At 47.2% G+C, this 228,336-nt stretch overlaps 1 protein-coding gene across 1 annotated transcript; it reads right to left on the bottom strand.

The window, feature by feature from the left end:
* Nucleotides 1–18,066: 18,066 nt before the first annotated feature.
* ROR2 (receptor tyrosine kinase like orphan receptor 2) lies at nt 18,067–184,042 on the bottom strand. The gene is made up of 9 exons (XM_080940879.1): nt 183,931–184,042; nt 54,219–54,296; nt 40,610–40,897; nt 39,738–39,768; nt 30,302–30,429; nt 26,174–26,488; nt 24,460–24,705; nt 21,105–21,307; nt 18,067–19,686 (listed from the first exon to the last, which is right to left on the bottom strand). Exons 1-9 carry the CDS (start codon nt 184,025–184,027, stop codon nt 18,241–18,243), a joined length of 2,832 nt encoding a protein of 943 aa, XP_080797005.1. The 5' UTR covers nt 184,028–184,042; the 3' UTR covers nt 18,067–18,240.
* Nucleotides 184,043–228,336: the final 44,294 nt, after the last annotated feature.

Raw genomic sequence — 228,336 nt, 5'->3', positions numbered from 1 at the left:
CAGGTGACCCCTGATGGACACTGGCAGCTGGCACTCTTTCCTCTGGATTTCTGCCTGACTCTTGCTCTTTCATTTGCAGAGAGGAACGTCAAAGCCTCCAACTGCAAAGGAAAGAATTGCCAGTTTGTCCTTTCAGTTTCTTTAAACCAAAACAAAACAAAACCCGGGCATTTCTTTTATTACTTGACATTTTCATGAGGAAAAGAACCTCAATGAGTTCTCTGATAAGCAGATTTTTCACTGTGCACAAAATGGGCGACATTCTCAAACAGAGAAACTATTTACCAAAAAAAAAAAAAAAAATCACATAAAATGATATGCATTTTAAGTATGGTTTATATTTGTACTTTCACATCGTTAAAAAGTGCTTCAAGTCCACCGGAGAGCTTATTTTCATAAACCCTGATGGGTTGATGGGGGTTATAAAACCTATCTGTATGGAATTAGAAGGCTAACACTCAGTTCGAACTCGGGTAGTTAATCTAAAAACCACCCATTCTGAAACCATCAAAAGTCTAGTGGATTCAACTTATGCATACTGTGGAATGGATCTCCGAGGCCCGGATGTGAGTGGGCTGGACCGCTGCTAATCCATACTGTGTGCTCTCCAGCTGAAGCTTTCTCCATAGCCCTGTCTTTCCTGCACATTGCGTATGAACACTTCCAGAGGAAGGCTGTTCAGTGCCTTCAGCGATACCCTGCCCTTTCCTCTTGTCTAGGTCAGTGATCTATAAGAAAGCAGGCTAAGCAAGGTATGGGAAACAAACCAGTAAGCAGCATCCCTCCATAGCCTCTGCATCAGCTCCTGCCTCCACGTTTCTACTCTGCTTGAGTTCCTATCCTGACACCCACCAATGATCTGGAAGTGCAGAGCAAATAGACCCTTTCCTCCCCAACTTGCTTTTGGAATATGGTGTTTCTTTTCTTTTTTATTTTTTACCCCCTCTAAGATTTATTTATTTATTATATATAAGTACACAGAAGACAGTATCAGATCCCACTACAGATATTTGTGAGCCACCATGTGGTTGCTGGGATTTGAACTCAGGACCTCTGCAAGAGCAGGCAGTGTTCTTAATCACTGAGCCATCTCTCCAGCCTGTGATCTCTCTAGCCTGAAACACCTGGGATATATATGGTGTTTCATGGAGGCAATAAAACCTTGACTAAGATGCAAACTGAGCGGACTGCAGCAGAGAGTGTCAGTGTTTGCATTTTAGTGACGTTAATCCAGAAACTCACTTGACAGAGAATTAATTATTCATGGCAAGTGCTCTCAGGAGGAACACTTCCTTTTCACCTGCTCCTCCTGCAAGGAGGAGGACAAGACCGCAGGAAAGAGGAGAAAGAGGAGCAGGCCGTGGTGTTAAACTCATAGGCGTGACTGGGATGGCAGAAAGGACACTTCTGGATAGATCCCAGGATGAAGAATTGCTGGTCTGGAGAGCCATTTTTAATTGAGAGACTCTGACACAGTGGGTGCAATTGGGAAAGGAAGGCTTGCTTATGGCAATGCGTGACTTCCAGATCCAGTGAAAAGTGTTTTTAAAAAAAGCCAGCATCCTTGTCTCCACAATATCAAAACTCTGTGGGTGAGGCCTCCTCAGGTCCAACCCACCCACATGGTGTGGTCCATCTTGGGACCAGCAAGTGAGCCGGTGTCTGGGTGTTGGTTCCCACTTCTTTTCCCACGTGCCTGCAGCGTGACCTGGTACAACAATGCTCACTTCCTTTCATTGTCAACAATATCCTCAACCCTGAAGGGAGCTGACTGGTCAGATGGTTCAATTACACACTGGCAGTGACATTATCCTCTAGAAGAGGACAATGTGTGGGCACTTTCTGGTGGACCCACTTAGTCCATCGATGGGGGTGATCCCAAAGCTTCAAGAGAAAGCTCCTTCACTGTAACATTCTTTGGAAGGGACATTTGGGCAAAAACATTACACTTGAATAAAATACTACAGGTTAGATTAACTCTCTCTCCCGTGGTCCCAACCCTGTCCGGTGGTCATTTGTCCACTAATATCTCAGAAGTGCCTGTGTTACCAATTAAGGGGCTCTTCAAAGATGATGGAATAAAATTGAAGTTCCAGAGAGGGTCCAGATTCTACAACTGATTAGACAAAGTCAGGATACAGAGAGACTGTCTGGGGCAAGATACATCTGTGAGCCAAGGAGCAAGCCTTGAACTCCCAACACCCAGAGTAGAGATACCATGCCTGGATCCAGCCATGCTGTCTGGGGTGTTTTGTCATAGCACACTGGGCTAACTAATGCAGGGTGTTCGCCACTGCGACAAAGTTGCAGAAAAATGATTTTTAAAAGTAAATCTAAGTTTACAGACAAAAGAAAACAGAAGCAAGTTTTCTTTCATAAGATAGCATCAGTTTGGAGAGATGGCTCAGTTGGCAAGTACGAGGACCCAAGTTCAGATAAAAGCTGGATGTAGTGACGCATGTCTGAAAGCCAGTGTAGGACAGTCACAGGGCAGAGACAGGACACTCCCTGGAGCTCACTGGCCAACCAGCCTGGCTGAATCCAGGAACACCGACTTCAGTGAAAGACCTGTTCTTCATAAAAACAAGGTGAAGAACAAGAGTGAAAAATATCCTAATTGACCTCTGGCCATCTCACACATGTTCACACATACAAGCATGATTCATGTGCTCACACAGGTACGCTCACACATACACACAGGAGGCACACATGCACATGCACACACACATTCACACATGCTCACACAAGGCATGCTCACACTTACACACACATGTGTGTGCACCTACCACCAACAGGCATCCATGCATACACCCATGGAACCATGTTTATTACACACATACATATTTAATCAAACATCATAAGCCAGCATCTTCCTGGGGGTTTTCACGCACAACGTAAACAGTTGTAAGTAGCCGGGTACAGCTGTGACCTTTCTATTCTCCGTTTTGGACAATGCTGCTGCTTTAACATGGAGGATCTGATACAAACCCAGACTTCTGGTTGTTCCTGGCCCCAAGGCACCCTCTAGCAGCAGCTTTTCTATAAGAATCCAGGCAGTCTAGTCCTGTGTTTGGGCACAGCCACACCATCACAGTCCTTGGTGAGAGTCGGGTGCAGTTGGCGGACTGCTCGCCTGACGTGCGCAAAGCCCTGGCTCTGATGGCCAGCACTGCATAAAGAGGGTGTGGTGGTGCGCAGCTGTAATGCCAGTATTTGGGAGGTAGAGGCAGGTGGCTCAGAGATTCAAGGTCTATCGATGGCTACAGAGCAAGTGCAAAATCAGCCTGGAACATATAAGGCTCCTTGTCTCCAAAAACAGTTTTTAAGTTATAAAAACATAAATTGGTAAATGATTGAGCTATTACATGTAAGAATCTATGTATGCTCCTGGAAATTCAAAGAACAACACGTCTCTAGGTATACTCTCCTACTCTTAGCAAGTCTTGTGGTAAATATTAAATGAGCGAGGGGCTCCAGCATGTCACCTCCCCACGCTGCCCCCAGGTATTCTCTGACCCCAGCGATCTCTCACACGTTAGCTCTGCCACCAGCGGGCCGTATAGAACATTGTATTCATCTCTGGCGGCCGCCCCCTGCTAGCTGTGCCCACACTCCAACCAGTCCAACAAATTCAAAACTCCAGAAACTTGTCATTTAGCAATGGTTTTTATCTCAGATTTTCTCAGTAAATTCTACACTCCACAAAATATTCACACCATAAACACAGGACCAAATGATATAATCTAGACAAGACAAATCATCCTGTACAGATCCATCCCTTATGAAGTATTCATATCTACCTGTGGCTAATTAAGGCCACACGGGTCCGGGTCATCCTCCTCATTCTCCGTCTTCTCTTCGCTCTCTCCTGCTTCCCGTCCTTTTTCTAAAACTTTGTCCCCACCTAGATAAGACAAACTGTCCTATCACAGGCCTTGTGCCTGCCCTCCTTGTATAAAGACAACAACCTACAAAGCCTAATGAGGCCAGGAAGATCCTATGTGACAGAAACGGACAGGAATGAGGTTCACGTAGCCCACAAGTCACATTTTAAAGCACATCTCAAATTTTAGCCCATCTACATCAGTTAAATAAAGGCTTTCTAAACATGGACTGGCAAGAGGCTCTCCCTTCAGCATGCTAAGGGGGTGGGTGTGTACAGTGAGACAAAGCGTCTCCGTAGTCCTCAAGAGAAAGGAACACCAGGCACTGACCCTAGAAAAGTCATGGTTAGAAGTCATCAGAGACATAAGTCATTTAGCTAGCAAGGACTTAACAGTATCAGCGTCATGTAAATTGTGTGGTAATTAAGTTATAAATAACCCATGGTCTCACCCAAGAGTCATTACAGATAGGAAAAATAGCAGTCCCAAATACTCGATAAAGATTCCATGGTCAGAGGCCACTAACTTCGTGCCTAACAAGCCAGTCACAAAATTCCCCCTTGATGTTTATTTCTTCATCATACAAATGGCAGCATTTGTTACCATCTGAATCGCTACAACTCGGTTTGCTGTGTTTGTCTCCTTCAGTAGTCTGCTTTGAAGCCTGTTCACTTCTGGCAAGCACGTGGATTTAATGAAAAAGAGACTCTGTTGGTCCTCCTGTTATTTCTCAATTTCCTAGAAATGACTAATTTAGGTTCGGTGAGATTAGTTGATTGTGTGTGTGTGTGTGTGTGTGTGTGTGTGTGTGCAGGGAGTGTTATTAGACATCGTAGTAGCTCAGGAAACTCTTGGGTTTCCCTCATTAGTCCCCTTGCTACAGACTCCTACAGTTTAAAATCCCTGCCAACTACCCCCACTAGCCTCTATGTGAAATCCAACAGCCCAAATCCTGTCCACCTGAGTGTTGGATCACATCCGGTTCACCTTAAGTTTTTTCCGCTGCTGTGACAAATTCCCGAGATGAACCAACGTAGAAGAGGAACAGCTCATTTTGGTTCATGGTTTCCGAGGTTTCTGTCATGGTTGGCTCAGTCATTTGCAACGGCCATGGTTGAGGTTGACCAGCACATTGGGAGTGTGCGGTAGAATATAGCTGCTCACCAGGAAGTAAACAGGGCAGGGTCAAGATATCAAGATCATGAACCCAATAGCCTGCAGCCTTCTCCTGTGGTGTACCTCCTGTGTTTGGACCACCTCTTCACAGTACTAGCTCTGGCTCCATCAGTGGGTTAACCTATCCATCACTTCAGAGCCCTCAGGACTCAGTCACCCTGTAGTGTTCACCTGTGGCCACCACAGCAATGGGAGATACAGGACATCGGCACATGAGTGTTGGGGGAGGGAGCATTTTTAGGTCTCAGAGCATCTCGCCGTTTCAACGGAGGTTTTTTGGTGGCAGCTCTTTAAAACAACAGGGCGTAAAGAATAGAAGAAGCACCTTCTGGGGGCTCTTTCCGCACACACCCTCAGGGGTATGTCACTGCCCACGCCCATCCCTCCACCTCTAACCCTTCATAGGAGGAGACCAAACCATAGGCAGGGCCATCCACACCTGTAATTCTATCAAGTTATCCAAAGGAGGGTGGTCAGAGCATGGCCACTGCTTTTTGTTTATTTTGCTCTTGTGGATGATAAAAGGGAGAAAAGTACCAGCACCAGAGGATTCCCACAGGGACTCCTCTTGTCTGTTCTTTTGGAGTTTTCCTATGGGCTCTAATGCTGGCCTATGACTCTGGTAGAGGTGGCCTCTACACTGCGGGCTCCTCCTCCTTCTTTTTAAACTCACTTTGCTAGCCTGTTCATGTAAATACCCCTCCCAGCAGTTCCCTCTGTTGACCTGGAGAGTTTCTCATCCCTGTTCAACTGTGGCAAGCACTGCAGGGGACAGGGGACAGTCATCTCTGTGGTACTGCCTTCCTGCTTCCTTAGAAGAGCTTTGCTCTCCAGGCTCTGTCTCTGCCTCTTGTGAGGGGACACAATGTTCTCTCCCACATGAGGATGCTGTAGGATGCAGGAGATAGTTAGCCTTGTGCGGTGAGCAGGTACACATCCTGTCCCTATACTGGGACCTTGACTGTTGACCTTCACACAACTGTATCAGGCTTGGGAGGCGCTGGCCAGCCTTTTGTTTCCTTTTTGGCACCTTTCTTCATTCTAAATCCACAGATGAAGAATCTGACTTAAAGAAGCCACCTGGGTCAATCCTTAGAACTAAGGACGCTGCACATAAATACATCCGGACAGTGGTGAGGACTCTAGTGCCACCTGCTGCTCAAACATGTACTCGCAGGGGACTGGAGAAGCCACCGCTAGTTCCAGGGACATGCAGAAAAATGACCTGTTGAAGAGATCAGTGTGACTAGGAAAGAATTTGCCCTCTTACTAAATACATGTCAATATGTATATGTACATATGTAGGTTTAAGAAATAGTTATAAAGTATAGGTGTTTATACAGACGTGTGTGTGTTCAAGTGTGTTTTATGCAGAGAGGGTCTGCCTCTCCATCTCACCCCATAAACTCTAACCTCTTAAAACATGGCTCCTCTGCCTGTCAGGAGAGCAACACCACTCACCAACAGAAGCTGTTTTAATGGCTGAGAGAGAGGTCTTCATACAGTGCCTAAGCACATTAGCTGGCTTTCCCTCGCTGTGAACGTACCCTCAGCAGGGTTCTTCTGTTCCACTCACGTAAAAATTAGGCATAAGAGCAGATCTTTAAGCTTGGGTGTCTGCCGACCTTCTCTTCCCCTAGCATCTTACCTCCCACAAAGAGCAGCAGCAAGCTGGCAGGCAGGAGCAGCATCCAGAACAGGGCAGCCCCTGCCTGGACCCTTGGCCCTTGGCAGAGGCCATCTTTACAGCTCAGGCAGACACCCTTGCTGGAACTCTTCTGCAGATTCTCTTCTCTAGCCCCCAGCTTGCTCATCATCTGTGGCCACCTCAGATGTCTGGTCTGGATGCAGCTGTTATAACAGTGCGCAAACAGCTAATAGCGGCCAGAAGGAGGGAGCATCGGCCCCGCAGTAAGACCTCTCAGGAGAGAGATCAGATGACTGGGAAGCCTGTTAAAAGTTTGGCCCAGAGTCTTGAAGTGGCCTTTCACCTTCTGGGGCTGGGGAAGGGGACCCTTCCTTCAAATTCCTTTGATGGGAGCCTCTTGTCAGTTTCAATAAAGATGACTGCTTTTATTCTTTGTCCTCTCTCTGGCTGGTGCCTCTCTCTCCCTGTCAATCTATCCCTGTTACTTTCCATCAGGGACCTTCATGATCTCTGCTGCTTTCCCTCTGTGGGGCTACATTTGTGTCTTAGTCGGGGTTTGTATTCCTGTACAAAGTATCGTGACTAAGAAGTAAGTTGGGGAGGAAAGGGTTTATTCAGCTTACACTTCCACATTTCTGTTCATGACCAAAGGAAGTCAGGACTGGAACTCAAGCAGGTCAGGAAGCAGGAGCTGATGCAGAGGCCATGGAGGGATGTTACTTACTGGATTGCTTCCCCTGGCTTGCTCAGCCTGCTTTCTTATAGAACCCAGGTCTACCAGCCCAGGGATGACACCACCCACAATGGGCTGGGTCCTCCCCCCTTGATCACTAGTTGAGAAAATGCGTTACAGCTGGTTCTCATGGAGGTATTTCCTCAAGGGAGGCTCCTTTCTCTGTGCTAACTCCAGCTTGTGTCAAGTTGACACAAAACCAGCCTGTACACTTCTCTTACTAAATACATGTAAATATGTATATGAACATATGTAGGTTTTAGCAGTAATATACCATTTGCCATAATATATGTGTTTATACAGATACATGTGTGTGTTTGTGCTTTGTGTTGAGAGGCTCTGCCTCTCCATCCTACCCAATAAAATCTTCATTACTTTTATGATATTTATCCCTTTAACACATCCCCAAATTTTATTTTATACATTTAGAACTTATTGATTAAACGAAATGTAAACCCGAAGCTGCCGAATTCCCCAGCTGGCCCTTCGTCACCTCTTCCCTTCCTCCCTGTCCAGGGAAGGCAACTCTTCGGTGGGCGGGGCTGGTAGAGAGTTCATTCTTTTGTTGTGTGAACAGGACCCCGAGACATGCCGGGTGTCTCACTTTTGTCTAAATTGTGCCACAGGTCATGTGGCCCCTGTGAGTGGCTTACCCTGTCAGTGTTGACAGCAGTGATATTAATTCATGTCAGTATGCTAAAAACTGCTCATTCATTTTAATGGTTGTAGGACAGACACCTCAGTGATTGGAATGAACAGGAAATCATCCGCCTGTTATCCGGTGAGTTTTTGGCCTTTTGCCAGTTGCTCATCCATCTTTCTTAAGCTCCATTTGGGTGTCAGAACAAGCTCCGACAGCCCCCCACTGCAGTGAAGTGTCAACATAATGTCAGGCCAAGCAGAGGAGCAGACCAAGGTGGTTTAACCAGAGCAGGGACACTACACCTCCGGCTGCCATGTCTCCCTTTAGAATTCTACCAAGGGTTTCTGAACCTTCGTTGTTATGCAGCTCTGGTGTCGGCCAGGATCTACTGGCTGCTAGCTGCAAGTCCAGTCTTGTAGGTGTCTCAAACACTGGTAGTAGGCTCTGCTATTCCTGTTCTCACATTTTCATCACCAACCAGTAGTTTCCCAGTGATGGAGAGTTCCCTCCATCACAGGGACAGTGATAGAGTGAATGAAAATGTCCCTGCATTTACACTCAGCGCCCACTGAGTGGCGCTGCTTGGAAACGTTATTGCGGTTTGAATGAGAATGACACCCCCCACCCCCACCCCACCCCAGACTCACATACTTGAAAGCTTGGTCTCTACTTGGTGGAACTGTTTTGAGAAGATTAGGAGGAGGTGTGTCACTGGGGGTGGGGGTGGAGGTTTCAAAAACCCACACTAGGCCCAGACTTGCTTTCTTTCTGCCTCCCTCCTGTGGATCTGGATGGAAAACTCTCAGCTACCTCTCCAGCACCATCCCTGCCTGCCACCATGCTTCCTGCCCTGATGATCATGGACTAATCCTCTGAAACTATCAGCCCCCCCCCCCAATTAAATGTTTTTTTTTTGTTTTTTTAAAATAAGTTGCCTTTATCATATTGTCTTCTTATAGCAATATAAACCAAGCAAAAGAAACATTGTAACTAAGATAGTTAGCTAAACTTTAGGAGGTAGAGCCTTACTAAAGGAAGCAGGCCACCAAGAGTAGGCTTTGGGGTTCCTCACTTCTTGTTTGACCCTGAAAATGTGATCTCTCAGCTACTGGCTCCAGCTGCCTGCTGCCATGCCTCCCCCAACATTATTAACTATCACTCTGGAACTGTAAGCCCCCAGATTTTTTTCTTATAAGTTTTGTAATGATGCATTTTTAAGTGCATGTGCACGTGTGTTCGTGTGCATGCCTGCACATGCTTGTTGCACTCATAAAAGGGTGTCTGTTCCCTTGGAGCTGGAGTTATGGGTAGTTCTGAGGTTGTGTCCTGACTGGCACGGTTGTTGAGAATTGAACTCGGGTCCTTTGAAAGAGCAGCAAGTGCTCCTAACCCCTGAGCCATCTCCCCAGCCCCCTCAATATTCCTTAAGTAGTTGGTTTTCACTTCGAAGGACCCCAAGAACAGTTACTGGTGTTTTAAAAGGTGATTGCAAATGCTAGTAAGGATGTGAAAAACTGTTCTTCATTGCTTTGGCAGGTAGTTTGGATGTTTCTTAGCAGCTCCTCTACTGAGAGACATTTCTTACATAAAGTGGATAGGCATTGGTTGGCCTAGCTTGAACTTCTCTGTGAGGTCCAATAGACTCAACCCAAACTGATTCACCACTAAAGCTCCTCACTCGCCAATGAGCCAGAACCCTCTGATTTAACCTACATTTCTTCCATCTTCAGAAAGCGACTTGGGAGGGAAGGAAGCAATCTTTTTATTGTTGTTGTTGCTGCTACATTTCCAAAGCCTTCAATCTCCTTTCTTCCCAAAGCCAGCTTCCTCCGCTTGGCTCATCAGAAAACTCTAATTTACACAATGCGCTGTTACCCACATGGAAGTGAAATGTGGCTTTTTACTACATTTGTCATAATTTTATCTTTTGACAGATGGAAACTTACGCCCGTCCCTGAACATGGTCAAGTATTCAGAGCAGCTTCAGTTACAGAAATAGTTGTTTATTTTTATGTGTATGAGTGTTTTGCCTGTAAGTCTCCGTGTACCATGTGCTCACAGTGCGTGCAGAGGTCAGAAGAAGGAGTTGTATCCTATTGAACTGGAGCTGAGGATGGTTTCGAGCGTCTGGGCACTGAACCCAAGTCCTCTGGAAGATCAGTCAGCATTCTTACCCACTAAGTCATCTCTCTGGCCCTAAACTCGAAAAACACACTCACTTATAAAGACCTTACACAGAGAGGACAGGGAAGCACCTACCCACACAACAGAACACTATGTTGCAATGAAAGGAACTTCTGATACTTGGGCAGCATGAACTTAGGGGAAAAAAATGCCAAGTGAAAGAACACAGAAGCAAAAACCTCAAATTCCCTGGAATTCCACTGATAGGAAATGTTAAGAAGACAAACCCAAAGACAGGAGGCAAGCAGATCCAAGTATTCCAAAGTGAGCTGGTGCTGAAGGCCATGTACTTTGCACACTTACTGGAAACCAAGGACTTGTGCATTAACAGTAGCCAAGGATTATACACAAGCTACAGTATAGAAAACTGGTTAAAAAGGAGCAGCTGCTGATAGAGGATAATGAGTCCTGAGCAGGATAAGATCCTATTCTGGGGCCCAGGAGTGCTTGCTACAAGTATCCCTTAGTTAGACAAATGTATCCCTGTTGGTGCCTGAGACTTCTCCAGAGTGCCTGACTCCTCCCACCCTGTAAAGTCAGGTGCTGGCTAATGCGCTGCCCAGGATAAATCCACCTCTGTGTTATTAACAGGTGGAGCTTTGTCAGACAGCTCCAAATGAGAGCCAGGCAGCAAAGGTTGGGATGCTAACAGATATTTATGGCAAACGGTATGTCAGTCTCTTGGCTTCTGGAGCCTCAACTGGGTTCCTTTACATCTCCGAATGAATGATGGCTTCTTCTTAACAAATAAAACTGTAGTGGAGAAACCAGGGCAAACATTGGAAGAAAATCGTTGTTATTCACTGTACATCGGAGTTTTTTCCTGGAAGTACTTTGACCTTGAAGAAATCACTGTAGAGAACAGTGATTGTTTCCTATTATCTACGGAGTTGTCCCCCCCACCCCAAAGGAGCTTTACAGACTTTGCATGACTTGTGTCACAAGACAGTCCAGTTTTGCATTATCGAGTGCTGCCAACTGTGTGCAATAAGAGTTAATGTTGCAGGGCTGTGAGGTTTTTCCTTTGGGAAATGTATAGATTAGATCAGGGGTTTTGGTATGAGGAACTCATTTTACCCCCCAAAACAACTTTTATGCAACAGTCAATGAATATGCTTCTGTGTGGCTATTTGGGGTTCAGCCCATTGCTGGACCCCCCTGCTACCTTAGAGCCTCATTACATTCCAGAGTGACACTCTTTCTTCGATCAACCTGTGCAGCTCAGGACACAGGCAGAATTCTATGGTTCTGTATTCCTAGTACATCAGGCTGGTTTTCCTCCAAAGAGGAAGTTCCAGTGTGGTTTTACAGTAAAGCCTCCATGCTAAGGAGAGGACAGTGAGGTCAGGCATGGCGGCCCGTAATGCAATCTCAGCACTTGAACAGTGGAGGCAGGAGGATGAAGAGTTCAAAACTAGCCTACATAGAACAGACATATGTATGTAAGACATACAGAACAGGTCCCAGGACACATACGAGCCAACCCTAGGAAAGAAAACCTACATTAAACATGGAAATATATTCATGGCCCATTGAGCTGAAGCAACAGGAAGGAAATGGGTACTGCGGATGGCGGTGCGCAGATCCTGAGAGACTGCTCAGTACGGACACGGCAAACGTGGGCAACGGAAGCATGCATGGGCGGCCCAAGCCTCTGGGGAGGTAGACAGCTGTCCCTGTTTTAAAGTCTCTCTATCCATGAGGTGTCCTTCCCTTTCCAGATGACCTACTTCCTTCTAGACCTGGAAGATATCATATATGGAGGTGTCCAGTTGATCCTGACATATGTCAACTGAACGGTCACAGGACTGGGCTATCCTGGGAAAAGGATAAATACGATGTTGGTTTATCCTTATATTCTTTTTTACGGCAATATTTCTCATCAATTCTTTTCTGCCTTTTTCATCCCATGAGCAGTGAGTCTTGCCTGTGGCCAGGAGCTCTGACACCCTTAGTGGTGTGGGGTTCTGGTGAGGGGAGGCAGGTACATATTCCCCACAGCAGCAGTGCTTGTGACAGCCACAAAAGGAAGCCACCCAAGTGAGCAACTCAGTGTTGTTGCCTTCTGAGGTTTTTCCTGGTCCCTCTCTGGTTTCTCCAGATGCTCTAGAGACTTGCAATACCCAAAGGATGACTTTGTATTTGTTTACTGTTTCTAAAACTTTCTCACTAAAGCCCAGCCCATGGGAGAGTGGTGGAGCCACTGCTGGCATGCTTATCTGGCCTGACTTTGTATGCTATGACACATATTCAAGTCCATTTCATGTATGCCTCCATTGGGGACACCTTGCAGTCAGGTTGAGTACCATTGCTGGCTGGAGAAATAAATACCCTTCATAGTCCCACAAGGTTGGGTTGTCTGGCCCGCTGACAGCTCCCACTATCACAATTAAGGGCAATTTCAGGACTAGCCTGTTGGAGGCAGGTCTGGTTAAACAAAATGTTTGTGGCAGCCACAAAGGGAAGCCATCCAAATGATCAACGAGTTAAGCCAACCAGAAGTCACCTCAACCCCTGACCCTGGCCATGGACAAGATTCACTACTCAGTGGGGGATAAAGGCCAAAAAGAATTGATGGGAAGGTTACTACAAAAAGAAATAAATATAAGAATACATCAACTGTTTACTTACTTGTGCCTAAAGAAACCCAGGAAGACCCCCATATAAGGGTAGTTCTGAAGCTGAGATCCTGCTCCCCAATTTGTTCTTGATCTGTCAGCAAAGAAAGCCATGGGCGGATTGCTGGATAGAGGGCACAGGCGGGACTTCCTGGTCCCTGGAGGGAAAGGAAGATGCAAGGAAGGAGAGAAGAAGTTTTGCCAGGCTTTAGAGGGAGAAGAACCCAACGGCCATGTGATGTCTAGGGAGGACCTGGTACCTGTGGCCCCTACTACAGGCGGGTGGTCAGGGATGTTTGGTAGGGGCTAGATGGGACTAGCCACTGAAGTTTAGGGCAGGTGGGAGGTATGGAGCTAAGAGTATTGATAAGAGGGTGTTTTCCAGGTGGGAGGGAGTAGCACCCAGCAGTTGTGCCAAGAAGGTAAGTTGGAAATGAACAACTGTGTATGTCTTTAATACATGGATTCAAGGGGAGCTAGAGGGGGCTGGGTAGGTGATCCCAGAGCAAAGGCGGGTAGTGCTAAAGCTACATGCCAATACCCTCACGTAGCAGGGTGTGAGTTAATGAAAAGTATGGAAGGAAATCCTTGAGACGATGCTCAATCCCATGTTTAGATGCCAGAAACCCACGGGCAACTCGGCAGTTAAGAAAGTCAGGTCTAGCTAGAGAAACGCAGTAGCATCCGGACACCGCTTCCCTGAACAATGAGGTCTGGCAGTGAGGCTTGGGCTGCTTGGAGGCAGTGTCCTATGATGCTAAGTGTAGGCGTTTCTCCCCAAGCGAAGCATTACGACCTCCCCTCCAGCGTTCCTCATGGGGGACTCATTCACAAACTTCAGACACTCAAGTCTCCACCTCCATGAGGGACGATGAGAGGAGGAAGCGGGTGGGCTGGGCACGGGCCTCAGAAAGCACACACTGTCTAGCTATCGGGGGCTGCAAGCACAGGCACATCAGTAGAGATCACTGGCCTTGAGGGCACCTCCACCCCCACTTAAAAATCCAACTTGAACTATTGTTTGTTGAGATGGTGATCCCCCTTCCTTTGCCCAAGCTGGCCTTAGAGGGATTTTAAATGTTAAATGTGAGTTCTCATTTTCACTCCCAAGGAACTGATACATTTCCCAAGGTCTATTGGAAACACAGCTGTAAACCTACAAACGGTCCCCAATGCCGCCAACACGGAGGCGTGTTCAGTGAGCTATTTCCAAAGTGAGGCAGAGGCATCGACTTAGAGAAAACAAGAGACGGCCGCAGGTAGGTAACAACCTCTTGGACCACGCCCTTGCATCAGAACAGAAAGACATAGCCAGTGCTTTGCACAGACTGCTTCAATGTGACGGTGTATTCAGAAATGTAAGGCTCTCGGAAAGTTCTCATGCCTTCGTAGGGTTCACTTGGAATTCAGCTCCATGCAGGTGCTATTCTGTAGCTATGACTGTGAAACCAAAGCTCTGTGGGTGCAAACACAGATGGAGCGAACACACACACACACACACACACACACACACACACACACACACACACACACTCACACTCACACACACCCACCCAGAGGCTCACACACCACGGCACTGTCCTGAACTGAATCACCTCACTCTATGGTCCATGGTTCTAGAACATTCTAACTAAACCTGTTATTTCTCAGCCGCAGAAACTTTCAAAGGTTTGGTAGCTTTCCTCAAGGTTCACCCCGAGTTTATGATTAGAACGAGGGGGAAATGAACCGCTTATATTTAACCTTCTTGAAACCACCCCCCCAAATACATCTCCCCCTATGAGACAGAAATACCCACCAACGTTTCTGTAGAGCTTCCACTTCCAGATTCTAGGGGTACTGGCAGTGACGACCGTTAGTACCTGGTGGCCAGTCACGGTTGGCTGAAGCGGCTTCCCTGCTTACGGTGACTCGTAAAGAGTCATTTCCCACTAACACCTCAGCGTCCGCAGAACAGTTAAACCACCAGGTGTACAAGTTAGACATGAGGCCAAGTTCCTCTTTCAGGAGTTGTCATTATCCTCCGAAAGTCAACTCCATCCCCTTCATATACATTCTAGACATCCTGACCACACCGGCTCCTCATCCTTAGCCCAAATTCCGTCCCTGGGGGAAGCGTGTGCGCTGACACTGGGACACACGTTGGGGTTCACGGGGCACGGTGGATTTAAGCAGTACTATTCTGGGACAGCAAAGTGAGCAGAAAACAGGCTGGGGGGCAAAACTTGCCATCCCAGCAAGAACACCCCGGGCTCTCCTGCCTCCCCGTACCCACCTCCCATCCACAGGCCACCAAAGAACTCCACGGACTTGTCACCACTCTATACCTGGAGAAATGGGTATGCTTGTCCTCTATAGCAGAATCTGAACAGGAAGGGCTTGCTGACCCCAGCCTCCCACCGTGAGACCACACACCACTGCCAAAACAAAGCCGAAAACCCTGCTGGTCTTTCATCTGTGAAGGCTCCCGCAGGACAGTCCACTTCTAAGTGAGTAACCCCGTGGTTCCTCTTTTTGCAGTTCTGGCCTCAACCAGGATCTCTGCACTTCTTATGACTTGCTTAGTCAAGAGACTGGGACTCTGGGAAGATAGGAGGGGTGGGGCAAGGTCAGTTGCTACAACCTAGCGCAAGGCACGTATACATCAAGGCAGGAGACCTGCTATTATAAGGTGGTTTCTGTCTAAGACAGTTCTTTCTCCTAAAAGTGGCTAGACAATTTGGGGGACGCTGTGGGGCTCACAATGTCAGTTTATTCAAGGTTAAGTCCAAATTTACGGAGTTAAAGAAACAGGGGATGGGGGAACAGGTCCTGAAATGAATCCTAAGAGGCCAATGGTTCTCTGCCTGAATGGGTCTCAGCTTGCAACCCCTTGAGCAACACCATCAGCATCCCTTACCTTTTGCTGGAAAGGCATTCTGGGCCAGCAACACCTAGTCAAACTGAGTGCTTGGAGGCCAAAGACAACGTAGACACAGCTCTCTGAGGAGAGCGGGATGTGGGTAAGGGACTGGAGCAAAAGGCACGCTCCCAGGCACCATCAAAGCAAAGGTCCCTTGGCTTGGGCACAGGGGTTATTTGGCAAGTCTGTGTCCAGGATGCCACTAGGACACTACATCTCAGTGCCCTGACACTAGGTGCTCCAAGGCATTGGTTCAGGCAGCCACACTGCAAATGGAAAGGGGTGCAGGTAGCTTTGGGTAGTGAAGGCTCTCGCTCTCCCTTATCCCGCCTGTGCCTTCTCTAGAGCCCTGCAAAGCCATGCTCCGGGTTTGAGAACTTCCAGAGGCATCACACTAGAAACCCAAGGCCATTTCATATCGCTTGTGATGAATCTGTGCTTACAGCTGTAACAGAAAAGCAGTGGGGGTGGCGATGAGGGGACGAGAATAGATTCCTAGAGGTCAGAGTTGGGCGGCCAAAGGAGGGCTGGACTCAATCAGTGTATGTTTACACGGGTGGACAAGTCACACTGAACTCCGGATCTAAGACAGAGTAAGTGGATATAAGGGTACAGTACCTGTGAAGTGCAGGAGGGGGAAGGGAGGGAGAAAGGGAGGAGACAGCGGGGGAGGGAGCAAGGGAGGAAGAAAAGGAGGGAAGGAGGGAGGAGGGGAGGAGAAGGGAGGGAGGGAAGGAGGAAGGAGGGAGGGAGGAAGGAGGAGGGAGGGAGGAGGGAAGGAGGGAGGGAGGAATTGTTGATTTTGTTTGTATAGCAGCGGAAGCAGAAGCAGCAACATGGCTCAGCAGGCTATGCGACTTGCCACCAAGCCTGATGGCCTGAGTTTAATCCCTAGGGCCTGAATTGTAGAAAATAACTAAACCCCACTGACACATTATGATACATGGCACAGACATGTGCGTGCACACACACACACACACACACACACACACACACATGCACACAAAAATGCAAACACATGTGTGCACATACACATAGACACACACATTCACACACACACACACAAGTGTGCACATTCACACAACACACACATGCACACAAACATGCAAACACATGCGCATACACGCAACACTTTCACTCACACATGCACATGCTCACACACAAAACAACACAAATTGCAGGAGAATAAAGGGTGCCTGTCATCTTTGTCATCTGCCTCCATCTTCGCTTCATTCCCATAGAGCTGCTGGTTCTAGAAAAACTGTAAATCTACTGCAAAGCCCAGCCCAAACCCTTCCCAAGTGCTCCAAGTGCTCCCTCGGCCAGCAGGAGTCCGCCTGACCAAGCATCCTTCCCACCTGCAGAAGTGCCAAACAAAGGCTTGTTTATTGGGTACACCAGGCATGGGGCCCACAAAAGGAACTGACACCATGTGCCAGGCAGCTTGCCCAGGGCCCATGTGGAGTGGGGGCCCTGAAATGTAAGAACCTCAGCACGTGTGGCAGAATGCAGTGACACAACCCCAGTGTGGTGGCATCCCAGAGAGAATACACACAGTTAAATTACTAAGTCATTATTTAGGATCAAAATACTTCCACGAAAACGGCACACGGAAAACCATATAAATTACATTTCAGGTCTGCACAGGATTCTTAAAAAAAAAAAAAATTAACAATACTGTTTTCTGTACAACGTTGCTTCCTTTTGAACATTCTAAACCTAGGAAACATTTTTCCCTTGAATTCCAGGAAAGTAGACAAAATACATACGCAGTATAATTAAAACCCTTCACAAAAATACAAAATTGTGCTGGTTTGTTTGTTTCGGTTTTGGAAAGGCACTTTTTCCTTTAATACAAGGCACTCCCAACTATTCAGAAGCTCCTCTGTCCTTTGGACCCCAGCAGATGGCAGCAGCCTCCTTCTGCTGGCCTTTGGCAGTGGCCACAGAGAGAAAGCGCTCTCTCTATCCTCAGCCAGCAGGAGGCCAACTGAGCATCTAGGCTCCAGGGACCCTCTCTGCTACCCTCACAACCCTGTCTCCCACCCCCAGTTTCTGAATCCTCAGCCCACAAAACAGGGAGTGAAGATGTGCCTGACTTTTTGCACATCTTTATCTTACCACCCATCTACCATCAGGATAAAGCAGACGGAGGTGGGGTCTCCCGATCCTGTTTCTGAGGTGGTCATATTGTAGGGACCCTGCCCAGGGTCCCTATCTGAAATGGCCTCCAGCCAAGCCAGGGTGGCAGCGGCAGTTTTACGGGCACAGAGTGCAGGAGATAGTATAAGACCCCTCACAGTGTCAGGTGGGCAGGCTCAAACCAGCCTGCCAGTCCCTGGGCTCTGATGATAGGTGGCCCCTCTCTGGCACTTCTGTGAGCCATTTTGAGGTCCCCATCTGGTCATATCAGGAACTTTCGTCCCAGTACTCCAGGCCCCCCGAATACTCCTCAGGCTTCAAGCTGGACATGGGCCTCATTCACCTGGAGTGTGTCATTGTCTCCCAAGAGCTCAGTCTCTGGCACAGAACCCTCCTCCTCCTCCTCTGCTTCCTGCACCGGGCTCTGTGCCACATCTTCTGGGATGTTCTGTGCATCCTCAGTGCCCTCTGAGAGTAGGGCTGCCCTGTCCGCCACAGATGTGTTAGAGGGTGCCGTGGTGACATAGCCAGTGCTGGTGGAACCGCTGCCACTGTGGTGTGAGCTCGGCTTGGGGACCATCTGGGGGGGCACCTGCTGTGGGGCCATCTGCATGGGAATTTGAACTGGGTAGAAGTTGGGCAGGTAGGCCCCATACGCTGGTACTGGCTGGTAACCATTAACTGGGATGTACAGCTGTGCCGGGGGCACCAAAGGTCTGATCTGACCCTTCATGGGAATGAACTGAGGCTGTGGGAAGGGCTGGGCCTTCTGTTTGGGTGCCATATAGCGGGCATTACTCACATTGCTTACGGGGCTGGTGCTCAGGGAGCTGGTCTGTGTGGTGTTGCTGGCTCCTGAGGTCTGTGCTGAGCTATTGTAGTTGGATAGGTTGCCCCAGGACCGGAGCCGGCTGTGGATGTCCTTAAAGCGGGGTCTCCGGCTGGGAAACTCATTCCAACATTCGATCATAAGGGCATAGACCCAGGCAGGGCAATCATCGGGGCAGGGCAGTACCTGCCGGCTACGGATCATCTCCACCACGTCCTGGTTGGAGTACCCACAGTAGGGCTGCAGGCCATAGCTGAAGACCTCCCAGAGGACGACACCGTAGGACCAGATGTCAGAGTCAATGGAGAACTTCCCATACATGACGGCCTCGGGTGACATCCAGCGGATGGGCAGCAGCGAGTTGCCCATGAGTTTGTAGTAATCTGCGGAGTACACCTCACGGAAGAGGCCCAAGTCTGAGATCCTCACGTTCAGCTTGTCATACACGAGCACATTGCGGGTGGCCAGGTCCTTATGGACTACGTGGTGGCTGGACAGAAACTCCATCCCTGCAGCAATCTGTGCCACCACGTGGACGAAGTCAGGGGGCTCCAGGGCTGACTTCACCGTGCGGTCGTCATCAGTGCTGCCCACGTCGGAGTGTGGCGAGCGCATGACCAGGAACTCGTGGAGGTCGCCGTGTGAGCAGTAACTGAAGATCATGCTCAAGGGTTGGTCTTTGGTCACCACGCCTAGTAGGCAGACGATGTTGGGGTGCTGCAGCCGTGCACGGAGCATGGCCTCTTGCCGGAACTCCTCCCGCAGGGACCCCTCAGCCTTGTCTTTCAGCGTCTTGATGGCCACCACCTGGGTCGGTTCTCCAGGGGCGGCCCCGAACAGGTGGCCTTTGTAGACCTTGCCAAACCGATCCTCTCCAAGCTCCTCCATGAACCTCACCGTGGACAAGCTGATCTCTTTGAGTTTGGCCTGCCAAGAGGAAAAAGTCAAACACAACCATCAATGCAGTGCCAAAGTCTTGCTGGTCCTGTGTCTCCTGGTCTTGACCTGCCTGGCAGCCCTTCCGACACCTAATTATAGCTCCGATGCTGTGCGGCTACCCCCATCTGAAACCCTCCTGAACTAACACAGATAGATACTTGTTAGGTCTCTCCAAAATGTGAGCACACCCCCGTGCCCCCACCAACGCCTTTGGCCTATATCTATTCACACTTGAGGCTGAGCGCAGAGCCAGTTTTCTAGAATTACCCAGGGACCCTCCAGAGGTGTCTGTCACACCTCCCCCAGCATGCCCCACATCACAGCAGGATAATGTCTTTCCCATGGGCCCACAGTGCCCTGCCCTTAACAGTCTGCCTGTTGGCCTGTTGGAATTCGGTCATTTCAGAGCCTGGCACCATGTTCTCAGGAGTCTGGCTGAGTCAGTCTAAGGATTTCCTCTGCACTAGAAGATCAGTTTGATATTCTTCTGATAGAAGCGACACCCGGTGACATGGGCCCTGTCTGCTTCTTCTGCGTGGATGATCTGCAGCCCCTAAGGCTTGTGTGCCTACTCTCCTCAGAAGCTAGTCCCAACCCACAGCAGGCAGCTGGAATTCGTGGCTGAGTCTTCAAAGTAGAAAGAGAGAGAGAGAGAGAGAGAGAGAGAGAGAGAGAGAGAGAGAGAGAGAGAGACAGAGACAGAGACAGAGACAGAGAGACAAAGAGAGAGAGGACACTGGTCTCAAAGTCAGTCATGATCTAGGTGTGCATGTCTGAGGCCTGGCTCCCACTTGTTTCCCTGGCATCCTGTTTAAAGGGATGGCAAACTTGCCTTCAAAAACAAAACCAGAAAAAAAGGCCACCCCACCCTCTTAAAAATGCAAGGTAATATTCAAATGTCTGAGCTGACTGAATTCCCCTTTTCTGTGTTCCCCTGGGGGCAAAACTGGGGCAGCCTGCTGGGCCAGGAAGGTCCCTGGGGGAGGGGAAGGCCAGTCTCAGGTGTAAAGACTGTGGGCACTCACCTCCCCATCTGTTTACAGAGGCAGCTGCAGAAGTTGCCTCCCTTCTCAACACCAAGCTGCCCACCCACCTCTACCCCTCCAACCCCCAGGTAAATATGAATTGTTCCTGGGTTCTGCTCTCTTTTGATTTTTACCCAGGGTTCCTTAGCTCAGTGTGTAGAGGAAATCCAGAGTTCAGTGTCATAGGTACCCCATCCTGAACTCAGACTAGGGCACACAAGAGAGCCCATGTATGCCTGTTACCCCATGTTTCTGCTGGGCCCTATCAAAGCTTCCTCCTAGAACACCCCAGGAGGACTTGTTGGTGTCCGCTGATACTCCATCCCTGCCCCTCCCAGCCCCCAAAGAGCGAATGCCTCATTAGCATATGGGCTGGGGGACCTGTTTGTGCTGGTTGATGAGTGGCATCTCCATGTCCTGGCTGGGGGAGGCCATCAGCTGCCTGCGCTGTGGGGTGGAGGCTGAGGTCTTCTGTTTGTTGCGGCACATGCAGACGAGGAAGAAAAGGCAAGCGATGACCAGGGGAATAGCAATGCTGGGAACCAGGATGTACAGGATCCCCATCTTGCTGCCATCTCGGGGACCTGGGTACCAGAGAGGGAATTCATGAGCTTTTAGAAGACACTCTTTTTCTCAACTGCAAGCTCTCCACCCGCCCCTTCGACCACCAGGTAAAGAATCCCAGGTTGATAACCTTTCCCGTACTTAACATCTTAATATATTTTTAACACTTTTGTATAATGATGGATAACAATTAGTGATGCCCTTAATGTAAATGGAGTACAGATAGGCAATTGGGGGTGAGAAGAATTTTTGACTGAGGATTCAGATCACAAACAAGGACCCTCCGGATTTTCCCTTCGGTTTTTCTCCGGGAAAAGCTGAGCTTGATCTCCATATAAGGAACTTCCAAAGAGACAGACTGAAGTACAACAGCAAGAAGGGTTAAGTGTCAGGACTGACAAACCCTGGGCAGCGCATGGCAAGGGGGCTGGCTGTCCCTGGACGGCTTCGCACCCCATGCACCATGAAGTTGAAACCAGGGTAATTAAGAAATTGAGGCTGACCTCCCTATAAGAACAGTGGGCTCTCTAGATGGCCTAGGTAACCATGGGCTTCTCCTTCCACTTGAGCCCCTCCCCCCATAAATAAGGACAAGAAACATGGATACTCTTTAACCAGTCAGCAACCAGGACCCATGTGGAAGAAACAAGCCCTTCCTAGTGATTGTATATCTGAAGGAGATGACTCTGTTACCACCTTGGGAAGGGACAAAAAATAAAAATATTAAAAAAAAAAATCACCATGTTCCAAACCCAGCCTTATTACCTGGTCCTCTGAAGTAACATACACTAAAATGACTGAAAACACCCTCCTCTGCCCCTATGCAATAACTTCCCCAGAAAGGATCCAAGACTAAGTGTTCTAGAAGTCTGGGGAGGTGGGGACAGAGAAACCAGACTGGCTCTGCTTTTATGTTTAGGGTGGGTGTGACGGTTTGTAGTGCCACCCACACACCTAGGTCACAAGCCTCCAGGAACAGCTGCGAGGCATTGTCTGTATCTGTGGGACCTCACCTCACAGTTGTGAGCCCTTTGGGGTTGAATGACCCTTTCACAGGGGGTCACCTAAGACCACCGGAAAACAGATATTTATGTTACAATTCATAGCAGTGGCAAAAATTACAGTTATGAAGTATCCACAAAACTAATTCTATGGTTGGGGAGCCACCACAACATGGGAAAGTGTATTAAAGGTTCACAGCACTGGGAAGGTGGAGAACCACTGCTCTAGACTAAGGGGCTGTCTTGATTAGGATCATTGGTATGGGGATACTATCCCTTGGCCTGGGAATCCTATGCTGAAGATCATGAAGAAGGCAAGCCAAGCCCGCATGTGTTTTCTGATCCCTCTCTGCTCCTGACGGCCGGCCCGGGATGGCTGCTTCGAGTTCCTGCTGCCCTGAGTTCCCTTCCAAGAGCGACTAACACAGGAGTTACATAAACCCACCCTCTTGTCAGTTGCTTTTGCTATTGTATCTCACCACAGCAACAAGAAAGAAACTAAAGCAGTGGGGAGCTTTTGCACCCCTTGCCCCATGATCGGAAATGTGAGTCCTGCCCACACAGTAAACAGCTGTCATTTAGAAGTTACCAACACAGCACACACTGGAAAAACAAAACAAACCAACCAAACAAACAAAAAGATGGTATCAGGGAAAGTGGAGGTCATCGCTCATAGTGACGCATGTCACCAAAGACTGTCATGCTGCTGACGGATTGGTACCCAACTTCACATGATGTTTTCAGCTATACAGAGTAACATTTTCATTTTGAAATTTTATTTGTTTGATGTATGAGTGCTCTATCTGCATGTATACCTACAGGCCAGAAGAGGGCCTCCGATGCCATTACAGATAGTTGTGAGTTCCTGGGAAAGGAACTCAGAGAGGAAGAGCAGCCACTGCTTTTAACCCTGAGCCATCTCTCCAGCCCTGCAGAGTAACTATTAAGGCATACAGAAACTGCACTTTCCTAGGGTGGGCTGTGAACTTACTTTTAAATAGAATCGCGTTGTCTGTATTACCCTGCTTGCTTTGGAGCAGAGTAAGATATTTTGATCTCTTCCTGTCAGAACAGATAGATTTGTGGGCTCCTTCGGCTGTATCCATTCCCTGCACTTTGTCCTGGCCACCCCAGAGCCTCCTATGATACACTAGAGGTGCTTTGCTATCTAGTTATCACCAGCAACCCTTCAGGTGGTCCCTTATGTTAATGCCCCATGAGTAGAGACCTTTCAGTAATCTATAATTCCAGGTCCAGTAACCTATATATTTTTCTTTAGAGAGCTGCTCAGCAAAACACTCCCTACCTGGACATCCCCATGGATCTGGGGAGATCACTGTCAAAAGCCTGATGTCCATCTTTCTAAAACTCGCCCAGTTTGGATGTCTGACACAATTAGATGCCTGACACCCAGTCTTTACCATTCCCATCCCCCCTCCACCGCATTGCAGAGCCAAAGCATTCCCTCAGAAGTAGATTTCACTTGAATGTGACATCACACATTTTCATTCACAAGGTACATTCCTACACTGAACAGATGCTTACTCAGAGGTAGGATGTCCTGTGACACCCTCCCAGCTCCCCCTCCCCAAGGCCAGTGATGGATAAATATGGCTGTGGATATCAACTCCTCAGAGCGGCAGGGCTCTCAGACACAGCTGACTACTGATGTTTTAAACCAGCTATTGCACATCCGTTGCCCATTCATGACAGACCAGAGAACTGTCTGTCGGGGACATAGAGACCCGAAATCTACTGTCCCCAAGAAACGGGACAAGGAGCATGGAGAATTATTTCCACCAAGCTTATCAACCCTGTGCAGTGATGTTGATGTGAGAACCCAGGTGCTAAACTGAATGTTCAGGACCACACACACGGGGACTGGTAGGAGAAAGGTTCTAGAATGCACGGGGTGGTCACTGCTGGGAGGTGAGATTAGAGCTGCCCAGCACAGCATTCAGACTTTTCACAGCTTAAAACATCCCATGATGATCTGCTATTACAATATTATTTAAAACAAATGATTGTGTGGTAATAGGAGATAAAGAACCCCCCCTTCACCCACTGTCCCCTGGCAAGACACAAACTTCCATTACAGGAAAACTCAACAGTCAACATTTAAATATATATATCCACATATAGATAGATAGATAGATAGAGAGAATACATACTACATGGGGGTACGTCACACAGTTCCACGCGTACGTTTTTATTCTGTGTAAAGCACCAGGGGCCTTCCATCTGACCCCCAGGGTTCCGGCAGTAAGCGTGGCCTCCTCCCAGCTCTGGGAATTCTGTGCTGGTCAGGCGATGGCTATGGGGGTGCTGCAGAGCCCAAGGCTGACACTGGTGGCCTGACTTGGTGGTACTGGCCATCCCCCTGTAGTCAGCGCCAGAGCCGTTGTAACACTGGTGGTCTAAGAGAAACAGAGAGTTAGGGGCCTGAGCATCCAAGGGACACTGGCAAGCTTGTGTGCAGAGCCCTCCTGTCCTTAGGGTTTCCTGCCTTCTTGCAGGAAAGACCTAAGGGATTTACATGACCCGAGAAGGAGCACTAGAGGGGCTGAATTAAGTAAGTCCCAAGCCCACCAGTGACACAGAAGGTGCAACAGGGACACATATTGGAAGCAAGACTACTGCTGATGCTGCAGCCCTGAGGCCACCTATGACACCCACACCAAACTCAGGGCCAGGATGCTGAACCCAACAGGAGCCTGTTCTAGAAGTAAAATGGAGCTGCAGAAGCAACTGAGGCAAGTCTCAGGCCTGGTTCTGCACCCGCAGAGGCCACATTTGCTGCCCAGTGAGAGTCTGGCTCAGCCATGTGTGAGGACACACTTCACCCCACCTCCACAGAGGCATTAGAACCTGCGATGTGGCTGTTAAGCTTCACCCTTGTTTGCTGCAAACCCTCTCCTAAGACACACCTAAATCTTAACTCAGGCTTCCTCCGTGCGACTTCACCTCATCATCGCAGGAACACAGAACATGTGAGTTTCATCCTCTCGCTTGGAGCACAGCATAAAACCAAAGTCAAGGTGTGGGTACACATGCTGGGACCAGGCCCTGGCTACCCTGGGTAAGGAGTTGCCCACTTCTGGAACACTCAGATAAACTACAGATATCAGATATCCTCAGAGTCTGCAGGAAAGAAGCCTCAGACCTGGGTCTCCCTACCTGTTCTGGAATGCCCCTTCTCCCCTGCCACACCCTCCCCCACAGTCTTCAGTCTGTGTGGAAATGGCTTTCCTCACTGTTGCTGACCCGACTGGCCTCTGTCCACCTGCCAGGGCTCGTGGAACTGACTAAAACCTCCAGCCCACAGGCATGGGGAAGATGGGGATCTATGCAGCATTCCGATGAGGAGAAAAAGCTGGGGCCTGGGCCTCTGTCCTGTTCGAATTCAAAGAGGCCACACCCAGATCTCAGGCTCGGAAGAATGAAATAGTCCCTATCTTTGAGATCAGACGTTCCATAGGCAGGCACCCAGAATAGCTGATTGACCCAAATTTCTTTTTCCAGGGATGCATGTTAGGGGCTTGCTGAGCTCTTGAAAATTGTTCAGTGTTAGGAATCCCTGGGGTCCAGGAACCATTCAACAAGTTGGGAGGCTGGCTCTGCCACTCCCATGGTCCCAACATGGATTAGAGTATGAAGCAAGATCACTCACGTTGGAAACCCCAGGTTCAAGGAGCCGGACCCAGATAAGGGAAGGGTCCAACTCAGGTGAGAGCCTGGCGCAGGTTAACCACCCAACCACTAGAGGGCTTCCCTGAGACTGCGCTGCGGGCTCTGGCAACCGACCTGGCCCTGCTTAGAAGGGCACAGAGACCTTAAGAAGCGAGGAGGTGTGTTTGCTCAGCTCTGTGCCCTCGGGACACTCACAGCGACCCAGCCTCTCAGCGGGGATCCCGATTCGCATGCAGTTCGCCGCATCAGGGCTCTCGGGCATGGGCAGCGCTTCGCACTTGGGTAGCTGGAGCCTCATGAGGATGAGCGGGTTGGAGCGGGCGATGGTGTACTCCTGGCGGCATAGGTCGTTCTCCAGCACTTCACATTCATCCCGGCACAGCTCCCGCGGCTTGGGCGCCCGGGAGCGAGCGTCGCACAGCGGGAAGACGAAGTGGCAGAAGGATGGGATGGCAAACTGTGAGCACTGGTCTGACAGGTGCGTGGAGGTGCCAATCATGGTGAAGGCGGCTGCCGGAAAAAGACACGGGTGAGCGGTAGACAGCTCAAGCCCCGCCCCTGCCCAAGATGCCCCGCCTTCAATCAGTCTCTAATCTGCCCCACCCCTCAGCCCTCCTATTACCAAATGACAAACCCTGAAGTCCTTAGTCCTTGACCCTCTCCGCCCCCTCAGCTTCACCCCTACCAAAGATTAGCTCTCACTGCGTCCTCTCCTCTGGTTTCCAGGCGCCTGGGATGCTTCTGTTTGGCCTCTTGACAACCTATCCTTCTCTGGGTCCCATCCCCTGACTTGGGTATCCATCCGAGACTGTCCCACATCTCCAGTATCTTATTCCAGACACAATTTCTGAGAAACTCTGACCTACATCCTACACACTAACACTCACCACTCTAAGGGCTCCCGCACCATGGTGCTTTGTCCAGACCACAACCTCAGCACCAGCAATAGCTCACATTACAACTTCCACCCCACCCCACTCCTGTGGCTACCCTGAGCCCTGGACACCCCTATCCCTCGACCTCATTCCAACCCTGGAGACCTTGCCTTGCCCCACCTAACACTTGGCTCAAAAGCTTATCTCCTGAGGATCTAGTTTGTGTGTGGATTCGACTGTACGGGATTATACCTTGGAGAGTTTGTAAGGAAAGAGGAGGGATCTAACTGGGGATATCCTACACTTGCTGTGAGAGGCCTAGGCAGACAGCCCGGATGGTAAAAGGGATGTACGTGGAGGGTTGGGAAAGTCAGAGTGGGGATTAGGTATCCAGTAAGAAGTGGATTCTGTCTACACACCACGCAAAGAACACTGCAAAAACCCAGAGGCTGCGACCCTAAGGCACTACCATATGTAACCAGCAGGTGGCGGTGCTGCCAGCCATTTATTCCCAGGATACATGCCCAGACCCCAACTGCAACTGTTGTGTCTGGATTCCAGCCAAATTCTCATTTTCTGTATAAAAGTAACAGTTGGTCCTTCGATCCTTTGCGGGCTCATTCCCTTCTCTGTAAAGTGATTAGTTGAGACTACATTGAGAGATGAACTTTCACACAGTATCTAAAATATGGGTGGGATGTGAGTGGCCTCAAAGACTGGTTAGCCCAGGACTGGCTAGTCCTGGGGCTAAAAATCATAGACCCCACCCTTGTAGGGGTTCCAGAGATCAAGAACAATATGTCCAGGATTTGGTTTAACTAAGGAACAAGCTCCCCAGTACAGAGTTGGCAATGAAGGGGACTACTGGCAGAAAAATCTGCCTTGGTGCCAGGCAAGTGAGGGCTAAGAAAAGCAAAACCAGTATTTCCTCCAGGGAGCCACCTCACAATGCCCCAGCTCTAGTCACAGGACTCCAAATGTGCCATTTGAGGGTTGTTTACCCCAAATCAGCTCTAGGCAGGTAAGGTGCTTCCACAGCCCCGCCCCCATCTTTGCCTACACCCTGAATGTCACCCAATCTCCAAACAGGACACTGCCATGCAAGTGAGGTGTGCTGGCTAGCTTTCACATCAACTTGACACAAGTCAAAGTCATCTGACAGAGGAAACTTCAATTAAGAAAATCTTAGTGATGGATGGGGGAGGGACCAGCCTATTGTGGGTGGTGCCTCCCTTGGGCTGGTGGCCCTGGGTACTATAAGCTGGCTGAGCAAGCCATGAGGAGCAAGCCAGTAAGCAGCATCCCTCCTGCCTCAGTTTCCCAAGTACTTAATGCAGACCTACACTTCGATGGCTGGATTCATGCCTTTTTGTCCAAACAGCTGTAAAGTGGAGCTGTAAAGTCAAGCTGATTGGCTATCTCGGCTCTCTGGTCCTTTCTCTGATCCCTTAAGAGGAAAGAGGAAGAAATAACTGCAGGTCAACCTCATGCCTAGATTCAGTGTTTGCCAATTAGCAGAAGGTCAAAGTCATTCTGGAGTCTGTGGGTGGCATTTTTGAAGACTAACTCAAGGATATCAGGGCACGTGGCTTGTCCCACGGGTCATAACTATAACCTTGTCGCTAATGAATTCAAACCAAGGCATCAAATCCGAGCATGCTGACTGATGGAAGGTGAGGGTTGTTCTCCATAACCACCTGGGAGAATTTCTGACTTGGGGATGCTCCCGCATTTTAAAACACGTGCATACAAAGATCTTTGGGGGGAGAAAACCCAAGTTTCAACATAAAATTCATTAATGTTTCACACAGGCCTCATCCATGTGGTCTTGAGGTGATATCATATCACCTTTTCGTTGTATTTGGGCATGAAAGAGCTTGTGTGGGCGGGCACCAGCTGGTGCAAAATGAGCTCCTCTGCAGAACCATGTTGGTTCTGTGACCCAAAACCTATTGGATTCAGCATTTGCAGGATCAGATTGGCTCTGCCTGTGCTAAGTCACAGTGGGAAGCACGTTTGTCATTGAACCCAAGGCTGTGCTGTTCTACAAGATGACATTAAAACATGTTTCATACAAGAGCACCAAATCATTCATAGAGCCTTCCCACCAGCCTCTGATCCTCACATATGTTGCTTACACACACAGGTTCTGTTGTGACCATGAACACGGCCAAAGTTAGGAGGTCATGGCAGCAATGGCAAAGGTCTTTCCACCTTGATCTTCACTCCAGCCCATGCCACTGTCAGGGCAGAACTCTGCCACGCCCCCTTGAGCAATCACTGATGCTAATAACAAAGCCTGGCCAATAGCACCACAGAAAGCATTCAACAGAAGTGAGGAGCTGGTAGTGAGTCCTGCCCCTATACCTCTGCTGGTCTCTTTCAGAGTCTGGGAACGAAAGCATCCTAAAGCTTCTCCTACTAAAAACTCCCACCCAGAAACCTGAGCTGGGATGCTGAAACCTTACAGTCAGCCAGAAAACTCCTGAAGAAAAGCAGCTTCACTTCCTGTCTGACCAGCTCCACCACACCGACGCAGAACCAGGCCTTGAAACCCCTGGCTTTGTTCTCTGAAAGCTAAGGCCCTGAGGCCTCACTGACTGCAGTATCCCCTCTGCCTGTCATTCAGTCTTCCTTCCCAAGCAAGCTGGTACCAGACTATGCATGTGTGGACCAGGCATGGCACACAGGTGACATCAATGCCCAGGAAATGTAGAGCAAGCTTCCAAGCAGAGTGAGTGTGACCATGATGTCAGTGCCCCCAACACGCCCAGCCTGGACAGTGGGTGTGTGTGAGAGAGTTTATTGCAAACATCTGCACTTGCTAATTGCAGTTTACATGTCGCCTGTCCCTTAAGGCTCTTGTGTTTGCTTCCTAGTCTGGTGGTGCTGAGAGACGGGGACAGCTCATTGAAGATGGTTGTCAAGTGCCGTCCCTAGAATAGATTGAAGCAGTTTTCACGGGACAGGCTCTGTTCTCTTAAGGTCAATGAGAAAGAACAGGTGTGCCCCACCCCTTGCAGCTTCCTGTCTTGCCCAGTGGTCGCTCTTTTTCAGATGGGCTCCCACTGTGATGGCTCCTCCTATGATGTGGTGAAGCCAAAGAGACCTCAATGGGCTGGTGCCCTGAAGCTTGTGGTCTCAGCCTTGAAGCTGTGAGCACGAAGAAACATTTCTTTACGAAGTGTTTATCTCTGAGTATCTCATTATCATATGGGATAAAGGACTCACACACTAAGTTAAAACACTGGAGATACTGTAGAGCAAAACACATGAGGGAGTGCAACCGCTTCTGAGAAAGATCTCTTATTTTCTACTACAAAGTCATTTAGAGACCCTGACAGTCCGTGCCACTAGCTGCTGAAACACCAGAGTGGTGGCCAGGCATATGCACAAAAGGAGCATGTATGGGGGGCGGGGAGGGTGGGGTGCACCTGTGTGCTCCTACCTGTGATTCGGTTTTCGATCTCCCCCTGCATCTGGAGAGAGTCCACATAAATAGTCCGGTTCCCAATGAAGCGTGCACAAGCAATCCCTCGGTAAGGCTGGCAAAAACCATCTTCCTGGTCGTCATCCCTGGAAAGACATACAGACCTCCATCCATGACTGCTGAGGGCAAATGGTCCATGAAGTGTCTTGAATCCAGAATTTTACAAACTATCAATGCTTTGCCTTAGTCTGCTCTATTTGCAGGATTTCTATTAAGTCAGGCTAATTCTGAACTCATTCTGTGCTTTGGTCAGGCTGTGAACTCTTGAAGGGCTGTGCTGTCTCAGCCTCCTAAGTGCTGGGGTTACATCACCATACTTGGCAGGGCAGCAGTTCATTTTTACTTGGCCTAAAATTCCATCAGCATGAAAACCACCACATAGTGGCTTTTGTCATATTGCCCAACTTTGGAAGCAACCAGATGCTTAGATACAAGAGTGGTGGCGGTTCCACAGAACAAGACTCAAGTCAGGGAAAGGATGTGGGTGCCTGCCATGGGGATAATGCGCCCACCCAAAAAAGAGCTTGCACTGTGTGTGCAGCTCCAACTCTGCAATGCTCCAGAACAGGCGAAGTCCAGAGGCAGTAACCAGATCCCAGATTGCTGGGTGCTAAGGGGGGGAAGGATGGGTCTGAATTCCTCAGAGGAGGCTAAAAGCTGGGAACCTCTAGAAATAACAACACCATGCTGGATATGTCAGCATAAAACCATAAAGGGGAAACTCAAAATGAACCCTAATGCACATTGCCCAATTCAGCTCCTGATGGGCTGTCGATTTGGACTCCATCTGTGGACATCTAGTAAGAGGACAGCAAGAGGGAATGCTAAATTCTAGTCAGGCTTGCTGCAAACCTAACCAAGATGGTTAACAACTCATTGGTCATTTTAAACACTTTAATCACTTTTTAAAGACCTGGACCCCTTTGCAAAGTGCCAAGAATGGGCAAACTTCTTTTTTCTTTTGAGACAGCATCTCGCTGTATATCTCTGGCTGGGACTTGCTATGTACATCAGGCTGGCCTCAAATTCACAGGGATAAGCTTACCTTTGCCTCCCAGCTACTAGGATCAAAGGTCTGCACCACCACTCTAGCCCTGGGAAGGATTTTTACAGATTAGGTGATGTGGACAGGAGGTATTCATCCATAGGTTCCTAGCATGAGGATGTTACACATCTAACACACTTCTCACTCTTGAATTGCATCAAAGACTGGCATTCCCCTCAAGGTACCCTTAGTTGTAAACAAAGATTTTTAATAATTTTAAATTATTAATTAATTTTAATAATCCATGAGGTATGTTCCAGCACTGAAATGCTGAGGGCAGACTTTGAGAAGAACAAAGAAAAATATTGGTGCCCTCTGCCTTCTCCATGGCAACAGAGGGCACTCCAAAGGTCTGTCCCTGAGAGACTGGCACCATGATGGACTGACTATACACAGGGCACTCTGAGGTGCAGCCTGAAGACTGTTGTGTGGGTAACATACATAATGCTGGCACACATAAAGGGCTCAAGAGTACTTAGGATGGTAGTCTATTCTCCTTTCTCCAAGGCCTGACCTTTCTAGAACTCATGGCTGTGATAAAATATATGATAACAGCAGCTTAAGGAAGGAAGGAAGGAAGGGTTTATTCTGGCTCATGGTTAGAGCATCTAATTATGCAGTGAGGAAGTGATGGCACAGGAGCAAGATGCAAGTGGATACATTGTATCTACAGCCAGACCAGAGCAGCGAATGTGGATATATTGTATCTAAAGACAGATGAGCAATAAATATTGATACATTGTATCTATAGTCAGATAGGAGCCGTGAATGTAGATACATTGTATCTACAGTCAGCCCGAGCAATGAATGTAGATACATTGTATCTATGGTCAGACAAGAGCTGATGGGCTTGCTTCCATCTTTCCAAGGGATGGCTGCTGCTGCCCACATCAAGGCAGATCTTCTAGCCTCAGGTAAACCCTTCTAGAAATTCCCTCCTGGATATACCTATACATATTTCCATGGTGATTCTAATTCCTTCAATGTCCCATTCCTTGACAATGAACACAAGGCATCTATCTCAACGGCCCAAGAATCCTCAAAGGAGGCAACTCTAGTGGGGTTCAGCAGTTTTCAGGGTTTCTGTGTGAGGGGGCAGAGCAGCGAAGCAGGGGGTCCATGAACGAGCCTCCGATGTGACCCTAGGCCTGTAAATCAGAAGCATGAAAGAAAGGGACATGTTCTCACTGACCACAAGACTCTTAGAGATATGTGGAGCAGGACTGAACCCTCTGCTGTATCTGATGTGGCCAGGTACAGACCAGAGCCTGGCCATGCCAGAAGCTGGAAAGCAAAACAGCTACTGGAGGAAACTATAGCCAGGGAGACAAGATGGCCTAAAGCTATGGGATAAAGAGATGTAACCAGGAGGAATCAGAGGCCCCAGAGAAACTGAGGCAGGGTCCTACAAAAAGGAAGCAAGCCCCACAGCCTCTCCTGTCAAGAAAGTCCTCCAAAGGGAGCATCCTAAGAAGACAAAGGTCACAAAAGGTCAAGGAACAATTCAGAGTAGAGACCAACTGAACCAGTCGGTTAGTGTTTCTGAAGGGGGAGGGGATCTGTTAAGGGGATCATTAAAGGAATTGGAATATGATTTAATATCCAGACACTATAGCTATTGTCACATGACATCCCTCATTTTAGGCAGCATAGGCTTTAAGTATTAAGACACAATTTTTATTCACTACAGGATTTAAAGTGCATTACCTTTCTTTCTGTGTATGTGTATGTGTGAATGTGGGCATAACTTCCTTCGTCCTCCGCCTTGTTTGGGATAGGGGAGGGGGAGAGGGCGTGGTCTCTGCTCTTCCATACTGTATACTCCAGAGTAGCTAACCTATCAGCTTTGGCGATCCTCTTATCCCCACCTCCCATTACTGTAAAGGCAACAGGTTACAGAAACACACACGATGTCTATTTTTTCCACAGGGAGGCTTGGGGATTTGAACTTAGGTCCTCATGCTTGCTCAGCAAGCACTCTTAGCCACAGAATCACCCCCCACCCAGGCCCCAAGAGTTACACTTCCTATTGTAACAAGGTGGCTTTTAGTTAAAAAAAAAATTAAGACCAGCGTCTCTCCTTCAGGCTCCACTTGCAGTTGAGCTGAACCTCTGAGGGGCTGGTGGTCTAAGTTTTAACACCAAATGCTAAATCAGCCTTTTTCTGAGAATGTTCCTTGTAATAAGGCAGCCTGGCTTCTCCTCTAGTCTTCTTTAGTCTCTGGCTCTGTCAGTGGCAATTTAAATTGCTTTTATCCTGCTATTTTCCTGTAATTAAGATAAAACCTGAATCGGAGTTAGGAACGTTGTTCTCCTTAAGAGCACCGGGCAAGCTGTAGGAACAGCCAATAGCATTCTGCTTAGGCACTTGGGGGTGCATCTGACTGTGACCCAGGCACAGAGAAACAGACACACATTATGCGACAGAGGTCCTGGGTCTGCAGAGTGGCAGGTAAGGCAGACTTGGTAATGGAGACTCTGAGGCCATAACCATGCAGCTGGATAACATGATGGCAGTTTTGGACGTGTTTGGTGGCCAAAAAAGTCAGAAAATAAGAGGGTTTAAGACATGGCGCCAAGGAAGGTGACTTTGGAAATACCAAGAATGAGCTTAATTTGTAACTGCTCAAAATCACAGGGGGTTTTCTTAAAGCAGTGTGTCACATACCCGTGTACCCAAAGGTTGGCTGAGGACAACAGCAGGAGGAAGGAGCTCTAATGCAGAGGCTCTGGATATCACCGTATCTTGCCTAACTGCTTGTAGTATGAAATATGTAGCCTGATTATACTGAACATGAGCCACCGCTAAGTTAAAATGGCAGAAATGAGGTTGGAGAGAAGGATCAGCAGTTAAGAGCTCTGCTCTTCCAGAGGTCCTGAGTTCAAATCCCAGCAACCACAGGGTGGCTCATCTGTAATGGGATCAGATGCTCTCTTCTGGTGTGTCTGAAGACAGCTACAGTGTACACATGCACACACACACACACACACACACACACACACACACATACACATATATAATAAATCTTAAAACAAACAAACAAACAAAAAACAGCAGAAACGAGCTCAGTCTTGTGCATCACCCCGACCTGAGAGAGCCTATGAGGAAGGTCAGTACCACTCTCCTCACACACCCTCCTCACCATCAACGGATGGGTAGACAGAAGGCTGGCAGTAAATCCCTTAAGTACCCAGGACAACCACCTGCCCCCCACAGCGCAGCAAAAGAAGTGTCAGGCTGCCAGCAGCAACACGTGCTCTGAAGGCACAAAGCAAGGAGAGAACAGAGACACACAGTCACAGTCCCGTGTGAGAACCGACAACAGCCCCCTCCTTGAAGTCACAGGATGAACTCTGCCTCCTTTGTCAGTGTGCCTCCCCCTACTTGCCATCCCCCTATGGGACATACCAGTGGACCAAGGGCAGCCAGGGAGGCCATGTCTTTGCCAAGGAAACAGGGCCAATGAAGGAGCCACTGAGCTGGACAGACCTGTCACTCCCAGAGCACACGAGGAGCTAAGGGATTATTTACTTACTAAACTCACCATGTTGCCTTATTTCCAGGGAAATCTAACGGTCAAAACCAATAGGAAAAACAAGGTCATGGCTACAGTAAAGCTATGACCTGTGACCTCAGTCCACAGGGATGTTATCAAAGACAGTTCAAGGCCACCTACAGTGGCGGCGGGGGGGGGGGGGGGGGGGGGGGGGGGGGGGGGGCGGGGACCAGCAGCACAGAGGACAGATTTTCCTCAGGCATGAGATAAGCTGAGCCCAAGCAATCTGTTTAAGATACAGTGAGTTAAGAACAATGTAGTGTGTAATTAACAAGTGGGAACAGGGAGATCTTGCCTGTTCTCATCGCAAAAAAATGATAATTGTGTGAGATGATGCAAGTGCTAATTGGCCTGATTAGGTCACCCTACAACATATAAACATAGCAAGACATCAGGTCGTATTCTATACACAAACGCAAGATTTTGGTGCTGGGGCCTGACCTCAGGGTGTCTTGTAGGCTAATAATTTTATTATTATGCCGAGCTATTGGCTCAGACAATACACAGAGATTTACTGTTCATTATTTTGTGTATTGTACCCCAAACTGAACCTAAGGCCTCGAGAATGCTAGCTAGGCAAGGGCTCTATCTCTCTTTTTCTCAGCACAGAGTTTCATGAAGGTGCCCAGATTAGCCCTAAACTCATTCTGTAACCCAGGCTAGCCTTGAATTTTCAGCCGTCCTGTCTTAGCTTCCCATATAACCGGGATCACAAACCTTTACTAAGAGGCCTAGCTGTACGTTTGGCAATTTAAAAATGAATGGACTACCTATGGAGTCATCTGCCAGCACAGACTCAAAGTCATCCAGCACCAGGTTTAAAAAGAGCAACTCACACTAACATTCTAATTCTGTGACATCCTCCCACAACCGGAAATCTCTCTGAGAATGTTGTCCTGTGAAAGCTACTGTTACCTTTGTATCTGGGACTGTGACAACAAAGACTGGGTGTCTGTTATTATCGTAAACACAGACTACACTGTAAACACTGTGTTACCACACTGAGGTATTTCAGGATAGGTGAGAGGCTTTCTGCAACACTCTGGGAAGTAAGAAATAGGATGGATGGGTGGGTGGATGGATGGGTAGATGGGTGGATGGGTGGGTGGATGGATGTATAGATGAATGGGTGGGTGGGTGGGTGGATGGATCGGTAGATGGATGGATGGATGGATGGATGGATGGATGGATGGATGGATGGATGAATGGATAGGTGGGTGGATGAATGAGTGGGTGGGTCAGTGGGTGGGTGGGTAGATAGATGGGTAGGTGGGTGGGTGGGTGGATGGGTAGGTGGGTGGATGGATGGATGGATGGATGGGTGGGTGGATGGATGGATGGATGATAGATGGATGGATGGATGGATGGATGGGGCACAGGAGGAAGACAGCAGAGTGAATGGCGAGGGCTTAGTTTTGGCTCAGTGCTCACTCTAAAATGTCCCCGTCAACATTTCAGCCTTGGAATTCTTCATAATAAAATGTTGGGGGGGGGATACTGTAGAACAATGAAAGCATGGTTCTTTCGAGGAAAACTCATAACAAAAAAAAAAGCAAAGACCTCACTCCTTACCCATTACACACACACACACACACACACACACACACACACACACACACGCACAAGAATCCTCCACAGAACAGGAAACTTTTTATTTCCATCTAGGTGTTGGCTACAGGGCTCAGTGAGTAAAGGAACTTGCCTCCAAGCCTAACTATCCAAGTTCTAGTGCTCAGGACCCACATGATGGGAGAACTAACCCCTCCAAGTTGTCTTTTGACCTCAACATGCATGCCTCCACACTTCCACTAAGTAAAGGTTATAAAAAATTAACTTCCATTTGGCCAATAAACAAGATTTAAAACTTACTGAAAATCATAAAGAAAAAACTACAAAGGAAAATTGGACTGAGTAAGGATAAAGGCAGGAGAGAAAGAAGACACTGGTTCCAGGTAACACACACCCATCCAGGTGGCCTCAGGGTGATAAGGAATCAGGATGTGCATAAGGGGACATCATCATTGCTCCGTCAGGATGGTGAAATGAGCAAGTGTGGAAGTCCACGTGTAAGGAAGGATGTGTTTGCTTAAGCTTGTGAATGGCCATTCAGCAACACTGAGTGTAGCAGCCCCTCCTTACTCACTGGGAAAAGATTCCATGATCCTAAAGAAAGAGGAAACTGGAGACAGCACTATGTATACTGGGCTTTTTGCATTTACACATGCCTGCAGTGACGTTGAATTTATAAATTAGGCACAGTTAGCAACAATAACATTTTACAGTGACAGTTATGTGAATGGGGCTCTTACATCTTCTCTCTGGCACATTCAACTTGCCCTAAACAGTGCTCTTGTGCTCCAGGACCAACATTAACTACAGAATGGGTTACCTGAGCACCGCTAGGGCCCATCTGTACTGGCTGGTTTTGTGTCAACTTGACACAAGCTGGAGTTATCACAGAGAAAGGAGCCTCCCTTGAGGAAATACCTCCATGGATCCAGCTGTAAGGCACTTTCTCAATTTGTGATCAAGGGAGGAGGGCCCAGCCCATTGTGGGTGGTGCCATCCCTAGGCTGGTAGACCTGGGTTCTATAAGAAAGCAGGTTGAGCATGCCAGGGGGAGCAAACCAGTAAGTAACATCCCTCCATGGCCTCTGCATCAGCTCCTGCTTCCCGACCTGCTTGAGTTCCAGTCCTGACTTCCTCTGGTGATGAACAGCAGTGTGGAAGTGTAAGCTGAGTAAACCCTTTCCTCCTCAACTAGCTTCTTGGTCATGATGTTTGTGCAGGAATAGAAAGAAACCCTGACTAAGATACCTTCTATAACCAGATGGCCACCGAGTGACCACAAGGCAGGCAGTGTACATCGTGTGGATATGTCTGACAGAGGGATGATTTCTACCCCACCTAAGAGTCAGCTGAATTTATCATGCTACTCAGAATGAGGTACATCTTAAAACTATAAACTGTTTGTAGTTTTTCCATTTAATATTTTCAGGCCGAGGTTGGCCAAGGGTAATCTTGCAAAGAGGAGCTATGGCTAAGGGAGAGGGCAGGGAGGCTACTATGTACAAAGGTGAATGGTTTTGTTTGTTTGTTTGTTTGTTTGTGCTCTCGATACTGCTACCCTCGGGTCTCAGGAAGCATGTCAGAGTATACCACTGAAGCACTGTGAGTAATCACAGTGGAGATTCCTCGAAGCCGAGGATGTCACATGTCACATGCTCTGTGTCCCAGTTCAGAAAGTGGTAAAAGAGAGACGACAGATGCAGTTCAAACGCAATGACATGGATGACACCTACGAACGGCTTGTTAACACGCTGGGAATAATATTTGTAATAAAAGAAAAGGAGTAGAGCCCTTTCCTAAGTATATTCCCATGCTAGCTGCCTCTTCAAGAAACCTCTTCTGGCTGACAGTATGACTAAGAAAGGATGAAATCCAGACAGCGCACTGTACTGTAATGTCCCCAGCCAGTCTCACGGGTGTGCCGATTTCAGACACAGTGTAAAACAAAGGGGGAAATCGACATTTTACATAAATAACAATCTACTGCTTTACCTAAGTATATGAAGAGATCAGTTTTACAGCTCTATAAATTTACACATTTGATATTGCTGAGGTAAATATTCACGTGCATTATGATAGTCATTAAATGGTGGGTAGAGAAATTCCAACAGGAAATACTCCTAACAGCATGTATCTACGTGTTATGTTTGCAGTGCTGAGGGCTGAACCCAAAGCCTCAACCACGTCCCTAGGTGCTTCAACACTGTTATATTACCCCATCTCCAGCAACAAGACTGGGCAATATGACAGTATATAACATTGTATAATAGCACTTGGCTTGATATGCAAGCGTATAGATATGAGATAAGAGCAAAGACATCTTGCAAGTTCTTAATTGACTTGTGCCTCTCTAAAACCACCCATCCACACCCACACCCACACCCCTGAAGCCCTTTCTCTGCCTCAATCGCCTTGGGCACCAAGGGTTATTAATGAGTTGGATGGCTGCTTCTTGGCGCTCCACCCATATTCCCAGAGAGTCGACTGCTGCTGTCCGGTCAGCTGCCCACTGCCCTGCCTTTACTCCCTCTGGAACCCTTGTGTTCATCATCCGGTGGGTCCTGATGGGAGCAGGTAAACAAGTTCTGTCTTGCTGAGTAATCCAAGAAAGGATTTTGGAAAGGATGATTCCCCACTCACAAAGTCAGACAATGGAAGCAGGAACTCTCCCGGGGAAAGGAGCTAGAAAGTTACAGAGCAGAGACTACCCTTTATGGCTAGCCTGCAGGGGAGTGATGTTGTCCTGAAAAACAAAAGCCCAAATCCAAGGCTAGAATCTACTAATGCTCCTCTTCTTTAAGACGAACCCGAGAACCTGCTGCAGAGGGTGTCTCAAGTCTCCGTGGTCATGGGTGCCCGGCAGCAGAGACTGTGCAAGACCCTGGGTTCAATCTTGAACACCAGAGGAAAAACAGGAGCTACTGATCCTTGGTGCTGACTTGCACTGACTTTCCCGTCCACAAATACGTCTGTGAGAATCTGGTTAGCACGCTTAGCTATTCCATCTCATTGCCCCGTGCAATTATGGTGGTTGAAAGCAATTAACATCTGTTTTTATGATACTGTAAGTTTCCCGACTTCAATTAAATGCCTGTTCAACTGGGCTTCCAGCCGGCTTCCAGCAAACCCAGCATAGATGTGGCCATTTTAGGGCTCAAAACCTGCACACTGACACAAGAGAAACCCTCAGGATGCCAGCCCAGTGATGGAGAAGCATACTTACTGAAAATTGTGGTTTGGGCTGTGTGTTGGACCTAAAGACACAAAACAAAAAAGATACACTATTAATATGGCCAGTGGTAACACGGGCATGCCTGCAGCTCCTCTGAGGCCAGCTGTCCCCAGGTTTTGGACTCTCCTCCCACTCATGAGACCCCGCCAATAACAACAGACAACCCCAGAAAGAGAACTTTCTGTGTATGGGCTTGTGTGGGTGTTTTTTTCCTGTCCCTGCTCACTCCTCATCTACACTGTATCCAGAAAAACCTTTTTGCTCATTTGAGCTGGCTCTGAGGTAAGCCCAGGTGACAGGCTTGTGCCACCTGAGACAGTCCCCTACTGACTCAAAGGAGGATACTTTACCTCTGCCTCTAATCCTGCTGTCCCACGTGACAAGCACAGAAACTCAGTCCTGCAGTCTTTGTTCCCACCTAGTGGGGCCAGCTTTGCACTTGAAGAATCAGTGTGCTCTTGAAGCAGGACCATAGAAAAGGCATGGCCAGTGAGTCCTGGCCAGTGGCGGGGAGCTGCAGAAGGTCCTAGGCTCTGTCCCCTGCTGTCTGTAGCCAGACCATTCTCCCTCCCCCAGGGCCTGGCCTCCTGCAGTGTAGTCTTGCTCAGCATTTCCCATCTCACCTTGTAGTCTGGGATGCTTTTTAGGAGCCTGGGTTTACAGGCTACTGGGTCTGCATTTTCCTCTATCAGCAGTAAATAGGCTAAGGAGCTAGCTCTCTCCTGCTCCTCGGGAGAGGCCCTGGGGTGGTTTCTGGATGTTCTGCTGACCTGTGCAAGCCCAGCTGCAAAGACTAAACACATCCCTCGCTCTACATCGTGAATGCTGTCTGCTAGCACGGGGCCTCTGCTGCCCTCACTCACCGAGCCTCACATACAGAACTCCGGTGGCAGTAATGGTCTTTAGCCCGTTGGTAGCCACACACTGGTAATAGCCAGTGTCCGTCGTGTCCAGGTCTTGAATCCGCAACCGCGAGCCGTATTCTGTCTTCCGGATGATGACCCTCCGAGGCTCTTGTACAACTGGGGCATCGTTTTTCAGCCACCGCACGTTGGGGGGCGGGTTCCCCGCCACTTTGCAGTGCAGGATTGCCGTCTGGCCCTGGACAATGGTGATATTGTTGACCGGCTCCAGGAAATTCAGAAAGTAGCCTGCAGGAGATGGGGGGGTCACAGAGAACAGACATGATGAGGTCAGGAGGAAGGGCCTGGGCTCCCACACGACCATCCTGAGCGAAGGTGTCTCCTTTTGTTTACACACAGCACATTCTAGGATATCGCAGGGGACAGAGTCTGTAATTCAGGCCAATGGCGCAGCCAAGTTTGAGAGTCACTGGTCACATGACTGTTAGCACTGGGCAGTCTTAGACATGGCTTTGGCTGCTGTGTTTTGTTTGAGTCTGTTTTTTTTCTGACAGGTCTCACTGTGTGGTCTGAACTGGCCTGGAGCTCATAGCAATATAACTCAGGTTGGCCTTTAACTCATTAGCAGTCCTCCTGCATCAGCCTCCCAGGTGAGGTTTGAGTCACCTGACAGGTGATTCTGGTTTAGAAGACCTGACTGAATGCCTGTGGTTAAGCCAGTCCTGCTGGTGTCCTGGCCACAGCCCTGGGACTCATGCCTGGATGAAGGCTCTGTGATACACACCTTTGCTCCAGAGGGCACACTAAAGCCCCTCCCTACCATCTGAAGCCCATTTGGGTTTTTGTTGTTGCTCTTTTGTTTTGTTTTAAAGACAGGGTCTCATGTAGCCCAGGCTGGGCCTGAACTGAACTCCACACCCTCCTATCTCAAACTCCAGAGTATTGGGATCACAACCTGTTAGGATTCTGTAAAGCCCATCCCTCAGTTACCTGGCATCAGCCAGGTATGCTCCACCCCAGTTACTTGGCACTATAAAAGGGACTGCTTGCCCCCTGCTTGCTCTCTTGCTCTCCCCCTTGTCCTTCTTCTCCCCATTCCCTCCCCCCTTTCTCTCCACGTGCTCATGGCCAGCCTCTACTTCTCTACTCCTCCTCCCTCCCTCCCTCTCTCCCTCTCCTTCTCTCTCTGCCTCTACTACCCTCTTAACTCCCCCCATGACCTGAATAAACTCTATTCTGTACTATACTGTTGTGTGGCTGGTCCCTCAGAGGGAAGTAATTCCCAACATGGGTCCCTTGCCTCCAGGCCTCACTGCACCTCCAAGGGCCACATCCTCCCCTCTACCTTCTTCATCCTTTTCCTTTCATTGGTGCCGAAACCTGAAACATCATCTTTTTCTTTTTTATATACACATCATGACTACATGCTATGGACTCCTAAGCATGACGATCTCTAACAAAACCCACGATACTAACTAGGTCACAGTGTCACTCCTTGGAAGGTATTCACTGGCTGCCTTCTCTTTTTGCACAAGGACCTCTGCCACGCCCACTCTTCCACCTTCCTATTGCCCACCCAGCACACGTCATGTCACGAGGAGCCAGATGCATGTTGACTGTGAGATTGACAGATGCCTTCTTCAGTTCCTCAGAAACAGAGCTCTGGCACAGAAAGGCCTGAGGTGGGTGCATGTCAGGGCTGAGTTCCGGGTGGCACTTGAAGGAGGTCAGCCCAGGTTCTAATTTTAGACCTCATCTACCCAGAAGAGAGTTACCATTTTCTTCACACAGATCTGCCTATTTTATTTTTCAGGAAGATCACTCGCCCCTCTGTAATCTTCCTTAGAGATGCACATCACTTTTATCCCTGCTGTTTCTGGTCCACACGGTTAAAGGCTCGCAGGAAACTTACAGGACAGCAGTCTTCCACAAAATGCACACATTTCCCATTATCATTCTTAACAGATGACCAGAACATCTCGGTATAAAATGACACAAGTTTGTTACGGCTCACACAGGAGCAGCACAGAGACAGAGGTCAGGGTGTTGGTGGGGCTGGCTCTGTCCAGAGGGTCTGAATGTGAATCTGTTTGCCTTTGCCCTTCACCGAGGACCACCTTACTCCTTGTCAAGGCTCCTTTGTCATTCCCGTATCTCCTACTATAGACTCTGGTCCTTCTGCCCCTCTGTTGTAAGGGCTCTGGGTTACATAGGAGCCATCTATAAGTCCAGGGTGATCTCTCTATAACCCTTCATCACGCCTACAAAGGCGGTATGCCGTGCAAGGACATACAGTCACAGGATACAGAAATTAGTGCATAGTGACCTCTGAGGGTGCCATCACTGTCCCCATCACCCTTTCCTCAAGACGTTTTTGTGTTGCCCTTTCCTCAGTAGCTTCTGAGCTGTTGTCTTGGATCTTTATGAAGCTACCAGCTTTGTTGTGAACTCACGCCCCTCGCCTGACTTTTCTACTGTTTGCTTTGTTCATTATTCTGGTGGATTAAAAAAAAAAAAAAAAAAAAACAATAAAAGCCGAAATACTGCAGCGCACAGAAATCAAAGCTAGACATATCCCTGAAAACAACATAAAAATTTGATGGCTCCCTTTTGCCGTACTTGACCTCGAACATTTAAGACGTCTGGAATACAAAAGCCTCCGGTCCCCCTAGTTCTCCCTCCAAGGAACGGCGATCCATCATTCCAGTTCATACGATTTTATACTTTCAGGAACTTCCTCTTGACAGGTCACCTTCTCTAGTTGCCTGCTTTCACTCAAACCAGTTTATGTTGGTACTGTTCTTTAATTACTGTGTAATGGACCACTATATAAATATGTCATAGCTTAGTGACTCGCTTCCCAACGGAGGAGCTGGGACCTGTTTTCACACTTGGGCTTCGACAGGTTTACTGACCATCTGAGTTCACGCCTGGCCCTGCACACGTTCAAGAGACCCCACTCAAGTGTACATGCTGGATGTGGAAGAACAAAGTCCTGGGAGCAGTTGTTAGTCCAAGTCTCTGCAGATGTACCTGCTATGAACATCTCAGTGCATTTGGTCTTGGGGGACCTTAAAGTTTTATCAATCAGATGCATGTGAGGAAGTGTCACACTGCTGTATGCCACCAGTGGTTTCAGAGGTCTCTGTGAGCACCAGCTTCTTCCAGAATGTTTCCTGGACACCGAGCAGGTTTTTTTGGAAATTGCCTATTTATCTTCAATCTGTCCTCCTCACCCCCAACTTCTACAGCTAATACCTTTTTTATTAATAACTGACGTATAAAACATGAAATTTACCTTCAAGCTCGTTAGCCACACAATAAATCACTTTAATCTTCTTACATGTGGTCAGAGCCAAGTGGCTTGCACTTCATTTTAAGACTTTTTTTTTAACCATGAGTTATTAAAGGTGTGCTTCTTTTTTAAATTATTTTATTGGATATTGTCTGTATTTACATTTCAAATGTTATCCCCTCTTGCATTCCCTCCCCCTCCCCCAAAGGTGTGCCTCTTTACGGTTGTTGATTTATTTGAGTATATATGTGCATACAGACATATGCCACTACATGTATGTGAAGGAACATCAGAAGCAAATGAAGGAGTCAGGCCTTTCTTCTTCAACTCATGAGGGTCCCAGAGATCAAATGAATGACTTCTGGCTTAGCACAGGCATCATTACCGGATGAGCCTGCTTACCAGCCCTAAAGGTATATGTTTGTTGTACTGGTTTTTGTTGCTTTGTTTGTTGTATTTGTTTTCTAAAAGAAAAACAAGCTTTAGGGACAAGAATGATGGCTTAGGGGATAAAGGAGCTTGCCACCAATCCTGATGACCCGAGTTTGATTTCTAGGACTTATGGGGTGCACACACACACACACACACACACACACACACACACACGAGCATGCACACACCCAATCAATCAATCAATCAATAAATGTAATTTAAAATATTTTAAAACCTTCCTTAAGAATTGCTCAAAGCGCTGGCAGCTCTTCTAGACGTTCCAGGTTCAATTCCCAGTACCAACATGGAGGCTAAACCATCTGGAACTCCAGTTTCAAGGGATCCAATGCTCTCTTCTCACTTTACATAGTGGACTATTACACAGTAATTAAAGAACAGCACCAATGTAAACCTGTTTGATGGTCATTAGACACACAAAAGATTCACAGACATACATACAGGAGAAACACCCCCACACATTAAAATTGGAAGGAGAGGGGGGAGTGCTGGCAAAAAAAAAAAAAAAAAAAAAAAAAAAAAACAAACACCAAAAGACAACAAATATCATCTCTTTAAAACAGTATCTTTTACATGATGGTGATTCTTTGAGGCCAAGGAAATTCATTCTGCAGCCTAACCTGGATTTGGTTCTTGTAGACAGTCCTCATGTGTTAGGTGGTTGTTTTAATAAGGATGTTACTGCTGTGTACAGACACCATGACCAAAGCAAGTCTTATAAATGACAACATTTAATTGGGGCTGGCTTACAGGTTCAGAGGTTCAGTTCATTATCATCCAGTCAGGCATAGTGCTGGAGGAGCTGAGAGTTATACATCTTCATCCAAAGGAAGCCAGAAACAGACTGAGCATCCTCAGGCAGCTAGGAGGAGGGTCTACAAGCCCATCCCCAGAATGACACGTTTCCTTTAACAAGGCCACACCTTCTAATTTTGCCAAGCATATACAAACCATCACAGTGGTGATGCTTTCTCTATCATCACAGAAATTTGTATGTGCCCTTTAAATCAAGCTTGACTGATTAATGTTAATTTTACTATGTGTATCAGTTGTTTCCATGAGGTATTTGTTCACCAATTTTCTGCCAAACAGCTATCAGCAATTCTCTTGACATCCACTTAACTACTAGAAACTTAGTGGCTGGGGTCATCAAGTTTACCATATCATTCGTCCTTACTGTAGAATGCACTTGTCCAGAAGAGTTTCTGATTCAAAGTCACCTCAAGATACTGGTTAAAACAGCTCTACTTTCATCTGCCTAATAGTTTTCCATTTTATGATATTTTACTCTTTATGAACCTCATAAACTGTGTACAATCTTATACATGAGCTTATGAATGCTTTAATATATAAATTTTAAAGGATTTTTAATGTTTTATTTTGCCTATTATTCCTTTTGCTTTATTTTTAAAATGAATCTTTAATGGCTTTCTACTTCTGCTCTTAACTGGTTTGACAGTTATAGTTTTGTAATTAAGCTACTTTAAATCAGCATGATGTTTCATCTAAAAAAGTTTCCAAACACAAGAACTTTTAAATGCTGGAATATAAGCCCCCACTCCCTCCTAGACCTTGCTCACAAGAGGAGTCCCTGTCTCTCAGTTCTTGCACTCTGGTTTCAGTCAGCTGTGATCACTAGAGTTGCTTTTTATTGTCAGGGTTCTCTTTCCTCAGCCCCACTCCCTGTCTCCTTTCTTCCTCTAACGTTCAGCTCAACTCATCTAGAATCATATTTGTGCTTTGGGTGATAGACTAAGGTTGTACACTTATTCTTACTGTAAATGTATCTGTTACTCTGACCTTGCCAAGTAGTTCAGCTGGGTATAGAATGCTAGTTCAGCAGTGATGTTGTCTTTTGCCTCTAAAGAACTGCTGGCAATTCTGTCAGTTCCTACTGTTTGCCGGTAATCTGAACTTACTAATTATTAATGCTCTTCTCCTGTCTTTGCCATCCTAAGAATTGGCTCTTATAACCACACAATTACTTTTAGGTTAGACTTTTTGGATTTTAGCTCCTTTCCTTAATTCTAAAAACTCATTTATTCATCAATGTAGTAAGAGTCTCTGTCAGTGTCTTATGAAATCCTGCCTTCATTTCTTCCCCCCACTCCCATTTCTCATTTGGGATATTCAGTGTATGTACCTTCTATGGCTCTCTGAGGTTGTTTCTACGCTGTCTAAACTGCTCTTTAACCTGTCTATCCAGTTTCTCAACTCATAGGCGTTATTTCTAGAAAGTCTGCTTGGTTCCCTTTTGAATCTGCCACTGTTCTTCTGGGTGGTTTTCACTCTTCCCTATAAAGAACAAGTCTCCTAGCTTCACTGTACACTGGCCAGCCACTCACCCTGTGCAGAGCTCTGAGTGTGCTTTGTAATTTTTCATTGTAAGGTGGATTTCTTTGGAATAGCTTGAGAATAGGATAGGAATAGCTTTTCCTCCAATAAAATGGTGCTGTGTGTTATTTAATTCTCTGGCTTTGTATTTCCCACAAAATCCTGGCCATAGGTCTCTGATTCCCAGTGGGTACTAGCACCTTTTCGGATGTTCCCCAGCCTTAGCCAGGTCATTCTCAGCTCCTTGGCTGTCCCAGAACAGCAGCTCTAGCTTTGAGTGAGAGTCTTACCCACAATGCCTCAGTGGTGTTGACCTCGAGGGTTCATTTTCTGGTTTAATATTAGGTCTCAAGACTCTTGGAGAAACTGAAGCAGTGTGGCACGCTCCATAGTTAGAAGGTTTACCAAGCTGACATGGAAATTCCTTTATTTCATTAAAAGCTCACTTGATTTTTATCCTGGCCCATCACTTCTCAGAAGTAAACCTGCTCTGTCCAGTTCCTAGTGAACAGAAATACCGAGGCACTCTCCACCATGGAGTCTGCCTTCTGGAGCTGTTCCACTCCAAATGTTTTGCCTTTCACATTTCAAGCTGCTCTTTGGCCAGGACATGCATATCCTATTGGTGGCTGTTTCTGAAACCCACTGACATGTCAAGTCTGCAGCAAGGCCACGGGGCCACCCCATTATCCAACATGTGCCCAGAATTCAAATCCCATTCATGGAACTATTGAACATGAGGATCCTGGAAGGTCAGTCGGATTAATCTCCAAGGCTGCAAATATAAAGAGTTGTTTAGAACAGCCTCTACCCTGGCAGACCTGGGCTGTTACTTTTAATCCCTTCCTTTCTCTTTCTGGCTCCTGGGCACTGCTCCATTTTGCTTGTATGCCTGCCAAAGCATTTCCATCATTTCCTAATATTTTACCAAGCACGTGCATGTCACTGACCAGAGAGAGCCGCCAAGTTAGCTTGGCGCCCCGTTCTCCCCATCGTCAGTTCTCCTGAGGCCAAACCTGAAAGCTAGAGAGCAAGTTCCCCGGAGACTGCATGAAATCCCTCCCTTTGGGGGTTGAATTTGCAGACAGCCAGTTAACCTCTCAGCTGCACGAATAGTTTTCAAAGCTTGCCATTAGCTCGCAGAAATTCCTTTGAGCAGTCCCAAACCTCTCTAGACAACTAATTAGGTTATAAGGAGCCAGGCGGCATTGATGGAGAATATCAATGAAGACATGGCTGGTACATGGATAGGAACAGAAGTTCCTTCAATTCACCCCTTCTGCAGCGAGACAACAACCCTAACTGCTCATGCAATAGCCTTCATCTCTGCAGCAGCCTGGACAGCTCTATCCTGGAGCTGAATCCAAGCATTAAAAGACCCCAGAGGCTAATGGAGAATCCTATGCCCGGGAAACAGCTCCCATCTGCCCATTTGCACACAGATCAATGATTAATGATTTTTATAACCCAACCAAGTGCCCAGACGGTCACCCATGCTGTCAAACGACTTACGAACATAGTCCCCTGCCCCTCTCCAACTGGCTTCCTGATCAGGGCAACGTGGTGTAGGGAAGAAAATAAAGAACGCCTTCTGTGCCTGGGGTCACGAGGTCATGGGGTTTCCATTGGTGGGAAACAAAACAGACAATTTCCTGGAGGGGCAAGTGAAAAGGAGACCCTGAGGGTCGCAGGAGGGATGTAAAGCTGCCAACTTCAGAGGAAAATATTTACAGGTCAATAAACCCACCAGAGGCCAGAGCAGGGGCCTAGGTTTAGGCTTCCCTGTGCAGTGTGCATAGACCCACTGCAGAAAATCGGGGAAAGGGAGGGGATCAGAGACCCTGGGGAAAATCAGAACACAAACGATGAGTGTGGGGACTTGAGAGAGCTTAGTCAGTGCAGTGCTTGCTATAAAAGCAAGAGGCCAAGTGCCACCCAAACCCCCAGTACCAGGTGGGGTGGCTTGTGCTTGTAATCAGAACACTGGCTGGTTCCTGGGGCTTGCTGCCTAGCCAGCCCAGCCAAACCAGTAATATCCAGGAGAGAGTGAGAGACTGTCTCAAAAAGCCAAGGTAAATGATATCTAAGGTGCTTTCCTCTGGGCTCTACACCCACACACATATATGTGCATGTATAATCCCCACAAGTGCACCTGCAAACATCTGCATGTGAAACCATGTAGATGGGTGCTCTCTCTTTCTAACCACCCCCCCACAAATACATACAAGAGGAACCTAAGAGACAGAGGCAAAGATAAAACTGTTTGCACCTTTAGGAGTGGCGTGTCATTCAATGGCATTTTGCTAGTAATATTTACTTATTTATCCATTCATTCTTTCATTCATTGTGTGTATTTTACACAGCAGAATGAGTTCCTAGTGCAGGCTGATGTTCCCGTGAATTATGTATGTAGCTAAGAATGACCCTGAATTTCTAACTCCTCCTCCTGTCTCTACCTCCTAAATGCTAGGATTATAGGTATGGAACTCCTGTCCAATTTATGCAACCCTGGAGCTCAAAATCAGGACTCAGTGTATGCTGGGAAAACACTCTTCATCCTAACTGTAGCCTGAGACTATTCCCCAAATCTTACACTGACCCCTGACCCCAGGTAACAGTGGGTGTAGTCTTCTCTGACTTAGGATCCTTGTGTACACTTTCAACATAGGACAAGCAGAGTAGGCTCTGAAGCAATGACCAGGGTCCTACTAAGCAGTCATGAAAATGGACCAAAACATACAGGAAAAGTGTCAGAAACAGGAACAATGCTATCCTAAGACGAGAAGGGTTAAGGGATGCCAAAGGCTACCTAGAACTCCCAAAGCTCAGGGAGACAAGAGGTAGAGCCACCTGTGAGCCTCAGAAGGGGCCACTCCTGCTGACATCTGAATTTTGAATCTCCAGAACTTAAGAGAATGCACCTCTGCTGTGATGGACTATGTCCCAATGTGTGCAGCTCCGTTACAGAACTCTGAGCTGCATCAGCTTTCCCCTTATTTGGCCCCTCAGTGTAGGGCCTGAAGATCTGAAGATAAGGAGGAAAGAATGTGGAGGGAAGACAGACTGCTCTTAACTGTTGGCCTGAGCCCTTAGGCCTGATCTTCTGGGGAGTGTCAGGATAGCCCTCGACAGTGTCAGAAATGAACAATTAGGGTACACATTCTGTAAACTAGTTCTTGGAGGTGGAAGTGGGGAGATGCTTAGTTGGTAACATACCTGCTAGAAAGGCATAAGGACCAAATTTCTATTCCCAGAACCCACATACAAAGCACACAGCTATAATCCCTGCTCTCTAGAAGTAACAGGAGACCACCTCTGGGGCTATCTGGTCAACCTACCGAGCTGGCTGCCTCCAGAACCCATGGTACACGGCTTGTCAAAAATCAAGGTGGAAAGCCACAGAGGAGCTGAGGCTGACCTCTAGCCTCCAGGAGAATCCTCACACAAAAGTGTGCACATTTGTGAATGTTACGCACACACAAAAGAACCTGAAGCTTGAAAAGTCTCAGAAGCCAGTCAGGGATGGTTCTGTGGGTGTGGTTCCCTAGTCCTACCAGCAAACTGAATCTGAAGTCTGTGTTCTCAGTGGTCACACACAGAGAGGGTGCCTCTGTGTGAGGGTGCCTCTGCATGGAGTCAGAATCCTTCTTTTTTATCTGGTTAGAATTGGGGACCTTTGCTTTGTGTAAAATTTAACTAACGAAGTCATATACACAGACATGTACAAATTCTACCACGTCCAAAAGGAGCCAGAAACAGACTCAATACATTTGCATATGGGTCCCCATGACCTACAAGAACCAAGAAAGTCACAACAGATAGCAATGAACATCTTGTCCTTGTCAACCCAGTCTCTTCGGGTTCTCCTGCTGAAAAAAACTTTGGTTCTGTTGCAGCTGTGGGACAGCCCAGCAAGCAAGGGGTAGATGAAGCATGGACTTAGTTAGAATTCACCTGTCATCCTTAAAACCACAGGGTGAAGAAACTGAGTCAGAAACTTGCCTAGCCTCAGCATTGATGTGAACAGGTCTGCTGTTAGGAAATACAGAGACCTGTGCCAGTTTTATATGAGCCAGAAACAGGAGGTCAAGACCCCTCCACTATGGCCCTGTGCTCCCACAGACAGTCTAAGGACCAGGTGAACACAACATTAACTGTTTGCCTCAGACTGACAGCACAGCCTTGTTGTAGAGCACAGGTGGTCCCCAAGCTGTCAACCACTGACCACAGCTGTGCATGCAGGGGCCAAGTCTCACAGAACTGGGGATAAACAGTTCTGACTAAACATCCACTCCCAATGTACCTGCGGCTGTCGCTGGAGGCCTCGGGTTGGCTCAGTCCTGACATGGACAGCACCTGCCATGTGAAACCTTACAGCAAGCCTCTCATTTGTAAGTCTCAGTGTCCTTAGGGGTCACTTTGTCATCTGCACAGGCTCTGTACTGTACCCCCACTGTGTCCTTCTTGTCTCTCTAAGCCCCTCACCCTACATGTATACAGCTGTAACTCCATGGGAGTGGGTTGGAGGGCCATGGGGGTGTGTAGGGACAATCAAGGTTGATCACCTGAGTTCTATCAGGAGGACACTGTAATGGAAGGAGAGTGCACACGCACGTGCACGCACACGAAAATAAATGTAATTCTAAAGAAAGATTGGTTTCAGTATGGTAGAGGCACTTGGCCCTCAGGCCCCACTCTTGACTCAGGAGCTGTTGGCAGCTGACTGTTTTGGGAGAGAATCTCTGTTCTGAAGCTGTGGCTGCTGACTGGATTTGCATGCTCTAGTAGATGATTTCAGACATGTGTACATTTATTTGGGCGGCAGTAAGATTCGAGAGGAGGCAACATGGAAGCAGCCATAGATGTTCCTCTTGGCACATCTCTATATGGATAAAGTTTGTTTGGAATGTTTTATAAGGGATGGAATTGTACAGGATCATTTGACTTACCTAGGTGGGCAAATTATATCATACCAATTGGACCAGAGTATTTTGGTGTGTTCTTTGATGTGGCGATTTAATTAAGTTCAGAGAGGGTGTAGTGGTGGGACACACAAAGCCCGCCACGGAGTTGAGATGTGTGCGTCCAAGGGCTTGGCAACAACACGCCAAGGGAAAGTGAGTGAAAACAATACACTGGGGTGGCCTTGGATCGCCTGGGTCAGAGCAGCTGGGGCGGATGGACTGGATCGTGCCTGGGACAAAAAAAGCTGGGGTCTGTGAGTACTTAGGGGTGGCATGGAGCCATTAAGATAGAGATACCCCGCAGAGTCATGTGGGTCTAGCCTGCACTTGCACGGGATAAAAGGTTATCACTTTTTATTTTTACAGCAACAACAATAACAAAAACCCGCCAGTGATTTGTGACCACAGCACTCACTGAAGCTAAGAGCAAAATGCAGTTAAAATGCCACCAGGAAGTACTTGGTTAAAAAGGACACAGAATATTAGACATAGTTTGGTGCCCGCCGTGTCTGGTCTTCTTGTTCCTCTGAGCAGGTCTTGCAGCGATCCTTGGCAATGGCTCTGAATCTCGATCTGCGTGGTTTCTGTTCAGTTTTGCTGCCACCCCGAGTGGAAAGGGCCTGGCATCAAGGGGTGGTCCTAGCTCATGGTCCCAGGCTCATGACAGTGCCCTCACTCTCTCTGACGGAACAGCTTCACTGCTGAAGTGTGATGGTGAATGGTTATTCTGACATTGAATCCGTTTCTCTGCATGGGCCCACATGCTTGCCGAGGGCACATGGTACCACCTGACCTGCCCATTGCCCAGGCATCTGTCTGGAGCTGCAGGACATGCTGTGTTAATAAACACTCCGTCTGGCAGGTTTGAGCTTCTGCCTGGCTACTGGATGTGAACCAGATGGGAAAAAAAAAAAAAAAAAAAACACTGCACTTCTTACTACTGAAACTCGTGGTTCTTCTGCTTCTCTGCCATGAGCCCTCTCACGGGCTGCATAAAACTTTTTCTTGCTTGCCCAGTTAGGAAATAGTCCTAGAGCATAAAGAATTTCAAGTGGAAATGCAGAGTGTCCAGGTCTTTGGGTTTCTGCCAGTCTTTCAACAGGGAAGCATGTTCCCCTCCCTACATTTGCACCCACACTTGGTGACTCCTATTCTCTGGGACCCAGCCCAGTGTTCTGTGCTTTGTGGTATCGTTTCCACACTCCCACAAGGAACGGCTCCAGCTTGGGTCATGGAGCCCCTTAGCCTCGTGAAAATGAAAGACACCAAGTGACTCGAAGGACTGCTAGGCACGAACAGGTGCAATGTGTCAGGCGGTGTGGTGGCTGCTGAGGCTACAGGAACCAAGATTCGATCCTGTCCCGAGGAGCAATCATTTGTGGACCAGAGACTAGACAAGGATGAGGATGTTTCTGTTTCTCAGTGGTAGAGCACACACTCTAGAGTATGCACGGGGCTCTAGCTCAGTCCCGAGCACATGTGTATGTTAGTGTATGCACGTGCATGCTCGTACACACACAGAGAAACAGAGACAAAGAGACAGACACACAGACAGACAAGCACACAGACATATGTATACATACATATAAGCACATATATATAAATACATGCATATATATGTATTACACACATGTGTGCACACACACATGTGCACACACACACACTTATTCTATCAGCTTTGGAGAACCCTGACTAATATAAATACCCCTCCCTAAGGCTCAGGGACCATGCAGGAGAGGTGAAGTCAGAGTCAATAAGGATAAAGTGAAACAGTGCCTCTGGACATCGCAGGACTGCTACAGTCATCAACAGCACAGTTGCCTGCACAAAACCAAGCTGGTCAGCATTTTAGTGTGGAGTGGGAAAGGGTGCATGAGTCTCTGTTTCTGAGGAGCTATGAGACAGTGGACGGCTTCAGGGAGAGGGAGAGACAGCTTTCTTTAAGGATGAGGCTCTCATTTGGTCAACTGTGTTCCATTGGATGTCCCATCTCCAGATGTATGCAGCACTAATCGGAGGAGGTGGCTTATTTCAGAAAAGAAAGGTATTGCTTCTTCAAGGAAATAGACCACTTGATCTCCCTTGTTCTGGCAACAAGGCACACCTATTACACCTCTGAGGTATGCCGGGGGAGCAGAGTGCCCACAGAAACCTTCCAGGACACATAGGAGCCACGATAAAGGAACACAGAGCGTTCCTTCAGCTGGCAGCACATAGGAGCACCATCCTCTGAGATACCGCCACACGGCTGTTTCGCTGAGAGGAATAAATATGAGGGAAGAGGTGGCCAAGTTGCTAAGACTCTGCTCAGAACCCCTGAGCAGCCCAAGGCCCTTTCTGCTCCAGCCAGCCACACTTGCGACAACATTTCTGCTAGATTCCGGTTAGCCTCATCAACTCCCAAAGCCTTTCCTGGGGTAGAAAAAAGACCTCATGTATGAATCTCACCTGCCCAGCAATGGAGACCCCCATCATCTCCTCGGTCAGGCAGGTCCGGTCTCCAGGGACAAAGGGCAAACAAAGCAGCCACCCTGTGACTTTAACAGCAGCCGTCCTTCTGTCTTACCTTTCAGAGTGGGTAATGGGATGTCTGGTCCATCAAGTTGTCCCAAGGTGTCAATGGCCTCCGGTTCCTCCACGTCACCTGGGAAGAAGAACACACACACACACACACACACACGTGAGACATGGCTTCCCACACTGGGAGAGCAAGCTTGCCCAGCGTCGGCAAACTCATTGGAAGAAGAGGCTATGGCAATAGTATGTTGTCTTTCATAGAATCAGATTTCATGATGTGATTAAAAAGTGGTCTTTAATTTATCCGGAGAACAGCACAGACCCATAGAACTTGGGAAGGAAGCCTTCTGTGTCACCAGGCAGAAGGGGACCAGGAGAGGGAACAAGAGAATGTAAAAGACAAACAACCAGGAGGATTGGTTACCAAAATGAGGGATTCTGAGCTCATTTGGATGGAAATTCTAGGTGCCAGAAACCTCCCCTATCCCTTTTTGACTCCTTCATGTAGCCCAGGCTGGCCTCAAACTCACCATGGAACCAAAGACCACCTTGAACTGATTCTCCTGCCCCTGCTTCCCAGCTAGGAGGAGTGGCATGTGTCACTGCAGCAGGCTCCAGGGATTAGAACTTTCTTAAGCAACTCGCCCCCCACATCCCCAGACCTAATGGGATGCTCTTACAGATAGAAATGACTGAAATGTGTTCTTCATAAGGACAGCTGAATACCATCTCTAATAGAACAGCCATCTACGCAGAGAGCATAGCATATGGCAGTTGGAATAGCCACCCAATGCACTGGAACACCAGAAACAAGTGTAGATTTCATTTGTCAGGATAGAACACATCTCTATTTATGGATAGGAAGGGGCTCAGTCTGGGGGAGGGGCGGGTGCACTACCAACCATGAAGCCACAGGAAGCTCTCACATGTCTATCTCCCAATTCCCAGGAGTCATCTACCCGATGACATTTTCTTTCAGCCTACCCAGGATCCAGACATCAACCAGGCGCTGCTGGCTGAAAGTAAGACATGATGAAGTTTGGGGTGACCTAAACCTTCTACTCAGACCTGGATTTAAAACATCAAAAGACTGACCAACATACTTGTCTAAAAACGGGGACCATGACACATGGTGTTTATGCAGTGATCCTCGAGGGCACTGTTGTAAGCTGAACAGGCCATGCCCAGAAATACTGTGAATCCAGTGTGACTGTACTTATCAGAGCTCCCCTTAAGTCACAGAAACAAGGAAGAAGGGTGGATGGCAGGTTCTGGTACGACAGAAATGGCAAGCCAGGATTTGGTAGAGACACAGTTCCAGTTGAGGGAGAAAGAAAATCGAAGTCAGCATGACCCTGAACATCTACATTACTGCACAGCAATCCAGATGGTAAAAAATGGCTCCTTTCACTCTATGGACACTGAGCACAATTCAAGATGGCCCCTCTGTGATGCTTAGAATGAGAAATGGCCCCCACAGGCTCAAAGTCTGAACACTTAGTCTCCAGCAGGTGGCACTGTTTAGAAAGGTCATGGAACCTTAGTGGGCAGCCTGGCTGAAGGAAGTATGTCACCCAGAGAGACAGACAGGTTTTGAGAGTTTATAGTGCGTTCCATTTCCAGTTTGCCTCACATGCTTTATGTTTGTGGCTAAAGAGGCGATTGCTTGGCTTCCTGCTCTAGCCGCCTATTGCCACACCCCGTCTCCCACCTCCTTGCCGTTATAGACCCTCCTTGAGCCAAAATAGTCTCACTCTTCCATATGGTGTGTTTGGCCATGGTGTTTTAGCACAGCGACAGGAAAAATAAAATAAAATAAAATAGTTATTAAAATATCACATTTTATAACTCAGTATCCAGTGGCTTCTGGTTAGTATGGGAGCCAAGAATTACCTAAATAGCCTCACTTCAGAGACTTCCTCAGCTGGACGATACTCAAACGTATGTGAATTTTGAATAAATGAACACTGTCTTCTGGTCAAGCAGCAATCTTCAGCAAGCTTCCGTTCAACGTGGCTTCTCCCACTGCACTTTGACCAACAGCATCGATGAGAGATTCTCAGATTCCTTTTCTCCTGCATCCAGCTCTCACTAAGAGCAGAGACTGCACCAGGCGAGAATTTTGCTAATGACGTTCAACCTATACCCTTGGACTTGGATCCTCAGGGCTGGGCTTGATTTTGTTTGTGCTTGTTTTCAGGGTGTTTTGTTATTCGGGGGGTTTCTCATCTAGGAACCTCTTCACCTGGTGACCTGAGTCAGCATGCTCTCTGTGATGTAATTAGAAGCTGCCTGGAAGGATTGCTCCCGCTTCAGAAATGACTCTGTTTAATTAGCAAAGGGTCTTTTAAAAACGTAATTTCCAAGATGTGAGAAAGGAATCAGTGCAAAGATGGGACTGCAGAGACCGCGTGACAACAAGCCTCTTGGAGAGCAAAGATAGGTCTTACTGGTGTGTGTGAAAATTCAGAAGGGGGAGAGAGCCACTGCCTAATCAACCTGTGACCTGTGACAAAGCAATCCTATTTCAACAACAAACATAACCGTCCAAGAATGTGCACAGTGCTGGCCATGCAAGAGTTAAGATCTAGAACGAGCAAGGCACAAAGTCTTGCGAAGGTGGGTGGCTAGGGACCTTATTTCCAGGAACACGTATGAAGTGTGACACCATGAGCTTTCACTGCTGGCTGGGAGCTCACGCAGCACCGGTGGGGAGCTGTCAGTATCTAACCAGTGAGGGTCTTAATGTTTGTAATGTTTTGCTTTCCTTATGTGTTGGGTAAATATTGGCCTCTGGTTCTATATTCCTTAAACGGATGCTTAACCCTGCCTTAGAAATATGATCTGAAGCTCTGCCATCTGAAGACAGAATAACCAGGGTCTCTTGTCGGCTTGACGTTGGCTTTGCTCCCACTAACATACGGAACTTCCAACAAGTCCACACACTAGCCCAAATCCCTTGCATTTCGCTTTTATAACGCTTTTTCTACCTTCTGCCTCTCACATCCATGAGCCCCCAACAAAAGCCTACTGTCAGGGGTCCAGCAAGTATTTGGCTGAAGGGAAAGAGGCCCCAAGAGCTGCTGAATTGGGGCCTTTCATGAACTTTCTCTCTTCTTGACACTATGGTTTCTGGCAGTTAGAAGCAAGGGGACTGGTCAGATGTGTGTCACTAAATACCCAGGGAAGGTGTGACTCCACCCTTCATGGGGACATAGGCTCTGGGGCCTGCTTTCTGTGCCCTGGCTTTCTACTCCTGCATCAGCAGCAAAAGGCAGATGTAGGCAGAACCACTGCCCACTCGTGTTTTCTCACTGGGTTTTCACTGGAAAAAAAAACTTTTGAAAATGAGAATTTCTGTGAACTTTGAATCTCTGGGAAATTTTAATTAAAGGAGAAGAAAGATATTTTTTTTAAGCCTGAAAATCAAGTAATTAAACTTGTCCTGTGGAAAGAACATTCCTTCATTGGCTTAATGGAGTCTTAAGGTTAAGGTGACAGGTGGACCCTTATACGAGCCAGTTGAAGGCATCAGGCTCTGCAAAGCTTTACTGGAAATCTGTGGCCTGCCTGGCAGATGGTACCTTTCTCCCCAGGTCAGGCTCTGTCAGGCTCAAGATTCTTTGACAACCACAGCCTGATTCTGAAAGCTCTCCAAGGCTAAACATCTGACATCATCAATGGTAGCATCATATATAATCATAATCATCGTCATCATCATCACCATCATCACCATCTCCATTGAGACAGAGTTCACTGTCTCACCTCAGCTGGCCTAGGTCTTGGTATGTAGACCAGTGGACCAGGATGGCCTCCAACTCACAGAAATCCACCTAACTGTGCCTCCCAAGTGCTCAGATTAAAAAAATGTTTCATCAGCATCAATGATTTTTAAAAAGTTGTTCCTGTAGAGGCTGGACAGATGGTGCACCAGCTACACGCATGAGATGTTGCTCTGGCAGGGTAACCAAGCATGGTCCTCTGCACCCAAGCAGAGTGGCTCACACTGTCTATAACTCCAGCTCCGGGGTGTGTAACGCCTCCTCCTGGCCTCTATGGGCAAGACGCATAATAGATAATTAAAGAGAAAATAATTGCTCTAGAGAGCTTCCTGTGTTATCTTCCGAGATGACACAGCGAAAGCCAAGTCCTGTGGCCTCTCCGGCCTTTTGTTTGTGGCTAAGGCAAGATGTTACTAAGTGACTCAGGCTAGCCTGGAACTCCCAACCCTCCTGTTTCTGCTGCCTGGATGCTGGAGTAACAAGCACTGTACCCCCATTACTGGCTAAGAAAAATGGTTTCTACTGTGCCTGCTCCAGTCCATTCTGTGGGTTACAGGGGTCTTTCTTCACCTTTTGTCTCATGACATCATCTCTCTGTTACCTAAGTATATCTCTGTGGCCCCCATGCCTCCCTTTTAAAGGACACCCTTGATAAAGGAGGGACCGCCCTGTGACCTCATTTGAGATCAGATGCAGAGAGCCTGTTCCTGAAATTAAGTCCAAGTTCAGAGATCCAGACACGAATATTTGGTGCTGACAAAATTCAGACTGTATTGTTGTTTATCCCCAATACATGACTGGGGCTGAGTTCGTGGATCCAGAAATGGCAGAACCAAGACAAGACCCAAAGGTTTTACTAGGACAATCAAGCTCTCTCTGTGCACCTCTGATCAAGAAAAGCAAGCCAAGAGGACAGCTCTCTGAACAGGGACCATGGGCACCTTATAGGGAAAGAATCCCCACTCCAAGTTAGATCAGGCAAACTAGGCACTCAACCACTACAGTCAAAGCTTGGTTGAGAGGCAGCGAGCGCCTGCTCAGCTTAAGACCTCTGCTTAGGGTGCTTAGTCTCTGGAACTGGCCCCAACCTGACCCTGACTCTCCAGTGAGGAGGGCTGTTGAGATTCTAATTCTGGCTTGTGTGTGTGAGCCTTGGTGCTCACTTAGGTCCTTATCTGGAAATGCCTGGGGGAAGAGAAACAGGTGTAATTCCTGCTCTGAGGGGCGGGGCAGGAATTTTCAATACCTGATCATTTTTATCCCCCTTTGGGGTGGTCCCAACTGTCCCGGAAGAAGTCTTTATAATAGTAATATTGGCTTCACGCAACTTAGATGAAAGACAGGCTTGGGTGGACGCAAAAGCCTCCACGTCCTGAGAAACAGAGCAGTCCTTGTAACTGTCTTATTGGCCGCCAGAACCTGTGAGGAGTGCAACACCCTCACCACACCTTTGAATGCTACCTTCTTACAGAAGGATGTGACTGCCAGAAAGCCCAGTCCCCACCAGCCAGCAGTTGGGGCAGGCGCAGACTCAAGCTCCCTTTCTGGTCATTCCCAGTAGCTGGGCATCGCCTCTTGCCCAGTTTTGTGCCCCTATGAATTCCTCCTTCCTCTCGACCAGCCTGACATTCCTCTTTCTCATAATATTTATACGACTGTCATTCCATGCTGAAGAACAGCATGTCAGGACCATGGGCACTTTGTGGAGCTCCGGCTGGCACAGTTGGCCTGGCCATGTTTGGTAATGGACCCGTTGGACACTCATACTGTGGGTGTGCCTCCGTGTATATACACGAAATCTTCACAGCCTTCTATACTGACCTGCCTGTTCTTTCTCTTCTTCCCTGGTCCTCCTCACAGAAAAGCAACCTTTCTCTAGCCTTGACCCTTGGATGACTCACTTTGACACTGAGATATCTTCAACCCCCAAAGTGAATTTTGCTGACAGATCTGCTCCCCCAAAAGGCCTCCTCTCCAAGCCTACTCCCCAGCAGCTCTTGTCTTTTGAGACCTGATCTCCACTCTGATCCCAGCTAAAGCTGTAGATGCTGAAGTTACCTCTGATCATTTATCCCTCAAATGTCCCAAATACACCACCCCGTATTATTTGCCACACCTCTCAAAAGCTTCTGAGGCTACCCCTTTACTTCAGAAACACCAGGTTCTCCTCAAGATTCACCAAAAACAGGCTCCAAAGAGGCCTCCCGACTGACCTAACCCCGCCCCAATCTGTTACCATGGAAACAGGCACTGGAGTGCTCCAGCTGAAGGTCTGAAGCCAGGGTGAGAAAGTCCCAGCACAGTGGTGCTGTGATTCACAGTCTCAGGGGGAGGAAGTCTCTTGAGAGAGTGTGAGAGGGTGTCCCTGGGAGAGCTGGCCTGGGTAGAGTCCTGAGGAAATTTCTTTCTTTATGAGGCGCCCGGGTTTTCGGTACATAGGCGACAGTGTCCACTATGCTAACACCTCATAACACACAACTGGAACCTAGGAACCTCTGGATATATAAATATACTATGTACAATGTATAACAAACTTTATAAAAACTCACCATACCACATCTTTGAGCAAGGTCCTCCCAGATGCTATTCAAACATCCTTGTTCCCCATCCTAACAACTATAGCTGCCTCCTGTTCCACTCCATTCCTTGATACTTTCTTCCAAAACGGATCACTTGTCAGGGTAGTCTCAAAATCACTAAGTAGTCAAGAATGCTAGCCTTCCTTCACCTCCCCAGCGCTGGAATTATGGGTGTCGACCACCACTGTGGTACTGGGGCCAGGTAAGCATTTTACCATCGAGCTACAGCACTAGCCCCTCCTTGACACCCTAGAAGTGGTGATTTACTGCTGAGCTCCCATACCCCCTTGGAGGCAGTAGGGGCTTTTGCGGGTTTGCTCATGCCTGGCTCACAACCTGGGGCACGGCTCCGCACTTGCTCCACACACTCCCTGGATGGATGAATGACTGGGTGAAAGAACACAGACTCGGTGCTTTGAAGGATTTTTTCATCTATATGAGAGTCAAAGCCAGAGTCCTGCTCATCTGTGTCCTGCCAACCAGGAATCTGTCTAGTTCCTGGTCCTTCTGAGGGACATGGAGAGAACCGTTGTCCACTGACTTCAACAACCTGGCACATTCTCAGCCTCATCTACACACTGACTGACTGACTGACTGAATGAATGAATGAATGAATGAGGCATTTTGTTTGTTTGTTTTTTAATTAAACCACGATCAACAATGAAGAACACCTGAGTCTTAGTAAGAGCAAGCTGATCAGAACTCATGCGTTACCATCCATACGGAAGCCCCAGGACTGGGGAAGCAAAGCTGCCGGAAAAAACTAAATGTGGCGAGAAAGGCCCACCAATACTGAAAACAAGAAAAAACCAAGAGCAAGAGAAACAACAAACTTTGAAGGGCACAAGGACTCCATACCAAACTGTGGCAAAGCAAAGTCCTCAGGTAAGCACAGTGGGCCAGGACGGAAGGGAGGAAGGAGTAAGGGGGAGTAAGGAGGGAAGCAGGGAGGGGGGAGGAACAGAGGGCAGGGGAGGATAAAGCCAATCGGAAGATAATATTTCTGGGTAAGCCAAGAGTTTGGGCAAAGAAAGGCTTTAGTTAAGCCATTGAGTGCATTCTGTTTGAAGGATACCTAAGAAGTCGCAGGGAATCATGCCAGGCCTTTCTTTCCAGATGGAGGCTGTGAGAAGGGAGGGAACTTTCCAAGGCCACTCTGAGCTGAAGGGACAGAATCTGAAACTTACCAGCAGAGACAGTGGCAAGCAGAGCGGACAAAAGGAAGAACTAGGGAGTCAGGTAAAGATTATCCAGTGAGAGAAAAAAGAAAAGGAAAAAATCAGAAGAATGAACAAAACTCCTCACAGCCTATGAGGAAGCCACCACACCAAAACACCAGGACACTGGAGCTGGGAGCCAGATGAGCCAGGGATGCCAGGCAGCTCCCACAGCCTAAGAGATCAGAAAGCTGAGGCTGGAGCATTGCTGTGAATGTCAGTGTGGCCAGGCCCATAGCAAAAACAAAAACAACAACTTTTTACAAGAGAAGCAATAAGCAAAAACTGATCACTTATGCACCCAGATCTCCACATTAAAGGAGCGCTGCACCAGGGCGAGCTAACTGTGAGTTCACAATTAACCTATCACAAATGGGATACTGAAAGACCAAGACAAACAATCACATCACAGGAGGGGCAGTGGCACCATTAGGAACTGGGCCTTCTTTAGAACCTACAAAGACAAAGCGCTGAACACGCTAGAGAACAGAGACTATCCGCCCAGAAGTCAACGTCAGGCAAACCGTTCTTCAGAAACGCAAAGGGCTGGACATTTCCAAACAAACAGAAAATGAGAAATACCTGTCTTTAGCAGACTGCCCTCTAAGAAAGATCAAAGACCCTTCTGAGATCAAAGACCCTGAATAGAGAAATAAAGAGCATCATTAAAAAGAACGGCGTGGTTGAGCTGCAGGGGGAGGGAGAGCCATTTTGCATTGGGAGTGTAGCCATGTAAAAGACTGCTCAGGGTTGGTGAATGCTTCTACACTGATGTGCAAATCAGCAGCACCAATTATATCCAAAGGGTTATAAAGAGCGAGATGGGGTGGGGAAGAAGGGAGGAAAGAAAAAGGAAGAAGAAGACAAGAAAGAGGGTAAAGAGGAGAAAGTCACAGAGGATTTAAAGAAAGATTGAAAATATATAAATATATGGAATCAGAAATTTTGTATACTAATTACATTTGACTAACACTAAATGCTCACTATAAATGATTATATATAAATACATCAGTCTGCAAAAAAGAAGTCTAATCTACTGCACTGATAATCGAATTAAATATAGGTGGTTTTAAGAAAGCAAATCAAAGCAAAGACTAGCAGAAGGAATGAATGGGTCCCCAAAGCATCATCCAGCCACAGCGTCGAAACACAAATAGGCTGGGACGGTACATCACAGGATGACCACCGTGAGAAAGCTAGAGTGGCCACCCAAGTGGCAGACAAGAATGAAGTGTAAGGGAGAAGGTTATTAACGTAAAAGAGAGGTATTTTATAGTAAGAGAGCCAATAACCTTGCAAAATTAGAGGGAGAATCCACAACAGATAATTCACCAATCAAAAAAAAAACAAAAAAAAAAACAATACGCATGTACAGTAACAGAGGGCAGGAGCAGATGAACACACTTGAGCATCACAAGTGATCACGGCTAACACCAAGGGAATGCTCCACCCCACGGCACGAACGCACACTCTTCTACAGCCCGCACGAAACACGCTTTCAACATGCTAGACTATAAGACGAGCTGCAGGAATATGAATGGAGTAAAAATTATGAGATAACTTCTCCCATCAAAGCGGAATGGCATGAAAACGTACAACCAAAGAAGACCTGGGAAATTGGTCAAGCATGCATAAGGGAAACAATGTATCTCTAAGTAATGGGAGGTGTGGGGAGGGGACAGGGTGAGGACACACAGGACACCTTGGGGAGCAGGTGAAGCAGAGCTTGGGGGTAACTTATAGCTGCACAGTTTTGTCTATATTTAATAAGATGGTTTCAAACTGATACACTTTATTTCTTAAGAATGATTTTATTTGACACAGTGACCCTCCTATGTAAAGAAGCTGCTGTTCCTCTCGGGTTTGTGGCATAAAGCTCATTAGTGTATAAGGTAGTGAATATGGGCAAACGTGGGCCATGAGCAATCAAGGTAAGAAGAGGTCCCTGGACCATGGCTTGTCCCCTTTGGCAGACATGCACAGCATTGGTACTGACCAACAGAGGGCTCTGTAAGAACTGAGCAGAACAGGGGACAAGGCCAGCTGCCACCAGGATAACCTCTATTAAGGGAGACATTTTCTTTTCTAAAAAGATTGCTTAATTTATTTATGTGCATTATGAGTATTTGCCTGTGTGTGTTTATGTGTGCCACGTGTATGCAGTTGCCTGCAGAGGCCAGAAGCAGGCGCCTGATCCTCAGAACTGGATGTGGATGCTGGGAACCGAACTTAGTCCTCTGCTGGAACAGCAATTACTCTTTAACAGTGGAGCTCTCTCTCTGTCTGCAGCCTAAGCATCCCCTTGTCAAACATACAAGACAAGCTTCTTGAATGTTTAAATAAGTAAGGCTGAGGGCTGGGGAGATGAGTCAGCGGTTAAAAGCACTGACTGTTCTTCCCAGAGGTTCTGAGTTCAAATCCCAGCAACCACATGGTGAATCACAACCATCTGTAATGGGATCTGGATGCCCTCTTCTGGTGTGTCTGAAGACAGCCACAGTGTACTCACACACATAAAATATATGAAGAAGAAGAGGAGGAGGAAGAGGAAGAGGAAGAAGAGGAAGAAGAAACGAAGGAGGATGAGGAAGAAGTGGACGGGGAGGAAAAGGAAAGAGGAGGAAGGTTGGGCATTTCATGTTGGACCTTGTCTTATGAGGTGACCTCTGCTTCTGGGAATAGTAAAGCATCAAGTATGTGACTTTAATATCAATTGCACAAAACGACAGGTTGCTATACTTAGACTCCCTGTCCCACTCATGCAGTGGGACACCTTGAGGGCAGTCTTTGGGCCCAGCTCCTTCCTTCCTCCATGCAGCATCTCACTTCTTCAGGAATTCTCAGGCCATGCCCGATTTCTTGCAACATGAACGACAATGGCTCTGTGACATCATATAAGCTCTTGCATTTTAAGTGGCAGCCCTGCAGGGTGAAAGTTGATGATATGACAGCGATCTAAGCCACTGCTGGCTTGTGGTGATTGTAAAAATGCATGTAGCTGCCAAGTAGGTGTGTTCATCCCTGAATGAATGTGTGTTGCCTCTCAACTTCTCCCTTTAAAGGAAAAGAATTCATCAACAAATCTCGCTTAGCAACCGAATTGCCAGCCGCTACTTACTTCCCATGGCAGGGGTGGGGCCCTTTCAGTGAAATGTTCTACCTAACACACTTGTAAACTCATAAATCATGGTCGCTCTATGCTTATTTTTCCTCGATGCTTTTTGTTCTCACAGCCAGAAGCACTAAACAAATCAGTCATGGCTCAGAATCATGGCTGGGTGAGACAGGCTCTGCAGGTGGACTTCCTCCTCGGTGGGCTTCCTGCTCGGTGCACCAAGCACTTTTGCTTTTATAGCCAAATGGTACCCAGAAGTTTGTCATTATTTTAAAAACATGTCTACCCAGAGGGGGCAGCCCCGGTGGAGACAGCACACTCTTGGAGATGCTCTCCCAGAGCACGACAAATGCAGAGGAGGATGCTTGCAGCCAACCATAGAACTGAAAACAGGGTCCCCAACGGAGGAGTTAGAGAAAGGATTGAAGGCGCTGAGGGAGTTAAAACTCTATAAGAACAATACCAACCAACCAGAGCTCCCAGGGACTAAACCACCATCCGAAGAGTACACATGGACAGACCCATGGCCCCAGCTGCATATGTAGCAGAGGATGGCTTTGTTGGGCATCAATGGGAGAAAAAACCCTTGGCCCTGCCAAGGCTCAATGCCCCAGTGTAGAAGAATGCCAGGGTGAGGAGGTGGGGAGGGGTGGGTGAAGACCCTCATAGAAGCAAGGGGAGAGGGGTTGGGATAGGGGATATGGAAGGAAAACCAGGAAAGGGAAAAACATTTGAAATGTAAATTTTTAAAAATCCAATACCAAAAAAAAAAAAAAAAAAAAAAGGCTTCATTTTGCAACTCAAAGCCCTGAGTAGCCATAAGCTGCTGGGCATGGGCAACAGGGTTGATACTGAGGGTGGGGCAGGAAGTCCAGTGGTTCCATTTCCTTGCCTTAGGCACCACCGTTCAATTTCCAAGCACTAAGATCTGTCCCACTAAAGCTAAGCTTGGACAGTGTGAACCTAAAGGAAGTCCTGTGCTTGTAGGAGGCCCAGTTTTATCTGGAGTCTGCCTGGTGGACCACGGGAACGGAGCGAGTTCTATTTGGTTTTCTCTCTCCTACTCCAGGTTCTCCTAGGGACTCTGCCTGCCCCAACACATGTGGTAATGGTTGCAACACTTTGTCCTTGGAGGAGAAGAGAGCATTGAATGCTTTAGGATGTGTTCCATACAGGTGTCCCAGTGTAGAGGGCAAAGCCAGGGATGCTCTGCTATGGTAGCTGGCTGAGCCTCATCATAGAAGCAACAAGATACAGTCTAATGAGCCACCCATCCTGATGCTGAGCCCCAAGATGCCCTGGGGCACTGGCTGGTTTTGTGCATCAACTTGACACAAGCTGGAGTTATCAATGAGAAAGGAGCCTCCCTTGAGGAAATGCTTCCATGAGATCCATCTGTAAGGCATTTTCTCAATTAGTGATCAAGGATGGGAGGGCCCATTGTGGGTGGAGCCATCCCTGGGCTGATTCTATAAGAAAGCAGGCTGAGCAAGTCAGGGGAAGCAATCCAGGAAGCAGCATCCCTCCATGGCCTCTGCATCAGCTCCTGCTTCCTGACCTGCTTGGGTTCCAGTCCTGACTTCCTTTGGTGATGAACAGCGATGTGGAAGTGTAAGCTGAATAAACCCTTTCCTCCCCAACTTGCTTCTTGGTCATGTTTTGTGCAGGACTAGAACCCCTGACTAAGACACCTGGTGTGTCAGAAAAGCCCAGTCAGATGTGCAAATCCTGCCTCTGCCTGCACCCCTCCAGCTCTGAGCAAAGGAGGGGTCTCTGGAAAGTTCAACACAAACAAGATTTCTCAACTCGCTCCACAGCACTTAGACCACATCACAGGCTTACTGCTTTCTCTTCACCTGACCTTCCTTTTCTAATTTACTTCTCCTTTCAACACAACTGCAAGACAAACCAGATACTATCAATGCCCTAAAGCCATGATGAGCTTTTTCTTGCAGGATTAGACCTGAAACCTCAGAGGACCACCTCCAGGTTACAGCCTAGAGGCCAGGCAGCCCAGGGTATGGGGTTTAAATTTGTACCGTGAATCGACTGCTGCTAAAGGAAAAGGTACTACAGGCAAGACAGATAGGTAAAGATTTTTATCCTTGTCTCCTGCCTCCCTCCTACCACGGGAGAGGAGGTGGTACATGCTGGGCTAATACTCTGCCACTGAGATACATTCCAGGTTTGTACTTAATTTTTGTTCCTGTTGTGAGACTTTTAAGTTTTAGTTGACCGTGTGTGTGCGAGGCTGCGGTAGTGCATGTGTGCGGCGGAGACCATGTGGTCAGAAGACAGCTTTCGGGATGGGTTCTCTCCTTCCACCGCCGTTTCCAGGATAGAACTCAGTCATAGGGCTGGCAGAGCAAATGCTTGTACTCACTAAACCATTAGGGAGAAGGCCTGTTCCCTCATCCCTCATGTTTTGTTTTGTGCTGTTTTGAGGGTTTTGGCTTTTTAAATATAATAATAATTATTATTGTTGTTGTTGTTGTTGTTGTTACTGTGGTGGTTTGAGTTGGTCAATGAGAAGCAGCATTATTATGAGGTGTGACCTTGTTGGAGAAAGTGTGTCACAGTGTAGGCAGGCTTTGAGAGCTCCTAGGTTCAAGCTACACACCCAATGTGGAAGAGACACCCCCCACACACACACTTCCTGGCTGTTTGTGGACCAAGATGTAGAACTCTCACCTTCTCTACCACCATGCCTGCCTGGGCACTGCCATGCTTCCTGCCTTGATGATAATGGACTGAAACTCTGAACCTGTAAGCCAGCCCCAATTAAATGTTGTCCCTTAAAAGAGTTGCCCTGATCATAATGTCTCAGCACAGCAGCAAAACACAAACTAAGATAATTTATCTATCTATCTATCATAAATCATTTATTTATTATTATTAATTTATCTATCAATCATCTATCATAAGTCATTTATTGTTATTAATTTATCTAGCTAGCTAGCTAGCTATCTGGTGTAGCTCTGGCTGGTCTGGAACTCATGTAAACCAGATGAACTTAAATCTGCAGCAATCTTCTTGCCTTGGCTTCCCAAGTGCTAGACTTACTGGCAGGGGCCGTTGAGCCCACCCTTTGTGCTTGCTTCTTTGGGTCACTGGGCTTCCCTGAGAACAGCAGGGTGCACACACCTAAATCCCTGGTATCCAGAAGGTTAGCTCACAGATGGCTCAGTTCACACTGCTCCAGTCTATGATGATGTCAAAACAGACAGAATGGGTAAGAACTATACTTCTTATTTTGAACTTGGACCTCTCTCCCCTTCCCTCCCTCCCTCCCTCTCTTCCTTTCCCTGTCTCTCTTTGCATGCTAACAAGCAGTCTGTCAAGGTGGGAACAACACAAGCCACAGCATCTTATCAGCTCCATGATCCTGAGGGAAATGGCTGACCCACAGCTAAGCTAGTGACATACAATATTCAGCCTGGCTCAGCCAGCGTGGTCTATAGGTTTGCTGCAGCTGATGCTGTTTTCAACATAGTGGGTTTATCAGGACCTAACACCTCCTGTATCTATGATGTCATTTCTGCAGCTAGCCTAGCTTGGCCAGAGGTGGGAAGAACATACTGGCTGGCTCAAGAGAGGCTCAGGGTGACAGAAATGTTATTTACGGAAATGGTTGACCTACAGGATGAAGAATGTGACTTGTTTGCAGCCTTCTCTTTGAGAGTTGTCTTGTGTAGCTGATTATACCAGATTGAAATTTTCCCTCCCAGGTTAAGGCACTTTAAGACTTGTAAAATTTACAAGTCTCAGGAAGTTCCTGAAATTGTAAGATTAGCAAGGCTATTATTACCCAAGCAAGGAGTAACTGCTGGGGTTGAGGAATGCCCCGCCCCTAACCCTGCCCATCTCAGCCTTAGTGATGCAGCTGCCCCTGACACACCCATGCTCCCCTGAGTGACCACAATAAATTCACTCTTCCACTAAGCTAGACTTGGGTAAGTAGGTTTATTGGTCACCCTCGAGTGCCCTATCTAGGGTAAATATACATTTGTTCAGCTCCCTAGGAAAAAGTCACATGGTAGTTGTTGAGTTCGGCAATAATGAAGACAAATGCATTGCAGAGTACTCAGGGAGCACGAGCAAATGACTCTCTGAGTTCGAAATCAACCTGGACTCCATCGCTAATTGTAGGCCAGCCAGGGCCATATGGTGAGACTCTGTCTCAAAAGGGGATATGGGGGTGCTAGAGAGATGGCTCGGTGGTGTTACAGTAAATATTATAAAGTGGTTATTTTTATTGGCCCCCACAGTCTCACTCCAAGTATGCTACTCCAGTGCAGAGTCGAGCACACACCACGCTGTCCCCACAACGCCCTCTCTCAGCTGTCTTTTAGTCTGGAACTCTTGCTACTGGTTCCCGAGAGGCCATCTGGCACTACAGGGATTTCTATCCTGGCGCTCTATGCCGCCTCTAAGAACGCAGGCGCTGTTCAGTCCACCACCCCGGCTGCTTCTGTCCCTGGTGGATATGACCACCCTGGCATGTTCCTTTCCTCCACAGCCCAGTAACTTGTCAAACAGTTTATATGTTAAATTCTCAATCTACAAACCCTCTACACAATAAGCTTACAACCAATGGACAAAGATATAAGCAGCCCATCAACATAAGATAAATAGACCCATAGAAACCCTTAGAAATAATAATAACAACCTCATCAAGCTAGAGATGCACCAAGAGAAACATACATATCAGCTTTCATGTTGCCTCCGGAATCTCTTCCTCCCTCAGTCTCTGCCTCCTGCCTCCTTCTTCCGCTCCTCCAGCCTCTCTTCCTGCCTACCTCTCCGCTGTCCAATCATGGATCACCTTAACATAAACCTACAAGGTGGTGAACTCATTTTCTTGAAGAGGGTCTGGGGTTCAGTTCCCAGCACCCACACAGCAGCTCATAGCCACTTGGCACCCCCAGTTCCAGGACATCCCATGCTTTCTTCTCTAGCTTCCTATAGGCACCAGGCATGGCACATAGGTAATGTGCGTGCTTACATGTAGGCAAAAAACATAAACATAAAATGAAGTTTGTTTTTTTTAAAGGCAAACCTAGAATAGGACCAGACAGACATCAACTGGGCCTATGTAAGGCAGAGAGAGAAGCAGGAGGGACCAGAAGCCCACAGTCCTTCAACAGCTGCTCCAACAGCTTCAACCCACCCCGCCTCAGTAAAGTTCACAGCTGCATTTCCAGAGACTCATTATTTATGCGCACGCAAGTGCCTGCAGGAGCACCAGCAAGCTCCAAGACAGCAAAGTTCCCATAACAGGCCCAGGCTCTGTTTAAAATATTTACCAAAACAGAAGCCAAGTCTAGCACCATGTAAAGCGGATGGGATGGGCGAAGGAGCCTGAAACTGCTTTCATCCCAGAGAATAAAGTCATGGAGACACAGGGCATAATGAGGGCAGGGGACCATGGGCCTCCTGCCGCTCTCCATGGCCATGGCAACCCCTTCAGAGGAAGGCTGGCTCCCCAGCCTCATCCCCAGCCTGAAGTTTTCCATCAACAATTCCTTTTTGCCTAGCAATGGGGACAGGTCGTGGCCATTCAGGGAACCTCTATCTGTCTCCTATATCCAGTAAAACAGGTTACCAGCTTGTCGTTTCTCCTTCGTGATAAATGATGCTGGAGACTACTGACTTGGTTTTTACCCATCCCTTTGAGTTTAATCGGCCCCTTCTCCATAACAGCATGCCTAGGACCAGACCAGTAATCTGTATGTTTGAGGTCGCCAACACTTGGCTCCCATAGACAAGGTTTGTTTGGCTCAAACTGCTCTGAGTCACTGTTTTCTTGTGGAGATTTGTATGCCTGCATAGAAATGGGGCATTAAAATAATCCCTAAAGTTAGTGGAACCGGGAGGCCCAGCCAGACATTCTAGGAAGCAGAGTGAGAAAGGTTCTTCCATCTAGGAAAAGTCTAGCTATATGGGTGCATCCCATAAGAAACAGAATACGTTTGGGGATTTGTGTGTAGCTGGGTTTCCCCTTTGAACAGTTCTCCTGACTGGATATTTCCAGAAAGAATCACCTGGATATGGACTTTGCAGGGCAGATTACAACACCTGGCAGGCTGGGCAATCACGGACTGGGGATAATCTTTCATGGTTATGAACTCAGGTCATCTCGTGGGATGTGTCATGAGTTGGATCTCCAGCACCCACAGAAAGCTCGGGTGTGAAGGGACCCTGCTTCCAATCCTATTACTGGAGACAGATCACATGGGGCTCATTGGCTGAACACCTAGATGACCTGCGAAGTCATCAATGAGAAACTCTAGTTCCAAAACACAAGGTAGGTGACACCCGAGGAAAGACAGCATGCACACACACACACTTAACAATACAACAATTAAAGCAGACTAGCACCTTACCTCAAGGGCAGGAGCACTGGATGCCTATCCCACCTGAGGGCTGGTGGGAACACTTCCATCCACAGAAAGTGACAGGTATAACAGGCCTCATGGAGGACAGTGATGGAACTCTCAGACTCGTGATGACACACACCCCAAGACCCATTAATTCCAATTCCAGTCCTAGGTTATTACACCAAATAATATCGGCTCACGACCCAGACTACAGATTTGTGAGCCTACAAATTCCATGTGTAATAAATGACCCAGTGTCAATGATGCAGAAGAAGGCCAAGGTAGAGCTAAGGAGATGTCTCCTCGGGTGAATGGCTTGTTTTGTTCTAGAAGCCCAGTGTACGTGCGTGCCTACCCTCCGTCACCATGTCAAGCGAGCCAGCATGTTTTCCGGGATGGTCTCTTCTCCGGTAAAAGCAGCTGAGATTCTATTTTGACTTTCTTGACTGAGGAAATCACCAGACACACTCATTCTTCAACCTTTGATATCAGGAAGGCTCCCCAGTGGCTCAGACGGGATCTGTTACTGTCTTCCTAGTAGAGGGGCTTGACACAGCACGGGGTCACATGGTGCCTGCCATCAGAGCTGGAGTCCAACTGAGGCTGGCAGGAGCAACTGCAAGAACTGGAGCAGTAGCCAGCTGCAGGTCAGCCAGCCAGCCCACGTGAGTACACCCCATGAGAAAACAAGTATCCCAGGCAGGTGGAGGGATCATCTTCTTGTTTGCCTCTTGCTCACTCGCTGCCTTAGGCTTTCTCTCTCTGCGTTCTTTTTCATAAGAACCTTATTCATGAGGCTCCATAGGCTTAGCCTCATGACTTTATCACTTTCCAAAAGACCTACCTCCCAATGCTATTGCATTATGGTTCAGAATGTCAACTTAAGAGTTCGGGGAGGGGGCTGGAGAGATGACGGCTCAGTGGTTAAGAGCACTGACTGCTCTTCCAGAGGTCCTGAGTTCAAATCCCAGCAACCACATGGTGGCTCACGACCATCTGTAATGCGGTGCCCTCTTCTGGTGTGTCTGAAGGCAGCTGTAGTGTATATAATAAATAAATTTTTAAACAAACAAAGAGTTCAGGGAGACACAAACAACCAACCCTCATCATGGGGCAGCTGGAAAATTAACAAAAGGAAGTCATATACTCTGAGAAGTGGACAGGAATCATCTGTTACTGAGACTAAATACTTGTGATAATCAACCTTAAAGGAGAAAGGGTTTTTGGGGGGCTCACAGCCTCTAGGTTTTAGGTCGTGGTCACTTGTCCCTGTGGCTTTGGGCCTGTAGCAACATAGCCCATCATGGTGGGATCTTCCCCCTATGGAAACCAGAAGCAAAGAAAGACATGGAGGGACTGATGTTGAAATTTTACTTATAAGCTGTTGGCACTGTGCATGGGCATTGTACTGACCAATGTGCTGTAAAGAATGCTCGCCAATAATCTCTGATTGGGTAATAAAAGGCTGGAGCCTATGACTGGGCAGGAGAGAGAGGAAGGCGGGACTTGAGATTGACTGAGGGGTCTTAGGTAAGGACCATGAGGAGGAGAGAGGAAGGAGGAGAAGAAGGTCGTCGTGAGGCAGGATGAACCATGAGCAAGTGGCCAAGAGAAAATCACCCTGAGGACACACATAGAACAGAGCAACCCGGAGCAAGACCAAGTAACATGGTACCTATGGTTGGGATGCAGAGGAGAATAGCTCAGAGCCCACCCAGTCTAGGCTCAGAGCTTGCTAATAAAATACCAGGCTCCTGTGTCTTTTATTCGGGAGCCAGATGGCCAGAAACCGCACCATAAAATTACAACAGACCGAAGTTTCATAACCCCAATAACCTATCTTCCTCTTGCTAGGGCCCGCTTCTCAAGTGTCCACCCCTCCCATCCATACTACAGACTGGTGACTAAGCCCTCAATACAAAATTTTGTGACAAAATGTGCCATCCAGCAAAGAATGACATGACCAAAGTCTTCCTAAGGAAACCAAGTAAAAACGGGCCACTTCCCAAGTGACACACGTGACAAGTGACACTCTAACAACACGAACTGATGCAGATCCAGGATTTTTCTACTCCTTAAAATGTCTACAGCCATCAAAGAATTCGAGCCTCTCCACATCTCTGGTTATGCCTTTCAGGGGAACTACACCCTTTGGGGGTGGCTTACACAGTCCGGCTCACGTCACACACAAGGTCTTTTCCAACTCCAGCAGGAAACATCAAGCGGGGTCCCTTGTTGTCTGTTTCTGTTGGTACATACACAGCTTCTGCTAGAGCTGGTTTGGTGGCATGTTTGGGCCTCTGCGTGTAGAACCAAATGACTATGTTTTACAGGAGGTAATGCCGGGAAAGCATTTGCTTGAGCCGAAGGCAAAACCACACCTGTCAATCCTGCAGGCGCTTGGGGCTTCAAACTCGCTTCTCAGGTGTGTGCTGACGGCTTCTCATGTTTGCCTTCTAAATCCTCTCTCAGGATTGCTCTGGGCCAGGTTTGGTGTTTTCACCGTGAAATGATAGCATGCCTCATGAAATAATGACATGGCTGGGAACAACACTCTTCCTAGAAGTCAGAGCACCGGCCTCTTGAGCTCCAGGAAGCTGAGCTCCAGTCTGAATTCCGTTATCACCACAGCCTTGGGCATGGTGGGAGGCTGCAAGTCCCGAAGAGTGGGGTGCTGACTGGCCCTAGCATCCCACTAATAGTGGGGTGCTGACAGGCCCTCGACTAAATCTGCTTTCCTGAGAGTTGCTGAGAAAGAGATTACAAACGAGGAGCCAACTGCACGCTGCTTCTGCCGGCATTAACCTGTAAGAGGTAAGAATGCCATCCCTCAAATGAGCCTCCAGGAACAGCAGGACCACACTGCTGGGACCCAGGAGCACTCAGGACTGTGGTCAGGGGTGTCTGGGAAGGGAGTGGTTCTGGTACAACCCACGGGTCGTTCTCCCAGTCTCCTCCAGCACGGTCCCCTTAAGGAAAGGGGACATTAATTATGTCTTGTGGTAGTCTCTGGTTTCTGAAGTTTGCCATTTGCTGCCTTGCTGAACCTACAGAGAACAGCAGGGTGAAAACAGCCCGTCTCAAGATGGCTGGTTCCTAGAGACAGCAAACAATGGCTTGTGAAACACAAGACAGCCCTCTCCTTTATCTAGAGAGACCCGTTACTCCGCCCTTGCTGCTTCAGGCCAGGTAGTGGATGTGAAGGATAACTCAGACACATGGAGCCTCTGGAATCATTCAAATGAGCCAATCCCCAATAAGCTTTGTTTATTTATGGGACCTGCTCCCTCTTCTCAAAACTACAATCAAGGGGCTCCCCCAGGTCCTCCTCCCCCTCAGCCTCTCCCTGCATCTTGAGTCTGCCAGCAGAAAAACTTTTGTGACAGCGATTTCCGTATCTGCGTACCTCATCATCCCTGACTGTGACAGATGCTGGTCTGATGTGGTAGTCCACACCGTAACCCTAGGACTTGGTAAACTGAGGCAGGGGGCTAAGGGATTCAGGTCAGCCTGGGCAATTTAAGCAACATCAGGCCTCAAAACTGAAAGAGGACCAGTTCAAGTGCCAGAAGTGCTAGACCACGCGCCCGGCATACAAGCTCCAGAGGCCACACATGAAAGCCATGGTTTAATTCTCAGGAGCACTCAAGACACAAATACACGTGCACAGGAGCACTCAAGATACAAATACACGTGCACATACGCACAGGCTTAATGCATGCGCTCAAACAACAGAATAATTAATAAAGTGAAATAAACACGAACTCTAAAAACCAAAATCCTGGACATGCTTTATAACATAGGCCCCATTGGGGGAATTTCTCTGGATGTCCTGAGAGCCCTGTCTCCCTCTTTCTCTGCTTTGGTGTGCAGATCAGACCCCTAATTTCATTTCTGCCTATACATGATACATTATACATGATACTACACTATACATGATACCTATACATTATGCCTCTACATTATAAACTATACAATGTCTCCATCTCTGTTTACCAGTATTCAAGTCAAACACCCTGATCCAGTCTTCTGGAAGTAAAAATGCAGTGGAAAATGAACAGGCTGAGTAAATTACTGGCTAGCAGCACCCAAACCCATGTTTCACACACAGGTAACCTCAGCACACTTGGAAGGTCTGCCCCTAAGCTCCTAAGCCAGGAACCTGGGGAGGAGGGCTGGGGAGAGACCTCAGGGAGGCTCCAGATGCCAACCAATCCACAGAATTCGAGGTGGTGTGTGCGTGTGTGTGCGTGTGTGTGTCTGTCTGTCTGTCTGTCTGTCTGTCTATCCTGTCCTGTCCTTGCATATATGTGTGGCCCACTTTTCACACAAGGGATTATAAATGGCACTTGAATTGGAGATGGGTGTGTGAACTGTGACCATGGGCAGGGGAAACTCAAGAACCTGTTATGCCTACAGCTCCCTTCTGACCAAAAGAAAAAAAAAGTATCTTTCATGCTACTTTCAAATGAGGAGGAAGGAAGCTGGAGGCTCTGCTGTCCAGGGCTCCACTTCCCCAGGTCTAAAAGCAGAGAGACACCAAATTTGATGCCTGCCAACAGCCTGGAGTTCTGGTAGAAACTGCCTTTTTCCTGCCTCACCTTCATTACAGATCTGTGTGGCTTTCCCCCAAGCTATGACATCGCCAATTGCAGTCCTTGGTACAATCACTATTGCCCAAGTCAGGTTTGCCCAGGTACATCAGGTTTGCCCAGGTACACATGGACATGAGCCATAGACACATTTACTCCTGGCAAACAAAACACAAATATAGGGGCTGGAGAGATGGCTCAGTAGTTAAGAGCACTTGCTGTTCTTATATAGAACCTAAGTGTGGTTCCCGGTACCCCATGACTCCAACTACAGGGCATCTGCTGCCTTCTTCTGGCTTCCACAGGTACCTGCACTTGAGTGCATGTCCCTTTAAGATGAATCCACAGAGAAGGAAACAGGACAAACTTTAGCACACATCAGTAAACGGTGGCTGCCCACAGTTTACATCCCTAGCACCCCTGGGGTACAAGTCCTGCAAGCTACAGCTGTAGGTGCCTTAACAGACCTAAACTTTCGCTCTCAGAACTCCTGCTTATCTGGGTGACTTTAATGCTCCGTTGCACATATGGACTCTCTAGTTGGTACCCTGAGTGTTCCAGGACGTTGGCTCTTGGCTGGGGAAGGTCTGCCATTTGAACAGCATTCAGAACCCACAGGATGAAAGGAGCCAAACAAAGACTCAGGTGGAGACCAAGACACAAGAACACAAGAAAGGTCATTGTAGAGACCGTAAACAGGCCTGAAAATGAGTTATTCTTAATATAAATGTAAATAGTGAATTGATCAGGTGACTGTATTTATTTACCTCATGCTAATCCCCAATAACTTCACAAATATACCAATGTTTACTTAAGACTGCGCTTCAACAGCTGAGCAGTTAAATGCTGTATCTTAAACTTCTATGCTAATCTAGCTACCCCCAGCCCCATCCCATGATATTTGCATATTATTATTAATCTGGTTCTTCGGACCCCTTCACCAATCTAATTCCTCCGTCCTCCCCATGGATCAGCTTTCCTCCTCTCCTCTCTCTTCATATTCAAGTAAATCAGGCAGAAAGTGTGACCTCCTCCACTGTCCTTACTTCTTGATTCCTTGTGTCTTCTGTGAGCCATTTTCTCATCTCTAATAGGATTGCCCGTCTGGTGGGTGAGGCGTGTGGACAGAATTTTGTGTAGATTGTAAAATGGAAATGCAGACTATCTGAAACCTGCAAAGTGAGGCTGGGGGTAGACTCAGTGGCAGAGAGTGCTTGCTGTAGAATGCACAAGGGCCTGGGTTCGATCCTCACTGAAAATACCCACCCCCATACACACATACAATGTACCTGTTGTAATTTAGACTTTTGGCATGACTAATGAAAGATGAGCTAATGCATGGACTACAGGAACATGTGTGCAGATGGGTACAGGAACATGTGTGCAGACGGGCTACTTTGAGATGGGGTCTCTCTGTATAGCTCTGACTGCCCAGGAACTCATTATGTAGACTACACTGACTTAGGTTGAGCTCTGCCTCCGAAGTGCCAGGATTAAAGGTGTACACCACCACACCCTGTCACTATGGCATTTTATACAGGGGATTTGGGCTTTACCTAGAGATCTTTGGTATCCACAGGGGAGACGGGGTTAACAAACAGGAAGGAAATCCCTTTGGACACTGAGGGAACAGCCCACCCGAGAACATGGCTGGGAAACAAGAAGCCATAGAAAATAAAACGAGAAAGGAAGAACCTAGCCCAGGCTCCCTTTGTCTCACTGGCTTTGCTAAACTCTTTTGTTATTTTTAGTGACAACCTTGCAAAGCACCCAGCCAAATCACTGGCAATAGCCCAGAAACATCCTCTCGAGTCTCCTCAGAAAAGGAGGCACAGAAAAATGGTCACTGTGTCAAAGGTGGGATCAGTGGATGCCTAGAGTTCTAGAACAGTGGTCTGCTTCTAGGGTATTTGTGAGAAATAGTTCAACCTGGGCAGGGGCGGTGCAGAGACAGAGGCAGAGGCAGGTGGATCTCTGGTGGGACAGCCAGGGCTACCCCAAAAAACCCTGTCTTGAAACCCACAACCAGAGGCAGAGGGAGATAGTTTGAGAATGAACTCCAATAACAACTATATTTTCTGTGATAAATGTCTGACATGTCTGCACTCCATCTTGGATGTTGGTGATGTTCCTCCAGTGAATGGTCATTACAGAGCTATAGCAAAGGAACCCAAGGCATGTCCATTCATAATAAGAAATGCACATGACTTAAAAAAATAACTTTAAAGGCAACCACAATACAGGAGTCAAAAATATCTCATGTGCTAATACATGGATGCTAATTATGTTTATATGTATGTATTACACAGGCGGGTGTGAACGTGGATCTAGGTTATGAAATCTGATAGGAGACCTCATTGTGAGAGGAGATATTGGAGCAGAAAGGACACCAACTCAGGCTGTGAAAGCTGAGAGGAGTCTTCCAGGGACATAAGGACACAACGCGGGCCGGGGGACGGAAGAGGACGGAGGAGCAGAGAATCAGTGAAAACCAATTTTGTCTGAGACTTGTGCAGCAAAACCTAACACACTACATGTTGATAGAAAACAAACAGAGCACACGGTTCAAAAGTGACGCTAAGCAGAACACCAAATATTTGCGGGCAAAATGGGTGAACTAGACAGAGGCATTAACTAGGCTCTTGCTCTTGACAGGCCCATGGTGAATCACAGGATTTTCACTAATCCTCAGATAAACACTGTAAATACTGTTCTTGCCTCAGACATTGTCTGCTGGCTAGTGAGAGGCATTCTTGCAGATGGATGGACAGCAGCTCATCCATCAGCCTTTGAGAGGCAGACAGTCTTCCAGGCTTCCATAAGCCGGGGGGGGGGGGGGGGGGTAGTGGGACCTGAAGAAACCCAGGACTGTGCACTGATAGGCAGCCCCCAGCCTCATCTCATCTCCATTGTATTCCAGAGTATCACATGGTCTGGCAATAAGCAGACGTCTGGAGATGAAAGTGCTTCCCAAACTCAAGAACTATGTAGAAGCAGCCAGCACCCACACAGATGGCAGTCATATGCAAAGGGGGTACTCACACGGGGTGGGCGGGCACTGGTCTGGAAGGTACCACCAGGGGATCGATCTGCACAAGCCCTGGTTTTCTTTATCAGTGTAAGATTGTTCACGGCCACTGTTCCCTAAGAATTTCCCCTTTCAGCAGTGAAATCTACCTTGCTTCCCGTTGCTCAAGACAAACACCCAGGGCCATCTCACTCACCTTCCCGTTTTCTTCCTTCCTTCCTTCCTTCCTTCCTTTCTTTCTTTCTCTTTTCCCCCAAATTGAATACTTTATTTACTTAAATTTCAAATGTTATCTCCTTTCTGGGTTTCCCCTCTGAAAATTCTCTACCCCATCCTCCCTCCTCTCGCTTCTATGAGGGTGCTCCCCCAGCCCCTACCCACTCCCTGCCCTGGCATTTCCCTACACTGGGGTATCGAGCCTTCTCAGAACCAAGGGCCTCTCTCCTCCCACTGATGTCCAACAAAGCCATCCTCTGCTACATATGCAGCTGGAGCCATGGGTCCCTCCATGTGTACTCTTTGGTTGGTGGTATAGACCCTGGGAGCTCTGGGGGTCTGGTTAGTTGATATTGTTCTTCCTATGGGCTGCAGACCCCTTCAGCTCCTTCAGTCCTTTCTCCTCCATTGCGGACCCTTCCTGATTTCTTAAGACCCATGTGTCACTCCTCGGTTCTCTCTCCAGAAAAAAAAACTTGAATCCTTAAATCCACTCCCTTCCCTCCTCCCTGTCTACAACCAGAATGGCAGACCCTGCTCACCTTGAGGCAGTTACCTCTGACCCCTCCAGCTCCCTGCACAGCCACCTGATAAAGATGTCCTCTCAAGGGGTAAGCTGGACTATGTCACCTCCCTTCTTAAAACCCCCCAAATCACCTCCCTGCCACTCCAAGCAAAGCTACAGATTCTCCCCAGAGCTGCAAAAAGGTGGTCTCCACTCTTGAGGAAGCCATCTTTCCCACCAAGCAGCCACCTGGCCTTCTGCAGAATGTGTATACTTTACCGTGTGTACTTTAGGGCTTTAGTGTAACTTTACCTCGAGATCTATCTCCCTACAAAAGTTACATTTCTGTTGAGTCTTGGGCAGGGCCGCCTACCTGAGGCCCCCCACCTACTTATACTCCCTCAGTCTCTCCCAACCTTGACTTTGCCATGTGCTGTTGCTGTCTGTTTTACTGCCCACTGCCCTAACTGAGCCGACTCTATTATTTCTAAAGAAATGGCATGTCAGTCTCCTATGGCTTACATGTGGCTATCCCCTCCAAACTGACATTGAAGCTCGCTCACCAGTGTAGCAGCAGTGAACTGCTGTCTTTACAAGGTACAAAGGGGCCAGGGAAAAGACTCTGAGGGGGGTGCTCATCACAATTTGAGGCTACCCTGATCTACACAGTTAGTTCCAGGGCAGCCAGGTCTACATTGTGACTTCCTCCCTCCCTCCCTCCCTCTCTCCTTCCCTCCCTCCCTCCCTCCCTCTCTCTCTCTCTCTCTCTCCCCTTCTCGAGCTTGAGTGCACACACACACACACACACACACACACACACACACACACAGAGAGAGAGAGAGAGAGAGAGAGAGAGAGAGAGAGACAGAGACAGAGACAGAGACACAGAGAGAACACCAATGCATTTCTTCAGGAACTGAGTTTGCCACTTGAGACCAGGTTCGTAACAAATTCGTCCGCCCCATCCCCGACCTGCCATGACGCTTCGAAGAACACAAGGTCACCAGCAGAACTCAGACAGATACCAGTGCGGTTCTCCCAGACTTCCCAGGCCTCTTGGGACCCCATCCGCAGAGGTGTGGAGCAAGCTAAAAGAAGCGTGGGTGTGGAGAGCAAAGGCAGTGGTGTGACACTCCAGACACAGCCAAAGCTTTTTGTGAGCGGCAGGGAGTACCCCGAGGAGACCTGCATGAGATAAGGCCCATTAACTTTCAGGATGAGGCCCTGCCCTTCAAGGATTTATAGGCAGTTAACAGTTACAGACGGAGGGCTTATGAGGCCGCACCCCTCCCCAAACATACAGGCTGTTATCAATCACGGGGAGGGAGGGGGAGAAATTTTTTTTCCTCCAGTGGTCTAGCCACTCATTAATTGTGCAAGCCGCTGCAAGTAACCCCAGTTAAACTGGCGGGTTCACCCAGCTTCTCTGGGGTAGAATGGTTATATTGTTTCTGTCTCTGTACCCTCTCAGGGGTGAGTAGACATTCATTTCTCCAGGAGGGGTGGGTAGCCCTACCATCAGGACAAAGACCTTTACTGGCCAATTATAATTGCTCCTGGGCCTAGCTTCTTTAAAATTAAGATGGGAAGAAAACTCACAACCATCGAGTGAGCAAATCGGACTATTGTGAGCCTGTTCTTTTACATCTTAAAATGTGGCGTGACCTTGGAAGGTGTATGTATCAACTGACTTCAATGCTTTTAAGTTACTGTGGGGACAATGAGCACTTTTGAGGATAGAAACAGGACGGGGACTGCGTGGCTCAGTCGATAAAGAACATGCGTGGAAGTCTGCCTTTAACCCTTCCATCCCCCATTCCCCATAAGCCGCATGTGAGCTCACATTCGACATCCTAGCATTGGGGGATGGAAGGGAGAACTGGAAACCAGCAGTTCAGGGTCCTCTTTCTATCAATAGGGAGTTTAAGGCTACCAAAAATTGCTGGGGGGGTGTAAAAACACTGGACCGGGGTTCTGTGGGTCCCCCTCTCTCCTGCCGCAGGGCCCTTGGATCAGGCAGTGGGCAACAAAGACAGCAATCTGTCTTAAAAAAATAACATAGGCTTCCCATGCCACTCCAGAGTCTTGGGACTAGTGAAATACTTAATTTCGTTTCTGATATAGTCGACTCTCATGGGAGATGAAGTCTACAAAGTGGCCAATTGTGCATCCCTACCTCAGGTTCAGACCCAGTAACAGACCTCCACTGTGAAGCCGGGGGAGACGTACTGAGGAGCCACCCCAGCCCAAATGGTCAACAAAGCAGCACTATGTCAACCAACACAGCTAGGTCCAGCAAGTCAGGACAAACCTACCATCAGATGGATTCATATGTCTTAGAAGAGACTGTTATTATCACAAGGAGCCAGAGAAGGGTCCCTGCTCCCGGTTCCAAGCCCTGTTTCTGCACATTTCACTCCAGGGGTGCAGGCCTCATGGGCTACAATAATCCAGACAGTGAACATTAGAACCAACCTGCCATGATCACAAATGCAGAACACAAACACCTTGTCCACCACCCACCAACAGGGATGACTTGACTAAGCAGTCCCAAGGCCATCGCATAAAGATTAGGTTTTCATCTGGTATCCATGGCAACGGGAAGAGAGTCAAGGCTGGGTTTGAAGATCTTGATTAAGGTTAACTTAGAGAGTAGAGGCAAAAGAGCAATGTCCCAGCTAGCTGCTTACCAGTGCAGGAGGAAGGGAAGCGGCCCTGGGGTATTTGAGCCTCTCCAGGTTTTGTTTAGAGCCATTCCAGACTAAAATCCTCAGGTGGGGGTGGGGAACCTCGCAGCCCTCCAGCCCTGGGGTGCAATTGACAAAGCATTTCCTTTTCTCCAAGGCCAGGGCAGGATCACAAGAGCTTTTGCTGTTCCCAGCCCATGTTTGTTTTTGTAGTTTCTGCCAAGTTAAATCAATCCCGCTTGTGGCCACGTTCAAAAATCACGACTGGCTCAAACAGCCTCAGCCTTTGACTCCTTTCCAAGAACAGAGAGCAATGTTCGTATAGGTTTCACATGGCTGGAGATCAAATCCTCTAATTACTCAAATCTGTGTCACAGAACTACACATTAGCCACTTGCAAGATGACAGATTGCCATTATCTGATACGCCTGGCTAAAGTCCTTCCTTCCACTCAAAGAGAGCTTTGCTTGCAACTGCACAACTTTGTTGTATGCCACACACACCTCCCAAAGCTATGATCCGAGCCTTCCGCCCACCAATATGACCTGCCTGTACACAGCCAAGCCTTTGTCACTAAGCCCCAGCCTCCTCTTGGACTTGGGTGCTGGCTGAAATCCTTAAGGTCCAATGCTAGGGGTTGCACCGATGGAACCATTCCTAACAGAATCTTCTGGAAGGTGAAGGGAAAGAGAAGCCCTGTGGTTCTCTGTAGGAGGGATAAGTGTTGCCTTGAGACAGCTTGGCACAGTAGCTTAATGGTGAGTCTGTAAGGAGACAGCTTGTGGGCTTGCGGGCCCAGCTACTGGCCAAAGGCTTAGAAGTACAAATGCAAGAGGAGAGATCTCTCTGTTGCTTCTTTCCTCAGTGGATGGGATGGAGACCCACCTGCAATAAAAGCCTCTATATGCCTGTGATGAATGTCTGGACATGTCACTGAAGTGGAAAGCTCTGTCCACTGTGGGTCGCACAATTTTGTAGGCTGTGGTCTTAGACTAAATAAAAAGAAGTGAGTTGAGAGCCTCCCCTGCCCTTCCTGAGTGGAGAAATCCTGTGACCAGCCCCTTCGTCTGGATCCTACTGTTTTGTTTTATAAAAGGGGGAAAGAGCCAAGGGTGTGTTTGGTGGAGGCACAGTATGGTGAGGTGGGAGGGGTGCCTATGTGGACCCATGCTGAGGCATCCCATCTCCCTGGGGTATCAGCCATGCGAAGACAGGTTTAGTATAGAATAGAGTTTATTTAGGGTATAGGGAGAGGAGAGGAGAGGAGAGGAGAGGAGAGGAGAGGAGAGGAGAGGAGAGGAGAGGAGAGGAGAGGAGAGCGGCCAAGAACACAAGGAGAGAGGGGGTAATGGGAGAAAGGAATCAAGGAGAGAAGGGGTAAAAAGAGAGTGATGAGGAGGTAAGCAGCCCTTTTACAGTAAGCCAGACACAACTGGCTGTTGCCAGGTAACTGTGGGGCGGAGCCTAGAGGGAATGCCAACAAGTACTACTACCCCTTCCTCACCACAGTGGGCTGTACGTGAGCCAAAATAGTACCACCCTTCTTTAAATTATACCAGCCTCATGTTTTGTCTTGGCAACAAGTCCCTAGGCAGCACCTAAGTGTTTGCCCTGGTGGCTTCCTAGCTGCACCTAAGTCTCTCATGGTGGTGAAGTCGCATATGGAAACACAGAGCCCTTTTCAGGGCTGGTCAGAGCACCCCTGCAAACCCAGGGCACCCGTGCCTTTTACTGTTGTCTCCTCCCCTCTGTTCTTCAGTGAGGTAAAAACAGTTCTTCACTGTCTCTCATCCTGAAATATAACCCCCACCCCAAGTTGGGAGTGGGGCCTGTAGCCCGATGGTGGAGCACTTTTGTTGCATGCAAAAAGCCTTGAGATTGGTTCTGGCTCAGGGAAACACTAAAATTACAAATAATGTCCACTGCCTCTCACCATACCCTTGGCTGGATCCCAGTGGATTTGGCTCTGGGGAAGCCATAGCCAGGACTGGGACTGTGGTTCAGGAGAAAGGAAGGTATAAGGGACACCAGCAGGGTTGGGGAAAGGACAGGACTTAAGATCGCACCGGAACAAATACCCTTTCATTGCAGGATAGCCCATCCCCCAGGCCCTGTCCCCACACCTGCACTGAGCCACTGTCTCCCTGCTCTTCATGGAACTGTCTCTGCACAGGGACGTCCTGCTCCTCAGACCCAGCCTACAAGGTTCCCCTAGGTCTGTGACTGTGTAACTATGGTGTGAGTTTTTTTCTGGATCTTGGGTATATGTGTCTGCATACCTGTGTGTGTGTGTGGGTGCATCGGGGTGTGTGCACCTGAGGGAGGGAGAGAGGGGCAGGTAAAGTCACGGGGTGGTGAGGCAGACAACTCCAAGTACCCCCCACTGCACCCAACAAGGGTTGGGGTCACAGGCTTTCACGATCCAATCTGAACAAGATCAGAGGTACAGGAAGATATAAAGCCATGGCAGAGAGTATCCAGGCACATTAAGAGAGCAGAACCCAGAGAAATGTGCCCTGAGCCCTTCATTTTGTCAGTGCTGGGCTAGGAAGGTAGTTTGCTCCCTTGCAAGCCTAAGGACTTGGCTCTCAGAACCATGGAAACAGCTGATGTGGTGGAGTGGGCTTGCATGGGATCCCAGCACCATCCCTGATCACTAATATATAGTGAGTTCAAAGCCAGCCTGGGTTATATGAAAACCTGTTTCAAAACAAAGTAAATAAGCCCAGGCATTTTCAACCACAAGCCTATTAGATATTCCTGTCACACTCAGAGAGGCTTTAGAGGTGGTGGCATCGCTCTCTCCTGGGGAGTCAATGTCCCGGAGGAAGGCAGAGTCAGAAGGATCCCTGGGGCTTACCAGCTCCCAAGCCTAGCCCACAGGGCCAGTTCAGACCCTGTCTCAAAAAGGAAGTAGACTGTCCCTGTTGTCCTCTGGCCTACACACACACACACACACACACACATCATCATCATCATCATCATCATCATCATCATCATCATCATCAACAGCATCAGCATCATCAATGTTAGGAGGCTAAGAACACGAGGAAGGGAGGGATTTTCCTTCAGTATCTAAGTAGTTGTACCGATCAGGGAGGGTCACCAAGCAGGTCCTCCTGTGGGGAGAAGGCCATGAAACCCATTCAGTGAGGAACTGAAGGAAAGTAGCTAGTGGGGGCCATGGTGAACTGTTGTTAATTTCCCTCTGGGTGGGAATAGTTATGCAGCCACGGAGAATGGAGTTGACCTTCTTAGGAGACACCCGCACACTTCTGTGAGCTGAGGGAATGCCAGGATGTCAACGTTCAAGTTGTTCTGCAGAATGTTTTTATAAAGTGTTCGGGTAAGAGGCGGGAAACCCTGCGATCCAGAGGCAGACTGGAGCCATCGTTAGGTGGGGTGTGAGCACTGTTTTCTGACATGTTACATCCCTTAACATTTCCATAATCAAAATGCAGAAGAAGCTGGAAAGGTGTACACACGTCATCCCGGCATAGGGTCAGGTTACCCAGGGGCAGGAGGGTCTGGAATTCAAGGTCATCACGGGCTGTTTTATTTTTCAGAAGTGTGTACTGTGTGCTTGTACATGTGTGCTGGTGCATGTGGAGGCCCGCAGTTCATGGCAGAACCATCCACCCCCCTCTCTTCCATCTCTCGCTGAAGCAGGGTCTCTTGGTCAAACCCACAGCTCTCCAATATCAACAGTCCCAATCACTCTGGGAATTGCCTGTCTCCAGCTTCCAAGGCTGGGTTACAAATGGTCCTTCATACTCACCTGGCCTTATTTGATCATCAGCTTTACCCAGCTGGGCATCAAGAACCTTTTTCTCTATTGCTGAGGGACTGTATCCATCAGATTTGCCCGTGGTCGAGTCTACGGGGCATCTTCTTGATTGCTAACTGAGGTTCTACCACTTTGGGTGGCACCATCCCTAAGCTTGTGGGTTTGGACCACAGAAGAAGGGTAGCTGAATAAGAAATGAGGACAAGCCAGTAAGCAGCATCCCTCCGTAGTTCTCACTTTCAGCTCTGACTCTGTTGGCATTTCTGCTCTGATTTTCCTCTGTGATGGACTATAACCTGTGAGATCAAACAAACTGTTTCCTGCCCAGGTTGTTTGGTCACTGTATTTTTCAGGTGTGTGTGTGTGTGTGTGTGTGTGTGTGTGTGTGTGTGTGTGTACCATATGTACCCTTGGAGGAAGTTGTGTGATCTCCTGGAACTGGAGATACATAAATTTTTAAGACTTCATGTGAAACCTGAGAGTTCTCTGCAAGAACAGCCACTGTTTTGACTGCCTGAGCCACAGCTGCAGTCCTGGGCATGGTACTTATCACAGAAACAAAGCAGGACATGTGGGTTCTGAAGATCCAAAGTCCCGCCCTCGTGCTTCATGGTTGTCTCTCTAGCACCATCCCTGATCACTAATATATAGTGAGTTCAAAGCCAGCCTGGGTTATATGAAAACCTGTTTCAAAACAAAGTAAATAAGCCCAGGCGTTTTCAACCACAAGCCTATTAGATATTCCTGTCACACTCAGACTGGGAGAGGCTTTAGAGGTGGTGGCATCGCTCTCTCCTTGGGAGTCAATGTCCCGGAGGTGGCAAGGCTCTGGGCCGTCCATCAGGGGGAAACAGTTTTCTCTCCAGGAGTGGAGAAGAGTGCACATGCGCAATGTAAAAGGCCTCCGCTATGTAAGACAGGGTGTTCAGAAGTCTGTAATCACAAACACATTGTCAGGAAAAGAGGGGAAGGGAGAGAGATTTCAAAGGCCTTCCCCAGGAGTGCTGCAGGAAATGGAGGAAGACAAAAAGCAAGCAAATGCTGTTGTTCCCCACCTGAAGCAGCTGTCCTCTGACCCTGCTATATGACACCCCAGTTTCCTTGACGAAAAACAGGACAGCAGGGGTGGGATGCACACAGCCCTCATCAGACATCCTCAGAGGGAGACGAGCCCATGTGTTTGCAATTAGGAGGTTGCAGACATCAGGGAGGGGCTTCAGTGCCCTGCCAAGCAGTGTTTCTTTTTGGCAAAACAAGGCCCCCCTTACCCAAGGACCATCAGCCCACAGAATGGCAGGGCTCACAGAAATGGGAGAAAAGAAAGCACCGGGCTCAGATTGTGTCCCTGTGTCAAGCCATACAGCGGGGACCCTCGGGGGTTCCCAAAGGGGAAAGTACATTGACAACAGGATAGATACACAGAAGCCTTCCCTACACGCAAAAGAGGCGTCTGGGAATAGAGGAAGTTTAGCCCCAAGCAACAGTGTGAAATCTCCCCACACAGAGCACCAGGAGAGGTGGTTTTAGAAATGGGAGCAAGCGGGAGGCAGGAATAGAGGTGTTCTTCCGCCTGGATTCTAAAGATCTTGGGTGAAAGTGAGGCTCCCCCTGGGAGACACTTCCACCTGTCCACAGAGAAAACAGGCAACAGCAAGTAACAAAATATCCACACTTCTTTTTTATCTATTAGTCCAGGCTGGTCTAGAACAGAGATCCACCTGCCTCTGCCTCCTGAGTGCTGGGATTAAAGATGTGTACCACCAGGTCTGACCAGATTTACAGACATTTAGAAAACAAAAACAAAACAAAACAAAACAAACAAACAAAAAACCCAAAACTCTTCAGCCTGGGACCTCCAGGGGAGAACAGGAAGTCAGATGGCAGGAAATGGTTACTCTAGTATTATGAATTTCTTACTGTTTTTCTGTGGGTCTTGTTTGGTGGCAGAATCTCAAGTATTCTAACAAATTCACTATATAACCCTAGATGTCCTTGTACTTCGGGCACTGTGGCTGGATTCTGGGTGTGTGCACTATTGTGCTGTCTGGTTTTATGTTAACTTGACACAAACTAGGGTCATTTGGGAAGAAGGAACTTCAACTGGGAAACTCCCCCCAAGATTGGCCTGGCATAAAGCCTATGGGGTATTTTCTTGACTGTGAGCTATGGGAGGGCCAAGCTCACGGCGACGGTGCCATCCCTGGGCTGGTGGCCCTGGCTGCTATAAGGAAGCAGGGTGAGCAAGCCAGTAAGCAGCACCCCTCTATGGTCACTGCTGTGGTTTCTGCCTCCCAGCCTGTACTTAAGTTCCTACCTGGACTTCTTTGGATGAGGGGCTGAGTGGGAATAACACCTTTTTTTTTTTTTTTTTTTTTTTTTTGCCAAGTTGTTTTTTTTTTTTTTTTTTGGATCATGGTGTTTTATCACAGTAACGGAAATTTTTTCAACTAGGATAACTACCACACCCCATTTTATATGGTGCTGGGGATCAAATTCAGTGCTTTTTCATGCATCCCTAGGCAAGCAACCCTACGAAGTCAGCCTCAACCCATCTACCGCTCCAGTGTTTTGGAACATCCTGCGGGAACATAGCACCCACCATGGCATGGGACACGAAACCAATGCCACAGTCCTCAAGTCGCAGGACATCTGAGTCAGCTCCTCATGCGGTTCCCCTGCCAAGGAGGATGGAGGATGAGCCCTAAGGAGAGAGTAAGGAGGGCTTCCTCCCTTCTGGGAAATGAGGGCAGGGACACCTCAATTCAGCCATATCAGAGAAGCCTCTGACTTCATTTCCATGGACTGTGTTGTTGGCAACAAGGACAAGATAGGCACATAAGCTTGGAGACTGAAATGTGGCTACGAAGCTCTGATCTAGAAGGACCTTCTAGTCTGCTCCTCAGTGGCTGTCTGTCCAAAGCTGTGCTTTGAGAGGAAGAAGTCCCCCCCCACCAAAAAAAAAAAATGTCTATTGTTGGATGTGGCAGACATCTCAGACACCCTGGGTGTAAATCCCAGCCCAATCCTCAGTATTCTCATCCGTTAAATAGGGGGATGCTGCCTTGCTAGCTCACATGTTAAAATGCAGCTTTTATTTGAAGAAGAAGAAGAGGAAGAGGAAGAGGAGGAAGAGAGGAGGAGGAAGAGGAGGAGGAGGAGGAGGAAAGAATTAGAAGAAGAAGAAGAAGAAGAAGAAGAAGAGAAAAAGAGGAAGAGGAGGAGGAGGAAGAGGAAGAGGAAGAGGAAGAAGAAGAGAAAGAAGAAGAAGAAAGAAAGAAAGAAAGAAAGAAGAGAAAGAAGAGAAAGAAAGAAAAAGAAAACTCTGTGGTCCATTTATTTAACATCACATACACAACACACATGTGCCAAATACACAGATCACACACCCACACACACAGTTTTAGCCCTTTCTTTTCTGACTTTTCAAATTTTATTATATACCTTACATATTGGTATAATAATTGGCACAATCATTACAAGATTGGGGTTCTTTTCAAAAGTAAAGTCTTCATTACTGACATCAGAGACATTATTCTATTGATAACATTGTCACACACACACCCTCAGGATTCCATCTCGAAGGCAATTTTTGTATACACTCGCTGTGCCCCTATGTGCCTGTTCTACAAACAGATGGGTCCAACGTACATGTCTCCTGCGAGTGCGTAAGGACCTAATGTTCCCCCATTTTCACAAGTGTCACAAAAGCCTTCGAGGAGGAAAGGTTTGAGTTGTGGGGTCACTCGGCCTCACTCTGTGACGGTACAACACAGCAATGGGACACAACCGGATAAGGTTGTGCTCACCTCTTGGCAGATAGGAAGTGAGAGCCAGTAAGGGGTCTGATACTCTCTTCAAGGGCATGTTCCCAGTGACTTCATATCCTCAGACTTGGCCTCACCTCCCAATAGCAGCATCAGCACAGCATCTTCAGCACACAAGCATTAAATTCACACCTCCACGGCACATGCTGTTATTACATAGCACTGGATATATGGAGGCAGGAGGGGCCTGCATTGAGGGCTAACCTGGACTAAGGCAAGACCCTGTCTGAATAACAAAAGCAAAAAAAAAAAAAAAAAAAGCATAGCAACAGACCAAAGATCAGCATGGATTTAGTTTCTGAAATGTATATGTTTTTAATACCTCTCGCTACCCAAGCGTTTTCCTTTCTCTTGGAAAGCCACTGGATACTTGATTCCTCCTTCTTTATTGACATGCACGACTTCAGGACCCTGTTCTAATGTTTGTAGCATTTCAAGTGTACTTTTATACACAGTAAGATCTCCTTTCAGTACTGGCCACACTCGTCCTTTTCCTGATCTCTTACTGGTTTCCCAGAGGGCTACTGAGCCTTGGATTGAAGGCTTTAAAAAAGTTGACTACTTTGGAAAAACCGGCATCTTTTAAAACGTCCGTTCCACTGGAGGATGAATTATTAAATTCTAATGTCTCCCACGACGCTGACACACCTCCTTCACACTGACTGCCAACGCTCTGGGTCGCTTCAGCAGCACTTGTGTTTGATGGTGATGCAGTTTGTGGCCCCAGCCATCAGAAGGTCAACAATGCAAAGACTGCTGTTTTTAAAGTAACCTCAGAGGACATTACCAAAGTATCACATACTGTTGTCACCTCCGAGCAAATGAAACTGCGGACTGGTCACTCCACAGGGTACAGCTGAGGCGAGGCGAGGTGAGGACAAACGTTGTCCTGTCTTGAGAGTTCTCTGGGCACACGCATGGGTAAGGAGCACCGACACCCCACGGTGTGGCGAGTGACTGTTTCCACACTCCCTGAAGCCAGTGAGAGAAAGTAACTCACTAAAAAGAGACAATGAACGTCCAGCCACTGGTCTAAATTCTTAGTATCTTTTTCCCCAGGACCTGGGGTTCACAGGTGTGGTGCATTATCGAGACAAAGCCAGAGCTGTGAACCACGAACCACAAGTCCCAGTGCGCAGCTGCGGCCAAAGATTCGTACTCCCTGAAACACATCACTGGACCATAAATTACCTGCTGATGTAGAGGCCAGCAACCCCACCTCTTCTATAAGTTAAAAAAAAGAAAAGAAAATGAAAAAGCCTACTGACTGCTGTTTGCATTACTTTCGCCATAAATCACCTATATTTTATCATCCGTTTCCTGGCTTGGTTTTCTTAACGGCAAAGTGTTTAAACTGAAGAGTCTGAATATAAACCCTGATCAATTCATGTAAGAACTCAGACTTAGGTCAACAGAAACTGTTTGAACAAGTTTTCCACATTTTCTATTTTCAAAGCCTTCACTCTGAGCATTTCCTTTCTTCTGGTCCACTGGACGTGTGGATTATGTGATTAAGTTATATCTTACAATGCAAGCACAGTTCCCAGGAGCAAGTCTGGGAACACACGGTGCTAGCCGCAACAGCCGCTGCTCCGTGGATGTACTGGGGCAGTCCACCATCCTTCCAAAGCTGTGGGCAGTGGGCGGCGGTTTATTTAGAGAGGAAACAGGGGTCTTGTTCAATGTGTACCTATGAAAAGAACAAGGGGTCCAGAGACGTAGCTCGGGGATAAAGCACTTGCCTAGTATAAGGTACTAGATTCAATCCTAGTGCTATATTATTATTATTATTATTATTATTATTAATCTAGTCACTAACAGACATTCCTGTTACAATATTAGGAGAAAATGAATTTGCAACAACCGGTTTGAAGATTTATGGGGTGGGGGGAAAGGGTATGTATAGAAGTTCTAGGTTGGGAAAACCGAGACAGTAATTATATCGGGCCCTAGATAAGTAGAAAGAATTCACCAATGCATACTTCCATAAAACATTTGTATACCTGTATTTACACAGTGCACGTTTGTTACAGTTTCTACGAGCAAGAATGAGGTGGGAACTCAGTCGGGTAGGTTGGGTCTAAGGAAGTACTTAGCAGGGAATAGCACTTTTGTGCGACCTTTTCCTAAATAAAATCGTGATCATCATTTTTGTTTTGTTGAGACAGGATCTCAAGTAGCCCAGGCTATCCCCAAACTTGGTAGGTAACTGAGCTTAGCCTTGAACTCCCGATCCTCGTGCCTCTGCCCTCCAGGTGCCTGCATCATGGGCAGGCACTGCCATACCCAGCTTTGAAATATAAATCTGAAACCTTGGTCGCTTTCCTGGACTCATACCTACATTAACAGAACCAGTTTTAACAGCGCCATGCTTCATGCTTTCAGGCAAAGGAGGTAAGAGAGATTGCATTCATCACATGGGGGGTGCGTGGGGGGTATATCTTCCACCTCTGAGGATGCCTTGCCTGTGAGACAAAATAAGAAATGCAATGTTCCTGACCCAAGGGTGAGAAGAGCAAAGCCAGGAACAGAGGCTCCCTGAGCTAATCTTTCATAGAGCCTGGGACAGCCCAGGGTTCAGCAATGCCATCAAAATTCACTGACCTTTGGGGGTGCATTGACATTGGAATGTTTCTCATCCGTTTAAAACTTACAGGCCAGGATCCGTGTGTGTGTGTGTGTGTGTGTGTGTGTGTGTACATACAGTCATTAGCTGCAGAAAAGAACACATTGCTTTTATAAAACATCCTTGAGATGATATTGAGGGAAACCTGGTGATTACTCATTCATCCTGGATACAGAAAGGTCACAGTATTCCTCCCCTGTGACAGGCAGGATCCAAGCGATGAGAAGGGCCTGGACTTCAGATGATAAGGCTGGTGATCTTGCTCATTGACTTGAAGCTTTACTTCAATTTACTTATGTGTTTGAGTGTTAGTGTGTGAGTGTATGTGTGTCAGTGTGTGAATGTGTATGTTTACATGCATGTGTACCATGGCATGCATGTAGAACTCAGAAAACCTGTTGAGCTATCTCTCATTCTATTATGTGGATTGCAGGGGTCAAACATCATGTGCTGGTGGAAAACGCCTTTAACCACCGAGTCATCTCTTTGGGTCCATGTTGACTTCCAAGTAGAGAGCATGGCCAAAATGACCAGGACAGGAAGTCTGGCCAAGCCCTTTCCTCAAAGGCATGACAGGGACTTCCCCAAAGAAGAAGGAATCCCACCCAGGGACTGAGCCTCACTGCCCCAGGCTGTCCCTCCATCCTGCCTGCCCACAGCCCTTGCCCCATGCTATAACACTTCAGTATCTGGGTGACAGCCATGCCAGATGCTATCCTCACATGTCCTTTCCTAGTGACACATTCATTGCCTCAGCTCTGGTCACTGTTGCTTCTCTGGTCGAACCCTGGCTGCACCCACTCGGGTCACCCAAATACAATGGCACGAGACGGGCAGGTTCTTTTTTAAAGCCTTATTTTTAATATCTTCAATAATAATTGCTTTATATATACTGACTGTATGTGTGTACATCGAATATATATACACCCTATTTGCCTAATGCTGGCAGAGGCCAGAAGAGGGTGTCAGAACCCCTGGGACTATAGTTTCAGTTGCCTGTGCTGGGAACAGAACCCAGGTCTTCAAGAACAGCAACTGGTGCTCTCAGTCTCTCAGCCATATCTCCAGCCCCTTGTTGTTGTTATGATGATGATGATGATGATGATGATGATGATGATGTGAGTGTCTGTGTGTATACTCAGACATTTAATGCCTATTAATAATAATTATTATTTATTATTATTACCATTATGTGAGTATCTGTGTATGTATACACTCATATGTTTAATGCCTTTGAAACCTGAAGAAGATACCAGATCTCCCGGATCCAAAGTTACAGGTGGTTGTAAGCCAAAAAACACTGTTGCTGGGAACCAAATTAGGCTCCTCTGGTAAAGCATTATGGGCTACTAATTGCTCAGCCCCCAGACATGCAACCTCTACCTGGAGCCCCAGAGGTCAGGGGAGAGGACACTCTAGGCATGGGAAAAGAAGGACATCAAGAGGGGTTATTGCAGTGCTGGCCCCAGAGATCAGCCTACCACAGCGTTCCCAGGAGGAACACACCAGTAGCCCCCAAACTGAAAAACAAAATCATGTGTACAAGTCAGTGCAGACCAACAACCCCCCCCCCCCACACCACCACCACACACACATCAGGCTTCAAGAGCAACAGGAGATGTGAGCTAGCAGCAAACTCCTGCACCCCTCTCTTTCCAGACTGGACAAGGCATAACACACTGCTACCCGAATCATCAAACAAGCATGCACGATCTGTCCGGCTGCTGCTCAGTTTTGTCAGCGACCACAGGGCTCCAGAGGGCTCCAGGACCCCTGCTCACTAATCTGTCGGTTCCTTGTTTCCCAGACTCCTGCCACACAGCGTTAGATGTCTTTACGACACACAGAGTACTCGGTGCCCACACTACTTCTGGGAGCTTTGACTGAAGCCACAATCTGTCCCTCCCAGAACACAGCAGCCAATCCTTCAAGACACTCAAACAAAATGCCTGTTCTACCTTGGAACAACTTCAGGCTCAGTGGATGCCCAGAGCTCTCCCCTTTCGTGCAGATGCTGCATCCCTGCGCCTGGCACAGCAACTCTGTGTCCTAGGAGAAACAGCTCAAGCCCTGCGCCAACACACAGACCAGAGCCAGCCAACCCCTGGTATGCATCTGCTTTCCTGTTGTTCTTCCTCGTCAGCTCTACTTGGCTCCAAGGGGCCAAAGGCACCAAAGTGGACCAGCCTGATGCTCACTCCAATATTTCTTCTACCCTGTGAGCCTTGCTGGGAGGGCCAGTGTGATTGGACTCAGGGTCTAAGTTCTAAAGGGATGTTCTTTCGCTGGGCCTTTATTACAGCATCTTGGGACTGGGGAAACAGCTTAGTCAGCAAAGTGCTTGCCTAGTTCAATCCCAGAACCCACATAAAAGTGCTGGGCATGGCGGTTCAGGCTAGTAATTCCAGAGGCAGCACAGGAGGATTCTGGGATTCAGTTTAGCCTGGTTGGAAAGTTAACAGGCCAATGAAAGAACTTGTCTCAAGGTGCCGCAGGGGGTGTCTCCTAAAGTGCCAACAGCCAACACTACCCTCTGACCTCTACGCATGTACACTTTTAAAAGAAATTGTAAGAACCAGGTTCTCCTCAGTCCAAAGCAAATCACATACCTGAGCAAGGTGGCCTCCTCCTGTGGCCTTGCCCCCATTTCAGAGATGGACCATTTGGCTTAGCTGATCACGGTTAATAGTTCTTATTTCCAGGCACACTGATGGCCATGGACACACCCTGTAAACCTCGGGAGAGAATAGCACAGAACTCTGGGGACAAGGAACTGCGGACGCTAGTGTATCCACTTTGGTCTCAATTGGTTTAGAGCCCCTGGCACTGTGCTTCCTAAGCCCCGGGGACACCCCAAGGGCCTACAACTCACTTGGTGGGCGACTGCTAGCTCTTAAAGCCAATTTAAGAACAACTGGGCGGGGGTGGGGGTGGGGAGAGACAGAGGCAGACAGAGACGGAAAGCGTATGTGGGTTCCAAACCCAGTCACAGATCACCCTTAGCCCTGAGCCCAGCCTGGTGTGAGCCTATCCAAGTCAGTCACATCCAACAAACACCTGCTTCCCCGGGACAGAAGCCTCACTCTCAAAAATTAAGATATAACAGCAGAGCAGGAACAAAATGCTCGCTGGTGGTTAAGGGCTGCCCCTGAGGGTCACAAGAAGTAACAACACTGTTTGTACCCAAATCCAAGTGTAGCCTGAATAACGGATTTTTTTCCCATCACAATCCCTAACACTCTAAGAAAAACCTGTGTGACCTTCTTAAGAGGTGTGGGTCCCCCTACGCAATCCTTTGTGATATAACCACAGGGCTTGGAAACCCAGGAAGGTGTGGTCTGCTGCACACATGCGGGTCCACTGAAAAGTTCCATTCGCTGCAGCTACGGACTCCCATGGGGCTCAAGACAAGCACAGCCTCAATAAAACTCAACAGCGCGGGCTCTGTTCACAGGAGACCACTTTATAACGGGACCACGCTCTCTGCCAGGAAATGACTGCCTTTCCAGTCTGGCCCAGGAATGTGTCCTGCCTTATGTCTCTGGGCAAAAACATCACTGTGAGTGGGTGGGCAGGAGGAAGAGAGGCTCAAAACCAGTTGAGTCTGTCATACAACACTAGAAGTAATGGGTGTGTACCCTGCAGGCACATGGCCCTGAGGACTTCAGGTACACTCTCCTTGTGGGATGCAGAAGAAGGGGAGGCCTCAGCGGCCATCAACCCGCCAACCAGTCGACCTAGAGTTTTTTGGACATCGCATTGACTAATGTCTTGATCTGCAAATATGCGAGGCCACCCTTAAAGCAGCTTACACAGCCTAAGCGCCAAGTCAGTGGCTTCTTAAGGAAGACACACAGTCTACCCTCTACTGCAGCACCAGGGGAATGGCTCTGCTGCCCTGCCTCGGCCCTCACCCCAGAGCCCGAAAACAAACCAAAATCAGTCTGAGAACCCTTTCTACGCATGCTCACGCATAAGCGCGCATGCGCACAAAGATACTGTTGTCAGTAAGGTAAAGCTCACCTCTGCACCCAGGAACACTTAGCATTGGTGCTTCTGTTTAAGACCTGCAAAAAGCAAAGCGGCATCTCTCCAGTGGGTGAGCAGAAGTGAAGAGGAGGCTATGCCATGGTCAGTCCTGTAAAACTAGTAGCGTGTTGCGGGGTGCATGGCTCTCACTGGCTTGGGAGGGGCAGTCAACACTCTCCGAGGATGTTGCGACAAACATACTCTTGTGGGCACTTCCCGCTGCATGATTTGTTTTCCTTTCGCACTTTTTAAACTTGTCAGAAACAAAAAACATTTTTTTCTGACCATCACATTCCTAATTTACTCTTTTGTGTGTGTGTGTGTGTGTGTGTGTGTGTGTGTGTGTGTTTGTTTGTGTCCATGTATATGTCTTTGTATGTCCAAGTGTACATGGCTGTGTGTTGAAGCCAGAGGACATCCTTGGGCGTCCTTTCTCAAACACTATCTCCGTTCTTCCTGAGACAGGGTGTCACTGCTCTGGAGCTTGCCCAGTAACCAATGCTGGGATTCCAAGGACAGTTTAATTTAAATAGGTAGAACTAACTGGCATTGCGCTGGGAACAAATGTCTAAATAAAAGTAAAGGGCGGCCCGGGTGGGGGTGGGGGCACTCAGTAAGGACCTTGCCTTTCTAGTGTGGGGACCTGAGTATGGTCCCCGAACCCATATAAAAACCTCCTAAAGAGACACATGTGTTTGTAATCCCAGCAATGGGAGGGCAAAGACAGGCAGTTCCCAGGGGCTCACTGGCCAGCTAGTCCAGCCTGTTTGGGAAACTCCAGGCTAGTTTAAGTCTCTGATCAAAAATACTACTTAATTAAAAAGGTGTGAAGCACCTGGGGGACGACATCCAAGGCTGTCATCTGGCACACACACACACACACACAGAGAGAGAGAGAGAGAGAGAGAGAGAGAGAGAGGAATACACACATGAATGTTCCCCCTTTCTCTCTGTCTCTCTCTCTCCCTCCCTCCCTCTCTCTCCCCACCCCCTCTCTGCTCCTCCTCTTTCTCCCTCTGCTTTTCCCACTCACTCCACCCCCAACACTAAGCTCCAGAGCCTCTAAGCAGGCAGGCCTGGCTGTCAGCATTTATGAAAGCACCTGAACAGATAACATGAACATCCCTGGCCGGTACTGTGAGGTGAGGCCTGGCAAGAACTCAGAGATGTGTGTCTCCTGCACCTTGTCCTCGGTCCATGATCACAAGCATGAGGTGGAAGGATGTCTTTGCCAGCTCACAGACCTGTTGTCAGGAGCTAGTGGCCTCCAGTTCCTGTGTGGTTAGCCAGGCAAGAGGACATAGTAGCCTCTGTTGGCACAGGTGCCAGCCAAGGGCCCTCTTCAAGGGACAGCCACCATCCAGAGAGCCTCAGTCTGCAGACTGCATCACGGAGTCTGCAGTACTCAGTGGTAGGACTGTCTGCAACTTTGGACGATGGCATCCAGGGTATTTTTAGAGGTAAAAAGCAGCAATGGCCTGAGACTATTTGATTTTGAGTCATCACAAGGAATCCATGACATCTCCCCTTTCAAAATTAAATACACGTGCACGCACGCACACACGCACGCACACACACACACATACGGCTCAGCAGCTCAGTGCACCGGCTCCAGAGGACCTGGGTTTCATTCCTAGCACTCAACGCCAGGGTGGCTCAAACCCATCTGTGACTCCAGTTCCAGACGGTTCCATGCCCTCTTATGACCTCTGTGGGTACCGGGCACACTGGCGTATGTGCAGGCAAGACACTCAGCTACATAAACTAGAACTGTGAATGTGGTCTTAGAGCAAAGTCCCATTTAACAAGAGCATACCACAGCCACTACAAGGAGACCAAAAGCAGTAAGGGGACATGACACATCCCATGCCAAAAGTTAACAGTTACAGAGGGAAGGAGAAGGAGCTTCCCCCTCCCCCTCCCGCAGCACAGCAGCCCTCCACTTGTCTTACTAACATTTGTTGAATTTCCCAGTTTTCTCATTTTTAAATCTGTTTTAAAAAGAGAGAAAATTCCAATCATGCAGGATAAAAAAAAAATCTCTTCAATCACCTTAGTAGGTTCGATGTTTTCCCCTAACGGCAGACGTAAAAGAACAGGAGACGGCAATTAAAGCGCCACGTGCTCACACGTTCTAAGCGCAACACATAAAAGACAAAGATCCTCAAATTATAGGTTTCATTTTCAAACGGCCACTTTAAACACGGGGGTGGCAGAAATTACCCAGACTCCCTCTCTCCTCACAAAACTGGTTTCATTTTCTCATGTTGCCATGTGATTTTTAACTGCTTATCCAAAAAGTTTATTTTGGGATTTATATTTTATTAGGCAGTTAAAAAAAAATCACTGCTGTTTGCCTTAATTTGGCCAAACCTGGGTCTCCAGATCCCACTTAGGATCCTGGAAACATACCCATGGCAGATCCGAGAGAGGAAGAGATCTATTTGAAGGCTCCCCTTTGCTTGACGGTTTGGGTTGAGATGGACCAGGCAACTTCCTGGGAGGACCCGAAGGTCCTAGAGTCAGGATGGGGCGGAGCCCTGGACGGCTACCCTCGGGTTGCAGTGCAGTTGAGCATGCCCACCCACCCTGCGGAGCTGGGTTACCACCTGATTGCTGCTGGACAGTCTGGAAAAGCTCCCCGTGTCCTAGGAGGAGTGCAAGACAGACTTGGAATGACACCGAGATCAAACCCAGAGGGCCTCCCATGTAAAACCTTTATTTCATAATTAAAACCTTTATTGTTTTATTTTGCAGTGCTAAAAATAAACCCAGGGCCTCAGGCATGCTGGGGCAAGGCTCTTCCCCCAAGCAAAACCCCAAGTCCTTCATTCCTCATGGCTCTGCTCGGGGCTAGTAGCAAGTGATGTCTCCAAACAAGGTCTGCATACCTCAGGGTACACTGCCAACCCTACTACAGGGGGAACATCTTCCTTAGGGGGGCTTTAGAAACAGCAACACTGACATTATACTTCTTCCAACTGTGCAGACGCCGGGGCGTCTGAGAGACCCAGCAATCATATGAGCAGCACCTCACAGACGAGTTTTAAGGAAGGAGCACAGAAAAGAAGAAAATCATTTTCCAGGGCAGCAACAATGCTCACCTCAGCAAGTCACAGGCACGTTGCTGTGAACTCTAGGGGGAAACTGGACAAACTCGGTTTGTTGGAAAGGAAAAACCATAACGTATGGATCAGTCCTGAGCAGAGAGCCCGGGACTGCAGGACTGGGAACAGTTCAAGGCACGTCCTTCAGAACTGTGCAGGGTCCCGGGTGCCTCCCACCAGCAAAGCAGAGGCTACAGATAGCGCAGGGATGGAATCTCGGCCAGATAGTGATGGTGACGGATGCGAACGCCTGTGACAGTTAACTGCTTTCTCTCTCTGATGGCTGAGCGGGTTCTGCTTTTTTTTTTCCCAAGGAGGCAAAGTAGCCTCCACGTTCCACTCCCTGGTCCCCATAGGCTTGTTCAAACACATGAGTCTATGGGGGCCATGCCTAAACATAGTGTAATAAAAAGTACATTTAGTCCAACTGCCAAAGTCCCCATCGTCTGTAGCAGTATCAACAATGTTAAAAGTTCAAAGTCTCTTCTGAGATCCATCCAATCACATAACTGTAATTCTTGAATTAAGTCAGGCAACCAGCTGGGCAAACTCCAAATTCTGCCATCTCCATGCCTGATGTCAACGCAGTCTTCAGATCTTCAACTCCTTATTCATCTTTGTTGATGGCAACAAACTTCTTTCCCCTGGGCTGGTTCCACTCCCCGTTAGCAGCTTTCCTTGGTACATATCCTGCTGCTCCGGCATCTTTAGCATCTTTGGGTCTTCAAGGCAGCTTCAATGTTACAGCTTTTCATTTCAGTGTCTGGGATCCACACATGACCTTCTGGGCTACTCCAAGGTCTGCCCTCTGTAGCACTTCAAGCTCAGGTTGATCCACTACACCTTTGCTGTTGTCCTTGGTGATCATCCCATGGTACTGGCATCTCAAATATACTCAAATAAACGGGTTTTCCATTGCAACTAGGCATCACCAATAGCCTCTCATAGACTCTCTTCAGGGTGCCAAGCCTTATATCCTTTGCATGACCCCTTCAATTCTGGATTGTCAACTACAACTGAGGCTGCACTTTCACCAGTGGCCTTCCATGGCCTCTCACAGTCCCAAGCCTCAGCTGTTCTCCATGATGCCTTCATGCCTTCAAAACCAGTACCACCTGGGTGATTCTTACACATTACCAAGTACAGCTGCAGCATGAGATACAACCTTGGCTATCTCTGGAACAGTTGTTTGGCCTCTCAGAAAACATTTCACCTTAGTGATGGCGGTCTCTTCTTAATCATTATTAATTTCTTAGCTCCAGCTGACCAGCATCAATTGTCCCAGTTGTCTCCTTCTCTTAAATATAAGGCCAGAGCCACATGGCCGAAGCTGCCAAGTTCTGCTGCTTGCAGGAGCTGGAACATGACCCCTTGTTCTATTACATTATCACTAGATTCTTCTTTTCTAACTCCTTCATTACCTAAGTGGCTGTCCTGGATCTTTCTCTGTGGATTGACCTTGAATTTACAGATCAGTACGTCAATATCCTGGGATTAAAGGTGTGTACCACCACATCTGAATTTCTTTGACTCCTGGGATTAAAAGCTTGTACTAAGTCACCTGGAGCTAATTTTGCTGGGCGGGGTCTGGTCCCAAGGGCCTTACTTCCTTAATTCAATGTAAAATTCTGGAATGCAGGATTTAGCTCCACTTCACTTCCTGGTGTCCTTTTAATACTCGAACAATATATTTTGTATCTTTCCTTCCTCAACTTTCTCCTTTTCATTGAGTTGTTCTTCATTAGGGTGAGCTTTAGAAACCACACAACAGAATTTACACCAGGCTGTTTTGAGATCTCCTTTTTCAAAGCAGTTAATCTAAATCTCTTCATCTTAAACTCAGGCAGACTCTTTGGACAAGGTCGAAAAGCAGCCATGTTCTTCACCGAAATACTACAAAAACAGTCTCTTGGCCACAAACAGAAATTCTGCACTGAAACTGCTTGATCCAAGTCAGCACATTTCAAATCACTCTCAGTAACAAAGTCTTCCATATTCTTACTAGGAGAGCCTGTTAAGCCCCATTTAAAGCCTTTCACAGCTTTCCAAATCCAAAGTCCCAAAATCCACAATCTTCTAAACAAAAGCATGGTCAGGTCTAAAACAGCAATCCCCACTCCTGGTACCAACTTCTGTCTTAGTCAGGGTTTTACTGCTGTGAACAGACAACATGACCAAGGCAAGTCTTATAAATAACAACATTTAATTGGGTCTGGCTTACAGGTTCAGAGGTGCAGTCCATTATCATCAATGTGAGAACTTGGCAGCATCCAGGCAGGCATGGTGCAGGAGGAGCTGAGAGTTCTACATCTTCATCCAAAGGAAACCAGGAACAGACTGAGCATCCTCAGGCAGCTGGGAGGAGTGTCTCCAAGACCACACCCAGAGTGACACACTTCCTCCAACAAGGTCACACCTTCTAATAGTGCCACTCCCTGGGCCAAGCATGTGCAAGCAAAACCATCACAAGCAGCTATGCTAGTGTAGGGTGGGGCAGAATGGCTGTATCTGCCTTATCAAAACAACTCCAAAATCTGGCAACACCCATTCCTGGTGTTGTCAGATCGGGGTGGGGGAAGTGCCTGGGTATCCTGACTATGAATGTATATGTATGTCCCATGTGCATCTGTGTAGCATATGAGTATGATATGGTAGGTACATGTAAGTGTGTGGTTTGATATGTATGTATGGTGTGTGAGCATGTTTGGTGCACGTGTGTCATATATGTACATGGCATGTATTGAATGAGTACAGATTGTATCCTGTGTGTGGTATGTGCAGGATGTGTGTGGTGTGTAGTACAGGCCTGTTTCTATAGTGTTGGAATCTAGTACCTACAGCAAGTCAGAGTGTGTGTGGTATAAGCATGGTTGTGTGAATGTGGGTCATGTGTGTGCCTGTAGGTATCAATATTGTTGTGTGTAGTACATGTGTGAGAATGTCAGTATGTCCATGCTAATGTTACATGTCTGTGAATGGGGGTGGTGTATACAATGTGATCCTGTTTATATACGCATGGCAGGTAGTATGCCTGTGGGTATGAGTGTGGTATGAGTATGTGTGTGTGTGTGTGTGTGTGTGTGTGTGTGTGTGTGAGTGAGTGTGTGTGCATGAGTGTAAGTGTGGGTGAGTGTGTGTGGGTGAGTGTGTGTGGGTGAGTGTGTGTGGGTGAGTGTGTGTGTGAGTGAATGTGTGTGTGTGTGTGACATGTCTGTAGATGAATATGATGTATCTACTGTAGTGTGGTACTATGTAATTGAGAGTATTCGGTATATATGGTGTCTTTGGTTGTGAGCAAAGTGGTGTGTGGTGTATCCCTGATTATGACATGAAAATACATGATATCTGTGGTGTGAGCACAGCAGCATGCATCAAGAGTATGGTGCCACCTACCTGATGGGGGACAGAGGTTTCAGAGGGGCATCAGGAGTCAAGTAGGCTCCTCAGCCAAGGCCATGAAGCCACCTGGTGATCGGTGTGTTTGCTGGGCCTTGACTTTCTCGCCTACCTGTAATTTAGTGTACAGTGCTGACACGGAATCTCTCTTTACTCACACTCTTTCAGTTGCTCAAAGAAATGTCCATTGGGCTAACCACACCCCCATGATGATGCCGGAGACACCCATCATGGGGCTGCCTGCTCTGCGTTCCTGGTGTTAGCAGTACAAGGGAGCACCCCCCCCCCACATTGAAAACACCAGGCCCTGAGGCTCTGCATGTCTCCCTGATGCTACAGTGTGGGTTCAGCTGTCTCGGGAGGCAGGCGTGGGGCAAGTGGAGGGTAAGGAAATAATGGTGGCTTAAACACACTGGTGGGGGGGGTATGTGTGAATAATTAGAACAAATGCTACCAGCTGCACAGGGCTATTGTGTATGACCTCATTTAAATACCACAAGGACCCAAGGCTGGCCTATCACATCCTCCTGGCTCTGGCCATCTACTTTTATGAATGAAGAAAGCCGGAGTTCTGGGGCCAAGGGCATGGCTTACTAGAGGCAGACCCATGGCGGACACTCACTGAGCACTTCCTACACTGGCTACATTCCAGCGGCTCCCTGCTAAGTCCACTCTGCTTCTCCTTTTCAGCCTGTACCACAATGCTCCCCTCCTTCAGCCAGGGAGCCTCCCAGGAGGAGCCCAGACAGCAGTCGGCTCCTTCCCTGGCCCTCGGGTCCCACCAACCCTTGGTTCCTGGCAGTCGGTATTGGCTGCATGCACAGTGAGAAGGAGAGAAAGACAAACACTTCATCACCCAGCTGGCCAGGAAGTCACAAGTGGGATCAGCGACAGCCTGGAGTTCTTCTCAGCTTTTTTCCCACAACTCTACGCGTCTGGCTAAGTGTGTTGCCAGGAACACAGTATCTAAGCCCAGAACTGAGAAGCACAGCCCCAGAGGGGCTCAGTCCTACCACGTTCACAAACAAAACACTACACGGACAGGCTCTGGGGATGGGAAAGGGAAACCTTGCGTCTAAGCATTAAAGCCAAGTTAGGAATGTCAAAGTCACAAATCCAATGCAGCAAGTGGTGTGTGCCCACAGGCAAGTTCAGTCTGACATGAGAGTTCTCTGGTCCAGCCTCACCTGGGTGCAGGTAGATCAGAGACAAGATGGAGTCCTCTACACCAGCGTATCTGTCCCCAGTTTGTCATCAACTGAAACTCCTGAAGACATACACGCTTCCCTTTGTCCTCAATCTGCCAAGCAGGCAGATCAACACAGGTGACCCGATCCCATGGGAGCATCTTACTCCTGGGGACAGCTGCTAATTGTCACACTCTTCCTCTCTTCAGGTCTACAGAAAATACTTTCTGGGACTTTACCGAGACTCTTGACTTAACAACAGTCCTTTAAGAAAGAAAAGAAAAGAAAATCTACTTCTTTGTATTTTGCTACGTCAGCACTTTAAATGACCTATAAAGCAGGCGATAGACTCGCTAGGTCTGGGATCAGAGCATAGTCTCTATGTTCACAGGGATCTGTACCTGGGATGCACAGACAAATGGAGATACTGTCTCTTAAACTGTACTAACATGGGGGTTGGAGAGATGGCTCAGTGGTTAAGAGAACTGGCTCCTCCTCCAGAGGTCCTGAGTTCAAGTCCCAGCACCCATGTGTCACTTTCAACTGTCTTGAACTCCACTCCCAGGGGATCCGACACCCTCTTCTTGCCTCCAAGGGTACTGCATGCATGTGGAACAAACGTATATATAAAACACCAATACATATAAAATAAAAAACTACATCTTCAAAGTTTTAAAGGCTGTTTCTTGGCGGCTGGAGAGATGGCTCAGCGGTTAAGAGCACTGACTGCTCTTCCAGAGGTCCTGAGTTCAATTCCCAACAACCACATGGTGGCTCACAACCATCTATCTGTAATAGGATCCAATGCACTCTTCTGGTATATCTGAAGAAAGCAACACTGTACTCATACAAATAAAAAAGGCTATGTCTCTTAAGAAGTATACTAATTGTTAAATTAATTCTAAGTTTCTGTGGATTTAGCTAAAGTGAAAACATTTAAAATCTAACTATTGGATTGCGTCTAGGTGAACCTCCGTAAGAGTGGTGAGCATGTGGGAGGGCTAACAAGCGCTTGTCTAGAATGAATGAAGTCTTGGGTTCTATCCCCAGCGCCACACAGAAGCCATGCGGTAGTGGGGTTTTTCTGTGTGGTGCCACTCAGCCACATCTCCATGCACAGGTGACGAGTCACTATGTGGGCTCTGTGGGGTTGGAAGAACACAGAGAATCATTGTCACCTGTCTGCTTCCATCATGGTACAAGGCAGGTTCTGACCTACTGCCTTCTCCTCCCAACCTCTGGAGATGCCTGGAACCAGGGACCAAGGTCCATGGATGCAATTCGATTCCAGAGGCTGAAGACCTAGGAGGAGAAGCCACCAAGAATAGATTTCAGTGAGGGGAAAGAGGGGGAAGGCCATGGACCAGGAATGGGTGCACAGCTTAAGGGGTGGGGCCTCAGTTACCCCCCTCTTGTCATTCACCCAGCTGCAGCACAGGTCAAGTCAGCATCCAGTCCCAATCTCACCCTATTCCTAGAAAAGATCTCACACCCCTCCCCCGCAGAGAAGAAAGCAACCAGCAAAAGGTGGGTATCAGAGTTCATATTCTTGGGACCTGTGCATGCCATCCTGCATATACAGACTACCTATATGTCTCTTTGAGGAAGGACAGTCCAAAAAGAAAAAAAAAAAAAACAAATGATCAAACTGACTCTAAGGGTCAAAGGCACATGGCACAGTATTTCTTACAATCTCAATCAAGAGGCTGAGGAGATGCTTCGGGTGATTAGGGGCTCAGAGCATCAGGACCTGGATGTAATCCCTAGACCCTTGGAACCCAAATGCAGAAGTGTGAGATCCTGACTCAAAACACGAAAAAGAAACTGGAGGTTGATTTCTGGCTTACACACACACACTAACACATATGTGTGCACACACTGAGACATCACGCATGCACACGCACACACACACACACCTCAATTCAAACCCGAACCAAGCCAGACATAGTTCCAGCTACTTCGGGGCTGTAGGGCCAGCCTGTCTGCACAACCTGCCCCCAGTCGACACTTCCCTGCAGACCTGAGCCTTTCAACAGCCACTTTCTGGGCCTGGAGGCCTTCCACCGGCTCTCCTACTTTGAGCCTTTTTCATCCCAGCAGCCGGTGGACAGACGGAGGGGAGGGGCCCTCATAACTCTGAGTTCCATGTTTCAACAGTCTGCCCCGGCCAACAGCATAAATCAGGCCATGTTTTAGTGTCTCGGGGCCAGAGAAAATGGTTCTCCAGCTAGGTTCCCTACTGTTTCTTAAAGTGATTATTTTGATTTAAACCGCTGCTCGGTGGCAAGTCCGCTAGCTACCAGCTCCAGTTCGTTTATCCTAAGAGCTCAGAGCACAAAGAAACCCTGTTTTCTGGTTCCCGAGAGGACCTCCTCCAGGCCACTCAAGGTGGGCTTTGGGTACTCACTCCCCCCAAACAGGAGAACTGGTTCCTTGCCAGAGGAACTGACAACCCCAAAGATACCCTGTGCTTACAGCCAGTGGCTGTCAAAGGAGCTGTTTTGCTGGAAACCTTTGGACTATCTTTAGCACATCAGGAGCCTCCATGTCTGTAATGACGGGAATAGGAGGGCCCTGACTCCAGCAGTCTAGTATCTGATGCCCTTCTTAGTCTAAAATGAAGAGATAGAATATCTTGTTTAGCCATCCGCATGGAGAGTCTAGCAGGCCCTAGCTGGGCCCCACATCTACCTACAAGCCTGGTTAACATGCTGTGGTCTGCTTCCAGGACTTTCCCAGTTTCTTGGGTTAGAAAGAAAGGCAGAAGCCAGGTGAATTTTCAAGGCAGAAGGCCATAGGCAGAGGAGGAGGTTTCATTGGGTTTCTGCATCTTCTTATAGGAAGAAGTTGGGGGGGGGGGGAGAAATCCTTCCCAGTTTTCTAAGCATCTGTCCTAATTTAAAGCCGGCATTTCACGGTTTGCAAAATGTTGCTAAATACAGCAAAAACACGTTCATGACACAGTTTAAAATTATGAACCTAATAAAAACAAAGGAGGAGGAAGAGGATGGAGACCATCCTTGGGGAGGCTCTGACTCACTCAGAATGTATCTTCTAGAGATTTTCAGCCAGAACTGCAAAGCCAAGCTTTACCTCAAATCCTAGACTCCTAGATCATCTTGAGGGGTGAAACCCAAAATCAAGAGTTATTTCACAGATTACGTGCCCCAGAAAGCCATGAGCATGTAATTCTTATTCAACACCAGCCTGCTCTACTTAATACTCCAGAATGAAGCCAGAGAGCCCCAAAGGTTCCCACTGGCTCACCACTCATGCCAACCACATGGCCATCTTCTACCACTGACAAGGTTTATCTGTTGCTTGCACACTTAGGGGTATCTACTTTATGGGCACATGATGGGTGAATTCTACAAAACATGCACCAATGAAGCATAGCCCCAACCCCCAGAGAGCAACAGATAGAAGAAAAAAGGGAGTTGCCTGGGTCAGGGATGGCTAGAGCAAAGGATAGCCCGCCCTCTGGGGATGCTGCCTCTGTGGGCCGTTAACACAGCAATCATCATTGTGGTGGGGGGTTAGCACCCCACCCCAGAGGGCTGCCATTTTCCACCTGGAATCCCTTAAGAAAGTCTCAACTGTCTCATCTTAAAGCCAAGAATGCCAATCTAAAGCTATGGCTCAGTGGTAGAATGCTTACCTGGGGCTCTGAGTTCCAGGCCCAGCGTGGGGGGAGAAAGAGAAAGGAAGGAAGGGAAGAAGAAAGGAAGAGGAACTAGACTATTGGCCAGGGTGATAACTCAGATGTAAAAATGAAAACTTGACTTCAACCCCCAAGCATCCTAAATAAAATAATTTAAAAGCCAGGCACAGTGGCATGCCAGAATCTTTGGGGCTTGCTGACAAACACAACCTACCTGTCAAGGCCAATGAGAGGCTCCATCTCAAAAAGCAGTGTGCAGGACCTGAGTAATGACTGTCTTCTGGTCTCTCTACACACATACAAGTACACACACATACACATACACACGCGCGCTAACAACACTATACGGTAGATTTTATAGTTTGACAATGTCTGCAGTTGTGTTTTCCAAAACAGAAGCCCAAACATCACTGTGACTTTATCTGAAGATCACCCTTGTGATGGTGGAACGGTCAGCCCTGAGGAAAAGGGTCTCATACCAGGCCTCCCGCCCTTATTAGGAGGGGGAAGAAACACTAAGTCTTTATCCCTCCAAGGAGGATATATCTAGATAGCTGCAGTCAACAAGCCAGGGTGAATGTCCCCAGAGAAAGCTGAGTGAGCTAGTCTCTGGACCTCAGGCCAGCAGCTGTAGTCCTGTGAGCAAGGGGCACAGGCATTGGCTTCAGCTGCCCGGTTTGCAGCTCTCATAAATGGCTGCCCAGGCTGATAAAGGCAGGCTTAGTGGAGAAGCAAAGGTTTCCTAGGAGATCTCTGATGAGGGCTCATCCCCGAGAAGTCAGGGAACCCGCTATGTAAGCGGACACAGGGTGGGGCTTTCCAGACTCGGCTGTCCCTGCGGCCCCTCCCACAAGCACCCTCTGCTCTCCTCCTTCTCGTCCTCTGGAGAAGAACTCTGTACAGCAGGTGTACTAAAGGGTGCCTTTCCATTGACTGCTCCAAAGGCCTTCTAAGAGATGTGACATCCAAACACCCGAGACTTCTTTAACAGAGCTGCGACTTCCAAAACTAGCTGTGTGGGTCAGAATGATGTTCTGAAGAAAGTGCCACCTTTAGATGCTAGGATAAGCACCGGACACAGTGTAGAGGTACCAGGAAGCAGAGCTGGGGGCACTGAAAGAAAGGGAAGGCAAGAGCCTAAGAGCCGGAAATGGTACCATGTGGAACTGTGAAAGGCAGCCTGGTTCCTGCTTGACCTAAGGCTAGAAACCCTGGTGACCCTGAAGGGACAGTAGGCACTTCGACTGATTCCTGGGCACAAGGCCCTTGTCATGAGCTGCAGGCCCCCATAGATTTGTGGCCATCGGTCATGTAAGGGCAAGGCGCCAAGCCCCTCCATGGGTAGAGGACATGACCTATACAGGCTCAAGACACATCTCCATTTTAATGAGGTACCTAAAAGCATGGAGGCTTAGCCAATGAACTTTCCTTCCCAGACACTCCTCCCTGCAAAAGATATTTAATCTCAGGCCCACCCCGAGAAGTGGAGTAGGTTTTCCTCATCTACTTTCTGCCATGACAATAAATGCCTTAAAACCATGGACTGCTTCTTTTCATCGGAATCTGACACGTGGAGCCAGGAAGAAGGCCTTCGCCTACAGAGCAACCATCTAATCTCCCGTAGAAGGCCTCTCTGTGCTCCCTGCCACAGCCAAGCCCAAGCTCAAGCCTCAAACCGTCAAACCAAGGACTATCCCCAGCAACCAGTTGGAGCTTCCCTCACGGGCCCTGGGCAAGATCCCGCCCTCCGGCCCCCACTCCATCCTCAGCTCTTCTGAGGCACCCAGACGACCCTGGCCTCCTTGCAGGCCTGGGGACCCCCCGAGCCAGCTCGGTTAGAAAGAGCTCCTTCACCAACCCCGGCTCCCCATCTACAGAGGAAGAGTGGATGGAAGATGGCAGAGAAAACAGTTGGGCTCAGTTTCCATTCTCTTTGTCCCTCAAGGCCAAGCTGAACAGCTAGTCCTCCAACCACTCTGCTCCAGGGCAGGTCTTCCAAGGGTTGTTTTCCTCTCTTCCAGATGGAGCATGTCACAGGCTAGGGCAGGAGGCAGAAGCTGAGAACGCCCACTCAGTACAGGCTTGGACCCCATTGCTCTTCCTCCTCAGGGTGCTGTAGACAGGAAGCCTTCCTTCGAGTGTTCACTGCCACCCAACTTGATGTTCCCTGGAGTTCAAGTTCCTGCACGGGGCTGGGCTACAGTCTGTCTTTGATCTTGAAAGCAACACCCACCAGACTGGCTGTCCAGGACAGAGTTGTGGAGGAGACAGCTCTGCAGAACTCCCAGGCGAGCCTGCATCTCCCAGCCTGCACCCCTCCCCCACACCCATGTGGTCCAAACCACCTCGAAATGGAAAACAGATGAGCCTGCTGCAGGAAAAGTTATTTATATTACGGAATACTTCAGAGCAAGCAGAGACTAGAAGAGGTTTATCACCTGGGGCAGGAGACTAATGCTGGTTGAGTCTTCTCACACCGAAGGGGCGGATGTGTTTTATGGAGAACAGAGAGGAGGAAATGCGTTGGTTTGATCTGATGTCTTGATCTCTATTTCTAATGACCTGTGTGTCGGGCAATTCCAATCCATCAAGGACAGATAACACTCAATTCAAATGAGCCAGCAGAGAACTCTCTTCCTGACAACCCCACACTTACCCTGAAAGTCAAGACCAAGACTGAAGTGTACATTGGCTGGAACCTGGACCTAAGCTGCTGCTCCTTTTCCAAATAGGAGGAGGGCTTAGACCACAGACATGAATACAGCAGCCATCGGCAGCTCAGACTGCAAATGTGGCTGCAATAGGCTGGGCCCTGCCACTGACTTCCAACTACCCTGGAAAAAATTTACTTTGTTTTGTTTTCTTAAATAACGGCTAGATATGAGGCATTGGTCGGACATGCTGTGCTGTCTCTGCTGGGGACATTTTTAAATACTATACATAGTACATGAAAGAAGTAAACATTCCACAGGACTGTGTTCAAAGACCTAAAGATTACTGCTCCCAGGATGTAGCCTTTTCCAAAAAAAACCAGGAACTCCTTGTTAGGTTTTTATAAACACATGTATGTGTATATATACATGTATGTGTATGTGTATGTGCATGTGGGTTTGTGGGTATGTGTGTATATGTGAGTATGTGTATTTGTGAATGCCTGTGTATGCATGTATGTGTGTACATATGTGTCTGTATTGTGTGTGTATGCATGCATGTGTGTGTGTGCACACGCGTGTGTTTATGCTGCTTCATGTGGAAATGAGAGGACAACTTACTCTGGTGTCAGCTTTCTCCTACCTTTGTATGGATTCTGGGAATCTAACTCAAAACACCAGGCTTGCATGACAAGCACTTTTACCCTCTGAACCATCTCTCTGTTCCCCAGGATTCCTTTCATACAATGACAAAGATACTCAACTTCACTAGCCACCAGGAAAATGCAACATTTACTGGGAACTGGGAAGCATGTATAGGTCAGTAAGCTGCTTGCTATGAGGGCCTGGGGTCAATATCCAGTACCCACATAAAAATCCAGGTGCAGGATTTTTCCTGTGTCTGTAACCCAGGGCTGGGTGGCAGGCAGAGACCCCAGGGCTTGCTAGGTACTCAGTCCAGCGATAGTAGCAAGCTCCAGATCACTGAGACCCTGCTTCAGGAAGTGGAGAACAATCAAAGAAGACAAAGATAACTTCTGTGTTTGGCTGCATAAGTGCATGAACATGACTCTCTACACACATATACTCAAACATACATACAAGTACACACATATGCATAGCACACACAACATACATATATATACCCATACAGACCACACACACACACACCATACATGCATGCCTATGCAGACCACACACACACACACACACACACACACACACACACACACGGAAAGACACTGAAGTTCCACCTCGCCCAGGCCAGAATGGAATAATCACAAAGACATGATGACATCCAGTACTGATGAGGATGTGGACAAAGGGAACTTTAAAAGCTGCCAGTCGGAATCCAGATTAGTGCAACCACGAAGGAAGACAATCTGGACGGTCTTCAAAAACCAAAAACAGGACTCTAACACTAGACCTAACCCCGTGAGGGCATTCTACCTACATCCCTCCCTCTGCCCCTCACACAGGGCATCCTGCCTTTCAGTGAGCATTCTACATTTTGTCATTTGAAAGCAATGAGAGTCTGTACTGACCACCAGCCTGGCTGGTCTTCTGAGTGTTTTAATGATTCCAAGAAGATCACAGAAAATGTCTGTACAAACTCTTGGCTTCCAAACAGAAGCCATATTAAGTGTGTGCTAATGTTGAACAGTAACAGAGCCCTCTCCAAGCAAACAACAGCCTTTCAAACCACTGAGTGGAGTCTAAGGTGTCTGCTGAGGTCACTTCGGGGTGTCATCTGCATGACTTAGTTTCGACTTTTAACTAGACATTTTCCATGACCTGTTTCTTATCATTTATCTCGGATATTTAAAAATAACACCCAGGGTGACTGCAGACAAGTCCCAGGATCCCCAAACAGGACCTACAGTTGCAGTGGACATCTTTAGATTCTGTACACGGAGTCATTTTCTCATTTGAAAAATGCACACCTAGACCCGGGCGTGAAACTCAGTGAGTGATGGGCACATGTGAGGCCCTAGGTTGTAAGAAGCACCAAAGTGATAATAAAATAGAACCTCTTATTAAAGCAATGGTATTCTCTCTTTGAAAGATGTATTCATTTGCTCATTCACATGTACTTGAGGCAGGTCTGAACATGTGCTCGGATACGGCAGCATGCACATGGGTGTGGTGGCATATAGATGGGCATGGTGGCACGTATGGACAATCGTGGTGCTGAGGTTGCAGAGTATTGCAGACGGAGCTTGCTCAGTAGCCAGCACAGCCTACTTGGTTTGGGCCAGAGCAGTAGATACATGGTCTCAGAAGAACAGATGGGAGATGCCTGGTGAATGACACCTGACATGAACCTCTGGCCTCCACATGCATGTGTGCATGCACACACACACACACACACAAATGATTCTTTCAGCATGGCACTCTAGCACACATCTCCAATCTAAGCATGTAGGCAAATGAGCGAAAATTGGCACAAATCTGAGGGAAAGCTTGAACTACACGGTTGAGACCCTATCTGTATGACAAACGGGAGGGAAGGGGACAGAGGGAGAAAGAGGGAAGGAGAGAACACGTGAGGACACTGCAGAAACCACCCCAGCTCGCATCAGAACCTCCAGAGCCATGAAATGTCTGCTGCCTATGCAGTTCTCTGTGAGGGCCTTGCTTCGGTGGGTGTAGAACACAGCACCCTGGTCTGAGCCTCTACCCTAAACTGACATCCACACCAGCATTTGCTGAGTACCCCAGACATCAACAGAACCTTATGCTGCAGCCATAGCTCATAACTTAACTGACATGCACAAGGCCCTGTGCGCGACCCTCAGCACTACATAAAACCCAACCTGGAAAGTGGAGTCAAGAGGATTCGGACTTCAAAGTCATCCTCTGGCTCTACCTGAGTTTCGGGCTAGCATCAGCTACACAGGACCCTCTGTGCAATGGGAACAGCTTTATTACAACAGAGGACTCCAGCTGCCTTTCTTTCACATGTTAATCTAAGCTGTTTCAGCCTGCAGTCAGCACCCCCTCCTTCCTTATGGGGCCCTTGAGGTACCAACATGAAAGCTTACTCCTACCTGGAAACACTGGCTCCCTCAGGGGACCCAGTGCACACTGTATGTGGTGTGGCCAGGGAGAAGCAGACTACAACCCCTCAACCCACTGTTGGATTTCCCTGGAGCCCCTCCCCCCCCTTTCTAGAATCCAACCCACCCCGCAGGCCTCAGATTTTCCTAAATCCCCACCTGTCCTGGAAAGTGTGGCAGGAGACCAAGGACTACAGGCTGACGCATCAAGATCACATGACAGACGTCAGCTGGCACATACAGACTGGAAACCCTTCCGATCTGTGCTCCATGCTTGAGAAACAGCAGAGCATGCTTGAGAAAAGCCCCAGAAACATGGCTCTGAAAAACAGGGCTGCTGAGAAAGGTCCTATACAGAGCTACACACCCATGGCGCGGCACTTTGTGGGGAGTCCTTCCTCAGCTCACTGCCCTCCTTCTAGTCTGGGGAGAGCTCCTCCTTTTGATTTATCTTTATTATTTTAAATTGTGTGCATGTGTCTGTCTGTGGGTATGTGCATGTTTCTGTCTGTATGTGAATATGTCTGTCTGTGGGATGTGCATGTGTGTGCATGTGACTATGGGTGTGTACATATGTCTGTGAGTATGTAGGTGTGTCTGTGGGTATGTGCATATGTCTGTGAGTATGTAGGTATGTCTGTGGGATGTGCATGTGTGTGCATGTGTCTGTAAATATGTGTGTCTGTGGGATGTGCATGTGTGTGCATGTGTCTGTTTGTGGGATGTGCATGTGTCTGTGGTTATGTGCATATGTCTGTGAGTATGTAAGTGTGTCTGTGGGATGTGCAAGTGTGTGCATGTGTCTGTGGGTATGTGCCTGTAAGAGCATAGCCTACAGAGGCCAGGAATGTCACCCCCCCCCAACTGGAGCTGGAGTGACAGATGGTCCTGACCCGCCTGATGTGCTCGGAACTGAATTCAGGTCCTCTGGAAGATCAAGGTTTGTTTCTAACCCCATGTCTCTTTATCAATGAACTGTATTTATAATTCTAACCACCCATCCGTGTCCATGGTGAAATCCTTTTGCCCTGGGACAGGCAGGCGAGCCTGGGACCAGGTGCACTCTCAATGTATACCCTCAGTCAAACATTAAACATGCCCCTCCACCCCTTTTCCTAGACTTCTTTGGGAGAGTGGGGACACTGACCAAAGCCTACGTATGTTTTCTATGACAAGCCGGGCTGTCTTTGTTCCTTAGGCTCAGTGCATAACTTAAAAGGCCATGACTTTCTCCCTCTCCCCTCCTCCCAGCAGTTACGACCCTGTTGCTTTTCTCTCATCTGGTGCAGTCCAGAGTGTCCCCTCATCTCCCTGCAGGGTTCATTCTTAAAACCATGTCAGAAGCAACAAACACGTCCTTCAGAACCTAGACCACTCCACGGCCAATCCTATCTAATCAAGAAGGCTTTCTGACCACCGGGGCACCCACACCACCGTCTCACGGCCTTGCTTTGATTAGGCTGGTAACCTGTGCACAGGATACAAGAGCCAAACCAATTCCAAACACACTTCTAGAAAACATTCCCGCAGGTTCTGATCAGGCTCACGGGCATCACTAGGAAAGGGTCTTCAGAAACAAGAGACCCACGGTCATTCCCCTCGGGAGTGCAGAGGGTGACATTGGCCAGGTCCCAGGAGGATGCAGACCAAGGGATGACACGCCTGGGCAGTGCCACTGTTTCCTGCCACCCTCTGGGCAGACATCAGGGAAAGACTTTCACTTTGGAGGGCTTAGGTTGCCTCTCTGCGCCCAGCAGAGGAGTCTCCCGGGGCGGGGCCTGGGCGGGGCCTGGGCGGGGCCTGGGCGGGGCCGGGAGCAACAGGGCGGCCCTTGTTTCCCTGCAGGTTCAACAATCTGGTTTTCATTGAAAAGTCCTCAGTGCCCTCCCACCACATTTTTCTTTAATTATGATAAAAGAGGGTAACTTAATCAAGCATAAATCCTGTTGAAATGAACAGGAGAAAATAAGGGGGCTAACGTGATGGAGAGGGGGAGGGTGGAAACTTCGCCCACAGATCCTCTTCTGGTTTACGCAGGGAGCCTGTGTGAGGCGCCCTCCCAATCCAGCGAATAAAACTGCTGGCTAGTTTCCACCCAGAATCGGGTCCTGATCCTGCGCTGGGAGGAAGAAACAAAGGCCAAGCACAACCTGCTCGCTTGACTGAGGCACCTGAGAACAAAGACCACAGTTCGTCAGGCAGGACCTGAGTTCCCACGCGAGCTCCTTGACTCACAGGTCAGAGGTGCTGAACCTTGGTGACTTACCTGGACAATTCGAAAGACTACAGGTACACATGCACAGTGCACACAAGCAAATGACATCGACAAACAGGCAGGTACCGTGCTCTTAAGCATCCAGCAATGGTTCTGCATCTGCCGACAGTGGCAGCCCTTTACATATCTCTCGAAAAGTCTCAAGCCTACTCTATACCTACAGAATCAAACACTCCCTGAGTAGGGACTGAAAAGAGCCTAGGCTGGAGTTCCAGACTGGAGACACCATCCAGGCTAAGGCTAAAGGCCCACTGGTACTTAAGGAGTGTATGGCTTCCATACACAGAAGCAGTCCTAATTGAAAACAAGGGAGAAAAATCACACTCATTCATAGTCAGGATGTGTGCTATGTACAAAGAGCACTTAGCTCTCAGGGTTTCCATATGCCACCAGGAATCCCAATCACAGATGTGATCCAATCACCCAGCTTCCAGCAGGGTTCACTCCAGCAGGGAACAGAACCAAGTGCCGCTTCCTGCCACCGTCACCCCTCTCTCCCCAGAAACACACACACCTCAGCAGCACATGCAATGCCAGGTGGGTTAGCAGGCCAATCCTCAGTGCCCTTCAGAAGGAAGCAAAGCACCCTGGAGCCAGAGGAGTACAAGGTCTGGGTGTTCATCTGTGGGGACTCAGAAGGTCCCAGCAGAGAGGGTTTACAAAGGTTACACCACTGCAAAGGTTCTGGGTAGGGTCTCAGCCCTGCTAAGGAGTGTTTGAAAATCTTTTTCTCGCACTGGCTTGGAAGACTGTAGTATTTGTCTGGAGACTCTGATTCTAGTCTGCAGATCTTGAGGTTTCTGAGGGGACAGGAGTAGGTAAGTGCTGGAGCCACATGAAGGTGCTCACCACCTGCAGTGGTCACGATTGGGAAACTTTTGTGTAGTGTATGGAAGTTTCGCCTGTCAATAAAAAGGCCTGTGGCCAATGACGTGAGGCAAGATTGGAAGGCGGGGCATCTGGTAGAGAGAGGATTTCTGGGAAGAGGCAGGTGACAGAATGTTCAAACAGAGGGCTGGGGACACAGCTTGGTCAGTATGCCTGATCCCCAGAACCCTCAAACAAACAAACAAACAAACCACGGATGTGGGGTGTGGCAGCAAGTGTCTGTAATTCTAGTACTAGGGAAGGTGGAGAAAGGCAGGTCCCTGGGACTCACTACAGTCTCTGCACAGGAAGTTTCAGGCCAATGAGACATCTGGCCACTCAAAAAAAAAAAAAAAAAAAAAAATTGTCCTCTGGTTACACAAGTGCAAATGCACTCAAAACACAAGTATTTTCTTCCCCAACTCTCTCTTAAACACACACACACACACACACAGAGAGAGAGAGAGAGAGAGAGAGAGAGAGAAAGCTCACGATAGACTATGTTTGCATTTCCCCTAAATTCATGTTGACCAAGGTGTGAATAGGAATGGATCACGCTGACCCCCGAAACTCTAAGATGAGATGAACTACAAGTCAAAGTGGGGTGTTTGCTGCCACCTGTACCACACACAGAAAGGGTGGGCCTGACCTTCCCGACTCCTGACTTGTCAGCCCCCAGCCTCCAGAATGGTGAGGTGTGAATTTTTCTTGTTTAAGACAACTTAATCAAGTACAATTTGATTAATAAATTACGATACAATACAAATACAATACAATACAAATACAATTTAATTAATAAACTAAAGAAGAAGGCTCTAAGTAGTAATTTCTTTCTCCTATAAGGCGCCAATGGTCAACAGACACTCACAAATGCTCTGATGTGCTGATGACCATTCATGAAGCATCATTCCAAACTACTAGGCAATACCACGTCCCAACTGGGATGGTGTAGCCTTAACTGTCAACTTGACACAATGCAGAATCACCTGGAGAGGGTGCTCAGGGAGAGAACTGTACAGATTAGGATGCTTATGGACATGTCTGGAGAGGAGGGGGGTTGTCTTTATGTTAAGGTGGGAAGATACAGCCTAAAAGTGGAAGGTACCATTCCCTGGGTTTGAGTCCTGGGCTGTGTTAATAGAGTAAGTAGGCAAGCTGAGTGCCAGCAAGCATGCATCAGTTCAGGGTTGGCTGTTCTTGACTGGATGTAACTGGATCTTCCAGTTCCTGCAGGGCACTGCTGCACTGACTTCGCCCACTGTGAAGGACTGCACTTTGAATTCTGAGCCAAAAAGGAACTCTTTTTCTCATAAGTTGCTTCTGTCACAGCAACAAGAAACAAAAGTAAAACAGATGATTCTACTGAAACTGACGGAAGAGGTTAGCTGAGGATGACCTTACACACACATGTGCACACACACACACACATGTGTGCACATGCACACGTGGGAAGAGGAAGGGAAAAGGGAAGGAAGAAGAAAGTGAAAGGGGGTGGAGATGGGGAGAGTAAGAGAAGTTGACTAAGAGAATGCAGGCAGACTGGAACCGTCACAGGCCGCCAACCGTCAGATTTTAAAGTATGGCAGGCACTTGGAGATGGTCTGACAGTCTTCCCGCATAAATTCAGACACATTGCTATAAGGGCCACAGTGTGGAAACCAAATACCCCCATACAATGGCAAGTTCTCAAAACATGCCATAACCAAGTAATGGAATATGATTCAGCCACACAGAGGTATGAATACAGTCAGAAACCCCAACATGGATAAACCCCAAACTATCAGCCTGGGAGCCAATCACAGCAGATAACATACAGAGAATGTAGAGAGCATGCAAATACAAGGGGACAGAAGGGACCTCCTGCAGGTGACTAGGGATGGCTGGTGGGGGTGGGGACAGTGGGTAACAACAGGCACTGAGTGAGTATCCTTGTCTGGGTAAGGGAGATGGCCTAAAGACTGACTGTAGTTATGGCCCAACTCTAAATATATGAAATAAAACAGCGCTGTGATTTTAGACAGTGAACCAAATGGCAGTAAATTGAATTATACCGAAGCATATAAACAGCAGTGACTAGAAGCCAGTGGCATAGCGCTTGCCTTGCATGAGATTCTAGATTCAAGCCCATAACCAAGGACAAAGTAAAGAAGTCAGATGGCTTAGAAACAACTAGAAACAGGTATGGCAGAATAAAATCAGCAACCCTAGCATGGATAAGCAGGAGGCAGGAGGATTACGAGTTCCAGGCTAGCCTGGGATAGACAGGAAGACCCTCAAAAAAGAAAGCGGGTCACAAAATCCCTCCGGTCCTTGAGGACCCATAAGCAGCTTACAACTGCAGGGAGAGGAAAAGACATTTTCTTCAGTGGTGTAACCACAAGCAAGATGTCCCTGCTCTGTGGGGAGCCCCTCGCCTACATTACTATAAACAACGCTAATAAAATGAATCACATCCCGTAACCCCCCACCCTCCATACACACACACACACACCATGTATACACCATACCCCCCCACAGGGATGGGGGGAGTGTTAAAGTAGAAAGGGTGCTATCTAGCAAGAGAAAGGGGATCAGCGGGAATGAAATGGGAACAAAAGAGACTATTGGAGATTGAATAATCATTAAAATATGAAATACACATGTGTAAAACATAATGAACTTAATATACGCTAATAAAGACATTAATGGTTCTGAAAAAGACCAATTTAGAGTTCCTGGAAGTGGGAAGAGGAACCTACAAAAACTGAGAAAAATAAACGGCAGCGGAGTTGGGGAAACAAAGTGGAGGGTGAGGAGAGGGTGAACAGTAGCAGCTATGAGCACCCAATACCTCTGCAGACCACAACACTACTGCCTCTCAGCGTGAGTCTTAGCTGAGGTGAGCTGTGGTGTTGCCTCGGGGCAACACAACAGGACACAGGCACCACACACAGCATAGAAGAAATCTTCACTTAGGAGTGGCCAGAAACCAACAGTCAAGAGGAGGCAGGAGAAACAAGAACCCTCTAGGGCACGCCCTTGGTGACATCACTTCTTCCCTCTAGACTCCACCTCTTAAAGGGCCCAAAAGCATCACAGGCTAGGTACCTGCAAAGGGTGAGGTTTTTTGGAGACATTCCTGACCCAAACCAGTAGTTTTCAGACTGGGTTCCCATGTCCACTTGGACATGTGAGGCTCTCATCCCTGTCATATGAGATTAATGTCCACCTCACACAGCTGCAATCCTGGATTATCTAGGTTATAGAACGCTTTGCCCTAAAAACAAAATAAAACAAACCTTGTGGTTCTGACTTGCTTAGAGCCAGAATACACCTGGTTCTTGCAATAGAGAAGTCATTGGAGGCTAGAGGTGTAGCTTGGTGGTAGAGGACATGTAACAGGAGTAGAGATCATTGGCATTTGGGCAACTTGTTCATGTAACTTCATCTCCCAGTCCATGAGCACACCATGTGTCTTTAATACCCCCATCCCAAGGATACTGGGAATGCAGCCATGGACATCAGACCTCTAAGAGATGGACGAGGAATATGAAGATTGTCGATGTGCATCAAGGAGGGGCAGGAAGTCTAGTCCTGTGTTTGAGAGTGTAGCTCTCAATTATGTTTTATATGTTATAAATCTCCCTGCCAATGTTTGCAGGAAAACACTGCCATAGATCAAAGTGTCTGAAGGGGACTTGGCCTGGACTATGAAAGTCACATGAATCAGACATCTGTGGCAGGCTAGCCACCTTGCCAAGCCAGTCTCGGGTCCAGCTTCCCCTTCCAAGCAGAAGTCCTGTGAATCCCCACATCCCTGAGGGTTTGCCAAGACACTTATGAGGATGGAATGTCTTCAGGCCACGCTCACTTCAGACAGCTTACTTAAAAGACAAAGAAAGGAGCAGATAAATCACATCTGGAGAATGCAGGCCCTGAGTTTTATTTATGCCCCTGTTACGCACCCCATTCTGTCTTCCCTCCGTCTGCTCCAGAGGGGAAGTGGGGAGGGACATGAAGATAAAATTCTTTAACAATGATCAAACCCCCAATCTGTGTAAATTTAGGTATGTTCAAAAGCATGGGAGTCCACCCTTGGTGGGAAGTGTATGGCTCTTTCCAAAATTCTCTAATGTTCAGGCAAAGACTAAAACTTTTCTCATCGTAGATTTCAGACACGCTGATTTCACACAGAAAGAACTGAACCGCAGCAAGAGCTCGCTCCTAAGTCCTTGCACAGGACAAATGGGGGAAAGCCACATGAAGGCACCTCATCCTCAAGACATGAGCTGGCAGATTACAAACTTGCTACCTGCAAGAGGTATCCTGAGCCTCCAGACTCATGGGAAACTCAATATGATAACACCTTCTGTCATAGTTAGGGTTTTACTGCTGGAAACAGACACCAGGACCAAGGCAAGTCTTATAAAAGACAACATTTAATTGGGGCTGGCTTACAGGTTCAAAAGTTCAGTCCAGTATCATCAAGGCAGGAACATGGCAGCGTCCAGACAGTCACGATGCAGGAGGAGCTGAGAGTTCTACATCTTCATCTAATAGGATAGGGTCTTAAAACCCACACCCGCAGTGACACACATACTCCAACAAGGCCATACCTCTAAATAGTGCCACTCCCTTGGCCGAGCATACTCAAACCATGACTCACCTTCCTTTAGAAACTAAGGTTCCAGGAAGATGGCTTGGTAATCATGTATAAATAATGGGTAAGAAGGCAAATATCAGAGGCTGGGTGCAGGTTAGAGGAAGGGGTAAGGATGGGGAAGATGTATATATTTCAGTTCTGCGTGATGACCATAGTTAAAGAAGTATTTTATATTTCAGAGTAACTAATGTGGATTCTTGTCAGTAGATTCTGCCAGCTAGTAAACATCTGTGGGACTCAAACGAAGAAAGAAGAGGAGCCTGTCCTTCCATCTCCTTCCTCAACACTGCGTTCCTGTGTAGTCCAGGCTGGCCTTCAATTCCAGTCCTCCTGTCGTGGGAGAGGAGGAACTGAGAACGGCTGCAGAAGAACCCGCGAAGGGCTGGAAGTGGACTCGGAAGGTAAGAGCATTTGCTTGTCTTCCAGAGGACCAGAGTTCGGCCCACAGCTGTCCCGTGACCTCCTCTCATCACCATTCAGATCTGATATTTTTCTTCTTCTGGCCCGAACACGTGGTACATATACGTATTTGCAAAGAACCACCAGTATACATTAACAAATGTAAGTATGTCTCTTTAAGAAGATCTTCATGTGAAAGAAGGCAATTTTCAGAGGACTGGCAGCACGCCATCGCCAGGCAGCATATGACGAACTGAGCATGCGCAATACAAACCCCACGAGACCAAACGTCTCGCTCAGTAGCACTCGGAGTGAATGCTTCTGCTCTCTCCTCAGCTCGCTTGCCCAGGTCTGCTGGTGCGGGTGCTATTCCTTTCTTTCTCTCTCTCTTTATAAAAAAGATTTATTTATTTATTATACATAAGTACACTGTCGCTGTCTTCAGACACACCAGAAGAGGGCATCAGATCCCATTACAGATGGTTGTGAGCCACCATGTGGTTGCTGGGAATTGAACTCAGGAGCTCTGGAAGAGCAGTCAGTGCTTTTAACCGCTGAGCCACCTCTCTCCAACCTGCCTTTCCTTTCTCAACACGCTTTCCATTTCTATTCCGAGCCTAACAAAGGAGAGTTTTTCTCTCTCATCCTAGTGGCTGCCTAGATTTTCACCTAATCTGTATCATGTTGTTTTGTCTTGTTTTTCTCTTCAACTCTAATAAAACTGTCCTTCCAACCTTTTCCTCAGTCCACCTCTAAATACTTTTATTAATGAGGCTAAGAACCCCCACCAAAAAAGTTTCCCCAGGTAATACCCCTGCCTCAGCTTCCTGAGTCCCAGGATTTCAGGCCTACCACACCTGACCCATCACTTTATTTTCAAGAAGCCTCAGATAACCAAGATTAATCATGTAAATATTGTCTTCTAAACAAGCAAGAAAAGAAATCAACCCTCTCCAGATACACCCTTCTCGTTCCCTAAGACCTCACAACACAAGGGGCCTGTCACAGAGTTTACACCCCAGTCCCAGTATTCAGAAAGCTGGGGGCAGGATTGCCGTGAGCTGGCGGCCAGCCTGAACTATACAGAGTGAGCTCTAGGCCAGCCCGGGTTACAGAAACTAGACAAGAGCAAGGCAACATTACACTTTCAATATTTAGACCCCTACTATTAGCTTCCCTAGGGCCCAGGAACCAGCTAAACCCAAGCTGCCCGTATACCCAGATCCTGCCTCCACCCAAACTGTCCCTCATCAGACGTTTCCTTCCCACTGCTGCCTCCGGGGCGTTATGCCATCTCAAAGTGCTGGCACACATGAAAGAATCAACCCTGTCCTGCTTTACCTGAGACACAAGCTCCAGGGCCTTAAGTTACAAGAGCGGAGACACAGTCAAAATGGACCAGGGAATAAATGCATCCGCTCTTCCCCACATCTGCCTGCTGACTGCTCACAGGGCGTCTTTCCGAAGAGAACTCTGCCCTGGAGCTGGAACCACGGGATGCATGGCGGCTACTTAAACGTTGGTAATATTAATTTAACTTAAAAAGGGGGAGGCATGAAGGGGGCTGGAGAGATGGCTCAGTAAAGTGGTTGTCCCACAGAAAGAATAATGTGGTTCAGACCCCAGTACTCATGTAAAAGCTGGACAGGTACGTGGGCCTCCTGCCTGCAGTCTCAGCACTTGAAAGGCAAAAGACAGGGAATCCCTGGAGCAGGCTGGCCAGATACACTAGCCAAGGCCTGGTGAGCTTCAGCTTCCGTGGGAGACACTGCCTCATGTGACGGAAAGAATCCAGAAAGACACCAAAATTCAATCTCCATGGGATTACAGAAACACATGCACAAACATCCATGCATGCACACGGTCCACCTGCACATACACACATGGACACCACACATATACCAAAAGATAATAATAAGCATCAGGAGACCAGAGATGTCTCCTCAGCAATTGTGTCTGCCACATGACAACTTATGATCCAGACCCCAGAACCCACATAAAAAGACGGAGTGACTTAAGCTTGCAACTCCAACATCTACGGGGGTAAGGAATGGTAGAAACCTACACCTCACTAGCTAGGCACTCTAGCCAACATGAAAAGCTTCCTATTCATGGAGAGATCCTGTCTCTTAGGAAGGCAGAGAGGGGAAGGAGGGAGGGAGGGAGGGAGGGAGGGAGAGAAGGAAGGAAGGAAGGAAGAAAGGACGGAAGGAAGGAAGGAGAGCCTCTACAGAAGTTCAACATCTCTCTGATCCTCTCTGACCTCTGTACATACACACATGTGCACATATCCACACGAATACATGACACACTCAAACTTGCATACAAATAAAACCAGCTGGCATTAAACCTTCTGTACAGCCATGACAGCACACACATATAACCTGGGGCTGGGTAATTTATAAAGAACAGGGGTGTGATGATTATACATCCGGAAGCCTGGAGATCCAAAGCCAAGGGTCTCACACATAGGAAGAACCTTCTCGTTACATCTACCCATGGAAGAAGTCAGAGAGGCAAGAGAGGAGAGGAGAGGGGATGCAGGAGGGTAGATAGGGAAGAGGATGGGAGGTATGGAAGGGTGGGAAGCAAACATAGAGAACATTGCAGGTTTGGAGATAGGCATTTTAATTTGTACTTCATTTATTTTCCTAATGCCCTCTGTCTTCCACACAGCACCATGGCCATAATGGGAGTGGGAAGTGGGACACAGTAGAGGCAGGGCTGGCAGCAAGTGCCCACTTTAACACTCAGAGGAGAACCCAGCTGTGCACATAGGACCTGGGGTTCATGGTGTACCCAGAACCTGTTACTGTCCCTTTATCTCTCTGTCCTCCAATTAACTTGGCCCCGGTTGTGGGTGTGATACAGGGGCCCAGGGCAGCTGAAGCTCAAAGCTCTGGGCTGTAAGACAGAAAGGAGACTCCAGGAACTCAAAGAATGGAGACATGATAAAGAGGGGAATGCTCAATGCCCCAATTCCCTGGGTTGTTTACAAATGCCAAAGACCACCCACGAGCTACACATGTGCAGCTCTGCCCCCGAACAGATGTTGGGAATGGAACTGTAGCACAGCAACACTCTGGTCCAGGATGCTTAGAAAGCATCAAAAGCATCAGTGACGTAGGAGGTGCAGACACAGGCCCCTGCTGGGACCGGTAGCCTAACCCCCACCACCCTCATGAAGACCCTGGACTCTTGGAACAGGGTCCGAAGTCTGTACAGAAGAAAGGGACTGAGTCTCAGAATCAAAATATTATTCATTCATTTAATTTTCTATTGGTTGGTTTTTTTTTTTTTTTTTTTGGACACAAGAGTTTCTCTGTGTAGCCCTGGCTGTCCTGGAACTCACTCTGTAAACCAGGCTGGCCTCAAATTCAGAGATCCACCTGCCTCTGCCTCCAAAGTGTGCACCACCACTGTCTGGCTTTCAAAATATCATTTGAAACTCTTCATGATATGATCCAACCCTCCCCAAAAAAAGGCCCAAGAACATCTCAAATGGCCCATATACACTAATAATTTGTTACAGGTATTTGAATCATCCAACTAAGAAGACTTCAAGAATGCTAGGAAAAATCCACCACAAAGGGCAACTCCAGAAACAAACAGAAAGATAGACCACCTGCAAAGACAAGAATGCTATTTTGGGGAAAAAAAAAAAACCTTAAAATTTGAAAATGAAAATTTCTTATAACAAGGGAGGAGCCTCACTAAATCATCCGAGGACAGTCTAGAGAGGTGTCAATAAAAGCTGCAGAACCTGTGAGGCTGAAGAGACAGCCTGGGGTCAAGAGAATATAATACTCCTCACCCACAGGAGCTGAGTTCAATTCCCAGTACCTGTGTTAGGCAGCTCAGGACCACCACTCACTCCAGCTCTGAGGATTCCACCCTCCCCCACCGCACCCCACCCCCAACACACACCTAACCAATAGGGGAACACATAATTTAAAAGACCAAAATAAATCTTTTGAAAAATATGGAACCAAAGCAAATATTTAAAACATGAGGAAACCAAAGAAAGCCTGTGGGACATCTTGGGATGTCTGACACTCTTACTGTCAAGGGGCTCGAAAGGAGAGGAGGAAAAAAAAAAAACCCAGACTAACAAATTAAATTGAGTGAGCTCAGAAAAGATGAAAGGAAGGAAGGAGGGAAAAAAGGAGAGAGAAAGGAAGGAAGGAAAAGAAAGGAAAGGAAAAAGAAAGACTAATACACAGTAACCACCCTCTGAAAACTGAACAGAAATAAAGCTCTTAAAGAGACACAGCACGAAAAGAATGATTTATAGAGAGCCAACCACGGTGGCTGTGTCACCCTGAATGGGCTCCCACCTTGTCTCATAAAAGACAACCAGCCCAGCGACAACAGATTTCTTCCTGGGAACAATGAGGCTGAAAGAGAGGGCTCACTAAGACACTGAGACTCCATCCACTGCTGTTAGAAATGTCCGTTCTCTGTGTATTTACCATGCAGAAACAAAAGCCCACCGCTGTATTTAGAACAACCCCAACCCAGGAATAATGCAAAAGCCCTCAGCAGGTGTAACAGTTAATTCCTGCTGCTGTGACCAAACTCCCGGTGAAAATGGCCGTACCATGTCCCATGTCAGTCAAGAAGCAGAGAGCAATGACCACCGGTGCACAGCCTGATTTCCCAGAATGCCATCCTGGGGGATGGTATCACCCACATTCAGAGCCAGTCTTCCCCACTCTATTAAAACTTTCAGGAAGCATCATCAGATGTACCATGTGTTTCTGTGGTGACCCCAAATGCCCCTCAAGCTGACAGTGAACATTATCCATTGCAAGTGAAAGACAGACAAACCCACAGAACGGCCAGGCACTGCCAGAACAGCGCTCAGAGTACTCTCACTGTAACTGCCATGGGGTTAAGAATTAGGCTGGACGAGAGGGAAAGATAACATCCTGAAGATTAAAAGTTTGCAACTCTGTCTGAATCAGTGGAAAAAGCAAACCTGTAGGCACAGAGCCCCCAGCTCGGGTAAAGGAGACCATGCAGCAGTTCAGAGCCACTGAATCATATGACGTCCCGAAAGAGGAAGCGGCGGCAGAGTGGACCCACGATTACCTTAAAAACTCATAGATATGAGTAACCCCTCCCCAAAATGCAGATCTGTGTTCATTGAAAAATTAAATTTCATCTTTCTCGGGGATTTTTTTTCTTAAAGGAAGAAAACAAAGTTAACATCTCTAAAACCCACTAAGTCATGGATTCTGTTCATTTGAATCTATTCTATAGAGAAGTAGGTAACCATAAATTACTGATGGCTGGAGGTTGGGGGTGGGGCTGTGTGTGCACATTCATGCATTCTAGGGAGACAGACAAAGACAGACAGACAGGCAAAGACAGACAGACAGGGACAGAGGGGGTGGGGATATGGCTCATTGTCTACCTGAATGGTTTTTACATCAAAAGTCTGCCCAGAAAACCATGGGCAACCTGGTCTTTCCTAGAAAAGATTTGCCAACCACCAATCTAAGCTGGTGTTTGGGTAATTTAGTAATTAAAGAAGAAAATGTCGTTTTGTTTGATTAGTAACAACTGGCTGAAACAGTCACACACTGTCGAAGGCTCCAAGACCATTGTTTTAAAACCGAGGCAGTTTGCCGAAAACAGAGCAGAACGGATCTGGTGTACAAGTTGCCCGAGGTCTAGGGACCAGTCATCTGAGGGCAAGGACCACCAGAGCTACTCTCCACAGCGGCTTCGCCCTGGGGGTGCCACTCACCCCTGACTTACGTCAATGTATGCTGTAAGTGCTGCCAACCTTCCAATTCCCGAGCACACATGTCCCATGCCACTTTCGTGCCTGACATAACTATCATGTTGAAAGCAACTCAAGACTGAAGGCGATTTCTGAATATTTAATAAGACTCTAAAAGCCTGAAAATGACACTGCACTGCACAGGGATGTCATTGTCACAATGTACAGGGATGTCTCGCCACTCAGGAACGCTGTCACGCAAACACTGAAAACAGCTTTCTCATACAGATCAACCAACAACTCTTGATACTTGAAAACAGCCCCTCCGGGCAAGTGCCAGGGTCCAGGCTGAAGACCTAAGCTGGACAAAGCCTGCTTTGCCTATTTTGACATCTTCTCTAGAGCTAAGGAAGAACAGCTTGAGGTGGGCTACCCTGTGCTGTCTCTAATAGCTCTCACAGACAGCTCCACCTTGATGTCTTTTTAATCTTAAGTTTTTCAAAGATTTATTTATTATATATAAGTACACTGTGGCTGTCTTCAGACACACCAGAAGAGGGCATCAGATCCCATTACAGATGGTTGTGAACCACCATGTGGTTGCTGGGATTTGAACTCAGGGCCTTAACGTCTAAGCCATCTCTCCAGCCCCCCACCTTGATGTCTTATCTCAGGGCAGTAACATGTCCTCTGAGTACATATTAGTCCCCATTTTGTGCAGAGAAAATAAATATGTATGCACATACACATATACATTCACACACACATGTATATGCATATAAAATCACACATATAGATAAAACTAGATATATATTACTGACATATTAAAAACATGCACAAATATTAGACAAGATACATATATCCATATATACATACGTACAAACTATATATACACAAAAATTTCACTCTTTATCTTTCCCTATCTACACCATCTTGAACTCTCTTTTAACCCATCTACCTCAGCTTATCTCTTCTTGATCTCAAGGCCACGTAACGGCTACCAGTTCTCTGAATAATAAATGAACCCATTCACAAACTAGAAGACTGTGTGTGTTTTTGCACGCTATAACACTAAAGTGTAAACACCTGTTTTGAAGGGACTTGATATTCAACTTGAACCTCACCATCTGACACACTGCTTTCCAGATAAGGCTATTTCGGTGTCTCACACTTGCATGTTCTGTTGCAGGTGACCACGGTTTACCCACATCAGTCTGGAGCAATTTTCCCGGGAACCATGGCAGCTCCAGGGATTCCTGTGAGCCACTATGTAGAAAGGAACTGGCCCTCTCACAGCTCAGAATAGAGTCTAACTGCCCAGATCCCACTTGCTTTTTGAAAAACACTCTTGAGAGAGTTCTTCCTGGAACCTGGTTGCTAAACCATGAAGAAGCCAAACCCTATATAAAGCCTACTTTGGAGTTCTCAGACGAAGGAAAGCAACCCCCTAGTTCTGAAAGAAATCACTATCAGTTAGCCCAGCCAAGCCAAACCTACAGGCACCTGTGGCACAGCAGCACCTTACAAAAGCCACAGGAGAAGCATCAAACCAGAAGCCACCAACCCATAACCACACGGCCCAAACATTTACAGCCCTTGGTGAGAAAGTGTTAGTTGTGCTACCATAAGGACCTGAGTTTAGATCCCCAGCACCCCATAAAGCCAGACATAGTGGTGCAGGTGAGCTGCCCTGGAGTTGGAACTGGGAAGAGAAGGGAGAATCCCTGGAGCCCGATGGTTAGCAACTCTAGACAGTCAGTGACTGTCTTAGTTTCAGTTTTATTGCTGTAAGGCAAGCAACACCATGACCACAGCAACTCTTATAAAGGAAAACATTTCACTGGGGCTGGCTTACAGTTTAGAGGTTTAGTTCATTATCATCATGATAGGAAACTTGGCAGCACACAGGCAGACAGGGTGCTGGAAGAACTGAGAGTTCTACGTCTTGATCCAAAGGCAGCCAGGAGGAGACTGTCCTCCTAAGAAGTCAAACCTGCCCCCACAGTAACAAACGTCCTCCAACAAGGCCACACCCACTCAAACAAGGCCACACCCACTCAAAAAGGCCACACCTACTCCAGCAAGACCACACCTACTCCAACAAGGCCACACCTCCTAATAGTCCCACACTGAATGAGCTAAACATTCAAACACATGAGTATATGACAGCCAAACCTATTCAAACTAGAACAGTGAGCTGTGAGGTCAGTGAGGAACCCTATCTTTAAAAGTGGTGTAGGGAGGACTGGTGAGATGGCTCAGTGGTTAAGAGCACTGGCTGCTCTTGCAGAGGTCCTGAGTTCAAGTCCCAGCAACCACATGGTGGCTCACAACCATCTAGATCCTCTCTAGAGGATCTGACACTCCATGGATATCAGGCACACACATGATGCATATACATAGATGCAGGCAAAACAGACATTCACACAAAATAGATCTAAAAGGGATGTAACCTTAAAATAAGGTAGACAGTGACAGAGAAAGACATTCAATATCACCTCTGGCCTCCACACTTGCACACATGGGGATGCACACCAGTCCACAAGCACACAATTCTCGCACGAGTGCACGCATACATACACACACACACACACACACACACACAGTTGCTTTTTAAACAGCCCTAGGTGACAAAGTAATGATTTTACTAAGCAGCCAATAACCAAATGTTTATCTGTAGAGGAGTTTCACAGTTCCATAAAATTCTAAAGATCTGCCCTGTCATCATCTACTCCGCCAGAATAAGTTGCTCCCCTTTTGTCATTTGTTCTGAGGAAATCTGCGTGAGAAGAGATTCCCCAGATCTTGGGATGCTCTCTCACTGTGGACTCTCACATAAACACATGTACAGCTTCTGAGTAGGGTTGGCACTGTCAGTCACAGGGGACCCCTTGTCATCTGAGTGAACTCTTGGGTTCCCCAATGCTCTCTGTGTGGGAAGCGCCAGAAGGTATTTATAGACCCAGGTCTGTGTCCATCCACAGTCTGTAGAGCACCTCCTCAGCTGGTCCCTCTCTACAGGGAGCTCGCCTCCCCCTCCTCCTCAGCATGATCAAAAGTCACAAAGAAAACTTAAGGTGCAACAGGATCTGCTCCGCTGGGATCCCAGGAATTGGTGGGGGAGGTGTGTTACTCAAGGTAGAAAGAAACACATGTCTCTTTAACAGTAGTGCACTGTGCCTGCCTGACGGGGCAACACCCAGCGGCTGCACCAACACCCTATAATTCACCTACTTCTGAGCAGCGGAATCCCAAGGTCCACAGAGCTGTGCCTTCGGGCTCCGTGTTCTCCCCTGAAAATTCAAGTTGTAAATTACCTTTGACAAATTAACTCTCGCTACTCTCTTCAGAGAAATTTGAAGAGGGAGGACTCTGAAGGAGCTACCGTCTAGGTGGTCTTGTCAGAGTGGTTGGAAGGGGTGTGTGTGTGTTTGGTTTGACAAAGGCTTACAGTCTGTACTTCTGTCCTTGCCTGTTGGAAATCGAGTTGTGGCATAGGGAAATGATGAAGCCCCCAGCCCAGGGAAGGTGTTTGGAAGAGAGGTTTCCTCCAATCCTCACGGATGACTTCCGGGAGATCAAGGACTCCAGTGCGGGAGGGAACTCCAGGCAGGAAGAAGGGAAGATCGAGGAAGAACCAGCGAGAGAGGACAAGGACACTGGTCACTTCACATGGAGTCTGTTCTGAGGGGGAGAGACTGACACGTGGAAATGGTGACAACTGAGTAGACTGAACTCAGGATTGAGGCGATGGCTCTGTCCAGGAAAAGCTCTTGCTGCACCGGCCAGAGGACCTGAGCTTCCCTCTTCAGAAGCCACACCAAAAACAGCAGGCAGGGAGCTGGGTGCTTTAATCCCAGCACTCGGGAGGCAGAGTTGGGCGGATCTCTGTGAGTTCCAGGACAGCCAGAACTATACGGTAAGACCCTGTCTTTAAAAAAGAAAAAAGAATCTAAGAAAAATGCTAATTTAAAAAGACAGACATGGTGGTAAGATTAAAGTACCTGTACTGAGGAGGATAAGCCAGACAGGTCCCTGGAACTCCCCTAACCTAATGGGTAAGCCTCAGGCAGTCAAAGAGATCTCATTTTAAAGAAGATGGACAGTACCTGAGGGACAACACTTAAAATCGCCCAACCGCCCACTCCACACCACACAATGAGCACCCACACGCATGTACACGAACACAAACACACATGAACTGAGCTGACAAGCAATGGTGGGTCTGAGGACTGCTCCTGTCTATCACGTGTTAAAAGACTCTCAACCATCATCACGCGCTCCGGAGAAATCGTCCGTCCAGCGAGGAGTCCAAGGATGTGGTATACTGTCTTATTTTAAGAAGCTGCCACCCCCACCCAGCCTTCAGCAACCATCACCCGCTGAGTCAGCAGCCACAGGCACTGAGGCAAGACACCCCGCCAAAAGCGAGACTATGACTCGCTCTTCTTGGCTCAAACAAGAACAACACTCTTCTTTTAAAGTAATAAAGAACTTAATTACAGTATGCTCATTTTTTTTTAGACATAAGTCTATTTTCCTTTTAATAGGCCCAAGTGTAGTATCAGCATACCTTTCATATTGCACTGAAAAATCATAGATTGTGTGTAACTCCCTTTACTGGGATATTCGCTTTCTCGGCAGAGTCTTCCAGGCATGCCTATATGCCCGATTCCTGTTTCTTCTGCTGACAGACAAGCCTCTGGCCTCCCGGGTTCAGAGCTATGCAGAGCCAGGAGAAAGGGCCATGGAACCCCAGTACCTGCCCCTGCCTTGGGACATCACTGACAGAGCTGTAATTAGATTGAACTTGCCAACTGTTCCTGAGCCCAGAGAAAAGGCTATAAATACCTCAGGGGATTATGAACCCCAAAGATAATCAATTATTTTCTCATCAAAAGGAGGCCAACAAAGAGACTCTAAGAGTGGGGAACCCATAATTTACTTAAGCCTGGAGTTTTAAGAGGTCTTCCAAAGTGTATAGAATGCCACAGGGTCCCAGAATTAACGCTGCATTTCTCCAACAAAATGCCGGAGAAGTCCTTTAATGGCTAGGTTAAAAAAAAAAAAAAAAAAAAGCAAAACAGAGTAACACTTTAATGGCATGCATTCACTTAATAAACATGTGGGCAAGGGAAAAAAGAAGGATGAATGGACCTAGCCCAAAAGACCACAAAGGCCACACTATTTGAAGGCTCCTGGGTCTCATGACCTCTTCCGCTCCTGTAGCAGAGCCATCCCCGGCCTTCTCCATGGGTGAGTGGACAGTATTTCTCACTACTTACCCTGTCTCCCAAATAACCAAACTTGTTATCTTGGATGACACCTTGATGTCTTCACTGGCCAGGATTCTCGAAGCGCCGGTCACACCGGGCTGGCCCTCGGAGAAGACATTCAGAGCGCAGGCCAAACTGCACCTGCGCAGTTCTGACCCTAGTCTATGAGGCATGCGCACAAAGAAGGGCCTTCACTCCCCACGCATGAAAACCAAGCACCGACGACAGCCTCAGACTCCTCCAGGAGACCCTTAACTATACTTTTCAGGGCTGGGGACATGGCTTGGCTAATTAGGTGATTGCAGACAGACAAACATGAGGACCTGCGTTTGTATCCTCAGCACCCACATGAAAGGCTGGGTGTACTTAACACATGTGCTGGGGAGACAGAGATGGGGGTGGGCCCCTGAAGCTCACTGGCTAAAAGGGCTCCAAAGTCCACGAGAATAATAGTAATAATAATAATAATAATAATAATAATAATAATAATAATAATAATAATAATAATAATAATAATAATAATAATAATAATGTAGAGAGGAACTGAGGAGGATTTTTACCTTTAGCCTCCAGCACGCACTCACTGTAAACACACACACACATTCCTCTAGCAGGCAAATTAAAGAGGAAGCAGCCCTAAAGCCCATGTGGACTGATTGACATAGGAAAGGGACATAGATGGTGGCACTGACAACAAACAGGACTCAGGCCGAACTTCTGGGAGAAATAAGTGGCCCACTAGCCACTCCACCACACAGGGAGCCCATCCCAGAGGGCGACGTGACAGCATCCTCTCAGTGTTTGCTGGCAAGGGGCAGGCAAAAAGAGGGAGCACGCCTTTAAAGATTTATTTTTCTACTTTCTTTTTCTTTTCTTTCCTAAATTGTTTTTTAAATAGATTCTTTTTCTGACTAGTTCTCGAGCTCCAACATTTGCTTGCTCCGAGATGCTGTGACCCACCAGATTCCTCCAGGAAGAACTGGGGAGGAAACTGTGGTGTTTGCCCAACTGTCCTCCCTCCCAGGGTTACAAAGAGCCCATTCATCCTTGACCACCTTTTTTAAAACGAAAAGAAAAAGCAGGTCTTCTAGAGACAGAAAGTCAGCCACAGTCTCAATTCCCCACACCTGCTTTTGTGAGTGAGTGAGTGAGTGAGTGCGTGCGTGCGTGCGTGCGTGCGTGCGTGTGTGTGTGTGTGTGTGTGTGTGTGTAGACACAAGTTTGTGCATGGAGATCAAAGAGAAAAGCTTTGGATACAGGGTGGGAGGTGAGGGCTGAACTACAGGTGGGTGCTGGGACCCAAACCCCAGTTTTTTGATATATCAGTAAGTGTTCTTAACCACTGAGTCTGATAGCCATTTTTCTGAGACAGTTTGGGGTTTCTGTTAAGGTGCTGGGCTTGGAGCCTAGGCCCCCCACATACTAACCAGGTAAGTGTACCACCAAGCATCCCAGCCTGGAAGATAGCTTTTAATGTTGTCTGAATGGTCCTGCTGAAGGGCCTGCCTAAATCCCAGCCCTCCATCTGACTATGTCTGTCAGCATCTAGCAGATCTAAGGAACTGGTTCCCCTCCTGGCTTTCTGGCTGGAGTCTGAGTTTCTGGCACTGTTGGTCCCAGCCAAGACCACTCCCACCGCAGAGCAGAACACTCTCCCATTTCCAGTCTGGCAAACTGTGGGCTCTCCCCCACCCACCCACCCCAACACCCTCTAAGTGAACGTCAGGACTTAATCAGCTGGAAATTTACATGCACTGAGTTAAGTTTGGAAAGACTCTGGACCTTTTTAAATCACATTTTCTAAACAGAGTTACAGTTGCCCGCGCTGAGAGGTGATTACTGGGTTGGGAGCCGGTTATACTGCCTGGGCTGGGTAGTTCTTGTCTTGCCAAGGGAAGGCCCACTAAGCCTTTGAACAGAACAAGCTAACGAGTCTTGGAGCCCAGGAACCTGACCAGGTCGTTCCCAGCAGCTTTGTTCTCATGTTCTGCCGAAGAAAATCCCCCAAGAGCAAGCTCTGCAGTTTCCTTCACTCCATTTGTTAGTGGGCCCGTAAGAAGGCAGCCCGCCCTGTGACTTCGCCAGAACAAAGGGAGGGGGGAGAACAAAGGGGTCAGAAAGGTTAACAAAGATGCCTCAGGAAGGCTGTAGGAGGAGGCTGGTGACAGGGCCTTTACTCTGACAGGCCCAGCACCCTCCCTTGAACAAAGCCGGCCTTCTCAATAGGTCTCCATCACTCCCGGGGTAAGGTGGCAGGGACAGGGGTGGGGTGGATGGGCTCAAGAGCATCCCCAGCTGGGCTGCCTGTGTCTCCAGCCACCTGGGCCTGGGCCCCTGCTCAGAGGTGTCACTCAGGACACAAAGGAGAGGGCCAAATGCCTGGGTGAAGAGAGGGGGGAAGGGGATATGTGACAGTCCCTAGATCAAGTATCCAAATCTTCCTCACTCCCTCGAAATCTCAAGAGAGTCAAACCAAGACCAGGGTGGCCTGACCTGAAACTCATGGACACGGGTCATCCCCATCCATCTACTCAGCTGGTTCTACCTAATGTCAACTCAGTCGCCATCTTTGTCTACGAGCGGCTCTCTAAATAGGAGGCTCTATTTGTACCAAGACCTAACAGCAAGCGCTCTCTGCACTCACGGGGGCTCCTCTTCCCACACCTAAAATAAGCCTCCAGCTTTGCTGCAGTCTCCACGAACCCTCTCAGCCTCCCCCATGCTGTATGATAGCCTCCTTCCTAGTCCGTTCCACTACTTCTCCTCTGGGCTGTGCAAGAGTTAGGAAGCTCCTCTGAACTAGCAGCTTCTCTTGGAAATGCACACCTAACGCCATCCTGGGAATAAACTCTCCTTTAAAAAAAAATGTAGGTTTTCCATCTGGGGACAGGAAGGGTGTAATTGCAGGGTTCTCGGTGTGTAGCCCGAGGCAGGAAGATTAAACAGATGAAAGGAGAGATAACTTTACCTGCCGGGCATCTTTCTTCTCCACCACAGGTCACGAACCCATTACTTAACATTTAAAAGGCCCAGGAGGAGCCCTGGGAATACGTAAATACAAGGCCAGGCAGCTCCCGGGGAGGAGACTGCCTGTGTTCCTTTTATCCAGGATGGTCAGGAAATTCAAACCCTTTCACAGTCCCCAGGAAGGCCGCTTTTGAGGGCCCTGGCTCTTACAGCAGATGCGCAGAAGAAAGGCCCCAAGGACCCTCAAAGGGCGGGACTGGGCTGTCATCCTGAGTGGGGGGTGGGTTGTGCTGGAGGGAAGAGAAAAAGCCTTTAGAAGTCCATTTTCTGAGTTTGGGGAAACCTCTTGATGGGATGATTTTAACTTAGTATGTAATATTTCAGAGTGGCCGAACCCAAGACTTGGCGAGGGCCCTCTCCTCCTCCTTTGATGGTGCCCCTGATTCTGGCCTTATATTAACAGCCACCCCGTGCCATTGTCCCTGAGTCACACATAGCACCTCTTCACCTGGCTCCAGCCCCTCTGTAGTAAGTGAAAAGTGGATTTACACTTTGTCCAAGCTGAACGCAAGGCTGCACTCAATATGAAAACCCCTCCCCCCATCATTCCGTCAGGGAGCATTTGGGGTTTTTTAGTTTGTTTTGTTGCAAATTCCTAAAAGCTTCGAACATGAGCATAGCAGTGTCCTTCCATCCTTGTGTGGGAGGGTGGGGTCTGATAACCTCTGACCCTGTTAATACTACCCTCATATCATCTCTGGGCCTCCCAACACCCTTCATTCTGTGCTGGGTTGAAGCCTCTTACCTGGGTGGAAACGTTACTGTTCCAGAAGCTTCTAAGATGCCCCGGGTGACCGGGCACACCTTTAAACTACCCTCCGATGAAATCTCCTACAAACACTTCTTGCCAGCACTTGGTGCTGTCTCTGTGTCTCTGATGGAGACAAAGTGCTACTTCCTGGGTCTCCCCAAGGTCTCCCCCTTGCCAGCTGCACATGAGGCTTTTAAGACCCATTCGTTCCATTTCCACGTGACTGCGGGCTTAAAGCAACGGATTCCAAGTATAAAATTAAGGCCTGTAGGAAAGAATCCATCCATTTCCCTGGATGCTGTCTTCCTAGCAAGCTCAGCATCTGCATCTGAGCTCTACCACTCCAGAGGACACGGGAAGGGGGGGGGGGTGATTTAAGTCTCTGTCCTGTGAAGGCAGACACAAGTGAGGTTGGCAAAGGAGGAAGGTAGGCAGGAAGGATGCTCCTCACCTCCTCAGAAGGAACCTGGTAAACCCCTGTGTGAACAGGAGCTGAGGTAACCCAACAAAAGTACTATGAAGAAACCAGAAGCCCCAGGTGGACCCAGGACGTCGGGGCGTGGTGCTCTGCTCCGGGAAACGGACTCCTCTCTTTACCAAAGAAAACACGTTGGCAAAGAGGGTAGGACAAGTCCAGGCAACGGGATGGCGTTCTTTCCCAGTGTTTAAAGTTTATAGCTCCGTCCGTTTTATTTTGCTCACTGGCTCTGAATAGCAAGAAGGCTCTCCCCTGTGATCGCAGGATCGCTTTGGTTGGAAGAGAGACTGTAATAAAACAGTGAGCCCGGCCTGGTTCCCCCCACACCTCACCAGTAAAAGGGAAACTGGCAGATGGCTCAGAGGCCCTGAGATATTTAAGGAGAGAAGTAATGCTTGGCCCTACGCAAGCTGCCAAGTGCTGGCCCCGCTCCCAATGCTGAGCAAAGCAGAGAAGAGAAGGGGTGATCGAGTCCCTCCTTCCCTCCTGGGCTGCTACACAGGTCAAGTCAAACCTTCAAGAAGACATTCCATGAAGGTCCCTGTCTAGAATCTGTATGATGCAGTTGCTTACAGGTTCTGTAAAGAAAGGACCACACTAACAGCTGGTGGCCACATGGCATGTTAAACAGTGGGAGATGTGAAAGGGGTGCATCTTTCTTGTCAGGTAACCTGAGACCAGGACCTGCTAGCTGGTCCTGCCACTAAAGACACAGACAGAATCCACCTCCAACACCCTCCCCTCATCTCTGTGACTCCCGGCCAAGCCATCTACAACTAGGGTGGTCCAGAAGATGCCAGTTGATTGTTCAGCCATCAAGCATCCCAAGAGCATGTGGAAAAACAAAAGCTGTGCCTGGGATGTAATCATATTAGTAGAGTGCTTGTCTAACATTAAGGAAGCCCTGGGTCTGATCTCCAACACCACAGAAACCAGGACCAGCACACACTTAGGATCCCAGCACTGGACAAGGGGGGGGGAGGATCAGAAGGCAGAGTTCAACCAAGATGGAGAGTTAGAAGCCGGCCTGGGGTGACACTATGGCTCAAACCCAAACACCAAAGGGAGCTTCGGAGTCGAACTCCGCACAAAGCACACTGTGTGTCTGAAACTGAGATTTGGAAAGGCTGATCAAATCAGCACCGACTTTTGTGCTTTGTCAACCTTTGTGCACCCTTTAGGGAGCCTCTAGAATGCCATTGTATATGGTCAACACACATTAAAACATCCCCCTCCCCCATGCAGAAGCTCCTGAGCAGTCCGGGCCAGAATCCAGACCCTGGTACAGCATTAATTACTATTTACTGTTTCCTCAACCATGGACTTACTGAGCTGACCTGGAACACATAGGTGCTCCTCCATCTAGTTAGTTCCAAACTGGAGCTACCCTCCCTGACCCCCAATCCTCTCCCCTGTCGCTGTGGTGGTGGTGGGGACTCCAGCAGGGACAGATTCCAAGAAGCTTAGTGGCAAGTCAGAAAACCTGGAACCTCTTTCCCTCAGTTTCCTGGAAAGTCCAAAAAGAAAATCAGGAACTGGAACAGGTCTCAAAGACCACCAAAGAGCACCTCACGAGACCAACCGTCCAATTCCCAAAGAGACTCGGTGTCAGCCCAGGCTAGGCTGTGTCAACCTCAGCCTTCTGAAACAACTACCATTTCCCACAGGGCCAAGCAAGAGACCCAACAGCCTGAGGCTGTGCCACAACGGTGTCATTTCTGTCCTCAGAAGAGCCATGTCCTGCCCCTTACCAGCCAGTCCAGCTTCCACTAACAGGCCAACTCTCTCTTGGGGCTCCTAGGAAAATGCACACAGGTGGTTCTGCTCACCCCAGATCTTAAAGGGTGCCTTTGAAGGTCTCTCTAGCTGTCAGTGGTTACAACTCAGAGAGCTGAGGGATGAACAAACAAAGACCATCTAAAGGAGCGAGGTCCACACGCCGACACCATTAAGGCAATTTCACAGGGTTCTTTTGACTGGAAAGGGAGCCACTTTTCTTGCCTGTTTTAGGGTGAGCATCACATGTCTGTGCCAGACACAGATCATTTAAAATGGTATTTCTGGTTGTGGTTCTGTCCTGGTAACAGCTGGTGGGTCACAAAGTGCACACCCCTAGCCAGAAGCTCCTGATATTGAAGCAAACAGACCACTGAGCTATATGTGTAAGTGGGACATTTTCTCTAGAAAATAAAAGAAATAAAAAGTCACCCACGTGACAATGTTCTCTGTCTCAAACTACACAAGGACAGATGCAGGTCTGTCAGTGTACTGGCTGGTTTGGTGTCAACTTGACACAAGCTGGAGTTATCACAGAGAAAGAAGCCTCAGTTGAGGAAATGCCTCCATGAGATCCAGCTGTAAGGCATTTTCTCAGTTAGTGATCAAAAGGGGAAGGGCCCAGCCCATTGTGGGTGATGCCATCCCTAGGCTGGTAGACCTGGGTTCTATAAGAAAGCAGGCTGAGCAAGCCAGGGGAAGCAAGCCTGTTAATAACATCCCTCCATGGCCTCTGCATCAGCTCCTGCTTCCTGACCTGCTTGAGTTCCAGTCCTGACTTCCTTTGGTGATGAACAGCAATGTGGAAGTGTAAGTTGAATAAACCCTTTCCTCCCCAACTTGCTTTTTGGTGGTGATGTTTTGTGCAGGAATAGAAACCCTGACTAAGACAGAAGGATACAAAGAAACCTTAACTTAAAAAACAACAAACAAACAAAAACCCAACTCATCTGTCAGGTTCTATTGTAGCAATCGAAAATGGACTAAGCAGGTCCTCTTTGATACCTAATTTGTTATCTAGGAAGACATGTCTCTTCGGCAGGTAATTTTCAGTGTGGCCCTGACTTATTTTACTGTTTTACCATTTACTTTTTTATATGCAGGGTGGTGCATGTGGGGAAACCAGAGAACAAGCTGCCTTTGTCAGCCCTCTCTCTTCCACCACATGGATTCTGGGAAATCAGTCTTCCATCACCAGGCTGGGGAGCAAGCACCTTATCCACTGTGCCACCTTGACAGCCAGATCTGGATGGTTTAAGGCTTCTTTGCCTTGCAGCAGCAATGCCTTTGGGATTTGAACTAACAGAGAAGAGGCAGGAAGTAACGTTTTAACCAACTAAGATGTCCCCCCACACCATCATAGCTTCTGACTTAACCCAGGGCTATTAAAGTTGAAACTATTTATTTTCCTCTCTCTTTTTTTAAAAAATTTATTTATTTTTTTATGTGCATTGGTGCTTTTCCTGTGATGTTGTCTGTGTGGGGGTGCCAGATCCTCTAGAACTGGAGTTACAGAGAGCTGTGAGCTGTCATGTGGCTGCTGGGAATCGAACTAGAGTCCTTTGGAATATCAGCCAGTGCTCTTAACGGATGAACCATCTCTCCACCTCCAATAGTTTTTTTTTGTTTGTTTTGTTTTGTTTTGTTTTGTTTTTAACAGAGATGACGATGTATTTCTTATTAGACTTGCTTGTCGGCACTTTGTAGCTTTTTGTCCCCTTTCTTTCTCAACATCACTCTCTTGGTGTGATTAATTCACACACAAACTCTTTGCTGCTTCAGAGCTCTTAATTCTCAATTGTCCCCAACGGGCTCCTTTGAACTGTCCTGTGTACAATCAGTGACTATCTCCTCAAATCACTTCAAATTGTCACAGTGGCTCAGACTTCCAGAAAAAAAGAGCAAAGATCTACATCTTGTCCTGTGAACGTTCCACTCAAAATCTAACACTCACCATGGGTTTCTGGAAGAGTCTCTTTATCAATGTATCTGCAATCCGAGCACACCTATGATGAAATGAAGGATGGACAGACAGACAGGAGAAGCCTAAGAGCTCCAGGACCAGGGAAAGCAGCTTTATGCAGCAGTGAAGGACAAAATTCCTACATCTTAAATGAGGTGAGAGGTGAGAACTGGCACCAGGGGTGGCTGTCTCTGATCTGTACATGTGGATATAGCACCAACATGCACACACATCATACATGCACACACATCATATGCATACACATGGGATTTTCCTAACTGATGGATTCTCTTGGGATTTCTAGGCAAATTCTCATTCCCTTCAACACACTGCCGCTTTGCTTGGTGTTTTCTACCCAAGATATCTGCCTCTGTGTGTCTTCAGCATTCTACTACATTGGAGCGAATGTCATCACACGGCTTAGCAGTTTAATATACCAGCAACTGACTAGTGAAGGCTTCTCTGTGTGAGGAGAGAACTCACACATCTGAACTCAGCTTCTTTGGCTCCGAGTCCCCACCAGTCAGCCCCTGGCACCTGCTATGGTGTTCTACATCCTTTACTTTGTGAGGGCCAGGCCCCTCAAATCACTCACAAGGATTTAACCTCTGACTTCCTATCTGGGTCACAGGGTTCTAACTTAGAGCTCAGTCAAATGAGGAGAAAGAAAGGCACCCTTGCTCCATTCCCAGGGAGCAGGCCATGATACGGCATGCTCAAACCCGCCTACATCTGTACCAGTGGAAGACAGCCCACCACATGTCATGGTTATACCTCTGACCTTGGGAAGCCCTTTGTCTTACCTACGCCTTGGTTTCTCCACCTGTCAAGTGGGATAACTGACAGGCTTGTCAAAGCGACCAAATGCATTCTATAGTGAAATACTTGAAGTGGCATCCAGCACTTAACCATGACCTACACAGTGGACACTGGCTTTAAGCATGATGCCTTTCCTTCCATGCCTCCTTTATGAGGTGACTTTAGTGTCTGTAACAGAGCAGGCTGATCAGTGAGCTATAAGGTACCAAAGACTAATTGAGAGCCAGAGTCCAACACTGTGGGACACACTGCTCAGCTCTGGCACCACAGGAAAGAAACTGACAAGTGTCTGTTATGGCTAATCTCCTTTTAGAAGTCACTTCTGGGCAGACAAGACTTAGCACTACAATGGAAACACGATATCTACACCTGAGACCCCTCTGAGTCTCTCACTCTGCCTTCTAATCATATCCCAATCCCCCAGGGACCAACTGTTCCCATCACATTCAGAGAGTTCTCTCCACCTAAAACTTATAGATATACACAGTACAAACTATACCATTTTCAAGTGCACAGTTCTGCAGCTTTAAGACTTGCTGTAGTTTGAATCTGATGTTCTTCAGACTTCTGTTTGAAAGGTTGTGGAGCCTTCAGGAGGAGGGGCCTAGCCGGTGGAAGGTCACAGGCACAGGTTTTTGAAGGATGTAACTCTACCTGGTTCTAATCATGTTCTCTCTTCCCACCAGGACAGGAATGATACACTCCTATCACCTTAATCCAACCTGGTGAACCAAAGAGTTTTTTGGGTTTCTAAGAGGAAGTATGAGTGGAGATTAGTTACAGGTAATGTAGATGACTCAAAAGCAGTACATGGCTGAAAGCCATTCAGTAGAGAGGTTGACTCCATGCTAGACCTTGGAACTCTGAATAGCTTGCAAGCAGTTCCCACAGGGTGAGATCTCCAATCCTCAACCATCTTTAATGCTTTTATAACCTCAGGAACGGGAGCTTTGTGGATTGCATAAGTTTCAGGGACTTCCTGAGACTTCTGAGTTGTGTGCTTGCTTCCTGAGAGGTCAGGAGCATCTAGCATCCTAATGTGTTTCTATGTAGAATGAACCGTTTTAAAACTGGGGGAAATGCTATATAACAATATTAAAAACAAATCAAGGACTGGAGATTTGGTTTTAGTAGAGAGCTTGCTCTACAAACATGAAAACTTAAGTTTAATATCTAGAAGCTAGATAAAATTCTGGGCATGGTAGAACAACACACTTGCAATCTTCAAGGGGAAGGTTTGCTGCTTGGAGCTTTGTGACCAGCTGGGTTAGGAGAATTGGTGAATTCTAAGTAAAAAGTTCTTAATTCTAAGTAAAAAACAAGAAAGACTGCCTGAAGGGGATGGACACCCAATATGATCTCTGAGGTCCATACCACAACACGCAGCCACATACGCACCTACACAAATACACGAATATAGGTTTTTTTTATTTTAAATTTTAAGCAGTGTCCTCAAAGCACACATGTATAAATGCAGAAAGGCATCCTCTCCCTTTAATCTATGGTTCCATTGTTGGCACCAGGAGTTCATGTCCCTTCCACCCCCACACCAGAGTTGCTTAATCGACATTGACACACTTCAAAAATCTCCCAATCACTCAAGAATGTTCAACCAGCCTCCGCTTTTGACAAATACAAACATTTAATGTTTCCAAAAGGATTAATTTCATGGGGCCCAACAGCTGTCTCCCTGACCCCTGAGGCCAATTTCTCACAGGTCACTTCCTGAGCACAGAAGAAACCAATCGGCAACCCAGACTCCACATGTGACCTGGCCAGTGGCACCTGGTTTCAGAGTCACAGCCCCGACTGTCTCCCTGTATCTTTCAGGCACACCTCCAACCTTCTGTTTCTCCACAGTCCCGTCCAGTCCACTTTTCCCCCAGAAACGCTTTAAGATAACAAAACTCTTACTTTCCTCAGGTTCCTGTACCTCCCTGTAAAATGATCCTGTCCCAGGTATCCTGCTTCCTTTTCTCTTAAGACCCAGCCCTTCCCAGACTGTGCAGCCTGAAGAAGAGCCCATCATGACCCGACAGATCTCCCCATCACCGGTGCCTGCTCACATCAGTTTGTTTCCCCACATTTCTTTTTTTCTACTTCTGGTTCCCATTAGAGAAAATGCCTCATCAGACCCGAGGAATAGAGAGAGACTCACCTATCCGCTTTCTCTTAAATGTTAAGCTTGTAAACTGGACGAGAAAAATGTTCCGATGTATATCATAATCCCTATAAAAGAGACTTCCAAGGGCACCTCACTTTTCCCCCCTTTTTTGGGCTTAGAACTGATTAAACAAAACAATGCTCTGTCCAAACCTGCATTTTTCTTACTACTTTCTAATCATTTTACCACCAGCATAAAGGTCTGTTCTCTTCCAACACTGGGCTCTTTAATCATCCCTGACAGGACTCAGCTTTCTGCTTGGCCAGAACCCAGCACACACCGTTGGGTTCCAGCACTCTCTGCTGCCTCTTCACATCCGCTCCTCTGAGGGACACAGCTCACTGGGGGGCTCATTGAAAGGGTGGGAAGGTACTCGGTGGGAAAGCCCTTCTTCCAGAGCAGCTGTGGTGCCGCTGGGAGCTGGGATGCTTTCAGGTGACTGCTGTATTAAAGGTACATGTGAAATGGGGGAGACCCTGAATGGCAGCAGGTACTGAGGTCAAAATAAGCAGAGCCCCCAAATGAACAGAGGGCTAAAGAGTTTTCAGTTTTCATGCATCTCACAATGAAGCTACCTAATTTTTTTTAAAAAAAAAAGCTTTTAAACTATTCTATTAAATGTTCTCTGTGCATTAAAAAAAAAATTACCTCTTCTTTGAGATCAAAATAATTTCACAACAGACATGGGGCAGATGTTCTCCCTCCACGCGTGTAGATGAAGGAAGGTGAATGGGGCTGGACCATTTTTATCTAAGAGACCACTGATGTCCACTAGGCTGATAAAAAGTGTAAGTCATCCTGGAGAAGGAGTGATAAATTTAGCCCAAAGTTCTATCTCTGGAGGAGGATTACAGCCGATCACAATGGCATCCAGTGGTGCCCTGAGCAAGCAGGACTTAGAAGCAGAGAGAGGAACCATCTGGCCAAGAGTGTGAGGTCTGGATACAGGGTGACCCTGAGCCTCCGGTGGGCAGATGACAGGCTTCCAGAGCAGACACGGAGGCATGGCAGGGAGTCTGGGGGCACAGCCTCACACAGAAACTCACTCTTCTAAAAGTAAACACTAGCACTCTTGGAAGATCCGCACCAAAGCTCTAACAGACAGGCCGGGGAAGAAGCCAACTGCTAACCCACTGAAGACATCCCAGCTTCCCCCTTGTGAGGGAGCCCCTAGGTCATTCTATCCACCGAGGAAGGTGAGTTTGTGTTCAGGGGAACAGCCCTGTGCCTGGAGCTCAAAGGACAGAGGGAGGAGCCTGAAAACTGAAACTTGGCTACAAAGTAAGCTCAGTCCAGACCTGGCCGTGGTGAGACCCACCCACCCTGATGTTCCCTTGGGTGACAACCTCAGGTCTCCCTGACTTACAAAACTTGCCAGAAGGCACTGGAACTTGTATGGTCACCTAGTTCTGTAAAGAAAGTCAAAGTAGCCTTGTACATTTGAGGGACCAGCTGGTATCCAGTTCCATCTCTGCAAATGGAGTCGGGAGCTCCAGGGATGGCATCCCCTCCTAAGAGAAGAGAACGGATAGAAGATAAATGGGGGACAAATGCCAGAGGTGATCATCTGGGCACCCCACACCCAATCTCTAGAGGACAGTTTCTCATCTTACTGATGAACCTGAGTGCTCCCCCCACTACCACCCCTAGTGTCATAGTGCCTTCCATAAAGACAGGACCCTAGGTGCCCCTGCGAATGTCCTTCTCTCCTTCCCTGCCTCCAGCCTGAGAAGCCTCAGACACCTGGTGCCAGACAGCTTGAACCCATCTTCCCACGTTTCACCCCAAAACCTTCGTGTTCACAGAGCAACCACTGAGGCAGCTTCTGAATAGGACAGCCGTGAGAAGGGCAGCCTGGCTTCAGCATGAAGCTTGAAGACAGACAAGGACAGATGCAGGTCTGTCAGTGTACTGGCTGGTTTGGTGTCAACTTGACACAAGCTGGAGTTATCACAGAGAAAGGAGTCTCAGTTGAAGAAATGCCTCCATGAGATCCAGCTATAAGGTATTTTCTCAATTAGTGATCAAGGGGGAAGGGCCCAGCCCATTGTGGGTGATGCCATCCCTGGAATGGTAGACCTGGGTTCTATAAGAAAGCAGGCTGAGCAAACCAGGGTAAGCAAGCCAGTAAGTAACATCCCTCCATGGCCTCTGCATCAGCTCCTGCTTCCTGACCTGCTTGGGTTCCAGTCCTGACTTCCTTTGGTGATGAACAGCAAGGTGAAAAGTGTAAGCTAAATAAACCCTTTTCTCCCCAACTTGCTTCTTGGTCATGATATTTTGTGCAGGGCTACTAACCCTGACTAAGACAGTTAGTCTGTTCCCTTAGCCTTGAACCTCTACAAGAACCCAAGGAAGAGGGACCGGCTGAGGATGGATGAAGGGGCAGAGGAAAAGAAATGTATGTCTTAAAGTAGGTACATGAATTAATCAGGCAAAACAAATGGCTGAGCATGCTGAGGACAGCCTGACAAAGGAGAGTTATCTCCACAGGAACTCCAGAGAGAGCAAAGCTAGGACAGAAGTGTTCTTAAAGATTTGAGAGGAAGCAATAAAAGTGGGGCCTCAGGGTCCTAGTGGGTACCCTATGTGGGACCCCAGGAGAGTGGCCTACATCCTCTGCCACCAAAGGGGACCAGAAGACTTGTGAACTCCACACGCCAGCAGCAATATGAACATTACCCTACCTGTTCCCAGGGGTCACAGGAGTGCACACAGGGTAAGAGAATGTTCTTGTCAGATAGTCAGAGACAGCAGGTCTGCTCTGGACTAGGGCAGCCAGCAGAGTCCAAGCAGAAGCAGGACACCACAATGGTCCCTACTCTCTGTCATGGAGAAATGGTCAAAGCAGGGGCAGGCAAGAAAGCTGGCCCTAGTTCTTCAGAGTTCTCCGTATTGCCTTCCCCAACACACAGAGGCCAGGAAGTTGTACACAAACACACGTGTGCATCTTCTACACAATCCTCATAATATATACCATGTGCCATGTGCACACACTCATACATGTGCACAGACCAAAAGCAAAACAAAACAAAAAGCACTCACAAACACAGGCATATAAACACTGCACTATCAGGGGCACACAAACAAATATGTTCATACCACAGACAATATGCACATTGTAAATAGACATATGGCAGGAAATCAAACAAGAATATACCCTGAATTTGTGTGTATGCGTGCACATGCATGCGTCTGCACAGTCAACACTCAGCACCATACACACACATGCATGCATGCATAAACAGACCAGAAAACCACACACACACACACACACACACACACACACATACACAGAGAGAGTAGCAATGTGTAGCCACTCACATAGGGAAACGAAGAATAGAAGAATTAAGCTTACAGAGTATCTATGTACCTGTGAATGCAATCTTGATCGTTTGGTAAAACATTAATCTCTAAGTACCTAGAGACCGAAAGATCCCACACTGCCTTTACTCCAGAGCTAAGTGGCCCCTGAGATAAGGCACAGTTTACAGCACAGGGTCCCACAAAAGGCCCTGCCCCACACCCACTTTCTGAAGCAAGACCTGGGGCCAACATAGACAAGCGGCTCCTAGCAGATCATTAAGTAATTGCCAAAGGCCAAGATTCAACCACTTGAGCACAGGCCCTGTGGAGTCACTGATCTTGTACTGTGTACAAACTAAACTACCCTCCCGGGCAGGAGAGAGCCAGAGCTGGCCAGCGGACACTGAGGAAAGGTAGGCTGGTTGGGGACTACAGAATGCCATCTGTATGTGAGTGCTTCAGACGGGAAGAAATAAAACCATACAACTGATTTGGGGAAATGGGAGGGTGTGCTTTCTGAATGACCACAGTACTGAAACCGGTTAGGTGGCCAAGGGGGTTTTAAGAACAGAGAGAATCCAAGAATGGAGAGGCTGTCAAGAATAAAGAGGGCCTGGAAACATGGCTAAGTGGGTGAAGCACACAAGTGTGAGGACCAGAGTTCAAATCCCCAGGACCTGCATAAAGGGATGAATAAACTAAAAGGGTGTGTATGGTAACTACATATGGAAGCCTGAGGTCAGCCTGGGCTGTAATTTTATACCTAGAAAGAACCTGCCAGGAAGTCATGCTGGGAGGCCAGAGTCACCAAATGGAAGGCAAAGACAAAGGCCTTGCCTTGTCCCCTGTGCTGAAGATTAACAGCCAGAACTAGCCATCAATCCCAGGCATGAAAGTCCTCCCAGCCCCCCGCTCCATCCCAACAGTCACAGCCTTTAGACTTTGCTTGTATAAAAATAGCAGGAGGCAGTGGCAGCAAAAAGGAGGCAGAGGCATCTCTGACTTGGAGGCCAGCCTGATCTGCAGAGCAAGCTTTGATACAGCCAGGGTCACACAGAGATACACTTCAAAAACAAACAAAACAAACCTCAAAGCAAACAAACAAAAAAAAAACGGACAAGCTCAGAACCCATTTTGGTTGTGAGAAGGGGATCCCTTTTTGAAAACAGTTAATTAAGAAACAAATCTTTGGAATTAAAAAAAAAAAAAGCACTGCTTAGTCAGCTAATTCAGTACAAATCCTTCCTCTGGGCATATGTAAAACATGCATTTTTGATGTGCACGAACCAACAGACCACCTTGAAGAGCACTGACTCCACTCCGTACCTCCTGGGGCTCCCCTACGACTGCTGTGATTCCTGGTGTCCCTCCATCTGAAGGAGCTGAACCTTGCCACTTGGGGCACGCCCTGTCACACGTATAATTCAGACTCTGGTCTGATAGGACGGTATAAGCTACGTGGTGGGCTGCCATGGTTCACCTTGAGTTGACTGTCTACTTGATTTAGAATCACCATGGACACAAACCTCTGGGCATGCATGTGAGGGGAGTTCCTAGATTATGCAAGTGACATGAGAGGGCCCTAATGTGGGCAGCACCCCACTCCCAGGCTGAAATCTTGAATGCACAGAAAGGAGAAGGGAACAGAGCACCAGCTTCCAGACTTGCCCTAAGCTCCTGCAGCCATCTTCCCTTATGGGCTGCATGCCAGTCCTGTGCCAAAACAAATTCTCCCTCCCTCTCTCCTTTCTTTTAAACTAATTTTTGAACTTATTCATGTCTTGTGTATAAATGTGAACATGGAGGTCAGACACAACTTCCGGTCAATCTCTACTTCTATTATGTTTGTCTCCGGATTTAAATTCATATGGCAAGAGGCTAGCAGCCAGGGAACCAGCTCCAGCTCCTCCTCCTCCCCCACACACACTTCTTTCCTTGAAGTTGCTTTTGTGGGGGATTTGTCACAACAAGGAGAAAAGTAGTAAATGCAACATGTCAATGCACACGTGTATGTTTGTGTGTGCTTGCCCGTGGGTCATATAAATGCACACGTGTTTATGCGCAAGTTGTGTGTGCACACACACATAGCCCCAGAAGGTCAGTTTCAGGGCCTTGCTGAGGCCGCTGAACTCCGAAGCTGCTCAGATTCCTCCCGTCAAACAGCACAGTGTTTATTTACATTGAGTCTATGTGTAGCCTTCTACATATACTTTAAAGTCACTCCAGGTGACTCATATCTGACACAGAGCAGACACCATGGAAACGGTCATCACACCAGCCTGTTCGGGGGCTAATGTGAGAAGTCTATGGTTCAGCACCGATGAAGCTGCCATGCTCCGTTTCCTGTCTGTTCTCACCCAGTCTCCATGTCGTCGTTCGTGCTGTGTTTCAGCCGCCCTCGGGAAGCCATGCAGTATGGGCAATTGGAGAGGCCCATGTGGGACCAAATCAAATGTCTGCCTTCGCCTTCTCCGCCCGTTCCCACCCCAATTCAGAATCAACCTTCTCATTTTCCAACTGGAGAAGAACCCTAGTGCCCTTGTAAATGCAAGAAGCTCTACCGTGCTTTTCCAGGACCCCTGTGCCTCACTAAGGTCTTCGTCATGAAGGCGGTAGTTCCTAGACTCTAGAATGACATATAAGAGAGCTGAAAGCACCTGAATTTTCTTTAAATGCACAGAATAGCTCCTCAGACTCACCCAACAAATCTTTAGACTTCAGCGCTGATGTTAAAGATGCAGAAACCAAGGTACCTGCTGAGGAAGTCCAAATGGCCAGATTCTCGCAGACCACAACCAGAGGACCTGAGTTTCCTTCCAGTTTCCCTCAGGTGGCGGGATTTAAGCTGACTGGCTTCATTGTATCCTGCCAGATCATTGAGCTACAAAATGCCTCACTAGGCAGGAGAGAGAAGAGTCGGGAATGTTTAGAAAGGCAGCCTCCTTGTGTTTTCTTACCCAACTGTTTCCCACAGGCCAGATGCCACCTCATTTCCAAGCCAAAACAGAATGCATCAGTTTTTTAACTGTAAGCCTCCCTACGTGAAGGTCCTTTCTTCTCTTTACCTCCAAGAAGATCCAATTCAAAATCCTAGAACTATCTTCTCACACAACACTTTGAATCTGTGTGTCCTGGTCCTCTGAGCCAGGCGACAAACTCCCCAAGGGCCACCTCACCTGCCACTTATCAGACTTCATGGCCTTCTGTGGGACACAGCCCACCCACTGTTTGAAATGGGTCTGTGGTCTCAAGAAAAATGGCCACAATCCAAAGTATCTCAGGAAGACAAAAGTTTTCTGTAGACAGGTGTACAGCGAGACGCCCGGCAAGCATATGCGTACAGCACATCCCACTGGATTTTTAATTAGAAGCAAAGGGGTCTTGTGGTGGTTTAAATGGGAAGTGTCCCCCATGGGACACATAGATGAATCATTGGTCTGCGGCTGTTAGGATTGACTGGGGGAGGTGATGACTTTGGGCAGCAAAGCCTTGCGGGAGGAAATGTGTCACTACGGGTAGGCTTTGAGGATTTATAACCAGTTCTCTCTGTACTTCTTGCTTGTGGCTGAAGATGGGATACTACCGCGCTTGTCTTGTTTTTATGGACTGTAAGTTGATTTGGGTCATGGTGTTTTATCACAGCCACAGAAAAGTACTGAGCACGGGCCCTGGGCCTCACTCTGACCATTCAGAGCAGTGAAGGGGATAAACAAAGTGGATGCAAATACTTTGATCTTAGAAAACTGTGACCAGGGTGAAGCTCTTGCTAAGATGACATCAGTCTGACACAAACCTAGAGACATCAGGAAGAGGGAACCTCTACTGAAGAATTCCTTGATCGGACTGACCTGGGGCCTTATCTTCAAGGTATTTTCTTAATTGCTAATTTATATGGGATGGCACAGCCCACTGTGGGCAGTGCTATCCCTAGGCAAGTGGGCCAGGGCTGTGTGAGAAAACTAGCAGAACAAGCCATTGTATCAGCCATTGCTCAGCAGCCTCTGTTTCAGTTTCTGCCTCCAGGTTTCTGCCTTGAGCTCCTGCCCTGGGGATTGACTGTAACCTGAAAGATGACATAAACCTTTCTAATACCTAAGTTGATTAGGGTCCTAGTGTTTATCACAGCAATGGAAAGCAAGCTAGACATTTCTTTAAAGATAGTGTTTCCTTCGTATCCTTGAACTCTTTGAGAGAAAAGACAATGTGTCTCATTTACATCTCTCATAGTCTCCACTTTGAGCTCTTCTGACTTTCCTTACATCTCGAGTAAGACAGTAATAAAAGAATTCAGCGGGAGAGCACTTGGCCTGGGGTCAATCCCTAATACTTCCACAAGAAAAACTGCAATAGGTTAAAAATAGTATAGTATTAATATATAAAAATAGTATATAAAAAAAGTTGGGCTGCCTTGGTCCTGTGAAGGCTTGTTGTGTAGGGAAATGCCAGGGTGGTGAGGTAGGAGTGGGTGGGTGGGAAAGGGAGGGAGCATCATGAAAGCAGAGGGAGGGGGCATGGGGGAGGGGGGCACCAGGAAAGGGGACAACATTTAAAAAGTAAATACATAAAATATCCAATAAAAACTCAAAAAAGAAAGAAAGAAAGAAAAGAAAAGTTGGGTTGGGCATACAGTTCAGTGATCTACCACTTGCCTAGCATGTGTTAGACCCTGATTTCAAACCATAGCACTGAAAACAAAAAGGAAAAGGCCTGGGGAGATGGATCAAAGTAATTGCCACTTCTCAAAAACCCGAGTCCTGAAGTCCATTGCTGTGGCGGTGGCAGGCATCTGTAAATCTCAACACTCTTGCAGTGTGGTGGGAGGTGGAGATGTTGGAAGAGGCCCTGCGACTCGCCCCTGCAACCTCGTGGCCAGCTCATCAAAACCGTACGAGACTGTCTCAGATAGATAGCAGGCAAGAATAGATGCCCAAGATTGTCTGATCTCCTCTGAATGTGCACTGTGCCAGTGCATGCTGACACATGAACAGTACTCCCACAGCACACACAACCACACAGACAAGTTAGGCCATTCCCTAAGAGGCAATAGACAACAAATACTCAAACTCAGCTAAGATAGGTATGGCCAGCAGATCAGATGATGGAGGGATTTCCACTAAACCTGACGGCCCACATGCTGGAAGGAAAGAAGTTATCCTGTGATACATACACGTGCACACGCGCACACACACACACACACACACATGTGCCACTTAAAAAAATAAAACAAAAACTAAAGATTATTTTTAAGCTGATAAAAGATGGCCACCCATAGTGGTGTGCACCTTTGATCCCAGCAATAAAGAAGCAGAGGCAGGTGGAGCTCTGTGAGTTCGAGGTGAGCCTGGTCTACATAGTGGGTTCCAGGACTGACAGCTATGTAAAGAAGCCCTATCTTAAAACAGAAACAAGGCAAACATAAATGCTAACATGAGCATTAGAGGTATGATCTGAACCAGCCTGATAAGACTGAGTTACTACACGAACATTTCACCCGCACCATGGACACAAGTGACCCTTTGAAACCAAGGGGGACTTGCCTGACTGGCACACTAGCTCAGGGCTCCATTCTCAGCGCTAAACAGAAGCTAAAGTCGTACACTCGGGAATGGAATTCTGGAACACGGTACAGTGTGGACAAACGGAGGAGATGCTGTGTTTGGAGGGAGAACAAAGACCATGAGACTCTTCTGCTTCTGCCCCGTGTTCCCCGGCATAGTGAAGCTCATAGACACAGAAGGAAAAAGTGATTTCTGGGAGCTGGGGGCATTTAGGAAGAGAAAGCATTTACTGGAGACAGAATTTCTTCTTCAACTGTGAAGCACCCTGGTAGTGGGCGCTGACGCTCAGCCAGGAGAGGATTTTAATGGAAATGCAATCAAAGTAGACAAGATGTCAAAAGTTATGCCATGTGCATTTTTTTTCAACCAGACAAAGACAGAAAATCTTATTTACTCTGAAGAAAGAGAAAGGAAAGGAAAAGAAATCTTTAATCCGGGAATGCACAGAGTTAAAACTGCAACTTTAAGAGGGCTTAAGAGTGTGCTGACACAGGCCTTTAGTGTCACCCAAGAGGGGGTTGAAGAAGGACAGAAGGAAGAGAGGGGTAGAGGGAAGGGAAACTGGGAAACAAGGAGCAAGGGGGGAAGGAAAGAAAGAGAAGAGAGAAAGAGAAAGGGGGAGAGTGGGAGGGGGATAAAGAAGAGGAAAAGGGAGGGAGAGGGTAAGAGCAAGGGAGGAAAGGAAGGGAGACAGACAGACAGACAGACAGACAGTAGCCTCAGCTGGTTACAGGTTCCCCACAGTGTGTGCTCATCCTCTCACATCTGCTATCCAACCCCCACTCCTTAACCGCCCCCCCCACCCTCTCTGGGTAGCCTGTGACAATTCAACATGTAGCATCTTCTTCCCAAATGAAACCCAATTCCCTAGTCCCTAAATCCCCCCCCACCCCCGCAGAGTATTCTAAGGGTAGACATCTATGAAACTATTCTAACCTACCTCATTTCTGTTAAGGGAATAAAAAAATATTTCCCCTAAACCCAGCGCGTGGGCTCATTCCATAGCTCCGCCCACATTCTCAGTATCCCAGCACTTCCAGAGAACCTTCAAGTGACTCACAAACAAAGAGGAATTTTGAAAGCCAGCACAGTGAGCTTCTAAAACAGTCTTGCTAGGAGCTCATAAAAATACCTCCGCCTGGGGTCTCCCGAAGCGCACGGCAATAAATCGCCCATGCTTGCTTCATGTTCTTAAATGGACACCGCTGTGTTCCTAGGCACAAAACCCCCTCTCATTCTTAAGCAGAGCCAGTGGGCAGATGAGGTGTCTGTGTTTTAGTTTGTGTTTGTGGATGCATATATATGTATGTGTGTATGTATGCATTAGGGGGCCAGAAGGCAAGCTTGCGTGAGTCATTACTCAAACCCCGGGAGCTGTTGTTGTTGCTGGGTTTTGGGTTGGGTCTGGGTTTTGAGACAGGGTCTCTGGTTGGCCTGAGCCTCTCCTTGCCAGCTCCTGTCTCCTGAGCATTGGGGTTTTTTTTTTTTTTTTTTAACTTGGTCTCTGGGAATTAAACCCCAAGTCTTCTGACAGCAATCTCCTCAGCCTCAGATCAAACATTCTAAAAGAAAGATTTCAGATATTAAAGAAACACCATCCCCCAAAATGTGAACTGTTCAGAGAGGGGTGGAAATCACCACCCCCTGGGCCCTACGTGTAACACCCTTTATACCCAGATTCAGATCCAGCATCAGGGATAACAGAGGCTGTAAGGCCAGACCAACCTGTATCCTGCCTGACCCAAGAAAAAGTGTCCCAGGACAAGACATCACTCTCAGAGGCGGCAGCCCATGTGTCCCAGGTCACAAGGAAGAAGCACAGGCCTGGCAGAGTTGTGGCAGCTTCTGATCTTCCTCTGGAAGTGAGTGACAGTCTCTGGAACAAACTGAAGGTACCACCGCCCTGAAGACCAACCTTTCTGTTTTCCACTTGGGGCATCTGATATAGAAAGTGTGTGGCCCACTTATACAACTTCATGCTTACCCTAAACTCATCCTACAGATGACTAGACCAGCAGAGTGCCTCCCACCTGGCATAGCAGGCAGGCGGGCACAAGGGGTCCCCTCAGGACCAACCAACTCTAGTGCCTTGAGCCACGTGACCCTGACTCTTTATCCAACTCCTTCAGCTCTTGGGGATCTCAATGTCTGACACCAGTGAAGGCAGCGGGGCCTCGGATCTAAACCAGAGAGGCAGAGCCGCCAAATGAAGAAAAGTAAACCGAAGGTCACCAGATGCCTTCCAAACAGCCCAGTACCTGGGCTTCAACAGGAGTTCCCTGCTGCAGCAGACACACACTGTGTGGGCCACAGCTACACACCACACACACCGCACAACATACAAACACCACAGCACACTGGGACGGTGTACTTACCCAGCACACTCGGCCCGCCAAGCAAAGCACACGCATATGAACTCTGTATGTAATCGTCACACGATACACACTAACAATGTGCGCACGTGACACATGAACTCTAAAGTCTGATCTTTCTGAACTTAGAGACTCTCTGTGCAGCTTCTCAGATGATTGGTAGGGTAGAATTGAAGAAACTGAGGCAAGCATCCAAGAGAGAAGACAGGAGACAGACCAGCAATTTTTTTTTTTCCTTTTTCCTTTTGAACCGAGTGTGTTTTTCTGGGATATCCCAGATCCCCTGAGAAGATCCTGTATCAAAAGAAATATAGAAAATTACAGACTGGAGTATAAGCATCTTGGAATTGCTGGTTCTAGGAAACTATTATTAATGGAGAAAGGGTACACTGCTATTTGAAGAGAAGCCGGAGACGGGTGGCTACTACCGATTGCTGAGCAGGCAAAACAAAGCTAAACCCCAGAGGGCTTGAAGCCCAGTGCACATTGGGACGGTCAACCAGTGAGGCTCAGTGCTCCATGATCCCAGCCTCCCCACAGGGAGGAAGTGTTCATCCCAAGACAGTGAGGCCATTCTGGGGTACTGGGAAAGCTCACAAGTGTCCACAGATTTCATTATTTCTCCAGCTCTTTCTTTCCAAGTGTGGAGTTTGGGTGTCTCTAGCCCTGACCCAGTTGAGTACCTGCGGAGCAAGCAGCCTTTGGGTGGAAGAAATGGGGGAAGACTAACCTTCAGCTTTCTCTTAGTCATGATCACAAAACCCCCAAGGGCTTTGTCACTTATGGGGACAGTTGAGCTTCAAGGAAGGTTCTTCTACCTGGTTCCAGGAGCCACTGCAAGTGTCTGGCACACAAGGACTCACCTATTTCAGCAAAGTTGACCACCTCCCTTACCACAGAGCTTACAAATACTGCTTTGAACTGTTTGTTTCAAAGGTTTTTTTTTTTTTTTTTTTTTTTTTGCCCTTAAGTTACAGTTGGCCATCTTGCACTAGTTAAGGAGATTTTATGTCTTCTTTTATCTTTCTCTTTCTCTGAATCCTTTTATTGTATTTTTTTTTAAGAGCTATTTGGGAAGGTTGGAAGGTAAGCACAGGTCTTGCTTTGTTTCCTATCGCTGACAGTTTGAACAGTACAAAGCCATGTCAAACAGGCCTGGTTCTGCTCTGGAAGTCCCCTAACCCAGGGCTGGGGGTGCAGCTTTGCAGAAGAGGACCAGCCTAACATATAGAAGGCCCCAGGTTCTCACCCCAGCAACATCCCCCAAAAGTGAGGACATGTGATTTGATAGATTCACATGACAAGTCCTCTTTTCCTCAGTGAGGTCCAGGGGGTTCACTCGGTGCAGTTCTGTGGCATTAAGGACACTCAGTGTTCTGTGACCATCCCTACCACCCCCCCCCCCCGTTCCCCTCCACAGTTTGAAAACTGAAGCTCTATGCCTGCGGTAACCAACAACTCCCTGTTGGAGTTCTTGTTGTTGTGGGTTTAAGTCAGAGAGGTAATTTGGTGGGGGCCTTGAATATGGCAGGAGATGAGGTCCACAAAAATGAGAAGTCTATGAAACAGGAAGCCATTTATCCCAACACCAGCACCCTTTCCCCTTCACGGCTGCAGCGACTCCTCCAGACCAAACCACGTGGGCCCTCCAGACCCCTCCTCACGTCAGCAAATGGCACAGCCCTGGTGGCCCAGGAGGCATCAGTCTTGAGGTGTCCTTCCTAAACACCTCTGGCTGAGAGGATCTAAGTGGTTGGCCTTGTTCAAGCCACCTCCCTGTCTCTTTTACCACTGGAAAGTCTAAGCCTGTGCAATGAACAACCCGGAAAAAAAATGGTGGAGACGGAATGGCCAGGCATCTTTCTGAAAAACAAACATCTTAAACAGCCCCACTAGAACAATGGGTATTTCCCACCTAGGATCTCAAGCAGGACAAAGCCACCTTCCCAAACTCCTGAAATCTCTTCAACAACCCATTCCTTAAACAGAAGTCACCTTCTCAGGACAGTGCCAGGCAGCAAGCACTTCTGGTCTGAATGTCCCTGAAAACAATTAAATTAGCTATGAGCCTCCTGCCTATACTGGCTCGTCAGGATGCCACAGGGAACCTGGCTGACCCACTCCAAGGCTCAGGGTGCATCCGGCTGGGATGGCCACCCACACATGCTGCCTCTAGGGGCAACTGGGAAGGGGCCAAACCACACAGAGTCTGATCTTCGTGCCACCAAAAGGGCTTGTCGCAAACTAGCTGTAATAGGATCTTCTCTGCTAATGTCACAATGTAAAACTCCCAGGGCAAAGTGAGGTAAGACATAGCATAAATCCAAAATTAATCCAGAGGTATCCATGAGATGGTTGGGGAGGAGACTGGAGGTAGGTCCCTAGTTTGGGTCTGGGGTCTCAAGGTGAATATGTTTTCAGTTGCTGTAACTGAAGTCATCAACTGGTCAATTAATAAGAAAAAGGGTTTATCCAAAAAAAAAAAAAAAAAAAAAAAAAGAAGAAGAAGAAGAAGAAGAAGAAGAAGAAAAGAAAAAAGAAAAAAGCAGCTATATTTAGTGAGGTCCTTCTGGCTAGTGGAGAGTGTAGAAAGGCAGGTTTGCACACACACACACACACACACACACACACACACACACACAGAGAGAGAGAGAGAGAGAGAGAGAGAGAGAAGGAGGGAGAATCTTTAAACAAACAAAAACAAAAAACAAATAAAAACCATACACACACACATTAATTTGAGTTCTGGTGGGAAACAGCCAGACCAGACCACAGGGACACTACATACTAACTTGAGTGTACATGTTAGCTTTCATAGATGCAGTCTTTGTGGTACCCAGATGGCATAGCCTGTTCCATCTTCAGTAGTAAATGGTATTTAAACAAAAATCACTGAAACTATCCCTTAGGACTCAGGGTACACAGAGCACAATGGTTATATCATAGCACGGGTGAGGTCTCAGGTTCGACTCTGAGCACTGTGCTGAGGAGGGGAAGTACTCTGTAAATCTGGAGGACTTTGAAAGTGTAATAAGAAAATGTAACCTTCTAATGACTTTGTACAGGGAACAGGAGCAGCCTTTGAAAAATTATCCTGACACACTCCTGTCTCTCAAGTTCTCTTAGCCAAGCACTGGCTCTTAGAGTTTCATAGCCATTAACTCATTGAATGACCCAAAGATCATCCCACAAAGCAAACCTGAAGCAACACTCAACCCCAAGTGAGGGGATGTTTATCCAAGATGTTTACAGGGTGTTCAACGTCACCATGGAGATCAGTAATACTGGCCCCGAAGAAAAATGTTTAAAGTAAACTCAGCGTCTTACCTCCGTAGTTTCAAAACTGATATTAATAACAAATAAAATTAATGGCATAGTTAGGAGATTACCCAAAATGAGCTCCGCTGAGAATTTTAAATACATTCAATAGAGCCAAAAGAAACAGGACTGGGGTCTCAAACGGAGGGTGCCAATTAAGAAAAGTGACTCAAATTCCTTGAAATGTAAACACCTTATAACTTTATTATGAAAACCCATAAAACCTACACGGTGGACAGTTAAAAAGTCCGGACAAGCCTGCCTTCCATATAACCCCAAATAAGTACGTCACGGAAGAGCTGCCTGTCGTCAGCATCACACCAGCAGGAGGAATTTAGAAAGAAATCACAATGACCCCAAACTTGTTGAATTTATAGAGCACCAGAGTCCACAGAGCCTAACGGAACTGGTTGCTTTGCCAAAAACAACCTATAGAATTCTCTGTGATGAGAAAATTAAAATTGTTTCCTAATTACTTTCCTCCCCTATGGAAAAGGTGATCTGCCTTGGAATCGAATAGTCAGCGTGTAATTCCGGAGGCCGGGGTTAATGGGGGCAGGATGTGCCCACCCTGACACAAGGATGCTTGCTGAAAAGCCCCCTCCACACAGCTATATCCTCAGTGGACGCATCAAAGGAGATGTGGACCATATACGTGAGGGTTGACGGAGGTTCGTCGGATCTGAAGAACTTCATACACACACCTGTAAACCAGTCAGCTTCTACTTTAAAAAGCCAAACAAGGGCTGACAAGATAGATCAGTCAAGAAAGCACTGGCCCACACCAGCATGAGAACCCAAGTTTGATCTCCAAAACCCATGTGAAAGCCTGAACTTGTCATTCCAGAGCTGGGGAGGGAGAGACAAGTATATCGCCTTGAACCCACTGGCCAGTCAGCCAAGCCTAGTCAGCAAGTTTCAGGTCCCATGTCTATAAAAACAAGGCGGACTGCTTCTGGGGGACAATACCCAAAGTTGACCTCTGGCCTCTACACACACACACACACACACACAGACACACACACACACACACACACACACACACAGAGAGAGAGAGAGAGAGAGAGAGAGAGAGAGAGAGATCACTTCTCATTAAAACCACTTATCCCCTGCAACTGGAAGTCTAGAAATGAGTGGCGAAGCTGTCTTCCCTCCCAGGTTCCCAAGCTTAACAGAAGGAAAGGCCTGGCTTTCCCTTCTCCATTTCATCTATGGGTTTTAGTCCATTGGGAATCTGCATTTCCTTCGAAGGAAATACTACGTATGCTTTTCCTGCAAATCATCTGTTCTGATTTTACGTACAGTCATGCTTACTATGTTTGGCCATCGATATATCCGAAGAGAAACTTAAAATTCAGCATCTGGCTCTGGCTGCAGTGGGCCGAAGAATCAACCCCAGGTCCCTGAGTGTAGGTCCGGGATCAATGACCTGCACTGGAGGCAATCTGCTCAGATCCGTCCACTCCAAACATGCAAGACTTCCTACTTATATCCGCCCGTCCAAAACTGCCAGAGAATATACTGCTTTCACATCCGAGAGCCTGGGGTGCAGGGCTTTGTGGTGGACCAACATTACACACCAAGCCAAATGCAATCTACATCCTATTGAAGAGCCTGTACACAATGGGAGAAAGAGTTGCCTTCTTGATCCATGAGATGAGAGCTGCCAATAGATGCCTCGGGACGTCTCTACTTGGTGTTCAAAATTAAGAACGACAGTGGCTCAAGGCCTGCCTCTGATAACCAGCTAAAGGAGGACTCAACTTGCGATGGCTGCATTAGGCAAACACACTAGAAAGTTCTCTCCCAGGCCTTGAGCTCTGCTTTCTCAGGAGCCACTTCAAACCTCCAGTAGAGAGCTGGGGTAAAGTGCTTGCAGACTAGGGGCGAGGATTCCCAGTTCAAATTCCCAAAATACGTATAAAGCTGGTCACGACAGTGCATGTCTGCAGTCTCAGCACTCGGATAAAGAGACAGGAGACAGACAGGAAAAGCACACACACACACACACACACACACACACACAAACACACACACACACACACACTCATTCCATGCTCAGTGAACCACTTCCTCTATCAAGGCTCCACCTCCAAAAGTTCCCATAACCTTCTTAAACAGTTCCACCAGCTAGGGGCCAAGTGTTTAAACATGGGTGACACTTCACTTCCAAACACTGCCTATGTGACAGAGAAGGTAGAGACCAAGGTACAGAGGTCGCTGCTTCACTGGGGTCATGGGAGCTGGAGTCTGTGACTATTCCATGCTGCCCCCACAAACACTCGGTGTGCAGGAGTCACCCCCTTCTAAAAGGATCTGCCTCCTTCCCTGGCACCCTTTAGAGTTCAGTATATCTCCATCCCTGCCCTCCACCCCCCACGGAGAGAAAGAAGGGCTGTGTCTGTCTGTCTGACTAACTCCCCACCCCCACCCCCCCCCAGCGGGATCCAGAAATGAGTGTTAGGTAATTCCTAACACTTCTTTCTTAATTCTGACAGGGCATCTGTGATTGGTGCCTCTGAGAACATCTTTAAAAGCCTTCAGGAAGCCAGCAGCTCCTGGGGTCAATATGAAGTCACCCCTTGGCTACACTCAGAGGAGCAACAAGAACAGACGGAGGGTGGCTGTGGCTTAGGGCCAAAGCTGGCCTGATCTATTAGAAATTTGTTTCCTCAGCCACTAATCATTTTGGCCTCAGGAATTTTTCCATGTTCTTGCCAGGAGTGCAAGCATTAGGGGCTGGGATGTGGCTCAGTGGTAGAATACGAGGGCTGTGCTCCCCAACAGTGCTCCCCAACACTGCAAAAAAACAAAATACAAAACAAAACAAACAAACAAACAAACAAAAAACCCTAAGAAATAAAGCTTGCAATAAAAAGACAAAGAGGCAAGTATGGTGCCACGTGATCCTTCCTCCCAACAGGCATCTCTGGAAGCAGAGGCAGGAGGATCTTAGTAAGTTCAAGGTCAGTCTGGACCACATAATGAGTTCTAGGCTAGCCAGAACTACATAGGATAAGGAGACCCTATCTTAAAAAAAAAAAAAAAGACAAATGTATCGTGTTTTCTCCTATGTGCAGAATTGAGATTATACAATTATTTATATATATCACATATATATAATTATGTGATTATGGAGACATGATATACATATATGAATTTTATCACAGTGAAACCTATGAGACATATGTTAACATGTATTAATGATCATGTATTAACAAAACACATGATATGCAATAAAATGAGACTCTGACCTCCTTGGCACCCACTTCAAGGTTTTGCCGAAACACTGAGATATAACCCTGAGAAAGATCCTGGGTCCCAGATACACTTTGGCCTCCTCCTCCATTCCAACCGCCAACATCCACTGAACTTTACACACCTTCGATCAAAAACGAAAAGCCCCAAGAATTTCCAAGCATCAGCCAACGGATCCCATCTGTTCCCACGATGGCCATTTCGTTCCCCGTTATGGTCACGCAGATACCAGGCTTTCAAACACCCATGGTAGCTGTCTTCAGAGAGAGCCCTCACCCATGTCCTAACGTTAGGATTTCTGAAAGGTGCTTCTATTTTGTAACTAAGAAACAGGATTTGGCAGGAACTCTTTGAGGATATGCAGCCCTGTGAGTGGGAACAAACTCCCACTGTCTCCCAAGAAGCCAACAAGGAAGAAAAATGAGATCATTTGCAGAATCCTTACAAAGAGCAGGCGTCCAAAATGCTCAAGGATTCCCATCTGCTATGGAAACACTCCTGTGAGCGACCAGGACAAGCACTGAGTCAACAGACTGGACCTCTCTTCCTAGCTCTCCAGTTTTTCCCCTTCACAGTGGCTCCACAACTAATCCCCCTCGTTGACTCGTGTGTTACGTATCTATTTCCCATCACCTTCCATACAGCTCAGTCATTGTGGGTCTGGCACAGATTTCCAACTCCCCCCCTCCAAGGGGAATCTCTGCTCTGTGTCCCCGGCTGTCATTTCCTCTCTATCTTGTTACAAACATGTCTTCCATCTAAACTGCCCGGCTGAGGTCACCTACAAATCAACTGAGGGAAGATAAACCACAACGGACTGGAAAGGAAAAGAAACTATCTGCAGAGAAACCATATCCTCTCCCCTCCCCCAAAGGCTGCCCTGTGTAAGGAAAGCACTATTTGTGGACAGCTTGAAGCTGTGGACATACACCACATTGTGCAAAGGACAGAGAGGACCAGGTGTCCTCACCACACAGCCTTACACACTGAAAAGATGTAACATCTACTAGAGACAGGCCTAGGGGAAAAAGGAAGGTCGATGGGGACATTCCCTTGAAGGACATGTTGGAACCCCATCCCTTCTTCTTCCTGTCTTTGCTTCCCAACCACTGTGAGCAGCTTTCTCTACCACATTCTCCCTCGGTGATTCTCTGCCTCACTAGACACCCAAATGCAACAGAACCAACGGACCATAACTGACTCTACACGTGCCCCCTTATAAAGAGATCGTCTTAGCTAGTTTGTCACAGCAACAGAAAGCTGGTGTACCCAGGCCAGCTAGAAACACTAACGAGACCATGCTGTGACCCAGGCAACAACACACGCCATTTCTCCCATACTTTCACTGTTGTTTATACATGGGGGGTGCAGTTACCCTTCCGCCAGCATCATGGAGGCAGCCCTAGGACTTGTAACTCACAAAGTGTAGGGAGTCCTCTTCAGTGTAGACTGGTTCCCCTTTAACAACAGAATCAAGAGAACACGACTTTTATACTGCTGTGAGAACCTAGGACAAGGGGCAAGATAACTCAGTGGGTAAAAAAAGTGCCATGTACCTGTGTCATGACACACAGATGACATTACTCCACCACACACACATGCACTCAACATACACATACACTCACATACACATACACACTCACACACACACATATATACCCACATACACACACTCCAAAACACATAAACACATATTCTCTCTCTCTCTCTCTCTCTCTCTCTCTCTCTCTCTCTCTCTCTCTCTCTCACACACACACACACACACACATACATATACACTACTAATATATATTCATATACACATTCACACACACACACATACACCCACATACACCCACTCCAAAATACATAAACACACATTCTCACACGCACACACACACACACACTACTCATATATACTCATATATGCACTCACACACATATACACACATACACTCACATACATATTCACACACATATACACTCACATATACACTCACACATACATTAACACATATACACTCACACACTCACACATACACTCATGCACACACTCACACATATACACATACACTCACATACATACTCACACACATACACACATACACTCACACACATACATAAACACACATATACACACATATACACTCACACATACACTCATATACATACACATATACACTCACATACACATTTGCATTCAAACACACTCACACATAGACACACATGCATATACACACATACACAGACACATAATAAATAAATATTTCAAAAATAAAGGAACCAGAACCCTCATGTTAGTGGGAGTCCTTGTGAAGAAAGAAATGCTGACACACTGTATTTGAGTGGTAACATCTTTCTTCAGTTGGTATAGCAAAGTCTGGCAAATCCCTTCAAACATTAAGCAGGCAGTTCCCACAGGTCATGACAAGTCCACTTCTAGGAATATACTCAAAATGACAACAGAAAAGCTGCAAAAAGATGTACGTGACATTCATCAGAGCAGTGTTTGTAACAGCCAAACAGAGACAACCCAGATGCCCATCAACATGTAAACAGAACTGTGGTCTGGTTGTTCCATTGTATGAAAGAAATTCGGGTGATGAACTTGAATAATCACAATAACAGGTCCCCTACAGCAGGCACTCTCAGTGAGATATACTGAGGCTGGCAAAGCAGAACCCTGTGTGCTGTGGTTTGAATGAGAATGACCCCCATAAGCTCACAAGCTTGAATGCTTTGTGTCCAGGAAGTGGAACTGTTTAGGAAGAATTAGGAGGTGTGGCCTTGTTGGAGGAGGTGTGTCACTAGAGGTGGGCTTAAGGTTTTAAAATTCCATATCAGGCCCAGTTGCCCTACCTCTCTCTGCTTGCTGCCTGTAGATCACGATACAAAGCTCTCAGCCCTGTGCCTGCCTGCTTCCCTGCCTGCCTGCCTCCCTGCCTGCCTGCCTGCTGCCTGCCTGCCTGCCTGTCATATTTCCTTCTAGGAAAACAGACTAACCCTCTGAAACTGTTCTCAATCCTCCAACTAAATGCTTTATATATCAAGAGTTGCCTTGATCATGGTGTCTCTCCTCACAGATATAAAACAGTAACTGAGACACTGGGTTCTTTCCCCACTAAACCTGTAATTTCCATCAAACAGGAAAAAAACATCGGACCAACCACAGCTGTGGGGAGTTAGGTCAAACACAGGCCCTTCCAAGCTACCAAGTTCATCACCCAAGTCAACTGGAAGACACTGTCACAGTGAAGAGCAGCCTAAAGAGACAGGACAGCAAAACATAATGCCCAAATGGAACCCCAGGAAAGAAAAGGGGTATCAGGTGAGACCTCGGATGTGGGACTAAAGGATGGGCTGTGGTCATCATGGCACCTCCACACTGGCTCCCCAATTTTGAGAAAAGCACTGTACTCATTAGTAAATAGGAAAATGAGGTATGGGCATGGGCGCTCTCTTCACTGGCTACACTTGTGGGGCTGTGTGTGCATATGTGTGAGCATTCATATGGAGGCTATGTGATAACTGTAGCTGCCATTTCTCAGGCACAGTCTGTGTGTGTGTGTGTGTGTGTGTGTGTGTGTGTGTGTGTGTGTGGTTTGTATGTATGTGTACATGTACATGCATGTGTGTACTTGTAGGGGTCAGAAGTCAGTATTAGATTCTGCCTCTATTGGCCTCTACCTTATTACTATTTTTGCTATTATTACTATTATTATTATTATTATTATTATTATTTTGGAAGGTCTCTCATTGAATCCAGAACTCACTGGCTCAGCAAGACTAGCTAACCAGCAAGCTCCGAAGTTCCTCCTGCCTCCTGCCCTCCACACCCCTGTGCCTGTCATGTATGTAATGGAGACTCAAATTCTGGTCCTCATGGTCGTGTGACAACTGCTTTGTCAACTGTACCTCCCCCCCTTTCTTTACGGCATCTCTCATTGGTCTGGGACTGGACAATCTAACTACACTTGCTGGCCAGTGAACTCCAGGACCACCAGACTCTGCCTCCCCAGCCCTGGGATTACACATGCATACTACCATGACCCACATTCTTACATAGGTTCTGGGACTCAAACTCGGGTCCTTGTTCCTTGGCTAAGCCATCTCAGCCCTGACTGGCTTTATACTTCCGTGCACTAAAAACTATTCTAAAAAAAAAAAAAAAAAAAAAAAAACCTGTCTTACTTTTGAAAGGAACAGAGTTCCAACACTCACAGGACATGAATGAACCTTTAGAACACCAGCTTGCATCAAAGAAATCAACCACAACAAGCCACATATGGAAATAATTGTATTTATATGAAATATCAGAAGAAAAAAAAATGAGTGAGCTCTCGGAGCCCAAAGTACACACAGCTGCCGGAGCCCTGAGAAAGTTATGGCTGTAATGGGTACAAGGTTTCTTTAAGGGGCAGTGACAATGTTCTAAAATTGATGACGGTGTCTGTTTTAGGACTGAACACACCAACAAACGCTGGGTTGTGTTCCTTCAAGTGCTGCTCTCTGGCATGTGAATCGCAGAAAGCTGTTATTAAAATAGGAGCCCAACAGTGGAAAAGTTGAATCACACATTTCACACAAACATGATCTTCAATAATGCATCACACTTGGGGAGCAGTTTCAAGGATACGGAAGAGCAACGTGAAGCACCATTACCATGTCTCCAAGGCCTGCCCGACCCTGCCTCAGTTTCCTTTTATGAACCCCAGGCATCCAACTGCTACATGTTATACCAAAAGCATGATGCTAAAGGAGGAGCTAAACCTTCATACATTCCCTTACCGACCTCAAAGGGAGAATGATGCTACGTCTTCTAAAGTAAGGCTTCTTTTCCTTTTTCTTTTTTTTTAAGTGAATGAAACTCTCTCGATAAGAATAAGTAAATAAGTAAGTTGTTCAAGTAAAAACTGGGTAAGGGACTGGGACAAACATTCCTCAGGGAAAAAAATAGAAGGCTGGTGGCTGGGGTAGAATGCGGCTTGGCTGGCATGTACTAGGCCCAGAATTCAACCCCGCATAACTATAACAAACAACAGAAATGTAGAAAAACAATAAGAAAACACTCACAGCACTAACTACCGAGAAAATGCAAATCAAAACCACTGTGGACAGGAATGGAGAGATGGCTCAGCAGTTAAGAACACTGGCTGTTCTTCCAGGGGATGTAGGTTTAATTCCCAACACCCACATGGCAGCTCACAACTGTCTGTAACTCAGGCTACACAGGATCTGACACCCTCATACAGACATATGCAGGCAAAACTCCAGTGCACATGAAATAAAAATAAAGGAAAATTAAAGAAAAGAAAGACCCACTGTAGCATCACTTATTATCAAGACGCCTGTTTTTAAAAAACAATGTTGAGGCCGGGTGGTGGTGGAGACACCTTTAGTTATAGCACCAGGGAGGCAGAGGTGAGAATCTGAGTTCAAGGCTAGCTCTGCTCTACAGATCGAAACCATGTCTTAAAAACAAAATGTCGAATAGCCAAGCACACGTAGAGACATGTGGTTTAATCCCAGCCCTTGGGAAGCAGAGGCAACTGGATCTCTGTGAGTTCAAGGCCAGTCTGGCCTATATGAAGAGTTCCAGGTTAGCCAGGGTGGTGTAGTGTGACCTTATCTCAGAAAATAAGGATAAATTAATAAAGTCCAAGAAGCAATCATATGATCTACTGCTCTGCTTCCTATTAAATGTCTTTCTCCTCGATGTTCTTTTAAGCCATCAGATGAGAACCTTCTCTACACCTGTCCACTCTCCGAGCATTAGCACATCCTCCCATATCAAGCACCACTAAATAGCCACACAGTGGGTCAGCTGATCTGCCCCAGCAGCACTGCCCGTAGCCTCCTCCCTTGGCACACACTTGTCTGTGCACATGTCCAGCTCCCCTGGGCCCTGCTGGCCACGCCCTTTCTGAACCCATTGAGCATCCTCCTGCCCATCTCTGCTCATCTTCATCTCATGCCAAAATTGTTCCAGCTAAAGACAGAAGCATTGTTACCAAGAAAAGAAGGGGGCGCGTGCACAAAAGGCACTTGGCGTTTTATAAAGTGAGCAGAGCAGAAACCCACATGCACTCAACAGGCTCTTGGTAGTCACTAGCGGCTGAAATGATGGAGCAAATACACAGAACGGGGCTATTTGTGAAAAACTTGTGACAGTGGAAATGCCTCGCATCTCCACTGCAGGGTCCCACAGGGTGCCAAGCTCTGGTGTGGCTAGCACAACGGAGAGGCTCACTTTGTAACTTAATTTAATCTCTCAAAATTGTAATAAAATAGCCAGATGTGGTGAACGGCTACCAATGATCCAGTATAGTAATAGTAAGTAAAGCCTAGGCATCCTGATTCCACATTCCAGAACCTTCCAGCATAAGAAAAGTTGTCCTTATTTAAATGAATTTTTAATTGGCAAGCAAAAATAAAACTATGGCAAGGAACTAAAGGCATGCCCAAAAATCAGTCTACCATGAACAGCAGCATTAGAGGACTTCAAAGACTGTCTCATAATTAGCAATGATGGGATTAGGAGAGCTTGTCAAACCAGAAACCTCTCACAATGGACCCACTTGGCTGTTCTGTTCAAGGGGAATTGAGAGGCATATCGGCACTCTAGAATTCAATGACCATAGACACATGGGCAGAGAAGCCACCAACAGGACCTTGGAGACATGGTTATCCTCTCAGGGAGGAGGCAAATAACATGGTTTCCACAGGTTCTATGCAATTTCCTTTATCATGTGTGTGTGTGTGTGTGTGTGTGTGTGTGTGTGTGTGTCTTATGTTTATGTTAAGAAGGTACACATGTGGAAAGACAAGCTGGATTGTCATCATCAGGTGCCATCCACCTCTTAAGCTAGAGTCTTCTGTTAGCCCTGACCTTGCCATTTATGCTGAGCTAAGGCCATCCAGAGAGCGCCAGGGATCCCCCGGCCTTTCTTCACCTCCCCAGCACAGAGATGACACCACGCCCATTTTTATGTTAGTTTGGTTTTTCATTCGTTTGTTTTTTAATGTGGGTTAGTGAAGACTGAACAGAAGTCTTCAACAGGAAATGTACTGACTGAACTAACTTCCCAGCCTCTCTTTTCTGTTCTTGCTAAGTGGCCAGTGAGACCCCCCACTGACTATGGAAACCATCCTCTTTAGGAGCTGGCAAATCTTAGGGGCAGCCGTGGGCTGGCTCATAGACCTTTCCCAGTGTGCCAGAGTGCTGCTTCAAGCCATCTCCTGCCCAAACGCACACCAGTAAATACCTTTGCCATCAAAACTCAGAACTCTGAAACCAAATGCTAGAAACCAGATGGCTATGGACACCCGAGGGTCCCCAAGCTACCAGACTTACCCAGACCAGTCCTAAACACCCCGTCCCTCACATCCCCTAAGCCTAGTCTTCTCCCTAACCCCAACCCTAACTCTCCCCTATACCACCTAACACTAGCCCTAACACTAACCCTCCCCTACGCTATCTAATCATAACCCTAACTCCAACCCCGACTCTACCCTATACAGCCTGTCCTTCCTAAGGAAGCCCAAGAAAGTTTTCTCCTTACTTGTTCCCCTCCCCCTTTCTCAGTTCTCCCAAGCAAGTCTGATGCTCCCTCCACTGCCTTCGTCTTTTGTTCTGGTTCCTTTCTCATGAGCAGTGCAACCCATGTAGTCTTTCCATGTAAGGACAACTAAGCGGGGCTGGGGGGATGGCTCAGTGGTTAATTAATAGTTTTTACTGCTGATGCAGAAGATCTGCCTTTGGTTCCCAGCACCCACACGAAAGCTAACAACTCTCTGTTAACTCCAGTTCTGGGGAAATTCTGTGCCCCTTTCTGACCCCTGGGGGCACCAGGCACACATGTGGTGCACAGACATATGGTAAACGCTCACACTCATAAAATAAAAACAAGCAAATCTTCTCATCTTTTTCTTTTTAAACACATGATCCCATGATAGAGCACTCACCACGGTGTGGTACTGAATCCTGAGGACCACACAGAGGAAGTAGGACATCACATTCCTGTGGACACTCCCACTCACAGGCTCTAATGGCTGGAAAGACCCATCCTCAGAAACCCAACAGCCACAGCTGCCCTTGGATTCCCCATCAGAAGCCAGAGCTCTGAGTGAGGCATGCTAATGCATTCCATGACCCCACCCCCTGGATGCCTGAAATTATGGACAGTAGTAAACACTATAAATACTGGGGTTTTTTCCCAGTACACACCTATGACAAAGTTTAATTTAGTGAGGAGGCACGGTCAGAATCAAAATAGTTAGTATTTGGAGAGACGGCTGAGAGGATTAAAGCACTTGCAAAGGAAATCTAATGATTGAGAGGGCAATTCTGATGGCTGAGTTAGATCCCTGAGACCCGTACAAAAGTGGAAACAAAATGACTCCATAAAACTGCCCTTTGACTTTGACATGAATAACAAACATTATTCATGTATGCACACACACATATACAACAACATAAAATGCATTTTAAGAAAAAAACTGACAATAAAATAGAAATTATAATATAATAATAAAATCACCAGCACACATACTGTGGGTACATTAGACAAAGGTTCTGTGTGACATTGTACCTGAGCAGACACGAATGTTTGCTCACCCCAAATAGGGAAACAATAACAGACCAAACTAACAATAGCACCAAAGTCTAACTTGGTGAACCAATGCGTTTTATTGGGTTTATTGCAGAAGTATGGGTAAGGGGTACTTACAGGAGCAGGGATGGCCAAAAGCCGACCCCAGCAAGGTGCCACTCACAAAAAGCTAGACCCTCAAGTTCTCTACACAAGTTAAGGTTAGCTGAAAAGAGTCTCCTCTCCTCTGGAGTTCTTACTGCTTTCATAACCTTGGGGAAGGAGTGGCCTTGTAAGTCTGGTCAGTTTTAGGAACTTCCTGAGACTTTGGGGTTGTTTACTTCTTGAGTCTTAACTAGTTTAGCTTTGGAATTTTCAGAGTTTAAGGAGCTACCTGGAGAAAAACGTGAAATCAGAAGAAGCTGCTTCACGAGAAAAACTAAGGTGCACTAAAAGGAAGAGAAAGGAAGAAAGGTACATGAAAGCATCACCATTACACAGTGGTTGGTGCACAAGTCAGACGTAGGCATTCTTCACTTCTGTAACTTTTCATTTTATATGTAAACCATGATTAACTTCATGGAACTGAAAGCAGAGTAAGTGAACCTGCATGCCAGGGAACCACTGAACTTCCTGGTCTGGACAAGGGACACACAAATGCACCCACCACCCCTCTCCAGGCCTATGCACAAGGCCTGGCATTTATAGACCAAAGAACATAGAGCTCACCTGACATGACTCAAGGGTTAAGGTCTAATTCTGACCCCAATTATAGCTCAAAATATTAAATAGAAACTTCATCTATCCACAGCCTGTGAGCCTTACTAAGGCTCCACTTTATGTTGGTGTAGGGTTGAAGGAGAAAGCCAGGGAAGATTCCTGGCAGTGGATGACATTGGTCTCTGCAGATTGCCGGGCCCATGTTATTTACTTAGGATGTTTGCAGGCTGCAACTCTGAGTGATCTTGAGGGAGAATGAGCATCCTTTTGTGGTTTCTATAAATCCAAAAACAATAAACCTCCACATCCAATCTTCTCCTAGTAGTTCTCAAAATAAAATAGCCCCAGGGTTAAATTTGGGGAACACGGTGTCAGAAAATACAAGGCGAGTTACTGTGCTACCGCATGTAAAGCTTCCTAAGCCTGACCACTTGGGAGCTGAGGGAGGGGTGCTCAGCTGCTTAGCAAACACAGCCACTGCCACAGAAGATTGACAAATGCCACTGGTGGCCAGAGCAGCTTCACAGCCAGCCCTGGGTGGCCAGGGTGAGTTTAACCAAGTTACACTTTTCAGTGAGAAAGGACAAAGCTTCACAGTGGCATGGCCGGTGGGCAGAATGCATTCCAACCTGCAAAACAAACGTCATTGCTTCCAAGATCCCAAAGGAACACCCACAGAGTAAGAGGCAATGAAAGATATAGAAAATGGACAGCAGAATTTTCTTTGAATACTCAGTGGGGCTTGGATGATGGTCCGCAAGGCTTGCTACTGAGGTTGTAGGGCCTTTGAGAAGAGGGGTCCATTGGGAGGTTTTTGGGTCATTGAGAGTATCAATATATTTCATTAAAACAACACAAAACTAATAAAGGCTCCATGGGAGTTCTTATTAGGTCAATTTGTGGTCCCAAAACTATTCCCACTTCTGATGCAACATGGTGTCACAAAAATGGGTCACTCCATTTCCTTAGCTGGCACACTCCAGCTTTAAAAAAGTACAAGAGAGGGGTTGGAGAGATGGCTCAGCAGTTAAGAGCACTGGCTGTTCTTCCAGAGGTCCTGAGTTCAATTCCCAGCACCTACATGGCAGCTCACTGTGTGCAACTCAAGTTCCTTTCAGGGTATCTGGCACCCTCAAACAGACATACATGCAGGCAAACATCAATGCACATAAAAATAAATAAATCTTTAAACAAGGAAAAACAAAAAGGAAAAGTATTTTTTTAAAAAAAGCAAAGGTATTTTTAAAAAAAAAAAAAAGATTCAAGTCTAAAACATTGAGAAAAGTGAGGCTTATCAGGTAGCACCAAAACACAGCACACTTCCAGAGAACCTCAGGAAGGAACCTAACATTTACCACCTCTAGTGGCATCATCAGTAAATATCCCACCAATAAATGGCCTCTTCACAGATGCACAAAACACCAAGTTTTCCCTGGGACCCCAAACCCCCTGCACAAAGGAACAGGGAGCTCTTCCACAGAACCCTGGAGCTCTCTGCAAAACTTACAGACAACACCACAGGTCAAAGTCTCCTCTCCTCTTATTGCTTACATAACCTTAGGGTAGGAGGGACTTTGTGAATCCATTAGTTTCAGGGACTTCCTGAAACTTTCCAGTTACCAGCTTCCTTTGTCTTTAAGGCGCTTTCTTCCCAGAAGAGATGCTTTAACTAAGGAAACTACTGCACAACACCTTCTAGATGAACAGCTTTATCAACTATGAAAACTTAAATCCTACAGGTTTAGCACCCCTACTGTAAAGACCCAAACTCCAAAATGTTCCAGTGTTCAAAAGCTTTTGCACATCACCATGACAACAGAAGTAGAAAATGCTACATTTGGCTACCTGATCCAGGTCACAGGAAAAGGACAGGCACACTAACAATGCTGTGTGAAGTGACTTCTCAGGCTTTGTATGTCAGGGGTGTATAAAACAGAAATAAGCCTCATGTTGAGATGTGGCTCCCCCCATAAATACATATTACATATATGAAGGTATCCCAAAATCTAAACAGTTCTGAAATCTGAAACACCTCTGGTCCCAGACATTTTGGATAAGGAAGATTCAGCCTGTAGTAACTCAGTCAGACATTTCATTTCTGGGAACTGACCCTACAGATACTCAAACAACTGCCAAAAAAAAAAAAAATCCAGACATTTGATGCAGGGCTGTTTCACATAATGCTTAAGAACAAGGAGACCTGTAAGCTACATTATGCATACAATATGACATGAAGGGAGAGATGGGCCTGAGGGGTAAAGGGATTATAGAGGGCAGGGCAGGGAAATGTAGAGCTTAGAAGGAAAATAAAAACAAGCTATGAAAGAAGAGGCCCCGGGTAAGCCCATTATTTTGTATGCTAGTTTAAATTAACTAAAAATACACTGCATATGCAAATGACCCTTTTTTCAATGAGGAAGCTGAAGACATACTACTATAAAGGGGGAGTTAGGTTTGGTTGAGCTAGGTCTCACTATCCTGGGCTGGTCGTGAACTCCATATATACTCAAGGTTGGCCTTGACCAGCTGCTCGGAAAGACCCACAGGTTGCAAGTGTTCCAACGATAACCTCACCGTGTGTGTCCTAAAGTGGCTGTTCATAGAAACCATCAAACAAAAACACTGTGAGAAAGGGAAGAAGCCAGTTTCAAAGGCCACGTGTTCCATGACTCCATTTAAATAAATATCCAGAACAGTCAAATCCTCAGAGACAGAAAGTAGATTCGTGCTTGCCAGAGGCTGGGAAACAGGAGGAAGGAGATGAAGACCAACTGCCAATGGCTGTGGAATTCCTCGTGAGGGGATGAAAACCATCAGAAACCACACAGTAGAGATGAATGCTCTGACAGTTTCCATCCCTGACAGATAAGATACAGCATTTCTATCCCTGACAGATAAGTCTCCTGGGAAGGGGGTCTCAATGTCACTTATAAGCACTGCTCCAGGGCCAGATGGCTCAGCAGTTAAGGGCACTGGCTACTCTTCCAGAGGACACAAATTCAAATTCCCGGCACCTAAATGACAGCTCACAACTGTCTGTAGCATCATTTCCAGGAGATCGAATACCTCTTCTGGCTTCCATGGACACCAGGCATGCAAATGGTGTATGGACATTCATGCAGGCAAAACATTCAAGACACATAAACTATACATACATACATACATACATACATACATACATACATACATACATACATACATAAATTTTAAAATCTGGTCCAAGCAAAGCACAGCTTGTTTACTTCTCTATTCTCCATCCCCATTTTACTTTCCAAATATACCTATAAGAGTTGGTCCAAGCCAAAGCTCACTCAGCATCACAACCCACCCCTAACACATAGCCCCAAGTTCACAGCAGAGTCCATCCCCTTCCTGGGGGAGAAAAAGCAATGAGGAAGAGAATTTTTAACACTTCCTCTTCAGCACCTCCATGCTGGGCTCCACTGTTGTGTTTTTCGGTGAGCCTCAGCTTTTATAATCTATAGACTGTGGTCAAGGATGAGAAACTCAACTCCTGGATCGCCTTAAAATTATACTCTTCTCGGACAAGAGGATAGATGCATTCGGAGTTTGGGTTAATAGCAAAAAAAAAAAAAAAAAAAAAAACAGAGCGTGAACCCTCACTGAACTCTGAAAACATAGTCAGCACTCCACTAATAAAAGGTGGGTAATTGGTACTGTGGGCAGCCTTGCAAAACAATGGGTTTTCCCATTAGAAAAAAGGGTAAGGGTATTTTGTGTTCCAAATGAAGTTTCCTAACTAAAGCGATAACACAACAGAGCAACAGCTAGAGAAAAGTGCAACACATCAAAGCCAGCTGACTCATGAGCGAGATTATGTTCTTGGCAAAACTATTAACACCCTCAGAAAGACAAGACTCCTTCCAAGTCTCATTCCTACTTTGAATAGTCAGTGGGCTCCTTCTTAAAAACCTTTTTTCTCCCCATGTTCCCAGCAGCCACCTGGGTCACCCTCAATGACTTTGTCCCTTGTGCCCAGGCCCCTGGTCATTCACCTCCGTCACCCACTGGTGCATTGAACCAATGCTTCTCCCAGAGGCACTGGCCAAGCACCCCTGTAATCGGCACTCACTCTGCCCAAGTCATCCCTGCCTTCTCTCTCTGGCAGGAGAAACAGCCCCTCTGCTTAAAAGACAAAACCGAGCTATCTAAAGGACAAAGGGAACTTCCTAGAACCCCTTCCCCTAAGGCTTCCTACACGGGTCCCAGTCCCCAGAGGCCAATCCATCTGCCTCATACTTCAAAGGACTCCCTTGTATCCATAAATCACAAGGGTTGACAGCCACATCCCTGCAGCAGTAAGGATGTTTGCTTTTGTTGGCTTTTAGTTTTTGCTTTTGCCCAGGCCTCTATAAGGGAAACAAGAGCCAAAGGACCGTTTGGAGCCTGGTGTCCTGGGCCTGGGTTTGGGCAGGAGAGTCCTTGTATGGTCCAGGCAACTAATTCCCTGGTCAACCTGGTTCATCCTGGAACCTGGGAGGACCTTATGAAGAATTGCCCACCTCCATCAGAGCTTAAAACCTAATTATGACCCTCACACCAGCCCTTCTCCTAGTTTTCTTCACTAAAAAATTACCCCAACTTGCCAGGGGATGGTGGTGCATAACTTTGATCCCAGCACTTGGGAAGCAGAGGCAGGTAGATCTCTAAGGTTGGGGGCCAACCTGATCTACAGAGTGAGTTCCAGAACAACCAAGGCTACACTCAGAGGAACTCTGTCTCAAAATCCAAACAAACAGCAAAGAACAACAACCAAATACCCCAACTGTTCCATTCTTCTGTAACTGCCGAAACAAACTGCCAGCAACAGGCATCTCCGAGGCAGGCTTTTGTGTCAATCAAGGGATGGGAAGGGGAGATGGAGCAGTCATGAGGTGGCCTCTTAGGATTACCCAAGTAAGCCATTTCTAGGCTGCTCCCTCATTTGTAAGCCAAGCTGCCGCTCTCTGACCAACACTTTCTCCATCACCTGCCTTCTGTGTATCCCTTTTAAGACCTCCTTTTTGTAAGGACACAGTCACTCAGGAATAGAGACCAACCCCAAAGACTTGTAACGTTTCCGGGAAACCTATTCTCCCAAGAAAGGTTACAATCCAAAGGACCAAGAGTCACGGCAACAACGTATCTTTCTCTTTGGCAGGGGGAACCACAATTCAACTTTACTAGGCTAATATTCAAACAAAATGACCCTCATTTTTAATACCCCTAAAATTGAAAAGTGGGAGTTGGGAGCTGGTTCAGTGGGTAAAGCACCCACCACACAAAGTAAGGACCCGACTTCGGATCCCTGATGCCCATGTAAAATCAGGGTGTAGCCATATTTATCTGTAAGCCTTGCCCTGCTAGGGGGAAGGCAGATCCCAGGGGATGCTCACCGTTTCCAATCTAGCTGAAACAATCAGGTTAGAAAGAGAATCATTCTCAAAAAAAAAATAAGGCACGGCCTCTGCACATTCTCACTCGGGCAGGGCCACGTGCACCTGCGCCTACGCGCACACACACACAGCCTCAGTTAACGTAAGACACACCCTCTGCATCCTAAGATATTATTTCAAGGATAGCCATTAAAGGCAGAGCCAAGCAAAGAGGAAAGGAAAAATCAGGCTTAGACAGTTTACTGAATCATACAGAGGGTACACCACTGCTGCTACAATCTTACTTTGTCCCATTCAGAAAGATTTGAAAATCTCCGGATTGGGATCCACAGAGCCCTGTGCTCATATAGTCACTGTGTAGTCACTGTGCCCGGTGTGTAACCCGCACTGGAGAATGAGGACTGCTTATTTGGCTTAAACTTGTGCAGATTTTCTACGGTTTCAGTGTACCAGAGTCTCCACAGTGAACAGCTTAGCACACCCATTGCTCAGCAGACCACAGAGCACGTGCAACGTAACACTACCAGGCAGTGCCAATGATCCCTGAGAGCAGCAAGCTGCACAGCCAACTCCCACAGCGCTCTGACTCCCATTGCCGGTACTCACTTTGTCAGTGATGGGAAGGGTAAAAAGAACAATGGGAGGAGTCAAGAGGACGATGGGAGGGGTCAAGGGCATAGGAACACTGATTCCAACTTGTACTGTCTTGATGACAAGGTCAACTTCCTTTTATAAGTTAGTGGCCTTTTGTACTGGTTCCTCAGCAAACTACCTACGTTTCACAACACTGACGGTTAACAATACAACACAGTTGTTCCAAATATGACCTTCCCTGAGTTGAAATCTTACTTTATGACCAGAGTCCTGTCCTCTGTTAGGATGGAATCTCAGCATGCTTCACAGAAGGATCCGTGCTCCTCACCCAAACTAAAGATATGAGGTGGTCGGGCTGGAGAGATGGCGCAGCGGTTAAGAGCACTGACCACTCTTCCAGAGGTCCTGAGTTCAAATTCCAGGTACCACATGGTGGTTCACAACCATCTGTAATGAGATCTGATGCCCTCTTCTGGTGTGTCTGAAGACAGCTACAGTGTACTTATATGTAATAAAACTTTTTTTAAGGGGGATTTAAGGTGGTCAGGGTTATGTCTGCTCTCTCTGGTCTAGTTACTCATTGCCCCCTTGCAGGTCAGGAAAACCACAGAACTTTTGAGGATGTGCACAACCTCTGCTCAGTCTGTCACTTAAAGACGAAGTACTCACTCAGCCCACTACTTAGACTCAGTACCCACGGAAACCCCGCCCAATACCTCTGCATCACTGACTAGGCAACTTCCCATTAAATACAAGTCCCCTGGCCTCTTCCACCTCTCCTATTCATTTCTATATTAAAGTTAAATATTCCCTCAAGATTTATGACCACTCGGAATTCGGGTGTGGCCCACACCCTTGAGAAGAGCCTTTGTGACAGTAATAAGGAACCTGAGATAAATGCCTCCAAGATTCAAGGTGAACTCTAAGTTAACAGGGGCCTTCTGACACCAAGAAGTGAGGCTTGTGAAGACAGACTAGGGATTAAGCCATACATGGGCGCAACCCAAGGAAACCATCAGACCCCAGGATGCAGAAGAGACAAGGAGATCCATCTGTGGACCCAGTGGTCCACTGTCCACATATGTCCCCCTCCTTGGATGATACCCTTGTGTCTTACCATGAGCCCTGCAAGACTCATCCAGGGTTTTCTTGCTCACATACTGTCAGGATTGAGCCACTGATTTCCACTCTCCCCATACTTTTCTCGTTGCCCTAGGTTTGGCCACTGGAGCTTCTCCAGCCTGGCTCCTGTGTGTTCTCACCACACCCATCATTTTTCGGACACTGACTGTCTATGCCAAGAATAAGTCCCAGGCCCTGCTTGATCTTTCCGGATCATGGCCTTATCTTTAGTCAACCCTCCAAGTGACTCTGTCTCCTTTAACGTGCAGCAGCGTTGAGAAGGAAAATACTTGGGAACTTGGAACACTCAAGAACAGCTATCATGTAAAAGAGAGAGTGTGTGAAAGAAAGAGAAGATGATTTTAAAACTATAGGTCTGCAGTTGAACATTACATATAGTGTGGCTACACAGAGGTCGTGTGTCATATTGACGCCTCCAATTCCAACCCACTCCCCCAGATCTCCTCTCGTGGCTCCCCATTACATACGTGAACTCTCATGCATCCCACAGAAAGATATCTGGCTCCAACACTTAGAATGCATTTAACCCCCTCAGTCCTATGGTTCACACAAAGTGCCAATTCCCAATGGAAGCCTAACCTATCAAGGTGAGGGCAAGGTCTGTTTGCAGGTAGCATTTGGCTTTCCCAGTCAGCTGAGACTAACCAGTCAAAGCGTCACATCTAACAAGAACTAAGTGTTCCCTTGTTCCTGCTGGTGTGTTGTCACCATTTGTCATAGAAAAGGTTTGACTTACTTCCAGGCATTCAGCTCTAATTTCCTGGAACTCTTTGGGACTTAGTAATGTTTTTCAAAAGCATTCATTCATCTGTTCATGTATTCATTCATCTATTTGAGGCTGGGTCTCTATATATAAACCCTGGCTGTCCTCAAACTCACTATGTAGATCAGGCTGAGCTCAGACTCACAGAGCCTCACCCACCTCTGCCTCACCAGTGCTGGGCTTAAAGGCTTGCTCCAGGCTTTAATATTTAGATGAGCAGGTGCTTTATTGAAAGGCAAAGCATGCAAAGGCTTCTTCAAGAATAAACCTAGGGACTCAGCAGTTAAGAGCACTGGCTGCTCTTCTAGAAATCTTGAGTTCAATTCCCAACAACCACATGGTGGCTCACAGCCATCCGTAATGGGATCTGATTCTCTGATTCCCTCTTGTAGTGTGTATGAAGACACAGCATATATGCACGCGCACACACACACACACACACACACACACACACACACACACACACATATATATATATAAAGAAAAAACTGAGAAAAGGAAAGTCTCTGAACACAATAGAAACTGGAAGGTTTTCCTACAAGTTCAGAACAGGACTGTCTGCTTTGGATACCTGTTCAGTGTGATGACAGAAGACAGGGCAATTAGACTAAAGAAGTAAATGAAGATAATGGTCTGCTGTGCAGTTGGTCAATATGATCTTACATAGAGGCTGTGATCCACAAAGTAATATCTGAACAAATAAATTCTACAAACTTCATAGGAAAAAAAATCAGTTTGTACAAGCTAACTTCTACAAACATACATGCACGCGCACACACACAGAGAGAAATTAAGAAGGCAATTTTGATTATAATAACACCAGAGAGAAGGAGGGAAAGAGAATACGTATTATTAATTGAGGAAGTAAAAGACTCACAAAGACTGCAGACTATAAAAGGCTGATGAATGGCATGGAAGATGTAAGTACATCTATGTTTATGGTCTAAAGACAACAAAGAAACTAAAACTACTGAACACAATCCACAGACTCAGTGCAATTCCTCCCCAAATCCCAGCAGGCCATACGTGGCTAAGGACACCTGCCACATGGCGGGTGAGGCAAAGGAAGTAAATGTATTTCTTTTTTTAATTTTAAACAATTTTAACTTAAATAGTCACATGTGCCTGGCAGCTCCTATATTCCGCAGCATAAATGTTACAATGAGTTCAGGCCAAAATGTTTCTGCAATTGAACTGTACATCCGGTTAGCTGCCCTTCCAGGAAGGTGTGGAAGCCATTAGGCTGGTTGTATTGGCGATGGTGGGGGGAACCCCTCCCCCCACTCCCAGAGGTTCAGGGCAGCAGCCACATTCTCCCCTGATAACATCTCAGAAGTGGCAGAGAGCTTACTGAAGCTCATTCCAACACAATTAAACACACACACACTTCCCACCGGAGCTTAAGGCCTTCTAGAGGCCAAGCTACTTAGTCGAATTAGGCTCAATTTTTCCCCTGTAATTATTTCCTTCCCTTTGGCTTTTTGATGGGGGGTGGGATCAGAATTAGAACTTAAAGAACCCGCACCCCCAGAAACCTCATCAGTGACGCTGTACCGAACCAAAAGCAGTCTCATTTAGAGAAGTGTTCCGAAAATCTTCAACATGGTCCAACCAACCGCTCCTTGGCTACTCTGTCAATGTGACTTCAAACAGATTACACCCTAGACAGTTTTTATGAGCACTACACATGTAAGCAGAGCTGTCCCACCCTGGTTTCCAACTTGGCAAGCTCCTCAAACTAAACCAAATAAATACATGCTAAGAAGGCCTTCCACAGCCCAAGTTGGCTACCGCCATAACTCATGGACTCAGGCTCCCTTAATCGCTTTGATTTTTTTTTTTTAACTCCAAAACTGGAGAGGTTACACCACCCATTCAGCACCTCACTGGCACCAGGGGATCAGTGAAATGGTACAAATCCAAGGCTCCAAAGCTATAGTGGCCAAATGGGTCCTTTTTTACCCAACAGTCATTACCCAAAATGACCACACACACCCAAGAAAAACACAACCCTGGCTCTACTTTGAAATCCTGTGTGTTTGCCACTGGGGAAGTAGGGTCCCCTCTAGGTGGTCACTGAAGTTCCCCCAAGGAGGAAACAGCCTAAAGAGAAGTCTCTGTAAGGAGACCCACATAGGGATAAGCCAGCCCAGGGAACCCCAAGTGGGGTGCAGAAAAGCAAGCCCAGTGGTTACCACTGGGTAAAAGGAAAACTGTTTTCTCCAGGTCTCCAAACAAGCAGCAGATCAATACCAGGAGACCTAAGTCCCCTTAGGGGATGCTTCCAGTAGGCATGACATTTAGTAGCATCTAGTGGTCCTGTGCTTCATAATGACACCTTCCCTTCCTGGCCTATCCCACAACTCACTCCAAGGAGAGTTGAAATATATCCAAAAAAAGATTCACTTCCCCTACCAGTCAAAGGAGCCACTTCTAAATCCTAAGTCGATAACTCCCCATTCTCTTTAGAAAAAGATTCCTTTAAAAAAAAAAAAAAAAAAAGGCCCCGCATAAAGTGTAGCTTCTGCCAAGCTTATAAAGTTTCCCCAGGCTATCTGTTTAAAGAGGCAACTAGTAAGAGACTCTCTGCAAGTTACACAAACACCAGTTACAGCCATGCTCCCAGTAAACAATGGGAACAATGTTTAACAACAAAAATAGAAACTTCACCCCAAGCTGCCTTCAGAGTCTGCAGAGGACTGTCATCAAAACTGCTCCCAGAAATGCAGGTTTTTTAAACCGGCGGTTTTGGTTTTGGTGTTTTGTATGCAAAAAGAAAAAAACAAGCAGAAATCTTGTTGGTTTTCTAACTATACCAGGTTAACTAATCAAGTACAACCCACAAAGCTGGAGCCTAGCTCAGTGCCACCCTAGCATGCTTGAGGCCACGGGTTATGGCTCTCCTGAAGAAAAAGAACTTTCTGGGTTGTCTTGTTTTGTTTTGAATGGGACCTGGCTGATCAGATAGATCCCTTCCTTGATAATATGTTTCCCAAACGGATCCGTGGAGACTCAGCTTCTCAGGGTGGCAAGCTTCATCATTGGATACCAGGGCTCAACTTGAAATTGTTATTAAACACTGAAAGGTTTCAAATGTGAGCTTTTTCCCTGCTTTGGTACTCAGCCATAATAAGAAAAACATGTTTTACTACACACACAAAATCTTTTCTGTTTCCACAAAGTCTTTTACACAAGATGATCTCATTTCTTTTCTTCTAGAAGTTTGTCATTGGGTATTGTGACCACCACTCAGGGATCTGGGCCAGAGGCAATCTGGGCCCTGCCAAAAAGACATGCAGGAGAAGGCAAACTTTCATCACTCCTGCCCTGCCTAACCCAGAGACCAGAGTCCCAGAGCAGGTATTTGTGTCCATAGGGAATAAAGTCTTCCTAGTAAAATATGGAATATGAACATATAACCTTTTAAAATAATTTTTCATGTTTTTATATTCCAAATCATTTCAAGTATAGAACTCACCAATTGCTGGGATTCACTCCTTGACAACAAAAAAGATCTCAAACACCCACATGAACCTCTGTGAGACAGTGTGTGTGTTATCTGTCAACTTGACTAGCAAGCAATCCAGAAACAAGAGAAATATAGCTCTTTCAAGAGATTATATAGTTCCATTTCACTAGAAAAGAAAAATTACCCCCGCATTAGAAAAGAAAGAAAGAGAGAGAGAGGAAGAAAGAAAAGCAACCCCCGATGACTTTCTTCATCAGACATGATTATCCTTTCTACCAAAGTGAAGGCGGTACCCAAACTGACACATCTAAAATGCAAGCGGACTTTTCGATTCTGGTTACAAAACTAGCTTTAAGGCTCAGACCCCTTACCATAGCAGATCCCATCCTCCACCCCAGCTATACCTCAAGACACCCCAAACCGCGGGGTTTGCAAGGGCCTGCGGGAAAGGCCAAAATCCCTATGGATGCGACCAGTTTATGTCCCCCTAGTTTCTAAAGAATTTCTCGATGGTAGAGAAGGGGGAATACTTGCAGTGAGCAGTTTGGTAATGACATTAATTTAGGATACCCTGTATTCTCTCATTCTGCACTCAGCGGTTCCTGCCTCTGTGGACAGAGATATCAATGCAAATCATCAGAAACGGTGACCATTGGTATCAGTTTAAACCCAACCGCCCCTCTGGAGGGTTGCTCAGCGTTTCCTTCCTTAGGCCGGACACAAAAGAGGGCCCGGCACAGCAGGACTTTGGAAAGAGCCCGGAGACCTGCTGCAGCCTGCCTATGCCCCCTAACTCTCACCTGCTTGCAGTAACACTGGGGGTTGGGAGACACTGACGTCGCTGTCCCATAATGGCGCGTCTCACACAAGCAGTTCAGAAACTTAGGGCGAACCTCAAGAGTCCCTGACTCCCCTGGGCCCAAGGCCGTGCCTACCTTCACCCAAGCCAGCAGGGTGCGGGGATTCGGGCCACAAACCCGATGTCCAGTTGGTGCTCTGGGGTTGGCACTAGATGGATCATTGCTTCCTCATCCGGCCACCATAGTCATTTCTACCCAGGTATCCTCCAAAAACACTTCTGTGCTCCTTGACAGGGTCTCCTGAGCCCAGATCAAGCCCACACAGAATCCTCCAAAGGTGGGAAAAAACGCTCGAGGAAACACTAAGGGGGAGGGGGAGAAGCACTCTCCCTTCAACCTCGCAAATCAAGTCCTGGGGGCCAAGCCCCCAGCTAAGCAGGTCCAACCAAACACTACTTTGGCCACCAATTCCAACAAAGGAAAAACCAAGACCTTCAATCATGCGTCTCCCTCAGTCCCTGGGAAAAGACTAACTTAGGACCGCATCTGCCCCAGATGCATGTGGACTGGAACAGCGGTGACTTGGGAAGAAACGATGGAGTCCGTGTCTTGGGACACACAGGACACTTCTACGAGTGCACATCTCGACTGGGATGCACTTACGAAAAGCTCCCGCCGCTGCCCAACCAGGCCTCTGGAAACACTTAGTGGTCCCTAGAGCGCAGCTCATTGGAACCAGCCCCAAGCAACTGAGGGCACGGGCCCAAGCTGGCGCCGAGCGCGCAAAGCATGGCCTTGCCTGGCGCCCCTCGATCGGGAGCACCGGCGCCCTCGCGGCGGCCCCGAGAGAGTGGCGGAGGAGCGGGCGATGCCCAGACGGCGCACGCAGGGTCCTTACCTGCAGTCCAGGGTGTCCAGAGCAGGAGTGCCGCAGCGGTCCAGACGGCCCGAGCGCACAGAGGCACACGGCTCGGCCGCACCCAGCCCCGAGCCATGCTGCGGGCCGTGGGTGCCCCGTCGCCTGCCGCGCGCTCGGCCTTCGGGCTTCGGGCCGGGGCGCCTCAGCCCCTCCCCGCCACGCGTCCGCGCCTTCCTTCCCTGCGCTTCGCAAGCTGGTCCCCTTCGAGGGCCACTCTGGCGTCCCTCTCTCCCTGCCCCGATGCACCGATCGGCTGCAGAGGCTCCGGGGCTCAGGCACAGGCGTCCCGCCGGCCGCCGCGAAGAGCACGGGGGTGGGGGGAGGCGGAACGCGGGCGGGAGCGCTGGAGGCAGGGTCCCCAGCTCGCCCGCCCCGATGGGCAGAGAGGCCGGCGCCAGCGCCCTCTGCCGGAGTGACTCGAGGCCAGCGACCGGAGCGCGCGGGAAGGAGTCCGGTCTGCCCCCGCGTTCAGGGAGCTGCCTGCAGCACCCGCCCTCTCTCCAGCGCTTCGGGACCTCTAGGCACAAAGGTGGAGCCTCCGGTTCATCTGCTCGTCCAGCACCCGAAACTGTTGCCACCCACCGTCAGAGGCCTGGAAACCTGGGGACCTGGATCACAAATCAGCACTAAGCGACACTTGATGAAGCCCCATAAAGGGAATCTCAGTTATCAGTTCTTCAAAATCCTAGGCGCTGCAGTGAGAGAGGTGAGGTGTGGTCTTTGAACACACATGGTCCAGAATATAACCGGCCGCGTCCACGCTGGCATCCTGCCTCTTGGGAGGACCCTCCGAGAATCGAGCAAAAAGCCAGCACACACCCCACTAATGAGGGTATAGGATGGGAGCCAACCACGGCTATGACAACAGCCAGAACTCATCAGGGAAGTGAAGGGTCCTGGGGCAGCGCTTGACGGAGGGGTCCTGGAATAGCCCAAGAACATCCTGGAGTGGAGGGTGATGTAAAATGTATGTGCTCATTTGCATTTTCCTAATGGTTGTCCTGTACCTTTGCATTGTAGTTTCTTTCCTTTGTTCACCAGCAGCTCTTCAAATACATTTTTATTTTTTTTTTTTTGAAATGAGGGGAGGAGGACTGGGAATTTAATTCAGTCTTCTACATGTTGGGCAAACAGTTTGATCTACATCCCCAGCCTTTGTGGTTGTTTTGAGACGTTTGTTTTTATTTTACGTGGACGTGTGAGTACCTGCGTGCATGGTTGTGCCCTAGATGTGTGCAGTGCCAGAGGAGGTCAGAAGGGGGCATTACATCCCGTTAGGCTCCGGTTACAGACGACCGTGAGCTGCCCTGGGAGTGTTGGGGACTGAACTGGGGACCTCTGCAAGAGCAGTCAGTGCTCTTAACTGCTGAGCCATCTCTCCAGCTTCGGCATTGATCCTCCATGACAGGGTGTTGCCATGGACCAAGGTCGGTCTGGGTTGGTTCGGTTATTATTGTTGTTTTTAAACGGGGTACATGTATCCTAGGCTACCTTGGAAGTTATGTAGCCAAGGATAACCTCGAGTCAGTGCCTGGATTGCAGGCATATATGAGCACATAGTCCTGGAGACTGAACCCAGAGCCTCCGGAATATTAGGCAAGCACCCACCCACCAAGGCACAGCACCAGCCCCACATTTAGTTTTAACTGAGTTAAGTGCAGTCTTGGTTTTTCTGGGTCTTAAGAGTCATCGTGTGTCCCGCGCAACCGTCTCGCCTGCAAGAACGACGCGGCACACGAAGTAGGATTCTTCTGTGGTAAACTTTAATGCTCTCGAGAGACAGAGCATAAGCTTGCAACACGTGAAGATGAAGACGACCCCGAACTATCTAGCCCATCCCCTTATAAAGGGATCAGTCCTTGCCTTGGACGTGGAGCCCCCTGATTGGTTGAAACTCATCAGGCCCTATGACGCCACAGGAGAGGCAGAGCTCAAGGAGTGGAAAGTTACCCAGCACGTGCGCACATGACTTGTTTACTGCTAACTCCAGCCGGATGTCAGCGCATCTTGTAATGGAGAATGTGCAGGCGGCGCCCCACAATGGTGGTGTGCATCTTTAACCCCTAAACTTGGGAGGCTGAGGCAGGCAGATCTCTGTGAGTCTGAGGCTAGCCTGGGCTGCGTTGTTAGCTCCAGGGCAGCCAGACCTACATAATGAGACAGAATCCAAAAAAAGACAAAAAGAGAATTCTTTGGAGCTTTTTAATACCAGGTAAACTGAGGTAAAGATGGCACCATTTTTGTCATTGTCATCCCCAAACCCCACAGGGATTCAGGTAGAGTGGTTGAACTCGAACCGGCAGACACAGATCCCGGCTGTCATGTTATCTGTTGCTACGTCCCCCTCTACCCCCCCCCTGCTTCAAGAGTGCACCCATGTGAAGTCCAGACCAGTTACTGCTGAAAACAAGTCCATAAATAATTCCACCCAAGCCTACGGACTTATTGAGGGGGTTTCACTGCCGAGAAGAGACACTATGACCACAGCGACTTTTTTTTTTTTTTTAAACAAAGATTGATTTATTATATATAAGTACACTGTAGTTGTCTTTATACACACCAGAAGAGGGCATCTGATCCCATTACAGATGGCTGTGAGCCACCATGTGGTTGCTGGGATTTGAACTCAGGACATCTGGAAGAGCAGTCAGCACTCTTAACCACTGAGCCATCTCTCCAGCCCGACCACAGTGACTCTTATAAAGAAAAACATTTCGTTGGGGCTGACTTACAGTTCAAAGGTTTAGTCCCTTATCATAAACATGGCAGTGTGCATGCCGACTCAGTGCTGGAGCAGGAGCTGAGAGCGCTACATCCAGATTCACAGGAGACTGTGCCACACTGGACGCAGCTTGAGCAAAGGAGATCTTAAAGCCTGTTCCCACAGTGACATGCTTTGTCCAACAAGGCCATACCTCCTAATAATGCCATTCGCTACGGGCCAAGCACTCAAACACATGAGTCGGTGGGGGCCATTCCTATTCAAACCACCACACCAGTGGGTTTATTGGGGTTACTTAAAGGAGCAGGGGTGATACAATGGCAACTGTTTCTCGGAAACTTCACCCGGAGTGACAACAGGCAAAAGTGGAACTCGAATTCTTGGTGCACTGCAGAGAGTTCCGCTGACGACCACATGACTACGACGAACCTCCTTCTCCACCAGCTGTTAAACTGTCTCACCTTTGGGAGGGGCCTGGTGATGACTGTAGGTTTTCAGAGCTTCCTGAGGCTTAGGAGTCTCTTTCTTCCCTCTGGGAGAGAGATTCGGAGTAAAGAACTACAGAACACCGCGGAAGGCTGGCTGAGCCGGTACAGAGCACATGTGCGCATGTGCGGAAGGCAGCCAATGAGGTGGTAGTGAGGCAGTGGAGCACTGGGGAGGGGGAGGCAGGTGGAAGGAAGTAGATCCCAGGGCATATCCTTGGGACACTGGTACTCAATCCAGCCCCACTTTGCTTCTGTCCACCATTAGATGAACCCGTATAGTGAGGTACTGTGATGTCACAGGCCCAAAGAAACCAGGTTCAGTCAACGAGGACTAAAATCGATGAGCAAAACCAAACCTTAGAAGCTTTCTGTCTCCGGTGTTTTGCCACGGTGATGGAAAGCTAGTCCACCTGTGTTTGAGTTAGATCCATTTTTCCTCTGGATCTGGAGAAGCTTAAGAATGCACTCGCTGTTGTAGCTCCAGTACGAGAGACACTACAGCAGTGCGCATACGGGTCTCTGGAAAAAGGAAGGGGCAGCAAGGTGCTCAGCAGCTAAAGGTGCTTGCAGCCAAGCTTAACAAACTGAGTCTGATCCTTGGGACCCACATAGTAGAAGGAGAGACCCAAGACCTACAAGTGTCCTCTGATCCCCGTGTGCATAAGCACACCCCCACATATATACACACATGATAACCAAATACGTGTAAAAGGGGTGGCAGGGACAAGAGGCCAATTTAAAACAATGTAATAAGTTCTTTCATTTGCCACTCCATTTCCTTTCTAATTCAGCAACGTTTTTATAAGTCAAAACCAGTGGCTTCTCTATTTCCAACCTTCATGGCCACATGAGCCTCTCCTGAAATCACGGTCTACTCAGAACCAGTGTTTTCTGTACCTTTAGCTACTTACCTCTATATACAAGTATTTAAGTTATTTGGCCTTGGTTATCTGGTCTCCACAAATTCAGATCCAGGAATGATGAAACAGAGACCCAGTTTTTATACTAGTGATTACAACTGCTAGTTCACAAAACCTGAGTGTTGTAATTAATAACAAACAAATGAACAGACTAACTACCTTGAGGGCTGGAGAGATGGCTCAGTGGTTGAGAGCTCAAGCTTCTCTTGCAGAGGACCAGAGTTCGATTCCCAGCACCCACATGGTGGCTCACAATCATCTGTGATTCTAATCCAGAGGATACAGCATCCTCTCTTGGTCTCTGAGCTCCCTAGGTGCATGTGGGACACAGTCATACATGCAGACAAAACACCATACACATAACATAAAAATGAAGGAGCAAAATAAAAGAGACTATAGGAGATTTTAAGCCATATATCAGGAAGAATGCTGATGGAACATAGCTTTCCATCATTTATACATCGGGCATGACATGTGCTCATGGTCTCCTCCTATGACACTAAATATGGGATGTATGACAACACCAGTTGCCTGGTCCCAAAACCTAATTGGAAATCCAACCATTGCTTTGTGTTCTGACACTAACATCCCAGAATTAGCCTCAGCCTCTGCGGGTTTAAGGGACAGGACTGCCCCCACTCCAGATGGCGGCCATGTGTATTTCTTTCTTATGTGCTGCAAATGCAGGGGGTCATGCCCTCTTCTCAAGCTTGAGACCTTCCTAGAAGAGCTCACAAAACTCAGGAGCACTCTGAGCTACTTCCTTTTCCTATAATATCATAAAAGCTTCAAGGCAGGAAAAGCTGAGTGAAAGGGCTGTCTAGGGCACAGTAGAGTTGAGGGGGCTGAGAGGCTGGGGCCTCCACTTCCTCACTGGCATATTCCACCGAGCATGTTTACCAACCTGGAAGATCTCTAAACCCCATCATTTGAGAGGTTTACGTGGAAGCTTATTTATGGCGCCGTGACTAGCATTTATCATTGCCAATAACCAACCAGTGGTAAAACAAACAAACAAAGAAACCCTGCTGAAGCCAGAGACCTATTGAAGGGGTGTCAGCAGAATTTGGTCCAACCTGGGCAACATGGATAGGTTTCTTTCTGGGTAGGGAGGGTGTGGGGGAGTGATGATTCCTCCTACAGTTCAGAAGTTCTGTGTGTAGAAGCGCGGCTACAAGAGGCTGCTTCTCACTACACTGTGCTTTGTTCCAACTTTTGGAAAATTCTTTAGGGGCTGGAGAAATGGCTCAGTGATTAAGAGCACTGGATACTCTTCCAGAGGCCCTGAGTTCAAATCCCAACAACTACATGGTGGCTCACAACCATCTGTAATGAGATCTGATGCCCTCTTCTGGGGTGTCTGAGGACATGGACAGTGTATTCGTTTAGTGAGGGAGGGACCTATAGGTCAAACCCAGATTTTCGGAGATAGGATCATTGTGGACATAAAAATAGCCTTGCCGGTGTCAGCTCCACAGAGCTGAGTACCAATGCTGATATTAGCTGGACGCTTAGGGAAATTAGAGGCACAGGAGAAAGCACACAGTCAGGCCACCCTCTCTTCTGCAGGGTGTGCGGTCTCCCAAGGACCATTTTACGTGCTGGGCAGATACTCACTTAACATCCCTTTCTCGTAGTCAATTTACAGCAAGATACTGAGGATTACTATATATAGAAATCCAGAAAAGTGTTTAATGTAAAAGTAAAATCCTTTCCAAGGATGGTTCACATCTCGTCAAGTTATTGCTGCATTGGTGAAGTCGAATTTACCAAAAAGGATATAGTTTCCATCCCGTGTGAATACTAATATTTCTCTCTCTCCTTAAGAAGAAAAACACTTTTTGCTTTATTATTTCAACAAGTTATCAATCTTAGTTTTCAACTAGTCCTCATAAATTCTACTTGTTGGTACTCATATCATTTTTATGATATGGCACCAGACTCTCAAATAAATACTGACAGGAGCCAGGCTGGAATTCATGGTACAATGTATCGTTTGTATAATCTACACCCCCCTGGAGATCCATAAATCATGCATTCCTGTGTGGCAGGACAGAAGTTCTCATGTGCTCCTTGCAAAGGAGCGCCACACACATCTGTGGAATGTCAGAGCCCTGATTCAGGAGGGAAAGCCCACTATGGTCATCTCATAGCCAGGGATACAGTCTTCAAAGGCAAGGGGCTACACATTGCTCTAAACGGCTAGGTCCCTGCAGGGAGTGGACAAATCCATACACACCACCAGGGAATAGCCAACTATCTGTAGGTTTGATAACTAATGTCTGATAATGGAACAGAGGGAGAAAAGAGAAACATAAGAGATCATTGGATACAGTTCATGGTAGGGGGAGTTAAGTTCTGAATAAGCATCAATAAAAAAAATAATAAGTAAGTCAGCTTAGATTCTTTAGATGGAGATACACACTAAGGAGACAATACGCCCAGAGATGAGGAGTGGTCTGGTGTGGTCCAGCAAGCATCACTGAAGAGAGAACAGTGAGTGGACAGGAGAACATCCTCCCATGAACCTGCCAGAGGAAAGTCATCCGGATAGTGGGAAGACCAAGGAAGCCTTTGTAGAGTAAGTGAGCCACAAATATACCAGATCAGGGCCAGATCATGTGAGTGTGTCAGCCAAAGTGAGCATTACTATCCTTTCAATAGATGAGCCAGTTGTGAGGAGAGTTAGTGCAAAGAAAGAGGTGTGTGTGTGTGTGTGTGTGTGTGTGTGTGTGTGTGTAACAACTTGAGAAGTTAAAACACCCCATCCTAGAATCCAGGGAAGAGACTCTTTTTGGTTTTTTGTGTTATTGTTTTGGTTTTTGGTTTCTCCATACAGGGTCTCCCTATGTAGCTCTAGCTGTCCTGGAACTCCCAGTGTAGACCAGGCTAGCCTCAAACACAGAGATCTGCTTGCCTTTGCCTCCCAAGTGCAGGAGTTAATGGCATGTGCCACTACCCCTGGCAGGGAAGAGACTCTTAATGAGAATTATGTAGGTCGGGCTGGCCTGTGGGCATGTCTGTGGGGGACTGTCTTGATTGTTAATTGATATGGAAAAACCCAGCCCACTGTGAGGAGCATCATGTCCTAGACGGGGTTTCCTGAACAGTATAGGAGAGGAGAAACTTGCTGAGCGTAGGCAGGCAAGGACATGTGTATTCTCTCTGTGTTTTTGACTGTGAAGATGATGTGACTAGCCACTTGAGTTCTGCCTTGACTGCCCCTCAGTATTGGTCTGTGACCCGGAACTGTAAATCCTTTCCTAAGTTGCTTCTGTGAGGGTATTTCATCACAGCCACAGAAAGGAGGCTTAGACGAGACAGGAATTGGATTCTACAGATTCCCAGATGCCAGGGTTGGGTGTAGCTTTAGCCCAGTAAGGACTAATCGGAAGAAACAAGGACAGGCTGCCATGACCTTGACCTTCATCTGTCTGGTAGGTTAAGGGCACCCAATGCTCTCTGAGTTCAATTCCCAGCAACCACATGGTGGCTCACAACCATCTACAATGTATCTGATGCCCTCTTCTGATGTGTCTACATTAAATAAATAAATATTAAAAGTCAGATATTCTAATGTAAAAAAAAAAGAGTGATGTCTCAAAGGATGTAAAATCTATGGCCTGGGAGATATTTGCACTGGATGCAAACAACTAAGGGGCTACAAGGAGAGAAAGAGCTGAAGTTACTTTGTAGATATCCAGTGTCCCGTGCCTCTCAGAGCTCAGGTAGAAGTGCTGAGGGTGTCACTGCTCAGGTGACATAAGAGAAAGCAGATGTCCAGGCTGGAGATTTGCTGTCCTAAAAGATGGAGTCTCGAGAGTTCCAGGCTGGCCTCAAACTCACTGTGAAGTCTTAGAATGACTTTGAATCATGTGGTCCTCCTGCTTCTACCCACCACGTCCCAAAATTACAGACAAGCAGCACTATATCCCCCACCACCATTTCCCTGTATGGCCCTGGCTTGCCCTGGGACTCACTCTGTAGACCAGGCTGGCCCCGAACTCAGAGATCCACCTGCCTCTGCCTCCCAGGTGCTGGGATTAAAGGCCAACATGCCCACACTATGTCCCATTTTTAATGTGGTCCTGAGAGTCAAACCTAGGACAGCATGAATACTAGACAAAAATACTCTACCCCAACTGTGTCACATCACCCCCTTTTCTTTTCTTTCTTTTTTTTTTTTTTTTTTTTTTTTTTGGTTTGTATATTTGAAGTCAAGTCTCATGTATCCCAGATTAGCATCAAACTCAATTTGAAGCTGGGGTTATAGGTGTGCGCCAAGGTGTTTGTGTTATGTAGTGCTGTGACTGAACCTGGAGCTTTGTATATCCTAGGCAAGCACTCTACTAAGCTACAGCTGCAACCCCACTGGAGATTTGAATTCCTACTGTCACTATGTAACCACCCTGAAACTGTGTGTCTTCACCTGGGGAATAAGAGATTCCAGCATTTAGACGTTACATTAGTATCAAGTGCTGTGATCTCAGTACTGCAGAGTCATGTTGAAACAGTTTAGAGGTCCCCCTTAGGGTGGGGCACTCCATGGTCATTTGTTGTCAGCACTTTGACCAGGTTAGGGTTTCTGCAATTAAACGTTACAAACAGAAGCTTCTCAACTGAGGCCGAAAGAAGCACAAATCTTGCTGTTAACTCTCGCTTGAACGCTCCTGAGTTCCTTTGCTTCTGCTGGCAGATCCTCTGCCACAAATACCTCTCCTGTGTTCTTTCAAATGTATGATCTTCTTGTTTTTAGATGTACTTGTGCATATATACATATATATATATGTACACATACATATATATTCCTAATACAAATATATTCCTAAATGCAAGATGCTCAGTCTGTATATACGGTTACTGGTAGATACGTTTCCAAGGCTGATCATTTGCCATCAGAGGATCACTTAGTGCGTTTTCTAGGAGGTAGGATTAGTTGTCCACTTAATGCCTGTCAACCTTCCTTAGTCATCTGTGGTTCACTGTGTGGGTTTGAGGACTCAGGGTCTTTTCTCAGTCAGCCACCACACCCTGTCTATTGTTGTCCTTTCAGCTCATGACAGGCTGTCATGTGGATGAAAATCTGGGGGTGCAGCTACTGATACCACTAGAAGATACAACCTCACAACCAACTCTGCGACCTAGAGGCTCTTTGGGTTTTTGTTGTTGTTGTTTGTTTTTCAGGGATTTTTGGGTTTGTGTGTGGGTGTGTTTGTCTGTTTTGCCCCCCCCCCCTTATACAAAGTTTCCTGAGCCTAAAGCACAGGAATTGTTTTGCAAATGCATCCATTAGGACCCTGCTTCACAACTCTGTTTTTGTATTGCTTCTGTTGTCTGAAATAGTTCCCACGTCTTACCAAAAGACTTGTCCTTGAGGCAAGGTGCGGGCCTACATTTATGTGTAGGGTTAGTGTTCTGTAGGTCAGATGAAGGTGAGCACGGAGGTGGCAGCACAATGGAGGTTCCCCCAGAGATAGCAGACAGTTCAGTGCAGATGAGGATCAAGGCTAGGCTGGCTGGCCAGTGAGCCCCAAGGCTCTGCTTTTCCTCCACCTCCCAACGTTGAATTAAAAGTTTATCCAGCATGCCGGCTCTTTACATGGGTTCTGGGGTTCTAACTTGGGCCTCCGTGCATTTAAGACAAGTTCCTTAACCCCTGAACTGGCTCCCCAGCACTAGAGAACATATTTAAAAACAAGGAATAAATCGTAGCACATATGGTTTGGGATGAGATTAACTCAGTACAGCTGCAGAGGGTGCTGGCTGCAAGAGACAGTGGGGAGAGAATGTGTTGACAACCATGTAGAGACAGGCTTTGCTGAGCCCTCCTTTGGTCAGTGCTGGGACAGAGAGGAAGGGGTGACTCTGCTCAGAACAACAACAACAACAACAACAACCTGCAGAAAGTGAGTTCTTATGCTTTTCTCCGTGAAAGAAGAGGGAGCGAGTGCTGAAGCTGGGGCGGGATCCACGTTGCAGTGGAGAGAGTGCAAGCCATTGGTGAAATTCTGGGGCCTTGGGGTTATGACTGTTGGGGCTGAGTGTAGTGACTTGACCAGTCAGTGAGCAGAGATGGCTGAGTTCCAGCTTACTCTAATACAAGCTGGGAGAACAGGCCAAGAGCTGAGCTGAGCCCGGATGCCTCCCATTCCTGTCATTCAAGAAAACTATGCCTCCGTAAGGCTGGACTGGGATAGTTGTCTTCCTTCCTGTTCACCACTGCGTCTGGATCATTCGGCACCCACATTCTGTGATCTTGACTCTCTAGCCCTCGCTACTAGGATCCAGGCTACGCTCTCCACCGGCTGGTCTTTACCTTGAGGATTTCAGCCCCTAGTGTACTGTCTCCTGCTCGGACAACACCTTGTTGTTCTTACTAAACCTGGAGAAAATCCTCAGATCCCTTTGCAGGGCATTGCCTGTCTGGATTGGCCTTTCCACCTATTGCCTTGGACCATTACAGATTAGAAAAGAACATGGACTGTTGACATTTAGTCTAGGCCCCACCCCACAGTTGCCTGGCAACAGCCAGGTGTGCCTGAATGCCTGCCCCCCTCCGCTCTTCTCTCTTGCTCTCTTGTTCTTGCTCTCTCACTCTTGCTTTCTTCTCTTGCTCTTGTTCTCTCTTGCTTCTTACCCTCTCTTCATTCCTCTCCCCCGTTTCTCTTCACGTGCTCATGGTAGGCCTCTACTCCTCTACTGTTCTCTCTCTCTGTCGCTCTGTCTCTGCCTCTTTCTGTCTCTCTGTCTCTCCCTCTGCCTTTCTGTCTCTATTCCCTCAACTCCCCTCCCCCCCATGTCCTGAATAAACTCTATTCTATACTATACCATCGTGTGGCTGGTCACTCAGAGGGAAGGGATGCCTCAGCCTGGGCCCACAGAGGCACCCCCTTCCCCCACACCTTACCATGCCTCCACCAAACATATTCTTTCCTTTCTTGTCTTTTTATGAAACACGAACACGAACTGGAGCCATGAGAAGGATTAGTTATAACAGTGCTCCCGAAACAATCACATGCAGGAGGAAATTTCCCCAAACAAAAGCATGTCTGTGAGTCATAGAAGCCAAACATTTAAACACCATGGGCTATTGGAGCTAATACATATGGCCGGGAAATTAAAAAGCCATTGTTAACATTTATTAGCAATGTTCGGAGGACTGGAGGAAAAGTGAATGCCCAGATACATGGAGGAGAGGTTATAGAACGCAAAACTCGGGACAGAGTGTGGAGCGAGGAGCTCTGGGTGTGAGGAGGGAGGACTGCACATCTGTTCAAAGGCAGCTCCAGGAACAGAGAGAGCAGCAGTGATGACGAGGAAATTTCCAGAAATTAAGATGTGAATCTTCAGGCCGGGAAGGCCTGCAGTCTCCAGGAGGAGAAATGAAAGTAAGCTCACATCTGGAACATGATAGCCAAAGTGAGGAATCAGACGGGTAAGGAGAATCCAACCGTCAACAGGCAGAAGACAAGCCACCTGCGAGAGAGACGGAGGCTCACAGCCCACCCCTTGGCTGCAGACGGCCAGGGAGCAGCTGAGTGGGAGGGAGGGACTGGGAGAGCCACTGAGAAGGCTAACACCTTCTCCATATCCTATCAAAAGGTAACTATGCAGTTATGTTTATGTCTTAGGGCTACTATTGCTGTGATGAGACACCATGATGAAAGAAAGTTTGGGAGGAAAGGGTTTATTTGGCTTATACTTCTACATAAGTCACTGTTCGTCACTGAAGGAAGTCAAGACAGGGACTCAAGCAGAGCAGAAACCTAGAGGCAGGAGCTGATGCAGAGACCATGGAGGGGTGCTGCTTACTGACTTGCTCCTCATGGCTTGCTCAGCTTGCTTTTTTATAGAACCCAGGACCACCAAACCAGGAATGGCACCATCCACAATGGGCTGGGCCCTCTCCCAGCAATCACAAGTTATGAAAATGCCCTACAGGCCTGCCTACAGCCAGATCTTATAGAGGCACGTTCTCAAATGAAGTTTCCTTTTTTCAGATCACTTCAGCTTGGGTCAAGTTGACATAAGACTAACCAGCAGTTGATATCATTAAGATATATTAGTTAGGGCCCCAGAGACAGCTTGGGTACTTGCCTTCCAATGGAACAACTTGACCTCAAAATAGATTGGTTTTACTCTAAGCATAGTCCTTTATAAGGGATTCAAGAAACTTAGCAAGGGGCTGGAGAGATGGCTCAGTGGTTAAGAGCACTGACTGCTTTTCCAGAGGTCCTGAGTTCGATTCCCAGGCACCACATGGTGGCTCACAACCATCTGTAATGGGATCTGATGCCCTCTTCTGGTGTGTCTGAAGACAGCTACAGTGTGCTCATATAAATAAAATAAATACATCTTAAAAACAAACAAAAAGCCCTAAAAGCTGAGCAAGTACTAGCCCCAAATATTTCTGCTACAATAAAATACCAGACAATACCATATGGAATAGATTTCTTGGAGAGCTGCTCATTTTGTGCTGGGTGTGAAGGCGCATGCCTTTGATCCTAGCACTCAGGGCGAAGAAGCTCTTGGATCTCTGGGATCCTTTGCTAAAGATAATCAGTAGAAATAGAAACATGATGGCTGACTCTCAAACAAAACAGTTTTTTAAAAAATTAACTCAGCAAAAGTCAAAAGGAAAAAAAAAATAGAACCAAAGAGAAGATACAATAAATTGGAGGTCTAAATTAGCTGTTAAAAATAAATCCAGTTATACATAAACGTACAAGTCATTATTGTAATTTTTTTTCTGAGATGGCAATTTTGGGTATCCTGAGCTGACAGATTTTCTTTTTCTCTGTGAAGCCCTGGCTGTCCTGGAGTTTACTCTATAGACCAGGCTGGCCTTGGACTCAAAGATCTGTCTGCCTCTGTCTCCCAGATGCTGGGATTAAAGGTATGTGCCTGGCTAAAACTCAGGGCATTATATGTGCTAAGCAAGTACTTAACAATTGAGCTACAACCCCAGCTCCCTCCCCTACTTTTTGAGACGGCCCCAGTATGCAACTGAGGTGCCATCAAATTGGTGATCCTTCTACCTTAGCAACCTAAGAGTACACAATAATGGCTTTTCCCCCTTGCCTTTTCTTTTTAGTTTTAACCATTTGATTTTTAGATTGGTGTATGTGTGTGTTAATCGATACATGTGTGGGTGTGTGTGTCCGTCCATGGAGCCTAGAAATGGGTGTCAGGTCCCCTGGAGTTGGAGTTAGAGGTGCTGGGAACTGAACTGGAGTCCTCTGCAGAAGCAGTGTACACTCTTAACCAATGAGCTATCACCCCAGTAGGTGATAGCATAAGTGTTTTAAATCCTGCAAAGCATGGGAGGGGTACCAAGGGATACATACCTCAGGGAAAAGAGAAACACTAAAGAGAAAATTTAAAGCAAGAAAAATATCATAGTATCAAAGAACCGAGCAGAGCCAGGTTAACGTTCCATAAGGTAACGTTTAAGGAACAGAACATAAAAGTGAAAAGCTTGCGCATTTGCAGGAATCAACTAGGACTTTGTGGTTGTAACAAAACCCACAATATTGACTTCAACAAAAAGGAGGATTGCCAGGCCAGTGAGCACCACCTCGGGAACACAGTCCGAAACATCACAGCTCCTCCTGGGACATCCTCCAATCCGAGAGGCTCCGCTAGGATCCTGACTGGGAAAGGAAAGGAAATACACGGGGGGGGGGGGGGGGTGTGCTGTTCTTACACATTAGAGTTTTTGATACTTATGACTAAATGCTTGACATTAACAGCTTCAAGGGAGGAATTGTTAACCTTTTAGCTGATGGCTTGAGGTTTCTAGCCCCAAATCTTTTTGGCTCTGTTGCTTTTGGGTCTGTAGTGAGCAGCAGAAATGGAAGCAGGTTCCTATGATGGAGGACACATACCTTATGGCTAATGGGAAGCAGAGAGGGAACCAGGAAGAGGCAAGAGCAAGATGTAGCCCTAGGTTCATGCCTCCAGTGACCTGCTTCCGTCAGCCATGCCCACCTCCTAAGGCTGACACTACTTCTCTAGTAGCCTCCCCCTACCCTGTGCTGGGGACCAACCCTCTGGTTACCTGATCCTTTTGTGTCTCATCTGGAATGAGCTGCTCCCACATAGAAGAGAACACAAGAATTATGTTTGCTCTATATTTGACTACCTTATCAAAAGTATTTTTGCTAAGGTGTAAGAGGAATATATCAGACACACCAGAAGAGGGCATCAGATTTTATTACAGATGGTTGTGTGCCACCATGTGGTTGTTGGGATTTGAACTCAGGACCTCTGGAAGAGCAGTCAGTGCTCTTAACCACTGAGTCATCTCTCCAGTCCCCAGTGTTGTAACTATTGGCTAGCAAGATACAATTATTACAAACTTGTACATACCTAATAACATCACTAAGAAACACAGAAAGCAAAGGTTGATACAGTATACAGGCAAAAATTATGAAATCCCAATCATGGTGGGAGCTTTGAAAAAGGCTTTTTCAAATACTAACAGATCAAATGGGCAAGAAGACAAGACAAGCTTAAATGCCTGCTCCTATGCTCCTCAAAAATTACTGTGCAAGTCTTAGTTTCATCAACAAAAGCAGTGAAATGCTTTGTGAGAAAGAACCGGCCCTGGAGTTGGGAAAGAGACTTTGGTTCGTTGAACTGAGTATGGGCAAAATGAAAATGTGTGTGTGTATGTGGGGGGGGGGCTCTTTCTCAAATTCTGTTGTTTGTCTTTAGGGGATGAGGTGGGGTAGCAGCAAAGACAGGCTTTTAGCAGTCCACAGATCTTATCTGGGCCTTTAGTCTCTGGTTCAGTAAGAATACAGGCCCAGGCTGGTCTACAGAGCAAGTTCCAGGCCAGCTGAGGCTACACAGAAAAACCTAAAGGTGGACACTGCTCAGCCCCACCCTCTTCATCACTGGACACACACACTGCTGGCCATGCAGCCTTCAGACTCGGGTTGTGTGCTCTTATGCCAGTCGAGTGCAGGAGCCGTTATCTCTTACTGAAAAACACCAGCATTCTCTTCCCTTTCTTTGTTACTTGCTTTTCCCCATTTGGTCTTAAAGGTTTACAGCGATCAATATATATATATATATATATGTATATCTTTCATACCTGTGTGTAGTAAGTAATGGCTACCTATCTAGTTTTGAATGTTATATTGATTTAGACCTCACCTACAGATAGATTAGATATTTAGGCATTTTTTTGACATTAAAAAAAATACCGAGCTGGCAAGATGCCTCAGCTGGTAAAGGTAGTAGCCACCAAGCCACACAAACTGAGTACTGTCCCTGGAACAAACATGATTGAAGGAGAGACTCCCACAGACTGACCTCTGACCTCTGCATGCATGCCATGGCATGTGTTCCTGCATACATATATGCACACACAGGTAAGCAGGTAGGCAACCCCCTACACATAAAATAAGGTTTAAAAATAAATACATACTAGACTATGAATCTGTTCTTTGCCTGTTTTATTCTGTTCTCAGGAGCACATGAGGAAGACCTATGGTTTTGTTTTGTTTTGTTGTTTGTTTCTCTGAAATATTTATTTATTTGTTTGCTTTATGTATATGAGTATACTGTAGCTGTCCTCAGACACACCAGAAGAGGGCACCGGATCCCATTACACATGGTTGTGAGCCACCGTGTGGTGCCTGGGAATTGAACTCAGGACCTCTGGAAGAGCAGTCAGTGCTCTTAACCTCTGAGCCATCTCTCCAGGCCTTAACCTTAAGTTTTTAAAAGACCAGTTTTTAGTTATTGTTAAATGCATGTGCATGTGTGCAAGGAGTGTGGGAGGGTGCGAGTGATGTACGGGGAGCTCTGTGGGGGGCTAAGGAGGCAGAGGTATATATGCACATCCATATGCTCTCAGAGGCCGGAGGAATTAGATCCTCTGGGGTTTCAGGAGTGTGAGCCACCCAGCATGGGTGCTGAGCACTGAACTTGAATTCTCTGGGAGAGCCATCCACACTCTTAGTCAGTAAGCCATCTCTCCTGCCTCTAGAGAGGCTTCTTGGCTGTTTCTCTGCATAGTTCCTAGACACCGTCTTTTCTGAAAATGGGACCAGGGCGTAGAAACACATAACACCCATTTGTTGGTGGCAGTGGCAGCATATGATACCAAACTTACCGGGATCCTCCTCTGTCTCTTGGGGACTGTGATTAAAGGCCTATGCCACCATACCTGGCTTGAGAAACGGTGTACATGCATTTGCACACACGTGTGTGCATGTGGAGGCCAGAGGTTAACCTCTGTCTCTTAGAATACTCCCGCCTTGTTTTCTGAGACCTGTGCTTGCTGGTTAGGAGAGGCTGGCTATCCGGTGAGCCCCAGGGGCCCTCCTGTCCCCATCTGCCTAGTGGTCAGACTGTAAATGCTATGTGACAATGCCTCGCTTTCACACAAGTTCTAGGAACCAAACACAGGTTCTTATGCCTGCTCAGCAAGCACTTCAGCAGCTGAGTTACTTCTCCAGCCCGTAGAGAAATGTTCTGTCTTGTTTGCTGGGATTCAGAAGGGAACTCGGGACAGCCTGCTGAGTGGCAGCCATGACCAATGACTACAAACTTTTTGAGCCATGTGCTGACCGCACAGCTGGTTAAATGTTATCTATGAAGGTATCTGTAGAGACATTTCTGGAAGAAATTTAGCATTTGAATTGGTGGATATGCAGAAGGCAGTCTTCCTATGGCACAAATCGTTGGTCACTACTTGATCTGTAGAAAGCCTGAATTGACCATAAATATTGGAAACGCTTGGATTCACTCAGTCTTATTTAGAACATTATATCCTCCTACCCCTGAGTTCTTGCCCCTGAGGCCTCCAGACTGGGGCTGAACTCTTCCAGCTCTCAGATCCAGGCCTTTGAACTGTCAAACTGACTTTCTGTTTCCACCTTGTAGACAGAAGATTGGGGAACCTCTCAGACTTTGCAAGTAATCAGTATCTTAGAGTAAAGCTTATGACTTGCTGAGCTGTCTCTCTGCAGGTAAAGACCTTGGCACCAAGGGTGAAGACTTGAATTTGATCCTTGGCACCCACATCGGGGAACTGGTCTGTACAGACATGTCTTGACACAGACATGCTCCCCACAGCCCCCAACTCACAAGTAAATCGATGCAAAAAGATAAATAAACCTCTGGGAGTGAGAAAGATGGCTCAGTGGTTAGGAGCACTGGTTGTTCCTTCAGAGGACGCAGGTTCGATTACCAGCACCCACCTGGTAGCTCATGACCATCTGTAACTACAGTTCCAGAGGATCTGTTACCCTCTTCCAGCTTCTGGAGGATCTAGGCTACTATATGATGCATGGACACATATGCATGTAAAACACCCTATGTAAGTTGTCTTTATGCAGATGAAGGCAGGCACAAGATAAAATGAGGCTTGTCATTGGATGAGAAGAAAGGGTAGGAGGGAATAAGGTTTTAGAAAGGAGAGGAGAAGCAAGGAGAGGGAAGAGGAAGCAACATGGGAAAAGACACAGATGATCCTTTTTGCACATCTCTGCATAGATACAGGTTGATATGAATATTTTATAAGAGATGGGTTTGTACGGGATGATTTCTGCTGTATAGATGGGAAGATTATATCATTTGGCTCTGAGTTTATGGTGTGGATGTTTTGTGGAACTGTGAAATTTGCTGAGTAAATCTGAGATAGAGCCATTGTTAAATTACAAGTTTCAGGAGTTTTGAATTTGCCAGGCTTGTTGGAGTATGAGCTAGCAGAGAGGCAGCTGAGAGAGATACTAATCAGAGATAAATTAACGTTAGTTTTAAGTGGCCCTACAGTGCCAAAACTAATGCCAGGTAGTGATCTCCTGGGTCAGAGAGTACCTGGGAGCCCATGTGGAGTGATGGCACACCAGAACTGGTCCATGCCTGCTTAATATTTACTGAAACAACCATGCAAACAATAGATAGATAGATAATAACTATTTAAAAACATTCACTGGCATATGCACATCAGTGTGTCTAATGTTTGTCCTCAGTGGAGCTCTACATTAAGTGTATTTTCCAATGCCTAAGTATCTTCAACTCCTACTGGGAAACTATCAGCTTGGAGAAAGGTTGATGGGTAAAAATCTAAACTTACTATTAAAAATTTCTTAGGAAAAGATTAGGAAAGACTCTTGTTTATATATTTTACCATCTCATCTGGGACACATTGTTACCCCATTTGCATTGTTTGCCTAAGAAAGGAAAAGCAAAAAGGAAATACCAAATTTTTTTTTCTCTTACAGAGCCAAATACCCCTTCCTGTCTCCTAACTCCAAATCTTAATATAATCGCAAACGTGGGTTACGGTGAAAGTACATGGAGCAGGGTGTTGAATATAGTAATTACAATTCTTGCCAATGACGATGTCCAGTGAGGGCCTTCGTGTGTACAGCACATGTCTCAGAAAGCAAGACAAACAGGAAGTGGCAGAGAACACTTGCTCTGCTTGGTTAGATGTTTGTGGTCTCGGCACAGGTAGAGATGAGTTGCATAGTTGTGTTGTTTGAGGCACAGATTGTTAGGTCCTAGAGCACATGGATCTAGTTAGCCTGGCCCTGAGGACAAATCTTGCTTGAAGTATAAACGCTGGATATGAAGGACAGTTTAGTCCACTTCTGCTGAGTTAACAAAGGACCCTCATCAGAACCTGTTCATGATCGCAACTGTTTTGTAAGTTACAAGTCCATTGTTAAGTTATTAAACCGGGCTGGCCTTACCTGAAGGCTCAAAAGGAAAAAGGCTTTGTTTCCAAACTCAAGTTTCTCCTACCTATTCAAAGAATAAACCTAAGCATTCATTCATGTTAGGCAAGCACTGTACCACTAAGCTATGCACCCCCCAACCCTACCACACACACACACACACACACACCTTGTTGAGATAACATCTTGCTAAGTTTCTGAGACTGGCCTTGAACTTCTGTTCATCTTGCCTCAACTCCTTGTGTAGGGATGGCAGCTGATGCCACCCGGTCTGTCACTCATGTGTCTCTTGATGGGGTTCAGGTCCTTAAAGTTTGTAGAACTGAGAGAGTCCTGTTCCTTACTGGATCTTAAGTGTGGTGTCCACACCATCCCTGCCTTGACACATGGTGAGTTTGCTTTGGCAAGGTCACCAAGGATACAGGTCAGTGGCACAATGTGTGTTTAAAGTACACCAGGCCTTGGCCTCCATCCTCACTGCCGTCCAGGGAAAGAGAACTCAGAAGTCACTAATAGAGAATATGCTAACAAGGAGGAAATCTCTTTACTCAGAGGAGTGACATTCCCCTTGTTGAGTTCTGGGGGTTAGAAGCTTGTTATCAGGCTGGAGGGATGGCTCAGAGGTTAAGAGCACTGTTTCCTTCTCCAGAGCTCCTGAGCTCAATTCCTGGCAACCACATGGTGGCTCACAACCACCTGTAATGGGATCTGATGCCCTATACTGGTATATCTGAAAAGAGCTACAGTGTACTCATCTACATTAAATAAATAAATAAATAAATAAATAAATAAATAAATAAATAAATCTTTAAAAAAAAGAAGCTTGTCATCATATTGTCTACAGGTGAGATGGTGCTAAGGCTGTGTCTCCTGTGCTGTGTCTGTTTCCAGTCCTGAAGGGAAAATAGTCCTCCACAGAGCCCTCAGCACTGAAGCATGGACCTCTGTGGTCTCCTCAAACCTGACCCAGAGATTATGTGCAGTATTCCCAGTGTTGGAAAAAAAATAACATCAGTGTTGTTCAAAAGAACATATAAACAAAGTAAAAGCAAGCTGGCAAGGTAATTTCTTTCTGTAAAAAGGGTATGTGTGCTGGAACCGGAATTGAGCCTTGGCGCATGCTTGGTCAAGAAACTGTTTATCATCAGTGTAGTTGAAAACTGTGTCTTATCTTATTGGTGGGAACTTGTCTTCACAGTCTGACTAACTTGTCTTGTTGCTACAGAGGGAAGGGTGTTCAAAGAAGATGGACCCTTTCTTGTCAGTCTAACTATTTGTAAGAAAAAAAATTGCCCTTTCTCTCAATGGGGTGTGGAGATATAAAAGCAGAGGTTTGGAAGTTTGGTTGATGAGAGGAAGCTGCTTGTAGTTCACATGATGAGAAGAAATCATAAAACATGAGATAGTACATAGATGCCTGTAATCCTATGCCATGGTGGTGCAGGCGGCAGGAACAGGGGTTCAAAGTTACCCTCGTCTGTATTGTGAGATTCTATGTTTCAACAAACAAACCAACAAACCACTAGCAGAAAAATACGTGTAGATCTCCACCACACTGCTGCTCAAACATCTGGACCCAAATCCTATCAAATATTCAAACTTAACTTTCAGTTTACAGGGAATATGAGGCAGAGGAAGAACATCAGAATAACCTTGGTAGGGAGGGTCGGCTGGAGAGATGGCTCAGTGGTTAAGAGCACTGACTGCTTTTCCACAGGACCTGAGTTCAATTCCTAGCAACCACATGGTGGCTCACAACCATCTGTAAAGGGGTCTGATGCCCACCTCTGGTGTGTCTGAATACAGTTACAGTGTACTCATATAAATAAATAATAATTAAAAAAAAAAAAAAGATAATCTGGGAGGAGACATAAAATAAATAATTCTTTACAGTTCTGGGAGGAGACAAAACCTAAAAGCTGTTCTCCATGACAACAGATGCAGCCTTAGCACCAAGTAAAAACCCACAGGAATGAAAAGGTAGGGTGGACCATCCAGCTTTAGATAGGATGCACTGAACAGACTCAGTAACTTACTTATTTTTTGCTATTTACTTACCTCCTCCCAACAGATAGATGACATACTGACACTCTACCAAGTTTTGAGGGTACATACAGTTCTGCAAAACCCAAATCACCATGCCTATAAATATCAGAAGGACTGGAAATCCTTTTTTTTTTTAAATTATTTATTTATTTTATGTATACACTGTTGCTGTCTTCAGACACACCAGAAGAGGGCATCATATCCTGTTACAGGTGGCTGTGAGCCACCATGTGGTTGCTGGGAATTGAACTCAGGACCTCTGGAAGAGCAATCAGTGCTCTTAACCACTGAGCCATCTCTCCAGCCCCCGGGAATCCTTTTTATTTATTAAATATTTATTTGTTTTTCTTTGCAGGTATAAGTTTTGTTTTTGCTGTTGTTGTTTTTGCCTGCATGCATACCTGTTGCCTAAAGAGGCCAGAAGAGGGCATCGGATTGGAACCAGAGTTAGGGATGGGGAGGAGTTGCTACATAGGTTCTGGGAACAGAACCTAGGTCCTCTCTGCAAGAGCAGCCAGAGCTTTTAATCATTGAGCCATCTCAGGCACGTGGATCCTGGTTTTTAAAGAAACAAAGACTAAGTAGGAAAACCTAAATGCCAACTGTAAATAGGAGTTGGAGCATAGGTGAAAATTATCACATTTGTGAGCACAATAAAGGCACCGCAATTACAGACATGAGGCACAATTTTCCTTTCCAATTCTTTACCCATGGATTTGAGTACAGTTGGTTGGAAAAGCATTTGAAAATGATTCTGAAACGTTTCCAAAGCAAAGAGCAGCAAGCATCACCATGGTGGTGACGTAGTCTCAGCCTCCACCCCGCACGGTGTGAATGTTGTCTCTGTGCTCCACGTCTGTGTCCTGAGTGTGTTCAGCTGCTGCAGACTGCATCTTGTCATCCCCTGACAGAGCGCCATGTATGGGCTCTGTGACTGAGCATTCATTTTCTTTGGTTTTCTCTCGGGTGTCTCTGAAACCAGTGTCTGATGGACACCAGGGGAGAGCTGTGTTGTATTTCTTCAAAGGGTGAAATGTCACGAAACTCATTTCGTAATGGTGCAGGAAAATATGTACAAAGCCCTTTTTATCAGAAAACATATACATCTGAGAACAGGAGAATACAGCCAATAGGTTTTGTTTATTTTATTTTATTTTTTAAAGAAATTGTGGCTGTGTATAAATCTTTACAAAGTAGCTTTTTCCTTGTTTGTTCTCAGGCTTCACCCGGCTGAGCTTTCCCCTCCTTAACTGGAAGTGTTTGCAGGAGCTGGGCTCATCTGCTCTGTTGCTTCTTGTTTGTGTACATTCAGCTTTCCCCTGGCCCACGGGCTTATCTGGAGGGGCCAGTTGGCCTTTTTTACCATATAGATTCTATACCATGATGCTCTCATAAAACAGGTCTCTGGTGATCCTACACCCTGGCTGGGAGCTATGCCAGATTTGTATCGGGTGCTTCCGGCCAGAAGAAGCTGCAGGAGCAGGTCAGCACCTTTCTTTCTCCTGGAGAGCCTTCCTTGGTGTAGTGAGGTCAAAACTGAAGCACACAGCAAAGTGAACGCAATGGAAACTAGGGAAAGCAACCAGAAAGTGAGAGGTTAGGAAGGTGGGGGGGAGGGGCTGAAGAAACTAACAAACAGATTTTGTTCTTAAGTAGTTCAGAGGATGACTATGTCCAGATGTACTGAGCAGATTCCTTAGTGAGTATCTTCAATTAAAAAAAAAAAAATGAATGTAAAAACTGAACAGTAGGAGCTTGAGAGGCAGCTCAGCACCTAAAACCATGTGCTGCACTTCCAGCGGACCCCAGTTTGGATCCCAGCATCCCTGTCAAGCAGTTCATAACTGCCTGTAACTCCAGCTCCAGGGGATCTGACACCTTACTTTTGGTTTTAGCAGGCATCCATAGGCACATGCATATACCCACATACAAGCATAGATACACACATGCATACATACATACACATATACATACATAAATACATACATCACGCGCTGGCACACACATATGCACATAGTGTATGGATAAAAATCAAATGAATTTGAGAAGAAAAACCCTGAAAATATATCTTAAGTCACCATATTTACTATGGATTATAGCATTAATATCCTTCTGTAAATACCTAACAAGCCACAGATTTACACAGCTCCACACCACACATGAGGCTCAAAACTTCGCTTACAAAAACCAGCATGTGTTTCTGCGTGCCCTCAGGAAGTGTGTAATAGCAGAAACAGGTCTACAGAACACAGCCACCATGTGGGAGAGACTCTACAGAAACAAACAAACAAACAAAGAAAAAACCCAGCATTCTCTGTGGGCATAACCTGCCGAGGGACTGAGAGCTGTTTCAGGGTTTTGGCTCAGCAGTTAGAAGAGAAAGACGATACAGACAGAAGGGCCATGCTGGGCACCAATGGAACAGCAAACTTTTCGTGAAACTGCTGACGTGAGAGAATGTGCAAGTGACGGACTGTCCGACATCTCTATCTGCTCCTGCTGATGATTGTGTGGGGTCTAGATCAAAGCAGTAACAGGGGAGCCCTTCATCACCGCCATCTTAGAACCCTTCTAATCCTGTGAGCACAACACCCTCTCTGTGCTGAGCTTTAAAACTGGGTAGCTGACAACTGTGCCTGGAGATGCATCTGCTAGTACTTGGAATGCCCCCACCCAGCCCCCACCCAACCCCCAACGAGCCAGGCATTACTTTTGACAGCAGATATGTACCTGGAAATCTCAGTGCTCGATGTTACCCAAGCTCGGCAGTCATCTAGTAAGCCTGGTCAAGAAAACTTGAGTTGCTTGTGTGGCAACTTCCCAGGGCTACACGGAGTGGCCAGTGCCTGGCACTGCTGGACCAGGAGAACAGAAGGGAAGACCCATCAGGAAATAAGAGAAACAGCCTGTGTCTGCCAGATTGAGAGCGCTCCCTCACACCCTGTCATCTCCACTTTAAAACAAATTCAAGAGGGTAAAAAAATCCCTCACCTTTCCTTTTTTGGTCACTTCAGTTTTTCTCTGGTAGCTTAAAAAAAAAAAAAAAAAAAAAAAAAAAAGCCTCTTTTCTTCCATGACACACTAGGAAAGGCACTTTTGGAGCTGCGGAGTAGTTATAAGCGACTCTCTCACAACTGGTTTTTATTTTCATTTTGTTTCACTGACTGAGAATGTAAATTGAACTCCAGAGCTATTGTGCTTTGTTCTGCCCCTCTGTGGAAATGTGTTCCGAATTAAAGTCCACGGGTAAACTAGAGTAGTCCGGAACGCCGCCCTGCAGCTTTTGAACCGGGGGATGGGGGCCTGGGGGAGGGGCAGGGGGGAGGCGGAGCCAAGAAAAGACAGAGCGCAATTTTATGAGCCCCAGATGGTGCTGTGGGTGTCGCGCGGATGTCTTTATGTGGGGAGGTCACAGGTTCAGGTTCCATCTGGAGGGAGCCCTCCGCGACTAGGGAAGAAAGATGGGTGCTTGGGCAGGAAATGTAGCCACCTGCAGGCGCGGCAGGCGGCCTTCCTGGTCGGGCTCTACATCCCCCGCATGCGAGACTGAGAACAAAGGAAAACCATGAATTCTCTCCTGGCCACCATCTATCTCCAGCCACTGTGTTGTGAAGAGTCTTGAATGAACTTTCCCCTGGCCTGCTGCTGAGAGTCAGTCGGTCTGCTCTCCCATGGATTCCCTCCTGAAGCAAATAGAACTGGGTTTTCTTTAGATCCAACAGAAATGCTGACTTTTTGACATTGGGACGTGATATTGTCAACAAATTAGAGAATCACATAATTGAGTATAACAAACAAACAAACAAATGCCAACAACAAAACGAACCCACTACCAACCAAAACAAACAAACAAACAAACAAAAACAACCAACCAACAAAAACAAACAAAAGACCCAAATCCTTATAAAGATCTAAGTATTTTTATGATTTTGGATCCCATGTGTAGCTATCTCTGGTTGCATGAGGCTGGTGGAGGGTGAGAGTGGGCAAAGGTTGAACATGCCTGCTTAGGTCACCCAGACACAGTGGTCCTGAGAGTGGAAATCATGGAAAGGAAGCTTCTGAGATGAGTCTCTGCTGGCTAATGTGGGTACAAATGCTTCCTGGTGACGTGGTTTGATTCGGTTTGGCCAGAGAATAATGCTGACCCGGCAAGCTAGAATGATGGTTTTATGGCCACACTCAAATCATGCCTGAGGCAGCTGCTTCTCCTTCTGCCCTCCTCCTCCCTCCCTCCTCCTCTTCCTTCTCCTCCTCCTCTTGCTCCTCCTCCTCCCCCTTCCTCTTGCTCCTCCTCCTCCCTTCCTCTTCCTCTCTCACTTCTCCTCTTCCTTCTTCTTCTCCTTCCTTCCTTCTCCTGTGTCTCCTTTCCTCATCTTCCTCCACCTCCCCTCCTCCCTCCTCCTCCTTTTGCTCTTCCTCCCCCCTCCTCCCCTCCTCTTCTTCCTCCTCATCCTCCTCTTCCTCTTTATTTTCTCCTTCAGGCTAGCCTCTAACTCACAGAAAATTGTCTGCCTCTTGAGTGCTAGATCTATTTTATTTTATTATTATTTTTTGAGACAGCATTTCTCTGTGTAGCTCTGGCCATCCTGGAACTTGCTTTGTAGATCAAACTGGCCTTGAACTCAGAGTCTACCTCCTCCGCCTCCTGAGTGCTGGGATCAAGTGTGCACCAGCACCACCCAGCACATTTCTAATGTTTGTTGTGGCTGCTGTTTTCCCTGGCAATGCTGGGGTTTGAACTGAAGCCAAGGCAAGCGCTTTCCCACTAAGATGTATTTCCAGCACTCCAGTGCTAGTTTTAAAGCCATGTGTCACCATGCCTGGCTCTTTTTCTTTTTTAATTTTGGGGACTCTAGGTGGATAAAGTGTGTGCTGAGCAACCCAGAGGACGAGAATTTATATTCCTCAGACCCTATATAAATGCCAAGCAGGCCTAGCAGCCATCTATAATCCTAACCGTCAGGAGACAAAGACCAGAGCTGAGTTACTGAAGTCCATTTTCAGTGAGACTCTATGTCAATATAGCAAGAGATAAAGGAAAACACTCGTCAATCTCTGACCTCTACATGTGTCAGACACCTATGAAGATACACTGATACACATACGGATATACACATGTGCACACACTGCACACACTCTGCTGGCTGTGGTGGCACACATGAAATCTCAGCACTGGGCATGTTAACAGATGAGAGGATTAGGGCTTTGCGTTCAGCTTGGGCTGCAGGGTAAGATCCCATCTCAGAAAACAAGCACAGCCTACAGTGGTGGTGAATGCCTGCGATCCCAGCAACTGGGAGACAGAGGCAGGAGGATCAGCTCAAGGTCTGCAAGTCTGAGGCCCATCTGGCTAGCCTGATCTGCATATTAAGTTCTGGTCTAGCCAAGACCACATACCAAGACTAACAGTTTTTGTTGGTGTACAGCATACGCCATCTTAAATGTATCATTATAACCATTTTAAAATGATTTATTCTTATTCATACGGATGTATCTCTCTGAGAGCATGTGTGCGTCTGAGTGTGGTGCCCTAATTACAAGGGACTGTGAGCTGCTGGATGTGGGGGGATAAAAACTGACCTCTCATCCTCTGTAAGAGCATCAAGCGCTCTTAACTAATGAGCCATCGTCTCAACCCCAGAGTATGAACAAAGCACTCACAACTCGATGGCTAAGGCAGTTTTTCTTCTTTATCTGTTCCTACATAGTTGCCTTTGGCTCAAAATTGTCCTTCTGCAAAGGTGGCATATGCTGACCTGTGTCCCAGTCTTTACCCATGGTGCGAAGTTTCTGCCCTCATTCCCCTAGACAAGGGAAGGGAAAGCATTTATCTTATTGTTTGGGAGAAACCTATGGCATCCCATTACTACACAGGTTTTGGAAATTACAAGTTGTCCAGAAAATTTTTAATGCATTGTTAATTAATACATATTACTCCAACATTCTCAGATCGGCTTGTATGGATTACATAGAGCAGGGAAAGAGGAAGGAAAACACAGATGTGAAGACATGGGGATGTAGCTCAGATTGTAGATCCTCGAATACCCCCAGGCCCTGAATGCTATGCCTGACACTACACACAAACTGGGTCTCAAGTAGCCCAGGCTATCCTCAGCTCACTCTGTAGCTAAGGGTGACTTTGAACTTCCGACCCCACTGCCTCTGCCTCCTGAGTGCTGATTGCAGATGTGGGTGGTCATGCCTAGCTTAGTATTTGTCTTGTTGGTGGGTGTGTTCAGTGTTTGGGAAGGAGCGTGCAGTAAGCTGCCCTGGCCAGTCCAGCAATGAGCTTATGAACATTGTGACGACACAGGACACACCGTTTACACATGAAACTGCAGGAGATGGGAGCCTTTTCCTCTTCATTGTGACGGTCCCAGCACTGGGCCTGCGAGTGAATGGTAGACGGATTAACGGGAGAGGAGAGTCACCTTATTCCGAACATCAAGGAGCAGGTAGCCCAGATCCTAGGTGGATCTGGATGCTTCGATGCCCTCACAGGGGAGGGGGAGGGAAGCAACAGCGAGGGGAATGAATAAACTTGGAGGAAGATGAATGGGTCCTTAGAAGGTTATGTGACCATCCAGGTGGGTATCAGCTCCAGTCTCTTATCCTGGATTCAAATAAGTCCTCTGGTTAGTGGGATCCTCAGGTAGGGCACCCGTGATAATGAAGTCCCTTGCTGGGGTTCCCTCTGGTAAAAGAAGAGTTCTTGCTTTTCAGTCTTCTGGCTGCCTCTGAATAAAGGCGTAGAGCTCTCAGCTCCTTCTCCAGCACCACACCTGCCTGGATGCTGCCATGCTCCCACCTTAATGATAATGGACTGAACCTCTGAACCTGTAAGCTGGTCCCAATTCAATGTCCTTTATAAGAGTTGCCCTGATCCTTCATTAGCAATGGGAACTCTAAGGAAGACAGTGCCCGAGGCAGGGATGATTCCCGAGTAGAGAACAGAATTTCTAGGAACCCCCCCCCCCCGAAGAAACAGGAGAACACGTGTCTCCTTGATGATAGCACCGTATAGAGGGAAACGGCAGGTGCCACAGGCCGCAGGATGGGACCAAGAAACAGAGATATCTGTAGAATATTAAGCTGTGGGGCAGGCTGGAGAGATGATGGTTAAGAGCACTGGCAGCTCTTCAGCTCAGGCAGCCAGGAGGATGCTTTCTTTCACAGTGGGTGGAGCCTGAGCACAGAAGAGGACCTTCAAAGCCCATCCCCACAGTGACACATTTTTCCCCAACAAGACCACACCTCCTAACAGTACCACTTCCTATGGGCCAAGAATATTCAAACCACCGCAGGTGTCTATGCTAACTTTCTCCTCTCAACTTGGTTCTTGTATTAATGGTTTGTTTCCCGTTTATTTATTCATTTATCCGGCCTGCATGAGCCCACTGGTCTCAGGTCAGTTTTACTACTCATTCATGATTCTGCTTGGCTCTGGCTGACTCTCAGGACTGGAGCTCACTGCTCTTCTGAAGAGCTACATCCTCACAAGCACTTTTGCCGCCATCTTCTGCCAGCCAGTGGGTATTCCATAGAAAAGTCGCTGGATTTACCCCACTGCCCTAATGCAACACTTACTTAACTTAGTGGTGTTTGTTTGTTGCATGTACAATGGGTACATATGTATGTGGCCAGTGACTGACCCTGTGCGCCATTCCTCAGTCCCCATTCACCTTGGTTTTTGAAACAGAGTCTCTTATTGGAACCTGAGGCAAGATGATTTGACCAGGAACCCCAGGAATCTTTCTGTCTCCATCCCCCAGTACCCTGGGATTCCAGGTCTGCGTTATTATACCCAGAAAATTTTTGGTTTTGTTTTGTTTTGGGGTTTTGTTTGATTGCTTGTTTGTTTTTTCAAGATTGGGTTTCTCTTTGTAGTCCTGATTGTCCTTGGAATTCACTGTGGACCACGCTGGCCTCGAACTCACGGAATGACCTGCCCATCTGTCTTCCAACTGTTCGGATTAAAGACACACGGGCCACCAGCACCCGCCTTTTTTTTTTTTTTTTTTTTTTTAATCTCTTTAAAATTTTTTTATCAGTTGAAAATTTCACACGGTAAATTTCCATCATGTTCATCCTCCCATAGGGATCGTGTTTCTGTGCACTGTGTAAATAAAGGTTATCTTTGTGTTATTTAAATGCTGATATTTCTGCCCTCATGTCTGATTCAATCCTGACACAGCCTTGTAAGGCTTATACCAAGAATCTCCTATCTCAAGTTAGTGTAAATAATTCTTACCATTTATTCTCAGCCTTGTCAATAAATGCTGATACCCCCAATGGCCAGGCAGAAGAGAGACTAGGGTGGAAGCTTCCTCCAGTCAGGAGGGGGTGAGGGGGGGGGCTTCAGATCTACCAGGAGGATGAAGAGATGAGCTGTAGGGAATGGGTCCAAGAAGACACCATGAGGAAAAAAAAAAAAAAAAAAACATCTGAAGCCCAAAGAGTCATATCAATAGTAATATGCAAATATTGGGACCATGGCTGTGAGGCAGCCAAATTAGCTCAGAGAATGATATAATCATTGACCCAGCTGTTGAGGTGCAGCTTGAAATAAATCTTGCTTTCTCTGTCTGGTTATTGAGGGCTAGCAAAGAAATACAGTGGCTAGAATAATTTACTATTTACATTTGCATTAATAATATTTCATCCTCGCCCCACCCCACGGCACACATGTTCCTATTAGGGCTGGACCTCTGTAGCTTTTCTTCTGCAGCTTGGTCAGCGTTTAACCTGGGTGCTGGGGATACAAACACGGATCCTCACGGTTGCATTAGAAGCATTTTACCAACAGATCCACATCCTTAGCCTCTCACATTAAAATACTATCTTAAATAGTTTGTAATGTGACCCCAAGCCCTGCTTGAACTGGGTGAAAACCTTGCTTTGCTGGGGAGACCTGATGTGGTTCCTTCTCCTGGCCCAGGCACGCACGGTGGCTTCCCCCCTGGGCACTCGTTCACATGTGTTTTTACACTGGGATGGTGTTAGGTAAATTATTTTGATAGCTTGTAAAATACACAGATTTTATTCTTAGCTCTCCTCTGGAAAACAGTACCACCAGGAAATTGGGATCTGTTAAAATTTGCCCAATACAGTAAGGAATTTTAATTTACTTATGTTTTTGGCTTTGAGAAGCAGGATTGCTTAAACAAACTCTCTCAAGACCTCAGCATGTTGTGGGCCAAGTACTGGATTAGATTAACCAATTCTTGTCTCCTTACCTAGACGTAACTGTGCAGGACTATTAGCTCCCCATTAAAGCAGCGTTTGTTCACTGTATTTTATTAAAACTTTAAATAAAGCTTTAACCAAAATAGATTTAATTCAGAAAATTTCTATACAACTGTCTTTTTTTTTTTTAAGATACACTTTCAGCCAGGTGTTGGTGGCATAAACCTTTAATCCCAGCACTCCAGAGGCAGAGGCAAACAGTTCTCTGGGTTTGAGGCCAGCCTGGTCTACAGAGCGAGTTCCAGGACAGCCAGGGCTACACAGAGAAACTCTGTTTCAAAAAAGAACAGAAACAACAACAAAAAAAGACAGTCAGTGTTTTCCATACATACCTCTATGTGCCTTTCATTTATGCCGACTCCCTGTAAAAGACAGAAGCCATCAGACCCCATGGAACCGGAGTTACTGGTTGAAATGCAGTGAACACGGTGGTCATGAAGTTTCTTGGAGACTGACAAGGGTGGAGAAAAGTCCCCTTTTAGGGGACAGGGGAAGGGACTATAGTTGACTGTATCAGTCCATCTCCCCCATCACCCCAATCCTCACCCCCTGTCTGATTCTAGGACCTCATAGATTCTAGTTTACAGAATTAATCCCTGTGACGTTTGCTAGACTGAGAACCCTCAGACCCAGGCTTGCCAGCCCCAACCTTTTGTTTTATTCCAAGCTGTATTCATTCCATAAAAACAAGAACAATAACAAAAAAAAAAAACAAAAACCCTGTATTACTCCAGACTCCAGAATATCAGCACTAAGGACCCACTGTCATCCAAAGACTTCAGATGATTTCGATGTAAGCAAGGCACAGGCTCAGGTCTCTAAATAGCTACTCTAGGAGAACAGAAAGCAACAAAGTAACCAGAGTATCTCCCGTAAAGGAAGGGTTTGCAGGTCAAAATGGGGAGGGTGTTTAGGTGGATGACTGAGGCTCCCTGCCAAGAATTGCAATTAGAGAATAACCAAGTTCAAAGCACTTACTCATCTACAGAGAATCCTGTTCAAGTGTCTTGTATGCAGATTAAGGGTGTTGGTGATCCTGCCCTGTGGGCGTGAGCAAGGAAGGTGGGAGTAGACTTGCCACCCACTGGCAGCCCACTGAAGGAAAATATACCTAAGGAAGTCTTGCAGCGCAGGATCACTAAGAAAAGGAAAACAAGATAAAACAACAAACCCCTGCATTTCTCTTGCTGTAATAAAATCACCATGACATGGCCAAATGCAACTTGGAGAGGAAGAAGGTTGTTTCCTCTTACAAGTCACACTCCTTCATTGAAGAAAGTCAGGGCAGGAACCTGAAGGCAGGAACTGAAGCTGACACCTTGGAGGAACACTGCCTACTGGCTTGATCTCCTGGCTAGCTCAGCCTACCTTGGTATAGATAGAAACTCAGTACACCTACCTAAGGTGGAGCCTGACACCAGTGGGTGGCGGAGCCCTCCCCTATCAATCATTAATCAAGAAAACACCCAACAGACCTGCAGGCAATCTGGATGGAGGTTTTCTCAACTGAGCTTCATTCTCCCAGATAATTGTGCCTTGTGCCAAGCTGACGATAAAAACCAACCGAGAAACTGGATCTGTGTCTGCCACTCTGGGAGATAAAATTTAAGATTAAGTTCTAATCTTTCACCTTTTTTGTTTGTTTGTGGTGCTGGAGAGTGAACTCAGGGTGGTTCTGTATGCTAGGTGAGTGCTATTACTGAGCACTCCCCAGGCTTCTAGAGATCTAGGCTGGTGGTTTGTTTAGTAAATTAACCTTCCTTGTGATAAACCTCTCTCTAAGAAAATGTGGTATAAGTGGGTGGTCGCTACTTACAATCTTCAAAAGAGTTCCTTGCTCCCCTCTGGGAAGGAAGATGACTAAGCTAAGAGATGCCCAGGCAGCTGGTAAAACATTATCCATGATATTATTCCCAGAATGTACAGGCATTTTGGCTGAGTCAAGAAACCACCCACAAGGACATGGGCAACTGCCAGTCTGTGGGTACTTGGACACAGCACAGGAGATGTTGTGTCCTTTGGAGAGCTAGGTTGTCCCCTGTCCTTGGACACTCAGATTTCAGGCTCTCCGGCCTTTGGGTTCCTGGATATGTAACAATATTCCTCTTATAGCAAAAAGGACTGAAACACGCGAGGCTTCTCTTACAGCACGCTCTTTTCTTCTCTCCATATATGCTGGGAAGGAACCCTAGCAAGACAGGTTCCCTGGGACCAGGCTCCATCTCTTATTGAGGTTAACTGTTCTGTCCACTCACTGATGGGCCAAAAGGAGAGGTGTTCTCTGGAAGGCACTTTCCTGGAGACTACATAAAGCTGACTTCACTTGACCAGCATAGTGGCCTGACAGGACTCTGTTCCATCCGTGTGCTGCAGAATTAGCATCCTCTAATAGCTACCTCTTGACAGGCAGCTACGTCATTCTCTGAAAGCAGGTTCTTTAAATATAAAGCTGACAGCAAGGGCTGGGGCTAGCCCAGTGGTGGGACACCTGCCTAGCATTTTAGAGACCTTAAACTTCTTCTGTCCCCAATCTGCAGGGGGAAAGACAAAGCAAAACAACAAACCAAAAAGCCTTGTGTGCTCCTTACTTACTAGTTTATGTATATGATTGGGTAGCACTAGGAGTCGAACCCATGGCTTTGTAACATGCCAAGCAAGCTCTCTGCCTCTCTGCTACATCCCCGTACACAGGTGGCTTTCATTTGTTTTACTCAATTAAATAGTTCAAAGATTTGTTTTTGGTTTTACTTGTGTGCCTCTCTGTGCTTAGGCCACTGTATGTACAGGTTGATGCTCACAGAGGCGAGAAGAGGACATCGGATCCTAAAAAGCTGTAGGTGTGTCTGTCTGTGAGCTGCCCGAAGTGGGTACCAGACTGCACCTAATGCACTCCTATGGAGACCTTAAAATTATTTATGTTTATTATTTATAAATAATACAAAATATATTTATAATACCATACGTTATTAGTATATAATATGATATAATTAATAGTTATTGTTAATATTTTTATTTAATGTGCATTGGTGTTTTACCCACATGTGTGTCTGTGTGAAGGTATCAGAACCCTAGAGCTGGAGTTACAGACATATGTGAGTTGGTGTGTGGGTGCTGGGAATTCAACCTGGGTCCTCTGTCGAGCCATCTCTCCAGCCCTGAGGAGATTCTTTTAGGCAGAACTGTGAACATTAAGTCTCTTCAGGACTGGGCCCCAGCTGCCCACCCTGGAGCCCCGGCACCAACTGCCCCCTGGATGAGCCTCCCTTCCTGACTTCCCCCAAAGGAGTTTCCCAGTTTGGTTTTCTGCAGTACTTCACGAGGAAGCTTAAGCCAAGACACTGGCTAATTGGCACAAACTCAGTTGGTCTTATGCTGCTAGGGACTTGTGGGGGGTGGGGGAGGTCCATCAGCTAGGAGCAGAGAGCTTCGAGACCACCACTCTGTGAGCCAGCAATTGCACTGAGCAGAGTAGAATCCAGGGAGATTCAAGAGCCCTTGTTGACTTTGCTGCCTCTCCAGGATTTTGTGTGTGGTTGTTGGAGTTTTCAGGGAAGTTAATTGCTTTCTTTGTCTGTTTCCCTAACTTTAATGGTATTTTGTGGAGTTAAAATGAGATTTAATTTATTTGACAGTTTGAGACATTACCCTATGGATATATATTCTCTATAAAATACCCATGGGCGACTTTAAGGTAAGACTGGGAGTGTAGAGGACTCTGCTGGGTCCCCCTGACCCACATGGATGAGAATATTCACAAGTTCCCATCCCAAACTCCCTCTCTTGACAGTTTTCACAGCATTCTTTACAAATAGGAAAGCCTGTGCAAACTCTCTAGCTGTCTCTGAAATCACAAATATGCTTGGAATTTCATTTCTACGTGATCTTCAAGAGTGGTGGTTTGAACAGGTTTGGCCCCCATAGACTGGTGTGTTTGAATGCTTGGTCCACGGGGAATAGCATTATTAGGAGGCATGGCCTTGTTGGAGTAGGCGTGGCCTTGTTGGAGGATGGCCATCTTTGTGTAGACTGGCTTTCAGGTCTCATATATATGCTTGAGTTACACTTAGTATGAAACACAGCAGTCTCCTGGCTGTTTTTGGATCAAGATGTAGAACTCTCAGCCCTTCCAGCACCATGTCTGCATGATGCCATACTTCCCTTCCTGCCATGATGATAATAAACCGAACTTCTAAAACTGTAAGCCAGCCCCAATTAAATGTTTTCCTTTATAAGAGTTGCCTTGGTCATGGCGTCTCTTCATAGCAATAGCACCCTAAGACATTGAGAAGCAGCATGAGAGAAGCCTGTGAACTTCTTAGGTGCAAAAGTGAACGTTCAGGGCTGGAGAGATGGCTCAATGGTTAAGAGCACTCTTCCAAAGGTCCTGAGTTCAATTCCCAGCAGCCACATGGTGGCTCACAACCATCTGTAATGGAATCCGATGCCCTTTTCTGGTCTGACTGAAAACAGCTACAGTGAACTCACATAAAATAAACAAATCTTTAAAAAAGAAAGAAAAGAGAATGTTCTTGCAATCAGAAAACAGTGTGTACACGAAGCTGGACCTTGTGGATGGGCCAACTTTACACCTTCTTGTTTAACTGCAGTTGGGGGATGGGCAAGATGGAAAGACACTGTGTGAATCTCTTCACCACTGGAAGAGGGAGGTGCCTAGCCACAGATGCGTAGGTGCCACAGAAGGACACTGTGGCAGGTTATTCTCCCACAGCTTTGTGTTCACTGGATACATTTTTAACTGAATAATCTGTTCAGTGTCATTTGTTCTTCTCAGGGAGGAGCCTGAACACTCACAAGATGCTAGAGGTATAATCTGTGTGGCAGGAAGGCCATTCCCGTAGCAGCAAGGTAAAAAAAGGTGGAGTCCAAATGTACAGAACCTGGGTAGCTGACAACAAAGCCAAGACCTAAGAAGACACTTCTTAGTATTTAGAAACTGTACAGTCTTCCAATCACCTCAGGACACAAGAGCTGCCGCAGCAGCCCCATCACGGAGTGTGGATAACAGCGCCCACAGCCTGGCTTAAGATAATCAAATCCAGACGCTGTTGCCCTGAAAGAGGTCGGCATCATTCACCACCGTGACTCAGATCATATGTCAAAAGTGTCAAATCAAAGCTGCCCCACCCAAACCCAGTTTGTAATGACTCCCGAATGTACCCTCATGTCTCAGACGCAGAAGCAGGGTGTCCTTTGGGGAGCAAACTTCAGATTTAGGGAAACAAAGCCTAGCTGGTGTGGTCCTTTGTGCAACCAACACCAAGGAGTTGGTGGTGCACCGTGGGGTTATTTACGGCCTCACTTAAGCCTTTTTATTTTTTTTTAAAAAAAATTCCATCATAATATTTATAGAGCAAAGGGTTGAAAGAAATTTAGTAGAAATCTGGATGTTTCGGTATAAAACCCCACTGGAGCTCTGTCACCATACCCCAGTGCCATTAAAAATGAGAGTTAAAGGTCTCATCCTGTGTGCGTGGTAAATCCCGGTGTCTTTCCCGAGGGACAGTCCAGTGAGCACACTGACCTATTTGGCTGAGGACGTCAGGTTAGTGAGTAGCAAGGATTCATCCTTTCAAAGAATGGAAAAGAATCTTTCAAGGTGATCAGCAAGACGTGGTCAGACAGATGGATGGGGTGCGTAGAGGGATAGATGTCAGGATGCCTGGAGAGGGTTTAAATGGAAAGGAATGCCATTAGCTTGACAGTAGCGGCTCCCTCCTTTAAGTCGCTAGTTCTACGAGGCGCTCTCTCGCAAAGACGCTCTGCACAGTCTTGGGATACGGGTGTGTCTTTGGTCTGCCTGGTGCAGGCTCTTAGGGTTCTGACACCCCCAGGTATGAAAACCGTCCTGTTCATCTATTCAGTCCATGGGTATTAGAGGTCATTCTGCACCGAGGGTGGAAGAAACGGCTCACGAAACGTAAATGGTTGGTTCCTCTCCAGTTCCACTTGCAGCATCTTAAACAGTTACAGAAGACGGTGTGAGCGGTCCAGTTTGGCCTCCAAGGCGAAGACAAACACCCTGGCCAAAAGCAATTTGGGGTAAGAGTTTATCTGGCTCATGATTCCAGGTCACAGTCTGTCACTGAGGGAAGTCGAGGCAGGAGCCTGAATGTAGAAGGAAGGCTGTGCATGAAATCCTAAGTGAACATGTTGAAGTGGGTACGGCACGTCAGGGACTCCAAGGCTCCATGGGAGTGGCAAAGCCTTTCCTGGCTGAGGCCCAGAGGGATGGTAAAGCTGTCCCCAGGGTTCTGAGCGGGGATGTTTGACCAGTGAGCGTAAAATAGCAACTGCATCTTTCTGTTGTGGGATGTCTTCAGGACGAAGCTGCTCCTTTACGAAGATCCCTTTCCAAGACTACCAAACTCTGCCCCATATGCTATACCTAATAAACACACAGAAGTTCTGTAACAGGTCCCTAGACCATAGTAGGGCCTCGGATCTTGGCACAACCAATACAGCAGGCCCAGCAGGTAAGCAGCAATACCTGCCAAAGTGAGGACAATGACGCAATCAAAGTCCATAGTTCTGGGAAAGAGCCGAAAGGCACTGATCTTGCTTTTTTGGATCCTGTAGTTCAGCTTCTGGGTACCTGTTTATGTTAACTGAGGTGCGTCAACTCAGGATGCAGCTTTTGTGCTTAAAAGCTCACCCGGAGAAAGGCTCGGGACTACATTAGGGTCTGGAACATCCATTACAGTTGTTGGCTGGCTAAGAAGGACTTTGTTTTGGCTTGAACTCGTGTCTGAGAGGTCTCGTCTTGTGGATAGACCACAACAGTTCTGGGTTGTGGTCCGAGTAGGTGTCACTTCATTAGAGAGCAGAGCGTTCCCCACCCCCTTGCTGTATGAATGCCCATGTGCCTATATTTTCTACATTCCTTGAAACACATGGACAGGGTTCCAGGACCCAAGCCAGGCAGGGTACAGTACCTGAAGGCAGGTTTGCTATTCCACACACTATTCCCTCTGACCACGGAACTCACTTCACAGTCCCCCAAATGAGAGGGGAACCCTGGGTGGTGTTGCTGGCTGGCTTATGCTCAGCTAGCTTGCCTAAGCAACTCAGAACAATCTACCTAAAGGAAGGGTGCTTCCTGCAGTGGGATGCTCCACCCCCACATCACTTAACAACTAAGTCAGCCTCCTGCTCCACATGGCCCAAAGGCTGGTTTCTTCTAGGCAACAACTCAACTGAGATTCTCTTCTCAGAAAATTCTAGATTGTGGCAAGTCCACATTTAAAACTAACAAGCCTACCTAGTGATCACAGGTCGCAGTCCCCCTGGGCTACGGATAAGAGTCCTCATCTAGAAAAGCAGAACAAGAAGGAACAAGCGGTTAGCCTGGAAAGAATTCTCCACACAATCATTTAAGACTGAGCACCTGGAAGAAGGCTGGGAGAGGAGAGGGCTTAGAAGGCCAGGTGAGACAAGGTCACATGTGCCTGAACCCTCCTTTTCTCTCCCAGAGAACCCCAGACTGGACGACAAAGAGGTCTGGAATCCCTCACAGATACAGGAGAGGGAAGGCAACAAGCTGGCCACGTGGGAAGCTCTCCCCAGCCCTACAACAGGTGCCCTACTTTGTCTTCAAATACCTGCTGGACTGACCAACCCACGTCCTCTCCAGAACTGGCTATTGGATCAGCCATCCCTTGGGACAGCATCCCTTGGGGCAGCATCCACTAAACCCACCTGCTGCCTTGCTTTTCATCTAATTGCCTTAGGGGATGTAGGCAATTTCATTTCCTCCCATCTGTCACAGCAGAAGGTAACCTTGCTACAGCAGCTGGGACAGAGAAGCAACTTCAGTCCCTCCAGAGAGCAGCAGCAGAGATGGAGGGAGGGCCCTAGAAATACCAGAGGAAGCAGTTCAGTGAGCAACATCCCAAGAGCCTGGAAACACAACCGTTATTCGAAGCATGGCACACAGATGCAGGGCCAGAAGTCAGCCTGCACTCCAGAGAGACTGAAATCCCACCACGAGTCCCAGCCAGGGTGTCCAGGATACAATACTACTGGTCCTATCAAGACTCAGGGAAACCACACCTAAGTGAGAAAACCAACCAAATAAAAAACACCAAACAACCCACACTTGTAAGTACTGAAAAGAATCCTGTTGACATCATTTCACATGGATTTAAAGGGTCACCGTAAGAATGCTCCAACAGACTCCCTTGAGACAAATGAAAACCAGCCTTAGCCAAGACCTCAGCAAAGAAACAGATGCTGTAAAAATATGGTAACTGTCTGACGAGAAACAAAGTTGAAAGAAAAACTTGTTGGACAGGACAGACTCAGGGCTAAAGTGGAGACCGCAGGAGAGAGAAGCCAAGGACGAAAGACCTCAGCAAGATGCATTCAAAAACTAGAGAAGAACACAATGAAAATAAACAGAAAACCAGGAGCCCCTGCATCCTGGGAGAGCACTCACCTGCACGGTGAGGTTATCTGACAGTCCTACTTTTAGAGTTCTGGAAGAAAATGGGAAGGAGGTGAGGCTCAAACATCCCCAAATAAATGGTATCTGTCAATCTCCCAGCCTTTGCCAGAGACATAAAATCTCCCAGTCCTAAGAGTAAGTTAGGCCATACGATAAACAAACAAATTAACACCAAATACAGAGTAATTTAACTGCCAAAAAACCTAATGGTATAAAATAATCAATAATCTTAAAACAGCCAGAGGGGCTGGAGAGATGGCTCAGTGGTTAAGAGCACTGACTGCTCTTCCAGAGGTCCTGAGTTCAATTCCCAACTCATAGAGGCTCACTACCACCTGCGATGGGACCTGTTGTCCTCTTCTGGTGTGTCTGAAGACAGCTCAGTGTATTCATACATAAAATAAATAAACAAATATTAAAACAGCCAGAGAGTAACATAGTGCCTGTAGAGAAAGACCTGTTTGTTGGATGATGGAAGATATGGTGGTTTGAATAGGTATGGTCCCCCATAGACTCCTGTGTTTGAATGCTTGGTCATAGGGAGTCGCACGAGGTGTGGCCTTGTTGGAGTGGGTGGGGCCTTGTTAGAAGAAGTGTGCCATTGTGGGGGCAAGCTCTGAGGTCTCCTTCTGCTGCCTGTATGCTGCTATGTTTCCTCCCATAAGATAATGGAATAACCTGAACCATAAGCCAGCCCCACTTATATGTTTTCCTTTATAAGAGTTGCTGTGGTCATGATATCTTTTCACAACAATAGAAAGACTAACTAAGACATGATCTGTCTTAGTCAGAACTTAGCAGCACATTTTTCAAGTTATTAAAAAAAAAAAAAAAGAACATTCTCAGCCTCTCGGCCATACATCTTATATCTTGAGAAAATTATCATTCAAAAATAGAGACTATAGAAACCAAAGGATCATTCACCTGCAGCAATTGCCATCTTGGAGGCTTATTGACTCTGTCTGCTAACCTCAGCCTAGTTCTATAAGCTTCTAGCCTCTGTATAATCTTATCTATGCCTAGAATGTTTTCAGCCTCTTGAGACTTACTGCTGAAGAAGCTCACCCTTTCCAGCTCTTTCTGACCTCTGGATGGCTGATTCAGCTCAGCTGTTTTGGCTCAAACTCCTCTTCAAGATGACTGATTCAGTCTGGCTCCTCACCCAGTTTCTGACTGAATTGCTCTGCTTGGCCTCAAACTAACTCTAGCAATCTCTCCTAACCTTCTGGCTCCTTCTCATTCTCTGGCTCCTTCTGTCTTCACCTGTGTCTGGCTTGTTCTCTCTCTGAAACCTGTCCTAGTAAAACTGCCCCCTTCCTCTATGTACTGCTCCCTCAAATAGCTTCCCTTTTCTGTCTCTTCTCATGAGAGTTGGGCAGATCCTATCTTGTCAAATCTTTCTCTGATTCGTCACTTTGTCTGCCACTCAATTAGACATCACGGCTGTTTCCTTCTACAAACTAACTTTACCTTCTTTGAGTTTAAAGGTGTGTACTAAGGGTATGTCCAACCAGAGGAATTAAATGTGTGAGCTAAGTGCTGAGCCATACCACAACTAGAAACAGGTTTTTATTACACAATCTCAGGGTTCACAGTGTGATCAAATATTCTGCAACAGCAAATGGCTCAGTAGGTTAAGGCACTTGCTGCCAAGCCTGATAACCTAAGTTCCATCCTCAAAGCCCACACAGAAAAAGGAGGATTGACTCCCAACAGCTCTGATTTCTACACTTATGGCTAGGGGCTGATAAGTGTGTATGTATGTACATGACATACCTACTAAGTAAACCTGATTATATATATCTCCATAAGTATAATGCTTGTTATGCAACTTTAAGGACCTGAGTTCAAATCCCTAGAACCCACGTGAACCCAGATGTGGTGACATGCACTTATCACCTCAGAACTTCTAAAGGGAGATGGGAGATAGAGTCAGGAGAATTCTGGAAGCTTGTGGGTGAGTTAGCCTGGCTTACTCAGGGCAACAGCAAAATAGTCAAACAAGATGGAAGCTGAGGGCTGCCGCTCAAAGATGTCCCCTCATTTCCATGAGTATATAGGAGATGTGGACACCCACACGCACATCAGACTCACCTTGGAGGGACATGAGGCATTCAGGAAGCTAAGAATTTGTTGTTTTGTTCATCTCTGTGTCTAGCAGGAGAATGTGGCTGACAGACACTGGTTCTTAGCTCTCTCAGCTGCTGTGAGTTAGAAAGTTAGGAGAGAGAATGTTTTTCTGGGTAGCCCTAGCTGTTCTCGAAGTCATGGAGATCCACCTTTCTCTGCCTCCCAGAGTGCTGGGATTAAAGGTGTGTACCACCATGCTCCCGGGAAGTTAAATTTTATTTAAGTGAATGAAATTAGCAACATTAACAAATATAAAGAAAGACAAAAGAGGAGCGTCTATAGAGTGTGGGCTGAGCAACGTCTTGACCTGAGCCCCCAACACTAGGATTCAGGCTTGAGCAGACAGGAGGATTCTTACGGCGATGGGCCATAATGCTCTATGTGGTCATTAGATATGGTCATATAGTGTCTTTTGAGGACAAACCACACGGGGTGCTGGAAGAACAGACAGACAGACAGCACCATGGTCTCCCACAACCTCTCTGGCCTAACAGGTTAAAGGAGGTTTCTGCCCACAAAGCAAATGGGAGAACTTTCTTCTCCCAGGCAGTATGTGCAGACAAGGCCACGGTAGTGCAAAGCCTAGATGACTCTAGAGTTTCTTCTGGGAAAGAAAGCAGTTTGGACCTAAGAACGGCCAAGGACATTCTGAAAAACAGAGAAAGTTAAGAGACACCTCTCCCTAGATACACATGCATACCAGAAATTTACAATAAGAGACAGAGGACCAGATCACTAGGCAGCTGGAGTCTTGGAATCGTGGGACATAGCCTTTTCCTAACTCTGTAGCAGGGTCAATTTTCAAAAAAGACTTATTTACTTTCTATGTATGTTTTGCCTGCACGTATATATGGGTACCTGGTGCAAGCTTGGTGCACTCAGAGGTTAGAAGAGAGAGTTGAAGCCACTGGACCCAGAGTTAGGGATGGTTTGTGGGTGCTGGGAACCAAACCTGGGTCCTCTACAAGAACAGCTGGTACTCTTTGGGGGAGAAACTGGACAAGGGAGAGAGAAGAGAGAGGCTCAAGAACAGACAGAAATAGTACTTAAGGATGGATGGGTATAGAGAATCAGCATCAACAGTTTGTGCAGACCTAGAATGCACATCGCAGAAGTTGCTGCAGAGCTGCACAATGTTCTGATCTTAAGGGTGTTTTTCCTTAGCTTTCTTTATAGGAGTAGAGAATTAAAAAAAAAAAAAAAAAAAAAAAAAAAAAAAAAAGAAAGAAAGAAAGAAAAGAAATGACATTATCTACAAAAGAAAATTTGTCAAAAAAAAAAAAAAAAAAAAAAAAAAAAGTACTACAGCCAAACTAGCAGAACACTCCGCCAGGGTTCAGTGAGCATACCTTACTGGTGAGATTAAACTTCCTCCGCTAAGTCTGAATAATGAAGCCACTCTGTGGATGTTACTCCCAGAGCCCTTTGAATGTGAGTAGAGATGCTCAGGAATAGAGACTTCATAAAATATTTTTGGCAGACAGCTAGGATCCCAGGGATCCTGCCTCTCCTTCCACGATGTATATAACAGACAAATAGCACCTGCCTACCTTTATGCAGGTCTGGGGGTTAAACTTAGGTGGTCATGATTGTGCAGCTGACATTTTCTCAACTAAGCCATCTCCCAGCTCCTGTTCAGATTATACACTTGTATAATTTAAAAGCATAAGCAGCAGTGAAGCCAGGAGGGCCACACAGGCACCAGGTGACAAAGACAGAGGTGAAGAAATAGGAGTTGGCCCAGATGCAAGCCTCTCACACCCAGTTGGCCTTGGGGCAGAACGAAGGGCTCATCTTCTGTGAAACTGAAGAGGCTTGAAAAGGCAAGTGGGGGCCACCACCCACAGGTCTTGTACCCTGGAAGCTGGGGGTGGGGCCTGATGTAATAGCTACTCAGCAGTGTTCCAGCAGGCCCAGCTTAGGTGGGCTTTTCTGTGCAGGCAGTAGAGACTTGTAAGTCCTTCAAGGGCACCTGGCTTCAGATCTTACTGCTGTGCCCTGGGCTGAGCAAGCAATGGAACTCTGAGTTGGGGAAAGCTGGAGCAGGGCCTGCCTCCTATTGCCCTGGGGCAGGGGAGTACCCTACAGGAGATATTCTTGGAAATTCAGAGCTCCTTCTCAGGTGGCCTCCTTCCCTGTGGTACAGAGTCCTTGGTTCTTCATCTTATACACCTGAGCCACAGATGGGGACATGGAGGTGTGTAGTAACTGTCCAAGTTGAGGCAGGTGGGGAGGAGAGGTGCTGGGCTCTCCTCAGATGGTGTGCTGTGAGCGATCATGCCAGCATCTCCACACTGCTGGGCAGTAAGGTCAGCTGCATCCAGGGGACTTGCTCTGCCTGACTTTCCTCTAGCCTGACACTATTGTGTGTGTGAATCTGAGAGGCCTGTCCTCGCTGGCCCTTGCTGGGAGGGGAGTGGGAGTTGTTCTTTTAGTAATGAGATGTTTAACTGAAAACATTAATGTTTGATGTAGTGTTTTATATAGCAACAGGAAATCAAAACTAGATCTAAATGCTTGGCATGGCCCACAAACCTTGCAGGACTCCATCTATTCTGTGTTTCCACCAACCTCCGGAGAGTCTTCTGACTTCATGAACTGCTCTTCATTGCCCTCTCTACCTGGGACATTCTTTCTTCCACGTGGGCACACCACCTTCCATGTGGGCACACTACAGTAGGCTTCGATCCCTCCCCACATCCATCTCGAATATCACACACCTCCTCTAGAGGACACTGGGTCATCCCTGGTAAATTGGTCACCCACCCTAGTTTTTATTTATTTTTTGCTCAAAAATTTAAAGGACTAAACCTTAAAAAAAAAAGTGTTTGTCTTCATTATCTTCATCCTGTTAGCCTGACCTAAGCTTGTCAGGTGTCCTTTCAAAATGGAATAATGGTGTCACCCAGGAATAGCTTTAGGGTCCTCAGATTTCTGCCCCCGCCCTCTTTGAAATGTGTTCTACTAGCTAGAGCCAGCTGCTGTGTCAGTAGGAGACATCACAGTGATGTATGATGATGGTGATAGGAAGGATGCTCCACTAACAACACTTGGAACTGAGGAGTCTCACCATACTTGTGATATAGTTCAAAATCTAGGTAAACCTGGTCTTTCTCCCCTGGTCATCCGTTAACACTTCACAGCAGTGCAGTCATGAGGGCACAGAGAGAAATGACTGGCTGGCTGGTTAGTTCTTAGAGGCTGGAGAGACAGCTCAGTGGAGTGCTTGCTGCTCTCACAGAGGACCAGAGTTCATTCCTGGCTCATACTCCAGGACACTCTCCCCTGGCTTTATATACATACATACAGACAGACAGAGATACACACAAACACACACATAAACACAGACTGAGAGATACACACACACAGAGACATACAAATCCACACACACAAACACACACACACACACACACACACACACACACACACACACACACACACAATCTTAAAGACAGCTATAGTGGTGTAGCTCAAGAAAACGTAAGAGCTCTGAACCACTCTCCTCAGTTGCTAATGTCACCTTCATGTGTGTGTACTTAGGCCAAATACCAATAAGTAATATGTTAGTGATAGAGATCACTCAGAAAACAAAGCCCTGATAGCTGATGTCACAGCATGCTGTGCTAATTTACTTTTTGGCCTGAGACAGCATCTCATGGAGCAC

The sequence above is a fragment of the Micromys minutus genome, assembly GCF_963924665.1.
Source record: "Micromys minutus genome assembly, chromosome: 1".
Lineage (NCBI taxonomy): Eukaryota > Metazoa > Chordata > Mammalia > Rodentia > Muridae > Micromys > Micromys minutus.
The sequence above is the reverse complement of the archived record's forward strand: the minus strand, read 5'-3'. Positions and strand labels throughout refer to the sequence as shown.

What these genes read in the sequence shown, in the direction of transcription:
- ROR2 (XM_080940879.1), bottom strand. Translation starts at nt 184,027, where the DNA reads ATGGCTCGGGGCTGGGTGCGGCCGAGCCGTGTGCCTCTGTGCGCTCGG. An exon ending in CTGGACACCCTGGACTGCAG is followed by an intron (nt 54,297 to 183,930) that starts GTAAGGACCCTG and finishes TCTTCTTCCCAG; the next exon opens with GTGACGTGGAGGAACCGGAG. An exon ending in GATCGAAAACCGAATCACAG is followed by an intron (nt 26,489 to 30,301) that starts GTAGGAGCACAC and finishes TTTTTCCGGCAG; the next exon opens with CCGCCTTCACCATGATTGGC.